Source organism: Pristiophorus japonicus, chromosome 19 (assembly GCF_044704955.1).
Source record: "Pristiophorus japonicus isolate sPriJap1 chromosome 19, sPriJap1.hap1, whole genome shotgun sequence".
Lineage (NCBI taxonomy): Eukaryota > Metazoa > Chordata > Chondrichthyes > Pristiophoridae > Pristiophorus > Pristiophorus japonicus.
The window spans coordinates 54,978,945-55,259,581 of NC_091995.1; the positions used below are offsets into that span (position 1 = coordinate 54,978,945).

A 280,637-nucleotide genomic window follows, 5' to 3' on the forward strand; every position below is an offset into this window, starting at 1 on the left:
CCCCACACACTGTCCCCACGCACTGTCCAAACAACTGTCCACACGCACTGTCCCCACACACACTGTCCCCACACACTGTCCACACGCACTGTCCCCACACACACTGTCCCCACACACTGTCCACACGCACTGTCCACACAACTGTCCACACGCACTGTCCCCACACACACTGTCCACACACACTGTCCCCACACACACTGTCCCCACACACTGTCCACACGCACTGTCCACACAACTGTCCACACGCACTGTCCCCACACACACTGTCCACACACACTGTCCCCACACACTATCCACACACACACTGTCCCCACACACTGTCCACACACACTGTCCCCACACACTGTCCACACACACACTGTCCCCACACACACTGTCCACACACACTGTCCCCACACACTGTCCACACACACTGTCCCCACACACTGTCCACACACACACTGTCCCCACACACACTGTCCACACACACTGTCCCCACACACTGTCCACACAGACACTGTCCCCATACACTGTCCCCACACACACTGTCCACACACAATGTCCACACACACTGTCCCCTCACACTGTCCACACACACTGTCCTCACACACTGTCCCCACACACACTGTCCCCACTGTCCCCACACACACTGTCCCCACACACTGTACCCACACACAGTGTCCCCACACACTGTTCCCACACAAAGTCCACACACACACTGTCCACACACACTGTCCACAAACACTGTCCCCACACACTGTCCACACACATTGTCCACACACAATGTCCCCACACACTCTCCACACACACTGTCCCCACACACTGTCCACACAGACACTGTCCCCATACACTGTCCCCACACACACTGTCCACACACAATGTCCACACACACTGTCCCCTCACACTGTCCACACACACTGTCCACACACACTGTCCCCTCACACTGTCCACACACACTGTCCACACACACTGTCCCCTCACACTGTCCACACACACTGTCCACACACACTGTCCCCACACACACTGTCCCCACACACACTGTCCCCACACACTGTCCACACACACTGTCCCCACACACTTTCCACACACACTCTCCACATACACTGTCCCCACACACTGTCCCCCCCACACACTGTCCCCACACACTGTCCACACACACTGTCCCCACACACTGTCCACACACACTGTCCCCACACACTGTCCCCACACACTGTCCCCACACACTGTCCCCACAGACACTGTCCACACGCACTGTCCACACAACTGTCCACACGCACTGTCCCCACGCACTGTTCACACACACTGTCCCCACACACTCTCCACACACACTGTCCCCACACACTGTCCCCACACACACACTGTCCCCACACACATTGTCCACACACACTGTCCACACACACACTGTCCCCACACACTGTCCCCACACACTGTCCCCACACACTGTCCACACACACACTGTCCCCACACACTGTCCCCAAAAACTGTCCCCACACACACTGTCCACACACACTGTCCACACACACTGTCCACACACACTGTCCCCACACACACTGTCCCCACACACACTGACCCCACACACTGTCCCCACACACACTGTCCACACACACTGTCTCCACACACTGTCCACACACACTGTCCCCACACACTGTCCCCCCCACACACTGTCCCCACACACTCTCTTCTCACACTGTCCCCACACACTGTCTCCACACACTGTCCCCACACACTGTCCCCACACACTGTCCACACACACTGTCCACACACACACTGTCCCCACACACTGTCCCCTCACACTGTCCCCTCACACTGTCCACACACACTGTCCCCACACACTGTCCACACACACTGTCCACACACACACTGTCCCCACACACTGTCCCCTCACACTGTCCCCGCACACTGTCCCCACACACTGTCCCCACACTGTCCCCAGACACACTGTCCACACACACTGTCCACAGACACTGTCCTCACACACACTGTCCACACACACTATCCACACGCACTGTCCCCACGCACTGTCCACACGCACTGTCCCCACACACTGTCCACACACACACTGTCCCCACACACACTGCCCCGTCAAACTGTCCACACACACACTGCCCCGTCAAACTGTCCACACACACACTGTCCACACACACACTGTCCACACGCACTGTCCACACACACTGTCCCCACACACTGTCCACACACACACTGTCCCCACACACACTGTCCCCACACACTGTCCCCAAACACTGTCCACACACACACTGTCCCCACACACACTGTCCACACACACTGTCCACACACACACTGTCCCCACACACACTGTCCACACACACTGTCCACACACACACTCTCCACACACACACTGTCCCCACACACACTGTCCACACACACACTCTCCACACACACACTGTCCACACACACACTGTCCGCACACACACTCTCCACACACACACTATCCCCTCACACTGTCCACACACACTGTCCACACACACTGTCCCCACACACTGTCCACACATACTGTCCCCACACACTGTCCCCACACACAGTGTCCACACACAGTGTCCACACGCACTGTCCACACGCACCGTCCCCACGCACTGTCCACACACACTGTCCCCACACACACTGTCCCCACACACTGTCCACACACATTGTCCACACACACTGTCCCCACACACTGTCCCCACACACTGTCCCCACACACTGTCCCCACGCACTTTCCACACACACTGTCCCCACACACACTGTCCACACACACTGTTCCCACACACACTGTCCCCACACACAGTCCCCATACACACTGTCCCCACACACTGTCCACAGACACACTGTCCACACACTGTCCCCACACACTGTCCACACACACTGTCCACACACACACTGTCCCCACACACACTGTCCCCACACACACTGTCCACACACACACTGTCCCCACACACACTGTCCCCAGGCACTGTCCCCACGCACTGTCCACACACACTGTCCACACACACTGTCCCCACACAGACCGTCCCCACACACACTGTCCCCACACACTGTCCCCACACACACTGTCCCCACACACTGTCCCCACACACTGTCCCCACACACACTGTCCCCACACACACTGTCCCCACACACACTGTCCCCACACACACACTGTCAGCACACACACTGTCCCCACACACACTGCGCACACACACACTGTCCACACACACACTGTCCACACACACTGTCCACACACACACTGTCCCCACACACACTGTCTCCACACAACTGTCCCCACACACTGTCCACACACACTGTCCACACACACACTGTCCACACACACACTGTCCCCACACACACTGTCCACACACACACTGTCCACACACACATTGTCCCCACACACTGTCCACAGACACACTGTCCACACACACTGTCCCCACACACTGTCCCCACGCACTTTCCACACACACTGTCCCCACACACTGTCCACACACACTGTCCACACGCACTGTCCACACGGACTGTCCCCACACACTGTCCACACGCACTGTCCACACGCACTGTCCACACGCACTGTCCCCACGCACTGTCCACACACATTGTCCACACACAATGTCCCCACACAATGTCCCCTCACACTGTCCACACACAATGTCCACACACACTGTCCCCACACACTGTCCACACGCACTGTCCACACGCACTGTCCACACGGACTGTCCCCACACACTGTCCACACGCACTGTCCACACGCACTGTCCCCACGCACTGTCCACACACATTGTCCACACACAATGTCCCCACACAATGTCCCCTCACACTGTCCACACACACTGTCCCCACACACTGTCCACACACACTGTCCACACACAATGTCCCCACACAATGTCCACACACATTGTCCACACACACTGTCCCCACACACTGTCCCCACACACACTGTCCCCGCACACTGTTCTCACACACTGTCCACACACACTGTCCACACACACTGTCCCCACACTGTCCCCAGACACACTGTCCACAGACACTGTCCTCACACACACTATCCACACGCACTGTCCTCACGCACTGTCCACACACTGTCCACACGCACTGTCCCCACACACTGTCCACACGCACTGTCCACACGCACTGTCCACACACACTGTCCCCACACACTGTCCACACACACACTGTCCCCACACACTGTCCCCAAACACTGTCCACACACACACTGTCCCCACACATACTGTCCCCACACACTGTCTCCACACACTGTCCACACACACACTATCCCCTCACACTGTCCACACACACTGTCCCCACACACTGTCCACACACACTGTCCACACACACTGTCCACATACACTGTCCCCACACACTGTCTCCACACACTGTCCCCACACACACTGTCCCCACACACTGTCCACACACACTGTCCACACACACACTCTCCCCACACACTGTCCACACACACTGTCCCCACACACACTGTCCCCACACACACTGTCCCCACACACTGTCCCCACACACACTGTCCCCACACACTGTCTCCACACACTGTCCCCACACACTGTCCACACACACACTGTCCACACACTGTCCCCAGACACACTGTCCACACACACTGTCCACAGACACTGTCCCCACACACACTGTCCACACACACTATCCACACACACTGTCCCCACACACTCTCCACACACACTGTCCACACACACTGTCCCCACACACTGTCCACACGCACTGTCCACACGCACTGTCCCCACGCACTGTCCACACGCACTGTCCCCACGCACTGTCCCCACGCACTGTCCACACACACTGTCCCCACACACACTGTCCACACACACTGTCCCCACACACTGTCCCCACACACTGTCCACATACACACTGTCCCCACACACACTGTCCACACACACTGTCCCCACACACTGTCCACACGCACTATCCACAGGCACTGTCCACACGCACTGTCCCCACACACTGTCCCCACACACTGTCCACACACACACTGTCCCCACACAATGTCCCCACACACTGTCCCCACACACTGTCCCCACACACTGTCCCCACACACTGTCCCCACACACTGTCCACACACACTGTCCACACACACACTGTCCCCACACACACTGTCCACACACACTGTCCCCACACACACTGTCCCCACGCACTGTCCCCAAGCACTGTCCCCACGCACTGCCCACACACACTGTCCCCACACACACTGTCCCCGCACACTGTCCCCACACACACTGTCCACACACACTGTCCCCACACACTGTCCACACACACTGTCCACACACACTGTCCCCACACACTGTCCACACACACTGTCCACACACACACTGTCCACACACACACTCACCACACACACACTCTCCACACACACACTCTCCACACACACACTCTCCACACACACACACACTCTCCGCACTCACACTGTCCACACACACACTGTCCCCTCATACTGTCCCCTCATACTGTCCACACACACTGTCCACACACACACTGTCCACACACACTGTCCCCACACACACTGTCCCCACGCACTGTCCCCAAGCACTGCCCACACACACTGTCCCCACACACACTGTCCCCGCACACTGTCCCCACACACACTGTCCACACACACTGTCCCCACACACTGTCCACACACACTGTCCACACACACTATCCCCACACACTGTCCACACACACTCTCCACACACACACTGTCCACACACACACTCACCACACACACACTCTCCACACACACACTCTTCACACACACACACACTCTCCGCACTCACACTGTCCACACACACACTGTCCCCTCATACTGTCCCCTCATACTGTCCACACACACTGTCCACACACACACTGTCCCCACACACACTGTCCCCACACACTGTCCACACACACACTGTCCCCACACACTGTCCACACACACACTGTCCCCACACACTGTCCACACACACTGTCCACACACACACTGTCCCCACACACACTGTCCCCACACACTGTCCACACACACTCTCCACACACACACTCTCCACACACACACTCTCCGCACTCACACTCTCCGCACTCACACTGTCCACACACACAGTCCCCATACACTGTCCCCACACACACTGTCCACACACAATGTCCACACACACTGTCCCCACACACTCTCCACACACACTGTCCCCACACACTGTCCACACGCACTGTCCCCACGCACTGTCCACACGCACTGTCCCCACGCACTGTCCACACGCACTGTCCCCACACACACTGTCCACACACACTGTCCCCACACACTGTCCCCACACACTGTCCACATACACACTGTCCCCACACACACTGTCCACACACACTGTCCCCACACACTATCCACAGGCACTGTCCACACGCACTGTCCCCACACACTGTCCCCACACACTGTCCCCACACACTGTCCACACACACACTGTCCCCACACAATGTCCCCACACACTGTCCCCACACACTGTCCCCACACACTGTCCACACACACTGTCCACACACACACTGTCCACACACACACTGTCCACACACACACTGTCCACACACACTGTCCCCACACACTGTCCACACACACTGACCACATGCACTGTCCCCACGCACTGTCCATACACACTGTCCCCACACACACTGTTCCCACGCACTGTCCCCAAGCACTGTCCCCACGCACTGCCCACACACACTGTCCCCACACACACTGTCCCCACACACATTGTCCCCACACACTCTCCACACACACTGTCCCCACACACTGTCCCCACACACACTGTCCCCACACACTGTCCCCACACACTGTCCACACACATTGTCCACACACAATGTCCCCACACACTGTCCCCACACACACTGTCCCCACACACACTGTCCACACAAACTGTCCCCACACACTGTCCACACACACTGTCCACACACACTGTCCCCACACACTCTCCACACACACACTGTCCACACACACACTCTCCACACACACACACTCTCCACACACACACACTCTCCGCACTCACACTGTCCACACACACACTGTCCCCTCATACTGTCCCCTCATACTGTCCACACACACTGTCCACACACACACTGTCCCCACACACACTGTCCCCACACACTGTCCACACACACACCGTCCCCACACACTGTCCACACACACACTGTCCCCACACACTGTCCACACACACTGTCCACACACACACTGTCCCTACACACACTGTCCACACACACACTGTTCACACACACTGACTACACACACACTGTCCCCACACACTGTCCACACACACACTGTCCACACACACTGTCCACACACACTGTCCCCACACACACTGTCCACACACACTGTCCCCACACACTGTCCCCACACACTGTCCCCACACACTGTCCCCTCACACTGTCCCCACACACTGTCCCCACACACTGTCCACACACACCATCCCCACACACTGTCCACACACACTGTCCACACACACTGTCCCCACACACTGTCCACACGGACTGTCCCCACACACGCACACTCTCCACACACACACTGTCCCCACACACACTGTCCCCACACACACTGTCCCCACACACACTGTCCCCACACACTGTCCACACACACTGTCCACACACACACTGTCCCCACACACTGTCCACACACACTGTCCACACACACTGTCCCCACACACTGTCCCCTCACACTGTCCACACACACTGTCCCCACACACTGTCCACACACACTGTCCCCACACACTGTCTTCTCACACTGTCCCCACACACTGTCCCCACACACTGTCCCCCCCGCACACTGTCCCCACACACACTGTCCCCACACACTGTCCCCACACACACTGTCCACACATACTGTCCCCACACACTGTCCCCTCACACTGTCCCCACACACTGTCCACACACACTGTCCCCACACACTGTCCTCTCACACTGTCCCCACACACTGTCCCCACACACACTGTCCCCACACACTGTCCCCACACACACTGTCCACACACACTGTCCCCACACACTGTCCCCACACACACTGTCCACACACACTGTCCACACACACTGTCCCCTCACACTGTCCACACACACTGTCCACACACACTGTCCCCACACACTGTCCTCTCACACTGTCCACACACACTGTCCCCACACACTGTCCCCACACACTGTCCCCACACACTGTCCACACACACTGTCCCCACACACACTGTCCCCACACACTATCCACACACACTGTCCCCTCACACTGTCCACACACACTGTCCACAGACACTGTCCCCTCACACTGTCCACACACACTGTCCCCTCACACTGTCCACACACACTGTCCCCACACACTGTCCACACACACTGTCTCCTGACACTGTCCACACACACTGTCCCCACACACTGTCCCCACACACTGTCCCCACACACTGTCCACACACACTGTCCCCACACACACTGTCCCCACACACTATCCACACACACTGTCCCCTCACACTGTCCACACACACTGTCCACAGACACTGTCCCCTCACACTGTCCACACACACTGTCCCCTCACACTGTCCACACACACTGTCCCCACACACTGTCCCCTCACACTGTCCCCACACACTGTCCACACACACTGTCCCCACACACTGTCCCCACACACACTGTCCCCACACACTGTCCACACGCACTGTCCACACAACTGTCCACACGCACTGTCCCCACACACACTGTCCCCACACACTGTCCCCACACACTGTCCCCACACACACTGTCCCCACACACTGTCCACACGCACTGTCCACACAACTGTCCACACGCACTGTCCCCACACACACTGTCCACACACACTGTCCCCACACACTGTCCACACACACACTGTCCACACACACTGTCCCCACACACTGTCCCCACACACACTGTCCCCACACACTGTCCACACGCACTGTCCACACAACTGTCCACACGCACTGTCCCCACACACACTGTCCACACACACTGTCCCCACACACTATCCACACACACACTGTCCCCACACACTGTCCACACACACTGTCCCCACACACTGTCCACACACACACTGTCCCCACACACACTGTCCACACACACTGTCCCCACACACTGTCCACACACACTGTCCCCACACACTGTCCACACACACACTGTCCCCACACACACTGTCCACACACACTGTCCCCACACACTGTCCACACAGACACTGTCCCCATACACTGTCCCCACACACACTGTCCACACACAATGTCCACACACACTGTCCACACACACTGTCCCCTCACACTGTCCACACACACACTGTCCCCACTGTCCCCACACACACTGTCCCCACACACTGTACCCACACACAGTGTCCCCACACACTGTCCACACACACTGTCCACACACACACTGTCCCCACACACTGTCCACACACACTGTCCACACACACTGTCCCCACACACTGTCCCCTCACACTGTCCACACACACTGTCCCCACACACTGTCCACACACACTGTCCCCACACACTGTCTTCTCACACTGTCCCCACACACTGTCCCCACACACTGTCCCCCCCGCACACTGTCCCCACACACACTGTCCCCACACACTGTCCCCACACACACTGTCCACACATACTGTCCCCACACACTGTCCCCTCACACTGTCCCCACACACTGTCCACACACACTGTCCCCACACACTGTCCTCTCACACTGTCCCCACACACTGTCCCCACACACACTGTCCCCACACACTGTCCCCACACACACTGTCCACACACACTGTCCCCACACACTGTCCCCACACACACTGTCCACACACACTGTCCACACACACTGTCCCCTCACACTGTCCACACACACTGTCCACACACACTGTCCCCACACACTGTCCTCTCACACTGTCCACACACACTGTCCCCACACACTGTCCCCACACACTGTCCCCACACACTGTCCACACACACTGTCCCCACACACACTGTCCCCACACACTATCCACACACACTGTCCCCTCACACTGTCCACACACACTGTCCACAGACACTGTCCCCTCACACTGTCCACACACACTGTCCCCTCACACTGTCCACACACACTGTCCCCACACACTGTCCACACACACTGTCTCCTGACACTGTCCACACACACTGTCCCCACACACTGTCCCCACACACTGTCCCCACACACTGTCCACACACACTGTCCCCACACACACTGTCCCCACACACACTGTCTCCACACACTGTCCCCACACACACTGTCCCCACACACTATCCACACACACTGTCCCCTCACACTGTCCACACACACTGTCCACAGACACTGTCCCCTCACACTGTCCACACACACTGTCCCCTCACACTGTCCACACACACTGTCCCCACACACTGTCCCCTCACACTGTCCCCACACACTGTCCACACACACTGTCCCCACACACTGTCCCCACACACACTGTCCCCACACACTGTCCACACGCACTGTCCACACAACTGTCCACACGCACTGTCCCCACACACACTGTCCCCACACACTGTCCCCACACACTGTCCCCACACACACTGTCCCCACACACTGTCCACACAACTGTCCACACGCACTGTCCCCACACACACTGTCCACACACACTGTCCCCACACACTGTCCACACACACACTGTCCACACACACTGTCCCCACACACTGTCCCCACACACACTGTCCCCACACACTGTCCACACGCACTGTCCACACAACTGTCCACACGCACTGTCCCCACACACACTGTCCACACACACTGTCCCCACACACTATCCACACACACACTGTCCCCACACACTGTCCACACACACTGTCCCCACACACTGTCCACACACACACTGTCCCCACACACACTGTCCACACACACTGTCCCCACACACTGTCCACACACACTGTCCCCACACACTGTCCACACACACACTGTCCCCACACACACTGTCCACACACACTGTCCCCACACACTGTCCACACAGACACTGTCCCCATACACTGTCCCCACACACACTGTCCACACACAATGTCCACACACACTGTCCACACACACTGTCCCCTCACACTGTCCACACACACACTGTCCCCACTGTCCCCACACACACTGTCCCCACACACTGTACCCACACACAGTGTCCCCACACACTGTTCCCACACAAAGTCCACACACACACTGTCCACACACACTGTCCACACACACTGTCCCCACACACTGTCCACACACATTGTCCACACACAATGTCCCCACACACTGTCCACACACACACCGTCCCCACACACTGTCCCCACACACTGTCCACACACACACTGTCCCCACACACACTGTCCACACACTCTCCACACGCACTGTCCCCACACACTGTCCACACAGACACTGTCCCCATACACTGTCCCCACACACACTGTCCACACACAATGTCCACACACACTGTCCCCTCACACTGTCCACACACACTGTCCACACACACTGTCCCCTCACACTGTCCACACACACTGTCCACACACACTGTCCCCTCACACTGTCCACACACACTGTCCACACACACTGTCCCCACACACACTGTCCCCACACACACTGTCCCCACACACTGTCCACACACACTGTCCCCACACACTTTCCACACACACTCTCCACATACACTGTCCCCACACACTGTCCACACACACTGTCCCCCCCACACACTGTCCCCACACACTGTCCACACACACTGTCCCCACACACTGTCCCCACACACTGTCCACACACACTGTCCCCACACACTGTCCCCACACACTGTCCCCACAGACACTGTCCACACGCACTGTCCACACAACTGTCCACACGCACTGTCCCCACGCACTGTTCACACACACTGTCCCCACACACACTGTCCTCACACACTGTCCCCACACACTGTCACCACACACACTGTCCCCACACACTCTCCACACACACTGTCCCCACACACACACTGTCCCCACACACATTGTCCACACACACTGTCCACACACACACTGTCCCCACACACTGTCCCCACACACTGTCCCCACACACTGTCCACACACACACTGTCCCCACACAGTCCCCAAAAACTGTCCCCACACACACTGTCCACACACAATGTCCACACACACTGTCCACACACACTGTCCTCACACACTGTCCACACACACTGTCCCCTCACACTGTCCACACACACTGTCCACACACACTGTCTACACACACACTGTCCCCACACACTGTCCACACACACTGTCCACACACACTGTCCCCACACACTTTCCACACACACTGTCCACATACACTGTCCCCACACACACTGTCCCCACACACACTGTCCACACACACTGTCCACACACACACTGTCCACACACACTGTCCCCACACACTGTCCACACACACACTGTCCACACACACACTGTCCACACACACACTGTCCACACACACTGTCCACACACACACTCTCCACACACACACTGTCCACACACACACTGGCCCACAAACACTGTCCACACACACACTGTCCACACACACTGTCCCCACACACACTGTCCCCACACACTGTCCACACACACACTGTCCACACACACACTGTCCACACACACTGTCCACACACACACTCTCCACACACACACTGTCCACACACACACTGGCCCACAAACACTGTCCACAAACACTGTCCACACACACTCTCCACACACACACTGTCCACACACACACACACTCTCCACACACACTGTCCCCACACACTGTCCACACACACTGTCCACACACACTGTCCCTACACACACTGTCCACACACACTGTCCACACACACACTGTCCACACACACTGTCCACACACACACTGTCCACACACACACTGTCCCCACATACACTCTCCACACACACACTGTCCACACACACACTGTCCACACACACTGTCCACACACACTGTCCACACACACACTCTCCACACACACTGTCACCACACACACTCTCCACACACACTCTCCACACACACACTGTCCTTACACACACTGTCCCCACACACACTCCCCTCACACACTGTCCACACACACACTGTCCCCACACACACTGTCTCCACACACACTGTCCCCACACACTGTCTCCCCTCACACACTGTCCACACACACACTGTCTCCACACACACTGTCTCCAGACACTGTCTCCCCACATACACTGTCCCCACACACTGTCTCCCCACACACACTGTCCCTTGAAGAGGGTAACTGAAGGCTCACTACAGACTCGCCTATCCCGAGTCCTGCTTAGCTACCGCACGAGACCCACTCACTCACTGGGATCCCACCTGCTGAACTGCTCATAAAAAGAGCACTTAAGACAAGGCTCTCGTTAGTTCACCCTGATCTACATGAACAGGTAGAGAACAGGTGGCTTCAACAAAGTACATACCATGATAGCACAAATGTGTCACGCGAGATTGAAATCAATGATCCTGTATTTGTATTAAATTATGGACAAGGTCCCAAGTGGCTTCCTGGCACTATTGTGGCCAAAGAGGGGAGCAGGATGCTTCGGGTCAAACTTTCGAATGGACTCATTCACCGCAAACGCTTGGACCAAAACAAACTCAGATTCACGGACAATCCTGAGCAACCCACCTTGGACCATACCTTTTTTGAAACCCCTACACACCAGTGGCAACCGGCACCACAGTTGACCACAAAGCAGAACCCATCATCCACAGCAGCCCAGTGAAGGCCCAGCAAATGATTCAACAACACCAGCTTTCACACCGAGACAATCAACCAGGGTGTAAGGGGTTTTCAGGGAGTGTTGTTGTGCCTTGGGTGTCTCTCTCTGGGCTTCTGCCCTCACAGCTTATGCCTGGCCTGTGAGGTACCCTGAGTGCTGCAAAAGCACCCCTGGAGAGACTGTGTTCACAGCTTATGAAGGGGGTTATGAGACTCGTGCATCCCCACAGCTTATGCCTAGCCTGTGAGGCACCTGTGAGTATCAAACACTCCTAACCCCTTCTTCCCGAGCCTGTGACACACAGTTGAGCGTTTTCAAGGCGCTCCTAGCTTCCCTTACACTGTTCTGACATAAGACTCACGATCAGGAGATGTAATACAATAGAACTGAGACAAGGCTTCTAATTTATTTGACAAGGTGTATCTCAACAAACAGCAATACACCAACAAAACAATCCCCCTAAATCCCACTAAACGGACATAACGAAAATTTTTACACAAGTTTAGCAGTACAATGCCCAACCTCCCACCTTTCCTGGCCTAACTGAGTTGGGAGTTCTGGGGACCAGAGGTTATACTCACTACTGTGCCTTCTGCAGTCTAGTGGTTTGTTTCTTCTATCTTCGGTGCCTTCGGACACTGGTTTTCCTTCAGTGTCGAGAGGCTTGCTGGTTGTTGGATGACGAGGGCAGGGAACCACCCACACTACGTCAGAAACTCCTTTTTATAGCCAGATTATCCAGTCCGCCTCTCCTGCTGAAATCGATTCTTCCCATCGGTGGGCTTTGTGATTTCCTTCCATAGTGTAAACATGGGGAAAACAATAGTCCGATAATGGCTGTGAGTCAGTCCCACAGTTTTCGAGCAAGTGCTCTCCCATTGGCTTGAAAGCCCCATGCTTCGGGCTGACTCTGTCTCACCATTGGCCCTCCGGTGTCCTCCCCCGTCCAATCACTGCTCTGCCAAATTCAAACTGTTATCGGTTTCAATTCACAGCACAGACTGATCCCATAGCCCTTTTCCTTCTGGGTAAAATGAGGGGGTTTTTGTCCTCCCCTACATAATCCCCCATCTAACACAGTCAGACACCACTCCAGTGTGTCAAAGTTCAGGGTGCTGAAAAAACCCTAGGTCTCCCAAATTGCCCAACTTTCCCCAGTTTAACTCTAAACTGATCCCGTCGATATATATCGTAATTACTTTTAACGCGGTACTAAACACAGAATCCAACAGGTTACAATACACGACAGCAACATACATATATGTACTTAAGGTTACAGCAGTAATTGTACATTGAGTCTCATTTCAGTCTCAAACGTAAAACAAAGAAATCTGCCCTGCAAACTCCCCAGGAGCCATGTATGAAAACGCAGTCATCCCTGGAAATAACAAAACCGCCTAAGTGTCGCGGTCAAGCTTTGTTTACACACCTTGAGTGTTTAGCAATGGCTCTCCTGGCTGTGTAGTAGCCTGAGGAACTGCGTTCTTTTTCTTTTTTTCCTGAGCTTACAGCTTGTAACTAGCAGATAAGCTACAATCAGGAGTTGGCCGATTACTAAGGCATGCGATCCCACCCGGATCCACGCAGGTATGTCTGCCCGTATCCCCAAATCCCACCATGCTGGGGGTTTAATCTGGGCAATCTCCTCTGCTAGAATTTCAGTTTTCTGCTCCATGGTGTAAAAATGTTTTTGAGACAAATCCACTGCCTGGAGGAGGGCTGTAAGTTTCTCAGGTAGTGGGGCAATGGGATAGCTAAAATGGGCGACATATTGTTGTAGGTGGCTGAGGTTGTTTTGTACCGTGAGGTGAATCGTGGAAGGTTCAGGGATGGGTGTGATTCTGGTGTGTGCCACTTGAACCTCTGCCCTGGGTTTAAAGCAAAAGCTGCTGTACGGTATTGGACACCACCTTCCCGGTCCGTGTTCATACCGTTGGGCACTTGTGGTGACACAATATGTCCCACTGTCTACATATGCTACCTGTGGAGGCATGTGGTTAGGGGCCATTACCTCCATTGTGCAATTGATAGGCTCTGCCCCAGCAGTGCTGAACCCGCATTGTGGCCTTGCAAAAGCGTTCAAGTGCTGGGGGCACAGGATTACCTGTGCTCCCCTGCTCCGACAACCCGAGAGGTCTGTACCTGTCACAGTGTGCTCCCACATTGTGACATAAGGTGGGACCTCTTGGAATCGAACATGCACCCCTCCACGAATGACTCCCACATTCTCCACTCGGTACAGGGGTGCTGGTCGTGGGGACGCCCCCATCACGGGCATCCTGACCACCACACCCATGGTGGTATGGTTTGACTTTCCACAGTCCACCGGTACCGGGTAGGCTTCCGACGCTACACAAAGTTGGTAAGGACTTTAAACATTATCATAAGGGTGCAGTGCTGCTAAGTGCTGGTTGCTGATCCAGGAGGGGACCTGTCCCTGTCTCAGATCCTCGAGGTTACTCCGTCCCTCTCCCAGCAACCACGCCCCAGAGAGCACGCACACCTCATTTTGGGCGGCTTGATCGGAGGCGTTTCTATCCTCCCGAATCAAGGCGTTTACAGCCCTGGCCTGCGCCTCCAATTGAGAGATAATCTCCTTTAAGTGAACTGTCATTGCCACCTCTTCGTGGAGCGCGGATCCCACTACGGTATTCTCGTCCCCCAGGACTTTGCGCAGCTGATTCTTTAACCCATTTATCTGGAGGGCCAGCTGCATGTTATCCAAACTGTTTATGGCGGACGCCCCGGTGTTAAACCCCGTAAAAATGTCATTTAAAGTGCCACGCCTCTGCCTGCCCGGTTCGGCCCTATCCCACTGTTTATACAAGTCTGTCACTTTGACATCCCCGAAGTCCAGTTCGTAGAACTTCCGGAACATCTCCCGCAGCAGAGCCTGGTATAACAGCTCGGTTTCCCGGGGACACCACGTAGGTAGGCGGACTTCTGTCAGATTTAGCACCACTGATGCCACCGCGTAGTGTACCCCCTGATAAAATAGTTTCTCGGTAGGGACCAACACTAAACCATTCCCCGGCCCCCTGGTTGTTGTCGGGCTCCCGTGTGGGACGGTGGGCTTGGCCGTGGGTGGGGGCTTCCTTTCCTGAACTACAAGTTCAGTGGCATTTACTGGTACCCGGGGATTGGGGATCACACACGCCTCCCCGCTGCGATCCCATACCACCCCATCCCCAACATCCTGCCACCACCTATAGAAAGCAATGGAGACCCCCTCTGAACACACGCGAGTGGATCCCAACATACACAAATAAATTCCTTGGTCGTATGCCCACCATTTCTCCCAGCACACCGTGACCCCGCCAGATGACCCCATGATGGTTCGGTAGGTATCATTATCCAGACGTTCCCAGTCCGAGTGTCGGTCCCCCACGTCCCTCTTGAGCTTTCTGAGCCACCACCACTGTCCCAGAGGTATGTCCCCTTGGCAAGTTAGGCATACCTTCCTGCCTTCTGTCACTCTCACTCTGGAAGTGGTCACAGTGATCTCCGGGCAGGGGATGGAGGTCTCTCCGTAGGTAAAGTCCTTATGGTTGGAGTACTTGGTGGAGTTCGATCCCAACCACCCAGGCCATTTCTCCTCATGGGAGTAGGTGACCCGGCCATCCGCCGCCGGAGTCCCTTCTCCTGTGGTCACTGTCAGCGCTCTGCCCCCGGAGCATCCGAAAACCAGGGAGTCCTCGGTGTCCCCTCGGTGCCCGGTGCAGATCCTTAGCGATACCAGCATCACTAACGTCCAGTAGGGAGGTGTTGACATCTGAAAGGCAAGAAGAACATGGCCTTGCCTTGAGAGACCTCTCCAGGCTCGGCCCACTTAACATGTTCCAAACATAAACTGCTGTACCCAACCGTCACTGCCTTACCTAAACACATATACTCACAACACAAAGTAACAAAACAGAAAGGGAAAATATACACACCGCCACCCGTCCCCGGATGGCCAGGCTACATCCTGTCACTGTACAGGCGTCGTCGACCACTCGGCTGACCGTACCCTAGGGACCAGGATGCCCTCCGCTGAGGGGCTCGTATAGTCCCCCTTAATGAGTCTTGTGCTGCCCTCCAAGGCCGTCCCGAGCCCCGGATAATCGGTGGGAGACCCTTGCTAGCGCAACAGAGCACCCTCCCTGTTGTCTTTCGCCTTCTTGGTCTGGGGCGGGGAGCTAAGTAAACAGGGGACCACGGCGCCCTGGGCTGTGGCACTCTGTCAGTCCTCCTTACTGTCGGTGCAGAGTCCCGCGTTATGGGCTGCAATGCCATTTCCTCCATCTCTTGGGCTAGCCCCAGCTGATCCACCATGGGAGGTTCAGCTTCCCCTTGGACCTTGCTAATGGTAGAGCCTTTCTCCCTACTTCTGTTAGTGGGCTGGGAACCTCTACCCAGTGGTGGGATAGCCTTACAGGAGCAGTGAACCAGCCCCGGCTGTAGAGCTTCGGGGCCCGCTGCCTCCTCCGGAGCCTCCAAATCCACCGGGGCCTGTTCTTCCCCCAGTGCCTGATTCCCTTCCCTTGCTCGTCCCCTCTGTTTTTTACCTCTTTTGGGGTCAAACAATTTACACTGATTAATGTGATACCACTTCACCCGGTGAGGCAATCGAACCGCATAGACCATAGGGCTAGCCTTGTCGACTATGCTGTATGGTCCCATATACAGTGGTTCAAATACCCCGATCCGGGCGAAGCTTCTCACCATCACCTGGTCGCCCACCTCCCAATCATGGTGACTGCGGGGTTCCAGCAGCAGCCGATTGGCACGGTGCTGTTTACCCATGTTGTTGGCCGCCTGCCAGTGAAACTGTTGAAGCTGTTCGAACAGATTCCTGACAAAGCGGTCCCGGTTCACCTCTCGAAGCTGCCCTTCGGTGAGAACCAGCGCCAACACATGCACTGGGGTTCTCATGATCCGGCCCGTCATCAGCTCATGGGGTGAGTACCCTGTGCTCTTTGACTGACTGGCCCGGATTCCCATGAGGACCAACGGTAAGACCTCCACCCACTTGTTCGGTGAGTCTCCCGTCTCCTTGCGCAGCCTTTCCTTTAGGGTCCGGTTCAGGCGTTCTACGGGGCCTGAGGACTGAGGATTGTAGGCGACATGCCATTTGGCTCTTATCCCCAACACCTTTAGGGTGGCCTGCATCACCTGGCCGGTGAAGTGGCTTCCCCGGTCGGACTCCACGATTTGAGGTAGACCTCACCGAGAGAACACCTCCCTCACCAGGATTTTTGCAGTCCCCACCGCGGTAGCTGTTCGGCAAGGGAAGGCTTCCACCCATTTGGAAAACACATCCACCAGGACGAGGCAATATTTATAACCTCCCTGGGCGGCCGGTAGGGGTCCGATGTAGTCGATCTGGATCGACTGCCATGGTCCCTCTACCCGCCTGACGTGTCCCATAGACGCCTTCCTTTTCTGAGGGTCTGGGTTGTTTGCAGCGCAAACCAGACAGCCCGCACAGAAGTCGCGGACGTCTTCCCGGAGGTCTGGCCACCACCCTGCCTTTTCTACCCGTTGCCAGGTAGATTCCGGCCCAGGGTGTCCCGCACCTGGACCCTCATGGGCCAGCTGAAGGAATTCCCTCCGGTGTTGTGGCGACACTACCCATTTGTCCCCTTTAAACAACATGCCTTCCCGCACAGCAATATCTGCAGCACTGTATGGACCCTCCGCCTTTTCCCCCCTTTTTGATAGCAGCCAAGGCAGCCTTCAGGACCGGGTCCTGCATCTGGACTACTTTAAGGTCCGGGGCCGCAGCCGCCCCTACGCTCCCTTGTGTCCCTGGCTTGCTTCTTGCTGCTGCTATCCTGCCTTTCTCGTATTGGTCCCATGGGCGACCTGTACGAGCATCTTCCCTTGCCAGCAGGTCTGCCTGCTGGTTACCTTCCCCCCCGTGGCTCAGTTTTGGAGTGGGCCTTTACCTTATGGATATATACATCCCCGGTTTCTCTCACTGCAGCCACGACGTTTTCTAGCGGGGGTTTGGTCACAAGGGGCTTCCCATCCGCAGAGGTGTACCCCCGGCGTGACCAAATCGCCAGATACTCTGTACACGGATTGCAAGTGAACATGCTGTCCGAGCAAATCGTGTATGGGGTAGGGAATTCCTCGGGGTGTGTGACCACATACATCACCGCCGAGATTTCCGCCTGCTGGGCGCTCAGGGTGCATGGGAGTTTAAGAGCCAAGGCAATTCCTGCCTTGGGATCCCAAACTCTGCAGCCCGTGAGTCTTGTACCCGCGGGCACTGAACTGGAGCCGTCAACATAGATCTCGCGGCCTGTGGGGTGTATCCCTGCCCGAAATCCAAAGTTGATGTCCCATACCCCCTCCACAGAGCATCTATGCGGCTGCCCTGGATAGATTAAATTTGCTGCGAGCTTGGGCTCGCAGAGGCCCTTGACCTTTAAAGTCATTTATTCTCTAGTTCCCAAATTTTCTGGGTGTACCGAGAGTTCTGTTCCCGGAGGGACCCCTCACTACCCTTGGCCTCAGTGACCTGACACTGAAAATAGTCCCGGCTATTTCGGAAGGTCTCCTCCAACTGCCTCTTCCCTTGCTGCTCCTCAGCTAATTCGGCCAGCAGGTTGTCCCCAGCCGCAGCCCGGATAGCAGGGAGCTCCTCTGAGTTCTGAAGACTCTGTTCTAAGTCCTTCACCCGCTGGTCGAGCTTTCGGACTTGGCGGGTGAGGCAGATAAGCCAGATGGCCTTTTCCACCCTGTGGTTGTGGTCCTTCCCTGCTGTCCACTGGGCAGCAGCATCCATTGGGCGCTCTGCCCGAGTGAGGGCTTGCACCCAAGGTTTGGTGAGGTTCATCTTGCCAAAAATGTATGAGGAAATTCTCTCCTCCATTTTAGTTTCCTCTCTTATCACCTCATCTGTTTTATTAACATCTCCTGTTTGCTTATGTCCTGCCGCGGTCACCATGTTCTGTAAGGGGTTTTCTCAGGGAGTGTTGTTGTGCCTTGAGTGTCTCTCTCTGGGCTTCTGCCCTCACAGCTTATGTCTGGCCTGTGAGGTACCCTGAGTGCTGCAAGAGCACCCCTGGAGAGACTGTGTCCACAGCTTATGAAGGGGGTTTTGAGACTCGTGCGTCCCCACAGCTTATGCCTAGCCTGTGAGGCACCTGTGAGTGTCAAACACTCCTAACCCCTTCTTCCCTAGCCGGTGACACACAGTTGAGCGTTTTCGAGGCGCTCCTAGCTTCCCTTACACGGTTCTGACATAAGACTCACGATCAGGAGATGTAATACAATAGAACTGAGACAAGGTGATTCCAGGAGGAATTTTAGGCTTCCAATTTATTTGACAAGGTGTATCTCAACAAACAGCAATACACCAACAAAACAATCCCCCTAAATCCCACTAAACGGACACAACGAAAATCTTTACACAAGTTTAGCAGTACAATGCCCAACCTCCCACCTTTCCTGGCCTAACTGAGTTGGGAATTCTGGGGACCAGAGGTTATACTCACTACTGTGCCTTCTGCAGTCTAGTGGTTTGTTTCTTCTATCTTCGGTGCCTTCGGACACTGGTTTTCCTTCAGTGTCGAGAGGCTTGCTGGTTGTTGGATGACGAGGGCAGGGAACCACCCACACTACGTCAGAAACCCCTTTTTATAGCCAGATTATCCAGTCCGCCTCTCCTGCTGAAATCGATTCTTCCCATCGGTGGGCTTTGTGATTTCCTTCCATAGTGTAAACATGGGGAAGACAATAGTCCGATAATGGCTGTGAGTCAGTCCCAAAGTTTTCGAGCAAGTGCTCTCCCATTGGCTTGAAAGCCCCATGCTTCGGGCTGACTCTGTCTCACCATTGGTCCTCCGGTGTCCTCCCCCGTCCAATCACTGCTCTGCCAAATTCAAACTGTTATCGGTTTCAATTCACAGCACAGACTGATCCCATAGCCCTTTTCCTTCTGGGTAAAATGAGGGGGTTTTTGTCCTCCCCTACAAGGGCAAGAAGGGCCCCAGATCGACTCACATTGTAAATAGTTACACTATTGACTTTGGGGGGAGGGGGGGGGGAAATTGTTGTTATATATGTATACTTGTAGTTACTCTGTACAGCCACCAGAGGACTCATCACCTGGAGTCCCAAGGGATCCGATAATACCTGTGTTCCCAAGGGATTATGAGATCCCTTCCACCTGCCCTCTTCATTTCCCAAAACCAAGTCCGGAACCGCCCCCTCTCTTGTTGGGCTTGTTACATACTGGCTAAAGAAGTTCTCCTGAATGCATTTTAGGAATTCTGCACCCTCTGTACCATCCACACTAATTTTTCCCCAGTTAATATTAGGGTAGTTGAAATCCCCCACTATTACAGCAATATAGTTTTTGCACTTCGCAGCAAATTTGCCCACATATGTTCCCTATTTCTGAGTACAGGTACCCTATCTCTGTGTACATGTACCTTATCTCTGTATACATGTACCTTATCTCTGTGTATATGTACCCTAATTCTGTATATGTTACCTATCTCTGTGCTCATGTACCTTATCTCTGTGCACATGTACCCTAACTGTGTGTACAGGTATCCCATCTCTGTGTATAGGTATCCTATCTCTGTGTACATGTTCCCTATATCTATGTACACGTACCCTTTCTCTGTGTACATGTTCCTTATCTCTGTGCACATGTACCCCATCTCTGTGTGCCCATTCCCTATCTCTGTGTACATGTTCCCTAACTCTGTGTACATGCACCCTATCTCTGTGCACATGTTCCCTATATTTGTGTACATATACCCTATCTCTATGTACATGTACCATAACTTTGTGTACATGTTCCCTATCTCTCTGTGTACACCCTGGTCCATTCTGCAGTCACCCCCAGCTCTCCCTCCCCTTCCCACAACACCTTTCTGTTCAAGCGCAAGAGATGCAACACCTGCCCTTTACCTCCTCCCTTCCCACTGTCCAGGTGAAACAGCGATTTACTTGTACTTATTTCAATTTAATACACTGTATTCGCTGCTCACGATGTGGGCTCCTCTACATTGGGGAGACCAAGTGTAGATTGGGTGACCGCTTTGCGGAGCACCTCCGTTCAGTCCGCAAGTGTGACCCTGAGCTTCCGGCCGCCTGTCACTTTAATTCTCCACTCCACTCCCACTCTGACCTCTCTGTCCTCGGTCTCCTATACTGTTCCAATGAAGCTCAACACAAGCTTGAGGAACATAAGAACATAAGAACATAAGAATTAGGAACAGGAGTAGGCCATCTAGCCCCTCGAGCCTGCTCCGCCATTCAAAAACATCATGGCTGATCTGGCCTTGGACTCAGCATCACTTACCCGCCCGCTCCCCATAACCCTTAATTCCCTTATTGGTTAAAAATCTATCTATCTGTGATTTGAATACGTTCAATGAGCTAGCCTCAACTGCTTCCTTGGGCAGAGAATTCCACAGATTCACAACCCTCTAGGAGAAGAAATTCCTTCTCAACTCGGTTTTAAATTGGTTCCCCCGTATTTCGAGGCTGTGTCCCCTAGTTCTAGTCTTCCCCACCAATGGAAACAACCTCTCTGCCTCTATCTTGTCTATCCCTTTCATTATTTTAAATGTTTCTATAAGATCACCCCTCATCCTTCTGAACTCCATCGAGTAAAGACCCAGTCTACTCAATCCATCATCATAAGGTAACCCCCTCATCTCCGGAATCAGCCTAGTGAATCGTCTCTGTACCCCCTCCAAAGCTAGTATATCCTTCCTTAAGTAAGGTGACCAAAACTGCACGCAGTACTCCAGGTGCGGCCTCACCAATACCCTGTACAGTTGCAGCAGGACCTCCCTGCTTTTGTACTCCATCACCTCATCTTTCGTTTAGACACTTTACAGCCTTCTGGACTCGACATCAAGTTCAACAATTTCAGAGCGTAACCGCTGCCAATCTTTGGCTCCCTTCCCCCCGCTCCCCCACACCCGCCACTTCCCCTCCCCTCCCGGAGCTTGTTTTTTTCTTACTTTTTTTCTCTTTGTCTCGAATGGCAGTTTATCATTATCCCACCATTCACACCCTATCATGACTAATGCTTTTCCAACTCCTGGCATTACCATTTGAATTTGGGCCATCAACCCTTTTGTCTCTCTAATCTCTCCTGTCCTCCACCCTATCACAGACCTTCCCTTTTGTTCTTTCTTCCACTCCCCCTTTCAGTGCTTGTTAAGAATCTGTTCTTTCCAAACACTCTCCAGTTCTGACAACGGGTCATCGACCCGAAACGTTAACTCTGCTTCTCTCCCCACAGATGCTGCCTGACCCGCTGAGATTTCCAGCATTTTCTGTTTTTATTCCAGATTCCAGCATCCGCAGTATTTTGCTTTTGTATTAATGTTTAATTCACTGCCACTTCTCTTCTAGGAATGCCCACCTTGAAGAAGTTCTGCTCTTCCTTCAGGACGGGATTTCCACTTGTCTCTTTTACCTTGTTCATCTTCTTTGCTTTCTGTTTCCCTTCTCGTGTTTGATCAAGTATCTGCCAAGACTTGCTTTCACAGCCACATCTCTTTCCTCAGTAACTGTCTCCACCTCAGACTTACCCCATGTGGATTCCAATTGAAATTCCACCCCTCATGTTTTGGATCCACCCAGGGTTACAGATATCTCTGAGATATTTCAACGTTCCTCAAACCACTGCTCTCGCTGCGTCCTGGGACCCACACTCAACGCTATGCGCTGCCACATGCACACACCGCCCAATCTCTTCAGCAGCACCAACTCACTCTATCTCTAAGCTGTTCTGGTCCGCAGTTCCATTTTATCCTTCGCCTCATCCGGCGCTTGAACCAAAAACTTCTTTCCTTCCATTCAGGTGTCAAGAATCGTAAACTTCAACAACGCTTGGACACCAATGCCCCTCCGGAACCTTCTTCCCCCACACTTTCCTCTGATCTCATCCCTTCTTCTAATCTCACCTCCTGCCATGTTTTCACTATCCCCTCTGACCTTCCCCTCTCTGACCCCTCTGACCTTCCCCTCTCTGACCCCTCTGACCTTCCCCTCTCTGACCCCTCTGACCTTCCCCTCTCTGACCCCTCTGACCTTCCCCTCTCTGACCCCTCTGACCTTCCCCTCTCTGACCCCGAACGATCAGTACTCAGCAAAGGCCTGAGTTTCGTTCGCTTAAGCCCCCACCTCAATGAATTATAACCTCGGCACGATGCTGAGCTCGTTTTCCACCGCCCTCGTCTCCCACCGCCCTCGTCTCCATGCCCACTTCTTCGGGCCCCTGCACAGCTGATCCTTTCTCCCGTTTTCAGAATTTTCACTCTATCTGGACCCCTTCCTCTGGCCTCTTACCCACTCTAGACCTCTTCATTGCCCACTGCCGATGAGACATCGCCGTCTCAATTTCTCTGCTGCCCTCACTCACTCCAACCTATGTCCCTCTGAACTTGCAGCACTCCATTCGCTCAGATCTAATCCTAACCTTGTCATCAAACCTGCTGACAAGGGTGGCGCTGTTATTGTTTGGCGAACTGACTTCTGCCTTGCAGAGGCTGATCGCCAACTCTCTGACACCCCCTCCTGGAACATGACTCTACTACTGAACATCAAGCTATAATTTCCCAGACCGTCACTGACCTCATCTCCTCTGGAGATCTTCCCTCCACAGCCACCAACCTCATAGTTCCCCAACCCCGCACAGTGCGCTTCTACCTCCTTCCCAAGATCCACAAACAGGACTGCCCCGGGTAGACCCATCGTTTCAATCTGTTGTTGCCCCACTGAACTTATTTCTTCCTATCTCAACTCTATTTTTTCTCCCCTTGTCCATTCTCGTCCCACCTACATCCGCAACTCCTCCGACGCCCTCCGTCACTTTAACAGTTTCCAGTTTCCCGGCCCCAATTGTCTCCTTTTCACCATGGACGTCCAATCCCTCTACACTTCCATCCCTCACCAGGATGGCCTGAGGGCGCTCTGCTTCTTCCTCGAGCAGAGGCCCAACCTGTCCCCATCCACCATCACCTTCCTCTGCCGGGCTGAACTTGTTCTCACATTGAACAACTTTTCCTTTAACTCCACTCACTTCATCCAAATGAAAGGTGTATGGGAACCCGCATAGGTCCTAGCTATACCTGCCTTTTCGTGGGATATTGGAATATTTTTGTTCCAGTCCTACTCGGGTCCCCTCCCTCACCTCTTTTCCCGGTACATCGGTGCCGTTTCTTGCTCTTGCCCTGAACAATTTCCACTCTTCCCTCATCTTCACATGGTCCATCTCCGACTTTTCCCTTCCCTTCCTCGACTTCTTCATCTTCTTCTCTGGGGATGGGCTATCGACCAGTATCCACTATAAGCCCACTGACTCCCACAGCTACCTGGACTACACTTCCTCCCACTCCACATCCTGTAAGGACTCCATTCCATTCTCCCAGTTTCTCCGTCTCCATCGCATCTGCTCTGACGACGCCACCTTTCCCACTAGTGCCTCTGACATGTCTTACTTTTTCCTCAACAGAGGATTCCCCTCCGCCGTAGTTAACATGGCCCTCGACCGTGTCTGTTATATTCCCCTCCCTCTCAGGACCATGACAGGGTTCCCCTTATCCTCATCTTTCACCCCCTCCAGCCTCCACATTCAACGGATCATCCTCCGCCATCTCCAGCGTGATCCCACCACCAATCACATCTTCCCCTCCCCTCTCAGCATTCCGAAGGGACCGCTCCCTCCGCGACACCCTGGTCAATTCCGCAGTCACCCCCAATACCCCCTCCCCTTCCCATGCAAGCACAGGAGATGCAACACCAGCCCTTTTACCTCTTCCTTTCCCACTATCCAGGGCCCCAAATACTCCTTCCAGGTGAAATAGCGATTTACTTGTACTTCTTTCAATTTAGTATACTGTACTCGCTGCTCACGATGTGGTCAACTCTACATTGGGGAGACCAAGTGTAGATTGGGTGACTGCTTTGCGCAGCACCTCCGTTCAGTCCGCAAGTGTGACCCTGAGCTTCCAGTCGCCTGTCACTTTAATTCTCCACTCCATTCCCACGCTGACCTCTCTGTCCTCGGTCTCCTGCACTGTTCCAATGAAGCTTAACGCAAGCTCGAGGAACAGCACATCATCTTTCGTGTAGACACTTTACAGCCTTCTGGACTCAACATCGAACGCAACAATTTCAGAGAATAACCGCTGCTAATCTCCCTTTCCTCCCCCCACTCTCAGAACCTGTTGCTTTCTTTCATTTTCTCTCCTTGTCTCTGATGGAAATTTATCATAATCCCACCATTCACACCCTATCTTGACTAATGTTTTTCTAACTCCTGGCATTACCATTTGAATTTGGGCCATCAACCCTTTTGTCTCTCTAATCTCTCCTGTCTTCCACCCTATCACAGACCTTCCCTTTTGTTCTTTCTTCTGTGTGCATGTTCCCTATCTCTGTGTACAGGTACCCTAACTCTGTGTATATGTACCCTAGCTCTGTGTCCGTGTTCCCTATCTGTGTGTACATGTACCCTAACTCTGTACAGGCCTGTAACTATATGACTCTAGGCGTTGCTGCTCCCTTGCTTTCACTTTGACCGACCCACCCTCACTCTCCCGATTCACAAACTGTTCTGAGGTCTTTTACCCGGTGACCGATGACTCGCTGCAGCAGAATATTGCCATTGGGTTAGTGGGCGGGGCGGAGCGCGGCCGGTCTTGCTGTGATTGGTGGCCCGGCGCTTGTTTGTTGCATTTCAGTCAGGAGCCCAGGAAGTGAGGAGCAGAAGGGATCGGAGCGGAGAGTGTGAAGCCGGAGCGGACCCTGAACTTGAGCCCGAGAGAGCTGCAGCCACCATGCTGAAGATCGCGATCTTCACCTCGGTCCTGGCCCTGTGCCTGGCGAGTAAGTGAGCTCAGTGTTTAAGGGGCCCGGGGTCAGCGCGGAGTTTGGGAAAGAATGTAAACCAGATACGACCACAGTGCTCTTCCTCAGTCCCATTCCCCATCCACAGTGCCCTCTCCCTCAGTCCCATTACCCATCCACAGTGCCCTCTCCCTCAGTCCCATTACCCATCCACAGTGCCCTCTCCCTCAGTCCCATTACCCATCCACAGTGCCCTCTCCCTCAGTCCCATTACCCATCCACAGTGCCCTCTCCCTCAGTCCCATTACCCATCCACTGTGCCCTCTCCCTCAGTCCCATTACCCATCCACAGTGCCCTCTCCCTCAGTCCCATTACCCATCCACAGTGCCCTCTCCCTCAGTCCCATTACCCATCCACAGTGCCCTCTCCCTCAGTCCCATTACCCATCCACTGTGCCCTCTCCCTCGGTACCATTCCCCAAGCACTGTGCCCTCTCTCAGTCCCATTCCCCATCCACAGTGCCCTCTCCCTCAGTCCCATTACCCATCCACTGTGCCCTCTCCCTCGGTACCATTCCCCAAGCACTGTGCCCTCTCTCAGTCCCATTCCCCATCCACAGTGCCCTCTCCCTCAGTCCCATTCCCCAAGCACTGTGCCCTCTCCCTCAGTCCCATTGCCCATCCACTGTGCTCTCCTTTAGACTCAATCCTTCACAGCATAACAGTAGAATGAGCCTTGACACAGTGTAGGGAGCAGTGAATGAAGGTCACTACGTTTATAGCGAACAGGAATGGTGGAGGACCCCATTACTTATTGAAGGGGGTGCACTGTGGAAGGCTGATGTTTGGACAATACTTTATTGTCTCCAGATAATGTTCTGTTGAATTTATGAAGCCCCCATCCCCAGTACAGATTCCCCTGCCTGCTGATCGTAGCGACGGCGTAAGTGTGTTTGTGCAGTTGATGTGAGTTTGATGCAAACAGTGAACAGGGAAGCCATAGCCAAGGGGGTGGGGTTTGTGCTGTTACGACACAGTGACCAGAGTTCTCCCATGAGAATTGCGCATTTCTTTCACCAGAACATTTCATTATCTCCAAACTCCCCTTCACTTTGCTCCAGGTAACAGTTCAACCTTTGACTTTCGTCTTCTCGCACTGTTTATTTTGTTTCCAGTATCCTGTACTTTTTGCCACTTTCACACTGCTTTTTCACCCGTCTCTCTATCTTCTACTTTTGTTTCTGTTAAGTGTCTGTTGTCTCCATCATTGGGGCTCAGACCCCAGTCAGTGTCGGATATCTCCCAGTCCCAGTGTTTGTGAGTTCCCAGTCAGTGTAGGATATCTCCCAGTCCCAGTGTCTGGGATATCCCAGTTGGTGTAGGATATCTCCCAGTCCTGGTGTTGGGATATCCCACTCAGTGTAGGATCCCAGTCTCGGTATCTGGGAGTTCCCAGTCAGTGTTGACTAGTTCCCAGTCCCAGAGTCTGGGAGTTCCCAGTCAGTGTTGGTGATGGATTGGAATCAGTTGCTGTTAAATTACACTCACTCTGTCCCTCCTGTGTCTCTAGATGCTCCACAAGTACATGTCTATACCCACACCCCCCCAAAGGAAGGTGAATCAAATGTTCTGCTGTGCCATGCCAAAGATTTCAGCCCACCCAACATCCAGCTGGAGCTGTTGGAGAATGGAATCATCATACCCAATGCCAACCAGTCTGACCTCTCCTTCGAGACAGACTGGAGCTTCAAGCTCACCACGTTTGTGCACTTTGTCCCCAAGAACAACGTGAAGTATGTCTGCAGGGTGCAACACAACGGCGACAGCAGAGAGTTTCAGCTGGGTGAGTAATGTGTCTGTTCATCATGGATAATGTACATCAATGCACAGTGCTCCCTCTCTCACTCTCCCTCTGTGATACCAAACTCCATCCAATACATAATGTGGTAAACACAGACTCCTCCTCAACTGAACATGTGACAGTAATCCTCCATTAGATTGCAGCCTGTAACTCACTGCAGGTTTCCATTATTCAGTATACACACCATCTGATTCCCTCCACTGGATTCCAGCTTGTAACTCACTGCAGGTGTCCATTATTCAGTATATATGCCATTCTACGCCTCGATTATATAAACCATCTGATTCCCTCCACTAGATTGCAGCCTGTAACTCACTGCAGGTGTCCATTATTCAGTATATACACCATCTGAACCCCTTGGAAAATTAAATGTATACCTTTACCCTTGAATAAAGAGTATGTTTATTTGATATAACCTGCCCATGATCAGGTTAAACTGACCAAGTTCCTGTGGCTCAGTAGTTTCATGAAACCTTCAAGCTTTGAGCACAGCAAGATGCCACAAACAGTAATGTGATGGTGACCAGATGGGTGTTGGTTGAGGGCTAAATATTGGAGAGAATGCCCTTGGTCTTCGAAATAATGCTTTGGGATCTTTTAAGTCCACTTGAGAGGGTTCGGGGCTTCGGACTAATGTCTGATCCGAAAAATGGCACCTCCAACAAAGTAGCTCTCCCTCAGTACTGCACTCAAGTGTCAGCCTTGTTTCTGTGCTCCAGTCTCTGGAGTGGGGTTTGAATCCACAGCCATGTGACTGAGGCTAGAGTGCTACCCACTGAGCCTCGGCTAACATCTAAAATAATGTGCTGTGATACGTTGGCACTCTGGATAGAATCTCTGTACAGTGCTTGCGAAGGTGCTGACCTATACACCTAACTCATTTACCTTGGCAGGTTTCTTTCAGGGATAACATTTTTGGGATACAGGGACATAATGTGTAGTGTGCTTGGGAGGAACGTTGGATTTATGGTTCCCAAAGTTCACCACCACTGGGTCTTTCCTCACCTCCTGTCTGGTCACAGACTAATGACGTTTCTTTTTGTTTCTCCCACAGACAGCTACTAGCCTGTCACAGCCGAGGTAAGCAGTGTCTCCCAGCACACAGCTGGTTACTGAAGGGACATGCTCCAGCACAACGTTCAAATGCCAGACCCTTTTTTCTTTGTGATTGGCTACCACTGGACACCACAGTGAGACTCTTAAACGAATCGACTGGGGGGCAAATCATCTTCAAATGTAAACTTTTAGCATGAATAAATAAACTGATACCGGCATTGATCTGATCCTTTAAACGACTTGTGTGATGGGAAGTAAGTTTGCTTTTGGTTCTGTAATCTCTGCAATTCTACGTGCTCATTTCTGAGATAGTTTTAGCTTCTTGTCCAGCTCAGCCTGTGAAATTTGAAGTGCCGACTCACTTGATTTGAAATTTGCCTCCACAAGGACCAGGTTACCCTTCAAATTAAAACATGAGCGAGAAAGGCCCAGTCAAACTCTCGGCCGAGAGATTGAAATGTCGCCTCATTATCTGAGACCAGGAGGGGGAGGGTATTCGAAGCTGAACCTGGGTCACTCAATCACTTGGTTTAGTTCTGAAGCTTCAGTTGCCCTGAAATGTGAGCGGTAGATGCACATCTTATGCACTGCTCTGTAACCGAGCACCCCACACAGCAGCGGTTGCAGCAACTTGTGCCTGTACCAGCCAGCTCCCAGCTCCCAGCTCCCAGCTCCCAGCTCCCATCCGGGGCTCTGGATATTGGGTTTCTGTTCTGTCTGGAACACCTCGGGTTAGTACCCTCCAACCTGCTGATTACTTACCCTGGGAATCCCTGCATTGGGTGAGGGGAAATCTTGGCTTAGTTCACTGTTTTGAGTTGCGGGGGGCTCAGTTTTCATACCTGGACTTGGCCTGAAACGGAGATGAGCACCGCATACATTAACTTTTACAAATGCCGTCTAAAACCATAGCCTACATATGACGCCCAACACTGATTATCGTATTTTTGCAACGGGGAATAGTTGAATTTAGAGGGTATAGTGCTGTTAATAATAATGATTAGCTTCCAATTTCATGTAATGGGTGCACAATTCTCTGCTGTTCTTTGTATGCTCATTGGTGTCAATAAAATATTCTTCCTTATCTTGTTGTTTTCTCATTTCTCGCCCCTGTTTGATCCTGAAACAAGCATTAGTGTCGGTAATCCCAGATTTATGCCCAGGTTCCAGGTTAAATGTAGCAGCCTAGAAAGGACAGAGGGTAGCCACTAGCTTCCCTCATTGAGGCATTGACCCCTCTACTTATAGCGATATTTTTAGGTGTTTTCAGAGGTCAGTTTGTATAGAAAACAATCTTGGAAAGGAATACATCACCCCAGTTATTTCCTGCTATTTTATTCTGATCTTTGGGTGAGGAGGAGCTGTGGAGCCTGCAATGGGCGGGGCCAGGCAGCTGCCAATCAGAATAAACACCGAGGCCTAGTTGGACCACAGATCGTAGCTGGACAGCAGCTCATGGTCAGAACCATACCCAGGGCCAGAACCATATCCAGGGCCAATTATCAAGCCAATCAGGCAGAAACATTACAACAACAAATTGCAATTATATAGCGCCTTTAACATAGTAAAACATACCACGGCACTTCACAGGTTACGTTTTGTTTCATAATGCTCTTAAGACAATTTTATGGCAAATGGCCAAAAGCTTAGTCAAAGAGGTAGGTTTTAAGGAGTGTTTAAAGAAGCGAGAGGTTTAGGGAGGGAATTCCAGAGCTCAGGGCCTAGGTAGCTGAAGGCCAAGGGTGGAGCGATTAAAATCGGGGACGTGCAAGAGGCCAGAGTTGGAGGAGCACAGATATCTGGAGGAGGTTGCAGGGATAGTGAGGGGCGAGGCCATGGAGGGATTTGAAAACCAGGATGAGAATTTTAAAATTGAGGTGTTGCTTAATTGGGAGATAATTTCGGTCAGCGAACACAGGGGTGATGGATCAATGGGACTTGGTGCAGCAATATTTTGGAGAAGCTAAACTTTATGGAGGGTAGAAGATGGGAGGCAGGTTGGAACAGAATTGGAATAGACAAGTCAGAAGGTAACAAAGGCATAGATTATATAAACACAAGCAAATGTCTATGTAACAGCTGCAATTCTGGGCTGGTGGCCTGTTAACAGAGTTACATGGCAGTAAGCTAAAGGTTCCTGGGTTCAAAGGAAGCCCAGGTGGGGTGAGATAAATCGGTCTCTAGTTGGAAGGGTCCCATACAAGATGGGATGCAACAGCATAGGTGCTGTCACGTTGCAATGGTAGAATGCCTTTTGAGGTTGGGAATGTATAGTGAGACATTTACACTGCACCTGACCTACAACTGCTTAATACACAGGGTGCAGGAAATGGCAAAGGCTTTCACTGAACAGTTACAACACTCCTACATTTGATTAAAAGGAAATTTTTCAATGCAAAGGAATTTTGCTTGTGTGAGGATTTGAACCCAGCGTTTGCGACAGCACATAGATGCACAGAAGTTCCATCACATGACTGGGAGACCCTGGGCAGTGACCATCAGTATCATTGATCACATCACTGGGAGTGAGGTCACAGGTTAAACAGTATACAGCAAAACTGCAGTCTTTCCACCATCTACAAGGCACAAGTCAGGAGTGTGATGGAATACTCTCTACTTGCCCTGGATGAGTGCAGCTCCAACAACACTCAAGAAGCTTAGCAGCATCCAGGACAAAGCAGTCCGCTTGATTGGCACCCCATCTACCACCTTAAACATTCACTCCCTCCACCACTGGCGCACCATGGCTGCAGTAAAAACCATCTACTAGATGCACTGCAGCAACTCGCCACGACTTCTTCAGCAACACCTCCCAAACCCGTGACCTCTAACACCTCCCAAACCCGTGACCTCTAACACCTAGAAGGACGAGGGCAGCGCCGCATGGTAACATCATCACCTGCAAGTTCCCCTCCAAGTTACACACAATCCTGACTTGGAAATTTATCGCCGTTCCTTCATCGTCGCTGGGTGAAAACTCCCTCCCTAACTCTGGGAGTCCCTTCACAACAGGGATTGCAGTGTTTCATGAGGAAGGCTCACCACCATTCTTCTTGAGAGCAATTAGGGATAGGCAATAAATGCTGCGCTTGCCAGCGACGCCCACGTCCTAGGAGCGAATAATAAAAAAGTAAGTGAGTGAGATCACAGGTTAAACATTGTACAGTACACTGTTTAACCTATAATCTCACTCAGACTGTAGTTATACTGTACACTGTTTAACCTATAATCTCACTCATAGACTGTAGTTATACTGTACACTGTTTAACCTGTGATCTCTCATAGACTGTAGTTATACAGTTTAACCTGTGATCTCACTCATAGACTGTAGTTATACTGCACACTGTTTAACCTGTGATCTCACTCATAGACTGTAGTTATACTGCACACTGTTTAACCTGTGATCTCACTCATAGACTGTAATTATACTGTACACTGTTTAACCTGTGATCTCACTCCCAGACTGTGTAGCTGTGCTGTACATTGTTCAACCTGTGATCTCACTCCCGGACTGTAGTTATACTGTACACTGTTTAACCTGTGATCTCACTCAAAGACTGTAGTTAAACTGCACACTGTTTAACCTGTGATCTCACTCCCAGATTGTAGTTATACTGTACACTGTTTAATCTATGATCTCACTCGTAGACTGTAGTTATACTGTACACTATGAGTGAGATCACAGGTTAAACAGAGTACAGTATAACTACAGTCTGGGATGAGATCACAGGTTAAGCAGTGTACAGTATAACTACAGTCTACGAGTGAGATCATAGGTTAAACAGTGTACAGTATAACTTCGCAAGTAGAGTGAGGAATTTTGTGAGTGCAGGAGTTCGGTGGAGAGGAGGAAGGCGGTGGGGACATCTGACTGAAAAGGAGGAGTGCAGCCACAGAGCCCAAGGTCTGTAAGTTAATAGACATGAGAGCAGACCTGTGGGACAGTGAGAGGGGCAGCTGCAGATAAAGGTAGGCCCAAGAGCCCAGAGGGAATGCCAGTGTCAGGGAGCGAGGGAAGTGATGTCGGCGCAAGGGAAGGAGCTGATTGGTGAGTAGTGGTGGTTGTTTTTTTTTTAAGTCTTAAGTAACGTAACAGAAATAAACTTAAGAAAAAGAAGTTTGTTAATAGTCGAATAAATAAAGCCATGGCAAGGCAGCTCAGTCCAGCACCTCCTGTGCCATGTGGGAACTCCAGGACGCTTCCCATGTCCTGGACATGTGTGCAGGAGGTGTCGTCAGCTGGAGGAGCGCGAGCTCTGGGTTTTGGAGCTTGAGCAGCAGTTGGCGTCACTGCGATGCATCCGCGAGACTGAGAGCTATGTGGATAGCCCGTTTCACCCCGCAGCTGAGGAGTGAGCAGGCAGAGAGGGAATGGGTGACCGCCGGGCAGGTAGTGCATCTCGCTCTCCAACCAGTATTCTGTTCTGAGTACTGGTGAGGACAACGGTTCCTCTGGGGAATGCAGCCACATCCAAGTCAATGGCACCACAGGTGTCAGCTGTACAGGGGCGAGGAGGAAGATGGGGGAAGCAATAGTGGTAGGGGATTCGATAGTCAGTGGAGCAGACAGGCGTTTCTGCAGCCGCAGACGTGATTCCAGGATGGTATGTTGCCTCCCTGATGCCAGGGTCAAGGATGTCACTGAACGGCTACAACATATTCTGAGGGGGGAAGAGTGAACAACCAGAGGTTGTGGTCCATATTGGTACCAACGACATAGGTAGAAAGAGGGATCAGGTCCTGCATGCAGGGTTTAGGGAGCTAGGAAAGAGATTTTAAAAACAGGACATCAAAAGTAGTAATTTCTGGATTATTCCCGGTGCTACGCGCAAGTGAGTACAGAAATAGGAGGACAGAGCAGATGAATGCGTGGGTGGAGAGTTGGTGCAGGAGGGAGGGCTTTAGATTCTGGGGGCATTAGGGCCTGTTCTGGGGGAGGTGGGACCTGTACAGGCCAAACAGGTTGCACCTCAACAGAGCCGGTGCCTTTCGGGGAGGTTTGCTAGTGCTGTTGGGAAGGGTTTAAACTAAGTTGACAGGGGGATGGGCACCAGGCTGTAGCATTAGAAAGGAGGAACAAAGGGCACAAAGGATTGGGAGAGATGGATAGCACTAAAGCAAGAAATAGTACTGTATTAGGTGAGGCAGACTAAGAGAGAACACAGGATGGCCTAAGATGGGTTTACAGTGAACGCACAAAGCGTAGTAAACAAGGTTGGTGAGCTGCAGGCGTAAATGATGTCATGGCAATAACAGAGATCTGGCTCAAAAAGGTGCAGGATTGGGTATTAAATATTCCTGGATATGGGATATTTAGGGAAAGAAAGGAGGTGGTGTGGCAGTATTGGTTAAAGAGAATGATACAGTGCTGGAGAGAGAGAATGCCCTGGAGGGGGTCAAGGACAGAATCTATATGGCTACAGTTAAGAAATAATAAGGTGCCATTACACCACGAGGTGTATTCTATAGACCACCAAATATGTGGGAAAGATATAGAGGAGCAAATTTGCCGAGAAATTACAGAGAGGTGCAAGAACTACAGAGTAGTGATAATGGAGGACTTCATCTATCCTAGTATAGACTGGGATAATAATAGTGTAAAGGGCAGCGAGGGGGAAGAATTTCTGAAGTGTGTTTAAGAGAACTTTCTTGATCAGTACGTTTCTGGCCCGACGAGGAAGGAGGCATTGCTGGATCTGGTTATGGGGAATGAGGTGGGTCAGGTGGAGCAGTTGTCAGTAGGTGAACATTTAGGGAACAGTGATCATAAGGTTTAGATTAGTGATGGAAAAAGACAGAGCAATCCAGAGTAAAAATACTTAATCGGAGGAAGGCAAATTTCAGTGGGATGAGAACAGATCTGGCCCGGGTGAACTGCAATCAAAGATTAGCAGGCAAAACTGTAGTTCGGGTACAGTCAAGGTACATTCCCACTCGAGGGAAAGGTAGGGCAACTAAAGTCAGAGCTCCTTGGCTGACAAGAGAGATAGGGGCCGATTTTCAGCAAGGCTTTCGCCTGCCCAAGTGCCGCCCAAAGTGCCGGCGATGTACCAGACGGTACTTTTTGTGGGATATCCATGAAGAAGTTCCTTTGAAGGTCGGCGGGCAGCAAATGGAAGATGTACGCCGCCAATCTGAGCGGCTCCGGGCGGGAGGTCTCATTCTCGGCGGCAGAGGCGCTTGCCGTCCAAGTTCCAGCCGAGGAGGGAGTTGGGCCCACGGAGGGTTGACGACCTGAAAATAAAAATCACAAATAAAAAATACAAAAATATGAAGACCTTCCGGGGACCCCATGCAGGTTGAAATTTTTTTTTTTAAATGTTCACTTCCCTTTTTTTCAGGTTCTTCAGACTTACCGTCGGGGGACAGACCAGCCTGTAGCCAGTGGTCCAACCCCATTCTGCTGCCGACTCCCGCCCACAGGAATCTGGGAGCTCGGCGGGCGGGAGCTCAGCTGCACCACTCATCCATTCACTGACATCAGTGGGCGGTTCCCGGCAATTCTCCCCTCCCACCCGCTCCAGGCCACCTCCAAAGTGGGGCGGGGCGGATCTGCAGAAGGAATGCCGGTGGCAGTGGGCAGTGGGTGGCAGTGGGCAGTGGGTGGCAGTGGGCAGTGGGTGGCAGTGGGCGGTGGGCTGCTGAAAATCGGCTCCATAGACAGTAAGATGAAGCAGAAAAAGAGGGCGCATATAAGAGAGGTCAGGTCGAGAATGTTAAGCGCATAACAAAGTGATGCAACTGAGTACTGTAAACAATGAGTAAGTGTGACCTGAGCTCCTTTATTTAAACTCCAGAGTGCTGGTACAGCATGGGAGGCCTGCTTATATACAGTGCTCCCAAGGGATACTGGGATCCCTTGGGACTCTAACAGGTAAGCCCTCTGATGGCACTATGATACAGGTTGCCTAGGGTTGCATACATAACATCACTCCCTCCCAAAGTCAATAGTACATTTATTTACAGGGTGAGACGATCTGGGGCTTTTCGCTCCCTTGTCGATCGTCTCGATACAAATGCAGGTGGGGTGAGTTGGTTGGTTCTTTGCTAGTCTGCTGAGCAGCTGGTCTTGCCAGGTTGCTGGGGATGGTGAGTTCAACTTCGTGGTCAACCGTGATGTTGGTTGCCACGTGTGTGTGTGTTGGAGGGTCGAAGTTGGTGGTGTTCTCTTCGGGTTGTTCGTGGTTGTTTATAAATCGCAGTTTGGTTTCGTCCAAATGCTTTCTGCAAATTAGTCCATTGGCAAGTTTGACCTGAAACACCCAACCCCTTCTTTGGCTATGACGATGTCAGCAAGCCATTTGGGACCATGTCCATAGTTGAGTACAAATACCGGGTCACTGACTTCAATATCGCGTGACATGTTTGCGTGATCATGGTACATGCTTTGTTGATGCCGCCTGCCCTCAACGTGATCATGGAGATCAGGATGGACTAGAGAGAGCCTTATTTTGAGTGCCCTTTTCATGAGCAGCTCAGCTGGGGGAACCCCGGTGAGTGAGTGGGGTCTGGTGCGGTAGCTGAGCAGCACTCTGGACAGCCGGGTCTGCAGGGAGGCTTCCGACACACGTTTCAAGCTTTGCTTGATGGTTTGTACTGCCCGTTCTACCTGGCCGTTGGATGCGGGCTTGAACGGGGCAGATGTGACGTGCTTGATCCCAATGCGGATCATGAATTCCTTGAACTCAGCACTGGTGAAGCACGGCCCATTGTCGCTGACCAGGACATCAGACAGGCCATGCGTGGCAAACATGGCTCGTAGGCTTTCAATGGTGGCAGTGGACATGCTTACAGACATTATTACACACTCAATCCGTTTTGAATAAGCATCCACAACAACCAAAAACATTTTGCCAAGAAAAGGGCCGGCAAAGTCAACATGGATCCTAGAACACGATTTGGAGACCGTGACCACAAACTTAGCGGTGCCTCCCTGGGTGCATTGCTCAATTGAGAGCAAGTGTTGCATTGGCGCACGCATAACTCCAAATCTGAGTCGATGCTGGGCCACCACACGTGAGATCTGGCTATAGCTTTCATCATTATTATGCCTGGGTGGGTACTGTGTAGGTGGCCTATGAACGTTTCCCTGCCTTTCTTAGGCAAAACCACGCGATTACCCAACAAAAGATAGCCCGGCTGTATGGACATTTCGTCTTTGTGCCGCTGGAACGGCTTGATCTCTTCATGCATCTCCGCTGGGACGCCGGACCAGTTCCCATGGAGGACACAGTTTTTTACAAGTACAGTAAAGGATCCTGGCTGGTCCAGGTTCTGATCTGGCGGGCCGTAACGGGTGACTTTTCATTTTCGATTGCATCCATTACCAGGAGCAAGTCTGCAGGCTGTGCCATTTCCACCCCGGTGGTGGGCAATGGTAGCCGACTGAGAGCATCAGCGCAGTTGGTCTGTGGCGGATTACATAGTTGTATGCAGACAGCATGAGCGCCCATCTTTGAATGCGGGCAGAGGCATTGGCGTTATTCTGAGAATAGCGATATGAGCGGCTTATGGCCGGTTTCTAGCTTAAACTTGGGGCCAAACAGATACTGGTGCATTTTTTTCACCCCGTAAATGCATGCCAGAGCTTCTTTTTCAATCATGCTGTAGGCCCTTTAGGCCTTGGACAAACTCCTGGACATATAGGCGACCGGTTGCAATGTTCCTGATTCGTTAGCTTGTTGTAACACACACACGACCCCGTATGAAGACGTATCGCAAGCTAGCACTAAATGTTTACATGGATTATACAGAACAAGCAGTTTGTTGGAACATAACAGATTTCTGGCTTTCTCAAAAGCAGCCTCTTGTGATTTCCCCCATACCCTTGCATAACAGCACATGTAGGGGTCCCAGCAAGGTGCTTAACCCGGGTAGGAAATAGTTGAGGAGTCCCAGCTCTGTCACGTTCTGTGGTCTCGGCGCATTCTTAATGGTCTCCATCTTGGCGTCGGTGGGTCTGATGCTGTCTTTGAGGATATAACGAGCAAATTCTTTGAGGATATAACGAGCATGGTGGATAGAGGTGTATCGATGGATGTGGTGTATTTAGATTTCCAAAAGGCATTCGATAAGGTGCCACACAAAAGGTTACTGCAGAAGATAAAGGTACGAGGGGTCAGAGGAAATGTATTAGCATGGATAGAGAATTGGCTGGCTAACAGAAAGCAGAGTGTCGGGATAAATGGGTCCTTTTCGGGTTGGAAATCAGTAGTTAGTGGTGTGCCACAGGGATTGGTGCTGGGACCATAACTGCTTACAATATACATAGATGACCTGGAAAAGGGGACAGAGTGTAGTGTAACAAAATTTGCAGATGACACAAAGATTAGTGGGAAAGTGGGTTGTGTAGAGGACACAGAGAGGCTGCAAAGAGATTTGGATAGGTTAAGCGAATGGGCTCAGGTTTGGCAGATGGAATACAATGTCGGAAAGTGTGAGGTCATCCACCTTGGGAAAACAAACAAAAAAAGGGAATACTATTTGAATGGGAAGAAATTACAACATGCTGCAGTGCAGAGGGACCTGGGGGTCCTTGTGCATGAATCCCAAAAAGTTAGTTTGCAGGTGCAGCAGGTAATCAGGAAGGCGAATGGAATGTTGGCCTTCATTGCGAGAGGGATGGAGTACAAAAGCAAGGAGATCCTTCTGCAACTGTATAGGGTATTGGTGAGGCCGCACCTGGAGCATTGCGTGCAGTTTTAGTCGCCTTACTTAAGGAAGGATATACTGGCTTTAGAGGGGGTACAGAGACGATTCACTAGGCTGATTCCGGAGATGAGGGGGTTACCTTATGATGATAGATTGAGTAGACTGGGTCTTTACTCGTTGGAGTTCGGAAGGATGAGGGGTGATCTTATAGAAACATTTAAAATAATGAAAGGGATAGACAAGATAGAGGCAGAGAGGTTGTTTCCACTGGTCGGGGAGACTAGAACTAGGGGGCACAGCCTCAAAATATGGGGAGCCAATTTAAAGCCGAGTTGAGAAGGAATTTCTTCTCCCAGAGGGTTGTGAATCTGTGGAATTCTCTGCTCAAGGAAGCAGTTGAGGCTAGCTCATTGAATGTATTCAAGTCACAGATAGATAGATTTTTAACTAATAAGGGAATTAAGGGTTACAGGGAGCGGGCGGGTAAGTGGAGCTGAGTCCACGGCCAGATCAGCCATGATCTTGTTGAATGGCGGAGCAGGCTCGAGGGGCTAGATGGCCTACTCCTGTTCCTAATTCTTATGTTCTTATGTCTGCCACGATTCTTCTCCCTAAGAACTTGACCTCTGGCGCCAGGAAAACACACTTCGAGCGTCTCAATCCAAGTCCCACGCGATCCAGCTGACTTAGAACCTCTTCCAGGTTCTTCAAGTGTTCGATGGTGTCCCAACCTGTGACCAGTATGTTGCCCTGGACAACGGTGCGCGGAACCAACTTTAGCAGGCTCTCCATTTTCCTTTGGAAAATTGCCACGGCCGATCGAATCCCAAACGGGCATCTATTGTAAATGAACAGACCTTTGTACGTGTTGATGCAGGTGAGGCCTTTCGAAGATTCCGCCAGCTCTTGCATCATGGAGGTCAGGTCCAACTTGGTGAATGTCTTCCCTCCAGCCAGGGTCGCAAATAGGTCGTCTGCCTTGGGTAGCGGGTAGTAGTCCTCTAGCGAAAAACGGTTAATCGTTACTTTATAGTCCCCACAAATTCTGACTGTGCCGTCGCCTTTGAGAACTGCATCAATCGGACTGGCCCACTCGTTGAACTCCACCAGCGCAATTATGCCTTCTCGCTGCAGCCTGTCCAGCTCAATTTCCATTTTCTCTTGCATCATATATGGCACCGTCCGTGTCTTGTGGTGGCTGGGTCATGTACCGGGAACCAAGTGGATCTGCACCTTCGCCCGAGAAACTTCCAATGCCTGGCTCGAACAACGATGGGAACTTGCTCAGAACCTGGGCACATGAGGCATCGTCGACGGATGAAAGCGCTCGGATGTCGTCCCAGTTCCAGCGGATTTTTCCCAGCCAGCTTCTGCCGAACAGTGTGGGGCCATCTCCTGGTACAATCCATAGTGGTAGTTCATGCACTGCTCCATCAGTGGAGACTTTTATTGCTGCGCTGCCAATAACAGGGATCAGCTCTTTAGTGTAAGTTCTTAGCTTGGTATGAATGGGGCTAAGCTTGGGCCTGTGTGCCTTGTTGCTCCACAGCCTGTCGAAGGCCTTTTTGCTCATGATAGACTGGATACTGGAGTTCTGTTCAGTTCAACTTTTAACATGATCGGTGGACATTTCGTGGTGAAGGTTTGTACCCCGTACACTTCTGTCTCCTCGGTTCGAGTCTCTAGTTCAGCCTGATCCACCATGGATCGATCCTCCTCTGCAACGTGGTGATTTGCAGGGTTTGCAGCTCGTCTGCACATTCGATGGAGGTGTCCCATTGTTCCACAACCTTTGCACACATAGTGTTTGAAGCAGCATTGATGGGCTCGATGATCACCTCCACAGCGCCAACACGGTGTTAACTGCCTCGCATTAACGATTGGTGGCGGACTCTGGGTCATCTGAGGTCGTGCAGCTGCAGGCGTGTATGTTCTGCCATATGCATTCCTGCCTGAAAACCACGTTACTTTGTGTACAGTACTTGCCAAAACTTCTTTTTGCTACAAAATTTGTTTGGTGTTATCGCTGGTGGACATAAATGTCTGGGCTATAGTTATGGCTTTGCTCAGATTCGGTGTTTCAACAGTCAATAGTTTGTGAAGGATAACCTCATGGTCAATGCCAAGCACAAAAAAGTCTCTCAGCATTTGCTCCAGGAATCCACCTAATTTGCAATGTGCTGCAAGGCGCCTTAGTTCGGCGACGTAGCTCGCCACTTCCTGGCCTTTAGACCGTTGACACGTGTAGAATCAATACCTTGCCATCAGAACGCTTGCCTTCGGATTTAGATGCTCCCGGACCAGTGTACACAGTTCTTCATAGGATTTGGTTGTTGGTGTCACCAGAGCTAGAAAATTCTTCATGAGGCCATAGGTTGTTGCCCCACAGACGGGAAGGAGGATCGCCCTTCATTTGGCAGCATTCTCGTCCCCTTCTAGCTCGTTGGCCACGAAGTATTGGTCGAGTCGCTCCTCGAAGGCCTCCCAATTTCTCCAGGACGCCAACAGTTCTTTGCATTTTCGTGTGGTTGTTCGTTATTTCGTCGCCAGACGTTAGGCTCAGAACAAAGTGATGCAACTGAGTATTGTAGACAATGAGTAAGTGTGACCTTAACTCCTTTATTTAAACTCCAGAGTGCGGGTACAGCATGGGAGGCCTGCTTATATACAGTGCTCCCAAGGGATGCTGGGATCTCTTGGGACTCCAACAGGTAAGCCCTCTGGTGGCGGTATGATACAGGTTGCCTAGGGTTGCATACAAAACAGAGAACATATCTGAGAATCATGCTAAATATAGAACATTCAGAGAAGAAGTGAAAAAGAAAATAAGGGACCAAAGAAAAGTTTTGAGAATAGAATGGCAGCCAACATAAAAGTAACCCAAACGTCCTCGATAGGCATATAAATAGTAAATGGGTAGTAAGAGGAGTGAGGCCGGATAGGGACCAAAGAGGAGACTTATGCTTGGAGGCAGAGGGTATGGCTGAGGTACCATAGCAAAATATTATATATACTATAATCCTCTGGACCTGATGGCCTACATCCTAGGGACTTGAAAGAGGTGGCTATTGAAATAGTAGATGCATTGGTTGTCATCTTCCAAAATTCCAGATTCTAGAAAGGTTCCCACGGATTGGAAGGTAGAAAATGTAACCCTGCAATTTAAGAAAGGAGCGAGAGAGAAAATGGGGAACTACAGACCAGTTAGACAGAGATCAGTAGTAGGGAAAATGCTAGAATCTATTATTAAGGACATAGTAACAGGGCACTCCAAAAATAATAATAGGATTGGTCAGAGTCAACATGGATTTATGAAAGGGAAATCACGTTTGACAAATCTGTAGAGTTTTTTGAGGTTGTAACTAGTAGAATAGATAAGGGGAAACCAGTGGATGTGGTGTATTTGGATTTTCAGAAGGCATTCGATAAGGTGCCACACAACAGGTTATTAAACAAAATTAGGGCTCATGGGATTGGGGGTAATATACTAGCATGGATTCAGGATTGATTAATGGACAGAATACAGAGAGTAGGAATAAACGGGTCATTTTCAGCTTGGCAGACTGTAACTAGTGGGGCACCGCAAGGTTCGGAACTTGGGCCCCAGCTATTCACAATCTATATCAATGATTTGGATGAGGGGACCAAATGTAATATATCCAAGTTTGCTGATGATACGATCATCATAGGCAGTCCCTCGGAATCGAGGAAGACTTGCTTCCACTCTTAGCATGAGTTTGTAGGTGGCTGTACAGTCCAATACAAGAACCGCAGTCTCTGTCACAGGTGGGACAGATAGTCGTTGAGGGAAAGGGTGGACAGGGAGCCTGGTTTGTCGCACGCTCCTTCCGCTGCCTGCACTTGATTTCTGCATGCTCTCAGCGACGATACTCGAGGAGCTCAGCGCCCTCCCGAATGCATTTCCTCCACTTAGGGCGGTCTATGGCCAAGGACTCCCAGGTGTCAGTGGGGATGACACACTTTATCAGGTAGACTTTGAGGCTGTCCTTGTAACGTTTCCTCTGCCCACCTTTGGCTTGTTTGCTGTGGACGAGTTCCGAGTAGAGCGCTTGCTTTGGGAGTCTCATGTCTGGCGTGCGAACTATGTGGCCTGCCCAGCAGAGCTGATCAAGTGTGGTCAGTGCTTCAATGCTGGGGATGCTGGTCTGGATGAGGACGCTAATGTTTGTGCGTCTATCCTCCCAGGGGATTTGCAGGATCTTGCGGAGGCATTGCTGGTAGTATTTCTCCAGCGATTTGAGGTGTCTACTGTACATGGTCCACATCTCTGAGCCATACAGGAGGGCGAGTATTACTACGGCCCTGTAAACCATGAGCTTGGTGACAGTTTTGAGGGACTGATCTTCAAACACTCTTTTCCTCAGGCACTGGCACACTGGAGGCGGTATGGGATCTCATCATCAATGCCTGCTCTTGTTGATAGGAGGCTCCCGAGATAGGGGAAGTGGTCCACATTGTCCAAGGCCACGCTGTGGATCTTGATGCCTGGGGGGGGGCAGTGCTGTGTGGTGAGGACAGGCTGGTGGAGGACCTTTGTCTTACTAATGTTTAGCGTAAGGCCTATGCTTTCATACACCTCGGTAAATATGTCAACTATGTCCTGGAGTTCAGCCTGTGTGTGCGCACAGACACAAGCGTCGTCTGCGTACTGTAGCTCAGCGACAGAGGTTGGAGTGGTCTTGGACCTGGCCTGGAGACGGCAAGGGTTGAACAGCTTCCCACTGGTTCTGTAATTTAGCTCCACTCCAGCGGGGAGCTTATCAACTGTGAGGTGGAACATGGCAGCGAGGAAGATTGAGAAGAGGGTTGGGGCGATGACACAGCCCTGCTTGACCCCGGTTCGGACGTGAATTGGGTCTGTGATGGATCCGTTGGAAGGATCACGGCTTGCATGCCATGGTGGAGCAGGCGGAGTATAGTGATATACTTTTGGGGGCATCCGAAACGGAGGAGGTCACTCCCTAGACCCTCGTGGTTGACAGTGTCAAAGGCCTTTGTAAGATCGAAGAAGGCCACGTATAAGGGCTGGCACTGTTCCCTGCAGCTGTCGCGCTGCAAAAATCTGCTGTTGGGGTTGTCCATGAGGATCCTGACGTTCCAGGTTCCGAACTTCATGTTCGAGGAGTGGAAGATGCCTGTGCGTGATTTTTTTTAAAGTGAGGTGATCGTTGCACGCCGGCTACCACAGGGGCTTAGCTGAGGGAAACCTTGGTCCAGTGGCAAGGGGGTCCAAGACGGCTGGAGACCAGGCACTGCTATATGGGCCTAATTGCCTACAGCGAGGTGTTGGCCGGAGGCTTGGCGCTGGGTAGTGCCCTTGATGGTAGGTGGTCCAAGGTTTGTATGGGGGCAGGTATTGGGGGGGGCCAGCGCCTCCCCCACTGATGGCCTGGTCTCATCTCCTCCTCCAGCAGCACGTGTGAGTACAATAGCTGTGACCCCCCCTGCCCCCCCGATTCTGAACTCCAGTGCACCGCTGATGATACAAAGCTATGTGGGAATGTAAGGTGTGAGGAGAATGCAAAGAGACTTCAGGGGGATATAGACAGGCTAAGTGAGTGGGTAAGAACATGGTAAATGGATTATATGTGGAGAAATGTGAAGTTATCTATGTTAATAGAAAAAATAGAAAAGCAGAGTATTTTTTAAATGGTGCGAGATTGGGAAATGTTGGTGTTCAGAGGGTCCTGGGTGTCCTTGTACACGAATCACTGAAAGTTAACATACAAACATAGAAACATAGAAATTAGGTGCAGGAGCAGGCCATTCGGCCCTTCGAGCCTGCACCGCCATTCAATATGATCATGGCTGATTATTCAACCTCAGTACCCCTTTTCTGCTTTCTCTCCATACCCCTTGATCGCTTTGGCCTTAAGGGCCATATCTAACTCCCTTTTGAATATATCTAACGAACTGGCCTCAACAACTTTCTGCGGTAGAGAATTCCACAGGTTAACCACTCTCTGAGTGAAGAAGTTTCTCCTCATCTCGGTCCTAAATGGTTTACCCCTTATTCTTAGACTGTGACCTCTGGTTCTGAAATTCCCCAGCAACGGGAACATTCTTCCTGCCTCTAAGTCCCGTCAGAATTTTATATGTTTCTATGAGATCCCCTCTCATTCTTCTAAACTCCAGTGGATACAAGCCCAGTTGATACAAGCCCAGTTGATCCAATCTCTCCTCATATGTCAGTCCTGCCATCCCAGGAATCAATCTGGTGAACCTTGGCTGTACTCCCTCAATAGCAAGAACGTCCTTCTTCAGATTAGGAGACCAAAACTGAACACAATATTCCAGATGTGGCTTCACCAAGGTTTTGTACAACTGCAGTAAGACCTCCCTGCTCCTATACTCAAATCCTCTAGCTATGAAGTCCAACATGTCATTTGCCTTCTTCACCGCCTGCTGTACCTGCATGCCAAACTTCAATGACTGATGTACCATGACACCCGTTGCAACTCCCCTTTTCCTAATCTGTCACCAATCAGATAATATTCTGTCTTCCTGTTTTTGCCATCAAAGTGGATAACCTCACATTTATCCACATTATACTGCATCTGCTATGCATTTGCCCAATCACTTAACATGTCCAAGTCACCCTGCAGCCTCTTAGCATTCTCCTCACAGCTCACATTGCCACCCAGCTTAGTGTCATCTACAAACTTGGAAATATTACATTCAATTCCTTCATCTAAATCATTGATGTATCTTGTAAATAGCTGGGGCCCCAGCACTGAACCCTGCTGCACCCCAGTGGGCACCGCCTGTCATTCTGAAAAGGACCCGTTTATCCCGACTCTCTGCTTCCTGTCTGCCAACCAGTTCTCTATCCACGTCAATACAATACTCCCAATACCATGTGCTTTAATTTTGCACACCAATCTCTTGTCTGGAACCTTGTCAAAAGCCTTTGAAAGTCCAAATACACCACATCCACTGGTTCTCCCTTGTCCACTCTACTAGTTACATCCTCAAAAAATTCCAGAAGATTTGTCAAGCATGATTTCCCTTTCATAAATCCATGCCGACTTGGATCGATCCTGTCACTGCTTTCCAAATGCGCTGCTATTTCATCTTTAATAATTGATTCCAACATTTTCCCCACCACCGATGTCAGGCTAACCGGTCTATAATTACCCGTTTTCTCTCTCCCTCCTTTTTTAAAAAGTGGTGTTACATTAGCTACCCTCCAGTCCATAGGAACTGATCCAGAGTCGATAGACTGTTGGAAAATGATCACCAATGCATCCATTATTTCTAGGGCCACTTCCTTAAGTACTCTGGGATGGAGCCTATCACCCTGGGGATTTATCAGACTTCAATCCCATCAATTTCCTGAACACAATTTCCTGACTAATAAGGATTTCCTTCAGTTCCTCCTTTTGACTAGACCCTCGAACCCCTAGTATTTCTGGCAGGTTATTTGTGTCTTCCTTAGTGAAGACAGATCCAAAGTATTTGTTCAATTGGTCTGCGATTTCTTGGTTCTCCATTATAAATTCAACTGATTCTGACTGCAAAGGACCTATGTTGGTCTTCACTCATCTTTTTCTTTTCACATATCTATAGAAGCTTTTGCAATCAGTTTTTATGTTCCCTGCAAGCTTCCTCTCATACTTTATTTTCCCCTTCCTAATTAGACCCTTTGTCCTCCTCTGCTGAATTCTAAATTTCTCCCAGTCCTCAGGTTTGCTGCTTTTTCTCGCCAATTTATATGCCTTATCCTTTGATTTAACACTATCCCTAATTTCCCTTGTTAGCCACGGTTGAGCTACCTTCCCCTTTTTATTTTTACTCCAGACAGGGATGTACAATTGTTGAAGTTCATCCATGTAATCTATAAATGTTTGCCATTGCCTATCCACTGTCAACCATTTAAGTATCATTTGCCAGTCTATCCTAGCCAATTTACGTCTCATATCATCGAAGTTAACTTTCCTTAAGTTCAGGTCCCTAGTCTCTGAATTAACACTGTCATTCTCCATCTTAATAAAGAATTCTACCATATTATGGTCATCTTCCCCAGGGGGCCTCGCACAACAAGATTGCTAATTAGTCCTCTCTCATTACGCAACACTCAGCCTAGGATGGTCAGCTCTCTAGTTGGTTCCTCGACATATTGGTCTAGAAAGCCATCCCTGATACACCACAGGAAATCCTCTTCCACCGCATTGTTACCAGCTTGGTTAGCCCAATCTATATGTCGATTAAAGTCGCCCATGATAACTGCTGTACCTTTATTGCACACATCCCTAATTTCTTGTTTGATGCCATCCCCAACCTCACTACTACTGTTTGGTGATCTGTACACAACTCCCACTAACATTTTCTGCCCTTTGGTATTCCGCAGCTCCACCCATACAGATTCCACATCATCCAAGCTAATGTCCTTTCTTACTATTGCATTAATTTCCTCTTTAACCAGCAATGCTACCCCACCTCCTTTCCCTTTCTGTCTATCCTTCCTAAATGTTGAATACCCCTGGATGTTGAGTTCCCAGCCTTGGTCACCCTGGAGCCATGTCTCCATAATCCCAATTATATCATAATCGTTAATAGCTGCCTGCGCAGTTAATTCATCCACCTTATTACGAATACTCCTCGCATTGAGGCACAGAGCCTTCAGGCTTGTCTTTTTAACACTCTATGTCCCTTTAGAATTTTGCTGTAATGTGGCCCTTTTTGATTTTTGCCTTGGGGTTCTCTGCCCTCCACTTTTACTATTCTCCTTTCTATCTTTGCTTCTGCCCCCATTTTATTTCCCTCTGTCTCCCTGCATAGGTTTCCATCCCCCTGCCATATTAGTTTAACCCCTCCCCAACAGCACTAGCAAACACTCCCCCTAAGACATTGGTTCCGGTCCTGCCCCGGTGCAGACCGTCCGGTTTGTCCTGGTCCCACCTCCCCCAGAACCGGTTCCAATGTCCCAGGAATATGAATCCCTCCCTCTTGCACCACTCCTCAAGCCACATATTCATCTGACCTATCCTGCGATTCCCACTCTGACTAGCACGTGGCACTGGTAACAATCCTTAGATTACTACCTTTGAAGTCCTACTTTTTAATTTAACTCCTAGCTCTCTAAATTCAGCTTGTAGGACCTCATCCCACTTTTTACATATATCGTTGGTACCTATATGCACCCCGACAACTGGCTGTTCACCCTCCCCCTTCAGAATGCCTTGCAGCCGCTCTGAGACATCCTTGACCCTTGCACCAGGAAGGCAACATACCATCCTGGAGTCTCGGTTGCGGCCGCAGAATCGCCTATCTATTCCCCTTACAATTGAATCCCCTATCACTATCACTCTCCCATTCTTTTTCCTGCCCTCCTGTGCAGCAGAGCCACCCACGGTGCCATGAACTTGGCTGCTACTGCCCTCCCCTGATGAGCCATCTCCCGTAACAATATCCAAAGCGGTATATCTGTTTTGGAGGGAGATGATCGCAGGGGACCCCTGCACTGCCTTCCTACTCCTGCTCTGCCTAATGGTCACCCATCCCATATCTGCCTTTGTAACCTTTACCTGCAGTGTGACCAACTCACTACCTTGCTGACCACTGAGTAGCAGAAAACTGTTTGACGACAGACAGCCCTAAAAGGCTTTAGTTTTTCATAATGCAGCTGCCAGCGATATGTCGATGCGGAGAAAAGTGTACAACTTTTGTACAATGTCAAAAAATCTGGGCTGCATTCAGCACTGTTGTTCCCCACAAGGTTGCGTTTGGTATAAACATCACATAACATATGGGTACAGCAAGAAATTAAGAAAGCAAATAGTATGTTCGCCTTTATTACAAGAGGATTTGAGTATAAGAGCAAAGAAGTCTTACTGCAATGATATCGAGCACTGGTGAGATCGCAGCTCGAGTATGGTGTACAGTTTTGGGGGTAGAAATTGTCCTCCACCCGAGAGGGGGTGCACCTACCGTTTTTTAAGTTTCTCTCCGCTGCAGTCCATGGGACGGGGAGATACCGGAGAAGTTCAGCACTTTGTTTTTTTTCTTCGTGGTGCGGTGTTCCAGTCAGGTGAGGGGCGCAAGGGTCCACGTCTCGATCAGTCATCAGCGCGACGTGGACGTGTCGCATCATGCGTCACAACGTCTCTCCCCTTCACTTAAAGGGGAGGGCCGCTGCGAACTCTGCAGCCACTTCAGTGGCCCCCACTGGGCCACCAGGGAGGGTTTCGGCCCGGTCAGCGGCCCGGCTGAACCCGAGGACATAATTGTCGTGCCGACCTAGCAGTCGACCGACAAAAAAAAAATAAAACAACATGACGGCCGTGGCAGTGCGCCTTCTCCTTTAAGGGCAGCCATTTCACTAAGTGTGCACCGACAGCAAAAGCGGTAATGGGTCAGCGCGTGCACGCCGCGGCGGGAAAACGGGCAGAGGAGTGGTCCCGGACACCGCTCCGCTCCCGAGGAAGGGCAATTTCTAAAACGGTGGCCCCTCCACGGAGAGTCAGCAGCCATTCCACGCAGCCCCGTGGCCGTCGCTTTCTGGCGGTCAGCGGCCTTATCGAAACGGGCAATTCCGGCCCCTTGGTCTCCTTACCTACGGAAGGATATACTTACCACTGAGGGAGTACAACGAAGGTTCAGCAGACTGATTCCCGGGATGGGAGGATTGTCCTATGAGGAGAGATTGAGCAGACTAGGTCTATATTCTCTAGAGTTTAGAAGAATGAGAGATGATCTCATTGAAACGTACAAAATTCTTACAGGGCTTGACAGGGTAGATGCAGGGAGGATGTTTCCCCTGGCTGGGGAGTCTAGAACCAGGGGCACAGCCTCAGAATAAGGGGTCGGCCATTTAGGAGTGAGATGAGGAGAAACTTCTTCACTCAGAGGGTGGTGAATCTCTGGAATTCTATACCTCAGAGGGTTGTGGAGGCTCAGTCGTTGAGTACATTCAAGACAGAGCGATCATTTTTTGAATATTAAGAGATATGGGGATAGTGAAGGAAAGTGGAGTTGAGGTATAAGACCAGCCTTGGAGGAGCAGACTCAAGGTGTCAAATGAGGCGATACGCAATTTTGGCCCCATAAGAGTACAAAAGTATGGAAATTATGATGAACCTGTATAAAACACTGGTTCGGCCTCAACTGGGGTATTGTGTCCAATTCTGGGCATCGCACTTTAGGAAGGATGTGAAGGCCTTAGAGAGGGTGCAGAAAAGATTTACGAGAATGATTCCAGGAATGAGGGACTTCAGTTACATGGATAGACTGGAGAAGCTGGGGTTGTTCTCCTTAGAGCAGAGAAGATTGAGAGGAGATTTAATGGAGGTGTTCAAAATCATGATGGCTGTAGACAGAGTAGATAGAGAGAAACTGTTCCCATTGGCGGAAGGGTCGAGAACCAGAGGACACAGATTTAAGATGACTGACAAAAGAACCAAAGGCGACTTAAGAAAAAACTTTTTTGCATAGCAAGTGGTTAGGATCTGGAAAGCACTGCCTGAAAGGGTGGTGGAGGCAGACTCAATTGTGTCTTTCAAAAAGGAGTTGCATAAGTACCTGAGAGAAAAACATTTGTAGCGCTACAGGGAAAGAGCGGGGGAGTGGGACTAGCTGAGGTGCTCTTGCAAAGAGCCGGCACGAGCTCGACAGGCCAAATGACCTCCTTCTGTGCTGTAACCATTCTATGATTCTATGAATTACAGTCCGGGTGTGATCACACGTTAAACAGTGTAAGTATAACTGCAGTCTGGGAGTGAGATCACAGGTTACAGTGCACAGTATAACTACAGTCTGGGAATGAGATCACAGGTTACAGCGCACAGTATAAGTACAGTCTATGAGTGAGATCACAGGGTACAGTGCACAGTATAACTACAGTCTGGGAGTAAGATCACAGGTTACAGTGCACAGTATAACTACAGTCTGGGAGTGAGATCACAGGTTACAGTGCACAGTATAACTACAGTCTGGCAGTAAGATCACAGGTAACAGTGCACAGTATAACTACAGTCTGAGAGTGAGATCACAGAGTGAAACAGTTTACAGTTTAGCTACAGTCTGTGAGTTTGTTCCTGTTAACATCTGTCAAAGTGAGAGGCAGAGTTCAGATTGTGATGTTTGTGGATATGTTGTGCACAGGCGATCAGCCAAGTCTGGGATCGGGACAATATACTGAGACAGGATAGGATCTGTGTCATGCCTGCTGTTTTCAGTTGATGCTCATGTTTAACTGCCCGCTCCACTCCTCTCCTGCCTCAGTGATATTTATGGTTTTTTTTATTTGTTTGCTGCTCGGTTATCTGCTACAGAGAGTCCCTGGGACTTTCCACCGCAGCACCGAGTGACCTGTGTACTGCTGGGGAGGGAGGAGCCTTGCTGCTTCTGGGAATTCCTGCCAAGTTCAACCACAGGACCAGCTCGTCACCACATACTGAGACCTCTCCTCAGCCCCTGTCCTCCTCCCTCTTAAACCTGCCGTCGTCAACCCTCTCCCTCAAAATAAAACACCCTGTACTTGCAAACCACCGCCCCATCTCCAACCTCTCGGCCGAAATGGCTTCCTTCCGTGCTGTAAATTTCTATGATTCAATGATTCTCTTTCCTATCTCAAGTACTTCAACGTGTTGTTGACTCCCAGATCCGTGCCCATCTTTCCTGCAACTCCATTTTTTAACCTTTTCAATCAGGTTTCTGCCGTGACATAGTATGAACCAGCCCATATCAAAGTCACAAATGACGCCTCATGTGACTATGACCAAGCTAATCTGCCACTCCTCACTTTCTCGACTTTGACACGGTTAACCACGCCATCCTCCACAAAGTATGGCTCAAGGCCAGAGTCTTTACTCTGAGACTGAGGGGCTATGGAGGGAGGGATTGAGGGACTGAGGGGGAGGGACTAGGGGGGGGGGCTATGGGAGGAGGGGCTGAGAAACTGTGGGGGAGGGGCTGAGGGGGAGGGGCTGTGGGGGGACTAAGGGACTAAGGGGGGGAGGGGCTGATGGGGAGGACTGAGGAGGCGGATTGAGGGGAGGACTGAGGGGGGAGGGACTGAGGGGGGAGGGACTGAGATACTGTGGGGGAGGGGCTGAGGCGGGAGGGACTGAGGGGGAGGGATTGAGGGGGAGGGATTGAGATACTGTGGGGGAAGGGCTGATGGGGGGTGACTGACGGGGAGGAACTGAGGGGAGAGGTACTGAGATATGGTGTGGTAAGGGCTGACGGGGAGGGGCTGAGGGGGGAGGGACTGAGGGTCTATGGGGGAGGGACTGAGGGGGGAAGGGGACAAATTTGCTAGAGTTCTTTGAGGATGTAATGAACAGGGTGGATAAAGGGGATCCAGTGGATGTGGTGTATTTGGACTTCTAGAAGGCATTTGACAAGGTGCCACATAAAAGGTTACTGAACAAGATAAAAGTTCACTGGGTTGGGGGTAATATATTAGCATGGATAGAGGATTGGTTAACAGAAAACAGAGTCGGGTTATTCTCGGGTTGGCAATCAGTAACTAGTGAGGCGAAACGGGGATCAGTGCTGGGACCCCAACTATTTACAATCTATATTAATGACTTGGATGAAGGGACTGAGTGTAACGTAGCCAAGTTTGCTGACGATACAAAGATGGGAGGAAAAGCAATGTGTGAGGAGGACAAAAAAACATTAAAAAGGACATAGACAGGCTAAGTGAGTGGGCACAAATTTGGCAGATGGAGTATAATGTTGGAAAGTGTAAGAAAAAAAATCGAAGAGCAAGTTATTATTTAAATGGAGGATAATTACATAGTGCTGCAGTACAGCAGGACCTGGGGGGGTCCTAGTGCATGAAACACTAAAGGTTAGTACGCAGGTACAGCAAATGATCAGAAAGGCCAATGGAATCTTGGCTTTTATTGCAAAGGTGATGGCGTATAAAAGCAGGGAAGTCTTGCTACTCCTGCTCCTATTTCTTACGTTCTTATGTTCTTATTATGGGAGGGACGGAGGGATGAGGGGGAGGACAGGGGGATGAGGGACTGAGATGGAGGGACTGAGGGATTGAGGGTAGAGGGACTGAGAGGGGAGGGAGTGAGGGGGAGGGAGTGAGGGGGAAGGACTGAGGGGGAGCGACTGAGGGGAGACGGGCTGTGGGGGGACTGAGGGGAAGGGACTGAGGGAGGAGGGATTGAGGGACTGAGGGGTTGAGAGCAGAAGGACTGTGGGGGGGGGACTGAGGGAGGAGGGACTAGGGTGAACTGAGGGGCTGAGGGGGGAGGTGCAGAGATTGAGGGGGAAGAACTGAGGGAGGAGGGACTGAGGGACAGGGACTGAGGTGGATGGACTGGGACTGAGGGGGGGAGGGATTGGGGAGGAACTGAGGGACCAAGGAGGAAGGGACTGAGGGGGAGGGACTGAGGAGGGAGGGACTGAAGGACGTGGGACTGAGGTGAATGGACTGAGGGATTGAGGGGAGTGGACTGGGACTGAGGGGGTAGGGACTGAGGGGGGAGGAACTGGGGAGGGACTGAGGAGGAAGGGACTGAGGGGGATGGACTGAGGAACTGAGGGGGGAGGGACTGAGGTGGATGGACCGAGGGACTGAGGGGGGAGGGATTGAAGGGGGAGGGACTGAGGGAGGAGGGATTGAAGGGGGAGGGACTGTGGGGAGAGGAACTGTGGGGGGAGGAACTGTGGGACTGAAGGGGGAGGGACTGAGGGGGGAGGGACTGGGAGTGAAGGGGGACTGAGGTACTGAGGGGGGATGGACTGAGGGGGGGACTGAGGGGGGAGGGACTGAGGGGAACTGAGGGACTGAGGGCCTATGTATGTGAGATTATGTTCGAATGTGTGTTTGTGAGAGCGTGAGATTATGTGTTTTGTTTGAGAGAGTGTGAATGTATCGGAGTCTGTATGAGAGAGTGAATGTGTGAATATGTGAGTGTTTGTGTGTGAGGTATGAGAACATGCATTTGTATGTGCGTATATGTTTATTCGTGAGTGCGAGTGTACATGTGTGTGCGTATATGCACACGAGTGTGTGAATGTGAAATCATGTTTGTATGTGTTTATGTATGTGAGTGTGTATATATGCGACATAACTAAAACCGCCTATTTCCACCTCCGTAACATTACCCCTCTCCGCTCCTGCCTCAGCTCATCTGCTGCTGAAGACCTCATCCATGCCTTTGTTACCTCCAGACTTGACTACTCCAACACACTCCTGGCTGGCCTCCCACATTCTACCCTGCGTAAACTTGAGGTCATCCAAAACTCGGCAGCCAATGTCCGAACCCGCACCAAGTCCCGGTCACCCATTATCCCTGTGCTCACCGCCCTACATTGGCTCCCAGTTAAGCAGCACCTCGATTTCAAAATTCTCATCCTTGTTTACAAATCTCCTCCCTATCTCTGTAATCTTCTTCAGTCCCACAAATCCCCCCGCTCCAGAGATGTCTGCGCTCCTCTAATTCTGCCCTCTTGAGCATCCCAGATTTTAATCGTTCATCCATTGGCGGCCGTGCCTTCAGCTACTTGGGCCCCAAGCTGTGGAACTTCCTCCTTAAACCTTTCTGTCTCTCTACCTCTCTTTCCTTCTTCAAGATGCTCCTTAAAACCTACCTTTGACCAAGCATTTGGTCATCTGCCATAATTTCTTATGTGGCTTGGTGTCAAATTTAATTGTTTTGTCTTATAGCATTGCTGTGAAGTGCCTTGGCACGTTTTACTATGTAAGAGGCGCTATATGAATACAAGTTGTTGTTGTTGTTGGAGTTGGGTGTGTATGTATGTGTGGTGGATGTGTTTGTGTGTGCGAGTATGTGAGAGTGAGGGAGGGATTGTGTATTTGTGCAGTGGTGTTTGACACGTTGATATTGTCACACAAGTAAGAGTCAGCTCTGAGCTGTCTCTTGGGCTGCCAGTTGGTTTATTATTTCTGAGAGCTATTTCTGGGAAGCCGTGTGATGGAAAGTCCCTGAGCTGGGATTGTGTGAGCTTTCAGTTTCAGGGTAAACAGCACAGGGCACTGTACCACCTCTTGCAGTCCAACCAACCAATGGAAATTGGACAGTCCGCAGCATCAGCAGTTACTGGGGAAAACCCTGTCAACCACTGTCTGCTCAGCCCCACATTCCATCTGCTGGCCCAGTCACCCCCGGGGGCTAAACTAAGGCAGCACATCCATGTCGAGCCCTCTCCCTCCCTCTCCCATTCCATCTCCCTGTTCCTCTATCTCTCCCACTAACTTTCTCTCGCCCTCACTCTCTCTCTCTCGCCCAATTCCTCTCCCTTGCCCTTTCCCTCTCTCTCCCCATCACTTTCACCTGCTCCCTCTCCCTATCCCTCACCTACATCAGCTCCTTCTCCCTCCACTTAACCCTCACTTACATTAACTCCCTCGCCCTTTCACCTCTTTCCCTCACTCTCACCCTCTCCCTCATCCTCTACCTATCCCTCACCTATACCAACTCTCTCTCCCTCGCGCTTTCCCTCTCTCCCTCCTGCTCCCTCTACACACTCTCTCTCCCCCCCATTGAACCCCTCCCTTACTCTCCCCCTCTCCCTCACGATCCTTCTCCCCCTCATCCTCCCCCACTCTATCTCACTCGTTGCTTCCCTCTCTCCTTCTGTGCTCCCTTTCCCCCTCTCTCTCCCACTGACTGTCTCTCACCATTACCCTCACTGTCTCCCTCGCCTTTTCCCTCTCTCCTTCACTCACTCTGTCATGTATGTACTTTTGGGATCACTAGCCACTAGATGGCATCACTGTTGGAGGCCATTGGGCTGCACTTATGTGTGTGCAGCCCAGGTATAAAAGGTCAGCCATTTTGTATATTAGTCACTTTGGGCCTTAATAAAGCAGAGCCAAGATCATACCTCTTGGAGTTAAACAGTACTCAGTCGAACAGTTATTGCTTACACAAAATTTGGCGACGAGGCAACAACAACCTTTGCATGTAAAATTGAGTACAATTGGATTGTTGGAGCGATTTGTGGAAGGAGAAGATTGGGCAGACTTTGTGAGCCGTTTGAGCCAGTTCTTCGAGGCCAACAAAATGGAGGAGGTCGGCGACGCAGATCGGCACCGGGCCGTGTTCCTCATAGCTTGCGGTCCAAAAATTTATGGTCTGTTAAAGAATCTACTCCTGTCTGTGAGTCCAACAGAGAAGACGTATGAAGAATTGTGTACACTGGTACAGGACCACCTTCAGCCAGACGAAGGCATCATCATCTCGAGATACAGATTTTACACGCATGTTCGCTCAGAGGGCCAGAATGCGGCGGAATTCGTTGCGGACCTGAGACGTCGAGCGGGACCGTGTTGGCAGACATGCTGCAGGACTTCTTTGTAATCGGCATCAACCACGAGATGATCCTGCGTAAACTACTGGCGGAGAGGTTGGACTTGAACAGGACCATCACAATTGCTCAGTCATGTATGACAACGGATAGAAGTGTACAGCAGATATCAGTGAAAAATCGAAACTCGGCAAGTACTGTAAATATGATTGATTTGGTGTTCGGCAGAGCGGCACATGGCAGGGCCTACCCGACTGCGTACCCGAAACCTGTGGCTGCCCAAAGTCTGCCAGCGATTTCTCCGTGTTGGCGTTGTGGGGTAAATCACCGGCACCAGCAGTGCCAATTTAAGCAAAATAGTTGCAAAGGCTGTCTGCGAGTGGGGCATCTCCAGCGCAAGTGTCCGCAGATGAGCAAGCGTATTGCCACACACCATGTGGAGGATAATGGTCAGACTAACGCGGATCCGGATACCCAATCTGAGATACTAGAGGAGAAAGAGTATGGACTGTACTCATTCCTACCTAAGAGCAAACCGATAATGATCAACGTGAAATTTAATGGAGTGCCGGTATCGATGGAACTGGACACGGGGGCGCGTCAATTGATAATGAGCCAGAGGGCATTCAACAAGCTGTGGGATACTAAGGCTATGAGGCCCAGGCTGAGTCCAGTCAATGCCAAGTTGTGTACGTACACCAAAGAATTCATAACGGTGATTGGCAGTGCCACAATAAAAGTGTCGTGTGACGGTGCGGTTCACGAGTTACCGCTCTGGATTGTCCCAGGCAATGGTCCAACGCTGTTCGGCAGGAACTGGCTTGGAAAAAATCAGATGCGATTGGAACGACATCAAGGCTTTGTCGTCGGAGAAAGATACATGTGCCAAGTACTGAGCAAGTTCCCCTCGCTGTTCGAACCAGGCACCGGCAACTTCACGGGAGCCAAGGTGCAGATCCACATGGACTTGGATGCAAGACCCGTCCATCATAAAGCTCGGGCAGTTCCGTATATGATGAGGGAGAAGGTCGAAATCGAACTGGACAGACTCCAGCGTGAAGGGATCATATCACCGGTTGAATTTAATGTATGGGCCAGCTCCATTGTTCCTGTGCTGAAAAGTGATGGCACAGTCAGAATCTGTGGAGACTACAAGGCTACAATCAACAGGGTTTCGAAACAGGATCAGTACCCATTACCAAAGACTGATGACTTGTTTGCAACGCTAGCAGGGGGGAAGTCGTTCACCAAACTGGACTTGACGTCGGCCTACATGACACAGGAGCTGGTCGAGACATCGAAGACACTTACGTCACTAACACGCATAAAGGACTATTTATTTATCACAGGTGCCCTTTTGGAATTCGCTCGGCTGCAGCAATATTTCAGAGGAACATGGAGAGTCTACTGAAGTCCGTTCCCAGAACCGTCGTGTTCCAAGATGACATCCTGATCACAGGCTGTGACTCCGAGGAACATCTGCACAACCTGGAAGAGGTTCCACATCGTCTGGACAAAGTGGGACTCAGACTGAAACGCTCGAAGTGCATCTTCATGGCACCAGAAGTCGAATTCCCGGGGAGGAAAATTGCTGCTGACGGCATCAGGCCCATGGACGTGAAAACCAAAGCCTTCAAGAATGCACCCAAGCCACAGAATGTGACGGAGCTGCATTTGTTCCTGGGTCTACTCAACTACTTCGGTAACTTCCTACCTGAATTGAGCACCTTATTAGAACCACTGCACATGTTGCTAAGAAAAGGCGATAACTGGGCGTGGGGTGCGTCTCAAGACAGAGCTTTTGAGAAAGCCACTAATCTGCTTTGCTCTAACAAGCTGCTGGTACATTATGACCCATGTAAATGTTTAGTATTGGCCTGTGATGCTTGGTCATAGGGAATTGGTTGTGTACTCCAACAAGCTAATGAGTCGGGTAAACTTCAACCAGTCGCATATGCTTCAAAAAGTTTGTATAAAGCGGAAAGAGCCTACAGCATGGTAGAGAAAGAAGCACTAGCCTGTGTGTATGGGGTTAAAAAGATGCATCAGTACCTGTTCGGTCTTAGGTTTGAACTGGAGACAGATCACAAGTCACTCATTTCACTGTTCTCTGAAAACAAAGGTATCAATACCAATGCTTCATTTCGCATCCAGAGGTGGGCGCTGACATTATCCGCTTATGATTATGTCATATGCCATAGACCTAGCACCGAGAATTGTGCCGATGCTTTGAGCCGGTTGCCGTTGCCCACACCGGAGGTGGAACTGCCACAACCGGCGGACCTATTGTTAGTTATGGATGCTTTTGAGAGTGAAGGAACCCCTGTCACGGTTCAACAAGTTAAGACCTGGACCAGCCAGGGCCCGATTTTATCGGTGGTGAAGAGTTGCATCCTCAAAGGTGATTGGTCTGCCATACCCAAGCAAATGTGCGAGGAGACCAAACCTTACATTTGTCGCAAAGATGAACTGTCTATTCAGTTGGATTTTATACTGTGGGGCAATCGTGATGTTATGTCCAAGAAAGAGAGAGAGAAATTTGTATGTGAGCTACATAGCACACATACTGGCATTGTAATGATGAAATTCATCGCCAGGGTCTCATGTATGGTGGCCAGGAATTGACTGTGAGCTGGAATCAAGCATGCATCAGTGCAACACTTGCATGCAGCTCAGCAAAGCACCAGTGGAATCGCCGCTGAGTCTGTGGTCGTGGCCATCCAAACCATGGTCCAGGATCCACATAGATTTTGCAGGTCCCTTCCTGGGGAAGATGTTTTTAGTTGTGGTGGATGCATATTCGAAATGGATAGTGTATAATCATGTCATCCAGCACATCCACAGCTGCCATTGAAAATGGACTTTCAGTCCCTGACATGGCCATTGCCACTCCCACCAGGTCAGCCACCCAGCCACCAGTTACAACAGGCTCGAAAACTCACCCAAGGCTGGAGTTGAACTGAACAGTCAATCCGGGAGGGTAAAACACCGGATCATCTCAATTTATAAACGACTGTGTTAATATCTCAGTGTGTGCAGCCCAAATATAAAAGGTCAGCCATTTTGTATATTAGTCACTTTGTGCCTTAATAAAGCAGAGCCAAGGTCATACCTCTTGGAGTTAAACAGTACTCAGTCTAACAGTTATTGCATACACAACACACTCCCTCTCTTCTCACTCTCCCAGCCCACCTTGCTCTCACCCTCTCTGTCACTTTCCCACTCTTTTTCGTCCTCTCCCTATCCCTCTCCCACGCCATCTTACTCGCCCCTTTTCCCCTCCCCCTCCCACTGACTCTCTCACCATCACTCTCTCCCTCTTCCTCACACTCTCCCTCCCTCTCTCTCTCTCTCTTTCACTCCCACTTCGTCTCTCTCCATCCTCTTGCCCTCTCCCCCTCTCACTCCCTCACCCACTCGCTTGCTTTTTCCCTCTCTCTCCCTCACCCACTCCCTCGCCCTTACTCTCTCTCTCCCTCACTCTTGGACTCTCCCTCTTACTTGCGATCTCCCACTCACTCTCCATTTCCCACTCCTTTACTCATTCTCCCTCACTATCTCCTTCTCCTTCGTCCTCACTCTTGGCCTCTTCCTCTGCTTCCTTATCCACTCACTCTCTCTCTTTCACCATAGCCCTCTCCCTCAACCATTCCATGTCCCTCACTATTTCCCTCTCTCCCTCTCCAACCCCATCTCTCTCTTCCGTTCTCCCTCCCACTCACTCACTCTCACTATCCTTCCTCTCCTGCTCCCTCTTCCTCTCCCTCACGCTCGCTCTCCCTGTTTCCCTCTCACTCACCATCACTTCCTCTCCCACTCCCTCATTCTCCTCCTTTCCCTCGCCAATTCCCTTTCCCACTCCCTCTACCTTGCCCTCTCTCTCTTCCACTCCCTTCCTCATGCTCGCTCTCTCCCTCAGCCTCTCCCACTCCCTCTTCCTTGTGCTCTCCCTCCTTCTCCCTCACTCATTCCCATGCTCTTTCCCTTTCCCCCCACTCACCCACTTCCTCATTCTCCTTCATCCTCTCCATCTCACTCGCCCCTTCTCTCTCCCTCACACCATTGCTCACCCTTGCCCTCTCTCGCTCCCTCTCCCATGGCCGTTCCCACTCCCTCATACTATCTCTCCTTCTCCCTCACCCACTCCCATACTCTTTCCCTCTCTCCTCCACCCCTCCGTCCCCACTCAACCTCTCCCTCACTCTTCTTCTTGTCCTCTTTCCCGTGTTCTCCCATGTCCTCACCCACTCCATCTCACTCGCCCTTTCCCTCTCACCCCCTCTCCCTCCCACTGACTCTCTCACCATCATCCTCACTCTCTCTCTCTCTCTCCTGCTCCCTCAGTATCTCACATTCCTGCTCCCACTCCCCCTCTCTCTCCCCCGCTCCCTCACTCTCTCCCTTTCCCTCACCCTCACGTTCTCCCTCACCCTCACCCACGGCCTCTCCTTGTCCTTGCCACCTACCTTGCCCTCTCTCTCCCACTCCTTCTCCTACTTCACTCACTCCCACATCCTTTCCCTCTCTCCCCCCCACTCTCGCCCTCTCCCTCACACACTCCCTCTCCATTTCTCTTGCCCTCTGTCTCACTCCCATTTCCCTGTCCCTATCCTTCACTCTTTCCCACTGCCTCGCTCTACCTCCCCCTCTCCCATTACCTGCGCTCTCTCCCATTCCCTCAACCTTTCTCCCTGTCCCCCTCTCCCTCCTTTTCTCTCTTTCTCCCTCCCTCACCCTCTCCCACTGCCCTTCCATCGCCCTTTCGCTCTCCCTCACCCTCCCTCACACTATCCCTATCCGTGCCCTTTCACTCTCTCTCTCCACCTCCCTCTCCCAATCACTCTCCAATTCCTTCTCTCTTCCTCCCCCATTCCCTCTCCGTGTTCCTCTCTTCCTCCCATTCACTCTATCTCACCCTCACTCTCTCTCCCTCATCAGTTCTCTTTCTCCCTCATCCACTCCCTCTTTCTCGCCCTTTCCCTCTCTCCCTCTCCCATCCTCCAACTATCCCTCACCCATACCAACTCCTTCTCCCTTGCCCTTTCCCTCTCTCTTACCCTCATTCACTCCATCTCCTTTTCCCTCGCTCCCTCTCCCTCCTACTCACTCTCTCTCACACACACTCTCTCTCTCTCTCTCTCCCTTGCCCTCGCCCTCACCCCCACTCTCTCTCATCCTCTTCCTCACTCTCTCTCTTCCTCTCCCCTCTCATTCCCTTTCCCACTCCCTCTCGCTCCCATACCTTTCCTTCTCTCCCTCACGCTCTTTCGCTTCCTCACCACCCTCACCCTCAGTGCCTCACACACTCCACTCCCTCGCCCTTTCGCTCACCCACTCCCTCACCCTTACTCTCCCCCATGCTCTCCATCGCAATGTTCCTTTCCCACACCCTCACTCTCACTCTCTCTGTTGCCCTCTCCCACTCCCTCGCTCAGCCTCTCGGTCACTCAGACGCTCTCCCTCAACTGGCCGAATAGCTTCTTTCTGTGCTGTAAGTGTCTATGATTCTATATTTGGGCCACTCCTGATCTACTCACTCAGGCATTGTTTGAAGACTCCGGCTTGTGCTGAGTGGTGTTGACTGTTGGTATCAGGGTTCCTGGGTTTGGAGAGAGAGTGTCAGACAGGGTCCTGGCTCCAGACATCTCTTCCGCAATCCCAATGAACAAGGGCTAGTATGATTCCCAGGTGACAGAGCGGACAAATCAAGTTAGGGTACCAGCAAAAACTGACAACTCAGGAACAGGCCATCCCGTGCTCAGTAATCACTCTGTAATCGATGTGATACTTACACGTATGTGCATCTCACCTCACATGACAGCCCATCACTTCCAATAGCAGTTTATGAAGGCCCAGGTGGAGAATCCAAATGTTCAAGGCAAACCAATGAGTGGGGAATCTCCAGCAACATGCCCACTGAGACAACATACAAGTTGGAGATTAAGATGAGGCACAATGGTTCATTTTAAGCACATTTACTTTTTACAATGTTTACAGCGTTTTAATCAGTAAAACGAAGATAAAGTGGGCTAATTATATCCCTGACGATGTTTATCGGACAGATTTACTGTAGTTTAATGACTGTATCCTCACTGGTGTGGTTTATATTTACTGTAATTTAGTGACTGAATCCTCATTGGTGTGGTTTAGTGACTGGATCCTCATTGGTGTGGTTTATATTTACCGTAGTTTAGTGACTGGATCCTCACTGGTGTGGTTTATATTTACTGTAGTTTAATGACTGGATCCTCACTGGTGTGGTTTATATTTACTGAAGTTTAATTACTGTATCCACGCTGGTGTGGTTTATATTTACTGTAGTTGAGTGACTATTTCCTCACTGGTGTGGTTTATATTTACTGCAGTTTTGTGACCGGATCCTCACTGGTGTGGTTTATATTTACTGCAGTTTAGTGACTGGATCCTCACTGGTGTGGTTTATATTTACTGTAGTTTAGTGACTGGAGCCTCACTGGTGTGGTTTATATTTACTGTAGTTTAGTGACTGGATCCTCACTGGTGTGGTTTATATTCACTGTAGTTTAGTGACTGGATCCTCACTGGTGTGGTTTATATTTACTGTAGTTTAGTTACTGTATCCTCACTGGTGTGGTTTATATTTACTGTAGTTAGTGACTGAAGCCTCACTGGTGTGGTTTATTTTACTGCAGTTTAGTGACTGGATACTCACTGGTGTGGTTTATATTTACTGTAGTTTAGTGACTGGATACTCAATGGTGTGGTTTATATTTACTGTAGTTTAGTGACTGTAGCCTCACTGGTGTGGTTTATATTTACTGTAGTTTAGTGACTGTATCCTCACTGGTGTGGTTTATATTTTCTATAGTTTAGTGACTGGATCCTCACTGGGGTGGTTTATATTTACTGTAGTTTAGTGACTGGATCCTCACTGGTGTGGTTTATATTTACTGTAGTTTAGTGACTGGATCCTCACTGGTGTGGTTTATATTTACTGTAGTTTAGTGACTGGAGCCTCACTGGTGTGGTTTATATTTACTGTAGTTTAGTGACTGGAGCCTCACTGGTGTGGTTTATATTTACTGTAGTTTAGTGACTGGAGCCTCACTGGTGTGGTTTATATTTACTGTAGTTTAGTGACTGGATCCTCACTGGTGTGGTTTATATTTACTGTAGTTTAGTGACTGGATCCTCACTGGTGTGGATTATATTTACTGTAGTTTAGTGACTGGAGCCTCACTGGTGTGGTTTATATTTACTGTAGTTTAGTGACTGGAGCCTCACTGGTGTGGTTTATATTTACTGTAGTTTAGTGACTGGATCCTCACTGGTGTGGTTTATATTTACTGTAGTTTAGTGACTGGATCCTCACTGGTGTGGTTTATATTTACTGTAGTTTAGTGACTGGATCCTCACTGGTGTGGTTTATATTTACTGTAGTTTAGTGACTGGAGCCTCACTGGTGTGGTTTATATTTACTATAGTTTAGTAACTGGAGCCTCACTGGTGTGGTTTATATTTACTGTAGTTTAGTGACTGGATCCTCACTGGTGTGGTTTATATTTACTGTAGTTTAGTGACGGGATCCTTACTGGTGTGGTTTATATTTATTGTAGTTTAGTGACTGTATCCTCACTGGTGTGGTTTATATTTACCATAGTTTAGTGACCGGATCCTCACTGGTGCGAGTTATATTTACTGTAGTTCAGTGACTGGATCCTCACTGGTGTGGTTCATATTTACTGTAGTTTAGTGACTGTATCCTCACTGGTGTGGTTTACATTTACTGAAGTTTAATTACTGTATCCACGCTGGTGAGGTTTATATTTACTGTAATTTAGTGACTATTTCCTCACTGGTGTGGTTTATATTTACTGTAGTTCAGTGACTGTATCCTCACTGGTGTGGTTTATATTTACTGTAGTTTAGTGACTGGATCCTCACTGGTGTGGTTTATATTCACTGTAGTTTAGTGACTGGATCCTCACTGGTGTGGTTTATATTTACTGTAGTTTAGTTACTGTATCCTCACTGGTGTGGTTTATATTTACTGTAGTTAGTGACTGAAGCCTCACTGGTGTGGTTTATTTTACTGCAGTTTAGTGACTGGATACTCACTGGTGTGGTTTATATTTACTGTAGTTTAGTGACTGGATACTCAATGGTGTGGTTTATATTTACTGTAGTTTAGTGACTGTAGCCTCACTGGTGTGGTTTATATTTACTGTAGTTTAGTGACTGTATCCTCACTGGTGTGGTTTATATTTTCTATAGTTTAGTGACTGGATCCTCACTGGGGTGGTTTATATTTACTGTAGTTTAGTGACTGGATCCTCACTGGTGTGGTTTATATTTACTGTAGTTTAGTGACTGGATCCTCACTGGTGTGGTTTATATTTACTGTAGTTTAGTGACTGGAGCCTCACTGGTGTGGTTTATATTTACTGTAGTTTAGTGACTGGAGCCTCACTGGTGTGGTTTATATTTACTGTAGTTTAGTGACTGGAGCCTCACTGGTGTGGTTTATATTTACTGTAGTTTAGTGACTGGATCCTCACTGGTGTGGTTTATATTTACTGTAGTTTAGTGACTGGATCCTCACTGGTGTGGATTATATTTACTGTAGTTTAGTGACTGGAGCCTCACTGGTGTGGTTTATATTTACTGTAGTTTAGTGACTGGAGCCTCACTGGTGTGGTTTATATTTACTGTAGTTTAGTGACTGGATCCTCACTGGTGTGGTTTATATTTACTGTAGTTTAGTGACTGGATCCTCACTGGTGTGGTTTATATTTACTGTAGTTTAGTGACTGGATCCTCACTGGTGTGGTTTATATTTACTGTAGTTTAGTGACTGGAGCCTCACTGGTGTGGTTTATATTTACTATAGTTTAGTAACTGGAGCCTCACTGGTGTGGTTTATATTTACTGTAGTTTAGTGACTGGATCCTCACTGGTGTGGTTTATATTTACTGTAGTTTAGTGACGGGATCCTTACTGGTGTGGTTTATATTTATTGTAGTTTAGTGACTGTATCCTCACTGGTGTGGTTTATATTTACCATAGTTTAGTGACCGGATCCTCACTGGTGCGAGTTATATTTACTGTAGTTCAGTGACTGGATCCTCACTGGTGTGGTTCATATTTACTGTAGTTTAGTGACTGTATCCTCACTGGTGTGGTTTACATTTACTGAAGTTTAATTACTGTATCCACGCTGGTGAGGTTTATATTTACTGTAATTTAGTGACTATTTCCTCACTGGTGTGGTTTATATTTACTGTAGTTCAGTGACTGTATCCTCACTGGTGTGGTTTATATTTACTGTAGTTTCGTGACTGGATCCTCACTGGTGTGGTTTATATTTACTGTAATTTAGTGACTATTTACTCACTGGTGTGGTTTATATTTACTGTAGTTCAGTGACTGTGTCCTCACTGGTGTGGTTTATATTTACTGTAGTTTAGTGACTGTATCCTCACTGGTGTGGTTTATATTTACTGTAGTTTAGTGACTGGATCCTCACTGGTGTGGTTTATATTTACTGTAGTTTAGTGATTGGATCCTCACTGGTGTGGTTTATATTTACTGTAGTTTAGTGATTGTATCCTCACTGGTGTGGTTTATATTTACTGTAGTTTAGTGACTGTATCCTCACTGGTGTGGTTTATATTTACTGTAGTTTAGTGACTGGAGCCTCACTGGTGTGGTTTATATTTACTGTAGTTTAGTGACTGGAGCCTCACTGGTGTGGTTTATATTTACTGTAGTTTAGTGACTGGATCCTCACTGGTGTGGTTTATATTTACTGTAGTTTAGTGACTGGATCCTCACTGGTGTGGTTTATATTTACTGTAGTTTAGTGACTGGAGCCTCACTGGTGTGGTTTATATTTACTGTAGTTTAGTGACTGGAGCCTCACTGGTGTGGTTTATATTTACTGTAGTTTAGTGACTGGATCCTCACTGGTGTGGTTTATATTTACTGTAGTTTAGTGACTGGATCCTCACTGGTGTGGTTTATATTTACTGTAGTTTAGTGACTGGATCCTCACTGGTGTGGTTTATATTTACTGTAGTTTAGTGACTGGAGCCTCACTGGTGTGGTTTATATTTACTGTAGTTTAGTGACTGGAGCCTCACTGGTGTGGTTTATATTTACTGTAGTTTAGTGACTGGAACCTCACTGGTGTGGTTTATATTTACTGTAGTTTAGTGACTGTATCCTCACTGGTGTGGTTTACATTTACTGAAGTTTAATTACTGTATCCATGCTGGTGTGGTTTATATTTACTGTAGTTGAGTGACTATTTCCTCACTGGTGTGGTTTATATTTACTATAGTTTAGTGACTGGATCCTCACTGGTGCGATTTATATTTACTGTAGTTCAGTGACTGGATCCTCACTGGGGTGGTTTATATTTACTGTAGTTTAGTGACTGGATCCTCACTGGTGTGGTTTATATTTACTGCAGTTTTGTGACCGGATTCTCACTGGTGTGGTTTATATTTACTGCAGTTTAGTGACAGTATCCTCACTGGTGTGGTTTATATTTACTGCAGTTTTGTGACTGGATCCTCACCGGTGTGGTTTATATTTACTGTAGTTTAGTGACAGTATCCTCACTGGTGTGGTTTATATTTACAGTAGTTTAGTGACTGGATTCTCACTCGTGTGCTTTATATTTACTTTAGTTTAGCGACTGGATCTTCACAGGTGTGGTTTATATTCACTGTAGTTTAATGACTGTATCCACGCTGGTGTGGTTTATATTTACTGTAATTTAGAGACTATTTCCTCACTGGTGTGGTTTATATTTACTGTAGTTCAGTGACTGTATCCTCACTGGTGTGGTTTATATTTACTGTAGTTTCGTGACTGGATCCTCACTGGTGTGGATTATATTTACTGTAATTTAGTGACTATTTACTCACAGGTGTGGTTTATATTTACTGTAGTTCAGTGACTGTGTCCTCACTGGTGTGGTTTATATTTACTGTAGTTTAGTGACTGGATCCTCAATGGTGTGGTTTATATTTACTGTAGTTTAGTGACTGGATCCTCACTGGTGTGGTTTATATTTACTGTAGTTTAGTGATTGTATCCTCACTGGTGTGGTTTATATTTACTGTAGTTTAGTGATTGTATCCTCACTGGTGTGGTTTATATTTACTGTAGTTTAGTGATTGTATCCTCACAGGTGTGGTTTATATTTACTGTAGTTTAGTGACTGTACCCTCACTGGTGTGGTTTATATTTACTGTAGTTTAGTGACTGGATCCTCACTGGTGTGGTTTATATTTACTGTAGTTTAGTGACTGGATCCTCACTGGTGTGGTTTATATTTACTGTAGTTTAGTGATTGTATCCTCACTGGTGTGGTTTATATTTACTGTAGTTTCGTGATTGCATCCTGACTGGTGTGGTTTATATTTACTATAGTTTAGTGACTGGATCCTCACTGGTGTGGTTTATATTTACTGTAGTTTAGTGACTGGATCCTCACTGGTGTGGTTTACATTTACTGTAGTTGAGTGAACAGATCCTCACTGGTGTGGTTTATATTTACTGTTGTTTAGTGACTAGATCCTCACTGGTGTGGTTGAAATTAACTGTAGTTTAGTGACTGGATCCTCACTGGTGTGGTTTATATTTAGTGCAGTTTGTGGCTGGATCCTCACTGGTGTGGTTTATATTTACTGTAATTTTGTGACTGGATCCTCACTGGTGTGGTTTATATTTACTGTAGTTTAGTGACTGGATCCTCACTGCTGTGGTTTATATTTACTGTAGTTTAGTGACTGGATCCTCACTGGTATGGTTTATATTTAATGTAGTTTAGTGACTGGTTCCTCACTGGGGTGGTTTATATTTACTGTAGTTTAGTGACTGTATCCTCACTGGTGTGGTTTATATTTACTGTAGTTTAGTGACTGGATCCTCACTGGTGTGGTTTATATTTACTGTAGTTTTGTGACTGGATCCTCACTGGTGTGGTTTATATTTACTGTAGTTTAGTGACTGGATCCTCACTGCTGTGGTTTATATTTACTGTAGTTTAGTGACTGGATCCTCACTGGTATGGTTTATATTTAATGTAGTTTAGTGACTGGTTCCTCACTGGTGTGGTTTATATTTACTGTAGTTCATGTGACTGTATCCTCACTGGTATGGTTTACATTTACCGTAGTTTAGTGACTGGATCCTCACTGGTGTGATTTATATTTACTGTAGTTTAGTGACTGGATCCTCACTGGTGTGGTATATATTTACTGTAGTTTAGTGCCGAGATCCTCACTGGTATGGTTGATATTTACTGTAGTTTAGTGACTGGATCTTCACTGGTGCGATTTATATTTACTGTCGTTTAGTGACTATATCCTCACTGGTGTGGTTTATATTTACTGTAGTGTAGTGACTATATCCTCACTGGTGTGGTTTACATTTACTGTAGTTGAGTGACTAGATCCGCACTGGTGTGGTTGAAATTAACTGTAGTTTAGTGACTGGATCCTCACTGGTGTTGTTGAAATTAACTGTAGTTTAGTGACTGGATCCTCACTGGTGTGGTTTACATTTACTGTAGTTGAGTGAACAGATCCTCACTGGTGTGGTTTATATTTACTGTAGTTTAGTGACTGGATCCACACTGGTGTGGTTTATATTTACTGTAGTCTAGTGACTGTATCCTTACTGGTGTGGTTTATATTTACTGTAGTTTAGTGCCTGCATCCTCACTGGTGTGGTTTATATTTACTGTCGTTTAGTGACTATATCCTCACTGGTGTGGTTTATATTTACTGCAGTGTAGTGACTGGATCCTCACTGGTGTGGTTTACATTTACTGTAGTTGAGTGAACAGATCCTCACTGGTGTGGTTTATCTTTACTGTTGTTTAGTGACTAGATCCTCACTGGTGTGGTTGAAATTAACTGTAGTTTAGTGACTGGATCCTCACTGGTGTGGTTTATATTTAGTGCAGTTTGTGGCTGGATCCTCACTGGTGTGGTTTATATTTACTGTAGTTTTGTGACTGGATCCTCACTGGTGTGGTTTATATTTACTGTAGTTTAGTGACTGGATCCTCACTGCTGTGGTTTATATTTACTGTAGTTTAGTGACTGGATCCTCACTGGTATGGTTTATATTTAATGTAGTTTAGTGACTGGTTCCTCACTGGGGTGGTTTATATTTACTGTAGTTTAGTGACTGTATCCTCACTGGTGTGGTTTATATTTACTGTAGTTTAGTGACTGGATCCTCACTGGTGTGGTTTATATTTACTGTAGTTTAGTGACTGGATCCTCACTGGTGTGGTTTATATTTACTGTAGTTTAGTGACTGGATCCTCACTGCTGTGGTTTATATTTACTGTAGTTTAGTGACTGGATCCTCACTGGTATGGTTTATATTTAATGTAGTTTAGTGACTGGTTCCTCACTGGTGTGATTTATATTTACTGTAGTTCATGTGACTGTATCCTCACTGGTGTGGTTTACATTTACCGTAGTTTAGTGACTGGATCCTCACTGGTGTGATTTATATTTACTGTAGTTTAGTGACTGGATCCTCACTGGTGTGGTATATATTTACTGTAGTTTAGTGCCTAGATCCTCACTGGTATGGTTGATATTTACTGTAGTTTAGTGACTATATCCTCACTGGTGTGGTTTATATTTACTGTAGTGTAGTGACTGGATCCTCACTGGTGTGGTTTATATTTACTGTCGTTTAGTGACTATATCCTCACTGGTGTGGTTTATATTCACTGCAGTGTAGTGACTGGATCCTCACTGGTGTGGTTTACATTTACTGTAGTTGAGTGAACAGATCCTCACTGGTGTGGTTTATATTTACTGTTGTTTAGTGACTAGATCCTCACTGGTGTGGTTAAAATTAACTGTAGTTTAGTGACTGGATCCTCACTGGTGTGGTTTATATTTAGTGCAGTTTGTGGCTGGATCCTCACTGGTGTGGTTTATATTTACTGTAATTTTGTGACTGGATCCTCACTGGTGTGGTTTATATTTACTGTAGTTTAGTGACTGGATCCTCACTGCTGTGGTTTATATTTACTGTAGTTTAGTGACTGGATCCTCACTGGTATGGTTTATATTTAATGTAGTTTAGTGACTGGATCCTCACTGCTGTGGTTTATATTTACTGTAGTTTAGTGACTGGATCCTCACTGGTATGGTTTATATTTAATGTAGTTTAGTGACTGGTTCCTCACTGGTGTGGTTTATATTTACTGTAGTTCATGTGACTGTATCCTCACTGGTGTGGTTTACATTTACCGTAGTTTAGTGACTGGATCCTCACTGGTGTGATTTATATTTACTGTAGTTTAGTGACTGGATCCTCACTGGTGTGGTATATATTTACTGTAGTTTAGTGCCTAGATCCTCACTGGTATGGTTGATATTTACTGTAGTTTAGTGACTGGATCTTCACTGGTGTGATTTATATTTACTGTCGTTTAGTGACTATATCCTCACTGGTGTGGTTTATATTTACTGTAGTGTAGTGACTATATCCTCACTGGTGTGGTTTACATTTACTGTAGTTTAGTGACTAGATCCGCACTGGTGTGGTTGAAATTAACTGTAGTTTAGTGACTGGATCCTCACTGGTGTTGTTGAAATTAACTGTAGTTTAGTGACTGGATCCTCACTGGTGTGGTTTACATTTACTGTAGTTGAGTGAACAGATCCTCACTGGTGTGGTTTATATTTACTGTAGTTTAGTGACTGGATCCACACTGGTGTGGTTTATATTTACTGTAGTCTAGTGACTGTATCCTTACTGGTGTGGTTTATATTTACTGTAGTTTAGTGCCTGCATCCTCACTGGTGTGGTTTATATTTACTGTCGTTTAGTGACTATATCCTCACTGGTGTGGTTTATATTTACTGTAGTGTAGTGACTGGATCCTCACTGGTGTGGTTTATATTTACTGTCGTTTAGTGACTATATCCTCACTGGTGTGGTTTATATTCACTGCAGTGTAGTGACTGGATCCTCACTGGTGTGGTTTACATTTACTGTAGTTGAGTGAACAGATCCTCACTGGTGTGGTTTATATTTACTGTTGTTTAGTGACTAGATCCTCACTGGTGTGGTTGAAATTAACTGTAGTTTAGTGACTGGATCCTCACTTTGTGTGGTTTATATTTAGTGTAGTTTGTGGCTGGATCCTCACTGGTGTGGTTTATATTTACTGTAATTTTGTGACTGGATCATCACTGGTGTGGTTTATATTTACTGTAGTTTAGTGACTGGATCCTCACTGCTGTGGTTTATATTTACTGTAGTTTAGTGACTGGATCCTCACTGGTATGGTTTATATTTAATGTAGTTTAGTGACTGGTTCCTCACTGGGGTGGTTTATATTTACTGTAGTTTAGTGACTGTATCCTCACTGGTGTGGTTTATATTTACTGTAGTTTAGTGACTGGATCCTCACTGGTGTGGTTTATATTTACTGTAGTTTTGTGACTGGATCCTCACTGGTGTGGTTTATATTTACTGTAGTTTAGTGACTGGATCCTCACTGCTGTGGTTTATATTTACTGTAGTTTAGTGACTGGATCCTCACTGGTATGGTTTATATTTAATGTAGTTTAGTGACTGGTTCCTCACTGGTGTGGTTTATATTTACTGTAGTTCATGTGACTGTATCCTCACTGGTGTGGTTTACATTTACCGTAGTTTAGTGACTGGATCCTCACTGGTGTGATTTATATTTACTGTAGTTTAGTGACTGGATCCTCACTGGTGTGGTATATATTTACTGTAGTTTAGTGCCGAGATCCTCACTGGTATGGTTGATATTTACTGTAGTTTAGTGACTGGATCTTCACTGGTGCGATTTATATTTACTGTCGTTTAGTGACGATATCCTCACTGGTGTGGTTTATATTTACTGTAGTGTAGTGACTATATCCTCACTGGTGTGGTTTACATTTACTGTAGTTTAGTGACTAGATCCGCACTGGTGTGGTTGAAATTAACTGTAGTTTAGTGACTGGATCCTCACTGGTGTTGTTGAAATTAACTGTAGTTTAGTGACTGGATCCTCACTGGTGTGGTTTACATTTACTGTAGTTGAGTGAACAGATCCTCACTGGTGTGGTTTATATTTACTGTAGTTTAGTGACTGGATCCACACTGGTGTGGTTTATATTTACTGTAGTCTAGTGACTGTATCCTTACTGGTGTGGTTTATATTTACTGTAGTTTAGTGCCTGCATCCTCACTGGTGTGGTTTATATTTACTGTCGTTTAGTGACTATATCCTCACTGGTGTGGTTTATATTTACTGCAGTGTAGTGACTGGATCCTCACTGGTGTGGTTTACATTTACTGTAGTTGAGTGAACAGATCCTCACTGGTGTGGTTTATATTTACTGTTGTTTAGTGACTAGATCCTCACTGGTGTGGTTGAAATTAACTGTAGTTTAGTGACTGGATCCTCACTGGTGTGGTTTATATTTAGTGCAGTTTGTGGCTGGATCCTCACTGGTGTGGTTTATATTTACTGTAGTTTTGTGACTGGATCCTCACTGGTGTGGTTTATATTTACTGTAGTTTAGTGACTGGATCCTCACTGCTGTGGTTTATATTTACTGTAGTTTAGTGACTGGATCCTCACTGGTATGGTTTATATTTAATGTAGTTTAGTGACTGGTTCCTCACTGGGGTGGTTTATATTTACTGTAGTTTAGTGACTGTATCCTCACTGGTGTGGTTTATATTTACTGTAGTTTAGTGACTGGATCCTCACTGGTGTGGTTTATATTTACTGTAGTTTAGTGACTGGATCCTCACTGGTGTGGTTTATATTTACTGTAGTTTAGTGACTGGATCCTCACTGCTGTGGTTTATATTTACTGTAGTTTAGTGACTGGATCCTCACTGGTATGGTTTATATTTAATGTAGTTTAGTGACTGGTTCCTCACTGGTGTGATTTATATTTACTGTAGTTCATGTGACTGTATCCTCACTGGTGTGGTTTACATTTACCGTAGTTTAGTGACTGGATCCTCACTGGTGTGATTTATATTTACTGTAGTTTAGTGACTGGATCCTCACTGGTGTGGTATATATTTACTGTAGTTTAGTGCCTAGATCCTCACTGGTATGGTTGATATTTACTGTAGTTTAGTGACTATATCCTCACTGGTGTGGTTTATATTTACTGTAGTGTAGTGACTGGATCCTCACTGGTGTGGTTTATATTTACTGTCGTTTAGTGACTATATCCTCACTGGTGTGGTTTATATTCACTGCAGTGTAGTGACTGGATCCTCACTGGTGTGGTTTACATTTACTGTAGTTGAGTGAACAGATCCTCACTGGTGTGGTTTATATTTACTGTTGTTTAGTGACTAGATCCTCACTGGTGTGGTTGAAATTAACTGTAGTTTAGTGACTGGATCCTCACTGGTGTGGTTTATATTTAGTGCAGTTTGTGGCTGGATCCTCACTGGTGTGGTTTATATTTACTGTAATTTTGTGACTGGATCCTCACTGGTGTGGTTTATATTTACTGTAGTTTAGTGACTGGATCCTCACTGCTGTGGTTTATATTTACTGTAGTTTAGTGACTGGATCCTCACTGGTATGGTTTATATTTAATGTAGTTTAGTGACTGGTTCCTCACTGGGGTGGTTTATATTTACTGTAGTTTAGTGACTGTATCCTCACTGGTGTGGTTTATATTTACTGTAGTTTAGTGACTGGATCCTCACTGGTGTGGTTTATATTTACTGTAGTTTAGTGACTGGATCCTCACTGGTGTGGTTTATATTTACTGTAGTTTAGTGACTGGATCCTCACTGCTGTGGTTTATATTTACTGTAGTTTAGTGACTGGATCCTCACTGGTATGGTTTATATTTAATGTAGTTTAGTGACTGGTTCCTCACTGGTGTGGTTTATATTTACTGTAGTTCATGTGACTGTATCCTCACTGGTGTGGTTTACATTTACCGTAGTTTAGTGACTGGATCCTCACTGGTGTGATTTATATTTACTGTAGTTTAGTGACTGGATCCTCACTGGTGTGGTATATATTTACTGTAGTTTAGTGCCTAGATCCTCACTGGTATGGTTGATATTTACTGTAGTTTAGTGACTGGATCTTCACTGGTGTGATTTATATTTACTGTCGTTTAGTGACTATATCCTCACTGGTGTGGTTTATATTTACTGTAGTGTAGTGACTATATCCTCACTGGTGTGGTTTACATTTACTGTAGTTTAGTGACTAGATCCGCACTGGTGTGGTTGAAATTAACTGTAGTTTAGTGACTGGATCCTCACTGGTGTTGTTGAAATTAACTGTAGTTTAGTGACTGGATCCTCACTGGTGTGGTTTACATTTACTGTAGTTGAGTGAACAGATCCTCACTGGTGTGGTTTATATTTACTGTAGTTTAGTGACTGGATCCACACTGGTGTGGTTTATATTTACTGTAGTCTAGTGACTGTATCCTTACTGGTGTGGTTTATATTTACTGTAGTTTAGTGCCTGCATCCTCACTGGTGTGGTTTATATTTACTGTCGTTTAGTGACTATATCCTCACTGGTGTGGTTTATATTTACTGTAGTGTAGTGACTGGATCCTCACTGGTGTGGTTTATATTTACTGTCGTTTAGTGACTATATCCTCACTGGTGTGGTTTATATTTACTGCAATGTAGTGACTGGATCCTCACTGGTGTGGTTTACATTTACTGTAGTTGAGTGAACAGATCCTCACTGGTGTGGTTTATATTTACTGTTGTTTAGTGACTAGATCCTCACTGGTGTGGTTGAAATTAACTGTAGTTTAGTGACTGGATCCTCACTGGTGTGGTTTATATTTACTGTAGTTTAGTGACTGGATCCTCACTGGTGTGGTTTATATTTACTGTAGTTTTGTGACTGGATCCTCACTGGTGTGGTTTATATTTACTGTAGTTTAGTGACTGGATCCTCACTGCTGTGGTTTATATTTACTGTAGTTTAGTGACTGGATCCTCACTGGTATGGTTTATATTTAATGTAGTTTAGTGACTGGTTCCTCACTGGGGTGGTTTATATTTACTGTAGTTTAGTGACTGTATCCTCACTGGTGTGGTTTATATTTACTGTAGTTTAGTGACTGGATCCTCACTGGTGTGGTTTATATTTACTGTAGTTTTGTGACTGGATCCTCACTGGTGTGGTTTATATTTACTGTATTTTAGTGACTGGATCCTCACTGCTGTGGTTTATATTTACTGTAGTTTAGTGACTGGATACTCACTGGTATGGTTTATATTTAATGTAGTTTAGTGACTGGTTCCTCACTGGTGTGGTTTATATTTACTGTAGTTCATGTGACTGTATCCTCACTGGTGTGGTTTACATTTACCGTAGTTTAGTGACTGGATCCTCACTGGTGTGATTTATATTTACTGTAGTTTAGTGACTGGATCCTCACTGGTGTGGTATATATTTACTGTAGTTTAGTGCCTAGATCCTCACTGGTATGGTTGATATTTACTGTAGTTTAGTGACTGGATCTTCATTGGTGTGATTTATATTTACTGTCGTTTAGTGACTATATCCTCACTGGTGTGGTTTATATTTACTGTAGTGTAGTGACTATATCCTCACTGGTGTGGTTTACATTTACTGTAGTTTAGTGACTAGATCCGCACTGGTGTGGTTGAAATTAACTGTAGTTTAGTGACTGGATCCTCACTGGTGTTGTTGAAATTAACTGTAGTTTAGTGACTGGATCCTCACTGGTGTGGTTTACATTTACTGTAGTTGAGTGAACAGATCCTCACTGGTGTGGTTTATATTTACTGTAGTTTAGTGACTGGATCCACACTGGTGTGGTTTATATTTACTGTAGTCTAGTGACTGTATCCTTACTGGTGTGGTTTATATTTACTGTAGTTTAGTGCCTGCATCCTCACTGGTGTGGTTTATATTTACTGTCGTTTAGTGACTATATCCTCACTGGTGTGGTTTATATTTACTGTAGTGTAGTGACTGGATCCTCACTGGTGTGGTTTATATTTACTGTCGTTTAGTGACTATATCCTCACTGGTGTGGTTTATATTTACTGCAGTGTAGTGACTGGATCCTCACTGGTGTGGTTTACATTTACTGTAGTTGAGTGAACAGATCCTCACTGGTGTGGTTTATATTTACTGTAGTTTAGTGACTGGATCCTCACTGGTGAGGTTTATATTTACTGCAGTTTAGTGACTGGAACCTCAATGGTGTGGTTTATATTTACTATAATTTAGTGACTGGATCCTCACTGGGGTGGTTTATATTTACTGTAGTTTAGTGACTGTATCCTCACTGGTGTGGTTTATATTTACTGTAGTTTAGTGACTGTATCCTCACTGGTGTGGTTTATATTTACTGTAGTTTAGTGACTGGATCCTCACTGGTGTGGTTTATATTTACTGTAGTTTAGTGACTAGATCCTCACTGGTGTGGTTTATATTTACTGTAGTTTAGTGATTGGATCCTTACTGGTGTGGTTTATATTTACTGTTTTTTAGTGACTAGATACTCACTGGTGTGGTTTATATTTACAGTTGTTTAGTGATTGGATCCTCACTGCTGTGGTTTATATTTACTGTATTTTAGTGACTGGATCCTCACTGGTGTGGTTTATATTTACTGTAGTTTAGTGACTGGATCCTCACTGGTGTGGTTTATATTTATTGTAGTTTAGTGACTGTATCCTCACTGGTGTGGTTTATATTTACTGTAGTTTAGTGACTGAATGCCCACTGGTGTGGTTTATATTGACTGTAGTTTACTGACTGGATCCTCACTGGTGTGGTTTATATTTACTATAGTTTAATGAGTGGATCCTCACTGGTGTGGTTTCTATTTTCTGTAGTTTAGTGACTGGATCCTCACTGGTGTGGTTTATATTTACTATCGTTTAGTGACTGGATCCTCACTGGTGTGGTTTATATTTACTGTAGTTTAGTGACTGGATCCTCACTGGGATGGTTTATATTTACTATAGTTTAATGACGGGATCCTCACTGGTGTGCTTTATATTCACTGTAGTTTAATGGCTGGATCCTCACTGGTGTGCTTTATATTTACTGTAGTTTAGTGACTAGATCCTCAATGGTGTGGTTTATATTTACTATAGTTTAGTGACTGGATCCTCACTGGGGTGGTTTATATTTACTGTAGTTTAGTGACTGTATCCTCACTGGTGTGGTTTATATTTACTGTAGTTTAGTGACTGTATCCTCACTGGTGTGGTTTATATTTACTGTAGTTTAGTGACTGGATCTTCACTGGTGTGGTTTATATTTACTGTAGTTTAGTGACTGGATCCTCACTGGTGTGGTTTATATTTACTGTCGATTATTGACGAGATCCTCACTGGTGTGGTTTATATTTACTGTAGTTTAGTGACTGGATCCTCACTGGGATGGTTTATATTTACTGTAGTTTAGTGACTGGATCCTCACTGGTGTGGTTTATATTTACTGTAGTTTCGTGACTGAATGCCCACTGGTGTGGTTTATATTTACTGTCGTTTAGTGACTGTATCCTCATTGGTGTGGTTTATATTTAATGTAGTTTAGTGACTGGATCCTCACTGGTGTGGTTTATATTTACTGTAGTTTAGTGACTGGAGCCTGACTGGTGTGGTTTATATTTACTGTAGTTTAGTGACTGGATCCTCACTGGTGTGGTTTATATTTACTGTAGTTTCGTGACTGGATCCTCATTGGTGTGGTTTATATTTGCTGTAGTTTAGTGACTGGATCCTCACTGGTGTGGTTTATATTTACTGATGTTTCGTGACTGGATCCTCAATGGTGTGGTTTATATTTACTGTAGTTTAGTGACTGGATCCTCACTGGTGTGGTTTATATTTACTGTAGTTTAGTGACTAGATCCTCAATAGTGTGGTTTATATTTACTATAGTTTAGTGACTGGTTCCTCACTGGGGTGGTTTATATTTACTGTAGTTTAGTGACTGGATCCTCACTGGTGTGCTTTATATTTACTGTAGTTTAGTGACTCGATCCTCAATGGTGTGGTTTATATTTACTATAGTTTAGTGACTGGATCCTCACTGGGGTGGTTTATATTTACTGTAGTATAGTGACTGTATCCTCACTGGTGTGGTTTATATTTACTGTAGTTTAGTGACTGGATCCTCAATGGTGTGGTTTATATTTACTATAGTTTAATGACTGGATCCTCACTGGTGTGGTTTATATTTACTGTCGTTTAGTGACTGGATCCTCACTGGTGTGGTTTATATTTCCTGTAGTTTAGTGACTGGTTCCTCACTGGTGTGGTTTATATTTACTGTAGATTATTGACGAGATCCTCACTGGTGTGGTTTATATTTACTGTAGTTTTGTGACTGGATCCTCACTGGTGTGGTTTATATTTACTGTATTTTAGTGACTGGATCCTCACTGCTGTGGTTTATATTTACTGTAGTTTAGTGACTGGATCCTCACTGGTATGGTTTATATTTAATGTAGTTTAGTGACTGGTTCCTCACTGGTGTGGTTTATATTTACTGTAGTTCATGTGACTGTATCCTCACTGGTGTGGTTTACATTTACCGTAGTTTAGTGACTGGATCCTCACTGGTGTGATTTATATTTACTGTAGTTTAGTGACTGGATCCTCACTGGTGTGGTATATATTTACTGTAGTTTAGTGCCTAGATCCTCACTGGTATGGTTGATATTTACTGTAGTTTAGTGACTGGATCTTCATTGGTGTGATTTATATTTACTGTCGTTTAGTGACTATATCCTCACTGGTGTGGTTTATATTTACTGTAGTGTAGTGACTATATCCTCACTGGTGTGGTTTACATTTACTGTAGTTTAGTGACTAGATCCGCACTGGTGTGGTTGAAATTAACTGTAGTTTAGTGACTGGATCCTCACTGGTGTTGTTGAAATTAACTGTAGTTTAGTGACTGGATCCTCACTGGTGTGGTTTACATTTACTGTAGTTGAGTGAACAGATCCTCACTGGTGTGGTTTATATTTACTGTAGTTTAGTGACTGGATCCACACTGGTGTGGTTTATATTTACTGTAGTCTAGTGACTGTATCCTTACTGGTGTGGTTTATATTTACTGTAGTTTAGTGCCTGCATCCTCACTGGTGTGGTTTATATTTACTGTCGTTTAGTGACTATATCCTCACTGGTGTGGTTTATATTTACTGTAGTGTAGTGACTGGATCCTCACTGGTGTGGTTTATATTTACTGTCGTTCAGTGACTATATCCTCACTGGTGTGGTTTGTATTTACTGCAGTGTAGTGACTGGATCCTCACTGGTGTGGTTTACATTTACTGTAGTTGAGTGAACAGATCCTCACTGGTGTGGTTTATATTTACTGTAGTTTAGTGACTGGATCCTCACTGGTGAGGTTTATATTTACTGCAGTTTAGTGACTGGAACCTCAATGGTGTGGTTTATATTTACTATAATTTAGTGACTGGATCCTCACTGGGGTGGTTTATATTTACTGTAGTTTAGTGACTGTATCCTCACTGGTGTGGTTTATATTTACTGTAGTTTAGTGACTGTATCCTCACTGGTGTGGTTTATATTTACTGTAGTTTAGTGACTGGATCCTCACTGGTGTGGTTTATATTTACTGTAGTTTAGTGACTAGATCCTCACTGGTGTGGTTTATATTTACTGTAGTTTAGTGATTGGATCCTTACTGGTGTGGTTTATATTTACTGTTTTTTAGTGACTAGATACTCACTGGTGTGGTTTATATTTACAGTTGTTTAGTGATTGGATCCTCACTGCTGTGGTTTATATTTACTGTATTTTAGTGACTGGATCCTCACTGGTGTGGTTTATATTTACTGTAGTTTAGTGACTGGATCCTCACTGGTGTGGTTTATATTTATTGTAGTTTAGTGACTGTATCCTCACTGGTGTGGTTTATATTTACTGTAGTTTAGTGACTGAATGCCCACTGGTGTGGTTTATATTGACTGTAGTTTACTGACTGGATCCTCATTGGTGTGGTTTATATTTACTATAGTTTAATGAGTGGATCCTCACTGGTGTGGTTTCTATTTTCTGTAGTTTAGTGAATGGATCCTCACTGGTGTGGTTTATATTTACTATCGTTTAGTGACTGGATCCTCACTGGTGTGGTTTATATTTACTGTAGTTTAGTGACTGGATCCTCACTGGGATGGTTTATATTTACTGTAGTTTAGTGACTGGATCCTCACTGGTGTGGTTTATATTTACTATAGTTTAATGACGGGATCCTCACTGGTGTGCTTTATATTCACTGTAGTTTAATGGCTGGATCCTCACTGGTGTGCTTTATATTTACTGTAGTTTAGTGACTAGATCCTCAATGGTGTGGTTTATATTTACTATAGTTTAGTGACTGGATCCTCACTGGGGTGGTTTATATTTACTGTAGTTTAGTGACTGTATCCTCACTGGTGTGGTTTATATTTACTGTAGTTTAGTGACTGTATCCTCACTGGTGTGGTTTATATTTACTGTAGTTTAGTGACTGGATCTTCACTGGTGTGGTTTATATTTACTGTAGTTTAGTGACTGGATCCTCACTGGTGTGGTTTATATTTACTGTCGATTATTGACGAGATCCTCACTGGTGTGGTTTATATTTACTGTAGTTTAGTGACTGGATCCTCACTGGGATGGTTTATATTTACTGTAGTTTAGTGACTGGATCCTCACTGGTGTGGTTTATATTTACTGTAGTTTCGTGACTGAATGCCCACTGGTGTGGTTTATATTTACTGTCGTTTAGTGACTGTATCCTCATTGGTGTGGTTTATATTTAATGTAGTTTAGTGACTGGATCCTCACTGGTGTGGTTTATATTTACTGTAGTTTAGTGACTGGAGCCTGACTGGTGTGGTTTATATTTACTGTAGTTTAGTGACTGGATCCTCACTGGTGTGGTTTATATTTACTGTAGTTTCGTGACTGGATCCTCATTGGTGTGGTTTATATTTGCTGTAGTTTAGTGACTGGATCCTCACTGGTGTGGTTTATATTTACTGATGTTTCGTGACTGGATCCTCAATGGTGTGGTTTATATTTACTGTAGTTTAGTGACTGGATCCTCACTGGTGTGGTTTATATTTACTGTAGTTTAGTGACTAGATCCTCAATAGTGTGGTTTATATTTACTATAGTTTAGTGACTGGTTCCTCACTGGGGTGGTTTATATTTACTGTAGTTTAGTGACTGGATCCTCACTGGTGTGCTTTATATTTACTGTAGTTTAGTGACTCGATCCTCAATGGTGTGGTTTATATTTACTATAGTTTAGTGACTGGATCCTCACTGGGGTGGTTTATATTTACTGTAGTATAGTGACTGTATCCTCACTGGTGTGGTTTATATTTACTGTAGTTTAGTGACTGGAGCCTGACTGGTGTGGTTTATATTTACTGTAGTTTAGTGACTGGATCCTCACTGGTGTGGTTTATATTTACTGTAGTTTCGTGACTGGATCCTCATTGGTGTGGTTTATATTTGCTGTAGTTTAGTGACTGGATCCTCACTGGTGTGGTTTATATTTACTGATGTTTCGTGACTGGATCCTCAATGGTGTGGTTTATATTTACTGTAGTTTAGTGACTGGATCCTCACTGGTGTGGTTTATATTTACTGTAGTTTAGTGACTAGATCCTCAATAGTGTGGTTTATATTTACTATAGTTTAGTGACTGGTTCCTCACTGGGGTGGTTTATATTTACTGTAGTTTAGTGACTGGATCCTCACTGGTGTGCTTTATATTTACTGTAGTTTAGTGACTCGATCCTCAATGGTGTGGTTTATATTTACTATAGTTTAGTGACTGGATCCTCACTGGGGTGGTTTATATTTACTGTAGTTTAGTGACTGGATCCTCACTGGTGTGGTTTATATTTCCTGTAGTTTAGTGACTGGTTCCTCACTGGTGTGGTTTATATTTACTGTAGATTATTGACGAGATCCTCACTGGTGTGGTTTATATTTACTGTAGTTTAGTGACTGGATCCTCACTGGGATGGTTTATATTTACTGTAGTTTAGTGACTGGATCCTCACTGGTGTGGTTTATATTTACAATAGTTTAATGACTGGATCCTCACTGGTGTGGTTTATATTTACTGTAGTTTAGTGACTGGATCCTCACTGGTGTGGTTTATATTTACTGTAGTTTAGTGACTAGATCCTCAATGGTGTGGTTTATATTTACTATAGTTTAGTGACTGGATCCTCACTGGGGTGGTTTATATTTACTGTAGTTTAGTGACTGTATCCTCACTGGTGTGGTTTATATTTACTGTAGTTTAGTGACTGGATCCTCACTGGTGTGGTTTATATTTACTGTAGTTTAGTGACTGGATCCTCACTGGTGTGGTTTATATTTACTGTCGATTATTGCCGAGATCCTCACTGGTGTGGTTTATATTTACTGTAGTTTAGTGACTGGATCGTCACTGGGATGGTTTATATTTACTGTAGTTTAGTGACTAGATCCTCACTGGTGTGGTTTATATTTACTGTAGATTAGTGACTGGATCTTCACTGGTGTGGTTTATATTTACTGTAGTTTAGTGACTGGAGCCTTACTGGTGTGGTTTATATTTACTGTAGTTTAGTGACTGGATCCTCACTGGTGTGGTTTATATTTACTGTAGTTTAGTGACTGGATCCTCACTGGTGTGGTTTATATTTACTGTAGTTTAGTGACTGGATCCTCACTGGTGTGGTTTATATTTACTGATGTTTCGTGACTGGAGCCTCACTGGTGTGGTTTATATTTACTGTAGTTTCGTGACTGGATCCTCACTGGTGTGGTTTATATTTACTGTAGTTTAGTGATTGGATCCTTACTGGTGTGGTTTATATTTACTAAAGTTTAATGACTGGATCCTCACTGGTGTGGTTTATATTTACTGTAGTTTAGTGACTAGATCCTCAATGGTGTGGTTTATATTTACTGTAGTTTAGTGACTGGATCCTCACTGGTGTGGTTTATATTTACTGTAGTTTAGTGACTGGAGCCTCACTGGTGTGGTTTATATTTACTGTAGTTTAGTGACTGGAGCCTCACTGGTGTGGTTTATATTTACTGTAGTTTAGTGACTGGATCCTCACTGGTGTGGTTTATATTTACTGTAGTTTAGTGACTGGATCCTCACTGGTGTGGTTTATATTTACTGTAGTTTAGTGACTGGATCCTCACTGGGATGGTTGATATTTACTGTATTTTAGTGACTGGATCCTCACTGGTGTGGTTTATATTTACTATAGTTTAATGACTGGATCCTCACTGATGTGGTTTATATTTACTGTAGTTTAGTGACTGTATCCTCACTGGTGTGGTTTTTATTGAATGTAGTTTAGTGACTGGATCCTCACTGGTGTGGTTTATATTTACTGTAGTTTAGTAACTGGAGCCTTGCTGGTGTGGTTTATATTTACTGTAGTTTAGTGACTGGATCCTCACTGGTGTGGTTTATATTTACTGTAGTTTAGTGACTGGATCCTCATTGGTGTGGTTTATATTTACTGTAGTTTAGTGACAGGATCCTCACTGGTGTGGTTTATATTTACTGTAGTTTAGTGACTGGATCCTCACTGGTGTGGTTTATATTTACTGAAGATTATTGACGAGATCCTCACTGGTGTGGTTTATATTTACTGTATTTTAGTGACTGGATCCTCACTGGTGTGGTTTATATTTACTGTAGTTTAGTGACTGGATCCTCACTGGGGTGGTTTATATTTACTGTAGTTTAGTGACTGTATCCTCACTGGTGTGGTTTATATTTACTGTAGTTTAGTGACTGGATCCTCACTGGTGTGGATTATATTTACTGTAGTTTAGTGACTGGATCCTCACTGGTGTGGATTATATTTACTGTAGTTTTGTGATTGTATCCTCACTGGTGTGGCTTACATTTACTGTAGTTTAGTTACTGGATCCTCACTGGTGTGGTTTATATTTAGTGTAGTTTTTGGCTGGATCCTCACTGGTGTGGTTTATATTTACTGTAGTTCAGTGACTTGATCCTCACTGTTGTGGTTTATATTTAGTGTAGTTTAGTGACTGGATCCTCACTGTTGTAGTTTATATTTACTGTCGTTTAGTGACCGTATCCTCATTGGTGTGGTTTATATTTACTGTAGTTTAGTGACTAGATCCTCACTGGTGTGGTTTATATTTACTGTAGTTTAGTGACTAGATCCTCACTGGTGTGGTTTATATTTACTGTAGTTTAGTGACTGGATCCTCACTGGTGTGGTTTATATTTACTGTAGTTTAGTGACTGGATCCTCACTGGTGTGGTTTATATTTACTGTAGTTTAGTGACTGGATCCTCACTGGTGTGGTTTATATTTACTGTAGTTTCGTGACTGGATCCTCACTGCTGTGGTTTATATTTACTGTAGTTTAGTGACTGGATCCTCACTGGTGTGGTTTATATTTACTGTCGTTTAGTGACTGGATCCTCACTGGTGTGGTTTATATTTAGTGCAGTTTGTGGCTGGATCCTCACTGGTGTGGTTTATATTTACTGTAGTTTTGTGACTGGATCCTCACTGGTGTGGTTTATATTTACAGTAGTTTAGTGACTGGATCCTCACTGCTGTGGTTTATATTTACTGTAGTTTAGTGACTGAAGCCTCACTGGTGTGGTTTATATTTACTGAAGTTTAGTGACTGGATCCTCACTGGTGTGGATTATATTTACTGTAGTTTCGTGATTGTATCCTCACTGGTGTGGCTAACATTTACTGTAGTTTAGTTACTGGATCCTCACTGGTGTGGTTTATATTTAGTGTAGTTTGTGGCTGGATCCTCACTGGTGTGGTTTATATTTACTGTAGTTTAGTGACTGAATGCCCACTGGTGTCGTTTATATTTACTGTAGTTTAGTGACTGTATCCTCATTGGTGTGTTTTATATTTAATGTAGTTTAGTGACTGGATCCTCACTGGTGTTGTTGAAATTAACCGTAGTTTAGTGACTGGAGCGTTACTGGTGTGGTTTATATTTACTATAGTTGAGTGAACAGATCCTCACTGGTGTGGTTTATATTTACTGTAGTTTAGTGACTGTATCCTCACTGGTGTGGTTTACATTTACTATAGTTGAGTGAACAGATCCTCACTGGTGTGGTTGATATTTACTGTAGTTTAGTGATTGGAGCCTTACTGGTGTGGTTTATATTTACTGTCGTCTAGTGACTGTATCCTCACTGGTGTGGTTCACATTTACTACAGTTGAGTGAACAGATCCTCACTGGGGTGGTTTATATTTACTGTAGTTCAGTGATTGGAGCCTGACTGGTGTGGTTTATATTTACTGTAGTCTAGTGACTGTATCCTCACTGGTGTGGTTTATATTTACTGTAGTTTAGTGCCTGCATCCTCACTGCTGTGGTTTATATTTACTGTCGTTTAGTGGCTATATCCTCACTGGTGTGGTTTATATTTACTGTAGTGTAGTGACTGGATCCTCACTGGTGTGGTTTATATTTACTGTCGTTTAGTGACTATATCCTCATTGGTGTGGTTTATATTTACTGTAGTTTAGTGACTTGATCCTCACTGTTGTGGTTTATATTTATAGTAGTTTAGTGACTGGATCCTCACTGGTGTGGTTTATATTTACTGTAGTTTAGTAACTGGAGCCTTGCTGGTGTGGTTTATATTTACTGTAGTTTAGTGACTGGATCCTCATTGGTGTGGTTTATATTTACTGTAGTTTAGTGACTGGATCCTCACTGGTGTGGTTTATATTTACTGTAGTTTAGTGACTGGATCCTCACTGGTGTGGTTTATATTTACTGAAGATTATTGACGAGATCCTCACTGGTGTGGTTTATATTTACTGTATTTTAGTGACTGGATCCTCACTGGTGTGGTTTATATTTACTGTAGTTTAGTGACTGGATCCTCACTGGTGTGGTTTATATTTACTGTGGTTTAGTGACTAGATCCTCACTGGTGTAGTTTATATTTACTGTAGTTTAGTGACTGGATCCTCACTGGGGTGGTTTATATTTACTGTAGTTTAGTGACTGTATCCTCACTGGTGTGGTTTATATTTACTGTAGTTTAGTGACTGGATCCTCACTGGTGTGGATTATATTTACTGTAGTTTAGTGACTGGATCCTCACTGGTGTGGATTATATTTACTGTAGTTTTGTGATTGTATCCTCACTGGTGTGGCTTACATTTACTGTAGTTTAGTTACTGGATCCTCACTGGTGTGGTTTATATTTAGTGTAATTTTTGGCTGGATCCTCACTGGTGTGGTTTATATTTACTGTAGTTCAGTGACTTGATCCTCACTGTTGTGGTTTATATTTAGTGTAGTTTAGTGACTGGATCCTCACTGTTGTAGTTTATATTTACTGTCGTTTAGTGACCGTATCCTCATTGGTGTGGTTTATATTTACTGTAGTTTAGTGACTAGATCCTCACTGGTGTGGTTTATATTTACTGTAGTTTAGTGACTAGATCCTCACTGGTGTGGTTTATATTTACTGTAGTTTAGTGACTGGATCCTCACTGGTGTGGTTTATATTTACTGTAGTTTAGTGACTGGATCCTCACTGGTGTGGTTTATATTTACTGTAGTTTAGTGACTGGATCCTCACTGGTGTGGTTTATATTTACTGTAGTTTCGTGACTGGATCCTCACTGCTGTGGTTTATATTTACTGTAGTTTAGTGACTGGATCCTCACTGGTGTGGTTTATATTTACTGTCGTTTAGTGACTGGATCCTCACTGGTGTGGTTTATATTTAGTGCAGTTTGTGGCTGGATCCTCACTGGTGTGGTTTATATTTACTGTAGTTTTGTGACTGGATCCTCACTGGTGTGGTATATATTTACAGTAGTTTAGTGACTGGATCCTCACTGCTGTGGTTTATATTTACTGAAGTTTAGTGACTGGATCCTCACTGGTGTGGATTATATTTACTGTAGTTTCGTGATTGTATCCTCACTGGTGTGGCTAACATTTACTGTAGTTTAGTTACTGGATCCTCACTGGTGTGGTTTATATTTAGTGTAGTTTGTGGCTGGATCCTCACTGGTGTGGTTTATATTTACTGTAGTTTAGTGACTGAATGCCCACTGGTGTCGTTTATATTTACTGTAGTTTAGTGACTGTATCCTCATTGGTGTGTTTTATATTTAATGTAGTTTAGTGACTGGATCCTCACTGGTGTTGTTGAAATTAACCGTAGTTTAGTGACTGGAGCGTTACTGGTGTGGTTTATATTTACTATAGTTGAGTGAACAGATCCTCACTGGTGTGGTTTATATTTACTGTAGTTTAGTGACTGTATCCTCACTGGTGTGGTTTACATTTACTATAGTTGAGTGAACAGATCCTCACTGGTGTGGTTGATATTTACTGTAGTTTAGTGATTGGAGCCTTACTGGTGTGGTTTATATTTACTGTCGTCTAGTGACTGTATCCTCACTGGTGTGGTTCACATTTACTACAGTTGAGTGAACAGATCCTCACTGGGGTGGTTTATATTTACTGTAGTTCAGTGATTGGAGCCTGACTGGTGTGGTTTATATTTACTGTAGTCTAGTGACTGTATCCTCACTGGTGTGGTTTATATTTACTGTAGTTTAGTGCCTGCATCCTCACTGCTGTGGTTTATATTTACTGTCGTTTAGTGGCTATATCCTCACTGGTGTGGTTTATATTTACTGTAGTGTAGTGACTGGATCCTCACTGGTGTGGTTTATATTTACTGTCGTTTAGTGACTATATCCTCACTGGTGTGGTTTATATTTACTGTAGTTTAGTGACTTGATCCTCACTGTTGTGGTTTATATTTATAGTAGTTTAGTGACTGGATCCTCACTGGTGTGGTTTATATTTACTGTAGTTTAGTGACTGGATCCTCATTGGTGTGTTTTATATTTAATGTAGTTTAGTGACTGGATCCTCACTGGTGTTGTTGAAATTAACCGTAGTTTAGTGACTGGAGCGTTACTGGTGTGGTTTATATTTACCATAGTTGAGTGAACAGATCCTCACTGGTGTGGTTTATATTTACTGTAGTTTAGTGACTGTATCCTCACTGGTGTGGTTTACATTTACTATAGTTGAGTGAACAGATCCTCACTGGTGTGGTTGATATTTACTGTAGTTTAGTGATTGGAGCCTTACTGGTGTGGTTTATATTTACTGTCGTCTAGTGACTGTATCCTCACTGGTGTGGTTTACATTTACTACAGTTGAGTGAACAGATCCTCACGAGGGTGGTTTATATTTACTGTAGTTCAGTGATTGGAGCCTGACTGGTGTGGTTTATATTTACTGTAGTCTAGTGACTGTATCCTCACTGGTGTGGTTTATATTTACTGTAGTTTAGTGCCTGCATCCTCACTGCTGTGGTTTATATTTACTGTCGTTTAGTGGCTATATCCTCACTGGTGTGGTTTATATTTACTGTAGTGTAGTGACTGGATCCTCACTGGTGTGGTTTATATTTACTGTCGTTTAGTGACTATATCCTCACTGGTGTGGTTTACATTTACTGTAGTTTAGTGACTGAAGCCTCACTGGTGTGGTTTATATTTCCTGACGTTTAGTGACTATATCCTCACTGGTGTGGTTTACAGTTACTGTAGTTGAGTGAACAGATCCTCACTGGTGTGGTTTATATTTACTGTAGTTTAGTGACTGAAGCCTCACTGGTGTGGTTTATATTTCCTGAAGTTTAGTGACTGGATCCTCACTGGTGTGGATTATATTTACTGTAGTTTCGTGATTGTCTCCTCACTGGTGTGGCTTACATTTACTGTAGTTTAGTTACTGGATCCTCACTGGTGTGGTTTATATTTAGTGTAGTTTGTGGCTGGATCCTCACTGGTGTGGTTTATATTTACTGTAGTTCAGTGACTTGATCCTCACTGTTGTGGTTTATATTTACTGTAGTTTAGTGACTGGATCTTCACTGGTGTAGTTTATATTTACTGTAGGTTAGTGACCGTATCCTCATTGGTGTGGTTTATATTTAATGTAGTTTAGTGACTGGATCCTCACTGGTGTGGTTTATATTTACTGTAGTTTAGTGACTGGATGCTCACTGGTGTGGTTTATATTTACTGTAGTTTAGTGACTGGATCCTCACTGCTGTGGTTTATATTTACTGTAGTTTAGTGACTGGATCCTCACTGGTATGGTTTATATTTAATGTAGTTTAGTGACTGGGTCCTCACTGGTGTGGTTTATATTTACTGTAGTTCATGTGACTGTATCCTCACTGGTGTGGTTTATATTTACTGTAGTTTAGTGACTGGATCCTCACTGGTGTGGTTTATATTTACTGTAGTTTAGTGACTGTATCCTCACTGGTGTGGTTTACATTTACCGTAGTTTAGTGACTGGATCCTCACTGGTGTGATTTATATTTACTGTAGTTTAGTGACTGGATCCTCACTGGTGTGGTTTATATTTACTGTAGTTTAGTGCCTAGATCCTCACTGGTATGGTTTATATTTACTGTAGTTTAGTGACTGGATCTTCACTGGTGTGGTTTATATTTACTGTAGTTTAGTGACGGGATCCTCACTGGTGTGATTTATATTTACTGTCGTTTAGTGACTATATCCTCACTGGTGTGGTTTATATTTACTGTAGTGTAGTGACTATATCCTCACTGGTGTGGTTTACATTTACTGCAGTTGAGTGAACAGATCCTCACTGGTGTGGTTTATATTTACTGTAGTTTCGTGACTAGATCCGCACTGGTGTTGTTGAAATTAACTGTAGTTTAGTGACTGGATCCTCACTGGTGTGGTTTACATTTACTGTAGTTGAGTGAACAGATCCTCACTGGTGTGGTTTATATTTACTGTAGTTTAGTCACTGGATCCACACTGGTGTGGTTTATATTTACTGTAGTCTAGTGACTATATCCTCACTGGTGTGGTTTATATTTACTGTCGTGTAGTGACTGGATCCTCACTGGTGTGGTTTATATTTACTGTCGTTTAGTGACTATATCCTCACTGGTGTGGTTTATATTTACTGCAGTGTAGTGACTGGATCCTCACTGGTGTGGTTTACATTTACTGTAGTTGAGTGAACAGATCCTCACTGGTGTGGTTTATATTTACTGTTGTTTAGTGACTAGATCCTCACTGGTGTGGTTGAAATTAACTGTAGTTTAGTGACTGGATCCTCACTGGTGTGGTTTATATTTACTGTAGTTTAGTGACTGAAGCCTCACTGGTGTGGTTTATATTTACTGAAGTTTAGTGACTGGATCCTCACTGGTGTGGATTACATTTACTGTAGTTTAGTGATTGTATCCTCACTGGTGTGGCTTACATTTACTGTAGTTTAGTTACTGGATCCTCACTGGTGCTGTTGAAATTAACTGTAGTTTAGTGACTGGATCCTCACTGGTGTGGTTTACATTTACTGTAGTTTAGTAACTGGATCCTCACTGGTGTGGTTTATATTTATTGTAGTTTAGTGACTTGATCCTCACTGGTGTGGTTTATATTTACTGTAGTTTAGTTACTGGATCCTCACTGGTGTGGTTTATATTTAGTGTAGTTTGTGGCTGGATCCTCACTGGTGTGGTTTATATTTACTGTAGTTCAGTGACTTGATCCTCACTGTTGTGGTTTATATTTATAGTAGTTTAGTGACTGGATCCTCACTGGTGTGGTTTATATTTACTGTAGTTTAGTGACTGGATCCTCACTGGTGTGGTTTATATTTATTGTAGTTTAGTGACTGGATTCTCACTGGTGTGGTTTATATTTACTGTAGTTTAGTGACTAGATCCTCACTGGTGTGGTTTATATTTACTGTAGTTTGGTGACTGAATGCCCACTGGTATGGTTTATATTTACTGTAGTTTAGTGACTGTATCCTCATTGGTGTGTTTTATATTTAATGTAGTTTAGTGACTGGATCCTCACTGGTGTTGTTGAAATTAACTGTAGTTTAGTGACTGGATCCTCACTGGTGTGGTTTATATTTACTGTAGTTTAGTGACTGGATCCTCACTGGTGTGGTTTATATTTATTGTAGTTTAGTGACTGTATCCTCACTGGTGTGGGTTATATTTACTGTAGTTTAGTGACTGGATCCTCACTGGTGTGGTTTATATTTACTGTAGTTTAGTGACTGGATCCTCACTGGTGTGGTTTATATTTACTGTAGTTTAGTGACTGGAGCCTCACTGGTGTGGTTTATATTTACTGTAGTTTAGTGACTGGATCCTCACTGGTGTGGTTTATATTTACTGTAGTTTAGTGACTGGATCCTCACTGGTGTGGTTTATATTTACTGTAGTTTAGTGACTGGATCCTCACTGGTGTGGTTTATATTTACTGTAGTTTAGTGACTGGAGCCTCACTGGTGTGGTTTATATTTACTGTAGTTTAGTGACTGGAGCCTCACTGGTGTGGTTCATATTTACTGTAGTTTAGTGACTGTATCCTCACTGGTGTGGTTTATATTTACTGAAGTTTAATTACTGTATCCACGCTGGTGTGGTTTATATTTACTGTAGTTGAGTGACTATTTCCTCACTGGTGTGGTTTATATTTACTATAGTTTAGTGACTGGATCCTCACTGGTGCGATTTATATTTACTGTAGTTCAGTGACTGGATCCTCACTGGGGTGGTTTATATTTACTGTAGTTTAGTGACTGGATCCTCACTGGTGTGGTTTATATTTACTGCAGTTTTGTCACCGGATCCTCACTGGTGTGGTTTATATTTACTGCAGTTTAGTGACAGTATCCTCACTGGAGTGGTTTATATTTACTGCAGTTTTGTGTCTGGATCCTCACTGGTGTGGTTTATATTTACTGTAGTTTAGTGACAGTATCCTCACTGGTGTGGTTTATATTTACAGTAGTTTAGTGACTGGATCCTCACTCGTGTGCTTTATATTTACTTTAGTTTAGCGACTGGATCTTCACAGGTGTGGTTTATATTTACTGTAGTTTAGTGACTGTATCCACGCTGGTGTGGTTTATATTTACTGTCATTTAGAGACTATTTCCTCACTGGTGTGGTTTATATTTACTGTAGTTCAGTGACTGTATCCTCACTGGTGTGGTTTATATTTACTGTAGTTTCGTGACTGGATCCTCACTGGTGTGGATTATATTTACTGTAATTTTGTGACTATTTACTCACTGGTGTGGTTTATATTTACTGTAGTTCAGTGACTGTGTCCTCACTGGTGTGGTTTATATTTACTGTAGTTTAGTGACTGGATCCTCACTGGTGTGGTTTATATTTACTGTCGTTTAGTGACTGGATCCTCACTGGTGTGGTTTATATTTACTGTAGTTTAGTGATTGTATCCTCACTGGTGTGGTTTATATTTATTGTAGTTTAGTGATTGTATCCTCACTGGTGTGGTTTATATTTACTGTAGTTTATTGATTGTATCCTCACTGGTGTGGTTTATATTTACTGTAGTTTAGTGACTGGATCCTCACTGGTGTGGTTTATATTTACTGTAGTTTAGTGACTGGATCCTCACTGGTGTGGTTTATATTTACTGTAGTTTAGTGATTGTATCCTCACTGGTGTGGTTTATATTTACTGTAGTTTAGTGACTGGATCCTCACTGGTGTGGTTTATATTTACTGTAGTTTAGTGATTGTATCCTCACTGGTGTGGTTTATATTTACTGTAGTTTAGTGATTTTATCCTCACTGGTGTGGTTTATATTTACTGTAGTTTAGTGACTGTATCCTCACTGGTGTGGTTTATATTTACTGTAGTTTAGTGACTGGATCCTCACTGGTGTGGATTATATTTACTGTAGTTTAGTGACTGGATCCTCACTGGTGTGGATTATATTTACTGTAGTTTTGTGATTGTATCCTCACTGGTGTGGTTTATATTTACTGTGGTTTAGTGACTAGATCCTCACTGGTGTAGTTTATATTTACTGTAGTTTAGTGACTGGATCCTCACTGGGGTGGTTTATATTTACTGTAGTTTAGTGACTGTATCCTCACTGGTGTGGTTTATATTTACTGTAGTTTAGTGACTGGATCCTCACTGGTGTGGATTATATTTACTGTAGTTTAGTGACTGGATCCTCACTGGTGTGGATTATATTTACTGTAGTTTTGTGATTGTATCCTCACTGGTGTGGCTTACATTTACTGTAGTTTAGTTACTGGATCCTCACTGGTGTGGTTTATATTTAGTGTAGTTTTTGGCTGGATCCTCACTGGTGTGGTTTATATTTACTGTAGTTCAGTGACTTGATCCTCACTGTTGTGGTTTATATTTAGTGTAGTTTAGTGACTGGATCCTCACTGTTGTAGTTTATATTTACTGTCGTTTAGTGACCGTATCCTCATTGGTGTGGTTTATGTTTACTGTAGTTTAGTGACTAGATCCTCACTGGTGTGGTTTATATTTACTGTAGTTTAGTGACTAGATCCTCACTGGTGTGGTTTATATTTACTGTAGTTTAGTGACTGGATCCTCACTGGTGTGGTTTATATTTACTGTAGTTTAGTGACTGGATCCTCACTGGTGTGGTTTATATTTACTGTAGTTTAGTGACTGGATCCTCACTGGTGTGGTTTATATTTACTGTAGTTTAGTGACTGGATCCTCACTGCTGTGGTTTATATTTACTGTAGTTTAGTGACTGGATCCTCACTGGTGTGGTTTATATTTACTGTAGTTTAGTGACTGGATCCTCACTGGTGTGGTTTATATTTAGTGCAGTTTGTGGCTGGATCCTCACTGGTGTGGTTTATATTTACTGTAGTTTTGTGACTGGATCCTCACTGGTGTGGTTTATATTTACTGTAGTTTAGTGACTGGATCCTCACTGCTGTGGTTTATATTTACTGTAGTTTAGTGACTGAAGCCTCACTGGTGTGGTTTATATTTACTGAAGTTTAGTGACTTGATCCTCACTGGTGTGGATTATATTTACTGTAGTTTCGTGATTGTATCCTCACTGGTGTGGCTTACATTTACTGTAGTTTAGTTGCTGGATCCTCACTGGTGTGGTTTATATTTAGTGTAGTTTGTGGCTGGATCCTCACTGGTGTGGTTTATATTTACTGTCGTGTAGTGACTGGATCCTCACTGGTGTGGTTTATATTTACTGTCGTTTAGTGACTATATCCTCACTGGTGTGGTTTATATTTACTGCAGTGTAGTGACTGGATCCTCACTGGTGTGGTTTACATTTACTGTAGTTGAGTGAACAGATCCTCACTGGTGTGGTTTATATTTACTGTTGTTTAGTGACTAGATCCTCACTGGTGTGGTTGAAATTAACTGTAGTTTAGTGACTGGATCCTCACTGGTGTGGTTTATATTTACTGTAGTTTAGTGACTGAAGCCTCACTGGTGTGGTTTATATTTACTGGAGTTTAGTGATTGTATCCTCACTGGTGTGGCTTACATTTACTGTAGTTTAGTTACTGGATCCTCACTGGTGTGGTTTATATTTAGTGTAGTTTGTGGCTGGATCCTCACTGGTGTGGTTTATATTTACTGTAGTTCAGTGACTTGATCCTCACTGTTGTGGTTTATATTTATAGTAGTTTAGTGACTGGATCCTCACTGGTGTGGTTTATATTTACTGTAGTTTAGTGCCTAGATCCTCACTGGTATGGTTTATATTTACTGTAGTTTAGTGACTGGATCTTCACTGGTGTGGTTTATATTTACTGTAGTTTAGTGACGGGATCCTCACTGGTGTGATTTATATTTACTGTCGTTTAGTGACTATATCCTCACTGGTGTGGTTTATATTTACTGTAGTGTAGTGACTATATCCTCACTGGTGTGGTTTCCATTTACTGCAGTTGAGTGAACAGATCCTCACTGGTGTGGTTTATATTTACTGTAGTTTCGTGACTAGATCCGCACTGGTGTTGTTGAAATTAACTGTAGTTTAGTGACTGGATCCTCACTGGTGTGGTTTACATTTACTGTAGTTTAGTGACTGGATCCACACTGGTGTGGTTTATATTTACTGTAGTCTAGTGACTATATCCTCACTGGTGTGGTTTATATTTACTGTCGTGTAGTGACTGAAGCCTCACTGGTGTGGTTTATATTTACTGAAGTTTAGTGACTGAAGCCTCACTGGTGTGGTTTATATTTACTGTAGTGTAGTGACTATATCCTCACTGGTGTGGTTTACATTTACTGCAGTTGAGTGAACAGATCCTCACTGGTGTGGTTTATATTTACTGTAGTTTCGTGACTAGATCCGCACTGGTGTGGTTTACATTTACTGTAGTTTAGTGACTGGATCCACACTGGTGTGGTTTATATTTACTGTAGTTTCGTGACTAGATCCTCACTGGTGTGGTTGAAATTAACTGTAGTTTAGTGACTGGATCCTCACTGGTGTGGTTTATATTTACTGTAGTTTAGTGATTGTATCCTCACTGGTGTGGCTTACATTTACTGTAGTTTAGTTACTGGATCCTCACTGGTGTGGTTTATATTTAGTGTAGTTTGTGGCTGGATCCTCACTGGTGTGGTTTATATTTACTGTAGTTCAGTGACTTGATCCTCACTGTTGTGGTTTATATTTATAGTAGTTTAGTGACTGGATCCTCACTGGTGTGGTTTATATTTACTGTAGTTTAGTGACTGGATCCTCACTGGTGTGGTTTATATTTATTGTAGTTTAGTGACTGGATTCTCACTGGTGTGGTTTATATTTACTGTAGTTTAGTGACTAGATCCTCACTGGTGTGGTTTATATTTACTGTAGTTTGGTGACTGAATGCCCACTGGTATGGTTTATATTTACTGTAGTTTAGTGACTGTATCCTCATTGGTGTGTTTTATATTTAATGTAGTTTAGTGACTGGATCCTCACTGGTGTTGTTGAAATTAACTGTAGTTTAGTGACTGGATCCTCACTGGTGTGGTTTATATTTACTGTAGTTTAGTGACTGGATCCTCACTGGTGTGGTTTATATTTATTGTAGTTTAGTGACTGTATCCTCACTGGTGTGGGTTATATTTACTGTAGTTTAGTGACTGGATCCTCACTGGTGTGGTTTATATTTACTGTAGTTTAGTGACTGGATCCTCACTGGTGTGGTTTATATTTACTGTAGTTTAGTGACTGGAGCCTCACTGGTGTGGTTTATATTTACTGTAGTTTAGTGACTGGATCCTCACTGGTGTGGTTTATATTTACTGTAGTTTAGTGACTGGATCCTCACTGGTGTGGTTTATATTTACTGTAGTTTAGTGACTGGATCCTCACTAGTGTGGTTTATATTTACTGTAGTTTAGTGACTGGAGCCTCACTGGTGTGGTTTATATTTACTGTAGTTTAGTGACTGGAGCCTCACTGGTGTGGTTCATATTTACTGTAGTTTAGTGACTGTATCCTCACTGGTGTGGTTTATATTTACTGAAGTTTAATTACTGTATCCACGCTGGTGTGGTTTATATTTACTGTAGTTGAGTGACTATTTCCTCACTGGTGTGGTTTATATTTACTATAGTTTAGTGACTGGATCCTCACTGGTGCGATTTATATGTACTGTAGTTCAGTGACTGGATCCTCACTGGGGTGGTTTATATTTACTGTAGTTTAGTGACTGGATCCTCACTGGTGTGGTTTATATTTACTGCAGTTTTGTCACCGGATCCTCACTGGTGTGGTTTATATTTACTGCAGTTTAGTGACAGTATCCTCACTGGAGTGGTTTATATTTACTGCAGTTTTGTGTCTGGATCCTCACTGGTGTGGTTTATATTTACTGTAGTTTAGTGACAGTATCCTCACTGGTGTGGTTTATATTTACAGTAGTTTAGTGACTGGATCCTCACTCGTGTGCTTTATATTTACTTTAGTTTAGCGACTGGATCTTCACAGGTGTGGTTTATATTTACTGTAGTTTAATGACTGTATCCACGCTGGTGTGGTTTATATTTACTGTAATTTAGAGACTATTTCCTCACTGGTGTGGTTTATATTTACTGTAGTTCAGTGACTGTATCCTCACTGGTGTGGTTTATATTTACTGTAGTTTCGTGACTGGATCCTCACTGGTGTGGATTATATTTACTGTAATTTTGTGACTATTTACTCACTGGTCTTGGTTTATATTTACTGTAGTTCAGTGACTGTGTCCTCACTGGTGTGGTTTATATTTACTGTAGTTTAGTGACTGGATCCTCACTGGTGTGGTTTATATTTACTGTCGTTTAGTGACTGGATCCTCACTGGTGTGGTTTATATTTACTGTAGTTTAGTGATTGTATCCTCACTGGTGTGGTTTATATTTATTGTAGTTTAGTGATTGTATCCTCACTGGTGTGGTTTATATTTACTGTAGTTTATTGATTGTATCCTCACTGGTGTGGTTTATATTTACTGTAGTTTAGTGACTGGATCCTCACTGGTGTGGTTTATATTTACTGTAGTTTAGTGACTGGATCCTCACTGGTGTGGTTTATATTTACTGTAGTTTAGTGATTGTATCCTCACTGGTGTGGTTTATATTTACTGTAGTTTAGTGACTGGATCCTCACTGGTGTGGATTATATTTACTGTAGTTTAGTGACTGGATCCTCACTGGTGTGGATTATATTTACTGTAGTTTTGTGATTGTATCCTCACTGGTGTGGTTTATATTTACTGTGGTTTAGTGACTAGATCCTCACTGGTGTAGTTTATATTTACTGTAGTTTAGTGACTGGATCCTCACTGGGGTGGTTTATATTTACTGTAGTTTAGTGACTGTATCCTCACTGGTGTGGTTTATATTTACTGTAGTTTAGTGACTGGATCCTCACTGGTGTGGATTATATTTACTGTAGTTTAGTGACTGGATCCTCACTGGTGTGGATTATATTTACTGTAGTTTTGTGATTGTATCCTCACTGGTGTGGCTTACATTTACTGTAGTTTAGTTACTGGATCCTCACTGGTGTGGTTTATATTTAGTGTAGTTTTTGGCTGGATCCTCACTGGTGTGGTTTATATTTACTGTAGTTCAGTGACTTGATCCTCACTGTTGTGGTTTATATTTAGTGTAGTTTAGTGACTGGATCCTCACTGTTGTAGTTTATATTTACTGTCGTTTAGTGACCGTATCCTCATTGGTGTGGTTTATATTTACTGTAGTTTAGTGACTAGATCCTCACTGGTGTGGTTTATATTTACTGTAGTTTAGTGACTAGATCCTCACTGGTGTGGTTTATATTTACTGTAGTTTAGTGACTGGATCCTCACTGGTGTGGTTTATATTTACTGTAGTTTAGTGACTGGATCCTCACTGGTGTGGTTTATATTTACTGTAGTTTAGTGACTGGATCCTCACTGGTGTGGTTTATATTTACTGTAGTTTAGTGACTGGATCCTCACTGCTGTGGTTTATATTTACTGTAGTTTAGTGACTGGATCCTCACTGGTGTGGTTTATATTTACTGTAGTTTAGTGACTGGATCCTCACTGGTGTGGTTTATATTTAGTGCAGTTTGTGGCTGGATCCTCACTGGTGTGGTTTATATTTACTGTAGTTTTGTGACTGGATCCTCACTGGTGTGGTTTATATTTACTGTAGTTTAGTGACTGGATCCTCACTGCTGTGGTTTATATTTACTGTAGTTTAGTGACTGAAGCCTCACTGGTGTGGTTTATATTTACTGAAGTTTAGTGACTTGATCCTCACTGGTGTGGATTATATTTACTGTAGTTTAGTTACTGGATCCTCACTGGTGTGGTTTATATTTAGTGTAGTTTGTGGCTGGATCCTCACTGGTGTGGTTTATATTTAGTGTAGTTTGTGGCTGGATCCTCACTGGTGTGGTTTATATTTACTGTAGTTTAGTGACTGAATGCCCACTGGTGTCGTTTATATTTACTGTAGTTTAGTGACTGTATCCTCATTGGTGTGTTTTATATTTAATGTAGTTTAGTGACTGGATCCTCACTGGTGTTGTTGAAATTAACCGTAGTTTAGTGACTGGAGCGTTACTGGTGTGGTTTATATTTACTATAGTTGAGTGAACAGATCCTCACTGGTGTGGTTTATATTTACTGTAGTTTAGTGACTGTATCCTCACTGGTGTGGTTTACATTTACTATAGTTGAGTGAACAGATCCTCACTGGTGTGGTTGATATTTACTGTAGTTTAGTGATTGGAGCCTTACTGGTGTGGTTTATATTTACTGTCGTCTAGTGACTGTATCCTCACTGGTGTGGTTCACATTTACTACAGTTGAGTGAACAGATCCTCACTGGGGTGGTTTATATTTACTGTAGTTCAGTGATTGGAGCCTGACTGGTGTGGTTTATATTTACTGTAGTCTAGTGACTGTATCCTCACTGGTGTGGTTTATATTTACTGTAGTTTAGTGCCTGCATCCTCACTGCTGTGGTTTATATTTACTGTCGTTTAGTGGCTATATCCTCACTGGTGTGGTTTATATTTACTGTAGTGTAGTGACTGGATCCTCACTGGTGTGGTTTATATTTACTGTCGTTTAGTGACTATATCCTCACTGGTGTGGTTTATATTTACTGTAGTTTAGTGACTTGATCCTCACTGTTGTGGTTTATATTTATAGTAGTTTAGTGACTGGATCCTCACTGGTGTGGTTTATATTTCCTGTAGTTTAGTGACTGGATCCTCACTGGTGTGGTTTATATTTACTGTAGTTTAGTGACTGGATCCTCATTGGTGTGTTTTATATTTAAAGTAGTTTAGTGACTGGATCCTCACTGGTGTTGTTGAAATTAACCGTAGTTTAGTGACTGGAGCGTTACTGGTGTGGTTTATATTTACCATAGTTGAGTGAACAGATCCTCACTGGTGTGGTTTATATTTACTGTAGTTTAGTGACTGTATCCTCACTGGTGTGGTTTACATTTACTATAGTTGAGTGAACAGATCCTCACTGGTGTGGTTGATATTTACTGTAGTTTAGTGATTGGAGCCTTACTGGTGTGGTTTATATTTACTGTCGTCTAGTGACTGTATCCTCACTGGTGTGGTTTACATTTACTACAGTTGAGTGAACAGATCCTCACGAGGGTGGTTTATATTTACTGTAGTTCAGTGATTGGAGCCTGACTGGTGTGGTTTATATTTACTGTAGTCTAGTGACTGTATCCTCACTGGTGTGGTTTATATTTACTGTAGTTTAGTGCCTGCATCCTCACTGCTGTGGTTTATATTTACTGTCGTTTAGTGGCTATATCCTCACTGGTGTGGTTTATATTTACTGTAGTGTAGTGACTGGATCCTCACTGGTGTGGTTTATATTTACTGTCGTTTAGTGACTATATCCTCACTGGTGTGGTTTACATTTACTGTAGTTTAGTGACTGAAGCCTCACTGGTGTGGTTTATATTTCCTGAAGTTTAGTGACTATATCCTCACTGGTGTGGTTTACATTTACTGTAGTTGAGTGAACAGATCCTCACTGGTGTGGTTTATATTTACTGTAGTTTAGTGACTGAAGCCTCACTGGTGTGGTTTATATTTCCTGAAGTTTAGTTGACTGGATCCTCACTGGTGTGGATTATATTTACTGTAGTTTCGTGATTGTCTCCTCACTGGTGTGGCTTAAATTTACTGTAGTTTAGTTACTGGATCCTCACTGGTGTGGTTTATATTTAGTGTAGTTTGTGGCTGGATCCTCACTGGTGTGGTTTATATTTACTGTAGTTCAGTGACTTGATCCTCACTGTTGTGGTTTATATTTACTGTAGTTTAGTGACTGGATCTTCACTGGTGTAGTTTATATTTACTGTAGGTTAGTGACCGTATCCTCATTGGTGTGGTTTATATTTAATGTAGTTTAGTGACTGGATCCTCACTGGTGTGGTTTATATTTACTGTAGTTTAGTGACTGGATCCTCACTGGTGTGGTTTATATTTACTGTAGTTTAGTGACTGGATCCTCACTGCTGTGGTTTATATTTACTGTAGTTTAGTGACTGGATCCTCACTGGTATGGTTTATATTTAATGTAGTTTAGTGACTGGGTCCTCACTGGTGTGGTTTATATTTACTGTAGTTCATGTGACTGTATCCTCACTGGTGTGGTTTATATTTACTGTAGTTTAGTGACTGGATCCTCACTGGTGTGGTTTATATTTACTGTAGTTTAGTGACTGTATCCTCACTGGTGTGGTTTACATTTACCATAGTTTAGTGACTGGATCCTCACTGGTGTGATTTATATTTACTGTAGTTTAGTGACTGGATCCTCACTGGTGTGGTTTATATTTACTGTAGTTTAGTGCCTAGATCCTCACTGGTATGGTTTATATTTACTGTAGTTTAGTGACTGGATCTTCACTGGTGTGGTTTATATTTACTGTAGTTTAGTGACGGGATCCTCACTGGTGTGATTTATATTTACTGTCGTTTAGTGACTATATCCTCACTGGTGTGGTTTATATTTACTGTAGTGTAGTGACTATATCCTCACTGGTGTGGTTTACATTTACTGCAGTTGAGTGAACAGATCCTCACTGGTGTGGTTTATATTTACTGTAGTTTCGTGACTAGATCCGCACTGGTGTTGTTGAAATTAACTGTAGTTTAGTGACTGGATCCTCACTGGTGTGGTTTACATTTACTGTAGTTGAGTGAACAGATCCTCACTGGTGTGGTTTATATTTACTGTAGTTTAGTGACTGGATCCACACTGGTGTGGTTTATATTTACTGTAGTCTAGTGACTATATCCTCACTGGTGTGGTTTATATTTACTGTCGTGTAGTGACTGGATCCTCACTGGTGTGGTTTATATTTACTGTCGTTTAGTGACTATATCCTCACTGGTGTGGTTTATATTTACTGCAGTGTAGTGACTGGATCCTCACTGGTGTGGTTTACATTTACTGTAGTTGAGTGAACAGATCCTCACTGGTGTGGTTTATATTTACTGTTGTTTAGTGACTAGATCCTCACTGGTGTGGTTGAAATTAACTGTAGTTTAGTGACTGGATCCTCACTGGTGTGGTTTATATTTACTGTAGTTTAGTGACTGAAGCCTCACTGGTGTGGTTTATATTTACTGAAGTTTAGTGACTGGATCCTCACTGGTGTGGATTACATTTACTGTAGTTTAGTGATTGTATCCTCACTGGTGTGGCTTACATTTACTGTAGTTTAGTTACTGGATCCTCACTGGTGTGGTTTATATTTAGTGTAGTTTGTGGCTGGATCCTCACTGGTGTGGTTTATATTTACTGTAGTTCAGTGACTTGATCCTCACTGTTGTGGTTTATATTTATAGTAGTTTAGTGACTGGATCCTCACTGGTGTGGTTTATATTTACTGTAGTTTAGTGCCTAGATCCTCACTGGTATGGTTTATATTTACTGTAGTTTAGTGCCTAGATCCTCACTGGTATGGTTTATATTTACTGTAGTTTAGTGACTGGATCTTCACTGGTGTGGTTTATATTTACTGTAGTTTAGTGACTGGATCCTCACTGGTGTGGTTTATATTTACTGTAGTTTAGTGACTGGATCCTCACTGGTGTGGTTTATATTTACTGTAGTTTAGTGCCTAGATCCTCACTGGTATGGTTTATATTTACTGTAGTTTAGTGACTGGATCTTCACTGGTGTGGTTTATATTTACTGTAGTTTAGTGACGGGATCCTCACTGGTGTGATTTATATTTACTGTCGTTTAGTGACTATATCCTCACTGGTGTGGTTTATATTTACTGTAGTGTAGTGACTATATCCTCACTGGTGTGGTTTACATTTACTGCAGTTGAGTGAACAGATCCTCACTGGTGTGGTTTATATATACTGTAGTTTCGTGACTAGATCCGCACTGGTGTGGTTTACATTTACTGTAGTTTAGTGATTGGATCCTCACTGGTGTGGTTTATATTTACTGCAGTGTAGTGACTGGATCCTCACTGGTGTGGTTTACATTTACTGTAGTTGAGTGAACAGATCCTCACTGGTGTGGTTTATATTTACTGTAGTTTAGTGACTGGATCCACACTGGTGTGGTTTATATTTACTGTAGTCTAGTGACTATATCCTCACTGGTGTGGTTTATATTTACTGTCGTGTAGTGACTGGATCCTCACTGGTGTGGTTTATATTTACTGTCGTTTAGTGACTATATCCTCACTGGTGTGGTTTATATTTACTGCAGTGTAGTGACTGGATCCTCACTGGTGTGGTTTACATTTACTGTAGTTGAGTGAACAGATCCTCACTGGTGTGGTTTATATTTACTGTTGTTTAGTGACTAGATCCTCACTGGTGTGGTTGAAATTAACTGTAGTTTAGTGACTGGATCCTCACTGGTGTGGTTTATATTTACTGTAGTTTAGTGACTGAAGCCTCACTGGTGTGGTTTATATTTACTGAAGTTTAGTGACTGGATCCTCACTGGTGGGGATTACATTTACTGTAGTTTAGTGATTGTATCCTCACTGGTGTGGCTTACATTTACTGTAGTTTAGTTACTGGATCCTCACTGGTGTGGTTTATATTTAGTGTAGTTTGTGGCTGGATCCTCACTGGTGTGGTTTATATTTACTGTAGTTCAGTGACTTGATCCTCACTGTTGTGGTTTATATTTATAGTAGTTTAGTGACTGGATCCTCACTGGTGTGGTTTATATTTACTGTAGTTTAGTGACTGGATCCTCACTGGTGTGGTTTATATTTATTGTAGTTTAGTGACTGGATTCTCACTGGTGTGGTTTATATTTACTGTAGTTTAGTGACTAGATCCTCACTGGTGTGGTTTATATTTACTGTAGTTTGGTGACTGAATGCCCACTGGTATGGTTTATATTTACTGTAGTTTAGTGACTGTATCCTCATTGGTGTGTTTTATATTTAATGTAGTTTAGTGACTGGATCCTCACTGGTGTTGTTGAAATTAACTGTAGTTTAGTGACTGGATCCTCACTGGTGTGGTTTATATTTACTGTAGTTTAGTGACTGGATCCTCACTGGTGTGGTTTATATTTATTGTAGTTTAGTGACTGTATCCTCACTGGTGTGGGTTATATTTACTGTAGTTTAGTGACTGGATCCTCACTGGTGTGGTTTATATTTACTGTAGTTTAGTGACTGGATCCTCACTGGTGTGGTTTATATTTACTGTAGTTTAGTGACTGGATCCTCACTGGTGTGGTTTATATTTACTGTAGTTTAGTGACTGGAGCCTCACTGGTGTGGTTTATATTAACTGTAGTTTAGTGACTGGAGCCTCACTGGTGTGGTTTATATTTACTGTAGTTTAGTGACTGGATCCTCACTGGTGTGGTTTATATTTACTGTAGTTTAGTGACTGGATCCTCACTGGTGTGGTTTATATTTACTGTAGTTTAGTGACTGGATCCTCACTGGTGTGGTTTATATTTACTGTAGTTTAGTGACTGGAGCCTCACTGGTGTGGTTTATATTTACTGTAGTTTAGTGACTGGAGCCTCACTGGTGTGGTTCATATTTACTGTAGTTTAGTGACTGTATCCTCACTGGTGTGGTTTATATTTACTGAAGTTTAATTACTGTATCCACGCTGGTGTGGTTTATATTTACTGTAGTTGAGTGACTATTTCCTCACTGGTGTGGTTTATATTTACTATAGTTTAGTGACTGGATCCTCACTGGTGCGATTTATATTTACTGTAGTTCAGTGACTGGATCCTCACTGGTGTGGTTTATATTTACTGTAGTTTAGTGACTGGATCCTCACTGGTGTGGTTTATATTTACTGCAGTTTTGTCACCGGATCCTCACTGGTGTGGTTTATATTTACTGCAGTTTAGTGACAGTATCCTCACTGGAGTGGTTTATATTTACTGCAGTTTTGTGTCTGGATCCTCACTGGTGTGGTTTATATTTACTGTAGTTTAGTGACAGTATCCTCACTGGTGTGGTTTATATTTACAGTAGTTTAGTGACTGGATCCTCACTCGTGTGCTTTATCTTTACTTTAGTTTAGCGACTGGATCTTCACAGGTGTGGTTTATATTTACTGTAGTTTAATGACTGTATCCACGCTGGTGTGGTTTATATTTACTGTAATTTAGGGACTATTTCCTCACTGGTGTGGTTTATATTTACTGTAGTTCAGTGACTGTATCCTCACTGGTGTGGTTTATATTTACTGTAGTTTCGTGACTGGATCCTCACTGGTGTGGATTATATTTACTGTAATTTTGTGACTATTTACTTACTGGTGTGGTTTATATTTACTGTAGTTCAGTGACTGTGTCCTCACTGGTGTGGTTTATATTTACTGTAGTTTAGTGACTGGATCCTCACTGGTGTGGTTTATATTTACTGTCGTTTAGTGACTGGATCCTCACTGGTGTGGTTTATATTTACTGTAGTTTAGTGATTGTATCCTCACTGGTGTGGTTTATATTTATTGTAGTTTAGTGATTGTATCCTCACTGGTGTGGTTTATATTTACTGTAGTTTATTGATTGTATCCTCACTGGTGTGGTTTATATTTACTGTAGTTTAGTGACTGGATCCTCACTGGTGTGGTTTATATTTACTGTAGTTTAGTGACTGGATCCTCACTGGTGTGGTTTATATTTACTGTAGTTTAATGACTGGATCCTCACTGCTGTGGTTTATATTTACTGTAGTTTAGTGACTGGATCCTCACTGGTATGGTTTATATTTAATGTAGTTTAGTGACTGGTTCCTCACTGGTGTGGTTTATATTTACTGTAGTTCATGTGACTGTATCCTCACTGGTGTGGTTTACATTTACTGTAGTTTAGTGACTGGATCCTCACTGGTGTGGTTTATATTTACTGTAATTTAGAGACTATTTCCTCACTGGTGTGGTTTATATTTACTGTAGTTCAGTGACTGTATCCTCACTGGTGTGGTTTATATTTACTGTAGTTTAGTGACTGGATCCTCACTGGTGTGGATTATATTTACTGTAATTTAGTGACTATTTACTCACTAGTGTGGTTTATATTTACTGTAGTTCAGTGACTGTGTCCTCACTGGTGTGGTTTATATTTACTGTAGTTTAGTGATTGTATCCTCACTGGTGTGGTTTATATTTACTGTAGTTTAGTGATTGTATCCTCACTGGTGTGGTTTATATTTACTGTAGTTTAGTGATTGTATCCTCACTGGTGTGGTTTATATTTACTGTAGTTTAGTGACTGGATCCTCACTGGTGTGGTTTATATTTACTGTAGTTTAGTGACTGGATCCTCACTGGTGTGGTTTATATTTACTGTAGTTTAGTGATTGTATCCTCACTGGTGTGGTTTATATTTACTGTAGTTTCGTGACTGGATCCTGACTGGTGTGGTTTATATTTACTATAGTTTAGTGACTGGATCCTCACTGGTGTGGTTTATATTTACTGTAGTTTAGTGACTGGATCCTCACTGGTGTGGTTTATGTTTACTGTAGTTTAGTGACTGGATCCTCACTGGTGTGGTTTATATTTACTGTAGTTTAGTGACTGGATCCTCACTGGTGTGGTTTATATTTACTGTAGTTTAGTGATTGTATCCTCACTGGTGTGGTTTATATTTACTGTAGTTTAGTGATTTTATCCTCACTGGTGTGGTTTATATTTACTGTAGTTTAGTGACTGTATCCTCACTGGTGTGGTTTATATTTACTGTAGTTTAGTGACTGGATCCTCACTGGTGTGGTTTATATTTACTGTAGTTTAGTGACTGGATCCTCACTGGGGTGGTTTATATTTACTGTAGTTTAGTGACTGTATCCTCACTGGTGTGGTTTATATTTACTGTAGTTTAGTGACTGGATCCTCACTGGTGTGGTTTATATTTACTGTAGTTTTGTGACTGGATCCTCACTGGTGTGGTTTATATTTACTGTAGTTTAGTGACTGGATCCTCACTGGTGTGATTTATATTTACTGTAGTTTAGTGACTATATCCTCACTGGTGTGGTTTATATTTACTGTAGTGTAGTGACTGGATCCTCACTGGTGTGGTTTATATTTACTGTCGTTTCGTGACTATATCCTCACTGGTGTGGTTTATATTTACTGCAGTGTAGTGACTAGATCCTCACTGGTGTGGTTGAAATTAACTGTAGTTTAGTGACTGGATCCTCACTGGTGTGGTTTATATTTACTGTAGTTTCGTGACTGAAGCCTCACTGGTGTGGTTTATATTTACTGAAGTTTAGTGACTGGATCCTCACTGGTGTGGATTACATTTACTGTAGTTTAGTGATTGTATCCTCACTGGTGTGGCTTACATTTACTGTCGTTTAGTTACTGGATCCTCACTGGTGTGGTTTATATTTAGTGCAGTTTGTGGCTGGATCCTCACTGGTGTGGTTTATATTTACTGTAGTTCAGTGACTTGATCCTCACTGTTGTGGTTTATATTTATAGTAGTTTAGTGACTGGATCCTCACTGGTGTGGTTTATATTTACAATAGTTTAATGACTGGATCCTCACTGGTGTGGTTTATATTTATTGTAGTTTAGTGACTGGATTCTCACTGGTGTGGTTTATATTTACTGTAGTTTAGTGACTAGATCCTCACTGGTGTGGTTTATATTTACTGTAGTTTGGTGACTGAATGCCCACTGGTATGGTTTATATTTACTGTAGTTTAGTGACTGTATCCTCATTGGTGTGTTTTATATTTAATGTAGTTTAGTGACTGGATCCTCACTGGTGTGGTTTACATTTACTGTAGTTTAGTGATTGGAGCCTTACTGGTGTGGTTTATATTTACTGCAGTTTAGTGACTGGATCCTCACTGGTGTGGATTATATTTACTGTAGTTTTGTGATTGTATCCTCACTGGTGTGGCTTACATTTACTGTAGTTTAGTTGCTGGATCCTCACTGGTGTGGTTTACATTTACTGTAGTTGAGTGAACAGATCCTCACTGGTGTGGTTTATATTTACTGTAGTTTAGTGACTGGATCCACACTGGTGTGGTTTATATTTACTGTAGTCTAGTGACTGTATCCTTACTGGTGTGGTTTATATTTACTGTAGTTTAGTGCCTGCATCCTCACTGGTGTGGTTTATATTTACTGTCGTTTAGTGACTATATCCTCACTGGTGTGGTTTATATTTACTGTAGATTATTGACGAGATCCTCACTGGTGTGGTTTATATTTACTGTCGTTTAGTGACTGGATCGTCACTGGGATGGTTTATATTTACTGTGGTTTAGTGACTGGAACCTCAATGGTGTGGTTTATATTTACTGTAGTTTAGTGACTGGAACCTCAATGGTGTGCTTTATATTTACTGTAGCTTAGTGACTGGAACCTCAATGGTGTGGTTTATATTTACTATAGTTTAGTGACTGGAACCTCAATGGTGTGGTTTATATTTACTATAATTTAGTGACTGGATCCTCACTGGGGTGGTTTATATTTACTGTAGTTTAGTGACTGTATCCTCACTGGTGTGGTTTATATTTACTGTAGTTTAGTGACTAGATCCTCACTGGTGTGGTTTATATTTACTGTAGTTTAGTGATTGGATCCTTACTGGTGTGGTTTATATTTACTGTTTTTTAGTGACTAGATACTCACTGGTGTGGTTTATATTTACAGTTGTTTAGTGATTGGATCCTCACTGCTGTGGTTTATATTTACTGTATTTTAGTGACTGGATCCTCACTGGTGTGGTTTATATTTACTGTAGTTTAGTGACTGGATCCTCACTGGTGTGGTTTATATTTATTGTAGTTTAGTGACTGTATCCTCACTGGTGTGGTTTATATTTACTGTAGTTTAGTGACTGAATGCCCACTGGTGTGGTTTATATTGACTGTAGTTTAGTGACTGGATCCTCACTGGTGTGGTTTATATTTACTATAGTTTAATGAGTGGATCCTCACTGGTGTGGTTTCTATTTTCTGTAGTTTAGTGACTAGATCCTCACTGGTGTGGTTTATATTTACTATAGTTTAGTGACTGGATCCTCACTGGTGTGGTTTATATTTACTGAAGTTTAGTGACTGGATCCTCACTGGTGTGGATTACATTTACTGTAGTTTAGTGATTGTATCCTCACTGGTGTGGCTTACATTTACTGTAGTTTAGTTACTGGATCCTCACTGGTGTGGTTTATATTTAGTGCAGTTTGTGGCTGGATCCTCACTGATGTGGTTTATATTTACTGTAGTTCAGTGACTTGATCCTCACTGTTGTGGTTTATATTTATAGTAGTTTAGTGACTGGATCCTCACTGGTGTGGTTTACATTTACTGTAGTTGAGTGAACAGATCCTCACTGGTGTGGTTTATATTTACAATAGTTTAATGACTGGATCCTCACTGGTGTGGTTTATATTTATTGTAGTTTAGTGACTGGATTCTCACTGGTGTGGTTTATATTTACTGTAGTTTAGTGACTAGATCCTCACTGGTGTGGTTTATATTTACTGTAGTTTGGTGACTGAATGCCCACTGGTATGGTTTATATTTACTGTAGTTTAGTGACTGTATCCTCATTGGTGTGTTTTATATTTAATGTAGTTTAGTGACTGGATCCTCACTGGTGTGGTTTACATTTACTGTAGTTTAGTGATTGGAGCCTTACTGGTGTGGTTTATATTTACTGCAGTTTAGTGACTGGATCCTCACTGGTGTGGATTATATTTACTGTAGTTTCGTGATTGTATCCTCACTGGTGTGGCTTACATTTACTGTAGTTTAGTTGCTGGATCCTCACTGGTGTGGTTTACATTTACTGTAGTTGAGTGAACAGATCCTCACTGGTGTGGTTTATATTTACTGTAGTTTAGTGACTGGATCCACACTGGTGTGGTTTATATTTACTGTAGTCTAGTGACTGTATCCTTACTGGTGTGGTTTATATTTACTGTAGTTTAGTGCCTGCATCCTCACTGGTGTGGTTTATATTTACTGTCGTTTAGTGACTATATCCTCACTGGTGTGGTTTATATTTACTGTAGATTACTGACGAGATCCTCACTGGTGTGGTTTATATTTACTGTCGTTTAGTGACTGGATCGTCACTGGGATGGTTTATATTTACTGTGGTTTAGTGACTGGAACCTCAATGGTGTGGTTTATATTTACTGTAGTTTAGTGACTGGAACCTCAATGGTGTGCTTTATATTTACTGTAGTTTAGTGACTGGAACCTCAATGGTGTGGTTTATATTTACTATAGTTTAGTGACTGGAACCTCAATGGTGTGGTTTATATTTACTATAATTTAGTGACTGGATCCTCACTGGGGTGGTTTATATTTACTGTAGTTTAGTGACTGTATCCTCACTGGTGTGGTTTATATTTACTGTAGTTTAGTGACTGGATCCTCACTGGTGAGGTTTATATTTACTGTAGTTTAGTGACTGGAACCTCAATGGTGTGGTTTATATTTACTGTAATTTAGTGACTGGATCTTCACTGGGGTGGTTTATATTTACTGTAGTTTAGTGACTGTATCCTCACTGGTGTGGTTTATATTTACTGTAGTTTAGTGACTGGATCCTCACGGGTATGGTTTATATTTACTGTAGTTTTGTGACTGGATCCTCACTGGTGTGGTTTATATTTACTGTAGTTTAGTGACTAGATCCTCACTGGTGTGGTTTATATTTACTGTAGTTTAGTGATTGGATCCTTACTGGTGTGGTTTATATTTACTGTTTTTTAGTGACTAGATACTCACTGGTGTGGTTTATATTTACAGTTGTTTAGTGATTGGATCCTCACTGCTGTGGTTTATATTTACTGTATTTTAGTGACTGGATCCTCACTGGTGTGGTTTATATTTACTGTAGTTTAGTGACTGGATCCTCACTGGTGTGGTTTATATTTACTGTAGTTTAGTGACTGAATGCCCACTGGTGTGGTTTATATTGACTGTAGTTTAGTGACTGGATCCTCACTGGTGTGGTTTATATTTACTATAGTTTAATGAGTGGATCCTCACTGGTGTGGTTTCTATTTTCTGTAGTTTAGTGACTAGATCCTCACTGGTGTGGTTTATATTTACTATAGTTTAGTGACTGGATCCTCACTGGTGTGGTTTATATTTACTGTAGTTTAGTGACTGGATCCTCACTGGTGTGGTTTATATTTACTGTAGATTATTAACGAGATCCTCACTGGTGTGGTTTATATTTACTGTAGTTTAGTGACTGGATCCTCACTGGGATGGTTTATATTTACTGTAGTTTAGTGACTGGATCCTCACTGGTGTGGTTTATATTTACTATAGTTTACTGACGGGATCCTCACTGGTGTGGTTTATATTCACTGTAGTTTAGTGGCTGGATCCTCACTGGTGTGGTTTATATTTACTATAGTTTAGTGACTGGATCCTCACTGGGGTGGTTTATATTTACTGTAGTTTAGTGACTGTATCCTCACTGGTGTGGTTTATATTTACTGTAGTTTAGTGACTGTATCCTCACTGGTGTGGTTTATTTTTACTGTAGTTTAGTGACTGGATCTTCACTGGTGTGGTTTATATTTACTGTAGTTTAGTGACTGGATCCTCACTGGTGTGGTTTATATTTACTGTAGTTTCGTGACTGAATGCCCACTGGTGTGGTTTATATTTACTGTCGTTTAGTGACTGTATCCTCATTGGTGTGGTTTATATTTAATGTAGTTTAGTGACTGGATCCTCACTGGTGTGGTTTATATTTACTGTAGTTTAGTGACTGGAGCCTTACTGGTGTGGTTTATATTTACTGTAGTTTAGTGACTGGATCCTCACTGGTGTAGTTTATATTTACTGTAGTTTCGTGACTGGATCCTCATTGGTGTGGTTTATATTTGCTGAGTTTAGTGACTGGATCCTCACTGGTGTGGTTTATATTTACTGATGTTTCGTGACTGGATCCTCAATGGTGTGGTTTATATTTACTGTAGTTTAGTGACTGGATCCTCACTGGTGTGGTTTATATTTACTGTAGTTTAGTGACTAGATCCTCAATAGTGTGGTTTATATTTACTATAGTTTAGTGACTGGATCCTCACTGGGGTGGTTTATATTTACTGTAGTTTAGTGACTGGATCCTCACTGGTGTGCTTTATATTTACTGTAGTTTAGTGACTAGATCCTCAATGGTGTGGTTTATATTTACTATAGTTTAGTGACTGGATCCTCACTGGGGTGGTTTATATTTACTGTAGTATAGTGACTGTATCCTCACTGGTGTGGTTTATATTTACTGTAGTTTAGTGACTAGATCCTCAATGGTGTGGTTTATATTTACTGTAGTTTAATGACTGGATCCTCACTGGTGTGGTTTATATTTACTGTAGTTTAGTGACTGGATCCTCACTGGTGTGGTTTATATTTCCTGTAGTTTAGTGACTGGTTCCTCACTGGTGTGGTTTATATTTACTGTAGATTATTGACGAGATCCTCACTGGTGTGGTTTATATTTACTGTAGTTTAGTGACTGGATCCTCACTGGGATGGTTTATATTTACTGTAGTTTAGTGACTGGATCCTCACTGGTGTGGTTTATATTTACAATAGTTTAATGACTGGATCCTCACTGGTGTGGTTTATATTTACTGTAGTTTAGTGACTGGATCCTCACTGGTGTGGTTTATATTTACTGTAGTTTAGTGACTAGATCCTCAATGGTGTGGTTTATATTTGCTATAGTTTAGTGACTGGATCCTCACTGGGGTGGTTTATATTTACTGTAGTTTAGTGACTGGATCCTCACTGGTGTGGTTTATATTTACTGTAGTTTAGTGACTGGATCCTCACTGGTGTGGTTTATATTTACTGTAGATTATTGACGAGATCCTCACTGGTGTGGTTTATATTTACTGCAGTTTAGTGACTGGATCGTCACTGGGATGGTTTATATTTACTGATGTTTCGTGACTAGATCCTCACTGGTGTGGTTTATATTTACTGTAGATTAGTGACTGGATCTTCACTGGTGTGGTTTATATTTACTGTAGTTTAGTGACTGGATCCTCACTGGTGTGGTTTATATTTACTGTCGATTATTGCCGAGATCCTCACTGGTGTGGTTTATATTTACTGTAGTTTAGTGACTGGATCCTCACTGGTGTGGTTTATATTTACTGTAGATTATTGACGAGATCCTCACTGGTGTGGTTTATATTTACTGTAGTTTAGTGACTGGATCCTCACTGGGATGGTTTATATTTACTGTAGTTTAGTGACTGGATCCTCACTGGTGTGGTTTATATTTACAATAGTTTAATGACTGGATCCTCACTGGTGTGGTTTATATTTACTGTAGTTTAGTGACTGGATCCTCACTGGTGTGGTTTATATTTACTGTAGTTTAGTGACTAGATCCTCAATGGTGTGGTTTATATTTACTATAGTTTAGTGACTGGATCCTCACTGGGGTGGTTTATATTTACTGTAGTTTAGTGACTGTGTGCTCACTGGTGTGGTTTATATTTACTGTAGTTTAGTGACTGGATCCTCACTGGTGTGGTTTATATTTACTGTAGTTTAGTGACTGGATCCTCACTGGTGTGGTTTATATTTACTGTAGTTTAGTGACTGGATCCTCACTGGTGTGGTTTATATTTACAATAGTTTAATGACTGGATCCTCACTGGTGTGGTTTATATTTACTGTAGTTTAGTGACTGGATCCTCACTGGGATGGTTTATATTTACTGTAGTTTAGTGACTGTATCCTCACTGGTGTGGTTTATATTTAATGTCGTTTAGTGACTGGATCCTCACTGGTGTGGTTTATATTTACTGTCGTTTAGTGACTGGAGCCTTACTGGTGTGGTTTATATTTACTGTAGTTTAGTGACTGGATCCTCACTGGTGTGGATTATATATACTTTAGTTTAGAGATTGGAGCCTTACTGGTATGGTTTATATTTACTGTAGTTTAGTGACTGGATCCTCACTGGTGTGGTTTATATTTACCGTAGTTTAGTGACTGGATCCTCACTGGTGTGGTTTATATTTACTGTAGATTATTGACGAGATCCTCACTAGTGTGGTTTATATTTACTGTAGTTTAGTGACTGGAGCCTTACTGGTGTGGTTTATATTTACTGTAGTTTAGTGACTGGATCCTCACTGGTGTAGTTTATATTTACTGTAGTTTAGTGACTGGATCCTCACTGGTGTGGTTTATATTTACTGTAGTTTAGTGACTGGATCCTCACTGGTGTGGTTTATATTTACTGTAGTTTAGTGATTGGATCCTCACTGGTGTGGTTTATATTTACTAAAGTTTAATGACTGGATCCTCACTGGTGTGGTTTATATTTACTGTTGTTTAGTGACTGGAGCCTCACTGGTGTGGTTTATATTTACTGTAGTTTAGTGACTGTATCCTCACTGGTGTGGTTTCTATTTACTGTAGTTTAGTGACTGGATCCTCACTGGTGTGGTTTATATTTACCGTAGTTTAGTGACTGGATCCTCACTGGTGTGGTTTATATTTACTGTAGATTATTGACGAGATCCTCACTGGTGTGGTTTATATTTACTGTAGTTTAGTGACTGGAGCCTCACTGGTGTGGTTTATATTTACTGTAGTTTAGTGACTGGATCCTCACTGGTGTGGTTTATATTTACTGTAGTTTAGTGACTGGAGCCTCACTGGTGTGGTTTATATTTACTGTAGTTTAGTGACTGGATCCTCACTGGTGTGGTTTATATTTACTGTAGTTTAGTGATTGGATCCTTACTGGTGTGGTTTATATTTACTAAAGTTTAATGACTGGATCCTCACTGGTGTGGTTTATATTTACTGTAGTTTAGTGACTAGATCCTCAATGGTGTGGTTTATATTTACTGTAGTTTAGTGACTGGATCCTCACTGGTGTGGTTTATATTTACTGTAGTTTAGTGACTGGAGCCTCACTGGTGTGGTTTATATTTACTGTAGTTTAGTGACTGGATCCTCACTGGTGTGGTTTATATTTACTGTAGTTTAGTGACTGGAGCCTCACTGGTGTGGTTTATATTTACTGTAGTTTAGTGACTGTCTCCTCACTGGTGTGGTTTATATTTACTGTAGTTTAGTGACTGGATCCTCACTGGTGTGGTATATATTTACCGTAGTTTAGTGACTGGATCCTCACTGGTGTGGTTTATATTTACTGTAGTTTAGTGACTGGAACCTCACTGGTGTGGTTTATATTTACTGTAGTTTAGTGACTGGATCTTCACTGGGATGGTTGATATTTACTGTATTTTAGTGACTGGATCCTCACTGGTGTGGTTTATATTTGCTATAGTTTAATGACTGGATCCTCACTGGTGTGGTTTATATTTACTGTAGTTTAGTGACTGGATCCTCACTGGTGTGGTTTATATTTACTGTAGTTTAATGACTAGATCCTCACTGGGGTGGTTTATATTTACTGTAGTTTAGTGACTGTATCCTCACTGGTGTGGTTTTTATTTAATGTAGTTTAGTGACAGGATCCTCACTGGTGTGGTTTATATTTACTGTAGTTTAGTAACTGGAGCCTTGCTGGTGTGGTTTATATTTACTGTAGTTTAGTGACTGGATCCACACTGGTGTGGTTTATATTTACTGTAGTTTAGTGACTGGATCCTCATTGGTGTGGTTTATATTTACTATAGTTTAGTGACTGGATCCTCACTGGTGTGGTTTATATTTACTGTAGTTTAGTGACTGGATCCTCACTGGTGTGGTTTATATTTACTGTAGTTTAGTGAGTGGATCCTCACTCGTGTGGTTTATATTTACTGTAGTTTAGTGATTGGATCCTTACTGGTGTGGTTTATATTTACTAAAGTTTAATGACTGGATCCTCACTGGTGTGGTTTATATTTACTGTAGTTTAGTGACTAGATCCTCAATGGTGTGGTTTATATTTACTGTAGTTTAGTGACTGGATCCTCACTGGTGTGGTTTATATTTACTGTAGTTTAGTGACTGGAGCCTCACTGGTGTGGTTTATATTTACTGTAGTTTAGTGACTGGATCCTCACTGGTGTGGTTTATATTTACTGTAGTTTAGTGACTGGAGCCTCACTGGTGTGGTTTATATTTACTGTAGTTTAGTGAGTGGATCCTCACTCGTGTGGTTTATATTTACTGTAGTTTAGTGATTGGATCCTTACTGGTGTGGTTTATATTTACTAAAGTTTAATGACTGGATCCTCACTGGTGTGGTTTATATTTACTGTAGTTTAGTGACTAGATCCTCAATGGTGTGGTTTATATTTACTGTAGTTTAGTGACTGGAGCCTCACTGGTGTGGTTTATATTTACTGTAGTTTAGTGACTGGATCCTCACTGGTGTGGTTTATATTTACTGTAGTTTAGTGACTGGAGCCTCACTGGTGTGGTTTATATTTACTGTAGTTTAGTGACTGTCTCCTCACTGGTGTGGTTTATATTTACTGTAGTTTAGTGACTGGATCCTCACTGGTGTGGTATATATTTACCGTAGTTTAGTGACTGGATCCTCACTGGTGTGGTTTATATTTACTGTAGTTTAGTGACTGGAACCTCACTGGTGTGGTTTATATTTACTGTAGTTTAGTGACTGGATCTTCACTGGGATGGTTGATATTTACTGTATTTTAGTGACTGGATCCTCACTGGTGTGGTTTATATTTACTATAGTTTAATGACTGGATCCTCACTGGTGTGGTTTATATTTACTGTAGTTTAGTGACTGGATCCTCACTGGTGTGGTTTATATTTACTGTAGTTTAATGACTAGAGCCTCACTGGGGTGGTTTATATTTACTGTAGTTTAGTGACTGTATCCTCACTGGTGTGGTTTTTATTTAATGTAGTTTAGTGACAGGATCCTCACTGGTGTGGTTTATATTTACTGTAGTTTAGTAACTGGAGCCTTGCTGGTGTGGTTTATATTTACTGTAGTTTAGTGACTGGATCCACACTGGTGTGGTTTATATTTACTGTAGTTTAGTGACTGGATCCTCATTGGTGTGGTTTATATTTACTATAGTTTAGTGACTGGATCCTCACTGGTGTGGTTTATATTTACTGTAGTTTAGTGACTGGATCCTCACTGGTGTGGTTTATATTTACTGTAGATTATTGACGAGATCCTCACTGGTGTGGTTTATATTTACTATAGTTTAGTGACTGGATCCTCACTGGGATGGTTTATATTTACTGTATTTTAGTGACTGGATCCTCACTGGTGTGGTTTATATTTACTGTAGTTTAGTGACTGGATCCTCACTGGTGTGGTTTATATTTACTGTGGTTTGGTGACGTGATCCTCACTGGTGTGGTTTATATTTACTGTAGTTTAGTGACTGGATCCTCACTGGGGTGGTTTATATTTACTGTAGTTTAGTGACTGTATCCTCACTGGTGTGGTTTATATTTACTGTAGTTTAGTGACTGGATCCTCACTGGTGTGGATATTTACTGTAGTTTAGTGACTGGATCCTCACTGGTGTGGATTATATTTAATGTAGTTTAGTGACTGGGTCCTCACTGGTGTGGTTTATATTTACTGTAGTTTAGTGACTGGATCCTCACTGGTGTGGTTTATATTTACTATAGTTTACTGACGGGATCCTCACTGGTGTGGTTTATATTCACTGTAGTTTAGTGGCTGGATCCTCACTGGTGTGGTTTATATTTACTATAGTTTAGTGACTGGATCCTCACTGGGGTGGTTTATATTTACTGTAGTTTAGTGACTGTATCCTCACTGGTGTGGTTTATATTTACTGTAGTTTAGTGACTGTATCCTCACTGGTGTGGTTTATTTTTACTGTAGTTTAGTGACTGGATCTTCACTGGTGTGGTTTATATTTACTGTAGTTTAGTGACTGGATCCTCACTGGTGTGGTTTATATTTACTGTCGATTATTGACGAGATCCTCACTGGTGTGGTTTATATTTACTGTAGTTTAGTGACTGGATCCTCACTGGGATGGTTTATATTTACTGTAGTTTAGTGACTGGATCCTCACTGGTGTGGTTTATATTTACTGTAGTTTCGTGACTGAATGCCCACTGGTGTGGTTTATATTTACTGTCGTTTAGTGACTGTATCCTCATTGGTGTGGTTTATATTTAATGTAGTTTAGTGACTGGATCCTCACTGGTGTGCTTTATATTTACTGTAGTTTAGTGACTGGAGCCTTACTGGTGTGGTTTATATTTACTGTAGTTTAGTGACTGGATCCTCACTGGTGTAGTTTATATTTACTGTAGTTTCGTGACTGGATCCTCATTGGTGTGGTTTATATTTGCTGTAGTTTAGTGACTGGATCCTCACTGGTGTGGTTTATATTTACTGATGTTTCGTGACTGGATCCTCAATGGTGTGGTTTATATTTACTGTAGTTTAGTGACTGGATCCTCACTGGTGTGGTTTATATTTACTGTAGTTTAGTGACTAGATCCTCAATAGTGTGGTTTATATTTACTATAGTTTAGTGACTGGATCCTCACTGGGGTGGTTTATATTTACTGTAGTTTAGTGACTGGATCCTCACTGGTGTGCTTTATATTTACTGTAGTTTAGTGACTGGATCCTCAATGGTGTGGTTTATATTTACTATAGTTTAGTGACTGGATCCTCACTGGGGTGGTTTATATTTACTGTAGTATAGTGACTGTATCCTCACTGGTGTGGTTTATATTTACTGTAGTTTAGTGACTAGATCCTCAATGGTGTGGTTTATATTTACTATAGTTTAATGACTGGATCCTCACTGGTGTGGTTTATATTTACTGTAGTTTAGTGACTGGATCCTCACTGGTGTGGTTTATATTTCCTGTAGTTTAGTGACTGGTTCCTCACTGGTGTGGTTTATATTTACTGTAGATTATTGACGAGACCCTCACTGGTGTGGTTTATATTTACTGTAGTTTAGTGACTGGATCCTCACTGGGATGGTTTATATTTACTGTAGTTTAGTGACTGGATCCTCACTGGTGTGGTTTATATTTACAATAGTTTAATGACTGGATCCTCACTGGTGTGGTTTATATTTACTGTAGTTTAGTGACTGGATCCTCACTGGTGTGGTTTATATTTACTGTAGTTTAGTGACTAGATCCTCAATGGTGTGGTTTATATTTACTATAGTTTAGTGACTGGATCCTCACTGGGGTGGTTTATATTTACTGTAGTTTAGTGACTGGATCCTCACTGGTGTGGTTTATATTTACTGTAGTTTAGTGACTGGATCCTCACTGGTGTGGTTTATATTTACTGTAGATTATTGACGAGATCCTCACTGGTGTGGTTTATATTTACTGCAGTTTAGTGACTGGATCGTCACTGGGATGGTTTATATTTACTGTAGTTTAGTGACTAGATCCTCACTGGTGTGGTTTATATTTACTGTAGATTAGTGACTGGATCTTCACTGGTGTGGTTTATATTTACTGTCGATTATTGCCGAGATCCTCACTGGTGTGGTTTATATTTACTGTAGTTTAGTGACTGGATCCTCACTGGTGTGGTTTATATTTACTGTAGTTTAGTGACTGGATCCTCACTGGTGTGGTTTATATTTACTGTAGATTATTGACGAGATCCTCACTGGTGTGGTTTATATTTACTGTAGTTTAGTGACTGGATCCTCACTGGGATGGTTTATATTTACTGTAGTTTAGTGACTGGATCCTCACTGGTGTGGTTTATATTTACAATAGTTTAATGACTGGATCCTCACTGGTGTGGTTTATATTTACTGTAGTTTAGTGACTGGATCCTCACTGGTGTGGTTTATATTTACTGTAGTTTAGTGACTAGATCCTCAATGGTGTGGTTTATATTTACTATAGTTTAGTGACTGGATCCTCACTGGGGTGGTTTATATTTACTGTAGTTTAGTGACTGTATCCTCACTGGTGTGGTTTATATTTACTGTAGTTTAGTGACTGGATCCTCACTGGTGTGGTTTATATTTACTGTAGTTTAGTGACTGGATCCTCACTGGTCTGGTTTATATTTACTGTAGTTTAGTGACTGGATCCTCACTGGTGTGGTTTATATTTACAATAGTTTAATGACTGGATCCTCACTGGTGTGGTTTATATTTACTGTAGTTTAGTGACTGGATCCTCACTGGGATGGTTTATATTTACTGTAGTTTAGTGACTGTATCCTCACTGGTGTGGTTTATATTTAATGTCGTTTAGTGACTGGATCCTCACTGGTGTGGTTTATATTTACTGTCGTTTAGTGACTGGAGCCTTACTGGTGTGGTTTATATTTACTGTAGTTTAGTGACTGGATCCTCACTGGTGTGGATTATATATACTTTAGTTTAGAGATTGGAGCCTTACTGGTATGGTTTATATTTACTGTAGTTTAGTGACTGGATCCTCACTGGTGTGGTTTATATTTACCGTAGTTTAGTGACTGGATCCTCACTGGTGTGGTTTATATTTACTGTAGATTATTGACGAGATCCTCACTAGTGTGGTTTATATTTACTGTAGTTTAGTGACTGGAGCCTTCCTGGTGTGGTTTATATTTACTGTAGTTTAGTGACTGGATCCTCACTGGTGTGGTTTATATTTACTGTAGTTTAGTGACTGGATCCTCACTGGTGTGGTTTATATTTACTGTAGTTTAGTGATTGGATCCTCACTGGTGTGGTTTATATTTACTAAAGTTTAATGACTGGATCCTCACTGGTGTGGTTTATATTTACTGTTGTTTAGTGACTGGAGCCTCACTGGTGTGGTTTATATTTACTGTAGTTTAGTGACTGTATCCTCACTGGTGTGGTTTCTATTTACTGTAGTTTAGTGACTGGATCCTCACTGGTGTGGTTTATATTTACCGTAGTTTAGTGACTGGATCCTCACTGGTGTGGTTTATATTTACTGTAGATTATTGACGAGATCCTCACTGGTGTGGTTTATATTTACTGTAGTTTAGTGACTGGAGCCTCACTGGTGTGGTTTATATTTACTGTAGTTTAGTGACTGTCTCCTCACTGGTGTGGTTTATATTTACTGTAGTTTAGTGACTGGATCCTCACTGGTGTGGTATATATTTACCGTAGTTTAGTGACTGGATCCTCACTGGTGTGGTTTATATTTACTGTAGTTTAGTGACTGGAACCTCACTGGTGTGGTTTATATTTACTGTAGTTTAGTGACTGGATCCTCACTGGTGTGGTTTATATTTACTGTAGTTTAGTGACTGGATCCTCACTGGTATTGGTTTATATTTACTGTAGTTTAGTGACTGGATCCTCACTGGTATGGTTTATATTTAATGTAGTTTAGTGACTGGTTCCTCACTGGTGTGGTTTATATTTACTGTAGTTCATGTGACTGTATCCTCACTGGTGTGGTTTATATTTACTGTAGTTTAGTGACTGGATCCTCACTGGTGTGGTTTATATTTACTGTAGTTTAGTGACTGGATCCTCACTGGTGTGGTTTATATTTACTGTAGTTTAGTGACTGGATCCTCACTGGTGTGGTTTATATTTACAATAGTTTAATGACTGGATCCTCACTGGTGTGGTTTATATTTACTGTAGTTTAGTGACTGGATCCTCACTGGGATGGTTTATATTTACTGTAGTTTAGTGACTGTATCCTCACTGGTGTGGTTTATATTTAATGTCGTTTAGTGACTGGATCCTCACTGGTGTGGTTTATATTTACTGTCGTTTAGTGACTGGAGCCTTACTGGTGTGGTTTATATTTACTGTAGTTTAGTGACTGGATCCTCACTGGTGTGGATTATATATACTTTAGTTTAGAGATTGGAGCCTTACTGGTATGGTTTATATTTACTGTAGTTTAGTGACTGGATCCTCACTGGTGTGGTTTATATTTACCGTAGTTTAGTGACTGGATCCTCACTGGTGTGGTTTATATTTACTGTAGATTATTGACGAGATCCTCACTAGTGTGGTTTATATTTACTGTAGTTTAGTGACTGGAGCCTTCCTGGTGTGGTTTATATTTACTGTAGTTTAGTGACTGGATCCTCACTGGTGTGGTTTATATTTACTGTAGTTTAGTGACTGGATCCTCACTGGTGTGGTTTATATTTACTGTAGTTTAGTGATTGGATCCTCACTGGTGTGGTTTATATTTACTAAAGTTTAATGACTGGATCCTCACTGGTGTGGTTTATATTTACTGTTGTTTAGTGACTGGAGCCTCACTGGTGTGGTTTATATTTACTGTAGTTTAGTGACTGTATCCTCACTGGTGTGGTTTCTATTTACTGTAGTTTAGTGACTGGATCCTCACTGGTGTGGTTTATATTTACCGTAGTTTAGTGACTGGATCCTCACTGGTGTGGTTTATATTTACTGTAGATTATGGACGAGATCCTCACTGGTGTGGTTTATATTTACTGTAGTTTAGTGACTGGAGCCTTACTGGTGTGGTTTATATTTACTGTAGTTTAGTGACTGGATCCTCAATGGTGTGGTTTATATTTACTGTAGTTTAGTGACTGGATCCTCACTGGTGTGGTTTATATTTACTGTAGTTTAGTGACTGGAGCCTCACTGGTGTGGTTTATATTTACTGTAGTTTAGTGACTGGAGCCTCACTGGTGTGGTTTATATTTACTGTAGTTTAGTGACTGGATCCTCACTGGTGTGGTTTATATTTACTGTAGTTTAGTGACTGTATCCTCACTGGTGTGGCTTATATTTACCATAGTTTAGTGACTGGATCCTCACTGGTGTGGTTTATATTTACTGTAGATTATTGACGAGATCCTCACTGGTGTGGTTTATATTTACTGTAGTTTAGTGACTGGAGCCTTACTGGTATGGTTTATATTTACTGTAGTTTAGTGACTGGATCCTCACTGGTGTGGTTTATATTTACTGATGTTTCGTGACTGGATCCTCACTGGTGTGGTTTATATTTACTGTAGTTTAGTGACTGGATCCTCACTGGTATTGGTTTATATTTACTGTAGTTTAGTGATTGGATCCTTACTGGTATGGTTTATATTTACTAAAGTTTAATGACTGGATCCTCACTCGTGTGGTTTATATTTACTGTAGTTTAGTGACTAGATCCTCAATGGTGTGGTTTATATTTACTGTAGTTTAGTGACTGGATCCTCACTGGTGTGGTTTATATTTACTGTAGTTTAGTGACTGGAGCCTCACTGGTGTGGTTTATATTTACTGTAGTTTAGTGACTGGAGCCTCACTGGTGTGGTTTATATTTACTGTAGTTTAGTGACTGGATCCTCACTGGTGTGGTTTATATTTACTGTAGTTTAGTGACTGGAGCCTCACTGGTGTGGTTTATATTTACTGTAGTTTAGTGACTGTCTCCTCACTGGTGTGGTTTATATTTACTGTAGTTTAGTGACTGGATCCTCACTGGTGTGGTATATATTTACCGTAGTTTAGTGACTGGATCCTCACTGGTGTGGTTTATATTTACTGTAGTTTAGTGACTGGAACCTCACTGGTGTGGTTTATATTTACTGTAGTTTAGTGACTGGATCTTCACTGGGATGGTTGATATTTACTGTATTTTAGTGACTGGATCCTCACTGGTGTGGTTTATATTTACTATAGTTTAATGACTGGATCCTCACTGGTGTGGTTTATATTTACTGTAGTTTAGTGACTGGATCCTCACTGGTGTGGTTTATATTTACTGTAGTTTAATGACTAGATCCTCACTGGGGTGGTTTATATTTACTGTAGTTTAGTGACTGTATCCTCACTGGTGTGGTTTTTATTTAATGTAGTTTAGTGACAGGATCCTCACTGGTGTGGTTTATATTTACTGTAGTTTAGTAACTGGAGCCTTGCTGGTGTGGTTTATATTTACTGTAGTTTAGTGACTGGATCCACACTGGTGTGGTTTATATTTACTGTAGTTTAGTGACTGGATCCTCATTGGTGTGGTTTATATTTACTATAGTTTAGTGACTGGATCCTCACTGGTGTGGTTTATATTTACTGTAGTTTAGTGACTGGATCCTCACTGGTGTGGTTTATATTTACTGTAGATTATTGACGAGATCCTCACTGGTGTGGTTTATATTTACTATAGTTTAGTGACTGGATCCTCACTGGGATGGTTTATATTTACTGTATTTTAGTGACTGGATCCTCACTGGTGTGGTTTATATTTACTGTAGTTTAGTGACTGGATCCTCACTGGTGTGGTTTATATTTACTGTGGTTTAGTGACGTGATCCTCACTGGTGTGGTTTATATTTACTGTAGTTTAGTGACTGGATCCTCACTGGGGTGGTTTATATTTACTGTAGTTTAGTGACTGTATCCTCACTGGTGTGGTTTATATTTACTGTAGTTTAGTGACTGGATCCTCACTGGTGTGGATATTTACTGTAGTTTAGTGACTGGATCCTCACTGGTGTGGATTATATTTACTGTAGTTTCGTGATTGTATCCTCACTGGTGTGGCTTACATTTACTGTAGTTTAGTTACTGGATCCTCACTGGTGTGGTTTATATTTACTGTCGATTATTGCCGAGATCCTCACTGGTGTGGTTTATATTTACTGTAGTTTAGTGACTGGATCCTCACTGGTGTGGTTTATATTTACTGTAGTTTAGTGACTGGATCCTCACTGGTGTGGTTTATATTTACTGTAGATTATTGACGAGATCCTCACTGGTGTGGTTTATATTTACTGTAGTTTAGTGACTGGATCCTCACTGGGATGGTTTATATTTACTGTAGTTTAGTGACTGGATCCTCACTGGTGTGGTTTATATTTACAATAGTTTAATGACTGGATCCTCACTGGTGTGGTTTATATTTACTGTAGTTTAGTGACTGGATCCTCACTGGTGTGGTTTATATTTACTGTAGTTTAGTGACTAGATCCTCAATGGTGTGGTTTATATTTACTATAGTTTAGTGACTGGATCCTCACTGGGGTGGTTTATATTTACTGTAGTTTAGTGACTGTATCCTCACTGGTGTGGTTTATATTTACTGTAGTTTAGTGACTGGATCCTCACTGGTGTGGTTTATATTTACTGTAGTTTAGCGACTGGATCCTCACTGGTGTGGTTTATATTTACTGTAGTTTAGTGACTGGATCCTCACTGGTGTGGTTTATATTTACAATAGTTTAATGACTGGATCCTCACTGGTGTGGTTTATATTTACTGTAGTTTAGTGACTGGATCCTCACTGGGATGGTTTATATTTACTGTAGTTTAGTGACTGTATCCTCACTGGTGTGGTTTATATTTAATGTCGTTTAGTGACTGGATCCTCACTGGTGTGGTTTATATTTACTGTCGTTTAGTGACTGGAGCCTTACTGGTGTGGTTTATATTTACTGTAGTTTAGTGACTGGATCCTCACTGGTGTGGATTATATATACTTTAGTTTAGAGATTGGAGCCTTACTGGTATGGTTTATATTTACTGTAGTTTAGTGACTGGATCCTCACTGGTGTGGTTTATATTTACCGTAGTTTAGTGACTGGATCCTCACTGGTGTGGTTTATATTTACTGTAGATTATTGACGAGATCCTCACTAGTGTGGTTTATATTTACTGTAGTTTAGTGACTGGAGCCTTCCTGGTGTGGTTTATATTTACTGTAGTTTAGTGACTGGATCCTCACTGGTGTGGTTTATATTTACTGTAGTTTAGTGACTGGATCCTCACTGGTGTGGTTTATATTTACTGTAGTTTAGTGATTGGATCCTCACTGGTGTGGTTTATATTTACTAAAGTTTAATGACTGGATCCTCACTGGTGTGGTTTATATTTACTGTTGTTTAGTGACTGGAGCCTCACTGGTGTGGTTTATATTTACTGTAGTTTAGTGACTGTATCCTCACTGGTGTGGTTTCTATTTACTGTAGTTTAGTGACTGGATCCTCACTGGTGTGGTTTATATTTACCGTAGTTTAGTGACTGGATCCTCACTGGTGTGGTTTATATTTACTGTAGATTATTGACGAGATCCTCACTGGTGTGGTTTATATTTACTGTAGTTTAGTGACTGGAGCCTCACTGGTGTGGTTTATATTTACTGTAGTTTAGTGACTGGAGCCTCACTGGTGTGGTTTATATTTACTGTAGTTTAGTGACTGGATCCTCACTGGTGTGGTTTATATTTACTGTAGTTTAGTGACTGTATCCTCACTGGTGTGGCTTATATTTACCATAGTTTAGTGACTGGATCCTCACTGGTGTGGTTTATATTTACTGTAGATTATTGACGAGATCCTCACTGGTGTGGTTTATATTTACTGTAGTTTAGTGACTGGAGCCTTACTGGTATGGTTTATATTTACTGTAGTTTAGTGACTGGATCCTCACTGGTGTGGTTTATATTTACTGATGTTTCGTGACTGGATCCTCACTGGTGTGGTTTATATTTACTGTAGTTTAGTGACTGGATCCTCACTGGTATTGGTTTATATTTACTGTAGTTTAGTGATTGGATCCTTACTGGTATGGTTTATATTTACTAAAGTTTAATGACTGGATCCTCACTCGTGTGGTTTATATTTACTGTAGTTTAGTGACTAGATCCTCAATGGTGTGGTTTATATTTACTGTAGTTTAGTGACTGGATCCTCACTGGTGTGGTTTATATTTACTGTAGTTTAGTGACTGGAGCCTCACTGGTGTGGTTTATATTTACTGTAGTTTAGTGACTGGAGCCTCACTGGTGTGGTTTATATTTACTGTAGTTTAGTGACTGGATCCTCACTGGTGTGGTTTATATTTACTGTAGTTTAGTGACTGGAGCCTCACTGGTGTGGTTTATATTTACTGTAGTTTAGTGACTGTCTCCTCACTGGTGTGGTTTATATTTACTGTAGTTTAGTGACTGGATCCTCACTGGTGTGGTATATATTTACCGTAGTTTAGTGACTGGATCCTCACTGGTGTGGTTTATATTTACTGTAGTTTAGTGACTGGAACCTCACTGGTGTGGTTTATATTTACTGTAGTTTAGTGACTGGATCTTCACTGGGATGGTTGATATTTACTGTATTTTAGTGACTGGATCCTCACTGGTGTGGTTTATATTTACTATAGTTTAATGACTGGATCCTCACTGGTGTGGTTTATATTTACTGTAGTTTAGTGACTGGATCCTCACTGGTGTGGTTTATATTTACTGTAGTTTAATGACTAGATCCTCACTGGGGTGGTTTATATTTACTGTAGTTTAGTGACTGTATCCTCACTGGTGTGGTTTTTATTTAATGTAGTTTAGTGACAGAATCCTCACTGGTGTGGTTTATATTTACTGTAGTTTAGTGACTGGAACCTCACTGGTGTGGTTTATATTTACTGTAGTTTAGTGACTGGATCTTCACTGGGATGGTTGATATTTACTGTATTTTAGTGACTGGATCCTCACTGGTGTGGTTTATATTTACTATAGTTTAATGACTGGATCCTCACTGGTGTGGTTTATATTTACTGTAGTTTAGTGACTGGATCCTCACTGGTGTGGTTTATATTTACTGTAGTTTAATGACTAGATCCTCACTGGGGTGGTTTATATTTACTGTAGTTTAGTGACTGTATCCTCACTGGTGTGGTTTTTATTTAATGTAGTTTAGTGACAGGATCCTCACTGGTGTGGTTTATATTTACTGTAGTTTAGTAACTGGAGCCTTGCTGGTGTGGTTTATATTTACTGTAGTTTAGTGACTGGATCCACACTGGTGTGGTTTATATTTACTGTAGTTTAGTGACTGGATCCTCATTGGTGTGGTTTATATTTACTATAGTTTAGTGACTGGATCCTCACTGGTGTGGTTTATATTTACTGTAGTTTAGTGACTGGATCCTCACTGGTGTGGTTTATATTTACTGTAGATTATTGACGAGATCCTCACTGGTGTGGTTTATATTTACTATAGTTTAGTGACTGGATCCTCACTGGGATGGTTTATATTTACTGTATTTTAGTGACTGGATCCTCACTGGTGTGGTTTATATTTACTGTAGTTTAGTGACTGGATCCTCACTGGTGTGGTTTATATTTACTGTGGTTTAGTGACGTGATCCTCACTGGTGTGGTTTATATTTACTGTAGTTTAGTGACTGGATCCTCACTGGGGTGGTTTATATTTACTGTAGTTTAGTGACTGTATCCTCACTGGTGTGGTTTATATTTACTGTAGTTTAGTGACTGGATCCTCACTGGTGTGGATATTTACTGTAGTTTAGTGACTGGATCCTCACTGGTGTGGATTATATTTACTGTAGTTTCGTGATTGTATCCTCACTGGTGTGGCTTACATTTACTGTAGTTTAGTTACTGGATCCTCACTGGTGTGGTTTATATTTAGTGTAGTTTATTGCTGGATCCTCACTGGTGTGGTTTATATTTACTGTAGTTCAGTGATTGATCCTCACTGTTGTGGTTTATATTCAGTGTAGTTTAGTGACTGGATCCTCACTGGTGTAGTTTATATTTACTGTCGGTTAGTGACCGTATCCTCATTGGTGTGGTTTATATTTACTGTAGTTTAGTGACTAGATCCTCACTGGTGTGGTTGAAATTAACTGTAGTTTCGTGATTGGATCCTCACTGGTGTGGCTTACATTTACTGTAGTTTAGTTACTGGATCCTCACTGGTGTGGTTTATATTTAGTGTAGTTTGTGGCTGGATCCTAACTGGTGTGGTTTATATTTAATGTAGTTTAGTGACTGGATCCTCACTGGTGTGGTTTATATTTACTGTAGTTTAGTGACTGGATCCTCACTGGTGTGGTTTATATTTACTGTAGTTTAGTGACTGGATCCTCACTGGTGTGGTTTATATTTACTGTTGTTTAGTGACTGTATCCTCACTGGTGTGGTTTATATTTACTGTTGATTAGTGACTAGATCCTCACTGGTGTGGTTGAAATTAACTGTAGTTGAGTGACTGGATCCTCACTGATTTGGATTATATTTACTGAAGTTTAGTGATTATATCCTCACTGGTGTGGCTTACATTTACTGTAGTTTAGTTACTGGATCCTCACTGGTGTGGTTTATATTTAGTGTAGTTTGTGGCTGGATCCTCAGTGGTGTGGTTTATATTTACTGTAGTTCAGTGACTTGATTCTCACTGTTGTGGTTTATATTTATAGTAGTTTAGTGACTGGATCCTCACTGGTGTGGTTTATATTTACTGTAGTTTAGTGACTGGATCATCACTGGTGTGGTTTATATTTACTGTAGTTTAGTGACTGGATCCTCACTGGTGTGGTTTATATTTATTGTAGTTTAGTGACTGAATCCTCACTGGTGTGGTTTATATTTCCTGTAGTTTAGTGACTGAATGCCCACTGGTGTCGTTTATATTTACTGTAGTTTAGTGACTGTATCCTCATTGGTGTGTTTTATATTTAATGTAGTTTAGTGACTGGATCCTCACTGGTGTTGTTGAAATTAACCGTAGTTTAGTGACTGGAGCGTTACTGGTGTGGTTTATATTTACTATAGTTGAGTGAACAGATCCTCACTGGTGTGGTTTATATTTACTGTAGTTTAGTGACTGTATCCTCACTGGTGTGGTTTACATTTACTATAGTTGAGTGAACAGATCCTCACTGGTGTGGTTGATATTTACTGTAGTTTAGTGATTGGAGCCTTACTGGTGTGGTTTATATTTACTGTCGTCTAGTGACTGTATCCTCACTGGTGTGGTTTACATTTACTACAGTTGAGTGAACAGATCCTCACTGGGGTGGTTTATATTTACTGTAGTTCAGTGATTGGAGCCTCACTGGTGTGGTTTATATTTACTGTAGTCTAGTGACTGTATCCTCACTGGTGTGGTTTATATTTACTGTAGTTTAGTGCCTGCATCCTCACTGCTGTGGTTTATATTTACTGTCGTTTAGTGGCTATATCCTCACTGGTGTGGTTTATATTTACTGTAGTGTAGTGACTGGATCCTCACTGGTGTGGTTTATATTTACTGTCGTTTAGTGACTATATCCTCACTGGTGTGGTTTATATTTACTGTAGTTTAGTGACTTGATCCTCACTGTTGTGGTTTATATTTATAGTAGTTTAGTGACTGGATCCTCACTGGTGTGGTTTATATTTCCTGTAGTTTAGTGACTGGATCCTCACTGGTGTGGTTTATATTTACTGTAGTTTAGTGACTGGATCCTCACTGGGGTGGTTTATATTTATTGTAGTTTAGTGACTGAATCCTCACTGGTGTGGTTTATATTTACTGTAGTTTAGTGACTATATCCTCACTGGTGTGGTTTACATTTACTGTAGTTGAGTGAACAGATCCTCACTGGTGTGGTTTATATTTACTGTCGTTTAGTGACTGAAGCCTCACTGGTGTGGTTTATATTTCCTGAAGTTTAGTGACTGGATCCTCACTGGTGTGGATTATATTTACTGTAGTTTCGTGATTGTCTCCTCACTGGTGTGGCTTACATTTACTGTAGTTTAGTTACTGGATCCTCACTGGTGTGGTTTATATTAAGTGTAGTTTGTGGCTGGATCCTCACTGGTGTGGTTTATATTTACTGTAGTTCAGTGACTTGATCCTCACTGTTGTGGTTTATATTTACTGTAGTTTAGTGACTGGATCTTCACTGGTGTAGTTTATATTTACTGTAGGTTAGTGACCGTATCCTCATTGGTGTGGTTTATATTTAATGTAGTTTAGTGACTGGATCCTCACTGGTGTGGTTTATATTTACTGTAGTTTAGTGACTCGATCCTCACTGGTGTGGTTTATATTTACTGTAGTTTAGTGACTGGATCCTCACTGGGATGGTTTATATTTACTGTAGTTTAGTGACTGGATCCTCACTGGTGTGGTTTATATTTACAATAGTTTAATGACTGGATCCTCACTGGTGTGGTTTATATTTACTGTAGTTTAGTGACTGGATCCTCACTGGTGTGGTTTATATTTACTGTAGTTTAGTGACTAGATCCTCAATGGTGTGGTTTATATTTACTATAGTTTAGTGACTGGATCCTCACTGGGGTGGTTTATATTTACTGTAGTTTAGTGACTGTATCCTCACTGGTGTGGTTTATATTTACTGTAGTTTAGTGACTGGATCCTCACTGGTGTGGTTTATATTTACTGTAGTTTAGTGACTGTATCCTCACTGGTGTGGTTTCTATTTACTGTAGTTTAGTGACTGGATCCTCACTGGTGTGGTTTATATTTACCGTAGTTTAGTGACTGGATCCTCACTGGTGTGGTTTATATTTACTGTAGATTATTGACGAGATCCTCACTGGTGTGGTTTATATTTACTGTAGTTTAGTGACTGGAGCCTCACTGGTGTGGTTTATATTTACTGTAGTTTAGTGACTGGAGCCTCACTGGTGTGGTTTATATTTACTGTAGTTTAGTGACTGGATCCTCACTGGTGTGGTTTATATTTACTGTAGTTTAGTGACTGTATCCTCACTGGTGTGGCTTATATTTACCATAGTTTAGTGACTGGATCCTCACTGGTGTGGTTTATATTTACTGTAGATTATTGACGAGATCCTCACTGGTGTGGTTTATATTTACTGTAGTTTAGTGACTGGAGCCTTACTGGTATGGTTTATATTTACTGTAGTTTAGTGACTGGATCCTCACTGGTGTGGTTTATATTTACTGATGTTTCGTGACTGGATCCTCACTGGTGTGGTTTATATTTACTGTAGTTTAGTGACTGGATCCTCACTGGTATTGGTTTATATTTACTGTAGTTTAGTGATTGGATCCTTACTGGTATGGTTTATATTTACTAAAGTTTAATGACTGGATCCTCACTCGTGTGGTTTATATTTACTGTAGTTTAGTGACTAGATCCTCAATGGTGTGGTTTATATTTACTGTAGTTTAGTGACTGGATCCTCACTGGTGTGGTTTATATTTACTGTAGTTTAGTGACTGGAGCCTCACTGGTGTGGTTTATATTTACTGTAGTTTAGTGACTGGAGCCTCACTGGTGTGGTTTATATTTACTGTAGTTTAGTGACTGGATCCTCACTGGTGTGGTTTATATTTACTGTAGTTTAGTGACTGGAGCCTCACTGGTGTGGTTTATATTTACTGTAGTTTAGTGACTGTCTCCTCACTGGTGTGGTTTATATTTACTGTAGTTTAGTGACTGGATCCTCACTGGTGTGGTATATATTTACCGTAGTTTAGTGACTGGATCCTCACTGGTGTGGTTTATATTTACTGTAGTTTAGTGACTGGAACCTCACTGGTGTGGTTTATATTTACTGTAGTTTAGTGACTGGATCTTCACTGGGATGGTTGATATTTACTGTATTTTAGTGACTGGATCCTCACTGGTGTGGTTTATATTTACTATAGTTTAATGACTGGATCCTCACTGGTGTGGTTTATATTTACTGTAGTTTAGTGACTGGATCCTCACTGGTGTGGTTTATATTTACTGTAGTTTAATGACTAGATCCTCACTGGGGTGGTTTATATTTACTGTAGTTTAGTGACTGTATCCTCACTGGTGTGGTTTTTATTTAATGTAGTTTAGTGACAGAATCCTCACTGGTGTGGTTTATATTTACTGTAGTTTAGTGACTGGAACCTCACTGGTGTGGTTTATATTTACTGTAGTTTAGTGACTGGATCTTCACTGGGATGGTTGATATTTACTGTATTTTAGTGACTGGATCCTCACTGGTGTGGTTTATATTTACTATAGTTTAATGACTGGATCCTCACTGGTGTGGTTTATATTTACTGTAGTTTAGTGACTGGATCCTCACTGGTGTGGTTTATATTTACTGTAGTTTAATGACTAGATCCTCACTGGGGTGGTTTATATTTACTGTAGTTTAGTGACTGTATCCTCACTGGTGTGGTTTTTATTTAATGTAGTTTAGTGACAGGATCCTCACTGGTGTGGTTTATATTTACTGTAGTTTAGTAACTGGAGCCTTGCTGGTGTGGTTTATATTTACTGTAGTTTAGTGACTGGATCCACACTGGTGTGGTTTATATTTACTGTAGTTTAGTGACTGGATCCTCATTGGTGTGGTTTATATTTACTATAGTTTAGTGACTGGATCCTCACTGGTGTGGTTTATATTTACTGTAGTTTAGTGACTGGATCCTCACTGGTGTGGTTTATATTTACTGTAGATTATTGACGAGATCCTCACTGGTGTGGTTTATATTTACTATAGTTTAGTGACTGGATCCTCACTGGGATGGTTTATATTTACTGTATTTTAGTGACTGGATCCTCACTGGTGTGGTTTATATTTACTGTAGTTTAGTGACTGGATCCTCACTGGTGTGGTTTATATTTACTGTGGTTTAGTGACGTGATCCTCACTGGTGTGGTTTATATTTACTGTAGTTTAGTGACTGGATCCTCACTGGGGTGGTTTATATTTACTGTAGTTTAGTGACTGTATCCTCACTGGTGTGGTTTATATTTACTGTAGTTTAGTGACTGGATCCTCACTGGTGTGGATATTTACTGTAGTTTAGTGACTGGATCCTCACTGGTGTGGATTATATTTACTGTAGTTTCGTGATTGTATCCTCACTGGTGTGGCTTACATTTACTGTAGTTTAGTTACTGGATCCTCACTGGTGTGGTTTATATTTAGTGTAGTTTATTGCTGGATCCTCACTGGTGTGGTTTATATTTACTGTAGTTCAGTGATTGATCCTCACTGTTGTGGTTTATATTCAGTGTAGTTTAGTGACTGGATCCTCACTGGTGTAGTTTATATTTACTGTCGGTTAGTGACCGTATCCTCATTGGTGTGGTTTATATTTACTGTAGTTTAGTGACTAGATCCTCACTGGTGTGGTTGAAATTAACTGTAGTTTCGTGATTGGATCCTCACTGGTGTGGCTTACATTTACTGTAGTTTAGTTACTGGATCCTCACTGGTGTGGTTTATATTTAGTGTAGTTTGTGGCTGGATCCTAACTGGTGTGGTTTATATTTAATGTAGTTTAGTGACTGGATCCTCACTGGTGTGGTTTATATTTACTGTAGTTTAGTGACTGGATCCTCACTGGTGTGGTTTATATTTACTGTAGTTTAGTGACTGGATCCTCACTGGTGTGGTTTATATTTACTGTTGTTTAGTGACTGTATCCTCACTGGTGTGGTTTATATTTACTGTTGATTAGTGACTAGATCCTCACTGGTGTGGTTGAAATTAACTGTAGTTGAGTGACTGGATCCTCACTGATTTGGATTATATTTACTGAAGTTTAGTGATTATATCCTCACTGGTGTGGCTTACATTTACTGTAGTTTAGTTACTGGATCCTCACTGGTGTGGTTTATATTTAGTGTAGTTTGTGGCTGGATCCTCAGTGGTGTGGTTTATATTTACTGTAGTTCAGTGACTTGATTCTCACTGTTGTGGTTTATATTTATAGTAGTTTAGTGACTGGATCCTCACTGGTGTGGTTTATATTTACTGTAGTTTAGTGACTGGATCATCACTGGTGTGGTTTATATTTACTGTAGTTTAGTGACTGGATCCTCACTGGTGTGGTTTATATTTATTGTAGTTTAGTGACTGAATCCTCACTGGTGTGGTTTATATTTCCTGTAGTTTAGTGACTGAATGCCCACTGGTGTCGTTTATATTTACTGTAGTTTAGTGACTGTATCCTCATTGGTGTGTTTTATATTTAATGTAGTTTAGTGACTGGATCCTCACTGGTGTTGTTGAAATTAACCGTAGTTTAGTGACTGGAGCGTTACTGGTGTGGTTTATATTTACTATAGTTGAGTGAACAGATCCTCACTGGTGTGGTTTATATTTACTGTAGTTTAGTGACTGTATCCTCACTGGTGTGGTTTACATTTACTATAGTTGAGTGAACAGATCCTCACTGGTGTGGTTGATATTTACTGTAGTTTAGTGATTGGAGCCTTACTGGTGTGGTTTATATTTACTGTCGTCTAGTGACTGTATCCTCACTGGTGTGGTTTACATTTACTACAGTTGAGTGAACAGATCCTCACTGGGGTGGTTTATATTTACTGTAGTTCAGTGATTGGAGCCTCACTGGTGTGGTTTATATTTACTGTAGTCTAGTGACTGTATCCTCACTGGTGTGGTTTATATTTACTGTAGTTTAGTGCCTGCATCCTCACTGCTGTGGTTTATATTTACTGTCGTTTAGTGGCTATATCCTCACTGGTGTGGTTTATATTTACTGTAGTGTAGTGACTGGATCCTCACTGGTGTGGTTTATATTTACTGTCGTTTAGTGACTATATCCTCACTGGTGTGGTTTATATTTACTGTAGTTTAGTGACTTGATCCTCACTGTTGTGGTTTATATTTATAGTAGTTTAGTGACTGGATCCTCACTGGTGTGGTTTATATTTCCTGTAGTTTAGTGACTGGATCCTCACTGGTGTGGTTTATATTTACTGTAGTTTAGTGACTGGATCCTCACTGGGGTGGTTTATATTTATTGTAGTTTAGTGACTGAATCCTCACTGGTGTGGTTTATATTTACTGTAGTTTAGTGACTATATCCTCACTGGTGTGGTTTACATTTACTGTAGTTGAGTGAACAGATCCTCACTGGTGTGGTTTATATTTACTGTCGTTTAGTGACTGAAGCCTCACTGGTGTGGTTTATATTTCCTGAAGTTTAGTGACTGGATCCTCACTGGTGTGGATTATATTTACTGTAGTTTCGTGATTGTCTCCTCACTGGTGTGGCTTACATTTACTGTAGTTTAGTTACTGGATCCTCACTGGTGTGGTTTATATTAAGTGTAGTTTGTGGCTGGATCCTCACTGGTGTGGTTTATATTTACTGTAGTTCAGTGACTTGATCCTCACTGTTGTGGTTTATATTTACTGTAGTTTAGTGACTGGATCTTCACTGGTGTAGTTTATATTTACTGTAGGTTAGTGACCGTATCCTCATTGGTGTGGTTTATATTTAATGTAGTTTAGTGACTGGATCCTCACTGGTGTGGTTTATATTTACTGTAGTTTAGTGACTCGATCCTCACTGGTGTGGTTTATATTTACTGTAGTTTAGTGACTGGATCCTCACTGGGATGGTTTATATTTACTGTAGTTTAGTGACTGGATCCTCACTGGTGTGGTTTATATTTACAATAGTTTAATGACTGGATCCTCACTGGTGTGGTTTATATTTACTGTAGTTTAGTGACTGGATCCTCACTGGTGTGGTTTATATTTACTGTAGTTTAGTGACTAGATCCTCAATGGTGTGGTTTATATTTACTATAGTTTAGTGACTGGATCCTCACTGGGGTGGTTTATATTTACTGTAGTTTAGTGACTGTATCCTCACTGGTGTGGTTTATATTTACTGTAGTTTAGTGACTGGATCCTCACTGGTGTGGTTTATATTTACTGTAGTTTAGTGACTGGATCCTCACTGGTGTGGTTTATATTTACTGTAGTTTAGTGACTGGATCCTCACTGGTGTGGTTTATATTTACAATAGTTTAATGACTGGATCCTCACTGGCGTGGTTTATATTTACTGTAGTTTAGTGACTGGATCCTCACTGGGATGGTTTATATTTACTGTAGTTTAGTGACTGTATTCTCACTGGTGTGGTTTATATTTAACGTCGTTTAGTGACTGGATCCTCACTGGTGTGGTTTATATTTACTGTCGTTTAGTGACTGGAGCCTTACTGGTGTGGTTTATATTTACTGTAGTTTCGTGACTGGATCCTCACTGGTGTGGATTATATATACTTTAGTTTAGAGATTGGAGCCTTACTGGTATGGTTTATATTTACTGTAGTTTAGTGACTGGATCCTCACTGGTGTGGTTTATATTTACTGTCGTTTAGTGACTGGATCCTCATTGGTGTGGTTTATATTTACTGTAGTTTAGTGACTGGATCCTCACTGGTGTGGTTTATATTTACTGTAGTTTAATGACTGGATCCTCACTGGTGTGGTTTATATTTACCGTAGTTTAGTGACTGGATCCTTACTGGTGTGGTTTATATTTACTGTAGATTATTGACGAGATCCTCACTGGTGTGGTTTATATTTACTGTAGTTTAGTGACTGGATCCTCACTGGTGTAGTTTATATTTACTGTAGTTTAGTGACTGGATCCTCACTGGTGTGGTTTATATTTACTGTAGTTTAGTGACTGGATCCTCACTGGTGTGGTTTATATTTACTGTAGTTTAGTGATTGGATCCTCACTGGTGTGGTTTATATTTACTAAAGTTTAATGACTGGATCCTCACTGGTGTGGTTTATATTTACTGTTGTTTAGTGACTGGAGCCTCACTGGTGTGGTTTATATTTACTGTAGTTTAGTGACTGTATCCTCACTGGTGTGGTTTCTATTTACTGTAGTTTAGTGACTGGATCCTCACTGGTGTGGTTTATATTTACCGTAGTTTAGTGACTGGATCCTCACTGGTGTGGTTTATATTTACTGTAGATTATTGACGAGATCCTCACTGGTGTGGTTTATATTTACTGTAGTTTAGTGACTGGAGCCTTACTGGTGTGGTTTATATTTACTGTAGTTTAGTGACTGGATCCTCAATGGTGTGGTTTATATTTACTGTAGTTTAGTGACTGGATCCTCACTGGTGTGGTTTATATTTACTGTAGTTTAGTGACTGGAGCCTCACTGGTGTGGTTTATATTTACTGTAGTTTAGTGACTGGAGCCTCACTGGTGTGGTTTATATTTACTGTAGTTTAGTGACTGGATCCTCACTGGTGTGGTTTATATTTACTGTAGTTTAGTGACTGTATCCTCACTGGTGTGGTTTATATTTACTGTAGTTTAGTGACTGGATCCTCACTGGTGTGGCTTATATTTACCATAGTTTAGTGACTGGATCCTCACTGGTGTGGTTTATATTTACTGTAGATTATTGACGAGATCCTCACTGGTGTGGTTTATATTTACTGTAGTTTAGTGACTGGAGCCTTACTGGTATGGTTTATATTTACTGTAGTTTAGTGACTGGATCCTCACTGGTGTGGTTTATATTTACTGATGTTTCGTGACTGGATCCTCACTGGTGTGGTTTATATTTACTGTAGTTTAGTGACTGGATCCTCACTGGTATTGGTTTATATTTACTGTAGTTTAGTGATTGGATCCTTACTGGTGTGGTTTATATTTACTAAAGTTTAATGACTGGATCCTCACTGGTGTGGTTTATATTTACTGTAGTTTAGTGACTAGATCCTCAATCGTGTGGTTTATATTTACTGTAGTTTAGTGACTGGATCCTCACTGGTGTGGTTTATATTTACTGTAGTTTAGTGACTGGAGCCTCACTGGTGTGGTTTATATTTACTGTAGATTATTGACGAGATCCTCACTAGTGTGGTTTATATTTACTGTAGTTTAGTGACTGGAGCCTTCCTGGTGTGGTTTATATTTACTGTAGTTTAGTGACTGGATCCTCACTGGTGTGGTTTATATTTACTGTAGTTTAGTGACTGGATCCTCACTGGTGTGGTTTATATTTACTGTAGTTTAGTGATTGGATCCTCACTGGTGTGGTTTATATTTACTAAAGTTTAATGACTGGATCCTCACTGGTGTGGTTTATATTTACTGTTGTTTAGTGACTGGAGCCTCACTGGTGTGGTTTATATTTACTGTAGTTTAGTGACTGTATCCTCACTGGTGTGGTTTCTATTTACTGTAGTTTAGTGACTGGATCCTCACTGGTGTGGTTTATATTTACCGTAGTTTAGTGACTGGATCCTCACTGGTGTGGTTTATATTTACTGTAGATTATTGACGAGATCCTCACTGGTGTGGTTTATATTTACTGTAGTTTAGTGACTGGAGCCTTACTGGTGTGGTTTATATTTACTGTAGTTTAGTGACTGGATCCTCAATGGTGTGGTTTATATTTACTGTAGTTTAGTGACTGGATCCTCACTGGTGTGGTTTATATTTACTGTAGTTTAGTGACTGGAGCCTCACTGGTGTGGTTTATATTTACTGTAGTTTAGTGACTGGAGCCTCACTGGTGTGGTTTATATTTACTGTAGTTTAGTGACTGGATCCTCACTGGTGTGGTTTATATTTACTGTAGTTTAGTGACTGTATCCTCACTGGTGTGGCTTATATTTACCATAGTTTAGTGACTGGATCCTCACTGGTGTGGTTTATATTTACTGTAGATTATTGACGAGATCCTCACTGGTGTGGTTTATATTTACTGTAGTTTAGTGACTGGAGCCTTACTGGTATGGTTTATATTTACTGTAGTTTAGTGACTGAATCCTCACTGGTGTGGTTTATATTTACTGATGTTTCGTGACTGGATCCTCACTGGTGTGGTTTATATTTACTGTAGTTTAGTGACTGGATCCTCACTGGTATTGGTTTATATTTACTGTAGTTTAGTGATTGGATCCTTACTGGTATGGTTTATATTTACTAAAGTTTAATGACTGGATCCTCACTCGTGTGGTTTATATTTACTGTAGTTTAGTGACTAGATCCTCAATGGTGTGGTTTATATTTACTGTAGTTTAGTGACTGGATCCTCACTGGTGTGGTTTATATTTACTGTAGTTTAGTGACTGGAGCCTCACTGGTGTGGTTTATATTTACTGTAGTTTAGTGACTGGAGCCTCACTGGTGTGGTTTATATTTACTGTAGTTTAGTGACTGGATCCTCACTGGTGTGGTTTATATTTACTGTAGTTTAGTGACTGGAGCCTCACTGGTGTGGTTTATATTTACTGTAGTTTAGTGACTGTCTCCTCACTGGTGTGGTTTATATTTACTGTAGTTTAGTGACTGGATCCTCACTGGTGTGGTATATATTTACCGTAGTTTAGTGACTGGATCCTCACTGGTGTGGTTTATATTTACTGTAGTTTAGTGACTGGAACCTCACTGGTGTGGTTTATATTTACTGTAGTTTAGTGACTGGATCTTCACTGGGATGGTTGATATTTACTGTATTTTAGTGACTGGATCCTCACTGGTGTGGTTTATATTTACTATAGTTTAATGACTGGATCCTCACTGGTGTGGTTTATATTTACTGTAGTTTAGTGACTGGATCCTCACTGGTGTGGTTTATATTTACTGTAGTTTAATGACTAGATCCTCACTGGGGTGGTTTATATTTACTGTAGTTTAGTGACTGTATCCTCACTGGTGTGGTTTTTATTTAATGTAGTTTAGTGACAGGATCCTCACTGGTGTGGTTTATATTTACTGTAGTTTAGTAACTGGAGCCTTGCTGGTGTGGTTTATATTTACTGTAGTTTAGTGACTGGATCCACACTGGTGTGGTTTATATTTACTGTAGTTTAGTGACTGGATCCTCATTGGTGTGGTTTATATTTACTATAGTTTAGTGACTGGATCCTCACTGGTGTGGTTTATATTTACTGTAGTTTAGTGACTGGATCCTCACTGGTGTGGTTTATATTTACTGTAGATTATTGACGAGATCCTCACTGGTGTGGTTTATATTTACTATAGTTTAGTGACTGGATCCTCACTGGGATGGTTTATATTTACTGTATTTTAGTGACTGGATCCTCACTGGTGTGGTTTATATTTACTGTAGTTTAGTGACTGGATCCTCACTGGTGTGGTTTATATTTACTGTGGTTTAGTGACGTGATCCTCACTGGTGTGGTTTATATTTACTGTAGTTTAGTGACTGGATCCTCACTGGGGTGGTTTATATTTACTGTAGTTTAGTGACTGTATCCTCACTGGTGTGGTTTATATTTACTGTAGTTTAGTGACTGGATCCTCACTGGTGTGGATATTTACTGTAGTTTAGTGACTGGATCCTCACTGGTGTGGATTATATTTACTGTAGTTTCGTGATTGTATCCTCACTGGTGTGGCTTACATTTACTGTAGTTTAGTTACTGGATCCTCACTGGTGTGGTTTATATTTAGTGTAGTTTATTGCTGGATCCTCACTGGTGTGGTTTATATTTACTGTAGTTCAGTGATTGATCCTCACTGTTGTGGTTTATATTCAGTGTAGTTTAGTGACTGGATCCTCACTGGTGTAGTTTATATTTACTGTCGTTTAGTGACCGTATCCTCATTGGTGTGGTTTATATTTACTGTAGTTTAGTGACTAGATCCTCACTGGTGTGGTTGAAATTAACTGTAGTTTCGTGATTGGATCCTCACTGGTGTGGCTTACATTTACTGTAGTTTAGTTACTGGATCCTCACTGGTGTGGTTTATATTTAGTGTAGTTTGTGGCTGGATCCTAACTGGTGTGGTTTATATTTAATGTAGTTTAGTGACTGGATCCTCACTGGTGTGGTTTATATTTACTGTAGTTTAGTGACTGGATCCTCACTGGTGTGGTTTATATTTACTGTAGTTTAGTGACTGGATCCTCACTGGTGTGGTTTATATTTACTGTTGTTTAGTGACTGTATCCTCACTGGTGTGGTTTATATTTACTGTTGATTAGTGACTAGATCCTCACTGGTGTGGTTGAAATTAACTGTAGTTGAGTGACTGGATCCTCACTGGTGTGGATTATATTTACTGAAGTTTAGTGATTATATCCTCACTGGTGTGGCTTACATTTACTGTAGTTTAGTTACTGGATCCTCACTGGTGTGGTTTATATTTAGTGTAGTTTGTGGCTGGATCCTCAGTGGTGTGGTTTATATTTACTGTAGTTCAGTGACTTGATTCTCACTGTTGTGGTTTATATTTATAGTAGTTTAGTGACTGGATCCTCACTGGTGTGGTTTATATTTACTGTAGTTTAGTGACTGGATCATCACTGGTGTGGTTTATATTTACTGTAGTTTAGTGACTGGATCCTCACTGGTGTGGTTTATATTTATTGTAGTTTAGTGACTGAATCCTCACTGGTGTGGTTTATATTTCCTGTAGTTTAGTGACTGAATGCCCACTGGTGTCGTTTATATTTACTGTAGTTTAGTGACTGTATCCTCATTGGTGTGTTTTATATTTAATGTAGTTTAGTGACTGGATCCTCACTGGTGTTGTTGAAATTAACCGTAGTTTAGTGACTGGAGCGTTACTGGTGTGGTTTATATTTACTATAGTTGAGTGAACAGATCCTCACTGGTGTGGTTTATATTTACTGTAGTTTAGTGACTGTATCCTCACTGGTGTGGTTTACATTTACTATAGTTGAGTGAACAGATCCTCACTGGTGTGGTTGATATTTACTGTAGTTTAGTGATTGGAGCCTTACTGGTGTGGTTTATATTTACTGTCGTCTAGTGACTGTATCCTCACTGGTGTGGTTTACATTTACTACAGTTGAGTGAACAGATCCTCACTGGGGTGGTTTATATTTACTGTAGTTCAGTGATTGGAGCCTCACTGGTGTGGTTTATATTTACTGTAGTCTAGTGACTGTATCCTCACTGGTGTGGTTTATATTTACTGTAGTTTAGTGCCTGCATCCTCACTGCTGTGGTTTATATTTACTGTCGTTTAGTGGCTATATCCTCACTGGTGTGGTTTATATTTACTGTAGTGTAGTGACTGGATCCTCACTGGTGTGGTTTATATTTACTGTCGTTTAGTGACTATATCCTCACTGGTGTGGTTTATATTTACTGTAGTTTAGTGACTTGATCCTCACTGTTGTGGTTTATATTTATAGTAGTTTAGTGACTGGATCCTCACTGGTGTGGTTTATATTTCCTGTAGTTTAGTGACTGGATCCTCACTGGTGTGGTTTATATTTACTGTAGTTTAGTGACTGGATCCTCACTGGGGTGGTTTATATTTATTGTAGTTTAGTGACTGAATCCTCACTGGTGTGGTTTATATTTACTGTAGTTTAGTGACTATATCCTCACTGGTGTGGTTTACATTTACTGTAGTTGAGTGAACAGATCCTCACTGGTGTTGTTTATATTTACTGTCGTTTAGTGACTGAAGCCTCACTGGTGTGGTTTATATTTCCTGAAGTTTAGTGACTGGATCCTCACTGGTGTGGATTATATTTACTGTAGTTTCGTGATTGTCTCCTCACTGGTGTGGCTTACATTTACTGTAGTTTAGTTACTGGATCCTCACTGGTGTGGTTTATATTAAGTGTAGTTTGTGGCTGGATCCTCACTGGTGTGGTTTATATTTACTGTAGTTCAGTGACTTGATCCTCACTGTTGTGGTTTATATTTACTGTAGTTTAGTGACTGGATCTTCACTGGTGTAGTTTATATTTACTGTAGGTTAGTGACCGTATCCTCATTGGTGTGGTTTATATTTAATGTAGTTTAGTGACTGGATCCTCACTGGTGTGGTTTATATTTACTGTAGTTTAGTGACTCGATCCTCACTGGTGTGGTTTATATTTACTGTAGTTTAGTGACTGGATCCTCACTGGGATGGTTTATATTTACTGTAGTTTAGTGACTGGATCCTCACTGGTGTGGTTTATATTTACAATAGTTTAATGACTGGATCCTCACTGGTGTGGTTTATATTTACTGTAGTTTAGTGACTGGATCCTCACTGGTGTGGTTTATATTTACTGTAGTTTAGTGACTAGATCCTCAATGGTGTGGTTTATATTTACTATAGTTTAGTGACTGGATCCTCACTGGGGTGGTTTATATTTACTGTAGTTTAGTGACTGTATCCTCACTGGTGTGGTTTATATTTACTGTAGTTTAGTGACTGGATCCTCACTGGTGTGGTTTATATTTACTGTAGTTTAGTGACTGGATCCTCACTGGTGTGGTTTATATTTACTGTAGTTTAGTGACTGGATCCTCACTGGTGTGGTTTATATTTACAATAGTTTAATGACTGGATCCTCACTGGCGTGGTTTATATTTACTGTAGTTTAGTGACTGGATCCTCACTGGGATGGTTTATATTTACTGTAGTTTAGTGACTGTATTCTCACTGGTGTGGTTTATATTTAACGTCGTTTAGTGACTGGATCCTCACTGGTGTGGTTTATATTTACTGTCGTTTAGTGACTGGAGCCTTACTGGTGTGGTTTATATTTACTGTAGTTTCGTGACTGGATCCTCACTGGTGTGGATTATATATACTTTAGTTTAGAGATTGGAGCCTTACTGGTATGGTTTATATTTACTGTAGTTTAGTGACTGGATCCTCACTGGTGTGGTTTATATTTACTGTCGTTTAGTGACTGGATCCTCATTGGTGTGGTTTATATTTACTGTAGTTTAGTGACTGGATCCTCACTGGTGTGGTTTATATTTACTGTAGTTTAATGACTGGATCCTCACTGGTGTGGTTTATATTTACCGTAGTTTAGTGACTGGATCCTTACTGGTGTGGTTTATATTTACTGTAGATTATTGACGAGATCCTCACTGGTGTGGTTTATATTTACTGTAGTTTAGTGACTGGATCCTCACTGGTGTAGTTTATATTTACTGTAGTTTAGTGACTGGATCCTCACTGGTGTGGTTTATATTTACTGTAGTTTAGTGACTGGATCCTCACTGGTGTGGTTTATATTTACTGTAGTTTAGTGATTGGATCCTCACTGGTGTGGTTTATATTTACTAAAGTTTAATGACTGGATCCTCACTGGTGTGGTTTATATTTACTGTTGTTTAGTGACTGGAGCCTCACTGGTGTGGTTTATATTTACCGTAGTTTAGTGACTGTATCCTCACTGGTGTGGTTTCTATTTACTGTAGATTATTGACGAGATCCTCACTGGTGTGGTTTATATTTACTGTAGTTTAGTGACTGGAGCCTTACTGGTGTGGTTTATATTTACTGTAGTTTAGTGACTGGATCCTCAATGGTGTGGTTTATATTTACTGTAGTTTAGTGACTGGATCCTCACTGGTGTGGTTTATATTTACTGTAGTTTAGTGACTGGAGCCTCACTGGTGTGGTTTATATTTACTGTAGTTTAGTGACTGGAGCCTCACTGGTGTGGTTTATATTTACTGTAGTTTAGTGACTGGATCCTCACTGGTGTGGTTTATATTTACTGTAGTTTAGTGACTGTATCCTCACTGTTGTGGTTTATATTTACTGTAGTTTAGTGACTGGATCCTCACTGGTGTGGCTTATATTTACCATAGTTTAGTGACTGGATCCTCACTGGTGTGGTTTATATTTACTGTAGATTATTGACGAGATCCTCACTGGTGTGGTTTATATTTACTGTAGTTTAGTGACTGGAGCCTTACTGGTATGGTTTATATTTACTGTAGTTTAGTGACTGGATCCTCACTGGTGTGGTTTATATTTACTGATGTTTCGTGACTGGATCCTCACTGGTGTGGTTTATATTTACTGTAGTTTAGTGACTGGATCCTCACTGGTATTGGTTTATATTTACTGTAGTTTAGTGATTGGATCCTTACTGGTGTGGTTTATATTTACTAAAGTTTAATGACTGGATCCTCACTGGTGTGGTTTATATTTACTGTAGTTTAGTGACTAGATCCTCAATCGTGTGGTTTATATTTACTGTAGTTTAGTGACTGGATCCTCACTGGTGTGGTTTATATTTACTGTAGTTTAGTGACTGGAGCCTCACTGGTGTGGTTTATATTTACTGTAGTTTAGTGACTGGAGCCTCACTGGTGTGGTTTATATTTACTGTAGTTTAGTGACTGGATCCTCACTGGTGTGGTTTATATTTACTGTAGTTTAGTGACTGGAGCCTCACTGGTGTGGTTTATATTTACTGTAGTTTAGTGACTGTCTCCTCACTGGTGTGGTTTATATTTACTGTAGTTTAGTGACTGGATCCTCACTGGTGTGGTATATATTTACCGTAGTTTAGTGACTGGATCCTCACTGGTGTGGTTTATATTTACTGTAGTTTAGTGACTGGAACCTCACTGGTGTGGTTTATATTTACTGTAGTTTAGTGACTGGATCTTCACTGGAATGGTTGATATTTACTGTATTTTAGTGACTGGATCCTCACTGGTGTGGTTTATATTTACTATAGTTTAATGACTGGATCCTCACTGGTGTGGTTTATATTTACTGTAGTTTAGTGACTGGATCCTCACTGGTGTGGTTTATATTTACTGTAGTTTAATGACTAGATCCTCACTGGGGTGGTTTATATTTACTGTAGTTTAGTGACTGTATCCTCACTGGTGTGGTTTTTATTTAATGTAGTTTAGTGACTGGATCCTCACTGGTGTGGTTTATATTTACTGTAGTTTAGTAACTGGAGCCTTGCTGGTGTGGTTTATATTTACTGTAGTTTAGTGACTGGATCCACACTGGTATGGTTTATATTTACTGTAGTTTAGTGACTGGATCCTCATTGGTGTGGTTTATATTTACTATAGTTTAGTGACTGGATCCTCACTGGTGTGGTTCATATTTACTGTAGTTTAGTGACTGGATCCTCACTGGTGTGGTTTATATTTACTGTAGATTATTGACGAGATCCTCACTGGTGTGGTTTATATTTACTATAGTTTAGTGACTGGATCCTCACTGGGATGGTTTATATTTACTGTATTTTAGTGACTGGATCCTCACTGGTGTGGTTTATATTTACTGTAGTTTAGTGACTGGATCCTCACTGGTGTGGTTTATATTTACTGTGGTTTAGTGACTGGATCCTCACTGGTGTGGATATTTACTGTAGTTTAGTGACTGGATCCTCACTGGTGTGGATTATATTTACTGTAGTTTCGTGATTGTATCCTCACTGGTGTGGCTTACATTTACTGTAGTTTAGTTACTGGATCCTCACTGGTGTGGTTTATATTTAGTGTAGTTTTTTGCTGGATCCTCACTGGTGTGGTTTATATTTACTGTAGTTCAGTGATTGATCCTCACTGTTGTGGTTTATATTTAGTGTAGTTTAGTGACTGGATCCTCACTGGTGTAGTTTATATTTACTGTCGTTTAGTGACCGTATCCTCATTGGTGTGGTTTATATTTACTGTAGTTTAGTGACTAGATCCTCACTGGTGTGGTTTATATTTACTGTTGATTAGTGACTGGATCCTCACTGGTGTGGTTTATATTTACTGTAGTTTAGTGACTGGATCCTCACTGCTGTGGTTTATATTTACTGTTGTTTAGTGACTGTATCCTCACTGGTGTGGTTTATATTTACTGTTGATTAGTGACTAGATCCTCACTGGTGTGGTTGAAATTAACTGTAGTTGAGTGACTGGATCCTCACTGGTGTGGATTATATTTACTGAAGTTTAGTGATTATATCCTCACTGGTGTGGCTTACATTTACTGTAGTTTAGTTACTGGATCCTCACTGGTGTGGTTTATATTTAGTGTAGTTTGTGGCTGGATCCTCAGTGGTGTGGTTTATATTTACTGTAGTTCAGTGACTTGATTCTCACTGTTGTGGTTTATATTTATAGTAGTTTAGTGACTGGATCCTCACTGGTGTGGTTTATATTTACTGTAGTTTAGTGACTGGATCATCACTGGTGTGGTTTATATTTACTGCAGTTTAGTGACTGGATCCTCACTGGTGTGGTTTATATTTATTGTAGTTTAGTGACTGAATCCTCACTGGTGTGGTTTATATTTCCTGTAGTTTAGTGACTGAATGCCCACTGGTGTCGTTTATATTTACTGTAGTTTAGTGACTGTATCCTCATTGGTGTGTTTTATATTTAATGTAGTTTAGTGACTGGATCCTTACTGGTGTTGTTGAAATTAACCGTAGTTTAGTGACTGGAGCGTTACTGGTGTGGTTTATATTTACTATAGTTGAGTGAACAGATCCTCACTGGTGTGGTTTATATTTACTGTAGTTTAGTGACTGTATCCTCACTGGTGTGGTTTACATTTACTATAGTTGAGTGAACAGATCCTCACTGGTGTGGTTGATATTTACTGTAGTTTAGTGATTGGAGCCTTACTGGTGTGGTTTATATTTACTGTCGTCTAGTGACTGTATCCTCACTGGTGTGGTTTACATTTACTACAGTTGAGTGAACAGATCCTCACTGGGGTGGTTTATATTTACTGTAGTTCAGTGATTGGAGCCTCACTGGTGTGGTTTATATTTACTGTAGTCTAGTGACTGTATCCTCACTGGTGTGGTTTATATTTACTGTAGTTTAGTGCCTGCATCCTCACTGCTGTGGTTTATATTTACTGTCGTTTAGTGGCTATATCCTCACTGGTGTGGTTTATATTTACTGTAGTGTAGTGACTGGATCCTCACTGGTGTGGTTTATATTTACTGTCGTTTAGTGACTATATCCTCACTGGTGTGGTTTATATTTACTGTAGTTTAGTGACTTGATCCTCACTGTTGTGGTTTATATTTATAGTAGTTTAGTGACTGGATCCTCACTGGTGTGGTTTATATTTCCTGTAGTTTAGTGACTGGATCCTCACTGGTGTGGTTTATATTTACTGTAGTTTAGTGACTGGATCCTCACTGGGGTGGTTTATATTTATTGTAGTTTAGTGACTGAATCCTCACTGGTGTGGTTTATATTTACTGTAGTTTAGTGACTATATCCTCACTGGTGTGGTTTACATTTACTGTAGTTGAGTGAACAGATCCTCACTGGTGTGGTTTATATTTACTGTCGTTTAGTGACTGAAGCCTCACTGGTGTGGTTTATATTTCCTGAAGTTTAGTGACTGGATCCTCACTGGTGTGGATTATATTTACTGTAGTTTCGTGATTGTCTCCTCACTGGTGTGGCTTACATTTACTGTAGTTTAGTTACTGGATCCTCACTGGTGTGGTTTATATTAAGTGTAGTTTGTGGCTGGATCCTCACTGGGATGGTTTATATTTACTGTAGTTTAGTGACTGGATCCTCACTGGTGTGGTTTATATTTACAATAGTTTAATGACTGGATCCTCACTGGTGTGGTTTATATTTACTGTAGTTCAGTGACTTGATCCTCACTGTTGTGGTTTATATTTACTGTAGTTTAGTGACTGGATCTTCACTGGTGTAGTTTATATTTACTGTAGGTTAGTGACCGTATCCTCATTGGTGTGGTTTATATTTAATGTAGTTTAGTGACTGGATCCTCACTGGTGTGGTTTATATTTACTGTAGTTTAGTGACTCGATCCTCACTGGTGTGGTTTATATTTACTGTAGTTTAGTGACTGGATCCTCACTGGTGTGGTTTATATTTCCTGTAGTTTAGTGACTGGAACCTCACTGCTGTGGTTTATATTTACTGTAGTTTAGTGACTGGATCCTCACTGGTATGGTTTATATTTACTGTAGTTTAGTGACTGGATCTTCACTGGTGTGGTTTATATTTACTGTAGTTTAGTGACGGGATCCTCACTGGTGTGATTTATATTTACTGTCGTTTAGTGACTATATCCTCACTGGTGTGGTTTATATTTACTGTAGTGTAGTGACTATATCCTCACTGGTGTGGTTTACATTTACTGCAGTTGAGTGAACAGATCCTCACTGGTGTGGTTTATATTTACTGTAGTTTCGTGACTAGATCCGCACTGGTGTGGTTGAAATTAACTGTAGTTTAGTGACTGGATCCTCACTGGTGTTGTTGAAATTAACTGTAGTTTAGTGACTGGATCCTCACTGGTGTGGTTTATATTTACTATAGTTTAGTGACTGGATCCTCACTGGGGTGGTTTATATTTACTGTAGTTTAGTGACTGTATCCTCACTGGTGTGGTTTATTTTTACTGTAGTTTAGTGACTGGATCTTCACTGGTGTGGTTTACATTTACTGTAGTTTAGTGACTGGATCCTCACTGGTGTGGTTTATATTTACTGTAGTTTAGTGACTGGATCTTCACTGGTGTGGTTTATATTTACTATAGTTTAGTGACTGGATCCTCACTGGTGTGGTTTATATTTACTGTAGTTCAGTGACTTGATCCTCACTGTTGTGGTTTATATTTACTGTAGTTTAGTGACTGGATCTTCACTGGTGTAGTTTATATTTACTGTAGGTTAGTGACCGTATCCTCATTGGTGTGGTTTATATTTACTGTAGTTTAGTGACTGGATCCTCACTGGTATGGTTTATATTTACTGTAGTTTAGTGACTGGATCTTCACTGGTGTGGTTTATATTTACTGTAGTTTAGTGACGGGATCCTCACTGGTGTGATTTATATTTACTGTCGTTTAGTGACTATATCCTCACTGGTGTGGTTTATATTTACTGTAGTGTAGTGACTATATCCTCACTGGTGTGGTTTACATTTACTGCAGTTGAGTGAACAGATCCTCACTGGTGTGGTTTATATTTACTGTAGTTTCGTGACTAGATCCGCACTGGTGTGGTTGAAATTAACTGCAGTTTAGTGACTGGATCCTCACTGGTGTTGTTGAAATTAACTGTAGTTTAGTGACTGGATCCTCACTGGTGTGGTTTATATTTACTATAGTTTAGTGACTGGATCCTCACTGGGGTGGTTTATATTTACTGTAGTTTAGTGACTGTATCCTCACTGGTGTGGTTTATTTTTACTGTAGTTTAGTGACTGGATCTTCACTGGTGTGGTTTACATTTACTGTAGTTTAGTGACTGGATCCTCACTGGTGTGGTTTATATTTACTGTAGTTTAGTGACTGGATCTTCACTGGTGTGGTTTATATTTACTATAGTTTAGTGACTGGATCCTCACTGGGGTGGTTTATATTTACTGTAGTTTAGTGACTGTATCCTCACTGGTGTGGTTTATATTTACTGTAGTTTAGTGACTGTATCCTCACTGGTGTGGTTTATTTTTACTGTAGTTTAGTGACTGGATCTTCACTGGTGTGGTTTATATTTACTGTAGTTTAGTGACTGGATCCTCACTGGTGTGGTTTATATTTACTGTCGATTATTGACGAGATCCTCACTGGTGTGGTTTATATTTACTGTAGTTTAGTGACTGGATCCTCACTGGGATGGTTTATATTTACTGTAGTTTAGTGACTGGATCCTCACTGGTGTGGTTAATATTTACTATAGTTTCGTGACTGAATGCCCACTGGTGTGGTTTATATTTACTGTCGTTTAGTGACTGTATCCTCATTGGTGTGGTTTATATTTAATGTAGTTTAGTGACTGGATCCTCACTGGTGTGGTTTATATTTACTGTAGTTTAGTGACTGGAGCCTTACTGGTGTGGTTTATATTTACTGTAGTTTAGTGAGTGGATCCTCACTGGTGTGGTTTATATTTACTGTAGTTTCGTGACTGGATCCTCATTGGTGTGGTTTATATTTGCTGTAGTTTAGTGACTGGATCCTCACTGGTGTGGTTTATATTTACTGTAGTTTAGTGACTGGATCCTCACTGGTGTGGTTTATATTTACTGTAGTTTAGTGACTGGAGCCTCACTGGTGTGGTTTATATTTACTGTAGTTTAGTGAATAGATCCTCACTGGTGTGGTTTATATTTACTATAGTTTAGTGACTGGATCCTCACTGGGGTGGTTTATATTTACCATAGTTTAGTGACTGGATCCTCACTGGTGTGGTTTATATTTACTGTAGTTTAGTGACTAGATCCTCACTGGTGTGGTTTATATTTACTGTAGTTTAGTGACTGGATCCTCACTGGGGTGGTTTATATTTACTGTAGTATAGTGACTGTATCCTCACTGGTGTGGTTTATATTTACTGTAGTTTAGTGACTGGATCCTCACTGGTGTGGTTTATATTTACTGTAGTTTAGTGACTGGAGCCTCACTGGTGTGGTTTATATTTACTGTAGTTTAGTGACTGGATCCTCACTGGTATTGGTTTATATTTACTGTAGTTTAGTGATTGGATCCTTACTGGTGTGGTTTATATTTACTAAAGTTTAATGACTGGATCCTCACTGGTGTGGTTTATATTTACTGTAGTTTAGTGACTAGATCCTCAATGGTGTGGTTTATATTTACTGTAGTTTAGTGACTGGATCCTCACTGGTGTGGTTTATATTTACTGTAGTTTAGTGACTGGAGCCTCACTGGTGTGGTTTATATTTACTGTAGTTTAGTAACTGGAGCCTCACTGGTGTGGTTTATATTTACTGTAGTTTAGTGACTGGATCCTCACTGGTGTGGTTTATATTTACTGTAGTTTAGTGACTGGAGCCTCACTGGTGTGGTTTATATTTACTGTAGTTTAGTGACTGTCTTCTCACTGGTGTGGTTTATATTTACTGTAGTTTAGTGACTGGATCCTCACTGGTGTGGTTTATATTTACTGTAGTTTAGTGACTGGATCCTCACTGGTGTGGTTTATATTTACTGTAGATTATTGACGAGATCCTCACTGGTGTGGTTTATATTTACTGCAGTTTAGTGACTGGATCGTCACTGGGATGGTTTATATTTACTGTAGTTTAGTGACTAGATCCTCACTGGTGTGGTTTATATTTACTGTAGATTAGTGACTGGATCTTCACTGGTGTGGTTTATATTTACTGTAGTTTAGTGACTGGATCCTCACTGGTGTGGTTTATATTTACTGTCGATTATTGCCGAGATCCTCACTGGTGTGGTTTATATTTACTGTAGTTTAGTGACTGGATCCTCACTGGTGTGGTTTATATTTACTGTAGTTTAGTGACTGGATCCTCACTGGTGTGGTTTATATTTACTGTAGATTATTGACGAGATCCTCACTGGTGTGGTTTATATTTACTGTAGTTTAGTGACTGGATCCTCACTGGGATGGTTTATATTTACTGTAGTTTAGTGACTGGATCCTCACTGGTGTGGTTTATATTTACTGTAGTTTAGTGACTGGATCCTCACTGGTGTGGTTTATATTTACTGTAGTTTAGTGACTAGATCCTCAATGGTGTGGTTTATATTTACTGTAGTTTAGTGACTGGATCCTCACTGGGGTGGTTTATATTTACTGTAGTTTAGTGACTGTATCCTCACTGGTGTGGTTTATATTTACTGTAGTTTAGTGACTGGATCCTCACTGGTGTGGTTTATATTTACTGTAGTTTAGTGACTGGATCCTCACTGGTGTGGTTTATATTTACTGTAGTTTAGTGACTGGATCCTCACTGGTGTGGTTTATATTTACAATAGTTTAATGACTGGATCCTCACTGGTGTGGTTTATATTTACTGTAGTTTAGTGACTGGATCCTCACTGGGATGGTTTATATTTACTGTAGTTTAGTGACTGTATCCTTACTGGTGTGGTTTATATTTACAATAGTTTAATGACTGGATCCTCACTGGTGTGGTTTATATTTACTGTCGTTTAGTGACTGGATCCTCACTGGGATGGTTTATATTTACTGTAGTTTAGTGACTGTATCCTCACTGGTGTGGTTTATATTTAATGTCGTTTAGTGACTGGATCCTCACTGGTGTGGTTTATATTTACTGTCGTTTAGTGACTGGAGCCTTACTGGTGTGGTTTATATTTACTGTAGTTTAGTGACTGGATCCTCACTGGTGTGGATTATATTTACTTTAGTTTAGAGATTGGAGCCTTACTGGTATGGTTTATATTTACTGTAGTTTAGTGACTGGATCCTCACTGGTGTGGTTTATATTTACCGTAGTTTAGTGACTGGATTCTCACTGGTGTGGTTTATATTTACTGTAGATTATTGACGAGATCCTCACTGGTGTGGTTTATATTTACTGTAGTTTAGTGACTGGAGCCTTACTGGTGTAGTTTATATTTACTGTAGTTTAGTGACTGGATCCTCACTGGTGTGGTTTATATTTACTGTAGTTTAGTGACTGGATCCTCACTGGTGTGGTTTATATTTACTGTAGTTTAGTGATTGGATCCTCACTGGTGTGGTTTATATTTACTAAAGTTTAATGACTGGATCCTCACTGGTGTGGTTTATATTTACTGTTGTTTAGTGACTGGAGCCTCACTGGTGTGGTTTATATTTACTGTAGTTTAGTGACTGTATCCTCACTGGTGTGGTTTATATTTACTGTAGTTTAGTGACTGGATCCTCACTGGTGTGGTTTATATTTACCGTAGTTTAGTGACTGGATCCTCACTGGTGTGGTTTATATTTACTGCAGATTATTGACGAGATCCTCACTGGTGTGGTTTATATTTACTGTAGTTTAGTGACTGGATCTTCACTGGTGTAGTTTATATTTACTGTAGGTTAGTGACCGTATCCTCATTGGTGTGGTTTATATTTACTGTAGTTTAGTGACTGGATCCTCACTGGTATGGTTTATATTTACTGTAGTTTAGTGACTGGATCTTCACTGGTGTGGTTTATATTTACTGTAGTTTAGTGACGGGATCCTCACTGGTGTGATTTATATTTACTGTCGTTTAGTGACTATATCCTCACTGGTGTGGTTTATATTTACTGTAGTGTAGTGACTATATCCTCACTGGTGTGGTTTACATTTACTGCAGTTGAGTGAACAGATCCTCACTGGTGTGGTTTATATTTACTGTAGTTTCGTGACTAGATCCGCACTGGTGTGGTTGAAATTAACTGTAGTTTAGTGACTGGATCCTCACTGGTGTTGTTGAAATTAACTGTAGTTTAGTGACTGGATCCTCACTGGTGTGGTTTATATTTACTATAGTTTAGTGACTGGATCCTCACTGGGGTGGTTTATATTTACTGTAGTTTAGTGACTGTATCCTCACTGGTGTGGTTTATTTTTACTGTAGTTTAGTGACTGGATCTTCACTGGTGTGGTTTACATTTACTGTAGTTTAGTGACTGGATCCTCACTGGTGTGGTTTATATTTACTGTAGTTTAGTGACTGGATCTTCACTGGTGTGGTTTATATTTACTATAGTTTAGTGACTGGATCCTCACTGGGGTGGTTTATATTTACTGTAGTTTAGTGACTGTATCCTCACTGGTGTGGTTTATATTTACTGTAGTTTAGTGACTGTATCCTCACTGGTGTGGTTTATTTTTACTGTAGTTTAGTGACTGGATCTTCACTGGTGTGGTTTATATTTACTGTAGTTTAGTGACTGGATCCTCACTGGTGTGGTTTATATTTACTGTCGATTATTGACGAGATCCTCACTGGTGTGGTTTATATTTACTGTAGTTTAGTGACTGGATCCTCACTGGGATGGTTTATATTTACTGTAGTTTAGTGACTGGATCCTCACTGGTGTGGTTAATATTTACTATAGTTTCGTGACTGAATGCCCACTGGTGTGGTTTATATTTACTGTCGTTTAGTGACTGTATCCTCATTGGTGTGGTTTATATTTAATGTAGTTTAGTGACTGGATCCTCACTGGTGTGGTTTATATTTACTGTAGTTTAGTGACTGGAGCCTTACTGGTGTGGTTTATATTTACTGTAGTTTAGTGAGTGGATCCTCACTGGTGTGGTTTATATTTACTGTAGTTTCGTGACTGGATCCTCATTGGTGTGGTTTATATTTGCTGTAGTTTAGTGACTGGATCCTCACTGGTGTGGTTTATATTTACTGTAGTTTAGTGACTGGATCCTCACTGGTGTGGTTTATATTTACTGTAGTTTAGTGACTGGAGCCTCACTGGTGTGGTTTATATTTACTGTAGTTTAGTGAATAGATCCTCACTGGTGTGGTTTATATTTACTATAGTTTAGTGACTGGATCCTCACTGGGGTGGTTTATATTTACCATAGTTTAGTGACTGGATCCTCACTGGTGTGGTTTATATTTACTGTAGTTTAGTGACTAGATCCTCACTGGTGTGGTTTATATTTACTGTAGTTTAGTGACTGGATCCTCACTGGGGTGGTTTATATTTACTGTAGTATAGTGACTGTATCCTCACTGGTGTGGTTTATATTTACTGTGGTTTAGTGACTGGATCCTCACTGGTGTGGTTTATATTTACTGTAGTTTAGTGACTGGAGCCTCACTGGTGTGGTTTATATTTACTGTAGTTTAGTGACTGGATCCTCACTGGTATTGGTTTATATTTACTGTAGTTTAGTGATTGGATCCTTACTGGTGTGGTTTATATTTACTAAAGTTTAATGACTGGATCCTCACTGGTGTGGTTTATATTTACTGTAGTTTAGTGACTGGATCCTCACTGGGATGGTTTATATTTACTGTAGTTTAGTGACTGGATCCTCACTGGTGTGGTTTATATTTACTGTAGTTTAGTGACTGGATCCTCACTGGTGTGGTTTATATTTACTGTAGTTTAGTGACTAGATCCTCAATGGTGTGGTTTATATTTACTGTAGTTTAGTGACTGGATCCTCACTGGGGTGGTTTATATTTACTGTAGTTTAGTGACTGTATCCTCACTGGTGTGGTTTATATTTACTGTAGTTTAGTGACTGGATCCTCACTGGTGTGGTTTATATTTACTGTAGTTTAGTGACTGGATCCTCACTGGTGTGGTTTATATTTACTGTAGTTTAGTGACTGGATCCTCACTGGTGTGGTTTATATTTACAATAGTTTAATGACTGGATCCTCACTGGTGTGGTTTATATTTACTGTAGTTTAGTGACTGGATCCTCACTGGGATGGTTTATATTTACTGTAGTTTAGTGACTGTATCCTCACTGGTGTGGTTTATATTTACAATAGTTTAATGACTGGATCCTCACTGGTGTGGTTTATATTTACTGTCGTTTAGTGACTGGATCCTCACTGGGATGGTTTATATTTACTGTAGTTTAGTGACTGTATCCTCACTGGTGTGGTTTATATTTAATGTCGTTTAGTGACTGGATCCTCACTGGTGTGGTTTATATTTACTGTCGTTTAGTGACTGGAGCCTTACTGGTGTGGTTTATATTTACTGTAGTTTAGTGACTGGATCCTCACTGGTGTGGATTATATTTACTTTAGTTTAGAGATTGGAGCCTTACTGGTATGGTTTATATTTACTGTAGTTTAGTGACTGGATCCTCACTGGTGTGGTTTATATTTACCGTAGTTTAGTGACTGGATTCTCACTGGTGTGGTTTATATTTACTGTAGATTATTGACGAGATCCTCACTGGTGTGGTTTATATTTACTGTAGTTTAGTGACTGGAGCCTCACTGGTGTGGTTTATATTTACTGTAGTTTAGTGACTGGATCCTCACTGGTGTGGTTTATATTTACTGTAGTTTAGTGACTGGAGCCTCACTGGTGTGGTTTATATTTACTGTAGTTTAGTGACTGTATCCTCACTGGTGTGGTTTATATGTACTGTAGTTTAGTGACTGGATCCTCACTGGTATGGCTTATATTTACCATAGTTTAGTGACTGGATCCTCACTGGTGTGGTTTATATTTACTGTAGATTATTGACGAGATCCTCACTGGTGTGGTTTATATTTACTGTAGTTTAGTGACTGGAGCCTTACTGGTATGGTTTATATTTACTGTAGTTTAGTGACTGGATCCTCACTGGTGTGGTTTATATTTACTGATGTTTCGTGACTGGATCCTCACTGGTGTGGTTTATATTTACTGTAGTTTAGTGACTGGATCCTCACTGGTATTGGTTTATATTTACTGTAGTTTAGTGATTGGATCCTTACTGGTGTGGTTTATATTTACTAAAGTTTAATGACTGGATCCTCACTGGTGTGGTTTATATTTACTGTAGTTTAGTGACTAGATCCTCAATGGTGTGGTTTATATTTACTGTAGTTTAGTGACTGGATCCTCACTGGTGTGGTTTATATTTACTGTAGTTTAGTGACTGGAGCCTCACTGGTGTGGTTTATATTTACTGTAGTTTAGTGACTGGATCCTCACTGGTGTGGTTTATATTTACTGTAGTTTAGTGACTGGATCCTCACTGGTATTGGTTTATATTTACTGTAGTTTAGTGATTGGATCCTTACTGGTGTGGTTTATATTTACTGAAGTTTAATGACTGGATCCTCACTGGTGTGGTTTATATTTACTGTAGTTTAGTGACTAGATCCTCAATGGTGTGGTTTATATTTACTGTAGTTTAGTGACTGGATCCTCACTGGTGTGGTTTATATTTACTGTAGTTTAGTGACTGGAGCCTCACTGGTGTGGTTTATATTTACTGTAGTTTAGTAACTGGAGCCTCACTGGTGTGGTTTATATTTACTGTAGTTTAGTGACTGGATCCTCACTGGTGTGGTTTATATTTACTGTAGTTTAGTGACTGGAGCCTCACTGGTGTGGTTTATATTTACTGTAGTTTAGTGACTGGATCCTCACTGGTGTGGTTTATATTTACTGTAGTTTAGTGACTGGATCCTCACTGGTATTGGTTTATATTTACTGTAGTTTAGTGATTGGATCCTTACTGGTGTGGTTTATATTTACTAAAGTTTAATGACTGGATCCTCACTGGTGTGGTTTATATTTACTGTAGTTTAGTGACTAGATCCTCAATGGTGTGGTTTATATTTACTGTAGTTTAGTGACTGGATCCTCACTGGTGTGGTTTATATTTACTGTAGTTTAGTGACTGGAGCCTCACTGGTGTGGTTTATATTTACTGTAGTTTAGTAACTGGAGCCTCACTGGTGTGGTTTATATTTACTGTAGTTTAGTGACTGGATCCTCACTGGTGTGGTTTATATTTACTGTAGTTTAGTGACTGGAGCCTCACTGGTGTGGTTTATATTTACTGTAGTTTAGTGACTGTCTCCTCACTGGTGTGGTTTATATTTACTGTAGTTTAGTGACTGGATCTTCACTGGTGTGGTATATATTTACCGTAGTTTAGTGACTGGATCCTCACTGGTGTGGTTTATATTTACTATAGTTTAATGACTGGATCCTCACTGGTGTGGTTTATATTTACTGTAGTTTAGTGACTGGATCCTCACTGGTGTGGTTTATATTTACTGTAGTTTAATGACTAGATCCTCACTGGGGTGGTTTATATTTACTGTAGTTTAGTGACTGTATCCTCACTGGTGTGGTTTTTATTTAATGTAGTTTAGTGACTGGATCCTCACTGGTGTGGTTTATATTTACTGTAGTTTAGTAACTGGAGCCTTGCTGGTGTGGTTTATATTTACTGTAGTTTAGTGACTGGATCCACACTGGTGTGGTTTATATTTACTGTAGTTTAGTGACTGGATCCTCATTGGTGTGGTTTATATTTACTATAGTTTAGTGACTGGATCCTCACTGGGGTGGTTTATATTTACTGTAGTTTAGTGACTGTATCCTCACTGGTGTGGTTTATATTCACTGTAGTTTAGTGACTGGATCCTCACTGGTGTGGATATTTACTGTAGTTTAGTGACTGGATCCTCACTGGTGTGGATTATATTTACTGTAGTTTCGTGATTGTATCCTCACTGGTGTGGCTTACATTTACTGTAGTTTAGTTACTGGATCCTCACTGGTGTGGTTTATATTTAGTGTAGTTTTTTGCTGGATCCTCACTGGTGTGGTTTATATTTACTGTAGTTCAGTGATTGATCCTCACTGTTGTGGTTTATATTTAGTGTAGTTTAGTGACTGGATCCTCACTGGTGTAGTTTATATTTACTGTCGTTTAGTGACCGTATCCTCACTGGTGTGGATTATATTTACTGTAGTTTAGTGACTAGATCCTCACTGGTGTGGTTGAAATTAACTGTAGTTTCGTGATTGGATCCTGACTGGTGTGGCTTACATTTACTGTAGTTTAGTTACTGGATCCTCACTGGTGTGGTTTATATTTAGTGTAGTTTGTGGCTGGATCCTAACTGGTGTGGTTTATATTTAATGTAGTTTAGTGACTGGATCCTCATTGGTGTGTTTTATATTTAATGTAGTTTAGTGACTGGATCCTCACTGGTGTTGTTGAAATTAACTGTAGTTTAGTGACTGGATCCTCACTGGTGTGGTTTATATTTACTGTTGTTTAGTGACTGTATCCTCACTGGTGTGGTTTATATTTACTGTTGATTAGTGACTAGATCCTCACTGGTGTGGTTGAAATTAACTGTAGTTGAGTGACTGGATCCTCACTGGTGTGGATTATATTTACTGAAGTTTAGTGATTATATCCTCACTGGTGTGGCTTACATTTACTGTAGTTTAGTTACTGGATCCTCACTGGGGTGGTTTATATTTAGTGTAGTTTGTGGCTGGATCCTCAGTGGTGTGGTTTATATTTACTGTAGTTCAGTGACTTGATTCTCACTGTTGTGGTTTATATTTACTGTAGTTTAGTGACTGGATCCTCACTGGTGTGGTTTATATTTATTGTAGTTTAGTGACTGAATCCTCACTGGTGTGGTTTATATTTCCTGTAGTTTAGTGACTGAATGCCCACTGGTGTCGTTTATATTTACTGTAGTTTAGTGACTGTATCCTCATTGGTGTGTTTTATATTTAATGTAGTTTAGTGACTGGATCCTCACTGGTGTTGTTGAAATTAACCGTAGTTTAGTGACTGGAGCGTTACTGGTGTGGTTTATATTTACTATAGTTGAGTGAACAGATCCTCACTGGTGTGGTTTATATTTACTGTAGTTTAGTGACTGTATCCTCACTGGTGTGGTTTACATTTACTATAGTTGAGTGAACAGATCCTCACTGGTGTGGTTGATATTTACTGTAGTTTAGTGATTGGAGCCTTACTGGTGTGGTTTATATTTACTGTCGTCTAGTGACTGTATCCTCACTGGTGTGGTTTACATTTACTACAGTTGAGTGAACAGATCCTCACTGGGGTGGTTTATATTTACTGTAGTTCAGTGATTGGAGCCTCATCTGGTGTGGTTTATATTTACTGTAGTCTAGTGACTGTATCCTCACTGGTGTGGTTTATATTTACTGTAGTTTAGTGCCTGCATCCTCACTGCTGTGGTTTATATTTACTGTCGTTTAGTGGCTATATCCTCACTGGTGTGGTTTATATTTACTGTAGTGTAGTGACTGGATCCTCACTGGTGTGGTTTATATTTACTGTCGTTTAGTGACTATATCCTCACTGGTGTGGTTTATATTTACTGTAGTTTAGTGACTTGATCCTCACTGTTGTGGTTTATATTTATAGTAGTTTAGTGACTGGATCCTCACTGGTGTGGTTTATATTTCCTGTAGTTTAGTGACTGGATCCTCACTGGTGTGGTTTATATTTACTGTAGTTTAGTGACTGGATCCTCACTGGTGTGGTTTATATTTATTGTAGTTTAGTGACTGAATCCTCACTGGTGTGGTTTATATTTACTGTAGTTTAGTGACTATATCCTCACTGGTGTGGTTTACATTTACTGTAGTTGAGTGAACAGATCCTCACTGGTGTGGTTTATATTTACTGTCGTTTAGTGACTGAAGCCTCACTGGTGTGGTTTATATTTCCTGAAGTTTAGTGACTGGATCCTCACTGGTGTGGATTATATTTACTGTAGTTTCGTGATTGTCTCCTCACTGGTGTGGCTTACATTTACTGTAGTTTAGTTACTGGATCCTCACTGGTGTGGTTTATATTAAGTGTAGTTTGTGGCTGGATCCTCACTGGTGTGGTTTATATTTACTGTAGTTCAGTGACTTGATCCTCACTGTTGTGGTTTATATTTACTGTAGTTTAGTGACTGGATCTTCACTGGTGTAGTTTATATTTACTGTAGGTTAGTGACCGTATCCTCATTGGTGTGGTTTATATTTAATGTAGTTTAGTGACTGGATCCTCACTGGTGTGGTTTATATTTACTGTAGTTTAGTGACTCGATCCTCACTGGTGTGGTTTATATTTACTGTAGTTTAGTGACTGGATCCTCACTGGTGTGGTTTATATTTACTGTAGTTTAGTGACTGGAACCTCACTGCTGTGGTTTATATTTACTGTAGTTTAGTGACTGGATCCTCACTGGTATGGTTTATATTTAATGTAGTTTAGTTACTGGGTCCTCACTGGTGTGGTTTATATTTACTGTAGTTCATGTGACTGTATCCTCACTGGTGTGGTTTATATTTACTGTAGTTTAGTGACTGGATCCTCACTGGTGTGGTTTATATTTACTGTAGTTTAGTGACTGTATCCTCACTGGTGTGGTTTACATTTACCGTAGTTTAGTGACTGGATCCTCACTGGTGTGATTTAATATTTACTGTAGATTAGTGACTGGATCCTCACTGGTGTGGTTTATATTTACTGTAGTTTAGTGCCTAGATCCTCACTGGTATGGTTTATATTTACTGTAGTTTAGTGACTGGATCTTCACTGGTGTGGTTTATATTTACTGTAGTTTAGTGACGGGATCCTCACTGGTGTGATTTATATTTACTGTCGTTTAGTGACTATATCCTCACTGGTGTGGTTTATATTTACTGTAGTGTAGTGACTATATCCTCACTGGTGTGGTTTACATTTACTGCAGTTGAGTGAACAGATCCTCACTGGTGTTGTTGAAATTAACTGTAGTTTAGTGACTGGATCCTCACTGGTGTGGTTTACATTTACTGTAGTTGAGTGAACAGATCCTCACTGGTGTGGTTTATATTTACTGTAGTTTAGTGACTGGATCCACACTGGTGTGGTTTATATTTACTGTAGTCTAGTGACTGTATCCTCACTGGTGTGGTTTATATTTACTGTAGTTTTGTGCCTGCATCCTCACTGGTGTGGTTTATATTTACTGTCGTTTAGTGACTATATCCTCACTGGTGTGGTTTATATTTACTGTCGTGTAGTGACTGGATCCTCACTGGTGTCGTTTATATTTACTGAAGTTTAGTGACTGGATCCTCACTGGTGTGGATTACATTTACTGTAGTTTAGTGATTGTATCCTCACTGGTGTGGCTTACATTTACTGTAGTTTAGTTACTGAATCCTCACTGGTGTGGTTTATATTTAGTGTAGTTTGTGGCTGGATCCTCACTGGTGTGGTTTATATTTACTGTAGTTCAGTGACTTGATCCTCACTGTTGTGGTTTATATTTACTGTAGTTTAGTGACTGTATCCTCATTGGTGTGTTTTATATTTAATGTAGTTTAGTGACTGGATCCTCACTGGTGTTGTTGAAATTAACTGTAGTTTCGTGACTGGATCCTCATTGGTGTGTTTTATATTTAATGTAGTTTAGTGACTGGATCCTCACTGGTGTGGTTTATATTTATTGTAGTTTAGTGACTGGATTCTCACTGGTGTGGTTTATATTTACTGTAGTTTAGTGACTAGATCCTCACTGGTGTGGTTTATATTTACTGTAGTTTAGTGACTGTATCCTCATTGGTGTGTTTTATATTTAATGTAGTTTAGTGACTGGATCCTCACTGGTGTTGTTGAAATTAACTGTAGTTTAGTGACTGGATCCTCACTGGTGTGGTTTACATTTACTGTAGTTTAGTGATTGGAGCCTTACTGGTGTGGTTTATATTTACTGTAGTTTCGTGATTGTATCCTCACTGGTGTGGATTATATTTACTGTAGTTTCGTGATTGTATCCTCACTGGTGTGGCTTACATTTACTGTAGTTTAGTTACTGGATCCTCACAGGTCTGGTTCATATTTACTGTAGTTAATGACTGGAGCCACACTGGTGTGGTTTATATTTACTCTAGTTTAATGACTGGATCCTCACTGGTGTGGTTTATATTTACTGTAGTTTAGTGACTGGAGCCTTACTGGTGTGGTTTATATTTACTGTAGTTTAGTGAATGTATCCTCACTGGTGTGGTTTATATTTACTGTAGTTTTGTGACTGGATCCTCACTGGTGTGGTTTATATTTTCTGTCGTTTAGTGACTGGATCCTCACTGGTGTGATTTATATTTACTGTAGTTTAGTGACTGGATCCTCACTGGTGTGGTTTATATTTACTGTAGATTATTGACGAGATCCTCACTGGTGTGGTTTATATTTACTGTAGTTTAGTGACTGGATCCTCACTGGGATGGTTTATATTTACTGTAGTTTAGTGACTGGAACCTCAATGGTGTGGTTTTTATTTACTATAATTTAGTGACTGTATCCTCACTGGGGTGGTTTATATTTACTGTAGTTTAGTGACTGTATCCTCACTGGTGTGGTTTATATTTACTGTAGTTTAGTGACTGGATCCTCACTGGTGTAGTTTATATTTACTGTAGTTTTGTGACTGGATCCTCACTGGTGTGGTTTATATTTACTGTAGTTTAGTGACTGTATCCTCACTGGTGTGGTTTACATTTACCGTAGTTTAGTGACTGGATCCTCACTGGTGTGGTTTATATTTACTGTAGTTTAGTGACGGGATCCTCACTGGTGTGATTTATATTTACTGTAGTTTAGTGACTGGATCCTCACTGCTGTGGTTTACATTTACTGTAGTGTAGTGACTATTTCCTCACTGGTGTGGTTTACATTGTCTGCAGTTGAGTGAACAGATCCTCACTGGTGTGGTTTATATTTACTGTAGTTTAGTGACTAGATCCGCACTGGTGTGGTTGAAATTAACTGTAGTTTAGTGACTGGATCCTCACTGGTGTTGTTAAAATTAACTGTAGTTTAGTGACTGGATCCTCACTGGTGTGGTTTACATTTACTGTAGTTGAGTGAACAGATCCTCACTGGTGTGGTTTATATTTACTGTAGTTTAGTGACTGGAGCCACACTGGTGTGGTTTATATTTACTGTAGTCTAGTGACTGTATCCTTACTGGTGTGGTTTATATTTACTGTAGTTTAGTGCCTGCATCCTCACTGGTGTGGTTTATATTTACTGTCGTTTAGTGACTATATCCTCACTGGTGTGGTTTATATTTACTGTCGTGTAGTGACTGGATCCTCACTGGTGTGGTTTATATTTACTGTCGTTTAGTGACTATATCCTCACTGGTGTGGTTTATATTTACTGCAGTGTAGTGACTGGATCCTCACTGGTGTGGTTTACATTTACTGTAGTTGAGTGAACAGATCCTCACTGGTGTGGTTTATATTTACTGTTGTTTAGTGACTGGATCCTCACTGGTGTGGTTTATATTTACTGTAGTTTAGTGACTGAAGCCTCACTGGTGTGGTTTATATTTACTGTAGTTTAGTGACTGGATCCACACTGGTGTGGTTTATATTTACTGTAGTCTAGTGACTGTATCCTTACTGGTGTGGTTTATATTTATTGTAGTTTAGTGACTGGATTCTCACTGGTGTGGTTTATATTTACTGTAGTTTAGTGACTAGATCCTCACTGGTGTGGTTTATATTTACTGTAGTTTGGTGACTGAATGCCCACTGGTATGGTTTATATTTACTGTAGTTTAGTGACTGTATCCTCATTGGTGTGTTTTATATTTAATGTAGTTTAGTGACTGGATCCTCACTGGTGTTGTTGAAATTAACTGTAGTTTAGTGACTGTATCCTCACTGGTGTGGTTTATATTTACTGTAGTTTCGTGACTGGATCCTCACTGGTGTGGTTTATATTTATTGTAGTTTAGTGACTGAATCCTCACTGGTGTGGTTTATATTTACTGTAGTTTAGTGACTGAATGCCCACTGGTGTCGTTTATATTTACTGTAGTTTAGTGACTGGATCCTCACTGGTGTTGTTGAAATAAACCGTAGTTTAGTGACTGGAGCGTTACTGGTGTGGTTTATATTTACTATAGTTGAGTGAACAGATCCTCACTGGTGTGGTTTATATTTACTGTAGTTTAGTGACTGTATCCTCACTGGTGTGGTTTACATTTACTATAGTTGAGTGAACAGATCCTCACTGGTGTGGTTGATATTTACTGTAGTTTAGTGATTGGAGCCTTACTGGTGTGGTTTATATTTACTGTCGTCTAGTGACTGTATCCTCACAGGTGTGGTTTACATTTACTACAGTTGAGTGAACAGATCCTCACTAGGGTGGTTTATATTTACTGTAGTTCAGTGATTGGAGCCTGACTGGTGTGGTTTATATTTACTGTAGTCTAGTGACTGTATCCTCACTGGTGTGGTTTATATTTACTGTAGTTTAGTGCCTGCATCCTCACTGCTGTGGTTTATATTTACTGTCGTTTAGTGGCTATATCCTCACTGGTGTGGTTTATATTTACTGTAGTGTAGTGACTGGATCCTCACTGGTGTGGTTTATATTTACTGTCGTTTAGTGACTATATCCTCACTGGTGTGGTTTACATTTACTGTAGTTGAGTGAACAGATCCTCACTGGTGTGGTTTATATTTACTGTAGTTTAGTGACTGAAGCCTCACTGGTGTGGTTTATATTTCCTGAAGTTTAGTGACTGGATCCTCACTGGTGTGGATTATATTTACTGAAGTTTCGTGATTGTCTCCTCACTGGTGTGGCTTACATTTACTGTAGTTTAGTTACTGGATCCTCACTGGTGTGGTTTATATTTAGTGTAGTTTGTGGCTGGATCCTCACTGGTGTGGTTTATATTTACTGTAGTTCAGTGACTTGATCCTCACTGTTGTGGTTTATATTTACTGTAGTTTAGTGACTGGATCTTCACTGGTGTAGTTTATATTTACTGTAGGTTAGTGACTAGATCCTCACTGGTGTGGTTTATATTTACTGTAGTTTAGTGACTGGATCCTCACTGGTGTGGTTTATATTTACTGTAGTTTAGTGACTGGATCCTCATTGCTGTGGTTTATATTTACTGTAGTTTAGTGACTGGATCCTCACTGGTATGGTTTATATTTAATGTAGTTTAGTGACTGGGTCCTCACTGGTGTGGTTTATATTTACTGTAGTTCATGTGACTGTATCCTCACTGGTGTGGTTTATATTTACTGTAGTTTAGTGACTGGATCCTCACTGGTGTGGTTTATATTTACTGTAGTTTAGTGCCTAGATCCTCACTGGTATGGTTTATATTTACTGTAGTTTAGTGACTGGATCCTCACTGGTGTGGTTTATATTTACTGTAGTTTCGTGATTGTATCCTCACTGGTGTGGCTTACATTTACTGTAGTTTAGTTACTGGATCCTCACAGGTGTGGTTCATATTTACTGTAGTTTAGTGACTGGAGCCACACTGGTGTGGTTTATATTTACTCTAGTTTAATGACTGGATCCTCACTGGTGTGGTTTATATTTACTGTAGTTTAGTGACTGGAGCCTTACTGGTGTGGTTTATATTTACTGTAGTTTAGTGAATGTATCCTCACTGGTGTGGTTTATATTTACTGTAGTTTTGTGACTGGATCCTCACTGGTGTGGTTTATATTTACTGTAGATTATTGACGAGATCCTCACTGGTGTGGTTTATATTTACTGTAGTTTAGTGACTGGATCGTCACTGGGATGGTTTATATTTACTGCAGTTGAGTGAACAGATCCCCACTGGTGTGGTTTATATTTACTGTAGTTTAGTGACTAGATCCGCACTGGTGTGGTTGAAATTAACTGTAGTTTAGTGACTGGATCCTCACTGGTGTTGTTGAAATTAACTGTAGTTTAGTGACTGGATCCTCACAGGGATGGTTTATATTTACTGTAGTTTAGTGACTGGATCCTCACTGGTATGGTTTATATTTACTGTAGTTTAGTGACTGGATCTTCACTGGTGTGGTTTATATTTACTGTAGTTTAGTGACGGGATCCTCACTGGTGTGATTTATATTTACTGTCGTTTAGTGACTATATCCTCACTGGTGTGGTTTATATTTACTGTAGTGTAGTGACTATATCCTCACTGGTGTGGTTTACATTTACTGCAGTTGAGTGAACAGATCCTCACTGGTGTGGTTTATATTTACTGTAGTTTCGTGACTAGATCCGCACTGGTGTGGTTGAAATTAACTGTAGTTTAGTGACTGGATCCTCACTGGTGTTGTTGAAATTAACTGTAGTTTAGTGACTGGATCCTCACTGGTGTGGTTTACATTTACTGTAGTTGAGTGAACAGATCCTCACTGGTGTGGTTTATATTTACTGTAGTTTAGTGACTGGATCCACACTGGTGTGGTTTATATTTACTGTAGTCTAGTGACTGTATCCTCACTGGTGTGGTTTATATTTACTGATGTTTAGTGCCTGCATCCTCACTGGTGTGGTTTATATTTACTGTCGTTTAGTGACTATATCCTCACTGGTGTGGTTTATATTTACTGTCGTGTAGTGACTGGATCCTCACTGGTGTGGTTTATATTTACTGAAGTTTAGTGACTGGATCCTCACTGGTGTGGATTACATTTACTGTAGTTTAGTGATTGTATCCTCACTGGTGTGGCTTACATTTACTGTAGTTTAGTTAATGAATCCTCACTGGTGTGGTTTATATTTAGTGTAGTTTGTGGCTGGATCCTCACTGGTGTGGTTTATATTTACTGTAGTTCAGTGACTTGATCCTCACTGTTGTGGTTTATATTTATAGTAGTTTAGTGACTGGATCCTCACTGGTGTGGTTTATATTTACTGTAGTTTAGTGACTGGATCCTCACTGGTGTGGTTTATATTTATTGTAGTTTAGTGACTGGATTCTCACTGGTGTGGTTTATATTTACTGTAGTTTAGTGACTAGATCCTCACTGGTGTGGTTTATATTTACTGTAGTTTGGTGACTGAATGCCCACTGGTATGGTTTATATTTACTGTAGTTTCGTGACTGTATCCTCATTGGTGTGTTTTATATTTAATGTAGTTTAGTGACTGGATCCTCACTGGTGTTGTTGAAATTAACTGTAGTTTCGTGACTGGATCCTCACTGGTGTGGTTTACATTTACTGTAGTTTAGTGATTAGAGCCTTACTGGTGTGGTTTATATTTACTGTAGTTTAGTGACTGGATCCTCACTGGTGTGGATTATATTTACTGTAGTTTCGTGATTGTATCCTCACTGGTGTGGCTTACATTTACTGTAGTTTAGTTACTGGATCCTCACAGGTGTGGTTCATATTTACTGTAGTTTAGTGACTGGAGCCACACTGGTGTGGTTTATATTTACTCTAGTTTAATGACTGGATCCTCACTGGTGTGGTTTATATTTACTGTAGTTTAGTGACTGGAGCCTTACTGGTGTGGTTTATATTTACTGTAGTTTAGTGAATGTATCCTCACTGGTGTGGTTTATATTTACTGTAGTTTTGTGACTGGATCCTCACTGGTGTGGTTTATATTTACTGTCGTTTAGTGACTGGATCCTCACTGGTGTGGTTTATATTTACTGTAGTTTAGTGACTGGATCCTCACTGTTGTGGTTTATATTTACTGTAGATTATTGACGAGATCCTCACTGGTGTGGTTTATATTTACTGTAGTTTAGTGACTGGATCGTCACTGGGATGGTTTATATCGACTGTAGTTTAGTGACTGGAACCTCAATGGTGTGGTTTTTATTTACTATAATTTAGTGACTGGATCCTCACTGGGGTGGTTTATATTTACTGTAGTTTAGTGACTGTATCCTCACTGGTGTGGTTTATATTTACTGTAGTTTAGTGACTGGATCCTCACTGGTGTGGTTTATATTTACTGTAGTTTTGTGACTGGATCCTCACTGGTGTGGTTTATATTTACTGTAGTTTAGTGACTGGATCCTCACTGGCATGGTTTATATTTAATGTAGTTTAGTGACTGGGTCCTCACTGGTGTGGTTTATATTTACTGTAGTTCATGTGACTGTATCCTCACTGGTGTGGTTTATATTTACTGTAGTTTAGTGACTGGATCCTCAATCGTGTGGTTTATATTTACTGTAGTTTAGTGACTGTATCCTCACTGGTGTGGTTTACATTTACCGTAGTTTAGTGACTGGATCCTCACTGGTGTGATTTATATTTACTGTAGTTTAGTGACTGGATCCTCACTGGTGTGGTATATATTTACTGTAGTTTAGTGCCTAGATCCTCACTGGTATGGTTGATATTTACTGTAGTTTAGTGACTGGATCTTCACTGGTGTGGTTTATATTTACTGTAGTTTAGTGACGGGATCCTCACTGGTGTGATTTATATTTACTGTCGTTTCGTGACTATATCCTCACTGGTGTGGTTTATATTTACTGTAGTGTAGTGACTATATCCTCACTGGTGTGGTTTACATTTACTGCAGTTGAGTGAACAGATCCTCACTGGTGTGGTTTATATTTACTGTAGTTTAGTGACTAGATCTGCACTGGTGTGGTTGAAATTAACTGTAGTTTAGTGACTGGATCCTCACTGGTGTTGTTGAAATTAACTGTAGTTTAGTGACTGGATCCTCACTGGTGTGGTTTACATTTACTGTAGTTGAGTGAACAGATCCTCACTGGTGTGGTTTATATTTACTGTCGTTTAGTGACTATATCCTCACTGGTGTGGTTTATATTTACTGTAGTGTAGTGACTGGATCCTCACTGGTGTGGTTTATATTTACTGTCGTTTAGTGACTATATCCTCACTGGTGTGGTTTATATTTACTGCAGTGTAGTGACTGGATCCTCACTGGTGTGGTTTACATTTACTGTAGTTGAGTGAACAGATCCTCACTGGTGTGGTTTATATTTACTGTTGTTTAGTGACTGGATCCTCACTGGTGTGGTTTATATTTACTGTAGTTTAGTGACTGAAGCCTCACTGGTGTGGTTTATATTTACTGTAGTTTAGTGACTGGATCCACACTGGTGTGGTTTATATTTACTGTAGTGTAGTGACTGGATCCTCACTGGTGTGGTTTATATTTACTGTCGTTTAGTGACTATATCCTCACTGGTGTGGTTTATATTTACTGCAGTGTAGTGACTGGATCCTCACTGGTGTGGTTTACATTTACTGTCGTTGAGTGAACAGATCCTCACTGGTGTGGTTTATATTTACTATAGTTTAGTGACTGGATCCTCACTGGTGTGGTTTATATTTACTATAGTTTAGTGACTGGATCCTCACTGGGGTGGTTTCTATTTACTGTAGTTTAGTGACTGTACCCTTTCTGGTGTGGTTTATATTTACTGTAGTTTAGTGACTGTATCCTCACTGGTGTGGTTTATATTTACTGTAGACTATTGACGAGATCCTCACTGGTGTGGTTTATATTTACTGTAGTTTAGTGATTGGATCCTCACTGGGATGGTTTATATTTACTGTAGTTTAGTGACTGGATCCTCACTGGTGTGGTTTATATTTACTATAGTTTAGTGACTGGATCCTCACTGGTGTGGTTTATATTTACTGTAGTTTAGTGACTGGAACCTCAATGGTGTGGTTTATATTTACAGTTGTTTAGTGATTGGATCCTCACTGCTGTGCTTTATATTTACTGTAGTTTAGTGACTGGATCCTCACTGGTGTGGTTTATATTTACTGTAGTTTAGTGACTGGATCCTCACTGGTGTGGTTTATATTTATTGTAATTTAGTGACTGTATCCTCACTGGTGTGGTTTATATTTACTGTAGTTTCGTGACTGAATGCCCACTGGTGTGGTTTATATTTACTGTAGTTTAGTGACTGTATCCTCATTGGTGTGGTTTATATTTAATGTAGTTTAGTAAATGGATCCTCACTGGTGTGGTTTATATTTACTGTAGTTTAGTGACGAGATCCTCACTGGTGTGGTTTATATTTACTGTAGTTTAGTGACTGGATCCTCACTGGTGTGGTTTATATTTACAATAGTTTAATGACTGGATCCTCACTGGGATGGTTTATATTTACTGTAGTTTAGTGACTGGATCCTCACTGGTGTGGTTTATATTTACAATAGTTTAATGACTGGATCCTCACTGGTGTGGTTTATATTTACTGTAGTTTAGTGACTGGATCCTCACTGGTGTGGTTTATATTTACTGTAGTTTAGTGACTAGATCCTCAATGGTGTGGTTTATATTTACTATAGTTTAGTGACTGGATCCTCACTGGGATGGTTTATATTTACTGTAGTTTAGTGACTGGAACCTCAATGGTGTGGTTTATATTTACTATAATTTAGTGACTGGATCCTCACTGGGGTGGTTTATATTTACTGTAGTTTAGTGACTGTATCCTCACTGGTGTGGTTTATATTTACTGTAGTTTAGTGACTGAATCCTCACTGGTGTGGTTTATATTTACTGTAGTTTTGTGACTGGATCCTCACTGGTGTGGTTTATATTTACTGTAGTTTAGTGACTGTATCCTCACTGGTGTGGTTTATATTTACTGTAGTTTAGTGACTGGATCCTCACTGGTGTGGTTTATATTTACTGTAGTTTAGTGACTGGATCCTCACTGGTGTGGTTTATATTTACTGTGGATTATTGACGAGATCCTCACTGGTGTGGTTTATATTTACTGTAGTTTAGTGACTGGATCCTCACTTGGATGGTTTATATTTACTGTAGTTTAGAGACTGGATCCTCACTGGTGTGGTTTATATTTACTGTAGTTTAGTGACTGTATCCTCACTGGTGTGGTTTATATTTACTGTAGTTTAGTGACTGGATCCTCACTGGTGTGGTTTATATTTACTGTAGTTTAGTGACTGGATCCTCACTGGTGTGGTTTATATTTACTGTAGTTTAGTGACTAGATCCTCAATGGTGTGGTTTATATTTACTACAGTTTAGTGACTGGATCCTCACTGGGGTGGTTTATATTTACTGTAGTTTAGTGACTGTATCCTCACTGGTGTGGTTTATATTTACTGTAGTTTAGTGACTGTATCCTCACTGGTGTGGTTTATATTTACTGTAGTTTAGTGACTGGATCCTCACTGGTGTGGTTTATATTTACTGTAGTTTAGTGACTGGATCCTCACTGGTGTGGTTTATATTTACTGTGGATTATTAACGAGATCCTCACTGGTGTGGTTTATATTTACTGTAGTTTAGTGACTGGATCCTCACTTGGATGGTTTATATTTACTGTAGTTTAGAGACTGGATCCTCACTGGTGTGGTTTATATTTACTGTAGTTTAGTGACTGAATGCCCACTGGTGTGGTTTATATTTACTGTAGTTTAGTGACTGTATCCTCACTGGTGTGGTTTATATTTACAGTTGTTTAGTGATTGGATCCTCACTGCTGTGGTTTATATTTACTGTAGTTTAGTGACTGGATCCTCACTGGTGTGGTTTATATTTACTGTAGTTTAATGAGTGGATCCTCACTGGTGTGGTTTATATTTTCTGTAGTTTAGTGACTAGATCCTCAATGGTGTGGTTTATATTTACTACAGTTTAGTGACTGGATCCTCACTGGTGTGGTTTATATTTACTGTAGTTTAGTGACTGGATCCTCACTGGTGTGGTTTATATTTACTGTAGTTTAGTGACTGGATCCTCACTGGTGTGCTTTATATTGACTGTAGTTTAGTGACTGGATCCTCATTGGTGTGGTTTATATTTACTGTAGTTTAGTGACTGGATCCTCACTGGTGTGGTTTATATTTACTGTAGTTTAGTGACTGGAGCCTTACTGGTGTGGTTTATATTTACTGTAGTTTAGTGACTGGATCCTCACTGGTGTGGTTTATATTTACTGTAGTTTAGTGACTGGATCCTCATTGGTGTGGTTTATATTTACTGTAGTTTAGTGACTGGATCCTCACTGGTGTGGTTTATATTTACAATAGTTTAATGACTGGATCCTCACTGGGATGGTTTATATTTACTGTAGTTTAGTGACTGGATCCTCACTGGTGTGGTTTATATTTACAATAGTTTAATGACTGGATCCTCACTGGTGTGGTTTATATTTACTGTAGTTTAGTGACTGGATCCTCACTGGTGTGGTTTATATTTACTGTAGTTTAGTGACTAGATCCTCAATGGTGTGGTTTATATTTACTATAGTTTAGTGACTGGATCCTCACTGTGGTGGTTTCTATTTACTGTAATTTAGTGACTGTACCCTTTCTGGTGTGGTTTATATTTACTGTCGTTTAGTGACTGTATCCTCACTGGTGTGGTTTATATTTACTGTAGTTTAGTGACTGGATCCTCACTGGTGTGGTTTATATTTACTGTAGATTATTGACGAGATCCTCACTGGTGTGGTTTATATTTACTGTAGTTTAGTGATTGGATCCTCACTGGGATGGTTTATATTTACTGTAGTTTAGTGACTGGATCCTCACTGGTGTGGTTTATATTTACTATAGTTTCGTGACTGGATCCTCACTGGTGTGGTTTATATTTACTGTAGTTTAGTGACTGGAACCTCAATGGTGTGGTTTATATTTACTATAATTTAGTGACTGGATCCTCACTGGGGTGGTTTATATTTACTGTAGTTTAGTGACTGTATCTTCACTGGTGTGGTTTATATTTATTGTAATTTAGTGACTGTATCCTCACTGGTGTGGTTTATATTTACTGTAGTTTCGTGACTGAATGCCCACTGGTGTGATTTATATTTACTGTAGTTTAGTGACTGTATCCTCATTGGTGTGGTTTATATTTAATGTAGTTTAGTAAATGGATCCTCACTGGTGTGGTTTATATTTACTGTAGTTTAGTGACGAGATCCTCACTGGTGTGGTTTATATTTACTGTAGTTTAGTGACTGGATCCTCACTGGTGTGGTTTATATTCATTATAGTTTAATGACTGGATCCTCACTGGTGTGGTTTATATTTACTGTAGTTTAGTGACTGGATCCTCACTGGTGTGGTTTATATTTACTGTAGTTTAGTGACTAGATCCTCAATTGTGTGGTTTATATTTACTATAGTTTAGTGACTGGATCCTCACTGGGGTGGTTTATATTTACTGTAGTTTTGTGACTGGATCCTCACTGGTGTGGTTTATATTTACTGTAGTTTAGTGACTGTATCCTCATTGGTGTGGTTTATATTTAATGTCGTTTAGTGAATGGATCCTCACTGGTGTGGTTTATATTTACTGTAGTTTAGTGACGAGATCCTCACTGGTGTGGTTTATATTTACTGTAGTTTAGTGACTGGATCCTCACTGGTGTGGTTTATATTCATTATAGTTTAATGACTGGATCCTCACTGGTGTGGTTTATATTTACTGTAGTTTAGTGACTGGATCCTCACTGGTGTGGTTTATATTTACTGTAGTTTAGTGACTAGATCCTCAATTGTGTGGTTTATATTTACTATAGTTTAGTGACTGGATCCTCACTGGGGTGGTTTATATTTACTGTAGTTTTGTGACTGGATCCTCACTGGTGTGGTTTATATTTACTGTAGATTATTGACGAGATCCTCACTGGTGTGGTTTATATTTACTGTAGTTTAGTGACTGGATCGTCACTGGGATGGTTTATATTTACTGTAGTTTAGTGACTGGAACCTCAATGGTGTGGTTTATATTTACTATAATTTAGTGACTGGATCCTCACTGGGGTGGTTTATATTTACTGTAGTTTAGTGACTGTATCCTCATTGGTGTGGTTTATATTTAATGTAGTTTAGTAAATGGATCCTCACTGGTGTGGTTTATATTTACTGTAGTTTAGTGACGAGATCCTCACTGGTGTGGTTTATATTTACTGTAGTTTTGTGACTGGATCCTCACTGGTGTGGTTTATATTTACTGTAGTTTAGTGACTGTATCCTCACTGGTGTGGTTTATATTTACTGTAGTTTAGTGACTGGATCCTCACTGGTGTGGTTTATATTTACTGTAGTTTAGTGACTGGATCCTCACTGGTGTGGTTTATATTTACTGTGGATTATTGACGAGATCCTCACTGGTGTGGTTTATATTTACTGTAGTTTAGTGACTGGATCCTCACTTGGATGGTTTATATTTACTGTAGTTTAGAGACTGGATCCTCACTGGTGTGGTTTATATTTACTGTAGTTTAGTGACTGTATCCTCACTGGTGTGGTTTATATTTACTGTAGTTTAGTGACTGGACCCTCACTGGTGTGGTTTATATTTACTGTAGTTTAGTGACTGGATCCTCACTGGTGTGGTTTATATTTACTGTAGTTTAGTGACTAGATCCTCAATGGTGTGGTTTATATTTACTACAGTTTAGTGACTGGATCCTCACTGGGGTGGTTTATATTTACTGTAGTTTAGTGACTGTATCCTCACTGGTGTGGTTTATATTTACTGTAGTTTAGTGACTGTATCCTCACTGGTGTGGTTTATATTTACTGTAGTTTAGTGACTGGATCCTCACTGGTGTGGTTTATATTTACTGTAGTTTAGTGACTGGATCCTCACTGGTGTGGTTTATATTTACTGTGGATTATTGACGAGATCCTCACTGGTGTGGTTTATATTTACTGTAGTTTAGTGACTGGATCCTCACTTGGATGGTTTATATTTACTACAGTTTAGTGACTGGATCCTCACTGGGGTGGTTTATATTTACTGTAGTTTAGTAACTGTATCCTCACTGGTGTGGTTTATATTTACTGTAGTTTAGTGACTGTATCCTCACTGGTGTGGTTTATATTTACTGTAGTTTAGTGACTGGATCCTCACTGGTGTGGTTTATATTTACTGTAGTTTAGTGACTGGATCCTCACTGGTGTGGTTTATATTTACTGTGGATTATTGACGAGATCCTCACTGGTGTGGTTTATATTTACTGTAGTTTAGTGACTGGATCCTCACTTGGATGGTTTATATTTACTGTAGTTTAGAGACTGGATCCTCACTGGTGTGGTTTATATTTACTGTAGTTTAGTGACTGAATGCCCACTGGTGTGGTTTATATTTACTGTAGTTTAGTGACTGTATCCTCACTGGTGTGGTTTATATTTACAGTTGTTTAGTGATTGGATCCTCACTGCTGTGGTTTATATTTACTGTAGTTTAGTGACTGGATCCTCACTGGTGTGGTTTATATTTACTGTAGTTTAATGAGTGGATCCTCACTGGTGTGGTTTATATTTTCTGTAGTTTAGTGACTAGATCCTCAATGGTGTGGTTTATATTTACTACAGTTTAGTGACTGGATCCTCACTGGTGTGGTTTATATTTACTGTAGTTTAGTGACTGGATCCTCACTGGTGTGGTTTATATTTACTGTAGTTTAGTGACTGGATCCTCACTGGTGTGCTTTATATTGACTGCAGTTTAGTGACTGGATCCTCATTGGTGTGGTTTATATTTACTGTATTTTAGTGACTGGATCCTCACTGGTGTGGTTTATATTTACTGTAGTTTAGTGACTGGAGCCTTACTGGTGTGGTTTATATTTACTGTAGTTTAGTGACTGGATCCTCACTGGTGTGGTTTATATTTACTGTAGTTTAGTGACTGGATCCTCATTGGTGTGGTTTATATTTACTGTAGTTTAGTGACTGGATCCTCACTGGTGTGGTTTATATTTACAATAGTTTAATGACTGGATCCTCACTGGGATGGTTTATATTTACTGTAGTTTAGTGACTGGATCCTCACTGGTGTGGTTTATATTTACAATAGTTTAATGACTGGATCCTCACTGGTGTGGTTTATATTTACTGTAGTTTAGTGACTGGATCCTCACTGGTGTGGTTTATATTTACTGTAGTTTAGTGACTAGATCCTCAATGGTGTGGTTTATATTTACTATAGTTTAGTGACTGGATCCTCACTGGTGTGGTTTATATTTACTATAGTTTAGTGACTGGATCCTCACTGTGGTGGTTTCTATTTACTGTAATTTAGTGACTGTACCCTTTCTGGTGTGGTTTATATTTACTGTAGTTTAGTGACTGTATCCTCACTGGTGTGGTTTATATTTACTGTAGTTTAGTGACTGGATCCTCACTGGTGTGGTTTATATTTACTGTAGACTATTGACGAGATCCTCACTGGTGTGGTTTATATTTACTGTAGTTTAGTGATTGGATCCTCACTGGGATGGTTTATATTTACTGTAGTTTAGTGACTGGATCCTCACTGGTGTGGTTTATATTTACTATAGTTTCGTGACTGGATCCTCACTGGTGTGGTTTATATTTACTGTAGTTTAGTGACTGGAACCTCAATGGTGTGGTTTATATTTACTATAATTTAGTGACTGGATCCTCACTGGGGTGGTTTATATTTACTGTAGTTTAGTGACTGTATCTTCACTGGTGTGGTTTATATTTATTGTAATTTAGTGACTGTATCCTCACTGCTGTGGTTTATATTTACTGTAGTTTCGTGACTGAATGCCCACTGGTGTGATTTATATTTACTGTAGTTTAGTGACTGTATCCTCATTGGTGTGGTTTATATTTAATGTAGTTTAGTAAATGGATCCTCACTGGTGTGGTTTATATTTACTGTAGTTTAGTGACGAGATCCTCACTGGTGTGGTTTATATTTACTGTAGTTTAGTGACTGGATCCTCACTGGTGTGGTTTATATTCATTATAGTTTAATGACTGGATCCTCACTGGTGTGGTTTATATTTACTGTAGTTTAGTGACTGGATCCTCACTGGTGTGGTTTATATTTACTGTAGTTTAGTGACTAGATCCTCAATTGTGTGGTTTATATTTACTATAGTTTAGTGACTGGATCCTCACTGGGGTGGTTTATATTTACTGTAGTTTTGTGACTGGATCCTCACTGGTGTGGTTTATATTTACTGTAGTTTAGTGACTGTATCCTCATTGGTGTGGTTTATATTTAATGTCGTTTAGTGAATGGATCCTCACTGGTGTGGTTTATATTTACTGTAGTTTAGTGACGAGATCCTCACTGGTGTGGTTTATATTTACTGTAGTTTAGTGACTGGATCCTCACTGGTGTGGTTTATATTCATTATAGTTTAATGACTGGATCCTCACTGGTGTGGTTTATATTTACTGTAGTTTAGTGACTGGATCCTCACTGGTGTGGTTTATATTTACTGTAGTTTAGTGACTAGATCCTCAATTGTGTGGTTTATATTTACTATAGTTTAGTGACTGGATCCTCACTGGGGTGGTTTATATTTACTGTAGTTTTGTGACTGGATCCTCACTGGTGTGGTTTATATTTACTGTAGATTATTGACGAGATCCTCACTGGTGTGGTTTATATTTACTGTAGTTTAGTGACTGGATCGTCACTGGGATGGTTTATATTTACTGTAGTTTAGTGACTGGAACCTCAATGGTGTGGTTTATATTTACTATAATTTAGTGACTGGATCCTCACTGGGGTGGTTTATATTTACTGTAGTTTAGTGACTGTATCCTCATTGGTGTGGTTTATATTTAATGTAGTTTAGTAAATGGATCCTCACTGGTGTGGTTTATATTTACTGTAGTTTAGTGACGAGATCCTCACTGGTGTGGTTTATATTTACTGTAGTTTAGTGACTGGATCCTCACTGGTGTGGTTTATATTCATTATAGTTTAATGACTGGATCCTCACTGGTGTGGTTTATATTTACTGTAGTTTAGTGACTGGATCCTCACTGGTGTGGTTTATATTTACTGTAGTTTAGTGACTAGATCCTCAATTGTGTGGTTTATATTTACTATAGTTTAGTGACTGGATCCTCACTGGGGTGGCTTATATTTACTGTAGTTTTGTGACTGGATCCTCACTGGTGTGGTTTATATTTACTGTAGATTATTGACGAGATCCTCACTGGTGTGGTTTATATTTACTGTAGTTTAGTGACTGGATCGTCACTGGGATGGTTTATATTTACTGTAGTTTAGTGACTGGAACCTCAATGGTGTGGTTTATATTTACTATAATTTAGTGACTGGATCCTCACTGGGGTGGTTTATATTTACTGTAGTTTAGTGACTGTATCCTCACTGGTGTGGTTTATATTTACTGTAGTTTAGTGACTGTATCCTCACTGGTGTGGTTTATATTTACTGTAGTTTAGTGACTGGATCCTCACTGGTGTGGTTTATATTTACTGTAGTTTAGTGACTGGATCCTCACTGGTGTGGTTTATATTTACTGTGGATTATTGACGAGATCCTCACTGGTGTGGTTTATATTTACTGTAGTTTAGTGACTGGATCCTCACTTGGATGGTTTTTTTTACTGTAGTTTCGAGACTGGATCCTCACTGGTGTGGTTTATATTTACTGTAGTTTAGTGACTGTATCCTCACTGGTGTGGTTTATATTTACTGTAGTTTAGTGACTGGATCCTCACTGGTGTGGTTTATATTTACTGTAGTTTAGTGACTGGATCCTCACTGGTGTGGTTTATATTTACTGTAGTTTAGTGACTACATCCTCAATGGTGTGGTTTATATTTACTATAGTTTAGTGACTGGATCGTCACTGGGGTGGTTTATATTTACTGTAGTTTAGTGACTGTATCCTCACTGGTGTGGTTTATATTTACTGTAGTTTAGTGACTGTAACCTCACTGGTGTGGTTTATATTTACTGTAGTTTAGTGACTGGATCCTCACTGGTGTGGTTTATATTTACTGTAGTTTAGAGACTGGATCCTCACTGGTGTGGTTTATATTTACTGTAGTTTAGTGACGAGATCCTCACTGGTGTGGTTTATATTTACTGTGGATTATTGACGAGATCCTCACTGGTGTGGTTTATATTTACTGTAGTTTAGTGACTGGATCCTCACTTGGATGGTTTATATTTACTGTAGTTTAGAGACTGGATCCTCACTGGTGTGGTTTATATTTACTGTAGTTTAGTGACGAGATCCTCACTGGTGTGGTTTATATTTACTGTAGTTTAGTGACTGGATCCTCACTGGTGTGGTTTATATTCATTATAGTTTAATGACTGGATCCTCACTGGTGTGGTTTATATTTACTGTAGTTTAGTGACTGGATCCTCACTGGTGTGGTTTATATTTACTGTAGTTTAGAGACTGGATCCTCACTGGTGTGGTTTATATTTACTGTAGTTTAGTGACTGGATCCTCACTGGTGTGGTTTATATTTACTGTGGATTATTGACGAGATCCTCACTGGTGTGGTTTATATTTACTGTAGTTTAGTGACTGGATCCTCACTTGGATGGTTTATATTTACTGTAGTTTAGAGACTGGATCCTCACTGGTGTGGTTTATATTTACTGTAGTTTAGTGACTGTATCCTCACTGGTGTGGTTTATATTTACTGTAGTTTAGTGACTGGATCCTCACTGGTGTGGTTTATATTTACTGTAGTTTAGTGACTGGATCCTCACTGGTGTGGTTTATATTTACTGTAGTTTAGTGACTAGATCCTCAATGGTGTGGTTTATATTTACTACAGTTTAGTGACTGGATCCTCACTGGGGTGGTTTATATTTACTGTAGTTTAGTGACTGTATCCTCACTGGTGTGGTTTATATTTACTGTAGTTTAGTGACTGTATCCTCACTGGTGTGGTTTATATTTACTGTAGTTTAGTGACTGGATCCTCACTGGTGTGGTTTATATTTACTGTAGTTTAGTGACTGGATCCTCACTGGTGTGGTTTATATTTACTGTGGATTATTGACGAGATCCTCACTGGTGTGGTTTATATTTACTGTAGTTTAGTGACTGGATCCTCACTTGGATGGTTTATATTTACTGTAGTTTAGAGACTGGATCCTCACTGGTGTGGTTTATATTTACTGTAGTTTAGTGACTGAATGCCCACTGGTGTGGTTTATATTTACTGTAGTTTAGTGACTGTATCCTCACTGGTGTGGTTTATATTTACAGTTGTTTAGTGATTGGATCCTCACTGCTGTGGTTTATATTTACTGTAGTTTAGTGACTGGATCCTCACTGGTGTGGTTTATATTTACTGTAGTTTAATGAGTGGATCCTCACTGGTGTGGTTTATATTTTCTGTAGTTTAGTGACTAGATCCTCAATGGTGTGGTTTATATTTACTACAGTTTAGTGACTGGATCCTCACTGGTGTGGTTTATATTTACTGTAGTTTAGTGACTGGATCCTCACTGGTGTGGTTTATATTTACTGTAGTTTAGTGACTGGATCCTCACTGGTGTGCTTTATATTGACTGTAGTTTAGTGACTGGATCCTCATTGGTGTGGTTTATATTTACTGTAGTTTAGTGACTGGATCCTCACTGGTGTGGTTTATATTTACTGTAGTTTAGTGACTGGAGCCTTACTGGTGTGGTTTATATTTACTGTAGTTTAGTGACTGGATCCTCACTGGTGTGGTTTATATTTACTGTAGTTTAGTGACTGGATCCTCATTGGTGTGGTTTATATTTACTGTAGTTTAGTGACTGGATCCTCACTGGTGTGGTTTATATTTACAATAGTTTAATGACTGGATCCTCACTGGTGTGGTTTATATTTACTGTAGTTTAGTGACTGGATCCTCACTGGTGTGGTTTATATTTACTGTAGTTTACTGACTAGATCCTCAATGGTGTGGTTTATATTTACTATAGTTTAGTGACTGGATCCTCACTGTGGTGGTTTCTATTTACTGTAATTTAGTGACTGGATCCTCACTGGTGTGGTTTATATTTACTGTAGTTTAGTGACTGTATCCTCACTGGTGTGGTTTATATTTACTGTAGTTTAGTGACTGGATCCTCACTGGTGTGGTTTATATTTACTGTAGACTATTGACGAGATCCTCACTGGTGTGGTTTATATTTACTGTAGTTTAGTGATTGGATCCTCACTGGGATGGTTTATATTTACTGTAGTTTAGTGACTGGATCCTCACTGGTGTGGTTTATATTTACTATAGTTTCGTGACTGGATCCTCACTGGTGTGGTTTATATTTACTGTAGTTTAGTGACTGGAACCTCAATGGTGTGGTTTATATTTACTGTAATTTAGTGACTGGATCCTCACTGGGGTGGTTTATATTTACTGTAGTTTAGTGACTGTATCTTCACTGGTGTGGTTTATATTTATTGTAATTTAGTGACTGTATCCTCACTGGTGTGGTTTATATTTACTGTAGTTTCGTGACTGAATGCCCACTGGTGTGATTTATATTTACTATAGTTTAGTGACTGTATCCTCATTGGTGTGGTTTATATTTAATGTAGTTTAGTAAATGGATCCTCACTGGTGTGGTTTATATTTACTGTAGTTTAGTGACGAGATCCTCACTGGTGTGGTTTATATTTACTGTAGTTTAGTGACTGGATCCTCACTGGTGTGGTTTATATTCATTATAGTTTAATGACTGGATCCTCACTGGTGTGGTTTATATTTACTGTAGTTTAGTGACTGGATCCTCACTGGTGTGGTTTATATTTACTGTAGTTTAGTGACTAGATCCTCAATTGTGTGGTTTATATTTACTATAGTTTAGTGACTGGATCCTCACTGGGGTGGTTTATATTTACTGTAGTTTTGTGACTGGATCCTCACTGGTGTGGTTTATATTTACTGTAGTTTAGTGACTGGATCGTCACTGGGATGGTTTATATTTACTGTAGTTTAGTGACTGGAACCTCAATGGTGTGGTTTATATTTACTGTAGTTTAGTGACTGGATCCTCACTGGGGTGGTTTATATTTACTGTAGTTTAGTGACTGGATCCTCACTGGTGTGGTTTATATTTACTGTAGATTATTGACGAGATCCTCACTGGTGTGGTTTATATTTACTGTAGTTTAGTGACTGGATCCTCACTGGTGTGGTTTATATTTACTGTAGTTTAGTGACTAGATCCTCAATTGTGTGGTTTATATTTACTATAGTTTAGTGACTGGATCCTCACTGGGGTGGTTTATATTTACTGTAGTTTTGTGACTGGATCCTCACTGGTGTGGTTTATATTTACTGTAGATTATTGACGAGATCCTCACTGGTGTGGTTTATATTTACTGTAGTTTAGTGACTGGATCGTCACTGGGATGGTTTATATTTACTGTAGTTTAGTGACTGGAACCTCAATGGTGTGGTTTATATTTACTATAATTTAGTGACTGGATCCTCACTGGGGTGGTTTATATTTACTGTAGTTTAGTGACTGTATCCTCATTGGTGTGGTTTATATTTAATGTAGTTTAGTAAATGGATCCTCACTGGTGTGGTTTATATTTACTGTAGTTTAGTGACGAGATCCTCACTGGTGTGGTTTATATTTACTGTAGTTTAGTGACTGGATCCTCACTGGTGTGGTTTATATTCATTATAGTTTAATGACTGGATCCTCACTGGTGTGGTTTATATTTACTGTAGTTTAGTGACTGGATCCTCACTGGTGTGGTTTATATTTACTGTAGTTTAGTGACTAGATCCTCAATTGTGTGGTTTATATTTACTATAGTTTAGTGACTGGATCCTCACTGGGGTGGCTTATATTTACTGTAGTTTTGTGACTGGATCCTCACTGGTGTGGTTTATATTTACTGTAGATTATTGACGAGATCCTCACTGGTGTGGTTTATATTTACTGTAGTTTAGTGACTGGATCGTCACTGGGATGGTTTATATTTACTGTAGTTTAGTGACTGGAACCTCAATGGTGTGGTTTATATTTACTATAATTTAGTGACTGGATCCTCACTGGGGTGGTTTATATTTACTGTAGTTTAGTGACTGTATTCTCACTGGTGTGGTTTATATTTACTGTAGTTTAGTGACTGTATCCTCACTGGTGTGGTTTATATTTACTGTAGTTTAGTGACTGGATCCTCACTGGTGTGGTTTATATTTACTGTAGTTTAGTGACTGGATCCTCACTGGTGTGGTTTATATTTACTGTGGATTATTGACGAGATCCTCACTGGTGTGGTTTATATTTACTGTAGTTTAGTGACTGGATCCTCACTTGGATGTTTTTTTTTACTGTAGTTTAGAGACTGGATCCTCACTGGTGTGGTTTATATTTACTGTAGTTTAGTGACTGTATCCTCACTGGTGTGGTTTATATTTACTGTAGTTTAGTGACTGGATCCTCACTGGTGTGGTTTATATTTACTGTAGTTTAGTGACTGGATCCTCACTGGTGTGGTTTATATTTACTGTAGTTTAGTGACTACATCCTCAATGGTGTGGTTTATATTTACTATAGTTTAGTGACTGGATCCTCACTGGGGTGGTTTATATTTACTGTAGTTTAGTGACTGTATCCTCACTGGTGTGGTTTATATTTACTGTAGTTTAGTGACTGTAACCTCACTGGTGTGGTTTATATTTACTGTAGTTTAGTGACTGGATCCTCACTGGTGTGGTTTATATTTACTGTAGTTTAGAGACTGGATCCTCACTGGTGTGGTTTATATTTACTGTAGTTTAGTGACGAGATCCTCACTGGTGTGGTTTATATTTACTGTGGATTATTGACGAGATCCTCACTGGTGTGGTTTATATTTACTGTAGTTTAGTGACTGGATCCTCACTTGGATGGTTTATATTTACTGTAGTTTAGAGACTGGATCCTCACTGGTGTGGTTTATATTTACTGTAGTTTAGTGACGAGATCCACACTGGTGTGGTTTATATTTACTGTAGTTTAGTGACTGGATCCTCACTGGTGTGGTTTATATTCATTATAGTTTAATGACTGGATCCTCACTGGTGTGGTTTATATTTACTGTAGTTTAGTGACTGGATCCTCACTGGTGTGGTTTATATTTACTGTAGTTTAGTGACTAGATCCTCAAATGTGTGGTTTATATTTACTATAGTTTAGTGACTGGATCCTCACTGGGGTGGTTTATATTTACTGTAGTTTTGTGACTGGATCCTCACTGGTGTGGTTTATATTTACTGTAGTTTAGTGACTGTATCCTCATTGGTGTGGTTTATATTTAATGTAGTTTAGTAAATGGATCCTCACTGGTGTGGTTTATATTTACTGTAGTTTAGTGACGAGATCCTCACTGGTGTGGTTTATATTTACTGTAGTTTAGTGACGAGATCCTCACTGGTGTGGTTTATATTCATTATAGTTTAATGACTGGATCCTCACATGTGTGGTTTTTATTTATTGCAGTTTAGTGACTGGATCCTCACTGGGTGGTTTATATTTACTGTAGTTTAGTGACTAGATCCTCAATTGTGTGGTTTATATTTACTATAGTTTAGTGACTGGATCCTCACTGGGGTGGTTTATATTTACTGTAGTTTAGTGACTGGATCCTCACTGGTGTGGTTTATATTTACTGTAGTTTAGTGACTAGATCCTCAATTGTGTGGTTTATATTTACTATAGTTTAGTGACTGGATCCTCAATGGTGTGGTTTATATTTACTATAATTTAGTGACTGGATCCTCACTGGTGTGGTTTATATTTACTGTAGTTTAGTGACTAGATCCTCACTGGTGTGGTTTATATTTACTGTAGTTTAGTGACTGGATCCTCACTGGTGTGGTTTATATTTACTGTAGATTATTGACGAGATCCTCACTCGTGTGGTTTATATTTACTGTAGTTTAGTGACTGGATCCTCACTGGGATGGTTTATATTTACTGTAGTTTAGTGACTGGATCCTCACTGGTGTGGTTTGTATTTACTGTCGTTTAGTGACTGAATGCCCACTGGTGTGCTTTATATTGACTGTAGTTTAGTGACTGTATCCTCATTGGTGTGGTTTACATTTAATGTAGTTTCGTGACTGGATCCTCACTGGTGCGGTTTATATTTACTGTAGTTTAGTGACTGGAGCCTTACTGGTGTGGTTTATATTTACTGTAGTTTAGTGACTGGATCCTCACTGGTGTGGTTTATATTTACTGTAGTTTAGTGACTGGATCCTCATTGGTGTGGTTTATATTTACTGTAGTTTAGTGACTGGATCCTCACTGGTGTGGTTTATATTTACTGTAGTTTAGTGACTGGAGCCTTACTGGTGTGGTTTATATTTACTGTAGTTTAGTGACTGGATCCTCACTGGTGTGGTTTATATTTACTGTAGTTTAGTGACTGGATCCTCATTGGTGTGGTTTATATTTACTGTAGTTTAGTGACTGGATCCTCACTGGTGTGGTTTATATTTACAATAGTTTCATGACTGGATCCTCACTGGGATGGTTTATATTTACTGTAGTTTAGTGACTGGATCCTCACTGGTGTGGTTTATATTTACAATAGTTTAATGACTGGATCCTCACTGGTGTGGTTTATATTTACTGTAGTTTAGTGACTGGATCCTCACTGGTGTGGTTTATATTTACTGTAGTTTAGTGACTAGATCCTCAATGGTGTGGTTTATATTTACTATAGTTTAGTGACTGGATCCTCACTGTGGTGGTTTCTATTTACTGTAGTTTAGTGACTGTACCCTTTCTGGTGTGGTTTATATTTACTGTAGTTTAGTGACTGTATCCTCACTGGTGTGGTTTATATTTACTGTAGTTTAGTGACTGGATCCTCACTGGTGTGGTTTATATTTACTGTAGACTATTGACGAGATCCTCACTGGTGTGGTTTATATTTACTGTAGTTTAGTGATTGGATCCTCACTGGGATGGTTTATATTTACTGTAGTTTAGTGACTGAATCCTCACTGGTGTGGTTTATATTTACTATAGTTTAGTGACTGGATCCTCACTGGTGTGGTTTATATTTACTATAGTTTCGTGACTGGATCCTCACTGGTGTGGTTTATATTTACTGTAGTTTAGTGACTGGAACCTCAATGGTGTGGTTTATATTTACTATAATTTAGTGACTGGATCCTCACTGGGGTGGTTTATATTTACTGTAGTTTAGTGACTGTATCTTCACTGGTGTGGTTTATATTTACAGTTGTTTAGTGATTGGATCCTCACTGCTGTGCTTTATATTTACTGTAGTTTAGTGACTGGATCCTCACTGGTGTGGTTTATATTTACTGTAGTTTAGTGACTGGATCCTCACTGGTGTGGTTTATATTTATTGTAATTTAGTGACTGTATCCTCACTGGTGTGGTTTATATTTACTGTAGTTTCGTGACTGAATGCCCACTGGTGTGGTTTATATTTACTGTAGTTTAGTGACTGTATCCTCATTGGTGTGGTTTATATTTAATGTAGTTTAGTAAATGGATCCTCACTGGTGTGGTTTATATTTACTGTAGTTTAGTGACGAGATCCTCACTGGTGTGGTTTATATTTACTGTAGTTTAGTGACTGGATCCTCACTGGTGTGGTTTATATTCATTATAGTTTAATGACTGGTTCCTCACTGGTGTGGTTTATATTTACTGTAGTTTAGTGACTGGATCCTCACTGGTGTGGTTTATATTTACTGTAGTTTAGTGACTAGATCCTCAATTGTGTGGTTTATATTTACTATAGTTTAGTGACTGGATCCTCACTGGGGTGGTTTATATTTACTGTAGTTTTGTGACTGGATCCTCACTGGTGTGGTTTATATTTACTGTAGTTTAGTGACTGTATCCTCATTGGTGTGGTTTATATTCAATGTAGTTTAGTAAATGGATCCTCACTGGTGTGGTTTATATTTACTGTAGTTTAGTGACGAGATCCTCACTGGTGTGGTTTATATTTACTGTAGTTTAGTGACTGGATCCTCACTGGTGTGGTTTATATTCATTATAGTTTAATGACTGTATCCTCACTGGTGTGGTTTATATTTACTGTAGTTTAGTGACTGTATCCTCACTGGTGTGGTTTATATTTACTGTAGTTCAGTGACTAGATCCTCAATTGTGTGGTTAATATTTACTATAGTTTAGTGACTGGATCCTCACTGGGGTGGTTAATATTTACTGTAGTTTTGTGACTGGATCCTCACTGGTGTGGTTTATATTTACTGTAGATTATTGACGAGATCCTCACTGGTGTGGTTTATATTTACTGTAGTTTAGTGACTGGATCCTCACTGGGATGGTTTATATTTACTGTAGTTTAGTGACTGGAACCTCAATGGTGTGGTTTATATTTACTATAATTTAGTGACTGGATCCTCACTGGGGTGGTTTATATTTACTGTAGTTTAGTGACTGTATCCTCATTGGTGTGTCTTATATTTAATGTAGTTTAGTAAATGGATCCTCACTGGTGTGGTTTATATTTACTGTAGTTTAGTGACGAGATCCTCACTGGTGTGGTTTATATTTACTGTAGTTTAGTGACTGGATCCTCACTGGTGTGGTTTATATTCATAATAGTTTAATGACTGGATCCTCACTGGTGTGGTTTATATTTACTGTAGTTTAGTGACTAGATCCTCAATTGTGTGGTTTATATTTACTATAGTTTAGTGACTGGATCCTCACTGGGGTGGTTTATATTTACTGTAGTTTTGTGACTGGATCCTCACTGGTGTGGTTTATATTTACTGTAGATTATTGACGAGATCCTCACTGGTGTGGTTTATATTTACTGTAGTTTAGTGACTGGATCGTCACTGGGATGGTTTATATTTACTGTAGTTTAGTGACTGGAACCTCAATGGTGTGGTTTATATTTACTATAATTTAGTGACTGGATCCTCACTGGGGTGGTTTATATTTACTGTAGTTTAGTGACTGTATCCTCACTGGTGTGGTTTATATTTACTGTAGTTTAGTGACTGTATCCTCACTGGTGTGGTTTATATTTACTGTAGTTTAGTGACTGGATCCTCACTGGTGTGGTTTATATTTACTGTAGTTTAGTGACTGGATCCTCACTGGTGTGGTTTATATTTACTGTGGATTATTGACGAGATCCTCACTGGTGTGGTTTATATTTACTGTCGTTTAGTGACTGGATCCTCACTTGGATGGTTTATATATACTGTAGTTTAGAGACTGGATCCTCACTGGTGTGGTTTATATTTACTGTAGTTTAGTGACTGGATCCTCATTGGGGTGGTTTATATTTACTGTAGTTTAGTGACTGTATCCTCACTGGTGTGGTTTATATTTACTGTAGTTTAGTGACTGTAACCTCACTGGTGTGGTTTATATTTACTGTAGTTTAGTGACTGGATACTCACTGGTGTGGTTTATATTTACTGTAGTTTAGTGACTGGATCCTCACTGGTGTGGTTTATATTTACTGTGGATTATTGACGAGATCCTCACTGGTGTGGTTTATATTTACTGTAGTTTAGTGACTGGATCCACACTTGGATGGTTTATATTTACTGTAGTTTAGAGACTGGATCCTCACTGGTGTGGTTTATATTTACTGTAGTTTAGTGACTAGATACTCACTGGTGTGGTTTATATTTACATTTGTTTAGTGATTGGATCCTCACTGGGATGGTTTATATTTACTGTAGTTTAGTGACTGGATCCTCACTGGTGTGGTTTATATTTACTGTAGTTTAGTGACTGGATCCTCACTGGTGTGGTTTATATTTATTGTAGTTTAGTGACTGTATCCTCACTGGTGTGGTTTATATTTACTGTAGTTTAGTGACTGAATGCCCACTGGTGTGGTTTATATTTACTGTAGTTTAGTGACTGTATCCTCACTGGTGTGGTTTATATTTACAGTTGTTTAGTGATTGGATCCTCACTGGTGTGGTTTATATTTACTGTGGATTATTGACGAGATCCTCACTGGTGTGGTTTATATTTACTGTCGTTTAGTGACTGGATCCTCACTTGGATGGTTTATATTTACTGTAGTTTAGAGACTGGATCCTCACTGGTGTGGTTTATATTTACTGTAGTTTAGTGACTGGATCCTCACTGGGGTGGTTTATATTTACTGTAGTTTAGTGACTGTATCCTCACTGGTGTGGTTTATATTTACTGTAGTTTAGTGACTGTAACCTCACTGGTGTGGTTTATATTTACTGTAGTTTAGTGACTGGATACTCACTGGTGTGGTTTATATTTACTGTAGTTTAGTGACTGGATCCTCACTGGTGTGGTTTATATTTACTGTGGATTATTGACGAGATCCTCACTGGTGTGGTTTATATTTACTGTAGTTTAGTGACTGGATCCTCACTTGGATGGTTTATATTTACTGTAGTTTAGAGACTGGATCCTCACTGGTGTGGTTTATATTTACTGTAGTTTAGTGACTAGATACTCACTGGTGTGGTTTATATTTACAGTTGTTTAGTGATTGGATCCTCACTGGGATGGTTTATATTTACTGTAGTTTAGTGACTGGATCCTCACTGGTGTGGTTTATATTTACTGTAGTTTAGTGACTGGATCCTCACTGGTGTGGTTTATATTTATTGTAGTTTAGTGACTGTATCCTCACTGGTGTGGTTTATATTTACTGTAGTTTAGTGACTGAATGCCCACTGGTGTGGTTTATATTTACTGTAGTTTAGTGACTGTATCCTCACTGGTGTGGTTTATATTTACAGTTGTTTAGTGATTGGATCCTCACTGCTGTGGTTTATATTTACTGTAGTTTAGTGACTGGATCCTCACTGGTGTGGTTTATATTTACTGTAGTTTAGTGACTGGATCCTCACTGGTGTGGTTTATATTTATTGTAGTTTAGTGACTGTATCCTCACTGGTGTGGTTTATATTTACTGTAGTTTAGTGACTGAATGCCCACTGGTGTGGTTTATATTTACTGTAGTTTAGTGACTGGATCCTCACTGGTGTGGTTTATATTTACTATAGTTTAATGAGTGGATCCTCACTGGTGTGGTTTATATTTTCTGTAGTTTAGTGACCAGATCCTCAATGGTGTGGTTTATATTTACTACAGTTTAGTGACTGGATCCTCACTGGTGTGGTTTATATTTACTGTAGTTTAGTGACTGGATCCTCACTGGTGTGGTTTATATTTACTGTAGATTATTGACGAGATCCTCACTGGTGTGGTTTATATTTACTGTAGTTTCGTGACTGGATCCTCACTGGGATGGTTTATATTTACTGTAGTTTAGTGACTGGATCCTCACTGGTGTGGTTTATATTTACTATAGTTTAATGACGGGATACTCACTGGTGTGGTTTATATTCACTGTAGTTTAGTGGCTGGATCCTCACTGGTGTGGTTTATATTTACTGTAGTTTAGTGACTGGATCCTCACTGGTGTGGTTTATATTTACTATAGTTTAGTGACTGTATCCTCACTGGGGTGGTTTATATTTACTGTAGTTTAGTGACTGTATCCTCACTGGTGTGGTTTATATTTACTTTAGTTTAGTGACTGTATCCTCACTGGTGTGGTTTATATTTACTGTAGTTTAGTGACTGGATCCTCACTGGTGTGGTTTATATTTACTGTAGTTTAGTGACTGGATCCTCACTGGTGTGGTTTATATTTACTGTAGATTATTGACGAGATCCTCACTGGTGTGGTTTATATTTACTGTAGTTTAGTGACTGGATCCTCACTGGGATGGTTTATATTTACTGTAGTTTAGTGACTGGATCCTCACTGGTGTGGTTTATATTTACTGTCGTTTAGTGACTGAATGCCCACTGGTGTGCTTTATATTTACTGTAGTTTAGTGACTGTATCCTCATTGGTGTGGTTTATATTTAATGTAGTTTAGTGACTGGATCCTCACTGGTGTGGTTTATATTTACTGTATTTTAGTGACTGGAGCCTTACTGGTGTGGTTTATATTTACTGTGGTTGAGTGACTGGATCCTCACTGGTGTGGTTTATATTTACTGTAGTTTAGTGACTGGATCCTCATTGGTGTGGTTTATATATGCTGTAGTTTAGTGACTGGATCCTCACTGGTGTGGTTTATATTTACTGATGTTTCGTGACTGGATCCTCAATGGTGTGGTTTATATTTACTGTAGTTTAATGACTGGATCCTCACTGGTGTGGTTTATATTTACTGTAGTTTAGTGACTAGATCCTCAATGGTGTGGTTCATATTTACTATAATTTAATGACTGGATCCTCACTGGGGTGGTTTATATTTACTGTAGTTTAGTGACTGGATCCTCACTGGTGTGGTTTATATTTACTGTAGTTTAGTGACGAGATCCTCACTGGTGTGGTTTATATTTACTGTAGTTTAGTGACTGGATCCTCACTGGTGTGGTTTATATTCATTATAGTTTAATGACTGGATCCTCACTGGTGTGGTTTATATTTACTGTAGTTTAGTGACTAGATCCTCAATTGTGTGGTTTATATTTACTGTAGTTTAGTGACTGGATCCTCACTGGGGTGGTTTATATTTACTGTAGTTTTGTGACTGGATCCTCACTGGTGTGGTTTATATTTACTGTAGATTATTGACGAGATCCTCACTGGTGTGGTTTATATTTACTGTAGTTTAGTGACTGGATCGTCACTGGGATGGTTTATATTTACTGTAGTTTAGTGACTGGAACCTCAATGGTGTGGTTTATATTTACTATAATTTAGTGACTGGATCCTCACTGGGGTGGTTTATATTTACTGTAGTTTAGTGGCTGTATCCTCACTGGTGTGGTTTATATTTACTGTAGTTTAGTGACTGTATCCTCACTGGTGTGGTTTATATTTACTGTAGTTTAGTGACTGGATCCTCACTGGTGTGGTTTATATTTACTGTAGTTTAGTGACTGGATCCTCACTGGTGTGGTTTATATTTACTGTGGATTATTGACGAGATCCTCACTGGTGTGGTTTATATTTACTGTAGTTTAGTGACTGGATCCTCACTTGGATGGTTTATATTTCCTGTAGTTTAGAGACTGGATCCTCACTGGTGTGGTTTATATTTACTGTAGTTTAGTGACTGTATCCTCACTGGTGTGGTTTATATTTACTGTAGTTTAGTGACTGGATCCTCACTGGTGTGGTTTATATTTACTGTAGTTTAGTGACTGGATCCTCACTGGTGTGGTTTATATTTACTGTAGTTTAGTGACTACATCCTCAATGGTGTGGTTTATATTTACTATAGTTTAGTGACTGGATCCTCACTGGGGTGGTTTATATTTACTGTAGTTTAGTGACTGGATCCTCACTGGTGTGGTTTATATTTACTGTAGTTTAGTGACTAGATCCTCAATGGTGTGGTTTATATTTACTATAGTTTAGTGACTGGATCCTCACTGGGGTGGTTTATATTTACTGTAGTTTAGTGACTGTATCCTCACTGGTGTGGTTTATATTTACTGTAGTTTAGTGACTGTATCCTCACTGGTGTGGTTTATATTTACTGTAGTTTAGTGACTGGATCCTCACTGGTGTGGTTTATATTTACTGTAGTTTAGTGACTGGATCCTCACTGGTGTGGTTTATATTTACTGTGGATTATTGACGAGATCCTCACTGGGGTGGTTTATATTTACTGTAGTTTAGTGACTGGATCCTCACTTGGATGGTTTATATTTACTGTAGTTTAGAGACTGGATCCTCACTGGTGTGGTTTATATTTACTGTAGTTTAGTGACTAGATACTCACTGGTGTGGTTTATATTTACAGTTGTTTAGTGATTGGATCCTCACTGCTGTGGTTTATATTTACTGTAGTTTAGTGACTGGATCCTCACTGGTGTGGTTTATATTTACTGTAGTTTAGTGACTGGATCCTCACTGGTGTGGTTTATATTTATTGTAGTTTAGTGACTGTATCCTCACTGGTGTGGTTTATATTTACTGTAGTTTAGTGACTGAATGCCCACTGGTGTGGTTTATATTTACTGTAGTTTAATGACTGGATCCTCACTGGTGTGGTTTATATTTACTATAGTTTAATGAGTGGATCCTCACTGGTGTGGTTTATATTTTCTGTAGTTTAGTGACTAGATCCTCAATGGTGTGGTTTATATTTACGACAGTTTAGTGACTGGATCCTCACTGGTGTGGTTTATATTTACTGTAGTTTAGTGACTGGATCCTCACTGGTGTGGTTTATATTTACTATAGTTTAGTGACTGGATCCTCACTGGTGTGGTTTATATTTACTGTAGATTATTGACGAGATCCTCACTGGTGTGGTTTATATTTACTGTAGTTTAGTGACTGGATCCTCACTGGGATGGTTTATATTTACTGTAGTTTAGTGACTGGATCCTCACTGGTGTGGTTTATATTTACTATAGTTTAATGAGGGGCTCCTCACTGGTGTGGTTTATATTCACTGCAGTTTAGTGGCTGGATCCTCACTGGTGTGGTTTATATTTACTGTAGTTTAGTGACTGGATCCTCACTGGTGTGGTTTATATTTACTCCAGTTTAGTGACTGTATCCTCACTGGGGTGGTTTATATTTACTGTAGTTTAGTGACTGGATCCTCACTGGTGTGGTTTGTATTTACTGTAGATTATTGACGAGATCCTCACTGGTGTGGTTTATATTTACTGTAGTTTAGTGTTTGGATCCTCACTGGGATGGTTTATATTTACTGTAGTTTAGTGACTGGATCCTCACTGGTGTGGTTTATATTTACTGTCGTTTAGTGACTGAATGCCCACTGGTGTGCTTTATATTTACTGTAGTTTAGTGACTGTATCCTCATTGGTGTGGTTTATATTTAATGTAGTTTAGTGACTGGATCCTCACTGGTGTGGTTTATATTTACTGTAGTTTAGTGACTGGAGCCTTACTGGTGTGGTTTATATTTACTGTAGTTTAGTGACTGGATCCTCACTGGTGTGGTTTATATTTACTGTAGTTTAGTGACTGGATCCTCATTGGTGTGGTTTATATTTACTGTAGTTTAGTGACTGGATCCTCACTGGTGTGGTTTATATTTACAATAGTTTAATGACTGGATCCTCACTGGGATGGTTTATATTTACTGTAGTTTAGTGACTGGATCCTCACTGGTGTGGTTTATATTTACTGTAGTTTAGTGACTGGATCCTCACTGGTGTGGTTTATATTTACTGTAGTTTAGTGACTAGATCCTCAATGGTGTGGTTTATATTTACTATAGTTTAGTGACTGGATCCTCACTGGGGTGGTTTCTATTTACTGTAGTTTAGTGACTGTACCCTTTCTGGTGTGGTTTATATTTACTGTAGTTTAGTGACTGTATCCTCACTGGTGTGGTTTATATTTACTGTAGTTTAGTGACTGGATCCTCACTGGTGTGGTTTATATTTACTGTAGACTATTGACGAGATCCTCACTGGTGTGGTTTATATTTACTGTCGTTTAGTGATTGGATCCTCACTGGTGTGGTTTATATTTACTATAGTTTAGTGACTGGATCCTCACTGGTGTGGTTTATATTTACTGTAGTTTAGTGACTGGATCCTCACTGGTGTGGTTTATATTTACTATAGTTTAGTGACTGGATCCTCACTGGTGTGGTTTATATTTACTGTAGTTTAGTGACTGGAACCTCAATGGTGTGGTTTATATTTACTATAATTTAGTGACTGGATCCTCACTGGGGTGGTTTATATTTACTGTAGTTTAGTGACTGTATCTTCACTGGTGTGGTTTATATTTACAGTTGTTTAGTGATTGGATCCTCACTGCTGTGCTTTATATTTACTGTAGTTTAGTGACTGGATCCTCACTGGTGTGGTTTATATTTACTGTAGTTTAGTGACTGGATCCTCACTGGTGTGGTTTATATTTATTGTAATTTAGTGACTGTATCCTCACTGGTGTGGTTTATATTTACTGTAGTTTCGTGACTGAATGCCCACTGGTGTGGTTTATATTTACTGTAGTTTAGTGACTGTATTCTCATTGGTGTGGTTTATATTTAATGTAGTTTAGTGACTGGATCCTCACTGGTGTGGTTTATATTTACTGTAGTTTAGTGACTGGATCCTCACTGGTGTGGGTTATATTTACTGTAGTTTAGTGACTGGAACCTCACTGGTGTGGTTTATATTTACTGTGGATTATTGACGAGATCCTCACTGGTGTGGTTTATATTTACTGTAGTTTAGTGACTGGATCCTCACTTGGATGGTTTATATTTACTGTAGTTTAGAGACTGGATCCTCACTGGTGTGGTTTATATTTACTGTAGTTTAGTGACTGTATCCTCACTGGTGTGGTTTATATTTACTGTAGTTTAGTGACTGGATCCTCACTGGTGTGGTTTATATTTACTGTAGTTTAGTGACTGGATCCTCACTGGTGTGGTTTATATTTACTGTAGTTTAGTGACTAGATCCTCAATGATGTGGTTTATATTTACGAAAGTTTAGTGACTGGATCCTCACTGGGGTGGTTTATATTTACTGTAGTTTAGTGACTGTATCCTCACTGGTGTGGTTTATATTTACTGTAGTTTAGTGACTGTATCCTCACTGGTGTGGTTTATATTTACTGTAGTTTAGTGACTGGATCCTCACTGGTGTGGTTTATATTTACTGTAGTTTAGTGACTGGATCCTCACTGGTGTGGTTTATATTTACTATAGTTTAATGAGTGGATCCTCACTGGTGTGGTTTATATTTACTGTAGTTTAGTGACTGGATCCTCACTTGGATGGTTTATATTTACTGTAGTTTAGAGACTGGATCCTCACTGGTGTGGTTTATATTTACTGTAGTTTAGTGACTAGATACTCACTGGTGTGGTTTATATTTACAGTTGTTTAGTGATTGGATCCTCACTGCTGTAGTTTATATTTACTGTAGTTTAGTGACTGGATCCTCACTGGTGTGGTTTATATTTACTGTAGTTTAGCGTCTGGATCCTCACTGGTGTGGTTTATATTTATTGTAGTTTAGTGACTGTATCCTCACTGGTGTGGTTTATATTTACTGTAGTTTAGTGACTGAATGCCCACTGGTGTGGTTTATATTTACTGTAGTTTAGTGACTGGATCCTCACTGGTGTGGTTTATATTTACTGTAGTTTAGTGACTGGATCCTCACTGGTGTGGTTTATATTTACTGTAGTTTAGTGACTAGATCCTCAATGATGTGGTTTATATTTACGAAAGTTTAGTGACTAGATACTCACTGGTGTGGTTTATATTTACTGTAGTTTAGTGACTGGATCCTCACTGGTGTGGTTTATATTTACTGTGGATTATTGACGAGATCCTCACTGGTGTGGTTTATATTTACTGTAGTTTAGTGACTGGATCCTCACTTGGATGGTTTATATTTACTGTAGTTTAGAGACTGGATCCTCACTGGTGTGGTTTATATTTACTGTAGTTTAGTGACTGTATCCTCACTGGTGTGGTTTATATTTACTGTAGTTTAGTGACTGGATCCTCACTGGTGTGGTTTATATTTACTGTAGTTTAGTGACTGGATCCTCACTGGTGTGGTTTATATTTACTGTAGTTTAGTGACTAGATCCTCAATGATGTGGTTTATATTTACGAAAGTTTAGTGACTGGATCCTCACTGGGGTGGTTTATATTTACTGTAGTTTAGTGACTGTATCCTCACTGGTGTGGTTTATATTTACTGTAGTTTAGTGACTGTATCCTCACTGGTGTGGTTTATATTTACTGTAGTTTAGTGACTGGATCCTCACTGGTGTGGTTTATATTTACTGTAGTTTAGTGACTGGATCCTCACTGGTGTGGTTTATATTTACTATAGTTTAATGAGTGGATCCTCACTGGTGTGGTTTATATTTACTGTAGTTTAGTGACTGGATCCTCACTTGGATGGTTTATATTTACTGTAGTTTAGAGACTGGATCCTCACTGGTGTGGTTTATATTTACTGTAGTTTAGTGACTAGATACTCACTGGTGTGGTTTATATTTACAGTTGTTTAGTGATTGGATCCTCACTGCTGTAGTTTATATTTACTGTAGTTTAGTGACTGGATCCTCACTGGTGTGGTTTATATTTACTGTAGTTTAGCGTCTGGATCCTCACTGGTGTGGTTTATATTTATTGTAGTTTAGTGACTGTATCCTCACTGGTGTGGTTTATATTTACTGTAGTTTAGTGACTGAATGCCCACTGGTGTGGTTTATATTTACTGTAGTTTAGTGACTGTATCCTCACTGGTGTGGTTTATATTTATTGTAGTTTAGTGACTGTATCCTCACTGGTGTGGTTTATATTTACTGTAGTTTAGTGACTGAATGCCCACTGGTGTGGTTTATATTTACTGTAGTTTAGTGACTGGATCCTCACTGGTGTGGTTTATATTTACTATAGTTTAATGAGTGGATCCTCACTGGTGTGGTTTATATTTTCTGTAGTTTAGTGACGAGATCCTCAATGGTGGGTTTATATTTACTACAGTTTAGTGACTGGATCCTCACTGGTGTGGTTTATATTTACTGTAGTTTAGTGACTGGATCCTCACTGGTGTGGTTTATATTTACTGTAGTTTAGTGACTGGATCCTCACTGGTGTGCTTTATATTTACTGTAGTTTAATGACGGGATCCTCACTGGTGTGGTTTATATTCACTGTAGTTTAGTGGCTGGATCCTCACTGGTGTGGTTTATATTTACTGTAGTTTAGTGACTGGATCCTCACTGGTGTGCTTTATATTTACTGTAGGTTAATGACGGGATCCTCACTGGTGTGGTTTATATTTACTGTAGTTTAGTGACTGGATCCTCACTGGTGTGGTTTATATTTACTGTAGTTTAGTGACTACATCCTCAATGGTGTGGTTTATATTTACTATAGTTTAGTGACTGGATCCTCACTGGGGTGGTTTATATTTACTGTAGTTTAGTGACTGGATCCTCACTGGTGTGGTTTATATTTACTGTAGTTTAGTGACTCGATCCTCAATGGTGTGGTTTATATTTACTATAGTTTAGTGACTGGATCCTCACTGGGGTGGTTTATATTTACTGTAGTTTAGTGACTGGATCCTCACTGGTGTGGTTTATATTTACTGTAGATTATTGACGTGATCCTCACTGGTGTGGTTTATATTTACTGTAGTTTAGTGACTGGATCCTCACTGGGATGGTTTATATTTACTGTATTTTAGTGACTGGATCCTCACTGGTGTGGTTTATATTTACTATAGTTTAATGACTGGATCCTCACTGGTGTGGTTTATATTTACTGTAGTTTAGTGACTGGATCCTCACTGGTGTGGTGTATATTTACTGTAGTTTAGTGACTGGATCCTCACTGGGGTGGTTTATATTTACTGTAGTTTAGTGACTGAATGCCCACTGGTGTGGTTTATATTTGCTGTAGTTTAGTGACTGTATCCTCATTGGTGTGGTTTATATTTAATGTAGTTTAGTGAATGGATCCTCACTGGTGTGGTTTATATTTACTGTAGTTTAGTGACTAGATCCTCACTGGTGTGGTTTATATTTACTGTAGTTTAGTGACTGGATCCTCACTGGTGTGGTTTATATTTACTGTAGTTTAGTGACTGGATCCTCACTGGTGTGGTTTATATTTACTGTAGATTATTGACGAGATCCTCACTGGTGTGGTTTATATTTACTGTAGTTTAGTGACTGGATCCACACTGGGATGGTTTATATTTACTGTAGTTTAGTGACTGTATCCTCACTGGTGTGGTTTATATTTACTGTAGTTTAGTGACTGGATCCTCACTGGTGTGGTTTATATTTACTGTAGTTTAGTGACTGTATCCTCACTGGTGTGGTTTATATTTACTGTAGTTTAGTGACTGGATCCTCACTGGGATGGTTTATATTTACTGTAGTTTAGTGACTGTATCCTCACTGGTGTGGTTTATATTTACTGTAGTTTAGTGACTGGATCCTCACTGGTGTGGTTTATATTTACTGTAGTTTAGTGACTGTATCCTCACTGGTGTGGTTTATATTTACTGTAGTTTAGTGACTGGTTCCTCACTGGTGTGGTTTATATTTATTGTAGTTTAGTGACTGAATGCGCACTGGTGTGGTTTATATTTACTGTAGTTTAGTGACTGTATCCTCATTGGTGTGGTTTATATTTAATGTAGTTTAGTGAATGGATCCTCACTGGTGTAGTTTATATTTACTGTAGTTTAGTGACTGAATGCCCACTGGTGTGGTTTATATTTACTGTAGTTTAGTGACTGTATTGTCATTGGTGTGGTTTATATTTAACGTAGTTTAGTGACTGGATCCTCACTGGTGTGGTTTATATTTACTGTAGTTTACTGACTGGATCCTCACTGGTGTGGTTTATATTTACTGTAGTTTAGTGACTGGATCCTCACTGGTGTGGTTTATATTTACTGTAGTTTAATGACTGGATCCTCACTGGTGTGGTTTATATTTACTGTAGATTATTGACGTGATCCTCACTGGTGTGGTTTATATTTACTGTAGTTTAGTGACTGGATCCTCACTGGGATGGTTTATATTTACTGTATTTTAGTGACTGGATCCTCACTGGTGTGGTTTATATTTACTATAGTTTAATGACTGGATCCTCACTGGTGTGGTTTATATTTACTGTAGTTTAGTGACTGGATCCTCACTGGTGTGGTTTATATTTACTGTAGATTATTGACGAGATCCTCACTGGTGTGGTTTATATTTACTGTAGTTTAGTGACTGGATCCTCACTGGTGTGGTTTATATTTACTGTAGATTATTGACGAGATCCTCACTGGTGTGGTTTATATTTACTGTAGCTTAGTGATTGGATCCTCACTGGGATGGTTTATATTTACTGTAGTTTAGTGACTGGATCCTCACTGGTGTGGTTTACATTTACTGTAGTTTAGTGACTGAATCCTCACTGGTGTGGTTTATATTTACTGTAGTTTAGTGACTGTATCCTCACTGGTGTGGTTTATATTTACTGTAGTTTAGTGACTGGATCCTCACTGGTGTGGTTTATATTTACTGTAGTTTAGTGACTGTATCCTCACTGGTGTGGTTTATATTTACTGTAGTTTAGTGACTGGTTCCTCACTGGTGTGGTTTATATTTATTGTAGTTTAGTGACTGAATGCCCACTGGTGTGGTTTATATTTACTGTAGTTTAGTGACTGTATCCTCATTGGTGTGGTTTATATTTAATGTAGTTTAGTGAATGGATCCTCACTGGTGTAGTTTATATTTACTGTAGTTTAGTGACTGAATGCCCACTGGTGTGGTTTATATTTACTGTAGTTTAGTGACTGTATTGTCATTGGTGTGGTTTATATTTAATGTAGTTTAGTGAATGGATCCTCACTGGTGTGGTTTATATTTACTGTAGTTTACTGACGAGATCCTCACTGGTGTGGTTTATATTTACTGTAGTTTCGTGACTGGATCCTCACTGGTGTGGTTTATATTTACTGTAGTTTAATGACTGGATCCTCACTGGTGTGGTTTATATTTACTGTAGATTATTGACGTGATCCTCACTGGTGTGGTTTATATTTACTGTAGTTTAGTGACTGGATCCTCACTGGGATGGTTTATATTTACTGTATTTTAGTGACTGGATCCTCACTGGTGTGGTTTATATTTACTATAGTTTAATGACTGGATCCTCACTGGGATGGTTTATATTTACTGTATTTTAGTGACTGGATCCTCACTGGTGTGGTTTATATTTACTGTAGTTTGGTGACTGGATCCTCACTGGTGTGGTTTATATTTACTGTAGTTTAGTGACTGGATCCTCACTGGTGTGGTTTATATTTACTGTAGTTTAGTGACTGAATGCCCACTGATGTGGTTTATATTTAATGTAGTTTAGTCACTGGATCCTCACTGGTGTGGTTTATATTTACTGTAGATTATTGACGAGATCCTCACTGGTGTGGTTTATATTTACTGTAGTTTAGTGACTGGATCCTCACTTGGATGGTTTATATTTACTGTAGTTTAGAGACTGGATCCTCACTGGTGTGGTTTATATTTACTGTAGTTTAGTGACTAGATACTCACTGGTGTGGTTTATATTTACAGTTGTTTAGTGATTGGATCCTCACTGCTGTAGTTTATATTTACTGTAGTTTAGTGACTGGATCCTCACTGGTGTGGTTTATATTTACTGTAGTTTAGCGTCTGGATCCTCACTGGTGTGGTTTATATTTATTGTAGTTTAGTGACTGTATCCTCACTGGTGTGGTTTATATTTACTGTAGTTTAGTGACTGAATGCCCACTGGTGTGGTTTATATTTACTGTAGTTTAGTGACTGGATCCTCACTGGTGTGGTTTATATTTACTGTAGTTTAGTGACTGGATCCTCACTGGTGTGGTTTATATTTACTGTAGTTTAGTGACTAGATCCTCAATGATGTGGTTTATATTTACGAAAGTTTAGTGACTAGATACTCACTGGTGTGGTTTATATTTACTGTAGTTTAGTGACTGGATCCTCACTGGTGTGGTTTATATTTACTGTGGATTATTGACGAGATCCTCACTGGTGTGGTTTATATTTACTGTAGTTTAGTGACTGGATCCTCACTTGGATGGTTTATATTTACTGTAGTTTAGAGACTGGATCCTCACTGGTGTGGTTTATATTTACTGTAGTTTAGTGACTGTATCCTCACTGGTGTGGTTTATATTTACTGTAGTTTAGTGACTGGATCCTCACTGGTGTGGTTTATATTTACTGTAGTTTAGTGACTGGATCCTCACTGGTGTGGTTTATATTTACTGTAGTTTAGTGACTAGATCCTCAATGATGTGGTTTATATTTACGAAAGTTTAGTGACTGGATCCTCACTGGGGTGGTTTATATTTACTGTAGTTTAGTGACTGTATCCTCACTGGTGTGGTTTATATTTACTGTAGTTTAGTGACTGTATCCTCACTGGTGTGGTTTATATTTACTGTAGTTTAGTGACTGGATCCTCACTGGTGTGGTTTATATTTACTGTAGTTTAGTGACTGGATCCTCACTGGTGTGGTTTATATTTACTATAGTTTAATGAGTGGATCCTCACTGGTGTGGTTTATATTTACTGTAGTTTAGTGACTGGATCCTCACTTGGATGGTTTATATTTACTGTAGTTTAGAGACTGGATCCTCACTGGTGTGGTTTATATTTACTGTAGTTTAGTGACTAGATACTCACTGGTGTGGTTTATATTTACAGTTGTTTAGTGATTGGATCCTCACTGCTGTAGTTTATATTTACTGTAGTTTAGTGACTGGATCCTCACTGGTGTGGTTTATATTTACTGTAGTTTAGCGTCTGGATCCTCACTGGTGTGGTTTATATTTATTGTAGTTTAGTGACTGTATCCTCACTGGTGTGGTTTATATTTACTGTAGTTTAGTGACTGAATGCCCACTGGTGTGGTTTATATTTACTGTAGTTTAGTGACTGTATCCTCACTGGTGTGGTTTATATTTATTGTAGTTTAGTGACTGTATCCTCACTGGTGTGGTTTATATTTACTGTAGTTTAGTGACTGAATGCCCACTGGTGTGGTTTATATTTACTGTAGTTTAGTGACTGGATCCTCACTGGTGTGGTTTATATTTACTATAGTTTAATGAGTGGATCCTCACTGGTGTGGTTTATATTTTCTGTAGTTTAGTGACGAGATCCTCAATGGTGGGTTTATATTTACTACAGTTTAGTGACTGGATCCTCACTGGTGTGGTTTATATTTACTGTAGTTTAGTGACTGGATCCTCACTGGTGTGGTTTATATTTACTGTAGTTTAGTGACTGGATCCTCACTGGTGTGCTTTATATTTACTGTAGTTTAATGACGGGATCCTCACTGGTGTGGTTTATATTCACTGTAGTTTAGTGGCTGGATCCTCACTGGTGTGGTTTATATTTACTGTAGTTTAGTGACTGGATCCTCACTGGTGTGCTTTATATTTACTGTAGGTTAATGACGGGATCCTCACTGGTGTGGTTTATATTTACTGTAGTTTAGTGACTGGATCCTCACTGGTGTGGTTTATATTTACTGTAGTTTAGTGACTACATCCTCAATGGTGTGGTTTATATTTACTATAGTTTAGTGACTGGATCCTCACTGGGGTGGTTTATATTTACTGTAGTTTAGTGACTGGATCCTCACTGGTGTGGTTTATATTTACTGTAGTTTAGTGACTCGATCCTCAATGGTGTGGTTTATATTTACTATAGTTTAGTGACTGGATCCTCACTGGGGTGGTTTATATTTACTGTAGTTTAGTGACTGGATCCTCACTGGTGTGGTTTATATTTACTGTAGATTATTGACGTGATCCTCACTGGTGTGGTTTATATTTACTGTAGTTTAGTGACTGGATCCTCACTGGGATGGTTTATATTTACTGTATTTTAGTGACTGGATCCTCACTGGTGTGGTTTATATTTACTATAGTTTAATGACTGGATCCTCACTGGTGTGGTTTATATTTACTGTAGTTTAGTGACTGGATCCTCACTGGTGTGGTGTATATTTACTGTAGTTTAGTGACTGGATCCTCACTGGGGTGGTTTATATTTACTGTAGTTTAGTGACTGAATGCCCACTGGTGTGGTTTATATTTGCTGTAGTTTAGTGACTGTATCCTCATTGGTGTGGTTTATATTTAATGTAGTTTAGTGAATGGATCCTCACTGGTGTGGTTTATATTTACTGTAGTTTAGTGACTAGATCCTCACTGGTGTGGTTTATATTTACTGTAGTTTAGTGACTGGATCCTCACTGGTGTGGTTTATATTTACTGTAGTTTAGTGACTGGATCCTCACTGGTGTGGTTTATATTTACTGTAGATTATTGACGAGATCCTCACTGGTGTGGTTTATATTTACTGTAGTTTAGTGACTGGATCCTCACTGGGATGGTTTATATTTACTGTAGTTTAGTGACTGTATCCTCACTGGTGTGGTTTATATTTACTGTAGTTTAGTGACTGGATCCTCACTGGTGTGGTTTATATTTACTGTAGTTTAGTGACTGTATCCTCACTGGTGTGGTTTATATTTACTGTAGTTTAGTGACTGGATCCTCACTGGGATGGTTTATATTTACTGTAGTTTAGTGACTGTATCCTCACTGGTGTGGTTTATATTTACTGTAGTTTAGTGACTGGATCCTCACTGGTGTGGTTTATATTTACTGTAGTTTAGTGACTGTATCCTCACTGGTGTGGTTTATATTTACTGTAGTTTAGTGACTGGTTCCTCACTGGTGTGGTTTATATTTATTGTAGTTTAGTGACTGAATGCGCACTGGTGTGGTTTATATTTACTGTAGTTTAGTGACTGTATCCTCATTGGTGTGGTTTATATTTAATGTAGTTTAGTGAATGGATCCTCACTGGTGTAGTTTATATTTACTGTAGTTTAGTGACTGAATGCCCACTGGTGTGGTTTATATTTACTGTAGTTTAGTGACTGTATTGTCATTGGTGTGGTTTATATTTAACGTAGTTTAGTGACTGGATCCTCACTGGTGTGGTTTATATTTACTGTAGTTTACTGACTGGATCCTCACTGGTGTGGTTTATATTTACTGTAGTTTAGTGACTGGATCCTCACTGGTGTGGTTTATATTTACTGTAGTTTAATGACTGGATCCTCACTGGTGTGGTTTATATTTACTGTAGATTATTGACGTGATCCTCACTGGTGTGGTTTATATTTACTGTAGTTTAGTGACTGGATCCTCACTGGGATGGTTTATATTTACTGTATTTTAGTGACTGGATCCTCACTGGTGTGGTTTATATTTACTATAGTTTAATGACTGGATCCTCACTGGTGTGGTTTATATTTACTGTAGTTTAGTGACTGGATCCTCACTGGTGTGGTTTATATTTACTGTAGATTATTGACGAGATCCTCACTGGTGTGGTTTATATTTACTGTAGTTTAGTGACTGGATCCTCACTGGTGTGGTTTATATTTACTGTAGATTATTGACGAGATCCTCACTGGTGTGGTTTATATTTACTGTAGCTTAGTGATTGGATCCTCACTGGGATGGTTTATATTTACTGTAGTTTAGTGACTGGATCCTCACTGGTGTGGTTTACATTTACTGTAGTTTAGTGACTGAATCCTCACTGGTGTGGTTTATATTTACTGTAGTTTAGTGACTGTATCCTCACTGGTGTGGTTTATATTTACTGTAGTTTAGTGACTGGATCCTCACTGGTGTGGTTTATATTTACTGTAGTTTAGTGACTGTATCCTCACTGGTGTGGTTTATATTTACTGTAGTTTAGTGACTGGTTCCTCACTGGTGTGGTTTATATTTATTGTAGTTTAGTGACTGAATGCCCACTGGTGTGGTTTATATTTACTGTAGTTTAGTGACTGTATCCTCATTGGTGTGGTTTATATTTAATGTAGTTTAGTGAATGGATCCTCACTGGTGTAGTTTATATTTACTGTAGTTTAGTGACTGAATGCCCACTGGTGTGGTTTATATTTACTGTAGTTTAGTGACTGTATTGTCATTGGTGTGGTTTATATTTAATGTAGTTTAGTGAATGGATCCTCACTGGTGTGGTTTATATTTACTGTAGTTTACTGACGAGATCCTCACTGGTGTGGTTTATATTTACTGTAGTTTCGTGACTGGATCCTCACTGGTGTGGTTTATATTTACTGTAGTTTAATGACTGGATCCTCACTGGTGTGGTTTATATTTACTGTAGATTATTGACGTGATCCTCACTGGTGTGGTTTATATTTACTGTAGTTTAGTGACTGGATCCTCACTGGGATGGTTTATATTTACTGTATTTTAGTGACTGGATCCTCACTGGTGTGGTTTATATTTACTATAGTTTAATGACTGGATCCTCACTGGGATGGTTTATATTTACTGTATTTTAGTGACTGGATCCTCACTGGTGTGGTTTATATTTACTGTAGTTTGGTGACTGGATCCTCACTGGTGTGGTTTATATTTACTGTAGTTTAGTGACTGGATCCTCACTGGTGTGGTTTATATTTACTGTAGTTTAGTGACTGAATGCCCACTGATGTGGTTTATATTTAATGTAGTTTAGTCACTGGATCCTCACTGGTGTGGTTTATATTTACTGTAGATTATTGACGAGATCCTCACTGGTGTGGTTTATATTTACTGTAGCTTAGTGACTGGATCCTCACTGGGATGGTTTATATTTACTGTAGTTTAGTGACTGGATCCTCACTGGTGTGGTTTACATTTACTGTAGTTTAGTGACTGAATCCTCACTGGTGTGGTTTATATTTACTGTAGTTTAGTGACTGTATCCTCACTGGTGTGGTTTATATTTACTGTAGTTTAGTGACTGGATCCTCACTGGTGTGGTTTATATTTACTGTAGTTTAGTGACTGTATCCTCACTGGTGTGGTTTATATTTACTGTAGTTTAGTGACTGGTTCCTCACTGGTGTGGTTTATATTTATTGTAGTTTAGTGACTGAATGCCCACTGGTGTGGTTTATATTTACTGTAGTTTAGTGACTGTATCCTCATTGGTGTGGTTTATATTTAATGTAGTTTAGTGAATGGATCCTCACTGGTGTAGTTTATATTTACTGTAGTTTAGTGACTGAATGCCCACTGGTGTGGTTTATATTTACTGTAGTTTAGTGACTGTATTGTCATTGGTGTGGTTTATATTTAATGTAGTTTAGTGAATGGATCCTCACTGGTGTGGTTTATATTTACTGTAGTTTACTGACTAGATCCTCACTGGTGTGGTTTATATTTACTGTAGTTTCGTGACTGGATCCTCACTGGTGTGGTTTATATTTACTGTAGTTTAATGACTGGATCCTCACTGGTGTGGTTTATATTTACTGTAGATTATTGACGTGATCCTCACTGGTGTGGTTTATATTTACTGTAGTTTAGTGACTGGATCCTCACTGGGATGGTTTATATTTACTGTATTTTAGTGACTGGATCCTCACTGGTGTGGTTTATATTTACTATAGTTTAATGACTGGATCCTCACTGGTGTGGTTTATATTTACTGTAGTTTAGTGACTGGATCTTCACTGGTGTGGTGTATATTTACTGTAGTTTAGTGACTGGATCCTCACTGGGGTGGTTTATATTTACTGTAGTTTAGTGACTGAATGCCCACTGGTGTGGTTTATATTTGCTGTAGTTTAGTGACTGTATCCTCATTGGTGTGGTTTATATTTAATGTAGTTTAGTGAATGGATCCTCACTGGTGTGGTTTATATTTACTGTAGTTTAGTGACTAGATCCTCACTGGTGTGGTTTATATTTACTGTAGTTTAGTGACTGGATCCTCACTGGTGTGGTTTATATTTACTGTAGTTTAGTGACTGGATCCTCACTGGTGTGGTTTATATTTACTGTAGATTATTGACGAGATCCTCACTGGTGTGGTTTATATTTACTGTAGTTTAGTGACTGGATCCTCACTGGGATGGTTTATATTTACTGTAGTTTAGTGACTGTATCCTCACTGGTGTGGTTTATATTTACTGTAGTTTAGTGACTGGATCCTCACTGGTGTGGTTTATATTTACTGTAGTTTAGTGACTGTATCCTCACTGGTGTGGTTTATATTTACTGTAGTTTAGTGACTGGATCCTCACTGGGATGGTTTATATTTACTGTAGTTTAGTGACTGTATCCTCACTGGTGTGGTTTATATTTACTGTAGTTTAGTGACTGGATCCTCACTGGTGTGGATTATATTTACTGTAGTTTAGTGACTGTATCCTCACTGGTGTGGTTTATATTTACTGTAGTTTAGTGACTGGTTCCTCACTGGTGTGGTTTATATTTATTGTAGTTTAGTGACTGAATGCGCACTGGTGTGGTTTATATTTACTGTAGTTTAGTGACTGTATCCTCATTGGTGTGGTTTATATTTAATGTAGTTTAGTGAATGGATCCTCACTGGTGTAGTTTATATTTACTGTAGTTTAGTGACTGAATGCCCACTGGTGTGGTTTATATTTACTGTAGTTTAGTGACTGTATTGTCATTGGTGTGGTTTATATTTAACGTAGTTTAGTGACTGGATCCTCACTGGTGTGGTTTATATTTACTGTAGTTTACTGACTGGATCCTCACTGGTGTGGTTTATATTTACTGTAGTTTAGTGACTGGATCCTCACTGGTGTGGTTTATATTTACTGTAGTTTAATGACTGGATCCTCACTGGTGTGGTTTATATTTACTGTAGATTATTGACGTGATCCTCACTGGTGTGGTTTATATTTACTGTAGTTTAGTGACTGGATCCTCACTGGGATGGTTTATATTTACTGTATTTTAGTGACTGGATCCTCACTGGTGTGGTTTATATTTACTATAGTTTAATGACTGGATCCTCACTGGTGTGGTTTATATTTACTGTAGTTTAGTGACTGGATCCTCACTGGTGTGGTTTATATTTACTGTAGATTATTGACGAGATCCTCACTGGTGTGGTTTATATTTACTGTAGTTTAGTGACTGGATCCTCACTGGTGTGGTTTATATTTACTGTAGATTATTGACGAGATCCTCACTGGTGTGGTTTATATTTACTGTAGCTTAGTGATTGGATCCTCACTGGGATGGTTTATATTTACTGTAGTTTAGTGACTGGATCCTCACTGGTGTGGTTTACATTTACTGTAGTTTAGTGACTGAATCCTCACTGGTGTGGTTTATATTTACTGTAGTTTAGTGACTGTATCCTCACTGGTGTGGTTTATATTTACTGTAGTTTAGTGACTGGATCCTCACTGGTGTGGTTTATATTTACTGTAGTTTAGTGACTGTATCCTCACTGGTGTGGTTTATATTTACTGTAGTTTAGTGACTGGTTCCTCACTGGTGTGGTTTATATTTATTGTAGTTTAGTGACTGAATGCCCACTGGTGTGGTTTATATTTACTGTAGTTTAGTGACTGTATCCTCATTGGTGTGGTTTATATTTAATGTAGTTTAGTGAATGGATCCTCACTGGTGTAGTTTATATTTACTGTAGTTTAGTGACTGAATGCCCACTGGTGTGGTTTATATTTACTGTAGTTTAGTGACTGTATTGTCATTGGTGTGGTTTATATTTAATGTAGTTTAGTGAATGGATCCTCACTGGTGTGGTTTATATTTACTGTAGTTTACTGACTAGATCCTCACTGGTGTGGTTTATATTTACTGTAGTTTCGTGACTGGATCCTCACTGGTGTGGTTTATATTTACTGTAGTTTAATGACTGGATCCTCACTGGTGTGGTTTATATTTACTGTAGATTATTGACGTGATCCTCACTGGTGTGGTTTATATTTACTGTAGTTTAGTGACTGGATCCTCACTGGGATGGTTTATATTTACTGTATTTTAGTGACTGGATCCTCACTGGTGTGGTTTATATTTACTATAGTTTAATGACTGGATCCTCACTGGGATGGTTTATATTTACTGTATTTTAGTGACTGGATCCTCACTGGTGTGGTTTCTATTTACTATCGTTTAATGACTGGATCCTCACTGGTGTGGTTTATATTTACTGTAGTTTAGTGACTGGATCCTCACTGGTGTGGTTTATATTGACTGTAGTTTAGTGACTGTATCCTCACTGGTGTGGTTTATATTTATTGTAATTTAGTGACTGAATGCCCACTGGTGTGGTTTATATTTACTGTAGTTTCGTGACTGGATCCTCACTGGTGTGGTTTATATTTACTGTAGATTATTGACGAGATCCTCACTGGTGTGGTTTATATTTACTGTAGTTTCGTGACTGGATCCTCACTGGGATGGTTTATATTTACTGTAGTTTAGTGACTGGATCCTCACTGGTGTGGTTTACATTTACTGTAGTTTAGTGACTGGATCCTCACTGGTGTGGTTTATATTTACTGTAGTTTAGTGACTGTATCCTCACTGGTGTGGTTTATATTTACTGTAGTTTAGTGACTGGATCCTCACTGGTGTGGTTTATATTTCCTGTAGTTTAGTGATTGGATCCTCACTGCTGTGGTTTATATTTACTGTAGTTTAGTGACTGTATCCTCACTGGTGTGGTTTATATTTATTGTAGTTTAGTGACTGAATGCCCACTGGTGTGGTTTATATTTACTGTAGTTTAGTGACTGTATCCTCATTGGTGTGGTTTATATTTGATGTAGTTTAGTGAATGGATCCTCACTGGTGTGGTTTATATTTACTGTAGATTATTGACGTGATCCTCACTGGTGTGGTTTATATTTACTGTAGTTTAGTGACTGGATCCTCACTGGGATGGTTTATATTTACTGTATTTTAGTGACTGGATCCTCACTGGTGTGGTTTATATTTACTATAGTTTAATGACTGGATCCTCACTGGTGTGGTTTATATTTACTGTAGTTTAGTGACTGGATCCTCACTGGTGTGGTTTATATTTACTGTAGATTATTGACGAGATCCTCACTGGTGTGGTTTATATTTACTGTAGTTTAGTGACTGGATCCTCACTGGTGTGGTTTATATTTACTGTAGATTATTGACGAGATCCTCACTGGTGTGGTTTATATTTACTGTAGCTTAGTGATTGGATCCTCACTGGGATGGTTTATATTTACTGTAGTTTAGTGACTGGATCCTCACTGGTGTGGTTTACATTTACTGTAGTTTAGTGACTGAATCCTCACTGGTGTGGTTTATATTTACTGTAGTTTAGTGACTGTATCCTCACTGGTGTGGTTTATATTTACTGTAGTTTAGTGACTGGATCCTCACTGGTGTGGTTTATATTTACTGTAGTTTAGTGACTGGATCCTCACTGGTGTGGTTTATATTTACTGTAGTTTAGTGACTGGATCCTCACTGGTGTGGTTTATATTTATTGTAGTTTAGTGACTGAATGCCCACTGGTGTGGTTTATATTTACTGTAGTTTAGTGACTGTATCCTCATTGGTGTGGTTTATATTTAATGTAGTTTAGTGAATGGATCCTCACTGGTGTAGTTTATATTTACTGTAGTTTAGTGACTGAATGCCCACTGGTGTGGTTTATATTTACTGTAGTTTAGTGACTGTATTGTCATTGGTGTGGTTTATATTTAATGTAGTTTAGTGAATGGATCCTCACTGGTGTGGTTTATATTTACTGTAGTTTACTGACTAGATCCTCACTGGTGTGGTTTATATTTACTGTAGTTTCGTGACTGGATCCTCACTGGTGTGGTTTATATTTACTGTAGTTTAATGACTGGATCCTCACTGGTGTGGTTTATATTTACTGTAGATTATTGACGTGATCCTCACTGGTGTGGTTTATATTTACTGTAGTTTAGTGACTGGATCCTCACTGGGATGGTTTATATTTACTGTATTTTAGTGACTGGATCCTCACTGGTGTGGTTTATATTTACTATAGTTTAATGACTGGATCCTCACTGGGATGGTTTATATTTACTGTATTTTAGTGACTGGATCCTCACTGGTGTGGTTTCTATTTACTATCGTTTAATGACTGGATCCTCACTGGTGTGGTTTATATTTACTGTAGTTTAGTGACTGGATCCTCACTGGTGTGGTTTATATTGACTGTAGTTTAGTGACTGTATCCTCACTGGTGTGGTTTATATTTATTGTAATTTAGTGACTGAATGCCCACTGGTGTGGTTTATATTTACTGTAGTTTCGTGACTGGATCCTCACTGGTGTGGTTTATATTTACTGTAGATTATTGACGAGATCCTCACTGGTGTGGTTTATATTTACTGTAGTTTAGTGACTGGATCCTCACTGGGATGGTTTATATTTACTGTAGTTTAGTGACTGGATCCTCACTGGTGTGGTTTACATTTACTGTAGTTTAGTGACTGGATCCTCACTGGTGTGGTTTATATTTACTGTAGTTTAGTGACTGTATCCTCACTGGTGTGGTTTATATTTACTGTAGTTTAGTGACTGGATCCTCACTGGTGTGGTTTATATTTCCTGTAGTTTAGTGATTGGATCCTCACTGCTGTGGTTTATATTTACTGTAGTTTAGTGACTGTATCCTCACTGGTGTGGTTTATATTTATTGTAGTTTAGTGACTGAATGCCCACTGGTGTGGTTTATATTTACTGTAGTTTAGTGACTGTATCCTCATTGGTGTGGTTTATATTTGATGTAGTTTAGTGAATGGATCCTCACTGGTGTGGTTTATATTTACTGTAGTTTAGTGACTAGATCCTCACTGGTGTGGTTTATATTTACTGTAGTTTAGTGACTGGATCCTCACTGGTGTGGTTTATATTCACTGTAGTTTAGTGACTAGATCCTCAATGGTGTGGTTTATATTTACTATAGTTTAGTGACTGGATGCTCACTGGGGTGGTTTATATTTACTGTAGTTTAGTGACTGGATCCTCACTGGTGTGGTTTATATTTACTGTAGTTTAGTGACTAGATCCTCAATGGTGTGGTTTATATTTACTATAGTTTAGTGACTGGATCCTCACTGGGGTAGTTTATATTTACTGTAGTTTCGTGACTGTATCCTCACTGGTGTGGTTTATATTTACTGTAGTTTGGTGACTGGATCCTCACTGGTGTGGTTTATATTTACTGTAGTTTAGTGACTGGATCCTCACTGGTGTGGTTTATATTTACTGTAGTTTCGTGACTGGATCCTCACTGGTGTGGTTTATATTTACTGTAGATTATTGACGAGATCCTCACTGGTGTGGTTTAAATTTACTGTAGTTTAGTGACTGGATCCTCACTGGGATGGTTTATATTTACTGTAGTTTAGTGACTGGATCCTCACTGGTGTGGTTTATATTTACTATAGTTTAGTGACTGGATCCTCACTGGTGTGGTTTATATTTACTGTAGTTTAGTGACTGAATGCCCACTGATGTGGTTTATATTTAATGTAGTTTAGTCACTGGATCCTCACTGGTGTGGTTTATATTTACTGTAGTTTAGTCACTGGATCCTCACTGGTGTGGTTTATATTTACTGTAGTTTAGTGACTGGATCCTCATTGGTGTGGTTTGTATTTACTGCAGTGTCGTGACTGGATCCTCACTATTGTGGTTTATATTTACCGTAGTTTAGTGGTGAGCTGAGGCATGCGCGGAGACATAGAAACATAGAAACGTAGAAACGTAGAAAATAGGTGCAGGAGTCGGCCATTCGGCTCTTCGAGCCTGCAACACCATTCAATAAGATCATGGCTGATCATTCCCTCAGTTCCCTTTTCTTGCTTTCTCTCCATATCCCCTGATCCCTTTAGCCATAAGGGCCATATCTAACTCCCTCTTGAATATATCCAATGAACTGGCATCAACAACTCTCTGCGGTAGAGAATTCCACAGGTTAACAACTCTCTGCGGTCGGGAACTCCACAGGTTAACAACTCTCTGAGGAGAAACTTCTTCACTCATCTCAGTCCTAAATGGCCTTTCCCTTATCCTAATACTGTGTCCCCTGGTTCTGGACTTTCCATCGACGGTTCGATGTTCCGAAGTTGGAAATAGGCGGTCTGAGTTGTGACACAGATAGTGGCCGGAAGCTCATTTCAGGGTCAAATATGAACGTTACGAACAGTCTGGTTCAGCTTCAGACAGATGCTATAGAGAGGGATGGAGTCAGTGGCTAGGGAACAGAGTTTGTGATTTGGACCGAAAACAATGGCTTTGGTCTTCCCTACATTTCGTTGCAGAAAATTTCTGCTCCTGCAGAACTGGCAGTCTGACAATTTGGAGAACGTGGAGGGGTCGAGAGACGTGATCGTGAGGTAGGGCTGGGCGTCATCAGTATACATGTGGAAACTGACGCTATGTTTTCGAATAATGTTGCTGAGGGGCAGCATATAGATGAGAAATAGGAGGGGGCCAAGGATAGATCCTTGGGGGACACCCAACATTGGGGAAGGATGGTAATGAGAAAAATGGAGAGGAGGACAAGGATTATCCGCCCTACATGTCCCTGAGGGGCGGTTGATTTGTGTATGTTTGTACGGTCGTGCCTTTTCCTTTGTTGGAACGTGTTTTTTTTCTGTTTGTGTGTTGTGTTTATGGGGCTCACATATCTGCATAATCATTGGTTGAGCATGTGTACTGCTCCAAATTGTTGGCGATATCCATTTTGCAGCGACTTTTGATCCTAACTTGATTCCCTGTCCATGTCTACAGGTGTTGTAGCATGAGTCACTGAGTGATCAGAAGTAAGAATGTTTCCCAGTCCTAACTTTGCGGGGAAATGGAGGAAGGTTCGAAGGAGAACGAAGGCCATATACAACTAATCTGTGTTGCTGTGTATTGCTTTGTACTGTTCGGTAGATTGTGAATTGCGTTTTATTTTGTTTTTTTTAACGCTGGTGGCACATTCATGCTTGGGGATGAAAAGCTAAACAATTTCACTTCAGTATTTTCAGCGTGTTTGTGCATCCTGAGGTAAAATGCACCATCTTGTCCAATGTTTTGCTGAACCTTTGTCTGTTGCCTTGTCAGACATTTTGGGGGCAATGGCTCTTGTGGTTTAAGTGGTGAGGGTGCCTTTGTTATTTGTTGTGTGCACTTTTGCAGAAACTACATTTAGCTGGTCCGTGCCTGGTCACTGATTTTGCTGAGGGGGATGTGACTGCAGCCCCAAACCTTCCTGAGCAGAGAAACAAAGGTGGAAGAGGAAGTCCAAGAGTACAGGGGGGAAAGGGGGAGCAGTGCGCATGCGGACTGCCTGCCCGCTCCCTGCCCCCACTCTCTGCACATGCGCAGTTCGGCCTCGAGTGGGACCACGCCGACATTAACCCGAAGCCGCCATCACAGTCAAGACACCCGAGAGGGTTAAAGAAGATGTAAACGGCGCCGCTGCGGACCCGATACTCACAGGAGCCGATGCATAGCGATGTCAATGCTGCATTTCGAGGGCAGGAGGCCGGAAAGCGGCCGTCTGGGACGACGAAAAGAGCGTTTTAAAGCTGGCCGCGCGTCACGTGATCGGAAGGCAGCCAATGGGCGGGCGCCTGCGGGGCGAGCGCTGACGTAGCTGGAGATTTTCTTTGTTAACATTTTGCGGAAAATGGAGGGCAAAAGGCGGTCAAAAAGCAGCGGCCGGAGCCGAGCTCGACGCGGGGGACGAAAGAGGACGCGGCCGAGGCGAGGGGAGCCTGGGCGCCGGGCGGAAGGTGAGAAAAGGCGCTCGGTTTCGGGGCGAATTGGTCGGCGAGGGGAGGCTGCGGGGTCATGTGACCGGCCGCAGCCAATCAGCCGTCGAGCTGGCGGAGCGGCGGCCGTTAGGAAATGGAACCCGGAGGAAAAATTCAAACAAAATTCAAAAAAAAAAGCCCTCACAGATTAACTGCGGGATAAAAAAAACAAACAAACCTCTCGCCGCCTGCAAACCTTGTGTCTGCGCGGCGGGGCTTCCAACAAATTTTTGTCAGGCATTTTTTTTTACGTTCTAAATATAATTTGGCTTTGTTGAAAACCGCGGACAAATGTCAGGGTTTTAAACAAATGGTCCTTGTACCAATTTCACTTGTCTGAGTAGGGTGCTTGTGGGGGTGGAATTAAAACCGATTTTAGTCCATAAATCATTTTTTTTTTAGTTTTCAATTTCGATCTGGATAAGATAGGTTTTGAAAGATGCCTATGAATGTACATGTTTAAAAAAGGGCTATTTTGGTTTGAAATGGTGAAGTGGGCAGCGAGCGTCAGTTGGAGCTGTTGGGGGAGGAGCAGGAGGGAAGGGTTCACAATGTCTATCTTGCCCTCACAAATGTCCCGATTCCCCTCCCTTTTTGTGTATGAAAGTGAGGCGGCGCACGGTGACATGGCTGCTTTCAAAGGTGCAGGGGCTGCGACACTCGGTCGCCGCTTCTTCCCCCATCTATTTGTGTTGTGTTTTTGCTGTGTAATGTTACTAAAGATGGCGGCGGCCCTGAGCTGCGCCCTGACGGCCGCCAAGCGCCTCTCCTCAGCCCTTGAGGCCCCTGCCTCGGGCTGCAGCCAACACTGTGTGTGTGTGTGTACGCGCGCGATGGGCTTCGTCCCTCATTTGGGGGCGGAGGGGGAAAGCTGAAAGGAAAGGCACGCCAAGCACCATGTTAACCCCTCAGGGAGCGAGGCTCCCTCCCTCACTGGGTGTCAGTTCCCCCACCCCCCAGTGGGTGAAAGGCCGGGGTTAGAGCGTGTGGACTGCTTCCCCACCCACCCGCAGCTGCTGTGGGTGTAGTGTTTGGCCGTGTAATGTGTTTCCCCCTCCCCTTGTTGTGTAATGGCTGACTTGTCCTTTCTCTCCCCCTCTCCACCACCGGCTCGGCCGCGTGACTCTGCCGCTCTTTCCAATCGCAGCGCGCTGAGCCGTCGGACCCGCGCTCACGTGACATTCGCCGGCCAATAGCGGCACGTGGCGTCGGGCGGGTGGGCGGGCCGCCGGCAGGCGCCAGCCAATCAACGCGGGCCGCCGGGCGACGGGCGGTATAAAAAGGCGGGGTCGAGCGCTGCGGCGCCATTTGCTTTTTGCCGAAACCGGAGAGGGAGAGGCGCGGGGGAGAGAACCGAGTGGACACGCAATCAGGCGGCATCTGATGGAAACGGCCACTCATCCGGGGCTCGACAGGTACGGCAGAGCAGTGCAGATCCTCGGCCGTGTAATGGAAGCAGTATTGAAGAGAAATACAAGGGAAAGCAGGCAGAAAATCCCGGAGGCGGAGAGAGAGTACCCAGGGAGCAGGAGCAGGCCCGGCAGCCGGGGCCGCCATTTTCTGCCATTCACAAACAGTATACATACAGTACACATCCGGGCTGGGATGCAGGGGAGCGGGGTCACTGAGTCGGGGACGCTTTCAAAATTAATACGTTTATAAGATTGATTTCCAAAACTATTTAGATTGATCTGGAAACGGCTGTCTGTCTAAAAGTGTAATATTACTCCGTTCTGTAGGTGTAGTTTTATATTTTTTTTTGTTAGCCACATTTCCAAATATTTGGGCTATAACTTGTGAATACTTGTCGTATTATGTCTATATTAAAGAATGTCTCTTCACTAATGCTTAGAAAACAATAGCATTTTTTAAATTACGATTCTATCGGGTTTTTTGTGCTGCAGAAGTTCTGATCTGAATGAACTGCAGGAGTTCAGTCATCAGTCAAGTATTTTTGACCATCTTCCACTGAAAATGTTGAAAAACTATGACTTCCATTGTCTGTTGAGGAAAGGGTATTACATATGTAAACAATGAGGGGATCACTTAAATCAGTTCATTGTAACATTTGTCCTTCTGCCATTCCTGCATATGGATATTTAAGCTCAGAACCTAGTACCCTTTGGCATATGCGAAGTATGTGTTCAATAATCTAACTGCGCCTCTGTTAAGGGTGCTCGATACTTTTTATTGCAATACACAAGTACACAAATTTTCGAAATTGTCTATTGTTGAAGGGCTGAATGAAAGGCAATCTGCTATCGTACGCTGTATATCCTCAGTGTTCAATTATTTGCGCTGTACTAATTCTATATACCTCTTGTTAAATTAAACATTACAAAACTGGCACGTTGAGCTGTTGCATTTTTATTTTGGGATTTCAGTCCTGTTTAAGTAGCCAAGCATTTGTGTTTTGTAACAGCTGATGCAATCTCTGGGTTAAGTGCAGATTGTCTTTATAAAGTGGGAGAAATCAGTTTTGGGGCAATCAAAATACTTCAAACTGTTTTTGTTGAGGGAAGAGGGAGGGGCTCCAGGACAAGTAGCCATGTGGAAATGTGTCTGGTGTCACTTGTAGCAGAGTGGGCGTGTGTATCAATACATTAGATGTCGTCATGCTGTGGGGTACTCTCCCTCTCGAGTCTTTGCTACATACATTATTTGATTAGGTATTAGTGTGGGGGTACCCTATTGTTTTTAAACATTATACACAATATTTTCCCTGGATTTATGGAGATGTGCATCCTTTCTAAACTGAAGACCAGCAATCAACATTAAGAAACACAAGTGGGCTGGGATACTCATTTTCCTCCCTTTTTAAGCAAATGTTTTCATGTCGTTTACTGGATTTGCTTTCCTTCCTTCCCCCATCCCCTAAAAATGACCATCTGATTGGGAACAGGTAGCTGATGAAAACCTGTCCCTTAAACAAGGGAGTCACAAACCTGTTCTTGACATTCTTTCCCTCATCTCCCCTCCAATTTCTTTTCAAAAATGGTTTATTTATCTTGTGCACTGATGCCAGCTACCGATCTGTGTATCTGCCTAGTATGGATTTGACCTGGGATGAATGTTTTAACCTGATAAGATTTCCTATGAGGAGCTGGTGATTTCCACTGAAGTTAACAATATAGATGAGTTATTTTAATTAATGTGTTGTATTTCATTGTTTCCAGTTGTGTTCCTGCCTTGCTGTGTTCCACCAATCCAGTTCTAATTTCCTAGTTCCAAATGCTGACGCCTGACAGTTTTGGTTCATAATTTTGTCCGCATTAAATTCTGATGGCACTCTGTTCAGTTTAAAACTGAATAATGAATGTAATGCATATAATCCTTAGAAAAAAGATCACACTTTTTGCCCATTCCCGTCTCATTATTTATCTCCAGGTCAGATGGGTAGCCTCAGTGGCACAATACTGTATTTCCATATTTACATCTTGGGGTAGATCAGTCTGACTGTATTAACAGTGGATTGTGGTACCTGTGTATTCCCATGAAATCCGATTGCTTCTCTCATCCCAGCAGTTGAGAGATAGTGGTGGCAAAGTCAAGGCATTGAAGATGTCTGTATAAAATGATAGGGATGAGTTCCGGCACTGGTTTTCATATCAGAAATATTTCTAATGCAAGGCTTCTGTTTTTTTTTTTAGGTTACCAAAAACAAATTGAACCATAGATTCTTGCAACTTGCTATCATGTTAGGTTCCTACTCATTATAAGTGGCTCTCAGTTCCTTTATTTTAAATAAGGGCTGGACTTTAGCTACAGCATTTAGTAGGAAATGGGGAATTGGATCCATCTGTGTAGTTACAGGCCGATATCTCACCGGTTTTGGTGGATGAAAAATCCTGAGTTTGCTGAAGCAGCTGTTCTCCTTGGCAGAAAGCTCGTACTGGGGGAAGTCATTGGGGTTGCAAATGGGCCTCCTATTTGTTTAAAGAAACACTGCTATTTGCTGTTGCACATAGGCCGGACTGGACAGATGGTCTTGCCTACTATGCTGAGGACACAAGCTGCAATGGTAAGCCTGCAGTCATTGCCATTTAATTGGCCTCTTGCACATCTTAGTGGGTGGTTCCAGAACATATTGCAAAGCACTTGTAGTTTGCAACATGTTGCATCTTTTACTAGCAGACAGGGGGGCTGTTGTTGGGAGTTAATACAAACTGGATGGATTTGCCCCATGGACATAGAAACAACGGTATAGAGCTGGTCAATTTAGAATACAAGTAGACTACATTAGTCAGGCGGTACATCAGTTCACTTGCACGTCAGTGACTGATGAATAATTTTCTCATGCAACACTTGTTGGGTAAGGGTGAAGTTTCTCTTTAGAGCTTCCTAGTTTGTTAAATGGTACTAGTGCCTCGTGTATTTGTACTGTACTACAGTATTTTCAGGCTGCTTTGTAACTACTAGATATATCGGGCATAATAAACATTGAGTTCTTTACTGACTGCACAGAATAGCTGCTTTCTGTTCATAGATGTACTGATTATGTCCTGATCCTAGAGTACATTTTATAGGGTTGGTTACTTGCTGACTTTGTTGGCAGATAGTGGTTGGATAATCCTACAAACCTTGATTTGTGCTTTCACTTTTGTACCTCGCCATTGCACATGTAGTAAAGCTGGAACTGTTTGCTTCAGGATACTATGCAGTGTACACTGAATTAGTGTGCTGTTCACGTAGGATGCAGCATGCACTGGAATTATGAGCTGAGGTGGGTGGCATTCAAGAAGTTTTTGTTTTTTGACTCTACTATTATATTCCTGTTTTTCTTCCAAGCATTGAATACTTGGACAGCAGTAGTGAGTCATCCATGCATTATAATATGAAAGTATTGGTCAGAGGAGTTTGTAGTCAGGCTTGTGAAGAAATGTATTGCAATTTTTTTTCTTCCTGTATTAAAAGACTAATTGTTTTTAGCAATTGGAAATGCTAATGTACACATTGAAGCTGTCCAAAAACATCCTTGTCTGAAGTGGAATTGTGTATTATAGATGTATGAATTGTCAAGTTGAGGAAGCACTATACGTTTGCAACTTATTTTCATTTTGAGTAATTTGGAAAATAACACTGTTAGATGGTGTTGAAGTAATAACCTGCTGATTTGTGTTTCTGGGGGAGGGAAGGCGGAGGAAGGAGAGAAATAGGGGGGGGTGAGTGATGAGAGGATCTGGTTTTGCTTGGATATGGGGAGGAAAAAGCTAATTTATACACTTGACTGCATTTCTTTTGAGATTATTTGAGTTGTGGCAATTTTTCCCTTGTTGCCTTTCTTGTGGGTTATGTGATGAGCAAGTAACACATTTAGATACCTTGCAGTGTACAAATTCTGCGCTTGTTGCGATTTCAATTGAGTCTTGAGTTGCCAGTCTCTGTTGCTCCAGAGGTGGTGGTTGGCCTGGTTCCTGTAAGTCATGACCTGTGTGACTTTTTTTTTCCTCCCTTGTGATAATCAATTCAAGCGGGTCTTCGTGCTACGCTGGCTGGCCAATATTCAGAAGGATTACTCGGTGCTGACCTGTACTTTGTGGGCAGTAATTTGAGAAATGGATTCTGTTTCTGGATAAAAGTGACATGAAATTCTGTTGTGTTAAAAAAGGTATTTGAACATTCTGTATTTTTTGTTTCTTATAGCAAAATTTCCCATGACGAACTTAGAGTTATCAGGACTGAACAGTACTGACGGCAGAGAAGACGATCTACAGCCAGGCCTTTATGTAGTTGCCTCTCTATAGGGATCCTCAGCAAATCAAGCAACTGTTAGCCTGATTCCTAGTGGTTGGTATTTTTTATTTTATTTTATTATTTTTGTAACTTGCACCAGTACAAATCAGTAAGGTTGGAGAAGTAGTATCCATCAGGCTGATGGCTGTTAAACACGGTGGTGGGAGGGGATGCCTGGGATTCTTTGATAATGGGGTCTCGTGAATATGGTCGATGTGCCATTAAGTGTGTCCTGGTGCAATACACAGTATAGATGTGGCATTTAAACGTGGTGGGAGGAGGGACAGTCTGAAGTCTTTAAACAGCCTTCTGAACAGCATCCTTATGGGATTAAGTATACCATGGAATCCATGTGCTGCATAGATACAATCGCACGGTTTTGTAAAGATTTGGGAGCTTTATTGGGATGTTTAACGCAGTGAACATTGAGCTTTTTTCTCCTTTTATTAAAGGTTGCAGGGGGACGCTGGTAATGGGATAACTGGCCTGTCCGTTGATCCAGGGTCTGGGAAGCGCATCCGCAAACCCTCTATGCTGTATGAAGATTTTGAGAGTCCCACAATGGCCATGTCTACTTCGATTCATTCTCAGAACAATTTTGTCATTAGTCCTCCTCCACCCGAGGTGTCCAATCCCAAGAAACCTGGCCGAGTGACTAACCAGGTCCAGTACATGCAGAAAGTGCTGATGAAAGCCCTTTGGAAGCATCAGTTTGCATGGCCGTTCTATCAGCCAGTTGACGCGGTGAAACTCAGTCTCCCGGTGAGTGAAAATGCCTGCAGGGCAAGTTGTGAACTGCTTAAATGTTGTATGGTAGGAATACCTATATTAGCAAAGTGCACCGAGAAGTATGGGTAGAGGCTTGGGTGCAGTGTGCACTCGAGTATGTGAATGGATTGACAAAAGCAGTAATGAGAAATGTTTAAACTTAGCTTATAGCGAGAGCAAATTTGTTATGGGTGGTCTGGTAAATGCACAAGTGAGTGCACCTATTATTGGGTATGTTGACAGTGGGGCTCAGAAAAAAATCACACGTTACCAGCTCTAGGCAAGAGATTTTCTGATTTTCAAGTCTATAAATTAAATTCACACTAACTGCGATCACTGCAATTTAATGACCGAGTTGCATCATAACTACAATTTTCTTGCACAATAAAGAAAGTGTGGTTGCTGGGATTGATTACATTTTCCACTGCTGAGATGGGTGTAGTAGTTACACGTGTAATACTAAAGCTTCCTTTTCCTGAAAGAATGATACTTGCCATTGGAGGGGGGGAGCCTCATTGCTTTGCACTGCTTCATGATGATCACATGCGTGTCAGCTGATCCCAGAGTTTCTATCAGACAGCTGGCTGCTTACTGACGTTTTGTTAGTGAGTAATGTTGGTTACTGGAGGATTTTGGGAGCATGATCATGCTATCACGTCTGAAAACAGTTGCTGCATACATGGCCGGACGTCTAGAATAGAAGCCAGATTCTTTGAAGTGGTATTCCTGTCTACCCCAGTAGGTTATTGCATCCTTGAGACAGAGTTTCTTACTGGCTTTGCCCCAGTTTTAATTTCCATTGTAAAACTAAGCTTTGCCACTGAACATCCAGTGTGATTTCTGATGTGTTCGGTTTACTAATCTCCGCCAGAATGGCAGTGGAGGTGATACAATTCATGTTGGCCTCCTGCGACTGCTGCGTTTTTTTAAAGTCGTAGTTCCTGTTTCTGATTGCAATTTTGTGTGTTTACAATGTGCTCTTACTAATTCAGCATGTTTTTATGCTTGGTTTGGGGGAGGGGGGAGGGGTTGGAGAATTGCATTATCCAGATGAGGGAATCAGCAATGCAGGCAAAGTTCTGTTTTGTTTAGCATGATTTAAATTCAAACGAACAGACTACTTAAATTGAGCAATTTGAATTAAAGGAGGGGAGACTTCCATTTATGTGGCACTTTTCAAGTAGTTTGAAGAGGGAATTAATTAGTTTTGAGTGTGGTCACTTGTGCTGTGGGCAAAGGCAGCAATTAATTTTCAGCACAGGGCCCTACAGAAACAGATGAGATGATTGATCTGTTTTTGGTGGTGGTATCAAGGGCTGAATGTTGCCAGGACATTAGAAGTACTTTCCTGCTCTTTGGAAAAGTGCCACAGTGACTTCCTCAGCAGTACCTCTGAAAATGCAACACTACTTCAGTGCTGCGCTGAGAAGTCTCGCCTTAGTCAATGTATTCCCGATACTACAACAGGGGAGAGTGCTACCACCAAGCACATTTTGACAGTTTAGTATAACTTTATAGATCCTAGTTAAGTTTTTAGTGAATTGGTATGATGGGCTGCTGCATCTTTCTTTTGTGATTTGGATGGAGCTGCTCCATTCATTACCTATCTGTAGTCCTGTGCTAATACAGTGTAGTATCTGGACAGCTTTATCTAGAAACATTTGTTTTAAATCTTGTTCTCTCCCAGGATTACCACAAGATAATCAAGCAGCCAATGGACATGGGCACTATCAAAAAGCGTTTGGAGAATAGTTATTACTGGAGTGCCAGTGAATGCATGCAAGACTTCAACACAATGTTTACTAACTGTTACATTTACAACAAGGTAAATCTGTTTCTGTTTGTTGGTGCTCTCCATTAGCAGCATACTGTCTTAATATTTGAGTTGGGATAATTGTACTAGTTTTAGCTGAGTTACACAAGTATGCTGTGAAGTTTATGGTAACTAAAATTTTCCCTTGAGATGTAATTATTTAACTTTGATAAATTGTCTTTCACAGCCCACAGATGACATTGTGCTGATGGCTCAGACTCTGGAGAAGCTCTTTCTGCAGAAGGTGGCACAGATGCCCCAGGAGGAAGTGGAACTAGCACCAGCACCAAAATCAAAACAGCCAAAGGGCCGCAAAACCGGGGGTAAGGGCAACGCATTGGTGTGGGGCAGTATCTTTAGTTCTGTGCAAAGACCATCTCCCAGCCCAATCCGTGCAAGCCATCTCCAGATGCCAGTGCTGTGAGATTGTGGTATCGAGTCAAATTCCCATTAGGATTTGGAATTTAGCAGCGCTTGTAGTCAGAATATGACTTCAGTTTGGAGAGTGGCTGGGTGGCCCTATTGGTGGTTATTGTAATCTGATGTGTGTAGGGACAGCTGACTGCTTGTTTTCTTCAGTGTTAGTGCCATGGGTGAAGAGCAGTTGGCACAATATGAACTTCACCCATCTGACCTCAATAATAGATGCAGCACGGTGGAAAACGACTTCACTGCTTTTCACCCCAACGCTTGGCCTGCTTGTGTGCAGTTTCGTTGGTAAAATGTGGCCATTCTTCCATGTGTGAGCTTAGACGGAATGTTGGCAGACTACTCGCCCACAGGGACATCATGGCTGAGCCCATTCCTCCTTCGCCATCTGCACTTATAAACATCCAGACAGCTGTCACTTGAATGTGATTCGTGTGAACTTTGGACAATTTCCTTTCCATCCCAAGAAGTTTGGCATTTACAAATCTAAAATTGTGCTGCTTGTGAAAGGGGGGCTCTGTTGTACTGCACCTTTTTATGATGATCACATGCGTGTCAACTGATCCCAGAGGTTGTCTGGTGACTGGCTGCCTGCTGACGTTTTGTTGGTGGGTGAGGTTGGTTACTTGAGGATTCTGGGAACATGATCATGCCTTCAATTCTGAAAATGGTTGCTGTGTACACACGACTTGAGCTGTGAAGTTGGGGGCAGAGGTATTTTTTTTTTAAACAGCATTTGAAATCTTTACTTCCAGTTAAATGGTGGTTTCTGTTGCAGTAAAGTGAAGATTGTTCTTTAATGCTAATGGGTTCTTTTCCACAGGGGTGCCATCTGTCCCAGGAGGAGTGACCATGTCTCAAGTCCCAATGGTGTCGTCTGTGTCTCAACCGACAGCCTACTCTCCTCCGACACCAGAAGTGCCCACCCCTATCCTTGAAGTGTCTCAGACGTCGGTCATCTCTACGCCAATTGTGCATAAGCCCTCACACTCTCCCCCTCCATCCGTATTAGCTGTACCGCCCCCTGCACAGCCTGTCACAAAGGTAAGCAAGGCTCTCTGAGGCTGAAAGAATACCTAGATAAAGTTGTACTTCCATTTTCTATTTACTCATAATTTGGCTTTGGAGAACTTGGTATATAAAGAATATGGGGTGTTTGAAAGTGAGTTGCCAGTGGGGTGATTCGAGTAAATTGGGAATATGCTTGAGTTGAGTATCGGTGGAATGTTGAATAAGTACATTTTGTACTCTTGACTACTATACTGCGTGGGATTTGATGACCTGGCTAGTTTCAAAAGAATATTAGGAATGCTTTTCTAGGGTGGTTGTTGTGGCCCATGGTGTGTTCCAGGAAGTAATCTTGCTCCTCATAAATACCAGACAGTAAGAATGACTTGCTATGGGGGTAGGAGCAAAGCCAATGTCGTTGTGGCTTGCAGCAAGTGAATCATGTATCCAGTGATATGGTTTATGTCTTGTAAATGGTGCTATGGATGTATGTAATCCACTTTATACGCTGCTTTCTAAATGCCTTGTAGTTAGCAGCTACATCAGTGGCCTATTGAAGCTGTGAGTGTTAAAGAAATAGAATGATCATCTCCTTTTAATCGGTGTCAGTGTAGCCCTGTACATCCCATGTAGCTTGAGGGTACAGGGCACAATTTCAAAATTTGCAGGTGACACAAAACTTAGAAGTACAGTGAACAGTGAGGAGGATAGTGATAGACTTCAAGAGGACGTAGACAGGCTGGTGGAATGGGTGGACATGTGGCAGATGACATTTAACGCAGAAAATTGCAGCGTGTTGCATTTTGGTAGAACGAGGAGAGGCGATATAAACGAAATGGTACAATTTTAAAGGGGGTGCATAAACAGAGACCTGGGGGTATATGGGCAAAAATCATTGGTGGCTGGACAGGTTGAGAAAGCGGTTAAAAAAGCATACGGGATCCTGGGCTTCATAAATAGAGGCGTAGAGTAAAAAAGCAAGGTAGTTATGATGGACCATTTATAAAAACACTGGTTTGTCCTCAACTGGAGTTCTGGGCACCACACTTTTTAGGAAGAAAGTGAAGGCTTTACAGAGGGCCTAGAAAAGATTTACACGAATGGTTCCAAGGATGAGAGAAGCTGGGGCTGTTTGAGCAGAGAAGGCTGAGAGAAGATTTAATAGAGGTGCTCAAAATCCTGAGGAATCGAGATAGAGTAGATAGAGAAACTGTTCCCATTGGCAGAAGGGTCTAGAACCTGGGAACACAGATTGAAGGTGAATGGCAGAAGAACCAAAGGTGACTTGAGGAAAATCATTTTTACGCAGCGAGTGGTTAGGATCTGGAATGCACTGTCTGAATCGTGACTTTCAAAAGGGAGTTGGATAAGTACCTGAAGAAGAAAAAATTGCAGGGCTACTGGGAAAGGGTGAGGGAGTGGGCCTAGCTGAAGCGCTCTTGCAGAGAACCAGTACAGGCTCGATGGGCTGAATGGCCTCCTGTGCTGTAACCATTCTGATTCTTTTAACACGACTCAATAATGCCTCATTTAGGGTGTATTTGTATATGTTTTGGCAAGTTCCCAGATGGATGGGGGTTTCAGAACTTAGTATTTTTTGCACTAGTTGTTGGAAGCAGATTAATATAGTGCAGCTATACGGTCTGCACGGCTTGGTAATTGCCAGCCATTAGTTGAAAATCAAATGGTACAGGGAACTTTAAATGATGCTGGCATTGTTGATTGGCAGGTGCCGGTTGTCTGTTTTAATTATTGTAAATTTCTTTTTAGTTGTAATTGGGGTTAGTAGTGTACTGGGAATTCTGCTCGAGACAGGAGGAAGTAGTTGGATCTCTTGCCGTCTGGAATCTGTGCTTGTACTTGGATTGGTGGAGTATGTTGACTTACTGAAGCACTGCCGAACAGGATAAAGTTTGAAACCTCATGCCTGCAATTTCCAGACTCATACTTTGGAAGATCCCAGGATGAGTGGTCCTGTAGCTTGCTTTTTCATATTAAGTGTCTCGCCTGGAGTGACCCAAGCAACTGGAGAGCAGGTTGGCTCCCTGTTGGGATTGTGGGAGATAATATGATTTCAGAGAGTAATATAGTGTCTTTGCTTTACAGAAGAAAGGCGTGAAGAGGAAAGCAGATACAACAACTCCAACCACTTCTGTTGTCACCACAAGCGGGGAGTCATCCCCGTCGGTAGCAGAAAGCAAGGCTGCAAAGATTCCAGTTAGACGGGAAAGTGGCAGACCGATCAAACCGCCAAAGAAAGACTTGCCAGACTCTCAACAACACCAGAGCTCGAAGAAAGGCAAACTGAGTGAACAACTGAAATATTGCAATGGCATCTTGAAAGAGCTGCTTTCAAAGAAGCACGCAGCATACGCCTGGCCCTTTTATAAACCTGTGGACGCCAAAGCCCTTGGGCTTCATGACTACCACGATCTAATCAAGCATCCCATGGACCTGAGCACTATCAAAGTATGTCGCGTCCAAGAAACACATTCTGTCTTAACGCCATACCATTTGTACCCGGATACAGTGAAACCTGTACGTTAAACTGGCTCCTGTCTTCATGGTGCTCTTCCCCAGCCAAGGGCTTTTCTCTCTGAATTAATTATGTCTAGCTCCCGGAGTAAGCAGCTGCCTGCCAGTGAGGCTACACGTGCTGCTTCTAAAAAAAATAAGAAACTAGCAATTTTAAGGGAATGGAACTTGCACCTGGATTAATCGACAACTTAAACGCTGACTCCAAAGTAGTAAATTTTCACTGTGGTTGGGTTGGGCTGTAACACTTCCCAGGATTGAGATGCTGTCTGCTTTTCTTTTTTTCCTTCAGTCTCAAAGGTGACTGCTAAATGCAGGTTTCACTGTACCATGTAACTGAACCCCTCCCATAGTTACTGCAGAGTAAATGTGGAGCGGAGAATGCCGTGCTGTGCTCTTAACAATGTCTAAAACGATATACCCTCCTGTTTGGTTAGGGGATGTGCACATTTATTTGCGCATAAGCATTTTAAATGACTTATTTGGACAGATACAGTGAAACATTTCAAGTACTTACTCAGATCCTCTTACTGCCTTTGGACATCGCAACATTTCCCAACTGAATGAACAGCTGACATCAGTTACAGGACTAGAAGAATCCCTGGTCCATGACACCATAAATACATAGATGCAGGTAGCATTATCAGGAGAAACTTATTTCCTGATCTCCATTGAAACTCTCAAGTATTGCATGTGTTTTTATAAATCAACGGAAACTGCTGAACATCTAGACAGGAATGTTAAAATACACAGTGAAACAGGAGCTTCAAGCCACTTGCTGAATACATAAAGCAGGTGGCTACTGTTCTCCATTGCACAACCCTGACACACAGTCCAGGTTTTCCTTGAAAGCGTGTAAAAGATTGGCCTGTGGTAGACAGCCTTTGTTTCTTTTCTCCCAGTATCCTTGTGCCATTTCATGTTGTGAGGAGGGGAGGGGCTGCCAACATGGTTCTGGGCCTTTGGTATGCACTAAAAGGAACAATGGGGGTGGCATTGTTTGCTTTGGAGCCATTTTACTCCTTGGTATCCTGGCTAATTGCCAAGTTGCATGGCTAACTGAATTTTACTACACCTGATGTGGTGTAGAAACTTGTTTTAATACTATTAAGATCACCTGATCCTCAACTAGTTAAATGTATTGTTTCTTCCAGCTTGTGCTAACTTGGGGCTGTTCAGTTTGTCTTCAGATTGCACAAAAGTTCGCTGCTGTTACATCTCATTGTGTATAAGATGGCTGTGCGTCCTGTCACGATAAATGATCAGTTGCTGTCCTGGGATTTATTTACTGGGTAATATAGTCCAAATTTGGAATTGTGTGCAGTATGGCATCTGCAAGTTGGCATTTTTCCTACGCAGCTATGCTTAATGTAGGCACTGTCATTGTAAATGTTAAATTTTGCTTTTTTAAAGATATGACTGGGATGAGTTGTCAGCACAGATATTATCCCTTCATATGGAGTTGGTGAATCTTCAGTTGAAGAGTAACTATTTAAAAACAAAAACTGAATCAGGAATGCTGCTACTGTATTGCTTGGGACTGAAGGGAGCGATGAGCAATCCTGTCAGTTTCCAGTTTTGATGCACTGTTGGCTGAAAAGACTGCACTCAAACTGTGGTGCAGCTTGTTAAGTGATCTTTATATCGTCTTCCTTTCCTCCTCTAGAGGAAGATGGATGAACGGGAATACCAGGATGCACAAGAATTTGCAGCCGATGTGAGATTAATGTTCTCGAATTGTTACAAGTATAACCCACCGGACCACGATGTGGTTGCCATGGCCAGAAAACTGCAGGTATCTTCAGTTTAGTATGTGAGGGGTGCTTCTGTGTTTACAAGTGTCTTTGACCTGATTTTTCTCCTGCTGTGTGAAATGCTGATTGCCTCCCTTTTTAGAAGAATAAAGGCCTGTTCACATTAACAGCAGGGTTCTTCATATCAGCAGTGCGTTCCCCTTTTTTAACTTTTCAAATGGATTAATTTTAGTCCCAACCCTTAAGGGAGAAGTTTAAGTGTTCAGCTTTAGACTGGCTGACTGACTAACTGGTAGTGGCTTGGAATGTCCACACCCATAGGTCTATTCATTTATTCCAGTTGGTCGAGTCTATCATTTGTGAGCTGTCATCCAGAATGCTGCAGCCCAGGACCTCAACCCCACCAACCTGTTCTTGACCATTTCTATCTTTATGCATCCCAACAAATCTTAATATTCTCGCCTTCCAATCTTGCATGGCTTTGCCCCATACTATCTCTATGATCTCATCCAGCCCTATGTACCTACCTGCATCATCCAGCATAACACTTCTGGTTTCCTAGTCCCATAAGCCACCTTATCTTTGTCCATTGGCACACCTTCCCTCAGCATCTGTGTCTGGCTGCCACCTTCCCTGCCTTCAACCAACTGCTGAAGACTTTCCTTTTTCGCCCCTGCTTCTGTTCCCTCCTGCCCTGGCTGCTTTTCCTCGGCCCTCTGTGTGCGTGTGTGTCTGCACTGAGCACTGTAAAAGTGTGCATTGTAACACATTTTTATAGCTTTCAGTTCAGTTTGCTGTACTGAATGTCATGTCTTGGCCTTTTGTGTTGGCTGTATGAGTGCCGTCTGTCTTTAATTGCTATCTGCATTCCAGTGGTCAGAATCCTCATCTGTTTGTTTAAAAAGCCCCTTTTTTGTTTCAGGATGTCTTTGAATTCCGTTTTGCCAAGATGCCAGATGAGCCTATAGAATTCACACCACCATCTGCGCCAACCCCTCTCCCTCCTGTTGTGTCCAAATCATCGTCTGATTCTTCCAGTAACAGCAGCAGCGAGAGCTCATCGGACACAGAGAGCTCTGATGATTCAGAGGAGGAACGGGCTAATCGTTTGGCAGAACTGCAGGAACAGGTAAAGATTAATCCTGGTGATTCTTATATTAACAGGACTGATTTTAGTGGTGTTCAGGTCCTATTGGAAATGTCAAAATGAAGACGCTTGTCATTCCTAAAGATGGATTAGGTACTGCTGACCATGCTCCTCCTAGTGGTTGGTACACTTGTAGTATTAACTGAAGGTTGCCTGTAACATTTAGCTACAAGAATGACATGAAGATCTAAAGGGTGAAACTGTTTCTGCCCTCTTCTCTCCACCCCCTCTGCAGTTTGGTTGTAAAGAATTACAAGTAAAGACTAGTTTAAGGGAGTTAACATTTTACAAATCTTTTTCTTCCCCCTCAATGTGGCTCAGTTCTCTGTTGTGCCAAAATTCAACAGTGATCAGGGAGTATCATCAAGCTTGTTGAAGCTGCTGATTCTCTGTTATGGAGCACTGGTTCCTCATGAGAGCAACTTTTATTTATATCTTTTTTTAAAAGACTTGAGCAAGCACTGTAATAGAATGACCTGTTTTCTTTCTACAGCTAAGGGCTGTCCATGAGCAGTTAGCGGCTCTCTCGCAGGCTCCTATGTCCAAACCAAAGAAAAAGAGGGACAAGAAAGAGAAGAAAGACAAAAAGAAGAGGAGAGAGAAGCACAAGGTGAAAGAGGAGGAGGAAAAGCTGCCCAAACCATCCAAATCGAAAGTGGCACCGAAGAAACAGTCAAAGAAAGCATCTGGAGGCAGCAGTTCGGGAGGGAACAATAAGTAAGTGTCTGTGTTAACCCAGCTGCCCAGTGCAATGGCTCTGTTCAATCATACTTGGAGATTGTGCCAAAGTTTGGGTACACTACAAGTCTGGATAGAAATCTATGCAAATATTTGAATCTAATTACTGTGGGATTACTCAGTCTCTATCGGAGCTCTGCACAAAGCGCATTGCTTGATGGAGACCAAGTTAAATATGCAAACCCAGCCAGTGAGACTAATGGCACTCAGTCACTGTGGCTCAATGATGACTATACTTTTTTCCCCATCGGATCGACCATGTCGACGTGCGATATTTTGAAGCCAAAAATGTCTGATGGTGACGGTGACAGAATTGCAGCGGGTCTCTGTAAAAGGTGCTTTATAGATGGTGGTTAGGGATCAGGAATTGTGTACATTTGCTTCCTAGTAGAGCCTGCTTCATGTAATCTTTCTTTTGGGTTTACTCTTCGCAGACAGTCGAAGAAGGTGAAACCGCCTCCCCCACCACCACCACCCCCCCCTCCTGGCTATGATTCCGAAGAGGAAGATAACTGCAGGCCGATGACATATGATGAGAAGCGACAGTTGAGCTTGGACATTAATAAACTGCCTGGCGACAAGTTGGGTCGTGTGGTACATATCATCCAATCCCGAGAACCGTCGCTTCGAGACTCCAATCCCGATGAGATTGAGATAGACTTTGAAACTCTTAAACCATCCACCCTTCGGGAGCTTGAACGCTATGTTATGTCCTGCTTACGGAAGAAACCTCGCAAACCTTATTGTAAGTCTGAAGTGGTGTACAGGCTGGGCTCCTGTAATGTGTTGCACTGCTATTCTGGGGCCTGTGTTCCTTTAACCCATCCTTTATATAGTCAGAAAGTGATTAGGCCTAAAAGTATGGACTGTTGCAATTGTTGGTCTCCTGGCTAATTTTTGCTTTATATTTACAATTTAGGAGCAGCGGCCTATTGGGTAGGGATAACCTTGGTGTTAAACAGCCAGTCGAGTGGGCTCTTTGTGCAAAGGGAATTTTCTACTGTCTGGCCTGTATGCACAGGAATCCTTGTTTAAATGTTGAGCAGTGTTGCTATGAGGCCCCTTTTAGTGTTGGGGTTGTAATTTGTGCCCCAGGTTCCCACAGAATGATTAACTGTCGACATTGCTGACCAGAAAGACTGCAGATTTGAGGCAGGTGCCCTAAAGGAAGATTCTGTCTGGTCTAACTTGGGGAAGAAAAAACATTTTGGGGATGTCAATTAAAGCCTTCTGTTCACGGGAGCCACCTATACCTATGCACTGGGTTTGAAAATGTAATTAACCCATGCAACACCTGCACTTCTTAAAGTTGCAGAAATCATTTCTATTTTATCCCCCCTCAATTTAAGAGAAAGATTGTAGCGCAGATACATTTAAGAGGAAGTTGAAAAACATGTGAGGGAGAAAGGAAAAGAAGGGTGTGCTGATCGGGTTAGATGAAGAGGGTTGGGGGGGGGGGGGGGGTGTCTTGACACTGAGGTTTTGGTTCCCACTATCCTGTCACCCATTTGTCCCTGTAGTCTGTCCACATTGAGAAGTCACTTTACTAACTGCTGTTGCATTAATCTTCTAGCAAAGAAACAAGCAGGGAAGACCAAGGAAGAATTGGCACTGGAGAAGAAGAAAGAATTAGAAAAAAGGCTGCAGGATGTGAGCGGACAGCTGAATCCCAGTAAAAAACCTCCCAAGAAAGGTATCGTTCATTAGCTATTGCCTGGTGTTAGCAATTTGTAGTGAAATCTGCTGAGGATATGTTAATGCCGGGAAGTGTGCTCTATGATTACATTGCTAATCTTTGATTATACACTAGAACTCTTCAGATGTCCTTTTTTTGATAAATCCCTTTTCTGTGTTCATGGCTGATCTACAATATTAAAATCCAGTCTTTGCTCATCATACACAATTTGGATCTAAATGAGATTATCTGCCGGGTGAAGAGCAGACTGAAGTAGGCGTACTCGCTCTGGGTTGGATCCAGTTTAAAATCATCTCCACCTAATCCTAAAATAACATTTCAAGCAGTTCCTACTCTACTCTTAAATAACCATGCAGGAAGCTGACGGATCAGAAGATCGCATGTTTGATGTTCTGGGGGGGAGGGGGAGTGTTGCAGATGGAAAGAGTAAAGTAATGCAAAACTGCATAGAGTAAACATGCTCAAGGAGCTTGAGTGTTCAGTCAGGTTTGTGAGATGAAGATTTGTGCACCTTTTTAAGGATTACAGCCGCATGCCCACTGCATGCTGGTCATTGTGAGGAATGATGCTTTAATAAGATTTCTCTCTTTGCAGCAACTGAAAAGCCGGATCCAGTTCAGCCAGTGGGCCCTTCGCGCCTCAGTGCCAGCAGCAGCAGCTCTTCAGGATCTGACACTAGTAGCACTTCCAGTGGATCCAGCTCATCAGACACCAGTGATTCTGACTCTGGTTAGAATTGGCAAATGCATTGGCAGGTTTCTGGCGGGGGGAATTGGTGTAGGATTGGTTCGAACTAATCTGCAGGGTCGGACGAAGTATGAACCAGAATGTTGGGAGATGGCCTGTCCCCACTTGCCCGCCGTTACTGACTGCAGTGTACATGGTTTGATGTGATTTGGTTTTTTTTATATAAAAAAACTACACAAGCAATGCATCGCAAGGACAGACCTGGTAGAGGATTGCACCACTCCTTACACATCAGCTAGATCTCAACTCGTCTGTCCCAAAAGTGTGTGCCGTGTGCAAGGCCAAACGGGAGCCACGGGGTACTCGAGGCTGAGGATTGGTTCCTCCTTCCTCCATAGCGGAAGCCAACTCGGGGTCAGGATAGAAAAGAGACTGCAGCCTCTAGACCCAGCGCCGCCCTCTTTGTTGCATAAAATCATGTGCAGGATCCAATGTGATATTTGTAGAGGGGTGAGCAGCTTTGAACCCACGAGTAGAGTCGCAGTAAGCAGTTTTATTTTTGTTTTGGAAGGTTTTCCCAGTTTGAAAGCATTTTAAGCTGTTGGTCACTGAACTGTCACTCTGAAACCCATGTTATATAATAGCAATGTTCAGTGGAGGTTTTTTTTTTTACAAATTTTTCTTTTTAAATTTTAGTTCATTACATCTTTTAAGATGGTTCATAAGGATTGTGCTCTATCTTGACTGTTAAGCCACTGTCCCAAGGCCACTGGCTCCTCTTGCTGAGTTTACTAGCCCTAGTTAGCATGGCGATTCGAGAAGCATTTTGAAACGGCAGTAGTCTGACTATGAACGTGAGCAGATAAGCTGAGCTCTGCCCATTGCTTTATTTTCCCACATCCGATACTTGAATGCAGAGCAGTAACGCTGTAACCATGGTGGTGTTGGTCAGTGCACAGTCTGTAAGCAATCGCTTGATGTGCCTACCTTATTTCCCCTCCCTCTTGGTTTGGACTAGGCTGATTGGATAGTCTTGCTGGTTATCCTTCCAATTGGTGCCCCGTCTTGCTCAGTTGCACGACTTGGCTTCGAGTGAAGGATTGTTTTTAACGTGTACAGTTTAAGTGTAGTCTTCATTTCTGCAGAGGTTACAGGAAAAGCTGACAGCTGAATTTAATCTTTCTTTTCATCCAGTTACCTGGTGTTTTATTTATTTTGTTACAAAATAATTATGTTTTATATTGTAAAGACTGAACCAATGTGCCTGTTGATGCAGGTCACAAGAGAGTGTAGAGTGAGATTTTAACAAGTATTGTATATACAAAGATGCACAATTGAGACGCATGTTTCTTAATGTAAAGGTGATTTTATTTTTTATCTTAATCTGTAAAGTTTTTTTCTACAGTCCGTTCCTCCGTTTTTTTGTTATTTGTAGAATTGGACCTCATGTAGCAGTTACCAACTTGTATGTGACGACGTGTATTTGTTAAACCTTCAGTTCTCAAACCTGTACAGTAAAAGTGTTCTTTAAAACTACATTTGTGTCTTTATTAAATAGATTTGTTGTCAGAGATGAAGCATTCAAAGAATAATAAGATGCGCACTGAGTTGTAAGCTGAATTATGAAATGTGTATGTGGTCCAGATCCAGAATAGTAAGAGCAATAAGTAGGGCAGTCCTTTTGGCAATGAAAGTGTCAAGGTCAAACATTATGGTGCAGATTTTCTGAGGGAAGCCATTTCTGCTCAATTTCTTAATCTATTTACAAAATGTTCAATGGCTTTCATAAGTATGAAGTTCCATCATTGGGTGTGGCTAAAGCTTAGTTCATCAATGAACACATCAAATTATACAGCACAGAAGGCCATTCAACCCATCGTGCCTGTGCCGGCTCCCTGAAAGAGCTACCAATTAGTCCGACTCCTCTTTGAACACTGATTTAAATCTCCCCAAATCCTTTTCTGCTCTAAGAACCTCTAATCTCCTGATAACTGAAACCCTCATCCCTAGCAACATTTCTTCTGCACCTTCTCCTTTCTAAAGTGTGGTTCCCAGAAGTGGACACCATACTCTAGCTGCATTCTAACCAATGATTTATTAAGGTTTAGCATACACATTGTCTATGTACACTCTCAGATCTCTGTTCCCCTTCAAAATTGTGCCATTTAGTTTATACTGCCTCATCATTTTTCCTTCCAAACTACATCATTTCAAACTTATCTGCATTAAATTTAATGTGTCTTCCCATTTCAACAGTATGTCCTTCAGAAGTCGTCTACTATCCTCCTCATTGTTTATTACATTTCCAAGCTTTGTCTCATCGACAAACTTTGAAATTATGTCCTGTATACCCAAGTCCAGTTCATCTTTATGTATCAAAAAGAGCAGTACTCCCAATACTGACCCCTGGGGGACACCACTGCACACTTGCCTCGTCCGAAAAACAACCGTTCACCACTACTCTGCTTTCTGTCTCTTGGGTAATTCTGTATCCACACTGCCACTATCCCTGTAATCCCATGAGCTTCAATTTTGCTAACCAGTCTATTTAGTAGCTTGTCAAATATTTTTTGAAAGTCCATTTACAAATCAACTGCACTACCTTCATCAATCCTCTTCATCAAAGAACTCCAATCAAGTTAATGAAACACTTTTTTGCCTTTAACATCTGTACTGACTTTAATTTATTAACCCATATTTTTCCAAATGTCAATTTTATCCTGGATTATTCTTTAAAAGTTTCCCTGCCACCGACTTAAAGCTGACTGTCCTGTAGTTGCTGGGTTTATCCATCCTTTTTTGAAAAAATGGGCGTGACATTTGCAGTCCTCTGGCACCATCGCATATCAATTTCAACCTTTGCTTCCATCAGTAAACTAGGATGCATCCCATTTTGTCTGGGTGACGTTTCTACTTTTAAGGGCTCCCGACCTATCCAGTATCGTTGCTACATAGGCAGTATCCACTGGTGAAGATGGGTGCAAAGTATCCATTTAGTTTCTCTGCCTCCACAACATATCTATGTTTTGGTCCCTAATCGGCCCCAACCTTTGACTAGCCTTTTACTATTTATATGTTTATAAAAAGCTTTTGGGTTCCCTTTTATGTTAGCTGCTAATCTCTTATACTTTGCCCATCCTAATCCCTTTGCTTTAGTTGCTCTGTACTTTCTGTATTCATCATGGTTCTTTTCTGTATTATGTACCTTGCGTTTGTCATGAGCAATATTCCCTGTAAGCTGTGCTTTGTTCTGCGTGGCCTTTTTCTTGTAATGCGTGGTCCCTTTAAATTTCTGCACAAGTGCAGTATTTACGATGCAAAAGCCAGTGAGCGGCCTGCGTGGAACCTTTCAGACTATTGCGCGGCCACGCACACCTTAGCAGGAATATTGGTCATCATTTCCTTTTCTCATTTTAATCTCTCTGCCCTTGACTCATCCAGGGAGCTCTAGCTTTAGATGCCCTTCCTTTCCCCCTCATGGCAATGTCTCTTCTGTACCTGAATCATCTCTTTTGAAGGGCTTCTGTTGTGTAATTACTGTTTTGCCGCCTAATTTTTGATTCCAATCCACCTCAAACCCTTTCCAACCTCACTAGAAAAACAATGGAAGTTATCCCTCCAGATAAATATTTTTATCCTTGATTGGTTCTTGTGCTTTTCAAGAACTGTTCTAAACCTGATACTATGATCATAGTGTTTTGCAATCCCCACTGAAATGTGCACCACTTACCTACCTCATTCCCCAGAACTATATCCAGCATTGCTTCCTTTATCATTGGACTGGAATGGATCACACTGATCAAGAAAGTTCTCTTTAGCCAGAGAGTGGTTAGAATGTGGAACTTGCTACCACAAGGAGTAGTTGAGGTGACTAGTATCGATGCATTTAAGGGGAAGCTAAATAGACTGAGAAAAGAATAAGTGGAAGCAGGCTTGTGTGGAGCATGGACTGACTGACCTGTTTGTGCTGTAAGTATACAGGTTGAACCTCCCTTTTCCGGCACTCTGGGGACCTGGCCTGTGCTGGATAATGGATTGTGCCGGACGACAGGTCGTCACATTGATGCCCTCCCCCCAGACTTACCGGGTATTGCTGACCTTGCACACCAACGCTGTGTCCTTGGGCCGACCTGCCGCTGGCCTCCTGCCATCCAAGCTCCTCGGCGTCCGGCCTCCCTCCTACCGCTCACCCACCTCTGGGTCCCGACACCGCCGCTGGGCTCGACCTCAACAGTCCTGGCTGTTTCAACCCAGGTCGGGTTTGTCGACGCCGGAATGCTGCAAAATTGCAGGCGCTGTGCAGCTCGATGGCTGGAGTTGTCTTGAGAGATTGCCTGGCTGTGTCTCTGTCTCGGGGAGGGAGGGAGGAGGCCGCTACTGATTCTCCAGACACTGGCCATCCCACATTTGACGCTGCAACAGCTCCCGCCCCCTGCCGGGGGTGGTGCCACATAAAGGAGTCCCGGATAAGAGAGGTTCAACCTGTAATACTATATACAAGTTTCAGAAATTCCTCCCCCTTTTTGTGAGTGAGGAACTTAAAGTAATATCAGTAGAGAAAAAGTACTTGGGAAAAGTAACGGGACTGAAAGCTGACAAATTCCCTGGATCTAATGGCCTACATCTAAAAGAGGTGGCTGCAGAGATAGTGGATGCATTGGTTGTGATCTTCCAAAATTACTTAGATTCTGGAAAGGGCCCAATGGATTGGAATCTGCCTTTCAAGAAAGGAGGGTTAGCCTTGGAACATGCTGGAATCCATTATTAAGGAAGTGGTGACAGGGCACTTAGAAAAGCATGATTAGGTAGAGTCAGCATGGTTTGATAAAAGGAAATAGTGTTTGACAAATTTATTAGTGATATTTCAGAATGTAACTAGCAGGGCAGATAAACAGGAACCAGTGGATGCCGTATATTAGGATTTCCAAAAGGCATAAAACCTTGGGTTACACTGGGATTGGAGGTAATTTATTGGCAAGGATAGAGGATTGGTTAACGGACAGAAAACGGAGTAGGGATAAATGGGTTGTTTTCTAGTTGGCAGGCTGTAACTAGTGGGGTGCCACAAGTATCAGTGCTTCAACCTCAGTTATTTACAATCTATATTAATGACTTGGATGAAGGGACTGTGTGTAATGTATCCAAGTTTGCTGATGATACAAAGTTAGATGGGAAAGTAAGCTGTGAGAAATACACAGCCTGCAAAGGGTTGCAGACTTCAAGTGAGTGGACAATAAGGTGTCGGATGGAATATAATGTGAAGTTACTCACTTTGGTAGGAAGAATAAAAAAACACTTTTAAATGGTGAGAAACTATTAAATGTTGGTGTCCAGAGAAATTTGGGTGTTCTTGTACAGGAAACACAGCAAGCAGTTAGGAAGTCAAATGGCATGTTGGCCTTTATTGCAAGGGGGTTGGAGTATGAGTTAGGACGCCTTGCTACAACTGTACAGGGCTTTGGTGAAACCACACCTGGAGTACTGCGTACAGTTTTGGTCTCCTTAGCTGAGGAAGGATAAACTTGCCTTGGAGGTAGTTCAAGGAAGTTTCACTAGACTAATCCCTGCGATGCGAGGGTTGCCCTCTGATTACATAGGGTATCCGGCCCAACCACTCCATGCCAGCGTTTATGCTCCACTCGAGCCTCTTTCCTCATCTAAATCTATCAGCATAAATCCCTATTCCCTTCTCCCTATGCTTGTCTAGCTTCCCCTTAAATGCATCTATACTATTCGCTTCAACCACTCCCTGCGGTAGCGTGTTCCACATTCCCACCATTCTTTGGGTAAAGAAGTTCCTTCTGAATTCCCTATTTGATTTCTTGGTGACTATCTTGTATTGATGGCCTCTAGTTATGCTCTTCCCCACAAGTGAAAACATTATCTACTCATCAAAATCTTTCATAATTTTAAAGATCTCTGCGTATCTTTTCTCTTGTAAAATACCTATGAGGAGAGATTCAGTAGATTAGGCCTATACTATTTGGAATTTAGAGGAGATCTAATTGAAACATAAGATTCTGAGGGGATTGACAGGATAGATATTGAGATTGTTTCCATTGGCTGGAGAGTCTATCACTAAAGGGCACAGTCTCAGAATAATGGGTCTGCCTTTTAAGACTGAGACAAGGATGAAATTCTTCACTCAAGAGTTGTGAATCTTTGGAATTCTCTGCCCCAAAGGGCTGTGGATGCTTAGTTATTGAGTATATTCAATGTTGTGATAGATTTTTGGACTCTAGGGGAATCAAGGGATATGGGGATAGGGTGGGAAAGTGGAGTCGGTTGAAGATCAACCATGATACTGAAAGGGGGAGCAGGCTCGAGAGGCGTATGGTCGTCTAATTCTTGTGTTCTTTCTCCTTTGCACTGCTTTTTCTATTTTAGAATACAAGTAATTGAAGTCCCCCATTATCACTACTATAGTTCCTACATCTTTAATTTGCAGTGAGTTTTATCTCCTCAGAATTTGGTGGACTATAGCATACATCCAGTAGTGTAATGGCTCTTTCTTTATTCTAACCAAATAGATTCTGTCTTTGACCACCTGCAGTGCTATAATAGTTTCTTCTGCCATGCCTCCTTTATTTCCTTCCCTACCTTTCCTGAATATCTTGTAGCTGGGAATATTAAGTTCCCAATCCTCTCCTTTGAGCAATGGCTCTCTTATTGTCACTGTATCATAATCCCATGTAAGCTCACCCACCTTATTTACCACACTCGATGCATTTACGCACAAGCACTCCAAACCCATCTTCAACAGTGCTTTATTTGCCCCCTGTCTGATCCCTCCTATTTCTGAACTATTCTTTACTCTAATGCTGTTTGTCTCTCCTAGTCCTCTGCACCGTGTTTCTCCTGTCTAATGTTTCATCCTGGTGCCCATCCCCCTGCTAAATTAGTTTAAACCCTCCCATCTCATCATCATAGGCAGTCCCTCGAAATCGAGGAAGACTTCCACTCCTGAAGTGAGCTCTTTGGTGGCTGAACAGTCCAATACGAGAGCCACAGACTCTTGTCACAGGTGGGACAGATAGTCATTGAGGAAAGGGGTGGGTGGAACTGGTTTGGGTAGCACTAGTTAGCCTCCCCGTGCAGGCATTGGGTCCACCTTGATCAGGTCCCAATGCCTCAGGAATCTGAAGCCCTCCCTCCAGTACCATTTCTCCAGCCAACGTTAATCTGTCGTCTTCTATTCCTTTACTCACAAACACATATACTGGAAGTAATTCAGAGATTACTGCCTTTGAGGTCCTGCTTAGCTCCCCACCCCCTCCAAAGTGGTCTGCACCCTATTAGTGATGTCCTTTATCCTGTCACCAGGAGGCAGAACTCATGTCAGTGGTTGTAGAAATGCTTGTCTATCCCCCTGACTATCGAATCCCCTATGACCGCTGCATTTCTATACTTTGCTGTGCCTCCCTGTGTAGTCCTTTGCCCCGTGGTGGACGTACTCTAGATGGTACACTCCCACGGTGTCATCGCCCTTGCCTGTATTCAGCACTGAAAAATGGTTTGAGTACCACACTCCCATAGGATGCCTGCCCAGCCTGTCTATTCCTTCTATTCCTACCTATTTTTTCCCCTCCGATCGAATTAATTGCTCTAATTTATATATTTACTGTTGCCTATTGGTTTAAAGTACTTAGCAGCTCCTTTCCCCTTGGCACCGAATTCCCATTCTCTCAAAATCCCTGCCGCCATGCTGTTTAACATTCTCCCAGCTCTGTCCGTTAGCAGATATCCCTTGTATACCTGGTTACAACTGGTCAGTCAACTGCCAGCTGCAATAATTAACATGTAGTCAAGGACCCACTTACAGATGATTGACTGTTAACTGCCACTGACTTGCAGTTTTGAAGTAAAGTTTTAAAGTAAGAAAACTCCAGGGACTTGAGCACAAAATCTAGACTGACACTCCAGTGCAGTGCTGAGGGAGTGCTGCATTGTCAGAGGTTCCCTCTTGGATGGGATGTTAAACCATGTCCCCATCTGCTTTCTCAAGTGGATGTAAAAGAGCTGGCAAGTTATCCCCACGGTGGCATCTTTAGTGGGGAACTACTCAGAATAGGACTGGCTACTGGAGCTCTTAGCTGCTCCTAAAATCAAAGGAACTTCATCAGGAGGTATTCTGCTCACTTGTCAGGGGGAACTTGGTGCACATCTGTACTTGTACCTGGTTCCATTCTTATCTATCTAATCGTAGCCAGAGAATCACCTGCAATGGCTTCTCTTCCCGCCCCGGCATCGTTACCTCTGGTGTTCCCCAAGGATCTATCCATGGCCCCCTTCTATTTCTCATCTATATACTGGCGATATCATCCGAACACACAGCGTGAGTTTCCGCATGTGCGCTAATGGCACCCAGCTTTATCTCACCACCACTTCTCTCGACCCCTCCAGAGTCTCTAAATTGTCAGATTGCTTGTCCGACATCCAGTACTGGATGAGCAGAAATGTTCTCGAATTAAATATTGGGAAGACAGAAGCCATTGTCTTTGGTCCCCGCCCCATCCCCTGCGTTCCCTGGCCACTAACTCCATCCCTCTCCCTTGCATCTGTGAGGTTGAACCAGACTATTCGCAACCTAGGTGTCCTATTTGACCCTGAAATGAGATCCGGCCACATATCCACGGCATAACTAAAACCGCCTACTTTCACTTCCGTAACATTGCCCGTCTCTGCCCCTGCCTCAACTCATCTGCTGAAACCCTCATCCATACTTTTGTTACCTCTAGACTTGACTACTCCAACTCACTCCTGGCTGGCCTCCCACATTCTACTCTTAAGTAAACTTGAGGTCATCCAAAACTCTGCAGCCCATGCCCTAACTCGCTTCCCATCACCCCTGTGCTCACCAACTTACATTGGCTTCTGGTTAAGGAATGCCTTGATTTCAAAATTCACATCTTTGTTTACAAATCCCTCTGTGGCCTCACCCTTGCCTATCTCTGTAATCTCCTCCAGCCCCACAAACCCCCCCCCCCCCCCCCCCCCCGAGATGTCTGCGCTCCTCAAATTCTGCCCTCGAGCATCCCTGATTATAATCGCTCAACCATTGGTGGCCGTGCCTTCAGGTGCCTGGGCCCCAAGCTCTGGAACTCCCTCCCTAAACCTCTCCGCCTCTCTACCTCCTTTTCCTCCTTTAAGATGCTCCTTAAAACCTACCTCTTTGATCGGCCCTAATTTCTCCTTATGTGGCTCGGTGTCAAATTTATTCGTTTTGTCTTATAACACTCCTGTGAAGCGCCTTAGGATGTTCTTCTACATTTAAATGCGCTATATAAATACTTGTAGTAGATGAGATTTCAGCCCTAAATTTGCTTGAGGGAGTGACATTAGAACACCCATGCTTCCCTGTTTAATAAAGTTATGCTCCACGCTTTGGTTCGGAGTCTGAATATCGATGAGATTATGTCCAAACCTTTCGGACCCAAATGGCCTTCTTGACACTTTCCCGCTCTTGTGTCAATATGCCAGCTCATTAAATTATATGCATCAGTATGTACCTGTTGTATTGGTGCTAGTCATGGCTTAGTGGGTAGCATATATGCCTCTTGAGTCACAAGCTTGTGGGTTCAAAGTCCCACTCCAGAGACTTGAGCACAAAATCCAGGCTGACTTGTGTGTTGCACTTTTGGAGTGACATCTTTCGGATGAGACATCAAACCGAATCCCTGTCTGCCCCCTCAGATAAAAGATCCCAAGGTATTATCTAGAAGAGCATGGGAGTAATTCCTGATGTCATAAGAACATAACAAATAGGAGCAGGAGTACGCCATTTGACCCCTCGAACCTGCACCACCATTTAATAAGATCATGATCAGGGACTCGGTTCCACTTCCCTGCCCGCTCCCCATAACCCTTTATTCCCTTAATGCTCAAAAATCTGTCTATCTCCACCTTAAATATATTCAATGACCCAGCCTCCACAACTCTCCGGGGCAGAGAATTCCACAGATTTACAACCCTCTGAGATAAGAAATTCCTCCTCATCTCAGTTTTAAATGGGTGGCCCCTTATTCTGAGACTATGCCCCCTAGTTTTAGTTTCCCCTACGAGTGGAAATATCCTCTCCGCATCCAACTTGTCAAGCCCCCTCATTATCTTATATGTTTCGATAAGATCACCTTTCATTCTTCTGAACTCCAATGAGTATAGGCCCAATCTACTCAACCTATCTTCATAAGTCAACCCCCTAATTTCCATAATTAATCTAGTGAACCTTTCAATGCAAGTATATCCTTCCTTAAATATGGAGACCAAAACTGTACGCAGTAGTCTAAGTGTGACCTCACCAATACCCTGTCCAGTTGTAGCAGGACTTCTCTGCTTTTATACTCCATCCCCCTTGCAATAAAGGCCAACATTCCATTTGCCTTCCTGATCAATTGCTGTACCTGCAGACTAACTTTCTGTGTTTCATGCACAAGGACCCCCAGGTCCCTCTGTATTGTAGCACTTTGCAATTTTTCTCCACTTAAATTATCATTTGCTTTTCTATTTTTTCTGCCAAAGTGGATAACCCCACATTTTCCTACATTATACTCCATCTGTCAAATTTTTGCCCACTCATTTAGCCTGTCTATATCCCTTTGCAGATTTTTGTGTCCTCCTCACAATTTGTTTTCCCACCCATCTTTGTATCATCAGCAAACCTGGCTACATTACACTCGGTCCATTAATCCAAGTCATTAATATAGATTGTAAATAGTTGAGGCCCCAGCACCGATCCCTGCGGCACCCCACTAGTTACTGTTTGCCAACCAGAAAATTATCCTTTTATCCCGACGCTTTGTTTTCTGTTAGTTAGCTAATCCTCAATCCATGCCTTTCATGTGGCACCTTATCGAATGCCTTCTGGAAATCCAAATACACCACATCCCATTGGTTTCCCCCTTATCCACCCTGCTCGTTATATCCTCAAAGAACTCTAGCAAATTTGTCAAACATGATTTCCCTTTCATAAAACCATGCTGACTCTGTTTGGTTGAATTACGCGTTTCCAAGTGTCCTGCTACAGCTTCCTTAATAATGGACTCCAGCATTTTCCCAATGATAGATGTTAGGCTAACCAGTCTATAGTTTCCTGGTTTCTGTCTGCCTCCTTTTTTAAATAGGGGCATTGCATTTGCGGTTTTCAAATACGCTGGGACCTCCCCAGAATCCAGGAAATTTTAGTAGATTACAATCATTGTATCCACTATCTCTGCAGCCACTTCTTTTAAGACCATAAGATGGAAGCCATCAGGTCCAGGGGACTTGTCCACCTTTAGTCCCTTTATTTTACCTACTACTACTACTTTAGTGATAGTGATTGTATTAAGTTCCTCCCTCCCTATAGTCCCTTGAGTTAATGGATATGATGTAATTGCCATCACGGAGACATCGCTCCAGGGTGACCAAGGCTGGGAACTCAACATCCAGGGTATTCAACATTTAGGAAGATAGACAGAAAGGAAAAGGAGGTGGGGTGGCGTTGTTGGTTAAAGAGGAAATTAATGCAATAGTAAGGAAGGACATTAGCTCGGATGATGTGGAATCTATATAAGTAGAGCTACGGAATACCAAAGGGCAGAAAACGCTAGTGGGAGTTGTGTACAGACCACTAAACAGTAATAATGAGGATGGGGGCAGCATCAAACAAGAAATTAGGGATGCATGCAATAAAGGTACAGCAGTTATCATGGGTGGCTTTAATCTACATATTGACTGGGCTAACCAAACTGGTAGCAATATGGTGGAGGAGGATTTCCTGGAGTGTATTAGGGATGGTTTTCTAGACCAATATGTCGAGGAACCAACTAGAGTGCTGGCCATCCTAGACTGAGTGATGTGTAATGAGAAAGGACTAATTAACAATATTGTTGTGCGAGGCTCCTTGGGGAAGAATGACCATAATATGGTAGAATTCTTTATTAAGATGGAGAGTGATACAGTTAATTCAGAGACTAGGGTCCTGAACTTGGGGAAAGGTAACTTCGATGGTATGAGACGTGAATTGGCTAGAATAGACTGGCGAGTAATACTTAAAGGGTTGACGGTGGATAGGCAATGGCAAACATTTAAAGATCACATGCATGAACTTCAACAATTGTACATCCCTGTCTGGAGTAAAAATAAAACGGGGAAGGTGGCTCAACCGTGGCTAACAAGGGATATTAAGGCTAGTGTTAAATCTAAGGAAGAGGCATATAAATTGGCCAGAAAAAGCCCCAAACCTGAGGACTGGGAGAATTTTGTAATACAGCAGAGGAGGACAAAGGGTTTAATTAGGAGGGGGAAAATAGAGTATGAGAGGAAGCTTGCTGGGAACATAAAAACTGACTGCAAAAGCTTCTATAGATATGTGAAGAGAAAAAGATTAGTGAAAACAAACATAGGCCCCTTGCAGTCAGATTCAGGTGAATTTATAATGGGGAAAAAAGAAATGGCGGACCAGTTAAACAAATACTTTGGTTCTGTTTTCACTAAGGAAGACACAAATAACCTTCCGGAAATACTAGGGGACCGAGGGTCAAGTGAGAAGAAGGAACTGAAGGATATCCTTATAAAGCGGGAAATTGTGTTAGGGAAATTGATGGGATTGAAGGCCGATAAATCCGCAGGGCCTGATAGGCTGCATCCCAGAGTACTTAAGGAAGTGGCCATAGAAATAGTGGATGCATTGGTGATCATTTTCCAATCGTCTATCGACTCTGGATCAGTTCCTATGGACTGGAGGGTAGCTAATGTAACACCACTGTTTAAAAAAGGAGGGAGAGAGAAAATGGATAATTATAGACCGGTTAGCCTGACATCAGTAGTGGGGAAAATGTTGGAATCAATTATTAAAGATGAAATAGCAGCGCATTTGGAAAGCAGTGACAGGATCGGTCCAAGTCAGCATGGATTTATGAACAAGAAATCATGCTTAACAAATCTTCTGGAATTTTTTGAGGATGTAACTAGTAGAGTGGACAAGGGAGAACCAGTGGATGTGGTGCATTTGGACTTTCAAAAGGCTTTTGACAAGGTCCCACACAAGAGATTGGTGTGCAAAATTAAAGCACATGGTATTGGGGGTAATGTACTGACGTGGATAGAGAACTGGTTGGCAGATAGGAAGCAGAGAGTCGGAATAAACGGGTCCTTTTCAGAATGGCAGGCAGTGACTAGTGGAGTGCCGCAGGGCTCAGTGCTGGGACCCCAGCTCTTTACAATATACATTAATGATTTAGATGAAGGAATTGAGTGTAATATCGGGAGATCTTCTTGGTGGGGCGGGCAATAATCAAGGGAATAATGGAGGCATGTGAAAAAGGAACGGCAGTAATCATGGGGGATTTTAACCTACATATCAATTGGTCAAATCAAATCGCACGGGGTAGCCTTGAGGAGGAATTCATAGAATGCATACGGGATTGTTTCTCCCTACAAGGGAGCAAGCTATCTTAGATCTGGTCCTGTGTAATGAGACAGGAATAATAAACGATCTCCTAGTAAAAGATCCTCTCGGAATGAGTGATCACAGTATGGTTGAATTTGTAATACAGATTGAGGGTGAGGAAGTAATGTCTCAAACGAGCGTACTATGCTTAAACAAAGGGGACTACAGTGGGATGAGGGCAGAGTTGGCTAAAATAGACTGGAAACACAGACTAAACGGTGGCACAATTGAGGAACAGTGGAGGACTTTTAAGGAGCTCTTTCATAGTGCTCAACAAAAATATATTCCAGTGAAAAAGAAGGGCGGTAAGAGAAGGGATAACCAGCCGTGAATAACCAAGGAAATAAGGGAGAGTATCAAATTAAAAACCAATGCGTATAAGGTGGCCAAGGTTAGTGGGAAACTAGAAGATTGGGAAAATTTTAAACGACAGCAAAGAATGACTAAGAAAGCAATAAAGAAAGGAAAGATAATTGCGAAAGTAAACTTGCGCAAAACATAAAAACAGATAGTAAAAGCTTTTACAGATATATAAAACGGAAAAGAGTGACTAAAGTGAATGTTGGTCCCTTAGAAGATGAGAAGGGGGATTTAATAATGGGAAATGTGGAAATGGCTGAGACCTTAAACAATTATTTTGCTTCGGTCTTCACAGTGGAAGACACAAAAACCATGCCAAAAATTGCTGGTCACAGGAATGTGGGAAGGGAGGACCTTGAGATAATCATTATCACTAGGGGGGTAGTGCTGGATAGGCTAATGGGACTCAAGGTAGACAAGTCCCCTGGTCTGGATGAAATGCATCCCAGGGTATTAAAAGAGATGGCGGAAGTTATAGCAGATGCATTCGTTATAATCTACCAAAATTCTCTGGACTCTGGGGAGGTACCAGCGGATTGGAAAGCAGCTAATGTAACGCCTCTGTTTAAAAAAAGTGGGCAGACAAAAGGCAGGTAAATATAGGCCGGATAGCTTAACATCTGTAGTGGGGAAAATGCTTGAAGCTATCATTAAGGAAGAAATAGCGGGACATCTAGATAGGAATAGTGCAATCAAGCAGACGCAACATGGAATCATGAAGGGGAAATCATGTTTAACTAATTTACTGGAATTCTTTGAGGATATAACGAGCATGGTGGATAGAGGTGTACCGATGGATGTGGTGTATTTAGATTTCCAAAAGGCATTCGATAAGGTGCCACACAAAAGTTTACTGCAGAAGATAAAGGTACGCGGAGTCAGAGGAAATGTATTAGCATGGATCGAGAATTGGCTAGCTAACAGAAAGCAGAGAGTTGGGATAAATGGGTCCTTTTCGGGTTGGAAATCGGTGGTTAGTGGTGTGCCACAGGGATCGGTGCTGGGACCACAACTGTTTACAATATACATAGATGACCTGGAAGAGGGGATAGAGTGTAGTGTAACAAAATTTGCAGATGACACAAAGATTCGTGGGAAAGCGGATTGTGTAGAGGACACAGAGAGACTGCAAAGAGATTTAGATAGGTTAAGCGAATGGGCTAAGGTTTGGCAGATGGAATACAATTTTGGAAAATGTGAGGTCATCCACCTTGGAAAATAAAACAGTAAAAGGGAATATTATTTGAATGGGGAGAAATTACAACATGCTGCGGTGCAGAGGGACCTGGGGGTCCTTGTGCATGAATCCCAAAAAGTTAGTTTGCAGGTGCCGCAGGTAATCAGGAAGGCGAATGGAATGTTGGCCTTCATTGCGAGAGGGATGGAGTACAAAAGCAGGGAGGTCCTGCTGCAACTGTATAGGGTATTAGTGAGGCCGCACCTGGAGTACTGCGTGCAATTTTGGTCACCTTACTTAAGGAAGGATATACTAGCTTTGGAGGGGGTACAGAGACGATTCACTCGGCTGATTCCGGAGATGAGAGGGTTGCCTTATGATGATAGATTGAGCAGACTGGGTCTTTACTCGTTGGAGTTCAGAAAGATGAGGGGTGATCTTATAGAAACATTTAAAATAATGAAAGGGATAGACAAGATAGAGGCAGAGAGGTTGTTTCCACTGGTCGGGGAGACTAGAACTAGGGGGCACAGCCTCAAAATACGGGGGAGACAATTTAAAACCGAGTTGAGAAGGAATTTCTTCTCCCAGAGGGTTGTGAATCTGTGGAATTCTCTGCCCAAGGAAGAAGTTGAGGCTAGCTCATTGAATGTATTCAAATCACAGATAGATAGATTTTTAACCAATAAGGGAATTAAGCGTTACGGGGAGCGGGCGGGTAAGTGGAGCTGAGTCTACGACCAGATCAGCCATGATCTTGTTGAATGGCGGAGCAGGCTCGAGGGGCTAGATGGCCTACTCCTGTTCCTAATTCTTATGTTCTTATGAAAGTTTGCAGATGACACTAAATTGGGTGGCAGTGTGAGCTGTGAGGAGGATGCTAAAAGGCTGCAGGGTGACTTGAACAGGTTAGGTGAGTGGGCAAATGCATGGCAGATGCAGTATAATATGGGTAAATGTGAGGTTATCCACTTTGGGGGCAAAAACACAAAGGCAGAATGTTATCTGAATGGCGACAGATTAGAAAAGGGGGAGGTACAACAAGTCATCTAAAGTTGGCATGCAGGTACAGCTGGCGGTGAAGAAGGCAAATGGTATGTTAGCCTTCATAGCTAGGGGATTTGAGTATAAGACCAGTGAGGTCTTACTGCAGTTGTACAGGGCCTTGGTGAGGCCTCACCTGGAATATTGTGTTCAGTTTTGGTCTCCTAATCTGAGGAAGGATGTTCTTGCTATTGAGGGAGTGCAGCGAAGGTTCACCAGACTGATTCCCGGGATGGTGGGACTGACATATAAGGAGAGACTGGATCAACTGAGCCTTTATAAACTGGAGTTTAGAAGGATGAGAGGGGATTTCATCGAAACTTCTAAGATTCTGACGGGACTGGACAGGTTAGATGCGGGAAGAATGTTCCTGATGATGGGGAAGTCCAGAACCAGGGGACACAGTCTTAGGATAATGGGTAGGCCATTAAGGACTGAGATGAGGAGAAACTTCTTCACTCAGAGAGTTGTTAACCTGTGGAATTCCCTGCCGCAGAGAGTTGTTGATGCCAGTTCATTGTATATATTCAAGAGGGAGTTAGATATGGCCCTTACAGCTAAGGGAATCAAGAGGTATGGAGAGAAAGCAGGAAAGGGGTACTGAGGTGAATGATCAGCCATGATCTTATTGAATGGTGGTGCAGGCTCGAAAGGTCGAATGGCCTACTCCTGCACCTATTTTCTATGTTTCTATTATGCTCTATTGAGATGTTTTTAGTGTCTTCTACCGTGAAGACCGAAACAAAATATTTGTTCAAAGTGTCTGTCATTTCCCTGTTCCCCATTATTAATTCCCCAGTCTCATCCTCTAGGGGGCCAACATTAGCTTTAGCCACTCTTTTCCTTTTTATCTGTTTTTATAATTCGTACTAGTTTACATTCAAAATGTATCTTTCCTCTCTTTATTTTTTTTAGTCATTCTTTCCTGGCCAATATTGATCCCTCGGCCAAGCTCACTAAAACAATTAACTGGTCACTATCTCATTGGTGTTTGTGGGACCTTTCTGTACAAACATGCTGTGTTTCCCACATTACAATAGTGACTGCACTTCAAAGAAAAGCAAGATATTGTGGATGCTGCAAATCTGAAGTAAAAATATACTGTATTGGCTGCTAACGATGTGGTCTCCTCTATATTGGGGAGACTAAATGCAGATTAGATCATCGCTTTGCTGAACGTCTCCGTTCATTTCGCAAGCGTGACTCTGAGCTTCCAGTCACTTGTCATTTTATTCTCTGTCCCACTCCCACTCTAAACCTCTCTGTCCTCAGCTCCTACATTGTTGCAATGAAGCTTGAGGAACGGCACCTCAACATTCAATTCGGCACTTTGCAACTTTCCGGACTCAACATTGAGTTTAACAACTTCAAATGATAACCACTGCTCCCATTCTCTTGGACAGCAGCTGCTGGTACTGGTTTTGTTGTTCTAGGTTCATCGTTTGTTTCTTTACTTGTCCCATTACCATCTCCTTTTGCCTTGCCCCATCAACCCTTTTGTCATTTAATCTCTCCTGCCTCCCACTCTATCACAGACCTTCCCTTCTGTTCGTTCCTCTCCTCCCCCTTACCCTGCCTCTGTACTTGCTTATAAACCATTAATTCTCGTAACTTCTTCCAGTTCTGACGAAAGGTCATTGACCTGAAACGTTAACTCGGTTTCTCTCGCCACAGATTTTCTGTTTTTACTTCAAAAGTACTTCATTGGCTTTGGGACTTCTTGATGTTGTGAATGGTGCTATATAAATTCAATTCTTTCTTTCTATTTGACACATGGTGCTTATGCCTCTGTGTTCTTATCTAACGGTTTGAGTTTGTGTGTCTTGGGGAAACCATGGTGTAGAGTTTTGCGTCACCCGGCTCTTCACATTCTTCCACACTGACCATTTTGTCTGGTTGCTGTGCAAAAGAAAGTCGGTTGTAGTCGGTAGTCTTTCATTTGGGAGGACAGTTTTTTTTTTCCAATTTTCTCCAATTCCCTCCTGGACACAGCAACTCCCTCTCGATCCAGTTCAACAGGCATTGTGCTGTAAGGACAAAAGGCACAATGTGCTTTTATTCTTTAATGTGGAGAAATGCCTTTTGTTCTCCACAATTTACATTTTATAGTTAATTAAATGGGCTCATTATCCAGAATAAGAATCTCCAGACATTAACAATAGCCTAAAAATTGGACATAGCCACAAAACGGGCAGTGTTAAGGTCAGTGTTAAGATGTGCCACCTTAAAATGGTCTAGGCAGCACGCAAAATTCGTGCCCACTCCTCATTAGTATGATTATAGTCCTGATTTCAGCGCTAAAACCGCTGCTCATTGGCTTAATGCTCGACAGGTGGACCAATATCGGGGCCAGTCTAATTTCCAGTCATGTGTGGCACAGGCTTTATTCAATACTTAAAGGGGAGGTGCATTGATGCTGCTACTGTCAAGCCAGTTCCAATTGCAGAACAAGAAGGAAGAATAAGGAACTGCGCAGAATAAGGAAGAGAGCCCGGAGATTTTCTGATGTGGCTCTGGAGGCACTGGTTGTGGCCATGAAGAGGAGGCAGGCTGTCCTCTTCCCATACACTGGCAGGAAGCCCTCACCACACACCTCCTGAAGGATATGGCAGGAGATAGCCGCCCTTGTGACGGCAGCACTGTGGTGTCAAGGTCGACCATCCAGTGCCGCAAGAAGTTTAATGGCCTGATACGGGGGATCAAGGTGAGTGAAGGCTTCAGCAAATGCCACACATCACCATTTACACCACAATCCTCATACACGGCTCAATGCACCACACCCTCAGCACTCACCCACCAACAATCTCTGCCTATCACCAGTCACATCAGAGCTTTACGTCACCCTCACAACCTTATCACTGATGCAACACCCACATCTCACACCTTGCACGTACTGGCAGCTATTCAACTATGTAAGGCACATCACCCAAACACATTGCACCGCACTCACTCACGCATTTTGCTTTCTTTTGCAGGCCAAGATCGCACAGAACTGCTGGGAGCAGCAGCAGACTAGACCTCGGGGGAGGGGGGGGGGGGAGGCTGACATCCAGGACCTCAGCCAACTGGAGGAAAGGCAGCAGATCGTAGCGGCCGTGGCAACCGGCGAGGTTGACCCCCTCGGGGACAACAACGGTATGGTCATTCCTAATCCTTCATCTCCCATTCCACTTCCCCCACAGCCAACAATCTCTTCTCACTTTAAAGCTACTGATGCTGTATGCATGCATATCTTTCGGCTTTCAAATAATCACCAACAAGCAGCAAAGCAGCCTGTCCCTGAGGCGATGCATGAGAGCGAGGGGGGAGAAGAAGATGGAGAAGCACTGTGTCACTGCATCTGTCACTCGCAGATAGCAGCTCATAAACTGCCGCTATGTGTACCTTAAAGGCAGAGTGGGTGTCTCAATTCTTGGTCATCTGCTGCATGCTTCACAACCTGGGCATGAATGGGCTGCAGCAAGGCCAGGGGGAAAGGAAAGCTCAGGGGCCAGCTCCCTGGAGGACAAGGGTTCTGCTACACAGGACTCCGATGAGGACCTCGATGGGGCGGCCTTCAGAAGAAGGGAGTTGGACATGCACACCGAATTGCTCGGTGCAAGAGAGAGCCTCTTGGCAATTTCATCGAGCATGGAGGAGTCCGCCTCCAATATTGGACGAGGCGTTGTACAAAGCTGGGAGCCCGGGATCTCCAGGCTGGAAATGATGGGCAACTCCTGAAGCGACCTAGACACGATGGTATATATGATTGGTGATGTCACAGTTGCCATTGCAGCACAGACAAAAGCAACCAAATGTCTCAGTGCTGCAGCAGAAGCAAGCATGCAGTCTCTGCTTGGTGCCACCCAAGCTCTGACTGCTGCCAACGTGGCTGGGTTTACCAGTGTCGAAAGGGGCTTGCAGGGTGTCGCAGCAGACCACCAATCTGTGCTCCAATAGATTGCTAGGGATGCTGAGGTGCTGCCCTGGGGGAGTGACAGTGATTGAGTGGAGCAGGAACCTGCTGTCCTCTCTCAGGATGACACCATTCCTGTTCCCACCATAGCCACTCCACTATTGCCCTAGCCGCTGACTCTCAGCCAGCCAGCCCAGACTGCTGCCGCCCATGCCGAGGTGGTGCAGACTACAGCCGGGCCTTCTAGGGTCGGAGCTGCTCGAGGTCATCCTACAAGGCCATCTGAAGTCTCCTGCATGGACACTCAGCACCCTTCCACCAACTATGCTGCAGCCATTGGGGGAGCACTAGGATAGGCCATCATAGGCAGACCCTCGGAATTGAGGAAGACTTGCTTCCACTCCTGAAGCAAGTTCTTTGGTGGCTGAACAGTCCAATACGAGAGCCACAGACTGTCACAGGTGGGACAGATATTTGTTGAGGGAAGGGGTGGGTGGGACTGGTTTGCCGCACGTTCTTTCCGATTTCTGCATGCTCTCGGCGTTGAGACTCGAGGTGCTCAGCGCCCTCCCAGATGCACTTCCTCCACTTAGAGCAGTCTTTGGCCAGGGACTCCCAGGTGTCAGTGGGGATATCGCACTTTATCAGGGAGGCTTTGAGGGTGTCCTTGTAGCGTTTCCGCTGCCCACCTTTAGCTCGTTTGCCGTGAAGGAGCTCTGAGTAGAGCGCTTGCTTTGGGAGTCTCGTGTCTGGCATGCGAACTACGTCGCCTGCCCAGTGGAGCTGATCGAGTGTGGTCAGTGCTTTAATGCTGCGGATGTTGGCCTGGTCGAGGACGCTGATGTTGGTGCGTCTGTCCTCCCAGGGGATTTGTAGCATCTTGCGGAGACATCGTTGGTGATATTTCTCCAGCGACTTGAGGTGTCTGCCGTACATGGTCCATGTCTCTGAGCCATACAGGAGGGCAGGATAGGAATAGGATAGGATAGGAAAAGGCACACAAAAGACAAACACTAAGGGATTGCACAAGGATGATTAGTTCATATTGTTGCTGTAAATATGTGTGAAGTGATGTTTGATACATTTATTAATTTAGTTATTAATTTTGAAACTTTTGTGGTGTCCCTTATTTCAGCTTTGTGCCCAGGAGGAGGCTGCGATATTCCATGAGACAGGGATGGTATGATGGGGATGTGGTAAGCAATGGGGATCTGGGGTTTCATTCATTCGAATCAGAGTCTGATGAGGCGGTCACGGACAGTCTGTCTGGAAGGAGGATTGGCTGTCTGCCTCCTCCCTCCTTCCTCGTCCTTTTCCTCCTCCTCTCCCTCTCCCTGAGGTGGTCCCGCAATCCCTGGTGGCAAGGGCTGCACCCTCATGATGGCCAGGTTGTGAAGCATTCAGCAGACCACCACAGAATGGGAGACCCACACTGCTGATTACTAGAGGGCTTCTGAGCAGACAAGGCAGCGGAACTGTTGGTTCAGCACTCCAATGGTTTGCTCGATGAGATTCTCCGTGGCAGCATGGCCCTCATTATATGAATGCTGGGGTTGCAGAGGGGAGTCATGAGCCAGCTGGAGAGTGGATAGCCCTTGCCTCCTTCTGTGCCGTAAATTTCTATGATTTAATCTTTCAGTCACTCTACGGTTTTCTGTGGTGGCTGGAAATCTTTCCCTGGCTGAGCCTGCAGTGATGGCCCTTCCCTTTCTGGGACGGAATGTGCCTCGGAAGGCAGCAGCACTGCTCGGCCCAGTGTGCGGCGCTGTACACCTTCTGCCAGCCTGCTGCCTCTTGTGCTCCAGGAAGGAAGTAGAGTGATTGATTTAGTGTTCCATTTCCTTCCTGGAGCGCAAACACCAAATTTGTTGAAAGTTAAACAACATTAATGCCGGGTGCTAATTTTTTCAACTTTTAAATGTTAACCTCCAACAGGGCACTCCCAAATTTCTCCCCCTATAGAAACATAGAAAATAGGAGCAGTAGTAGGCTATTCGACCCTTTGAGTCTGCACCGCCATTCAATATGATCATGCTTGATCCTCTATCTCAACAAAATATTCCTGCTTTCTCCCCATACCCCTTGATGCCTTTTGTGACTAGAAATCTATCTATCTCCTTCTTAAATATATTCAGTGACTTGGCCTCCACAGCCTTCTGTGGTAGAGAATTCCACAGGTTCACCACCCTGAGTGAAAACATTTCTCCTCATCTCAGTTCTAAATTTCCTACCCCGTATCCTGAGACTGTGATCCCTTGTTTTAGACTTCCCAGCCAGGGGAAACATCCTCTCCACATCCAGTCTATCCAACCCAGTCAGAATTTTATACGTTTCAATGAGATCCTCTCTCATTCTTCTAAACTCGAGTGAATACAGGCCTAGTTGACCCAATCTCTCCTCATACGACAGTCCTGCCATCCCAGGAATCAGTCTGGTGAACCTTCGCTGCACTCCCTCTATGGCAAGTATATCCTTTCTTAAGTAAGGAGACCAAAACTGCACACAATACTCCAGGTGTGATTGCGTCAAGGCCCTGTATAACTGTAGTAAGACATCCTTGCTCCTGTACTCAAATCCTCTTGCAATAAAGGCCAACATACCATTTGCCTTCCTAACTGCTTGCTGCACCTACATGTTTGCTTTCAATGACTGGTGTACAAGGCCACCCAGGTCCCTCTGTACATCTACATTTCCCAAGCCATCACCATTTAAATAATACTTTGTCTTTACGTTTTTCCTACCACAGTGGACAGCATCACATTTATCCACGTTATATTGCATCTGCCATGTGTTTGCCCACTCACTCAACCTATCTAAATCGCCTTGCAGCATCTTTGCATCCTCCTCACAACTCACAATCCCACCAGATTTAAGAACATAAGAAATAGGAGCAGAAATAGGCCATTTGGCCCCTCGAGCCTGCTCCACCATTCAATAAGATCATGGCTGATCTGATCATGGACTCAGCTCCACTTCCCTGCCTGCTCCTCATAACCCTTTTACTGCCTTATCGCTCAAAAATCTGTCCATCTCCACCTTAAAGATATTCAATGACCCAGCCTCCACACAGCTCTCTGGGGCAGAAAAATCCATAGATTTACAACCCTCTGAGAGAAGAAATTTCTCCTCATCTCAGTTTTAAATGGGCAGCCCCTTATTCTAAGACTATGTCCCCTAGTTTTAGTTTCCCCTATGAGTGGAACATCCACCTTGTCGAGCCCCTTCATTATCTTAAAAGTTTCAATAAGATCACCTCTCATTCTTCTAAACTCCAATGTGTATAGGCCCAACCTACTCAACCTATCCTCATAAGTCAACCCCTCATCTCCAGAATCAACCTAGTGAACCTTCTCTGAACAGTCTCCAATGCAAGTATATCTTTCCTTAAATACGGAGACCAAAACTGTATGCGGTCCTCCAGGTGTGGCCTCACCAATACCCTGTACAGTTGTAGCAGGACTGCTCTGCTTTTATACTCTATCCCCCTTGCAATAAAGGCCAACATTCCATTTGCCTTCCTGATTACTTGCTGTACCTGCATACTAACTTTTTGTGTTTCATGCACAAGGACCCCCAGGTCCCTCTGTACTGCAGCACTTTACAATTTTTCTCCATTTAAATTATAATTTGTTTTTCTATTATTTCTGCCAAAGTGGATAATCTCACATTTTCCCACATTATACTTCATCTGCCAAATTTTTTCACACTCACTTAGCCTGTCTATATCCCTTTGCAGATTTTTGTGTCCTCCTCACAATTTGTTTTCCCACCCATCTTCGTATCATCAGCAAACTTGGCTACATTACACTCGGTCCCTTCATCCAAGTCATTAATATAGATTGTAAATAGTTGAGGCTGCGGCACCCCACTTGTTAATGTTTGCCAACCGGAAAATGACCCATTTATCCCGACTCTCTGTTTTCTGTTAGTTAGCCAATCCTCTATCCATGCTAATATATTACCCCCAACCAGTGAGCTTTTATCTTGTGCAGTAACCTCTTATGTGGCACTTTATCGAATGCCTTCTGGAAATCCAAATACACCACATCCACTGGTTCCCCTTTATCCACCCTGCTCGTTACATCCTCAAAGAACTATTTATCAAAGCAAATTTATCAAACATGATTTCCCTTTCATAAAACCATGCTGACTCTGCTTGATTGAATCTACTGGTCAGGTGGGCAGAACAGTGGCAAATGGAATTTAATCCAGAGAAGTGTGACGTAATGCATTTGGGGAGAGCTAACAAGGAAAGGGAATACACAATAAATGGTAGGGGAGATTTCTTCATGCAGAGGGTGGTGGGGGTCTGGAACTCATTGCCTGAAAGGGTGGTAGTGGCAGAAACTCTCACCACATTTAAAAAGTACTTGGATGTGCACCTGAAGTGCCATAACCTGCAGGGTTACAGCAGACCTAGAACTGGAAAGTGGGATTAGGCTGGATAGCCTCTTGGCCGGCATGGACATGATGGGCCGGAATGGCCTTCTTTCATGCTGTAAACTCCTATGATCCTATGATTTTCCAAATGTCCCGCTACTGCTTCTTCGATAATGGATTCCAGCATTTTCCCAACAACAGATGTTAGGCTAACTGGTCTATAGTTTCCTGCTTTTTGTCTGCCCCCTTTTTTGTATCGTCAGCAAACTTGGAAATATTACATTTGGTTCCCTCATCCAAATGATTTTTATATATATATATATAAAATATATATATATATACTGTGAATAGCTGGGGCCCAAGCACTGATCCCTGTGGTACCCCACTAGTCACTGTCCGCCACCCCGAAAAAGACCCGTTTATTCCTACTCTCTCTTTCCTGTCAGTTTACCAATTTTCAATCCATGTCAGTACATTACCCCCAATCCTATGTGCTTCAATTATGCACACTGACCTCTTATGTGGGACTTTATCAAAGGCCTTCTGAAAATCCAAATACACTACATCCACTGGTTTTCCCTTATCTATTCTATCAGTTACATCCTCAAAAAAACTCCAGTTGGTTTGTTGAACACGATTTTCCTTTCATAAATTAATACTGACTTTGTCTAATCCCGTTGATATTTTCTAAGTGTCCTGTTATCACATCCTTTATAATAGACTCTAGCATTTTCCCTACTACTGATGTTAGGCTAACCGGTCTGCAGTTCCCTGTTTACTCTCTCCCTCACTTTTTAAACAGTGGGGTTACATTTCCCACCCTCCAATCTGCAGGAAACATAGAAACATAGAAAATAGGTGCAGGAGTAGGCCATTCGGCCCTTCAAGCCTGCATCACCATTCAATAAGATCATGGCTGATCATTCACCTCAGTACCCCTTTCCTGCTTTCTCTCCATACCCCTTGATCCCTTTAGCCATAAGGCCCATATCTAGCTCCCTCTTGAATATATCCAATGAAATGGCATCAATAACTCTGCGGTAGGGAATTCCATAGGTTAACAACTCTCTGAGTGAAGAAGTTTCTCCTCATCTCACTCCAAAATGGCTTACCCCTTATCCTTAGACTGTAACCCCTGGTTCTGGACTTCCCCAACATCGGAAACATTCTTCCTGCATCTAACCTGTCCAGTCCTGTCAGAATTTTATATGTTTTTATGAGATCCCCTCTCATCCTTCTAAACTCCAGTGAATATAGGCCAGTCGATCCAGTCTCTCCTCATATGTCAGTCTTGCCATCCCGGGAATCAATCTGGTGAACCTTCGCTGTACTCCCTCAATAGCAAGAATGTCCTTCCTCAGATTAGGAGACCAAAACTGAACACAATATTCCAGGTGAGACCTCACCAAGGCCCTGTACAACTGCAGTAAGACCTCCCTGCTCCTATACTCAAATCCCCTAGCTATGAAGGTCAACTTACTATTTGCCTTCTTTACCGCCTGCTGTACCTGCATACCAACTTTCAATGACTGATGTACCGTGACACCCAGATCTCGTTGCACCTCCCCTTTTCCTAATCTGCCGCCATTCAGATAATATTCTGCCTTCGTGTTTTTGCCCCCAAAGTGGATAACCTCACATTTATCCACATTATGCTGCATCTGCCATGCATTTGCCCACTCACCTAACCTGTCCAAGTCACCCTACAGCCTCTTAGCGTCCTCCTCACCCCGCCAACCAGTTTAGTGTCATCTACAAACTGTTCCATAATCTATAGAATTTTGGAAGATGACAACCACTATTTCCATGGCTACCTCTTTTAGTACTCTAGGATGCAGATTATCAGGCCCTGGGGATTTATCGGCTTTCAGTCCCATTAGTTTCTCCAGCACTATTTTCTTACTAATAATAATGTCCTTTAATTCCTCTTGCTCACTGGACCCTTGGTTCGCTAGCATTTCCAGGATGTTATTTGTGTCCTCTTCCGTGAAGACAGAACCAAAGTATTTATTTAATTGTTCTGCCATTTCCTTGTTCCCCATTATAAATTCTTCCGTTTCTGACTGTAAGGGACCTACACTTGTCAGCACTAATCTTTTTCTTTTTACATACTTGCAGTCGGTTTTTATGTTCCTTGCCAGTTTACTCTGATACTCTATTTTCCCCTCTTAATCAATCTCTTGGTCCTTTTTTGCTGAATTCTAAACTGCTCCCAATCTTCAGGCTTGCTACTTTTTCTGGCAACTTTGTAGAACTCCTCTTTGGATCTAATACTATCCTTAATTTCTTTTGTTAGCCATGGTTGGGCCACTTTTCCTTTTGTGTTTTTGCACCAGAAAGGAAAGTATAACTGTTGCAATTCAAGTATTCGTTCCTTAAATGTCCACCATCAAGTCTTTTAATTAATCTTCCCAATCTATCAGAGCCAATTCATTCCTCATACCTTCGTAGTTTCCTTTGTTTAGATTTAGGACCCTAGTTTTGGATTGGACTACTTCACTTTCCATCTTAATAAAGAATTCAATCATGTTATGATCACTCTTCCCTAAAGGACCCCGCACAACAAGACTATTAATTAACCCCTTCTCATTGCACAATACCCAATCTAGGATAGCCTGTTCCCGAGTAGGCTCCTCAACGTACTGGTCTAAAAACCCATCTCGTACACACTCCAGGAATTCATCCTCCACAGTATTATTACTAATTTGGTTTGGCCAGTCTATATGTAGATTAAATTCACCTACGATTACTGTAGTACCCTTGTTACATGCATCTCTAATTTCATGTTTGATGCCATCCCCACATTACCACTAATGTTTGGAGGCCTATAGACAACTCTCACCATTGTTTTCTGCCCCGTGGAGTTCCTTCGCTCCACCCAGACTTATTCTACAGTGTATGCCTTATTCATGAAGCCCAGAATCCCGGATGTTTTTTTAACCGCATTCTCAACACATCCTGCCACCTTCAACGATTTATGCACATATACCACTAGGTCTCTCTGTTCATGTACCCCTTTTAGGATTGTACCCTTTTGTTTATATTTCCTCTCCTCATTCTTTCTACCAAAATGTATCACTTCACACTTCTCTGCGTTAAATTTCATCTGCCATGTGTCCACCCATTCCACCAGTATGTCTATGTCTTCTTGAAATCTATCATTATCCTTTATTATATCTGTAAACCTGTAAATACCTTGTTTAACCACCAGAGGGCTCATCCCCTGGAGTCCCAAGGGATCCCACAATCCCTTGGGAGCACCTGTACATAAGGAGGCCTCACAGGCTGGAGAAGCACTCTGGAGACCTGTAATAAAGGACTACGGTCACACATTACTTTGAGCTTACAGTATCTGGTCAGATTCTTTATTCAAGACATAACAACTGGCAACGAGATACAGATGACGAACCCCACCACAACAATGCAGAAAACCGTGGGCATCCTGGAGAAATTTTCGGAGGGAGATGATTGGGAAACCTTCGTGGAGCGACTCAACCAATACTTCGCAGCCAACGAGCTGGAAGGAGAAGCGAAGGGCGATCCTCCTCACTGTTTGCGGGGCACCAACGTATGGCCTCATGAAAAATCTGCTCGCTCCAGTGAAACCCACAGAGAAGTCGTACGATGGTTTGTGCACACTGGTCCGGGAGCATCTAAACCTGAAGAGAAGCGTTATGATGGTGAGGTATCGGTTCTACACGTACAAGAGGTCTGAAGGCCAGGAAGTGGTGAGCTACATCCACGAGCTAAGGCGCCTTGCAGGACATTGTGAATTTGAAGGACACTTGGAGCACATGCTCAGGGACTTCTTTGTACTTGGCATTGGCCATGAAGTAATACTTCACAAACTTTTGAGACCCCAACCTTGAGTAAAGCCATAGCGATAGCCCAGGCATTCATCGCCACAGTGACAATACCAAACAAATCTCTCAGCACACGAGTGCTGCAGCAAGTATTGCGAACAAAGTAATGTTGTTTTCAAATCGTAACGTACAGGGCAGGCCTGCAGCTGCACATCCGCAGATGTCTCAGAGTCCACCATCAAGGATGGTGAATGCAAGGCCATTAACACCTTGTTGGCGCTGCGGAGATGATTATCATTTCCATTCATGCCGCTTCAAAGGATATGTTTGCAAGGGCTGTGGAACAATGGGACACCTCCAACGTATGTGCAGGCGAGCTGCAAATCCTGCTAATCCTGCAAACCACCATGTTGCAGAGGAGGACAGATCCACGGTGGATCACGATGAACCAGAGCCTCAGACTGAGGAGGCAGAGGTATATGGTGTGCACACATTTACTACAAAGTGTCCCCCGATAATGCTGAAGGTTGAATTAAATGGACTCCCGGTGTCAATGGAGCCGGATACAGGCGCAAGCCAGTCCATAATGAGCAAAAAAACTTTCGATAAATTGTGGTGCAGCAAGGCCTCCAGGCCTGTCCTGACTCCCATTCGTACTAAACTGAGAACGTACACAACGGAACTGATTCCCGTAATCGGCAGTGCTACCGTAAAGGTCTCCTATGATGGAGCGGTGTACAATTTACCACTCGGGGTTGTACCGGGCGATGACCCCACTCTGTTCGGCAGGAGCTGGCTGGGAAAGATACGCTGGAACTGGGATGACGTCCAAACGTTCTCGTCTGTCGACGACACTTCGTGTGCCCAGGTCCTAAACAAGTTCCCCTCGCTGTTCGAACCGGGCATTGGGAAGTTCCAAGGAGCAAAAGTACAGATCCACTTGATTCCGGGGGCGCGACCCATCCATCACAAGGTGAGAGCAGTGCCGTACATGATGAGAGAGAGAGTGGATATCGAGCTGGACCGGCTGCAACGAGAGGGCATCATTTTGCCGATTGAATTCAACGAGTGGGCCAGTCCGATTGTTCCAGTCCTCAAGGAAGACGGCACCGTCAGAATCTGTGGTGATTACAAAGTAACTATCAATCGTTTCTCCCTACTGAATCAATACCCGCTACCAATGGCAGACGACCTATTTGCGACGCTGGCGGGAGGAAAAATGTTCACGAAGCTGGACTTGACCTTGGCCTACATGACACAGGAGCTGGAGGAATCATCGAAGGGCCTCATCTGCATCAACACGCACAAAGGTCTCTTCATTTACAACAGATGCCCGTTTGGGATTCGATCAGTCGCGGTGATATTCCAGAGGAACATGGAAAGCTTGCTGAAGTCGATCCAACGCACCATGGTCTTCCAGGACCACATCTTGGTTACAGGTCGGGACACCGTCGAGCACCTGCAGAACCTGGAGGAGGTTCTTAAGTCAGCTTAATCGTGTGGGGCTCAGGTTAAAACGCTCAAAGTGCGTTTTCCTGGCACCTGAAGTGGAATTCCTGGGGAGAAGAATCGCGGCGGATGGCATCAGACCCACCGATTCGAAGACGGAGGCAATCAAGAATGCACCAAGGCCACAGAACGTGACGGAGCTGCAGTCGTTTCAAGGACTCCTGAACTATTTTGGTAACTTCTTACCGGGTCTCAGCACACTGTTAGAACCACTGCACTCTTTACCACGTAAAGGAGATGAATGGGTATGGGGTAAAAGCCAAGAAAATGCCTTTGAAAAAGCTAGAAAACTGTTATGCTCAAACAAATTGCTTGTGTTGTATGATCCATGTAAATGTTTGGTACTAGCATGTGATGCGTCATCATACGGGGTCGGGTGTGTATTGCAACAAGCTAATGAATCTGGGAAATTGCAACCGGTTGCTTATGTGTCCAGAAGTCTGACTGAGGCTGAGAGGGTCTACAGCATGATCGAAAAAGAAGCGTTAGCGTGTGTTTATGGGTAAAGAAAATGCATCAATATCTGTTTGGGCTCAAATTTGAATTGGAAACCGACTATAAGCCACTTATATCCTTCTTTTCTGAAAGTAAGGGGATAAATATTAATGCTTCGGCCTGCATCCAGAGATGGGCGCTCACGTTGTCCACATACAACTACGTCATCCGCCACAGACCAGGCACAGAAAACTGTGCCAATGCTCTCAGTCGGCTGCCACTGCCCACCATCGGGGTGAAGATGGCACAGCTCGCAGATTTTGTTATGGTAATGGAAGCATTCGAGAGTGAGCAATCACCTGTTACCGCCCGACAGATTAGAACCTAGACGAGCCAGGACCCCTTATTGTCCTTAGTAAAAAAACTGTGTGTTCCACGGGAGTTGGTCTAATATCTCGTTGGAGATGCAGGAAGAAATAAAGCCGTACCAGCGGCGCAGAGATGAAATGTCCAAAAAGGCAGACTGCCTGCTATAGGGTAATCGGGTAGTGGTGCCAAAAAAGGGCGGGGGCACCTTCATTAGTGACCTCCACAGTACCCACCCAGGCATTGTAATGATGAAAGCGATAGCCAGATCCCATGTGTGGTGGCCCGGTATCAATGCAGGCTTAGAGTCCTGCGTGCACAAATGTAACACATGTTTACAGTTAAGCAATGCACCCAGGGAGGCGCCACTAAGTTTATGGTCCTTGCCCTCCAAACCGTGGTCCAGGGTCCATGTCGACTATGCAGGCCCATTCTTGGGAAAAATGTTTTTTGTGGTTGTAGATGCGTACTCCAAATGGATTGAATGTGAGATAATGTCGGCAAGCACGTCCGCTGCCACCATTGAAAGCCTGCGAGCCATGTTTGACATGCACGGCCTGCCTGATGTTCTTGTGGGTGACAATGGGCTGTGCTTCACCAGTGCCAAGTTCAAAGAGCTCATGACCTGCAATGGGATCAAACATGTCACATCTGCCCCGTTTAAACCAGCTAATGGTCAGGCAGAGCGAGCAGTGCAAACAAAGCAGAGCTTGAAGAGGGTAAGTGAAGGCTCACTACAGACGCGCCTATCCCGTACTGCTTAGTTACCGTACAAGACCCCACTCGTTCACTGGGATTCCACCTGCTGAACTGCTCATAAAAATGGCAGTTAAGACAAGGCTCTCATTAGTCCAACCTGATCTATGCAAACATGTAGAGAGCAGGTGGCTTCAACAGAATACATATCATGATCGCGCAAATGTGTCACGCGAAATCGAGATTAATGATCCTGTATTTGTGTTGAACTATGGACAAGGTCCCAAGTGGCTTCCCGGCACTGTAGTGGCCAAAGAGGGGAGTAGGGTGCTTCTGGTCAAACTTTCAAATGGACTCACCTGCAGTAAACACTTGGACCAAACCAAATTCAGATTTATGGACTATCCAGAACAACCAACAATAGACTCTACCTTTTTCGACCCTCCAACACACACACACAAGTGGCAACCGACCCAGTGGTTGACCACGAAGCAGAACCCATCACCTGCAGCAGCCCAGCAAGACTCACCAGCCCCAGCAGCCCTGCAAGGCCAGCTGTGCAGCAGCCCAGCGAGGGCCCGACAAACGACTCACTAAAAATAGCATTTGCACCGAGACGATCAACCAAGGAAAGGAAGGCCCCAGATCGACTCACATTGTAAATAGTTACACTATTGACTTTGGGGGGGTGGGGGAAGTGTTGTTAAATATGTAATTCTGTAAATACCTTATTTAACCACCAGAGGGCTCATCCCCTGGAATCCCAAGGGATCCCACAATACTTTGGGAGCACCTGTACATAAGGAGGCCTCACAGGCTGAAGAGGCACTCTGGAGACCTGTAATAAAGGACTGCGGTCACACATTACTATGATCTTACAGTATCTGGTCAGATTCTTTATTCAAGACATAACAATCATAGAAACATAGAAAATAGGTGCAGGAGTAGGCCATTCGGCCCTTCGAGCCTGCACCACCATTCGATAAGATCATGGCTGATCATTCCCTCAGTGCCCCTTTCCTGCTTTCTCTCCATACCCTTTGATCTCTTTAGCTGTAGGGCCATATCTAACTCCCTCTTGAATATATCCAATGAACTGTCATCAACAACTCTTTGCAGTAGTGAATTCCACAGGTTAACAACTCTGAGTGAAGAAGTTTCTCCTCATCTCAGTCCTAAATGGCCTACCCCTTATCCTAAGACTGAGTCCCCTGGTTCTGGACTTCCCCAACATCGGTAACAATTCTACCCGCATCCAACCTGTCCCGTCCCATCAGACTCTTGTGTGTTTCTATGAGATCCCCCCTCATCCTTCTAAACTCCAATGTATTAAGGCCCAGTTGATCCAGTCTCTCCTCATATGTCAGTCTGGCCATCCCGGGAATCAGCCTGGTGAACCTTCGCTGCATTCTCTCGATAGCAAGAACGTCCTTCCTCAGATTAGGAGACCAAAATTGAACACAATATTCCAGGTGAGGCCTCAACATGGCCCTGTACAACTGCAGTAAGACCTCCCTGCTCCGATACTCAAATCCCCTAGCTATGAAGGCCAACATACCATTTGCCTTCTTTACCGCCTGTTGCACCTGTATGCCAACTTTCAATGACTGATGAACCATGACACCCAGGTCTCGTTGCACCTCCCCTTTTCCTAATCTGCCACCATTCAGATAATATTCTGTCTTTGTGTTTTTGCCCCCAAAGTGGATAACCTCACATTTATCCACATTATACTGCATCTGCCATGCATTTGCCCACTCACCTAACCTGTCTAAGACACCCTGCAGCCTCTTAGTGTCCCCCTCACAGCTCACACCGCCACCCAGTATAGTGTCATCTGCAAACGTGGAAATATTCCACTCAATTCCTTCATCCAAATCATTGATGTATATTTTAAAGAGCTGGGGTCCCAGCACTGAGCCCTGCGGCACTCCACTAGTCACTGTCTGAAAAGGGCCCGTTTATCCCGACTTTCTGCTTCCTGTCTGCCAACCAGTTCTCTATCCACGTCCGTTTTCTCTCTCCCTCCTTTTTTAAACAGTGGTGTTACATTAGCTACTCTCCAGTCCATAGGAACTGATCCAGAGTCGATAGACTGTTGGAAAATGATCACCAATGCATCCACTATTTCTATGGCCACTTCCTTAAGTACTCTGGGATGCAGACTATCAGGCCCCGGGGATTTATCGGCCTTCAATCCCATCAATTTCCCTAACACAATTTCTCGCCTAATACTTCCCCGAGTACTTTCGGAAGGTTATTTGTGTCATCCTTCGTGAAGACAGAAGCAAAGTATTTGTTCAATTGGTCTGTCATTTCTTTGTTCCCATTATAAATTCACCTGAATCCGACTGCAAGGGACCTATGTTTGTCTTCACTAATCTTTTTCTCTTCACATATCTATAGAAGCTTTTGCAGTCAGTTTTTATGTTCCCGGCAAGCTTCTTCTCATACTCTATTTTCCCCCTCTTAATTAAACCCTTTGTCCTCCTCTGCTGAATTCTAAATTTTCTCCCATTCCTCAGGTTTTTTGCTTTTTCTGGCCAATTTATATGCCTCTTCCTTGGATTTAACACTATCCTTAATTCCCTTGTTAGCCACGGTTGAGCCACCGTCCCCATTTTATTTTTACTCCAGACAGGGATGTACAATTGTTGAAGTTCATCATTGTGATCTTTAAATGTTTGCCATTGCCTATCCACCATCAACCCTTTAAGTATCATTTGCCAGTCTACTCTAGCCATTTCATGCCTCAAACTGTCGAAGTTACCTTTCCTTAAGTTCAGGTCCCTAGTCTCTGACTTAACTGTGTCACTCTCCATCCTAATAAAGAATTCTACCATGTTATGGTCACTCTTCTCCAAGGGGTCTCGCACAACAAGATTGTGAATTAGTCCTTTCTCATTACACATCACCCAGTCAAGGATGGCCAGCTCTCTAGTTGGTTCCTCGACATATTGGTCTAGAAAACCATCCCTAATACACTCCAGGAAATCTTCCTCCACCGCATTGCTACCAGTTTGGTTAGCACAATCAATATATAGATTAAAGCCACCCATGATAATTGCTGTACCTTTATTGCATGCATCCCTTATTTCTTGTTTGATGCTGTCCCCAACCTTACTACTACTGTTTGGTGGTCTGTACACAACTCCCACTAGTGTTTTCTGCCCCTTGGTATTCTGCAGCTCCACCCAGACCGATTCCACATCATCCAAGCTAATGGCCTTTCTTACTATTGCATTAATTTCCTCTTTAACCAGCAATGCCACCCCGCCCCCTTTTCCTTTCTGTCTATCCTTCCTAAATGTTGAATACCCCTGGATGTTGAGTTCCTAGCCTTGGTCACCCTGGAGCCATGTCTCCGTGATGCCAATTACATCATACCCGTTAACTGCTATCTGTGCAGTTAATTCGTCCACCTTATTACGAATACTCCTAGCATTGAGGCACAGAGCCTTCAGGTTTGTCTTTCTAACACACTTTGCCCCTTTAGAATTTTGCTGTAATGTGGCCCTTTTTGCTTTTTGCCTTGGGTTTCTCTGCCCTCCACTTTTACTTTTCTTCTTTCTCTCTTTTGCTTCTGCACCCATTCTACTTCCCTCTGTCTCCCTGCATAGGTTCCCATCCCTCTGCCATATTAGTTTCACTCCTCCCCAACAGCACTAGCAAACACTCCCCCTAGGACATTGGTTCCGGTCCTGCCCAGGTGCAGACTGTCCGGTTTGTACTGGTCCCACCTCCCCCAGAACCGATTCCAATGTCCCAGGAATTTGAATCCCTCCCTGCTGCACCACTCCTCAAGCCACGTATTCATCTGAGCTATCCTGTGATTCCTACTCTGACTAGCACGTGGCACTGATAGCAATCCTGAGATTACTACTTTTGAGGTCCTACTTTTTAAATTTAGCTCCTAGCTCCCTAAATTTGTCTTGTAGGACCTCATCCCTTTTTTTTACCTATATTGTTGGTACCAATATGCACCATGACAACTGGTTGTTCACCCTCCCTTTCAGAATGCCCTGCATCTGCTCCGAGATATCCTTGACCCTTGCATCAGGGAGGCAACATACCATCCTGGAGTCTCAGTTGCGGCCGCAGAAACGTCTATCTATTCCCCTTACAATTGAATCCCCTATCACTATAGCTCTCCCACTCTGTGCAACAGAGCCACCCACGGTGCCATGAACTTGGCTGCTGCTGCCCTCCCCTGGTGAGTCATCCCCCTCAACAGTACCCAAAGCAGTGTATCTTTTTTTCAGGGGATGACCGCAGGGGACCCCTGCACTACCTTCCTTCCACTGCTCTTCCTGTTGGTCATCCATTCCCTATCTGCCTGAGTAACCTTTTCCTGCGGTAAGACCAACTCACTAAACGTGCTATTCACGTCATTCTCAGCATTGTGCATGCTCCAGAGTGAATCCACCCGCAGCTCCAGTGCCGCAATGCGGTCTGTCAGGTGCTGCAGCCGGATACACTTCCCGCACACGTAGTCATCAGGGACATCGGAAGCGTCCCTGACTTCCCACATAGTACAGGAAGAGCATAACACGTGTCCGAGCTGTCCTGCCATGACTTAACCCCTAGATAAACTTAAATTGGCAACAACAATGCTAAAGGTTACTTACTGATATAGAAGAGAAAAAGAAAAACGACTTATCAATCTCCAGCCAATCACTTACCCCCTTGGCTGTGACGTCACCTTTCGATTTCTTTCTATTTTTTTGCCTCCCTGCTGCAGCTGCACCGGCTGTCCTTTATAGGCCTCACCCACGCTGCTGCTCCGCCTCTCCGACTGCCGCCTATCCCCGGACTCCAGCTGGGCCTTTATAGGCCTCACCCACGCTGCTGCTCCGCCTCTCGAACTGCTGCCGATCCCCGGACTCCCTTCTGGGCCTTTATAGGCCTCACCCACGCTGCTGCTCCGCCTCTCCGACTGCTGCCGATCCCCGGACTCCAGCTGGGCCTTTATAGGCCTCACCCACGCTGCTGCTCCGCCTCTCGAACTGCTGCCGATCCCCGGACTCCAGCTGGGCCTTTATAGGCCTCACCCACGCTGCTGCTCCGCCTCTCGAACTGCTGCCGATCCCCGGACTCCCTTCTGGGCCTTTATAGGCCTCACCCACGCTGCTGCTCCGCCTCTCCGACTGCTGCCGATCCCCGGACTCCAGCTGGGCCTTTATAGGCCTCACCCACGCTGCTGCTCCGCCTCTCGAACCACTGCCGATCCCCGGACTCCAGCTGGGCCTTTATAGGCCTCACCCACGCTGCTGCTCCGCCTCTCCGACTGCTGCCGATCCACAGACTCCAGCTGGGCCTTTATAGGCCTCACCCACGCTGCTGCTCCGCCTCTCCGACTGCTGCCGATCCACAGACTCCAGCTGGGCCTTTATAGGCCTCACCCACACTGCTGCTCCGCCTCTCGAACTGCTCACTGTTCTCACTGTTCACGATACTTCCAAGTTTTGTGTCATCTGCAAATTTTGAAATTGTGCCCTGTAGACCCACATCCAAGTCGTTAATATATATCAAGAACTGACCCCTGGGGAACACCACTTTCTTCCAGTCTGAAAAACACCTGTTCACCACTACTCTCTGTTTCTTGTCACTTTTGTATCTAGGCTGCCACTGTCCCTTTTATTTAATGGGCTTCAACTTTGCTGGCAAGCCTATTATGTGACACTTTGTCGAACTCCTTTTGGAAATCCATGCACACCACGTCAACCGCATCAACCCTCTCTGTTACCGCATCAAAAAACTCAATCAAGTATGTTAAGCACAATTTGCCTTTAATAAATCTGTGTTGGCTTTCTTTAATTAATTCCCACTTGTCCAAGTGACTGTTAATTTTGTCCCTGATTATTGTTTCTAAAAGCTTCCCAATATCAAGTTCAAACTGACCGGCCTGTAGTTGCTGGGTTTATCTTTACACCAATTTTTGAACAAGGGTGTAACATTTGTAATTCCCCAGTCCTCTGGCACCATCCCTGTTTCTAAGGAGGATTGGAAGATTATGGCAGTACCGCCGCGATTTCTTCTTTCACTTCCCTCAGCGTCCTTGGATGCATCCCATCTGGTCCTGGTGACATCTATTTTAAGTACAGCCAACCTTCCTAGTCCCTCCTCTTAATCAATTTTTTTTATCCCATCCAGTATCTCTTCAACCACCTCCTTTCACTACATCTATGGCAACATCTTTGGCCTTGGTAAAGACAGATGCAAAGTACTCATTTAGTAACTCCACCATAACCACTGCCTCCATGCGTAGGTCTCCTTTTTGCTCCCTAATCGGCCCCACCCCTCCCCTTACTACCTGTTTACTATTTATATGCCGATAGAAAACTTTTGAATTACCTTTTATGTTAGCTGCCTATCTATTCTCATACCCTCTCTTTGACCCTCTTATTTTCTTTTTCACTTCCCCTCTGAACTTTCTATATTCAACCTGGTTCTCACTTGCGTTCTCAACCTGACATCTATCATACGCCTCCTTGTTCTTACTCTCTATCTCTTTCGTCATCCGGGGAGTTTTGACTATTCCCCCTAGTAGGAATGTATCTCAACTGTACCTGAACAATTTCCTCTTTAAAGGCAGCCCATTGTTCCACTTCAGTTTTGCCTGCCAATCTTTGATTCCAGTTTACCCGGGCCAGATATATTCTCATTCCACTGAAACTGGCCTTCCTCCAATTAAGTATTTTTACTCTAGATTGCTGCCTGTCCTTTTCCATAGTGTAAAGTCCTGACCCTGCAGTACAGACTCTCACGAGGCACATGCTGAAGTCAAGGTCACTCAGGACCTGCACCTTTATTTCACAGCTCTATAATGCCGCACTTGCCGGAGACCTGCCTTTATATACCTGTGTGGAACAGGTATGCAGTGTCTCCTGCAAGTGCACCCCTGGTGGTAAGGTAAGCTCATATCTAGTTACAGTCATGTATAGCATGGTAAGATACAGTTATGTACAGTAGTGTGAGATACATGACACATAGCTAATCTAAACCTTATGATGCTATGATCACTGTTCCCTAAATATTCACCTACTGACACTTGCTCCACTTGACCCACCTCATTCCCCAGAACCAGATCCAGCAGCACTTCCTTTCTCATTGGGCTGGAAATGTATCGATCAAGAAAGTGCTACTAAACACACTTCAGAAATTCTTCCCCCTCGCTGCCCTTTACACTATTATTATCCCAGTCTATACTAGGATAGATGAAGTCCTCCATTATCACTACTCTATAGTTCTTGCACCTCTCTGTAATTTCTCGGCAAATTTGCTCCTCGATATCTTTCCCACATATTTGGTGGTCTATAGAATACACCTCGTGGTGTAATGGCACCTTATTATTTCTTAACTATAGCCATATAGATTCTGTCCTTGACCCCCTCCAGGGCATTCTCTCTCTCCAGCACTGTATCATTCTCTTTAACCAATACTGCCACACCACCTCCTATCTCTCCTTCCCTATCTTTCCTGAACCCCATATAACCAGGAATATTTAATCCTGCCCTTTTTTGAGCCAGGTCTCCGTTATTGCCATGACATCATATTCCCATGTGTCTATTTGTGCCTACAGCTCACCAACCTTGTTTACTACGCTTTGTGCGTTCACATACGTACACTGTAAACCCATCTTAGACCTTCCTGTGTTCTCTCTTAGTCTGACCACACCTAGTACCTTACTATTTCTTGCTTTAGTGCTATCCAGCTCTCCCAATCCTTTGTGCCCTTTGTTTTTCCTTTCTAATGCTACATCCTGGTGCCCATCTAGCCAAGCTAGTTTAAACCCTCCCCAATAGCACTAGCAACCCCATCCCTCCCACCCCCCTGCGAAGATATTGGCACCGGCTCTGTTGAGCTGTAACCTGTTTGGCCTGTACAGGTCCCACCTCCCCCAGAACCGGTCCCAATGCCCCAGGAATATGAAGCCCTCCCTCCTGCACTATCTCTCCAGCCACACATTAATCTGCTCTGTCCTCCTATTTCCGTACTCACTTGTGCTTGGCATTGGGAGTAATTCAGGGATTACCTTTGAGGTCCAGCTTTTTAATCTCTTTCCTAGCTCCTTAAACTCTGCCTGCAGGACCTCATCCCTCTTTCTATCGATGTTGTTGGTACCGATATGGACCACGACCTCTCAGAATGTCTTGCAGCTGTTCGGTGACCCTGGCACCAGGGAGGCAACATACGATCCTGGAGTCACATCTGCGGCCGCAGAAATGCCTGTCTGTTCCCCTAACTATTGAACCCCCTACCAGTATTGCTCTTCCTCACCCCCCCCCGCCCCCACTGTGCAGCTGAGCCACCCGTGGTGCTGTGGACTTGGCTCTGGCTGCACTCCCCAGAGGCACCATTGCCCTCACCAGTACTCAGAACACAATACTGGTTGGAGAGCGAGATGCACTTGGGGGACTCCTGCACTACCTGCCTGGTCCTCCTCTTCTGTCTGCAAGCATGACTCTGAACTTCTGGTTACTGTCATTTTAATTCTCTGTCCCACTCCCACTCTGACCTCTCTGTCCTCAGTCTCCAACACCATTCTAATGAAGCTCAAGGCAAGCTTGAGGAACAGTACTTCAATATCCATTTAGGCACTTTGCAGCCTTCTGGACTCAGCATTGGGTTCAACAATTTCAACAACAACTTGTATTTATATAGCGCCTTTAACATAGTGAAACGACCCAAGGCATTTCACAGGAATATTTTAAAACAAAACAAATACATTTGACACCGAACCATATAACAAGAAATTACGGCAGGTGACCAAAAGCTTCATCAAAGAGGTAGGTTTTAAGGAGCGTCTTAAAGGAGGAAAGAGAGATAGAGAGGCGGCAAGGGTTAGGGAGGGAATTCTAGAGCTTAAGGCCTTGGCAACAGAAGGCACGACCACCAAAGATTGAGCGATTATAATCAGGGATGCTCAAGAGGTCAGAATTAGAGGAGCGAGACATCCCGGGGGGCGTTGTGAGGTTGGAGGAGATTACAGAGATAGGGAGGGGCGAGGCCATGGAGGGATCTATAAACAAGGATGAGAATTTTGAAATCGAGGCATTGCTTAACCGGGAGCCAGTGTATGTCAGCAAGCTCAGGGGTGATGGGTGAGCGGGACTTGGTACGAGTTAGAACACGAGCTGCCGAGTTTTGGATCGCCTTTAGTTTACAGGGGGTAGAATGTGGGAGGCCAGCCAGGAGTGTGTTGGAGTAGTCAAGTCTAGAGGTAACAAAGGCATGGACGAGGGTTTGAGCAGTGGATGAGCTGAGGCAGGGGCGGAGGCGGGCAATGTTAACCACTGCTCACATTTTCTCGGACGACAGGTGCTGATGATGATTCTATTGGCATTTTCAGCTCCTCTAGACCCATCTTTTGTTTCTTTATTTATTCTATTACCATCCCCTTTTGTCTCGTCTCATTATCCGTTTTGTCATTTAATCTCACCTGCCTACCACCTTCCCTTTTGTTCTTTCCTCTCCATCCCCCCGTTCCCTGACTCTGCATTTGCTTAAAACCTGTTACATCTCTGACCTTTGCCAGTTCTGACGAAGGGTCATTGACCTGAAACATTAACTCTGTTTCTCTCTCCACAGATGCTGCCTGACCCGCTGAGTGTTTCCATCATTTTCTGTTTTTATGGCACTTCAGAATAACTGCTTAGAGACGGTTGAAATATAAGTTATATTGATCCAATTTAATTATTGTGGACAAATCTAAAATTAAGCAAACTCTTTTTAAACACACCATTAAAACATTCTCGGGGAGCATTTTGGAAGAATGTTTACAGTGTCAGAATGCTCCTACTCTGCTTTCTGAGCAGTAGCGTCACTTCCCTGTCCGTGTATCTGGGCAGTGAGTGTTCGCACAACCCCAGCCACTCCATGGATGACAGCAGCCTTGGCACACATCAGGCATCGACCCTGCACTGTCTGCATGTCTGAGAGTCGGTCTCTGAACCATCATCATCATAGGCATTGAAACAAGGATGACTTGCTTCCACGCTGAAAAGGGATGAGTTCACAGATGTTTCAATGACAGACTTAATAGTCCAGATCCCGAACTACATTTTGAAGGGTGGAAGATACCTGTGCGTGGATTTTTTTTACGTGGGGTGGCCGTTGCACACCAGCCACCACACGGGCTTGACAGAGCTGGGTCTTGGTCCAGTGGCAAGGATTGCAATGGCCGAGGCCTAATTCTAAGCAGATGATACGAAACTGTCTTGTGAAGTGCATGATCCTGTGAATGTGCAGCATCCATCAGGGATCACTCGACTGGTGCTGTGGCTGCTTGTTGTACCAGTAAACTTACAGTTGTCTTTGTGCCTTCTTATTTTTTTTAATCATTAATGATTTTTAATGATAAAATAATCTGTACAGAAGTCGGTTATTTAACAGTACAACATTGCTACATCAAAACTGGAACTGTACAATTGCCAGAGTTGTCACATCTAGGAGAAGAACTCGGCCTATAAAATCCAGCTCACTTTAATGAGCAAAAAAAAACCAAAGGCGAGATCGGCGAGTTAAAAACTAAAAGTTTGACTTTGAAGTGGTGAAAAAAATGGGAGTGTTTGGTGTACAGCTCCGAGGTGGGACACTCCTTTCACCATGTGCTCTCTCTGTGTCAGTGCTGGTAACAAGCATTGGCCCCTTCAGTGGCTGTCAGTTACTGTGCACCCACTGCACCATTCTCATCTATGCCTGGGCTGTGTTTCAACAGTCTTATGAAAGGTGGCGGCCCCAACCTGCGAGAGACCATCAGCAGCAGGTTGGGGCCATAAAAGGAGCGGTGTGGCGGTGTCCCACTGCAAGGTACAGCGCGAGCTGGTGAAGGAGGGCGACGACAGTGAAGAGGGATGTCATCAAGGTCCAGGTCAGTGATTGGAGCGTGGGCAGGGACAGCAGGAGTGGCGAGGTCGGGGCGAAGGAACGGCGAGAGATTGTAGAGGGACGTGGTCGGGGCCCAGGAGAGGCGAGGGCCCAGGGGCAGCACGGGCCAGCCCACACTGCGATATGTGTGTGCACTAAGTACGTGCGGCAGAGCAGGTCTCCAGTCGTCCTGGTTAATACTTGCCACTGGACCAAGACCTAGCTCTGTCAAGCCCGTGTAGTGGCTGGTGTGCAACGGTCACCACACATTGAAAAAATCCACGCACAGGCATCTTCCACCCTTCAACATGTAGTTCGGGATCTGGACTATTAGGTCCTTCATTGAAACACCTATGAACTCATCCCTTTTTGGGTAGAAGCAAGTTGTTATGTTCAGAATAAATTCACAGGACTATATCGCAGGCTCAAACTGCTGTGACCTTGGTCTCTTTATTCAGACCCCAGAGTGAGGAAGCAGCATGGTGAATCACCTTTTATACCTGCTTGCCCCAGAGTGCACAGGTGACCCTTAGGTCTCCCACAGGTGTGCCCCCAGTGGCAAGTCTTACATTTGGGTAAGGTCTACATACATACATAACATCACTCCTCCCCCCCCCCCAAAGTCTTATTGTGCAAGTTATTTGCAAGTTGAGGCGATCTGGCGCCCCGCGCACCCGAGTCGATTGCCTGGATTGAAGTCCTGTCATCCTTGTGGTTGACGGCGAGGTTGATCGTGTTAGTGGGTCACTGGGGGCCAGGTCCTTTCACAGTGGTTCCTGGTTATCTGTCGTTCGCAGTTTGGTCTTGTCCAACTGCTTTACTCATTAGCCCGGTACATGGTTTCACAATCAACCACTCCGTTTTCATCACATCCACTCCATTCCCTCCCCTGAGCTAATGTGGTGCTAGCGGCCTGACTGGGGCCCTGAACATGGTCTACATCACTTATTCTGATGTCGTGTGGAGGGGCCGTGCGATTATGGTGCATTCTCTGCTGATGGCATACGGAAGGCTCGGTTCTGAGTGATTCTGTCCGGTGACTGCGTAGCATCCAGGATAGCCGGGTCTGTGGAGAGTCTACCGTGACACGCAGGGTGCTAGGTTTAGTGATTTGGGCGCTGACCCTGAGGTCTGGCAAGCCCGGGATGGCCGCCATGGCCTTGAGACTTTCGGTAGTGGCGGGAGGCCTAGCAGTCTCCGTGGACCTTGAGCCATAGTATGGGGGCCCCGGACCACTGTCAAAGTTTAACCACCCTGCCTTACTGTGCAACATTGGGATGAGTCTTCATCTCTGCGACGGATAGGTTGCCACATCCCGGCTAGAAGTTCCCCTTTGGCAGGCGGTAACATGGGATCCTGTCTGGTCCAGGTCCTAAACTGGGGGGCCATTATGGTTGACCCCTCACTTTCTAGCACATCCACGACCGCGAGTGGGTCTGCAGGCTGCGCCGTTTCCACCCCGGTGGTGGGCAATGGTAGCCAACTGAGAGCATTAATGTCGTTCTCTGTGCCTGGCCCGTGGCAGATCATGTTACAGTGCACAGACAGTGTTGGACATTCTCGAAACAACGCATCGATAATGGTGCCTCTGCTCTCCCAAGCTTGTGGGATGAGCAGCTTTGTCTGACTCGAGCACATATTGGGACACTCTTTGGTACGTCTCTTCAGTCCCGTGAACACAGGCTGCTGCTTTGTTTAACTTATTGGATACATGTTTGGGGCTCGCCCGCTACTTTTGCTTGCTGTACAACACTCCCGACCCCATGCGGTAACATCTCACTTACTACGAATACTTTGTCTGATACATATACGACTGGTTGGTGTTCACCCGCTACTTTGGCTTGTTGTAAGATACCCTCAACCCCATATAATGATACATCATTGGCCGCGAAAGACCGCTCATAAGGGTTCCATAGTGCACACAATTTATTGGAGTGTAATGGGTTCCTGGCCTTCTCAGTGGCCGCCCCTTTACCTTTGCCCCAAACCCAGTCGTCTTCCCTGCTGGGCGCACTCTCATCCCGTGGTCTGGACGCACTTTCGTCCGTGTCCATGATGCTGACTAGACTGTCGCGATCTTCCTCCCCAGGGATTTTGCCTCTGGCGTCAGGGAGACGCATTCGGATTGTTTCGGCCGGAGTCCCACTCTGCATGGTCGACCTGGAGCCTCTTCCATCATCGCGAAAAGGTTGTCGGATTCGAGTGGTGGGTACCGTGCCTGTACCACTGCTCGGTTGATCTTCACCTCCTCGTGGTCGTGATGAGCAGCCTGTGCCTCTGGGATCTGCAAATGGATTTGCACTTCGATGCCTGATTCAGCTGAAGGTGGGGGCTTGCTCAGCCTTTGAGAAGGGGAGACGTCGTTCACCAGAGAAGGTACGCAGAGATCTTCCCAGTTCCATCGAATCTTCCCCATCCACCTCCTGCCAAGCAGCATTGGCCCATCACCTGAAACAATCCACGGTGATAAATTGTGCACTGCTCCCTCATGGAATACTCTTATGTCTGCACTACCAATAACTGGTATCATTCCCTTGGTGTAGGTGCACAGCTTTGCTGAATTGGGATCAGCTTGGGTCGCTGTGCTTCATCACCCCACAACCTCTTGAATGCCTTCTGACTCATAACTGATTGATTCAGTGTCTAGTTCCATGGAGACTGGAGTGCCGTTAAGTTCAACTTTTAACATTATCGGAGGGCTTTTGGTGGTGAAGGTGTGTATCCCATATACTTCCTCTTCATCCTCAGGTTCAGTTGCCTCTCCTGCTCGTTCATCATGATCCTTGCTGGATCGGTCGTCCTCTCCTGACTCTGCCATGTGGTGAGTCAGAGATCATTTGCACATTCGCTGGAGGTGCCCCATTGTTCCACAGCCCTTGCACACATAGGGCTTGAATCGACATTGATGAGCTCTATGGCTGCCCCCGCAGCACCAACATGGTGCTAATGGATACACATTCACACTAGGCCTAGGTATGACCTCTGCAGTCGTGCAGGCCCTGCCCTGTACAGTCCTGCCTGCTGAAAACATTATTTTGTGCACAGTACTTGCCGGTGAGT

General features: G+C 42.6%; 2 protein-coding genes, 1 long non-coding RNA gene and 3 other non-coding genes across 10 annotated transcripts; 5 read left to right on the plus strand and 1 right to left on the minus strand.

Moving 5' to 3' along the window:
* Window positions 1–27,288: 27,288 nt before the first annotated feature.
* LOC139229867 (beta-2-microglobulin-like) lies at window positions 27,289–31,405 on the plus strand. The gene is made up of 3 exons (XM_070861497.1): window positions 27,289–27,443; window positions 28,975–29,247; window positions 30,320–31,405. The coding sequence occupies exons 1-3, from the start codon at window positions 27,395–27,397 to the stop codon at window positions 30,328–30,330; spliced, it is 333 nt and encodes a 110-aa protein (XP_070717598.1). The 5' UTR covers window positions 27,289–27,394; the 3' UTR covers window positions 30,331–31,405.
* Window positions 31,406–34,086: 2,681 nt separating this feature from the next.
* On the minus strand, window positions 34,087–217,348 carry LOC139229869 (uncharacterized). Its single transcript, XR_011587836.1, has 3 exons — window positions 216,988–217,348; window positions 63,024–63,147; window positions 34,087–36,555 (listed from the first exon to the last, which is right to left on the minus strand). It is a non-coding gene; the product is annotated as an uncharacterized lncRNA (long non-coding RNA).
* On the plus strand, window positions 216,885–237,150 carry LOC139229868 (bromodomain-containing protein 2-like). Of its 5 annotated transcripts, XM_070861500.1 has the most exons (14): window positions 218,629–218,721; window positions 220,957–221,327; window positions 222,950–223,093; window positions 223,492–223,801; window positions 225,495–225,632; window positions 225,808–225,943; window positions 226,873–227,093; window positions 229,164–229,526; window positions 231,259–231,387; window positions 232,269–232,475; window positions 232,987–233,210; window positions 233,666–233,976; window positions 234,805–234,924; window positions 235,522–237,150. In XM_070861500.1, exons 4-14 carry the CDS (start codon window positions 223,571–223,573, stop codon window positions 235,659–235,661), a joined length of 2,220 nt encoding a protein of 739 aa, XP_070717601.1. In that variant the 5' UTR covers window positions 218,629–218,721; window positions 220,957–221,327; window positions 222,950–223,093; window positions 223,492–223,570; the 3' UTR covers window positions 235,662–237,150. The 5 variants fall into 5 exon arrangements, with proteins under 5 accessions (XP_070717600.1, XP_070717604.1, XP_070717603.1 ...); XM_070861499.1 differs by lacking the exons at window positions 218,629–218,721; window positions 220,957–221,327 and adding an exon at window positions 216,885–217,285; XM_070861498.1 differs by lacking the exon at window positions 220,957–221,327 and having other exon boundaries at window positions 218,614–218,721.
* Window positions 224,335–224,473, plus strand: LOC139230754 (small nucleolar RNA SNORD10). The gene has a single exon (XR_011587985.1). It is a non-coding gene; the product is annotated as a small nucleolar RNA SNORD10 (small nucleolar RNA).
* Window positions 226,582–226,719, plus strand: LOC139230753 (small nucleolar RNA SNORD10). The gene has a single exon (XR_011587984.1). It is a non-coding gene; the product is annotated as a small nucleolar RNA SNORD10 (small nucleolar RNA).
* LOC139230751 (small nucleolar SNORD12/SNORD106) lies at window positions 233,445–233,536 on the plus strand. The gene has a single exon (XR_011587982.1). It is a non-coding gene; the product is annotated as a small nucleolar SNORD12/SNORD106 (small nucleolar RNA).
* Window positions 237,151–280,637: the final 43,487 nt, after the last annotated feature.

Bases quoted from the DNA above. Each gene is read 5' to 3' on its own strand.
- LOC139229867 (XM_070861497.1), top strand. From the start codon at position 27,395: ATGCTGAAGATCGCGATCTTCACCTCGGTCCTGGCCCTGTGCCTGGCG. The intron at 27,444-28,974 runs GTAAGTGAGCTC...CTGTGTCTCTAG, and splicing joins CCTGGCCCTGTGCCTGGCGA to ATGCTCCACAAGTACATGTC.
- LOC139229868 (XM_070861502.1), top strand. From the start codon at position 218,690: ATGGAAACGGCCACTCATCCGGGGCTCGACAG. The intron at 232,476-232,986 runs GTAAAGATTAAT...TTCTTTCTACAG, and splicing joins TGGCAGAACTGCAGGAACAG to CTAAGGGCTGTCCATGAGCA. The intron at 233,977-234,804 runs GTAAGTCTGAAG...TTAATCTTCTAG, and splicing joins GAAACCTCGCAAACCTTATT to CAAAGAAACAAGCAGGGAAG.